General features: G+C 38.3%; 5 protein-coding genes, 1 long non-coding RNA gene and 1 pseudogene across 12 annotated transcripts in view; 3 read left to right on the top strand and 4 right to left on the bottom strand.

The window, feature by feature from the left end:
- Positions 1 to 19299: 19299 nt before the first annotated feature.
- On the bottom strand, positions 19300 to 24745 carry LOC120491805 (ETS homologous factor). Its single transcript, XM_039689780.2, has 6 exons — positions 24228 to 24745; positions 23215 to 23232; positions 21888 to 22038; positions 20847 to 20974; positions 20611 to 20755; positions 19300 to 19993 (listed from the first exon to the last, which is right to left on the bottom strand). Exons 2-6 carry the CDS (start codon positions 23230 to 23232, stop codon positions 19677 to 19679), a joined length of 759 nt encoding a protein of 252 aa, XP_039545714.2. The 5' UTR covers positions 24228 to 24745; the 3' UTR covers positions 19300 to 19676.
- A 15097-nt stretch (positions 24746 to 39842) lies between these two features.
- LOC148970542 (uncharacterized) lies at positions 39843 to 52970 on the top strand (annotated as a pseudogene).
- On the top strand, positions 52263 to 182084 carry lgr6 (leucine-rich repeat containing G protein-coupled receptor 6). The gene is made up of 18 exons (XM_039689880.2): positions 52263 to 53408; positions 107438 to 107509; positions 142118 to 142189; positions 146978 to 147049; positions 151151 to 151366; positions 153119 to 153190; positions 159367 to 159435; positions 160169 to 160240; positions 162493 to 162564; positions 163130 to 163198; positions 164073 to 164144; positions 166886 to 166951; positions 167185 to 167256; positions 169754 to 169825; positions 172836 to 172961; positions 174662 to 174816; positions 175991 to 176071; positions 179181 to 182084. Exons 1-18 carry the CDS (start codon positions 53215 to 53217, stop codon positions 180428 to 180430), a joined length of 2874 nt encoding a protein of 957 aa, XP_039545814.2. The 5' UTR covers positions 52263 to 53214; the 3' UTR covers positions 180431 to 182084.
- LOC120491879 (uncharacterized) lies at positions 63091 to 182627 on the bottom strand. Its single transcript, XR_005625348.2, has 3 exons — positions 182387 to 182627; positions 159459 to 159569; positions 63091 to 63362 (listed from the first exon to the last, which is right to left on the bottom strand). It is a non-coding gene; the product is annotated as an uncharacterized LOC120491879 (long non-coding RNA).
- A 4289-nt stretch (positions 182628 to 186916) lies between these two features.
- LOC120491812 (uncharacterized) lies at positions 186917 to 207506 on the bottom strand. Of its 2 annotated transcripts, none has more exons than XM_089124531.1 (3): positions 207167 to 207506; positions 188823 to 189260; positions 186917 to 187418 (listed from the first exon to the last, which is right to left on the bottom strand). In XM_089124531.1, exons 2-3 carry the CDS (start codon positions 189256 to 189258, stop codon positions 187222 to 187224), a joined length of 633 nt encoding a protein of 210 aa, XP_088980657.1. In that variant the 5' UTR covers positions 189259 to 189260; positions 207167 to 207506; the 3' UTR covers positions 186917 to 187221. The 2 variants fall into 2 exon arrangements, with proteins under 2 accessions (XP_088980657.1, XP_039545721.2); XM_039689787.2 differs by lacking the exon at positions 207167 to 207506 and adding an exon at positions 193347 to 193482.
- A 1888-nt stretch (positions 207507 to 209394) lies between these two features.
- Positions 209395 to 214614, bottom strand: ube2t (ubiquitin-conjugating enzyme E2T (putative)). Of its 2 annotated transcripts, none has more exons than XM_039681321.2 (7): positions 214474 to 214614; positions 214156 to 214269; positions 213989 to 214058; positions 210341 to 210446; positions 210070 to 210168; positions 209798 to 209881; positions 209395 to 209663 (listed from the first exon to the last, which is right to left on the bottom strand). In XM_039681321.2, exons 2-7 carry the CDS (start codon positions 214262 to 214264, stop codon positions 209541 to 209543), a joined length of 591 nt encoding a protein of 196 aa, XP_039537255.2. In that variant the 5' UTR covers positions 214265 to 214269; positions 214474 to 214614; the 3' UTR covers positions 209395 to 209540. The 2 variants fall into 2 exon arrangements, with proteins under 2 accessions (XP_039537255.2, XP_039537257.2); XM_039681323.2 differs by having other exon boundaries at positions 214492 to 214614.
- A 2979-nt stretch (positions 214615 to 217593) lies between these two features.
- Positions 217594 to 218238, top strand: part of etv7 (ETS variant transcription factor 7) — a 13119-nt gene continuing 12474 nt past the window's right edge. For 2 of the 5 annotated variants that reach the window (XM_039681332.2, XM_039681328.2), the window contains exon 1: positions 217598 to 217859. In XM_039681332.2, the coding sequence (XP_039537266.2) occupies positions 217824 to 217859 (36 nt within the window). In that variant the 5' untranslated portion in view covers positions 217598 to 217823. Of the gene's footprint in view, positions 217860 to 218238 lie in introns of all 5 variants that reach the window. The other 3 variants (XM_039681330.2, XM_039681327.2, XM_039681329.2) reach the window with 3 other exon arrangements.

Raw genomic sequence — 218238 nt, 5'->3', positions numbered from 1 at the left:
GTTACTTACAGGTTGTGTCCCAATAACTGCTGCCTGTTGTTTTAAAGTTGGAACTGCTTCATGTTTTAGTAACAGTTTCTTGTTGAATCCGGTGTTGAATTCGTGGAGATTCTGGAAGCTGTCTTCCGTTAATGCGCAGCACAGAGAGCTAGATTACGATCGTCATTTTCAGGAACATAATCCAACATAAATTGTATCCATTGTCGAACTGCAACGTCCATGTGAAGCCTGAACATAGAAGACCTCTCAGCTGATGAACATTACACTTTCAACAAGCCGCAGAAATATGGCCATGCCCTTTTTTGTATATTTCGGAGGGAGGGTTGATGCAAATGTGTAGGTTAGTGACGTACCATAACCCAGCTGTAGTCCCAATCGAGTTGTTTTTGTAGGCATTAAACTTCCTGATTTTTAAAAGACGATATCTTTGCTTACATTGAACTTTCAGCGCTGCAACTTTGCAGATACTGTTCATGCACCAACAGCAACATTACACACTATTTAAAATGAAAAAAGTGAAATTTCAATCAAAAAGAAAAGGACTACAACGGTGTGGACTCCTCCCAGGTTAGGGACATCAGCAACTCCAAAATGTACATAAACCCCGCCCCTGGGAACACGTAGTCCATGATGAGAAGAGGAACAGTTGTTGTATACGATTACATTTGTGAGTCATCTCAAACTTTAGCATCCATCTTTTCACATGCAATAGAAAGTCACTCTTTGTGCATCTCTCAGCTGTTCTTATACGAGCGATCATGACAGAATATCCTAATAATTGGAGATAGTTAAAAGGTTAGATCACCCAAAAATGAAAATTATGTCATTTAATGACTCACCCTCATGTCGTCCCAGCCTGTAAGACCTCCATTCATCTTCAGAACACAGTTTAAGATATTTTAGATTTAGTCGGAGAGTTTTCTGTCCCTCCATTGAAAATGTGTACGATATTCTGTCCTTGTCCAGACAGGAAATAAAGACATCATCAAAGTAGTCCATTTGACATCAGTGGGTTAGTTAGAATGTTTTGAAGCATCGAAAATACATTTTGGTCCAAAAATAACAAAAACTATGACTTTATTCAGCATTGTATTGTCTTCCGGTTGTGTTGTGGAGCCGGGTTCAGTGCTGCTGACGTGTATCTGGTGCACTCAAGCTTAATTTAGAGTCTAAGGGGAGATGCATGCTGTAAACAAAACAATCTTCGCAAACATGTCTAAGGATTTCGACACAGAGGAAGACTTGTTTTTTTTTTTTTTTTTTTTTTTTTTTTGTTGCCCAGCCATATTTATTTGAACCCGAATCCACGGACGCACCAGATACACGTCAGCAGCGTCTTACGTCATCAGCGTCACTGCAGACTCGTGAACACGGCTCGACAAAAAAAAAAAAAAAAAAAAAAAAACACGGCTCGACAACAGAACCGGAAAACAATACAATGCTGAATAAAGTCGAAGTTTTTGTTATTTTTGAACCAAAATGTATTTTCGATGCTTCATACCATTCTAACTAACTCACTGATGTCATATGGACTTCTTTCATGATGTTTTTCTATCCTTTCTGGACAAGGACAGTATATCGTACATTTTCAATATGGGACAGAAAACTCTTGGACTAAATCTAAAATATCTTAAACTGTGTTCCGAAGATGAAAGGAGGCCTTACAGGCTTGGCACGACATGAGGGTCAGTTAGCCTATTAAATGACATAATTTTTGGGTGAACTAACCCTTTAACTTCACATCAGCAACATAATGCATCGACTAACCATTCAGAGACGTCCTGTATTCTATGTTGTCACTTCTTCTTGAGTCTCTCCATTTTTGACTGACTCTGTTTTAACATTAAAGGTAGAGCAATTTCTGTCATTTTAGTGTGTCTGCATGAGGTAATCGCAGCTGCTAACACAGACGAGATCTTGAAACCCCGCCCTCGGCAGCAGCTCATGTGTATTTAAAGAGCCAGTGCGTTTTTGCAAACCCTCAAAAAGTGGCAACTTTAACAATCTGTATAAAAATATCTGAGGGGTATTTTGTGCTAAAACATCACACACACACACTCTGGGGACATCAGAGATTTATTTTAGATCTTGTGAAAATGGCATTTTATCACCCCTTTAATGTTGAGCAGTATTGTGTAAAGGCAATCTTGTTTAGCAGAAGTTAGAACTTAACCGATACTGTATCTTTGTTGTGCGAACCTTATAAAAAGGTATCAAATAAACACAATGTATAACCAGTATTTTATAGGCATGTACTGTAGTTTAAGGAGCCTTTATTTGCATAAAGGATCAGAGCTTTAGTGAATGTGAATGCAAATGATTCTTGAACTATTGAACTACTGGCTGAAAATTATATTTAAAGGTACATGGTAACTTTTGGCCTTTTTTGTCATTAAAAAACAAAACTCCATGAGTTTTACATAATGACATTGTTTTGGTTGTGCTTCGGCGCGGCGTTACTGTGTGGATCTTGCTCATAAAACATTCACTACTCAGCTTAAGAGATAAAACCAGTTTAGATGGAAAGGATCTCAAGCTGACTGTCTGATGACGTTACTGTAGCTTTACCCATTAATAGACACGATAATTCCTTGAAAACAAATCCACGCTAAAAAGCCATGGCAATGTTGATTCTTGTTTTATTACGATCTCTGTCGCATTCTCTTTTTGCTAGCAGACTCTCCTCTGTTCGGTATTTGTTTGAAACGGGTGATTCCACGGGGGTTAAGATTTAGCTGATCCATGTCAGGCTTTCTCGCTCGCTCGCTTGACAACTAACCTGGGGCGCGTTTCCTGTACAGCGGCGTAAATCGCTGCTTCACTACCATAGTACGATGCGTTGTTGAAGAAATCAACTAGCTAGTCAAGACCGTTTCCCGACAACCATATTGTCGCAAAGTAGTAGTTCAACCACGTTGGTTTATGACGTCATGCACGTGGAGTAATAACTTTTAATTAATTTTTAAGTTTAATTAAACTGTTTGAGAATGAATTAATGCTAGATGTTTTGATGTAAATTACAGACATGGCATGGCATCTGATTTTTCTCATTGGCTCGTTCTTACGTACTAGAGCACGTTCGTACATGCGCAGTCTTCAAAAAACAGTGCATTAAATCTCTTGACAAACTCAAAGACGTAAATGACATTTGTATGTATTCTAAATATAAGACACGGGTTGTACTGCATGTCAGCTTTCTTATTTTGCTCAAGATAAGGATTTATTACGTCCAAATGTGTTGCAATATAGAAACTATGGCTCTAACCACAGGTCGAGAGCTGTCGTTCCAAACACACAACTTTGCGATGCTGTTTGCGAATTTTCGTTGTTTCAGGAAACACCGACTCGTTGAACTATGCTGAAAACGACTGAACTTGCGACCAAAGTTGGCTAACAATGCTTTTGGGAAACACACCCCTGTGCCACTCACACACAAGACACATCAAAGTAGCCGGGGCAACTTTTCGAGACACGACGAGACATGCACAGGCGAGTGAGGCATGTATGAGGCAATTTCCCACTAGGTCGAAATTATAAACACTAAATACTAGTGAATCTGGGTGAGACAAAAATACGTTTTGGAGGAAGGATTGATGTATTGACTAGCTATTTAAATTTTGTTCATTTTTAACAAAAAAAGTTAGCTAAGTTACATACCTTAACTTCTGAAACGATACATAGATGGAAACAAACTAAGTGACATCCCACTGATTATATAACTATTTAAAGCTGCAGTCCGTAGCTTTTTTGGGTTCAAAATTATCCAAAATACACATTTGAGAAAATACAGTAGGCCTACATAACCAGCCCGTGTTCAAAACTCTATGCATGCCTTGCCCGATTCAAAGCGGTAAGCTTGTAATAATGTTTTTAATTCCAGTGCTACTGGTGGATTTCCGCACGAGATTCGAGCATGATCTTTGCGTCATTACGTCACATCTGCACACACACATCTACACACAAATCTGTACACATAAAGAAGGCTAGTTGGCTATATTGCGTGTGAGGATGCTGGAGGTGGAGATTTATAGCCTTTTCTCACAGCACTTGATATAATTAAACTTATTAATTTGATGCCAGATCCAGAAAGGTTCAAATGACAATCACCAGTGACAACAGATTCAGCCGCTGTAAAATGCAAAAGACTTCTTTCGGACTCCTGAGCGGCTACATAAAAAAAAGAGACTGCAACCGGCCCATGCGAAAACAAGTACACATATCGGAAGGACATTAAATTTAGTCACGCAATGCTGACGTTAACATGAACAATTTGAGAACAGTATAATTTTAATGGTTTTGCGTGATATGATAACTTATTAGCGATTGTTACATTTAATCAGCGCGTTTTACTGCAAAGTCAGAACCAGAACAAAAGTGGATGTTTCTTACTAGGTCAGACATTTTCCAGTGAAAATTCTTATGTTGGTCATACTTCCAAAAAGAATAATCTGTGATTCTGAATGCCAATATCTACACCGGTGGTGACACCAGTGTGTTCATCCGCGCTGTGCCGTGTCGAGGGTGTTCAAGTACAACTCGTGTAAAGTTGTTAATTCTCATCCCAAGGCGTCATATACTGACACTTTTGAAATTTCGTCTAAAAGCAAAGCACATGGCACCCTTTGGGCCGGTTCACATATCGCGTCTTTTGCGCGCTCAGGTTCGTTATTTCAAATGTAGGCACGCGGTATGCGCGCTCATAATAGAAGCGGTGCGGTCGCGGTGCGACGCGCTCGTTTTTTCCATGCGCGTCCGCGCCGAGATAAAAACATCTCAACTTTTCAGAATACCGCAAGCGCACCATACGCACACAATAGGTCATGTGACAAGAACCAACTGAAGCGCAACCGCCTTGGTGCTTTCCAAAATAGAGAATGCGGCGCGCCCAGCGTTTTCTACGCGTTTTTAGGCGCTATATGTGAATCCGGCCTTAAGCGTCAATATGAGACGCAGATATATATGGTCCAGAAGGCGCCTCCAAGTGGCCTAACCCTAACACTACCCCAGACCTAAACCTACCCATAACTGAAGCATGTTATATTGACGCTAAAGGGTGCCATGTGCGTTGCATTGAGACGAAATTTCAAAAGTGTCACTATTTGACGTCCTAGGATGAGAAAGGAGAAATGAGAAAAGCCCTTAGTTTCGATTCAACAGGCGCCAAAGTCTCGTCTTCCCTCCGGAGGCGTTTACAGAGACTGTAGAAGACCAGAGAGTAAAGAAGAGTCATGGCTGCCAAGGGGAGTAGGATGCAGCCCAGTTAGTTGAAGTAGACCATATAGGGCAGAGAGATGCCAGCTAAGAAGGTGAAGTTGATGTGAGAAGGGTTAAGGAGAGGCAAGGACATGGATTGGCTGTTGTGCCAACCAAAGAGAGGGGTGAAACCCAGCAGAAAGGGATATCACCCAACACAGAACTACTGTGGCCCATGAACGCTGCTCAGTAGCCATCTCATTGTAGCTGCAATCACAGAGCAATTGATCATAAATGCAAAATAAATGTGCAGCGGGACACATACTTAAAGGAGAACTCCGGCGAACAATGAACCTTTGGTCTAATAAAACATCGGTACATAGTCGACCGTTCTCTGAGATTTGTTTTCATGATAATCGAATGTAAAGAGTTTTATCTCTAAAAACTGTTTAGCGTATAATGCTAGTAATGGGGGCATTGACTAAGTAAAAAGAAATCGCTAGTTTATACCACTAACAAGGCTCAAAATAGCCCCAGACTAACACAGTAATATAATGAGGCTCCATACATGCAAAACGAAGCATTGAGAACTTTGTAAGTGTACAGACCGTTTAATAAGAAGATACTTTATGAAGACAGTCCACTTCGCGTATACAGACAGGAGCCATCTTAGAAAATAGTCTCGATAAGTCGATCCCCGAACGCCGTTCATACAGTTCAGATCACTCAGCACGACGTTCAGGGATCGACTTATCGAGACTATTTTTTAAGATGGCTAGTCTGTATACGCGTCTTCATAATGTATCTTCTTATTAAACGGTCTGTACACTTACAAAGTTCTCAATGCTTCGTTTTGCATGTATGGAGCCTCATTATGTTACTGTGTTAGTGTGGGGCTATTTTGAGCCTTGTTAGTGGTATAAACTAGCGATTTCTTTTTACTTAGTCAATGCCCCCATTACTAGCATTATACGCTAAACAGTTTTTAGTGATAAACTCTTTACATTCGATTATCATGAAAACAAATCTCAGAGAACGATTGACTAGGTACCGATGTTTTATTAGACCAAAGGTTCATTGTTCGCCGGAGTTCTCCTTTAACCTAAATCTACCACCCTTGTGGAAAAGAAGTTCACTTTGTTATAGTTGCGTTTTTGTATTTGTTATATAACTGTTTTCGGACCATTAAATGCATGTTATTTACAATTACATGACAGTTACATTTACCCGACACTTTTATCCAAAGCGACTTACAATTGCTATATACGCCAGAGGTCACACGCCTCTGGAGCAACTAGGGGTTAAGTGTCTTGCTCAGGGACAAAATGGTGTCTCACAGTGGATTCGAACCCGGGTCTCTCACACCTAAGGCATGTGTCTTATCCACTGCACCATCACCACCATGTTACATGAACATCTATTATAGCTTAAAATTATATTAAATGCAATTAGTTGAACTTAGAAGTGCTTTTTTGACCCACTTAAGCTGGATTTAAATGCATCTTTATAGGTAATTTCATAATCACTTCTATTGTTTTTGATGGTTAACGTTACTGCTGAATGTAGGCTACTGACAAGCATTCATGGTAAGCAAACATATACGTTATGTCATTTCTACTGAAACTTGTATGTCATGCAGGCAATTTAAATTTGTTACTACACATTTATAATGATGGAGTTTTTTGATGAATTTAGTACATTTAAAATATATTACTTTAAATATAATATCAAATTACACACTACAGTTTAAATTAAGAGTATACTTTACATGTGCTTTATGATAGTCAACAAAGTATGACAAAATTATTAACACAATAACAAAATGACTTAAAACTTTAATTTGACATTAGTGCACTTTTTAAAACTGTACTTATATACACACGCACACTTTTATGATTTTTAAGTATACAATATGTGATTTTATGTTTTGGTTGATTGTGTGTTTCTTATTGAGCTCTGGATGTGGGAAAAGCTGTTATTGGCATTATTATTTAGATAAATGCAGTAGGCTACAATAAGTGTGGGAACACTGTTTATTGAGCCTCAAAGACAAATCGAAAAAGGACAAGAGACGTCTTGTGAGTATTAAATGACAGTTTTCATTTTATGCTGAATAATTTACAGTTAAATGACTCGCAGGCATTGTGTTAAAATGCGGTTTTAAATCAAAACAGATGTATAAAAATGAGTAACTCTGCATGACACGTGTTGGTACAAACTTATGACACATGATTAAGGCTTTGAAATAAACACAAGCCAATCCGCCAAACGCTGATGAAAATCAGCCGTGACGGTTATGAACACACTAGCCAATTTGGCGGGTTGTGATTATGTTCTGTCACTTTCCATCGCCATCAGAGTTTCATTTCATAGGCGACCCCCGTCCCATGGACTCGGAAATATCGCACATCCAACACTTGTGCGCCCTCTAGCGTCTATATTGCGACGCTGCGCAGCGTGGAGATAATGGACTGCTTTATGAAAAAATGGCAATTTTTATCACCATGAAATGATATTGCTGAGGCATAATTTTATCATCATGATGATATTTTGGAACTTGGTTTTCATTATCATTTTCGGACACCTTGGGATAATAGCAATCAATGGAGGAGAGGCTTCATACACTAAATATATTTCAATAGGATAATAAATATGTTTGAATCAAATAGTTGTGATTTTGTTAATCTTCAGGCATATTTTTGATATTTTTTTGGCTAGTAAAATGCTTAAAACTTAAAGTCACCATGAAATCAAAATTGACCCCCTTTTTAATATAGATAAATACAGGTATTTGTTATACTGTAAATTATTTATCTGTGCACATCATTATTTTTTTTTTAAAATCCAGCTGCCCACATAATTTTTAATCAAAATAAACCAGTTCTATGCAGTTCTATCTCTTTGGCATGTTAACTGTCATGAGGGTGGGACAACCTGTCACTCACATGACATCACAGAAAAAGCATACCACACCCATCCAATCAATCATGGACAGAATCAGGTCCCACCCTACATTTTTACTTATTTGAAAAACTATTTTCTTCAGATGCGTCACAATAGGGAAAATTAGACTATTGCATCTGTTTTATGTCGACTTTAAAATTTAAGCAGCCAAATTTTAGGGTGAGTGAAAAAGTACATTTCAAATCCTGGAACCAGTATATGATACAATATAAACATAGTGTAAGATCATCTCAAATTGAACTGTACGTGCATTCACGCCATGTTGTAATTACGATGTTTCAACTTGTAAAAAGCAAAAAAGTCCTCGTAGAGATAGTCATAACAACAGACTGATCTCACGAAATGGCGTATGTTTGACATGTCAATTCCTATTTCCATTTTTGGCATGCTATCAACACGCATAATTGCTTTTCAGGGTGTTTATCAATGCCGTTGACTTACGTTACATTACTGTATATATAAATATATGAACTACCCCAACCTAAACCTAAACCTAAACCCTAAACCTAAACCTACCCGTCAATGGGGTAATAACATTTATGAGTCTTCCCCTACCATCCTAGGGAAAAAAAAATATCGCTCCGTATGTAGATCTACATTTTGCTTCGTTTTGCTCGGACATTTAACGGCGTGTAAATACACGCTAAAGATGACAGTTTGTTACACGCGGATAGCTCAAAATGCGTATAGATAACACGCCAATTGACTTGAAAGTGGCGTGTATGTTTACGCAAAGAACATGAACAAAACATGGAGTAGATTCAAGGAGAATAAATAACAGGAATTTAGGAGATCTCATTTCACACATGAACAAACGAAAACGGACAAGGGGTAACTGAAAACACAGTTTTAAATACACAGAGCAAACAAAGGAAACTAGTTGAGGTAGACTAAAAAGTAACTAGAACTAAAGTCAGTTAACTAGGGAGTAATCAGGGGCTACACTGAAAAGGAATACAAAAAAAATAAGCACAAGTACAAAATGACTAATTTTTGAACACTTACATAACTCTCGGAAGGCGTGTCCTCAGGGTGTCATAAAGCCGGTAGAGGGAGACACCAAGGTGGAGCCAACAGAGGGACGAACTAGTGTGCATGGGTCCAGGCATCACTAGGGGACTGACTGGCGGATAAGAGATGGAGACCCACAAGGAGCCGAGAGAAAGATGATCTAGGGTGACGCAGTGAGTCTGTAGGTTTGGGAGGCTAAGGCTATGTCTCTCACCTGTGGGACCAAGGTGTAGATAGGGGACCCGGAAGTCTACGGCAGAACCAGGACAGCGATGGACCGAGGCAGAGCCAGAGGATTGAGGACGGAGCCAAGGCGAAGCAGAGGGAAGGTGAAGTCATGGGCCCAGAGGTCTAAGGTGCAGCTAGGGAATCCACCTCACAAGGGCAAGATGGTGTCAGAGAGGCCCATGGCAGAGCCAAATTGCTGGAGAGGTGGATTGGGGGAGCTGAAGAGTTGAACGACACCAGCAGACAAGGGGGATCCCGGGGAGTGGATGGGGGGAAGGATTCCAGATGGGACCAGTTCATCCAAGAAGTCAAATGGGACTGGCTGAGGAGGAATGAGATCGGGGGTGGGGACTCTGGTAAGGAACTGGATCTGTGATCCACAAAATTCATGAGCCATAGCTCCTATTTTGGCTCTGAACATTGATCAGCCTCAGCGAGAAGCTCCGGACTCTGATGATGAATCTGGCTTCTGGTCTGGAGCGGGCAGGAAGATGGCTGCTGGAGATAGTACTGCATCACGGAAGTTGGAGTTGATGTTGTCCACCTCGACAACTCCCATGGTGAAGGAGGATCCGCACACAAGATGTAATCACAGAAGTCAATTAGGGGACATGGCCCTCCTTTAATAGCAGTATCTGCCCCAAGATGCCATCCAACCTGCGCCAGAAGAGGTACTTGAGTACATTATCGTCCCACCGTGCCTCATGGTACAGGTCCAAGAACTGTGAGCATCCTCTTTGGAGCACAGTCCATTTTTTTTTCTTTTCTCTTATCACTTTTAGTAAAATTTTTAGACAGTCACACACACATACAGTTGATGCAACTGGTGTCTGGTTGTGATCACTGTTAAGATGATACATTTCTCATATCAAGAGTAAGGCCAGAGACTATTTATATAGAGACATGCCACTTCCTCAATCCTTAATACAACTATATAGGGAAAACCCGTAACACCAAAGATGGCGGTTGTATGCACATGCCCCGCCCCTCCCGCTGGAAAGCCAATCGTCTGCTTGTAACAGTCAAGCCGGGAAACATTTAAGCCTATCGTCTGGTTCCACCGACGCATGCGCACAGGTTTGCGACAGGTTTTGAGGTTTGCAACAGTGGAAAATATGTTACTGTTTGAACAGGCGGCAGATTTGATATGTGTTATTTGTGTAAATATCAGACATTCCAAGTCTCCCGGAAGTTCCGGAGTCTTCCGTAGATTGATAGCGGCACCCTGATAACCGCAATTTAGTTAAAATCTCCCGGAATCTAGAGCGAGTGAGCAGTAGCGCGCACACGACAGAGAGCGAGGAACCATTGCGCATGCGCAGTAAAAGTATAACCTGTGGGGAAAAATGCATTTTAAACCTTATTTTGAGGCAAAGGCATCAACATTTTTCAGCGATTTTTATAATATTTTATTACTGTTTGTATACAAGCAGTTTTTATGTCCCAGTGACCAGTGAAAGTGCAGGTCTGACTCTCTGCCCATTCATTTAGATAGGACCCTGGTCTTGTTAGTTTGAAATAGCTGCCCAGAGGCGTTGCCAAGATGGCGGCCGAGTGGCATGACTTGCCTAAAAGGACTTTGGTAAGGCTCAATCCCAATTCACCCCTTGCCCCTAACCCTTGGCCCTACCCCTCCGTTTTGCATGTTCACGTCTAGGGGTAGGGTGTCCCGATTCTTGTTGAGATCGAGGGGTAGGGCGAAGGGGTAGGGCTACATAGCCCTCAAACCGTAGATTTTTCAGAGGCACACTCCAAATGGAGGGCTTCGAGAAAGTTCACAGAATGCATCGCAAATTTACCGGCGAGATGGCTTCGCAAATGGTTAAACATTTAAATTTAGCGCCAGATGATACCACCGTACACTTTATTTACTCTTATAATAATACTATAGTCATTTCAATTAAGAAAGGGTATAATAAGGGCCAATCCCAATTCTACCCCTTTCACTTTCCCCTAGCCCTACCCCTTCGCCTTCCCCAATGACCCTTGAAACAGAGTGGCAATGCGTAGGGGTGAAAATATTCCCCTAAGAAATGGGACACCACTACGCCTCCGTTAAACGTCATTATAAGTCGTCGCTAGCGCCTACGTCACAGGAGATGTGCAGATGTTTATCACAACTTCCAAGATGCCGTCGACAGCTGCAGTTATCTCAGTCGCGTGGGTTACAGCTATTTTCTTGCATCTTGTGAAGTTAGCAGGAAACAACGGAGACGACGAAAATATGTTGCGGGACTATCGTTAGCGAACTACAGTAATTTTAGCGTTTTTTTTTACAAACGTTTCTGTGAAGAAACTGACCGTAAATATGAACACAATATTGAATGTAACATAAAGCAAATCATTATTTGTCGTTACAATACTTATTAAAGCCACAAATACTTACATTTATGGGTCTCCTTTTTCTTTTCGCTTGGGCAGCCATTTTGCGTCTGTAGCCTGGGTTAGCAGAGCCACTTCTCATACCCCTTCGTTTGAAGTGTGCACCCGAAAAATCTTCGTTTGAAGGGCTATCTGGCCCTTTCCCCTAGCCCTCCCCCTCCAACCAAAAGAGAATTGGGACAGCCCTACCCCTTCACGTGGATGTGCAAAACGAAGGGGAAGGGGAAAGTGAAGGGGTAAGGGGTAGAATTGGGATTGGCCCTAAATTACCTTTCCAAATCAGAAAAGACATACATTTCAAGGAAGGAATGTTATAATCATCATCTTTCCTTAAAGTTAAGAGCAGCTGCGCTGATTGTCAGTTGTTGTCATGGAGAAATCCTGTAAAAACTCCATAACGGCAGAGCCATCTCTGACAACTGATGACATATCGGGTTCATGAAGGGTTGTTCCATTTCGTAGGGGAATATTTCAACCCTTGGCCCTTGTAACTCTGTTTTAAGGGTCAAGGGAGAAAACAAGGGGTAGGGCCAAGGGGTGAATTGGGATTGAGCCTTAAGGGCCAATCCCAATTCTACCCCTTACCCCTTCACTTTCCCCTTCCCCTCCGTTTTGCGCGTCCACGTGAAGGGGTAGGGCTGTCCCAATTCTCTTTTGGTTGGAGGGGGAGGGCTAGGGAGAAGGGCCAGATAGCCCTTCAAACGAAGATTTTTCGGGAGCACACTTCAAACGAAAGGGGTATGAGAAGTGTCACTGCTAACCCAGGCTGGCTGCCCAAGCGACAAAGGAGACCCATAAATTTAAGTATTTGTGGCTTTAATAAGTATTATAACGACAAATAATGATTTGCTTTATGTTACATTCAATATTGTGTTCATATTTACGGTCAGTTTCTTCACAGAAACGTTTGTAAAAAAAAAAAAAAAATCGCTAAAATTACTGTAGTTTGCTAACGATAGTCCCGCAACATATTTTCGTCGTCTCCGTTTTTTCCTGCGAACTTCACAAGATGCAAGAAAATAGCTGTAACCCACGCGACTGAGATAACTGCAGCTGTCGACGGGATCTTGGAAGTTGTGATAAACATCTCCTGTGACGTAGGCGCTAGCGACGACTTATAATGACGTTTAACGGAGGCGTAGTGGTGTCCCATTTCTTAGGGGAATATTTTCACCCCTACACATTGCCACTCTGTTTCAAGGGTCAAGGGGAAGGCGAAGGGGTAGGGCTAGGGGAAAGGGAAGGGGTAAGGGGTAGAATTGGGATTGGCCCTAAGTCTCACTGCAAGGTCTTCCTGGGTTTAGAAGAAATTTGGGATAAGACATCAAAAGGACATGTTTGTCAGTGTTGTTGTTCTGATTACACAATCTTCTGTTATTCTCTATTATCAGGAGGACCTTGCTGACAGTTCACTCCCTCCATCTGCTGGTTAGTGTTCATTATGCATCTTGTTCCTTTAAAAGAAGTGACTGTTTTGTATGCTACGGACAACAGGGGGCAGTGCTGCGTTTGAGTCTTCATCAGCTAAAGCCTCTGATGGACAGACAGTTATGGCCTGAGAATGAAGCAGTGAAATCTATTTTAAGGAGATGAATGACTAGGAGAGCTGTAAAGACTTAAAGATCAGGTTTGAGAAATGCCAAAATGACCAGACAATAGATTCAGTTCTCCTCAAAAAAATGGCTAAAACAACTGACGTGACAGAAAGTGTTATTTTTTACACAAAAAAAAAATAAAAAAAAATTTGTTATTTTTTTGTGTTTAAGATTTTATCTTTGATATAAATCAAAAAAAAAGTTTGAAAATCTAAATATTTAACATCTAATTTAGTCAATGTTTAAATATTTCATATTCATATTCATGATGAATTTTAGAGTTAAAAAATACATAAAAATGAGTCGACATTGCTCAAAATGTTCATTTTAGATCCTAAATGAGCGTCATAATTAGTACTACTTCAACATGATTGCAAAACTAACATTGATTTTACACAACAGTTCTGTAAATAGTAATTTGGCAACTTAGGTTTCATTCAAAATTGTATACATAATTTTATATTTTAATTGTTTGTGTGGTTTTAACAGAAAGCCACTGGCATGAGACAAACAACATCTTTCTCTGCTCGACAATCATTAACAGTTCTGTTGTAGCGGCGGTTTCTAGAGTACACATGCTTTGCATATGTGGCCATATGTGCGTGAATAACATGGTGGGCATGTGGTAAACTGCCATCAGACGGAGCACAGGGCTTTGTCAGAGAGATTGTCATTTGTCTGAGCTCCTCGTATTTCGGCTTATCAGTGTGAGATTTTAACAGGTTGTCAAAACAAAAATATATACATTCAGATGCTAAACAGGGCTCATGTTAATGTAGATGCATGTGACTGCGTTTCAGAATTCAATTTCCATGGAATATTGATGCCAGTGAGATGTTTACCATACAGCATATTGTTTCTTCCACTAACAAAAAAAAAAAAACATATTTCATTGTTAATACATACTATGGTAATACCAAGTCGTTTGAGCATAAATCACTGTTATACAAACTTATTCTTTAAAATATTTTTTTAAATACTTTGTAGCGCCATATTATCATGGTAAATGTGCATGTAATTTACCTCAACATTTAAACAGATAGTTGGAAACTTATACCTGATCAAACTAATAGTGGTTGACTATAATAGTACACTCTAAAAAATGCTGGGTTGTTTTAACCCAACTTTGGGTCAAATATGGACTAACCCAGCCGTTGGGTTAAATTTTTACATTACATTTTTAACCCAACATTTCGGGTTTGTCCATATTTGACCCAAAATTGGGTTAAAACAACCCAGCATTTTTTAGAGTGTATAATAGTATAATAGTTAAGATTGTTTTTTAGTCAAATGCTCCTGTCACGAGAATTTTTGGATTCTGTGTTAGCACCCCCCAACCTTTACAATGAAAGCATAGGTGCACTGGAACAATCATTCATTAAAACGCATAAAACTTTAGTTTACAAAGACGTGAAACTCACCGAGTGGTCTGGGGGGGTTCACTGATATGCTCACACAAAAATCGCTGCAAAAGATGCTTTCCAACAGGTTTTATCGTAGTTTTTGTCCAAGTCCCTTTTCTTCCTGTTTTTGGTCGAAGTCCACGGTAGTCGATTGTCGAGTTCACATGCGCGATCCTTAGCTATCTAGTTACCAATGATCGGGCACGTGAACTCGACAATTTACTACTGTGGACTTCGACCGAAAACAGGAAGAAAATGAAGTCGGACAAAAACTAGGATAAAACCTGTTGGAAAGCATCTTTTGCAGCGATTTTTGTGTGAGCAAATCAGTGAACACCCCAGACCACTCGGTGAGTTTCACGTCTTTGTAAACTAAAGTTTTATGCGTTTTAATGAATGATTGACATTATAAAGGTGGGGGGGTGCTAACACAGAATCCAAAAATTCTTGTGACAGGAGCATTTGACTAAAAAACAATCTTAACTATTCTATTTCATCAGGGACGATCTTAAAACAGGACTTTATTTGTAAAATACCGAACTTGTCCTTTAAGCTTCTTTCAACTTTCGGATTGACGCTCAAAACGGCCAAAACGTGACGCCGATGGATTTGACGCTCCTTGTAGCTGAGAAAAGCCAGCTTCCATTGACAATGAATGACTTCCGGCCACTTTGGAAGCTCAAGTCGGCGGCGGTGTGAACGTACAGTTACCCGTAAGAGTTGTTGGTGTAACCTAGCCTGGCAAGCCAGACCTACATCAAGATGTTAGGTCTGGGAACTCGCAATTCAGGATAAATGGTTGTCTTTCAATATCCCTCTGCATACAATAGGTTAGCGCTACAACCAACCAGGGGTGCATTTCCCGCACAACGACGTAGCTCACTGCTTCACTACCATAGTACGATGCATCGTTGGAGAAATCAACTAGCTCGTCACGACTGTTTCCAGAAACCCATTGTCGCAAAGTATCGTTCAACCACGTTGGTTTCACACGTGAAGTAATAACTGCTTTTAATGAAACTGTTTGAGATACAATTAACGCTAGATTTGTTTATATAAATTACAGACATGTCATCTGAGGACTATTTCCAATTGCTCACAGTTGTTTTGCTGTATTACCAGACTCAATATTTGGCTTGTTCTTACAGAGTAGAGCACGTTCGCACATGCGCACTCTTCAAACACGTTACTTTAAATCTTTTGTCAAACTAAAATACGTAAATTCCATTTGTATGTGTTCTAAATAAAAGGCACCGGTTGTACTGAATGCCAGCTTGATTATTTTGCTCAAGATAAGGATTTCTTACCTCCAAATGTCATGCAATATAGAAACGATGCCTCTAACTACAGGTCGAGAGCTTTGCGATGCTGTTTGCGAATGTTCGTTGGAACGATGGTTTCGGGAAACACCGACTCGTTGAACTATGCTGATAACGACGGAACTTGCGACCATAGTTGGCTAACAATGCTTTCGGGAAACGCACCCCAGTGCAACGAACGTCTGTGGCTGAGTGAGTCCCATGCGTTTCCCACCAGCGGAGCTAGTTGATATATTAAACTTTTTCCGTACCCGGTCATCAAAACTTCGAACATACTGTATCTTCCTTTTTTAAGAAGTGACGTTCTTTTAACTCTAAGTCGTCCAGAGTCGCGGCCAAAGCCGATTCGAAAAACCGCTGTTCGCCAGCAGCATCTTCTTTTCAAGTAGCAGGGAAATCACCTATGGAAATCACGGCGCAGAACCGTCACAACTCTGCCATCATTGTGTTAAGCCCGCCCACTAACTCTGTACACAATGTGATTGGCCTGAACAGAGTTTGTTTTTTCTACTTCAAAAGCCAATGGAGAGTTGCTAGACCACACTGGCTGCAAAATACTTTTTGCTGCCGCTAGGGTGCGTCTAGATTTCTAGGCTTGGTGTAACCCAATTTTAATCATTAATAAACAAGTCTCTAAATAGTTTAAGCTTTTAAATGTATTTGGTCTTGGTGAACTAGATCTTCTACACTGCTGCTGCTGCAGAGTGCCGCTATTGCCATTAGATACACAGGGATGCTGTTGCTGCATAAATAGACATTCATAAATCCCGAGCCCGTTCTCATCCCAAAGCGCCATATAGGACGCTTTTGCAAAAGCGTAAAACATCCAACGCACATGGCACCCTTTAACGTCAAATGAGACGCAGATATATTTGGGCAGAAGGCGCCCCCTAGTGGTCTAACCCTTACCCTACACCATACCTAAACTTAACCATAACCGAAGCGTCTCATTAGACGTTAAAGGGTGCCATGTGCGTTGGATATTTACGCTTTTGCAAAAGTGTTGTATATGGCGCTTTGGGATGAGAATGCGTTGAAATCCCATAGCAGATCTAGGCAGGTGAAGCTGGGGGAGGTGGAGGGTTTCAGAGGAACTCTAATAGTAAACTACAGGACCAGTTTACAGGAAACACTTAACCAGATTTACATAATCTCATTGGCTGCAGAATCAGCAGAGGCCAATCAGCTTAATGCCATTTAGTAAATGTTGTAATTGCTAGCATATTGCATGTAAGGGATTTGCTTGCACCATCTAGAGTTTCATGACTAAGCTGCATATGCTGTCTGGTCGGTTCAGTCACATTAAAAAAGTAGTTCACTTTAAAAAAAAAAAAAAAAACTTTTGCCGATAATTTGCTCACCCCCATGTCATCCAAGATGTCCATGTCATTCTTTCTTCAGTGGAAAAGAAATTAAAGGAGCATTTCACCCATTGCAACATTAATCTTTATTGAAAGTGGATCATATATGTAGTCGAAATGTAAAATCATTTTTTAATTTGGTGCCCTCTTGACTGAGAAAAGACAGAAAATAACCAAGGGGCGCCTTTGTGTTAAAAAACTACAGTTCCCAGAATTCCCCAACATTGCACAGCTCCGCAAGACACACCCACTAACCCACCCACCGGAACAGCGCAAACAGAGACGCAAACATTAGCTGTTGCCAGAGTAAGAGTTTGAAATTCATTTCAAACAAAATGTCTAGTTAGTTGGCTGTGGCGAGCAGGACGATCGAGGGCGAGGGATGTAAGAGGACGGCGCGCTGCGCGAGGCCGGTGGCGTGAGTGATAATGAAAGACACCTGTAACGGCGCGCGCCGGTGCGTCTCTCACGAATAGAAGGAGCGAATGCATAAAATGGGGAGCGACGACGGCAGATCGAGAGAGAAACAGGCCTGATTTTATGTTTTGTTTCTGTTGTGTGTAACGCTGGCTTACTTTCGTTTTGTATTTGTTCATTTTACTATTAAAATGTTTAAATGTTCGCCGGTTCATGCCTCTTTTTTCCCCACAACATTAAACCCCGTTCACGTTACATTTGTAAACACATTAACGTTAGTGAATTACTCCGCGTTTGTATTTATTTCTGTATGGTGAATTACTGCATGATACCTGGATGTTCTGAAGGCGAAACTATCACAACACAAACGCCCGTGTGCTCGTCTGATTCAGAGATTTCCTCCAGGAGAAATTGCCATCGTTGAAATTCTCTGCAGCAGACGGACTCTGTGTCCGTAGGCCGTGACACGCAGCGAGAGTACAAGCAACAGCAGGCCGCCGAGCTCGACCCAGTCCGGGCGTCTCGACCGACAGCCAGGCGTCTCCTGCTCCTTCATCAGCCTCAGCTGCTCTAAACTATACTGCAGCTCGTAAAGAGAGCCACGAACATCGGATTTGAGCAGCAGACTTTCAAAACCCTCTTCTGCCATATCATGTTTAGTTTCTTCCATTATCATAACTTCATATCTCCACAGGGCTTGTTAGCTTAGCTTCCAAACAAGATGGCGGATATTGATTTCAGTTTCTGCAAGTGAAGTCCCACCCACTGATCTGTAATAGGCCTGTGGGTGAGTGGGTGCCACACCCTTGAATAATAATGAGCTAATCATTGTAGTCTGTTGACATTTCAATGAAATGTGACTTCCTGCTTATCGTGACGCAAAATGACGATTTTTACGTCACGATAAGCAGGAAATAAAACACTTAAATCCTTATTTCTCCCATCTCAGGGGAAAATAAGGGAATAAACCATGACCATTCAAAAATATGACTGGGTTTCTAAAGATACAAAGCTTAATGCAAATGGGTGAAGTGACCCTTTAAGGTTTTCATCAAAATGAACCGATCGTTTCGCTAGATAAGACACTTATTCATCGTCTGGAATCGTTTAAAGCCCTTTAATGCTGCACTGAAACTCTCATTTGAACCTTGAACCGTTTGGTTCCCAATAAAGTCCATTATATGGAGAAAATCCTGGAATGTTTTCATCAAAAACCTTAATTTCTTTTCGACTGAAGAAAGAAAGACATGGACATCTTGGATGACATGGGGGTGAGTAAATTATCAGCAAAAGTGTTTTTTTTTTAAAGTGAACTACTCCTTTAATACTCGGGGGGGAAAACTGATCATGAACAAAATATTTTCACAATGTAATTTAAAACGATTAACATGACTGCATTGTCAAAAATACAACTTTGCATGTACATATTAATTTATTCAGGCACATCAGGTGTCAACATTTATTGGCATTAAAAATTAATTGAAATTAGCACAAAAACTGGCAAATATTTTTTACATAAAAAACGGATTCATAACTACATAAAACGCAGTTCAATGGTTAACAATCCTCAGATTTACATATTTCAAAGATCAACTTCATAGAATTCCATGTTATTCAATGTTAGTGTACATAAAAATTCCCAAGTTCAATTGAGCCTCAATTAAGCCAAATAATATTAGAAAATCAGTGTTTTAAGTCCACATTACATTATGAACATTAAAAAGGCAAAACCATCCTGTGTAAAATACTCAGTATTTATTTACTCTTTCCCAGCTACGAGAAAGTCTTGGTGGATGGAGCACATTAACTACCCATGAATCTCTGCGAGTTGTTCTGAAGGCCTCTCAGTGTTCGCTCAGTGAACTGGTAGGTAAGTTTACGCTTCACTTTGCAGATCTCTCCTGTTCGCGAATAGTTTCGCAGGGCACGGGCCATTTTCTGGTACGTCATGGTTTTCCGGTTACCCTTGCGTCTGCCCCACATCTCTGCCAGCTTTTCCTTGTTCTGGGAGGAAAACTGGAACGTTCCGCTGTTCGACTGAACCCACCAAATGCAGCTCCGCATGTCTGGTGTCTGTAGCATCTCATATAAGAACTGGAACAGGCGCTCTTTCCTTTTACCTGAGAAATGTCAATGGTTTAGTGACTGTTAAATGTGTCTACGTAATTTACCAACGCACGGTCTATTATTAAGGCCTATTATTATTATTGAAATGTCCAACTCGATCCAACCAAAGCCTATGTAAATCACTTGATTTATTTGGAAGAACAAATACAAAGTAGGTAACATGTTGGAAACATAAACACAACATTTGACACTGAATAAAGTCAAAAGAGCCCAGCCAAGTCTGTCTCAATGGCCAAAGCGGCCAAAACGCACATGGCACCCTTTAACGTCAATCAGAGACGCAGATATATATGGGGCAGAGGGCGCCTCCAAGTGGTCTAACCCTAACCCTACCCCAGACCTAAACCTACCCATAACCGTTATATTGACGCTAAAGGGTGCCATGTGTATTGGATGTCTACGCTTTGGCAAAAGCGTCGTATATGACGCCTTGGGATGAGAAAGCGTTGGTTCCACAGAACTTGAGGGTGAATAAATGATTAGAATATATCATTTATTTGTGAAACATTCCCTTTTAACTCTTTTTAACCAGTCCATTTTAAAGTGACTCACTAAAACGAATCGACTGTCCCAAAACCAAAATGAAAATAGCATACTAATGCTGTTTTACCTGAGAGCGGCGCTAGTGCCATAGAGTCATACACAATCTGTCCCTTCCTGTCTGAGGTCGGAGATGGGGGAAATTCAAGGCATCCAGAACTGGTGGACAGCGAATCTGAATCACTGCAGTGGTTTCTGTCATACTGGAAGTGTCCCTAAAACGTAGACTGCTATTAACATCCACGCATAGGTCAAACTACATCCAGGACTGTAATATTATTAGTGTTTATGTCTGGTGAGACCTACCCACTCGTTGTGACTTGACTGAGAGAGCCAGGTCTGCTGCTGCTGAGGCTGTTGTTCATGAGTCTCATCTGTTCCTGGTACTGAACTATAATGCCATTCATATGCATAACGACCAGACCAGCTGTTCTCTATGGAAACACATCAATCATTATTATCACATAATGCTGCTCGCTACAATCAACAATACATACAAGCTGTAAGAAGTTGTGGTTATTTTGGATGACTTTATCCTATCCAACTTAACTGACAGCAACAAGTGTAATACTTTTAATCTGTAGCATTTTTATAACATTGCTGTTTACTTGAGCATCTGAGCAGCCTGACACAGCAACAGCTCGACCAATCGTGTGAGTTTGGGGGCAGGGTTAACTTTCTGACTGGCCAATGGAGGATGTGGAGAAGATAGACCTGTTTAAATGACCGCAGCCTTTTGTTGTTGTTGTTGTTGTGGCAAAAAGATCACACAATTTTTACTTTTTATTACTAAGTGTCCACTGTTTTTACAGTTACTCCTCACTAAACTGAACGGGAATCTACGTCTTGAGACAAATAACAAAGCTTTGTCAAATATATAAAACAAAAATATACCGTTTATAGGTTGATTCCCCCGAAAAGTGTAAATATTTTTTAAACTGTAACACTTTCAAAAGACACGGCAACAGCTCGACCAATGGTGTGAGTTTGGGGGCTGGGCTTACTGTCTGACTGACCAATGGAGGATGTGGAGAAGGTGGACCTGTTTAAAAACTGTGTGACTGTGTTTATATATATATATATATTTTTTTTTTTTTTTGTGGAATCACACAATTCACAAGTACTTTTTATTGCAAAATTTCCACTGTTTTTACAGTTTCTCCTCTCTAAACTAAACTGTTATAACCTGAGGTATGGAATCCACGTCTTGATACAAATAACAAAGCTTTGTCAAAGAGGAAATTACTAACCTTACAAAACTGAAAGTGAACTTCCATTCAATTCAAAAAGGAGAAGTGACCCTTTCCTCAGTGTATGGTGTTTTAGTTTGGATTGTAAAACACTCACCTGCCATACTGTGCTCCTCTTGGTTTCTCCTCTGGACACAAGGCGCTGACATCACCTCTACAGAGTGCTCCTGCAGGTATTCCTCAATCATGTCCAGGTCCAGGTTCCCTGACAACGGCTCTCGAGAGCCCAGATCTGGGAAGTATTGAACCTGGAGGTAATTCAATGCATGTCAGCAAGCATTAAATCAGATGCAGTACAGACATTACACAATGAGCATCAGTGGAATAATGGGTAAAATAAAGTTAAATAATTCAGTTTCAATCTTTCGAGCTGCTTTCATGTTTAGGCGAGACAACTTTATTTCCTTTTTGTAGATACAAAGAACAACACATTTAAAAAAACTATATTTTAAACTGTATACAGTCTTGCTCAAATGTTTACAGGCCCTTGCAGAAAATTTAAAAAATATTAATAATTTTAACAAATTGAGGGTTCATAAAATTGCATTTTATTTAGTACTGATAGATATTAGTAAAAGATACTAATATGCTTCCCAAAAGACAGACAAAAAAATTCTCCATCAATATCAGAAAGTTTAAAAAGACTCCACTTTAGTTTTGCCTTTAGATTCCACTTTAATTATGTTTTTCTTGTGGACTCTGTGTAAACATTGGTTATGTTGAATATCTTATTCAGGTATTAAATATAAAAAAAATATCATGCAGTTTTTATAATCCTATCTTATTTTGTTAAAATTATAATAAACAAATGCAAATTCTTCAAGGGTATGTAAACTTTTGAGCACAAATATATTAATTCAGTTACAACAATTTGCATGACTAGACAGTGAATCTCCCTCTTCTCAGTAAAAATGAGAATAATTTGCATTGTGAGAGTGAGTAAACATTTTAGTGGTAATAATATGCATATATTTTGCCTATAGCTTTGAATGTCATTGCATAAAGCAACAAGATATACAGTAAAACTAAGTGCCATTTTACTTTGACTTTTACACCAGCATACTGTATTTACATTCAACATATGCAACACTTTAAATGTACATCAAAACTTTCTGCATTCATATGTGTAGACTAGATATAATATTATACAGAAATAATGATGGTTTTCCAAATCAATAGTACAACAGTGGCATTCAAAAGCCATTTAAGAGAGCTGATATATTCACACTTGTGTATATATATATATATATATATATATATATATATATACACACACACAAGTGTGAATATATCAGAATGAATATATATATATATATATGATCATAAGATATATATCTTTTTTATGAGATCCTGCAGAGCTGGAAAATAATTTGTCATGCACCCCCACCCCAGAAAAATAAATAAATAAATAAATAAATACTCACGGTTTCAAGGGCCAACATCTGAAAGAAAAGAAAAAAAGTCAGATAAGTATACAAATCTCGAACAGCACATGAGCACAAACTCCATATTGTGAATTTGAAAAAAATCACTTTATTAAAAATACTTTATTACATTTTTTTCACATGAACATTTTTTTCAACAAATCAACATTTACCATTTACCTTTTATACCACAAATAACTAACAAAAAAAGCTTTTCCTACATTAGAAGAGAAAATTCTTCATTCTTAAACCATTTAATTTCAAATGTAATAACATCATCCATGGACTAACTATAAAAACAAAAATCAATTAGTATTCAGGATTCAACTGTGTCTATATAGACCGTATACACCTTAAAATTGAATATGCTTTATCCAATCAAAAAAATTGTGGCAACAGATTACAAGCAATAGTATTAATTACATTTAACAAATTAGAATTGAGTAAGAATTAATCAAATTAATTCCTTAAAAGTTAACAATTTAAAATGAGTAAAACTTACAACAACAACCAAAAAAACATAGGCTAAATTGATGTCACCATTATGGTGATCAGTGTTTGTTTTAAAATGACGGTTTTCCCCTTCCGTGATTCTGCTTGTTAACATCAGGTATCTTCAATGTTGCCAATATAAATTAAAGAGTTCTTAATTAATCTTTGACGTCTGTCTGTTAGTGAGATATCTTTGTTAATTTTTTGTTGTAAACTTTACTCAGTTTAAATGGTTAACTTTTAAGGAATAATTTGATTACTCAATTCTAATTTGTTAAATTTAATTAATAATATTGCTTGTATTCTGTTGCCACAATTCTATTGATAAAGCATATTAATGTTTACAGTAACGCCGTGTTGTGACACTGCACAGAATGAACTGAATGCTGTTAGAATGCAGTTTGACCACTTTCTGAAACATATCTCAGAGTGAGCAAAGAAACTGAAACTAACAAACAAAACACCAACTGTAAAATAAATACGCTCAAATAACTACAGAAGCATCATGAATATCCAGTTACCTCAACGTAGTTCCAGTGGCTGAGTCGACTAATGTGTCGCAATAGAAACGTGGGCAAGCCTATGACTGCTGAACACGAGCTTGATAGTGAGGTTTGAGCTGTGCATCACCTGTAATACACACCTGTCGCCTGATCTGATCCTTTATATACTCCTCTCTCTCTCTCTCTCTCTCTCTCTGCTTTCCCCTCCTCCTACTGTAATACTAACATTGAGCCAACCTTCCATAATCAAAATGCAAATCTCTATTAATCAAACATTCATCTGTGTTTAACGGTATGACCGCGTCTTGCAACCACTCCCCATTGCTCTGTCTCTGTTAAAGCCTTCTGGGCATTTGGTGGGTATTGTTTTACTTTGTGTCCTAAAAATGGGATTTTACTTATAACCGCCACAGGGATTATTGGGGTAATTAGTGCATTACACGCATCCAGATAAAATCTCTTATCACTGTCTGAAATCATGCAGTTGAAACGATTATGGAGTTGATATGTTAGGATAACCCATTTATTTAACGTGACATGATCCAAAATGGATGAACTACTTGAGAACTACTGAAGCAGATGTTCATTAAATGTTTATTTGTATTGAAATCAACTAACACAACTAAATCATCATCATTTCTGTGGTCAGTAATAGTTTAGTAAGGGAACTCGCATTTAAAGTAAAAGATTGAGACGGCGGCTTCTAATCCTTTAAAGTGTAAAAACGTTTACATTTTATTTCAAAAGATTTTTATTTCAAACTTTCTATTCATCAAAGAATCCTGAAAAAAAAAAAAACATTGATAACAATATGAAGCAGCACAACTGTTTTTAACATTAATACATATTAATAATAAATGTTTCTTGGGCATCAAACTCATCATATCAGAGTGATTTCTGAAGGGTCATGTGACACTGAAGACTGAAGTAATGATGTTATTTTACAGTTATTTTAAATTGTAATAATATTTCACATATTTCATCGCTGCTGATTTTTCTGTATTTTTGATACAGAAGCAGATGAGGTTCTTACAAAACACATTAGAAAATCTAAACAACCCAAACGTTTGAACAGTACTCTCAATTAACTTATTTTCCATTGTTTAAACTATCATAATTTCTTATTTCTGTTAAAGGAATAGTAACTTTTGCTGATAATTTACTCACCCCCATCATGTCATCCAAGATGTCCATGTCTTTCTTTCTTCAGTCGAAAAGAAATTAAGGTTTTTGACGAAAACATTCCAGGATTTTCTCCATATAATGGACTTCAATGGGAACCAAACGCTTCAAGGTCCAAATGAGAGTTTCAGTGCAGCTTCAAAGGGCTTTAAACAGCACCAGACAATGAATAAGGGTTGAATGTAATGTCCTCATGGAGCACAAAACTAACAATTTTGTGACAGAACAGAGTTTAAATTGAAGTAATTTCAACTGAATTGAATGCTAGATTTCTGCTAGTACATATCAGATTGACAGTAATGAGTCCACTATCAGATCCCTAAAAAGCCCTGTCTTTCTGCTTTCCTGTTCAATAAAACCACTGGTCACACTTTATATAAGGGGTATTTAACTACTATGTCCTTACATAAATAATAATCATCATAATTGTTGTGTACTGTTGTGTATTGTAAAACACTTTTGCTGCTATTGGGATACGAGTAAGGGTAACACTTTTTTACATGTTACATGACAGTAAATTATGCATGATTACAAGAAACTAACCATAAACCAAAGCCTAATACTAACCCTAACTCTTTAGTAAGTACAGCATAGTTAGTTGATATTACGTAGTACTTAATTGTATAATAACAGTGTTATTGGCACCTTAAAATAAAGGGTCACAGTTTGGGGAACATATATTCACTTTTAACTATGATGTTTCCCTCTATAAACTCCTATCCTGCTTACTAATAGTTAGTAAGGTGGTGGTTAAGTTTATACCCTAAAAAATTCTGGGTTGTTTCAAATGCTGAGTAAAATATGGACAAACCCAAATTTGGGGTTAAAAATGTACCGTGAAGTTTGGTTAACATTTTAAATGACATTTTTAACCCAACATTTGGGTTTGTCCATATTTGACCCAAATTTGGGTTGAAACAACCCAGCATTTTTTAGTTGTTAATGAATTTAGATTTGATAGATCACTTCTTGTAAAAAAAAAAAAAAAATACATTTGCATGGATATTTGGACACTAGCATGAAAATGTTTTGGTAATATCACAGTATTTATTTTACTTTTAAATACCATGGTATATCAATCTGTGATCAGTACTATTTGGGTGATTAAAGGATGTAGAATATGATCAATATGGCATTAATATGTGCTTTAAAGTCCTAATAAACAGCCAGTATCCTAGTAATTTGCATGTAAATAAGCAACTCAACTAGAATTGGACCCTAAATAGTGTTTCTGAATAAAGTGTAACCCAACCAAATAAGGTTAGGGACAGGTCTGATGGTATAGGTTAAGGGGTGTATAGTTATAGTATTTACAGAAATTAATTAAAAAAAATGTAATTACGTGCAGGTTCTTTAAATAAGTACAATGTAATAACATGTACTTAATAAGTACATTGTAAATGATTAATTAAGATGTTAGTATACTTCTTAAAGTGTAGCCAAGAATTGTGACCCAAAAAAAGCAAAACTTAAACTAAAGATTTGAGACCACTTTTATGTCAACAATATATATGTATACAATTTATTTTATTTATTTACAAATTATTCGACGTTATTATTATAAAACCAATCCTTTAATAAAAAATGGCTTTGAGTCTGTTTTCTTATACGACGATGAGTCAATGATGCTTGTGTATCATCCTTTCGACTGTATTTTGTTTTACATATTTTATTAGGATTTTTTGTCACCATGATAGAACACGAAAAACTGCACACTGCACACGTGAGGCATGTCAGACACACGGCCTGTGTGGTAATGGCTGTGTCGTGACATAAAGTTTGTTACTGCACTGGTTTAGAGATGGGGAAGTACCTCTCCGGGACAACAGTGTAGTAGGAATGCACTCCTCAGAGGAACAGAGAAAGGGGTTGGAAAGTGAAATGAGGAACAGCTTTACTGCAAGTTCATGTTCACAAATCTTTTTCTGGTAAATCCAGTTTTATTCACATTGTGAACCGTGAATCATTTTTCATTCAGACACGCTGTCTTTGAAGGATAATTTAGCGTGTCTGTTATTTTATGCCGTTCGGTCCATCTCCAAGTCTATACGATGTTCTGATCCCTGGATTTGGCTCCTTACTGTTTCCAAAAGTGATTTTGTTAGCAATACAATTATACTTAGGCACTAAACCCTTTGTAAACAGGACTGTCAAGCTGTGTGATTTAAAAGCGTGTCTTAGTGTAGAAAATAAATTAAGAGAGCCTGTAAAACTTGACAGCCAATTGTTGGTTCATCCTGTACTTTAGCAACGAGGTAATAAATGTCAAAAAGAAAAGGATTATCAAGGCCAAAACTATTTTAAATTCCAAGTACAACCAAAGGTCTACATATATATATATATATATATATATATATATATATATATATATATATATATATATATATATTATCAAATTGTATTATCAATAAGTTAGGTAAGGCAAGGTAGGTAAATAAGTTAGGTAATTATAAGTTCTCATTTGTTTCTCATTTTTAACTCATTAAACTAATTTTTGAAGACAATTTAATGTAATTTAAGTTGAAATGACTTAAACATCCAAGTTGACATAGAGTATATATATATATATATATATATATATATATATATATATATATGAAGACTTCAGATGCAAAAGCCTCTAAGTGCCATCTAAAATTTTCTTCTAGGATGATGATTTTTATCAAGCTTGTATGTTTATGTTATTTCATTTTAATGGCAATGGAAATTACCTAATAATTGTCAATAAAGTGAAATTAATGAACCTAAATATACAAGCTTGATTTCTTTTGATGACATGTCTGAAATCTTCATATATATATATAGTCATACAGGTTTGGGTAAATCATGATGACATCATTTTCATTTTTAGGTGTACTGTCCCTTTAAGTGTCAAAGTTTATCTGTGGAATTATATATGCGTAATTTATCATTGGTCTAAATAAAAGATTAGGTATAGAGAAATATCCACATATGATCGTCTCTATACACTTCACTTTAAAATCATCACTGATTTTCTTTCAAAAAAGAAAGAAAAAGAAATAATATCAATCTAACATTTTAATTTCTGTTCAAATAAAACAATAGATCATCAATAGGGTGTACAGTATGGTCAGATCTCCTGTTCATAGACTGTTACCTTTCATGAGGTGAAAGGTCAACGCTTAAACCTCATTCTAACTGGCATCTGCTAGTATCAACGGAGGGGGGAATTTCCGTGTTGTTGGGTTTTATAAAATCACAGACAAAACAATGACAAGGCCTTGAACTGTTAGTCGTGAGAAGTGATTAGTGATGAAATCGCTGGCTCCTGTGACAGCTGGGAAAATACATCTGGCTCATTGGCCCTGTCAATAAAGTCCACCATCTGGAATATGGAAATTTTTATGAACTAACTCACCGCATCCTAACCTCCATTGAGTTATCAAACTGTCCCGAGCAAGTTTACTCAGTAAACAGTCGAAATCCCTTTGCAACATTCATCCGGTGAGAATCCCACAATTGAATCTGTTTGTGGACATTTTATTCGAATCACACTTTGTGAAGCTTCGAAACCTTAACGAATCCAAACTGGGTCATGTGATTTGAGTAAATGAGGCTGTGTTTCGTCATATCTCTCCACAAAACAAGCCCTACAATTCAATAAAGTAACTATCATACAGACACATCCAATGTAATGGTATTAGATGATTTGTTAATTCTGTTTAATTGATGCACTTTCAAGAAAACATTGCAATTGGTATGTAATGGTGTTTTTATGCATGTTTTGGCTGAGTATTTGTTATATCCACACTGTTTCAAACAGCTGACGACACCAGCGTGTTTTTATTTGTATACTGCTAAATGTATAAATACATCTTTTGAATCAGTGGATCAGAATAAAATCTGACTGAATGTGAACCCTAAACAAAAATTCACTGTGTGAATTTCCAGATTTTCCCAGCCGGAAAGTTGTGATTCAAAGAAATGTTCACTATGCAGCGAATACTTGAAGACTCTGATACAGTAGCTGTCCAAATGAAGCATGGCCTCCGGTTACTAGCAACGTTTGGATTGCATAATTTACACGTAATTTTTTTTTACGTGTTTGCCAAGGATTTGTTTTGTTTTGACTCTATTGCAACCATGGAGGCGTGAAACTGGATTTTTGGAATGTTGATGTGTTTAAATGGACTTTAAAACCAAGGCGCCTCTTTAACGCATGATGCAATGCACTTCATCTTAGAGACGAGCCAAGAAAAAAACATAAACAAGACATAAACAATAATACCAACAATGACACAACTAGTTCTACAAGGGAGAGCTGTAAACCAGGCGAACTCGTTTGGAAAACCCCTGGCTCAAGAAATGTCTGGCCGTTGTTTTACTTGCACCTGTTGCGATTATTAGTGATGGTAAAAGACAAAAAAGAGAGATAACTGCAGGTGTAGTTTCAGAAAGATGAGACAGCAGATTCTTATCATATTAATATTTCAGTATTTTACTCATTTTACATGCACAATTACGGGAAAATGTGACAGGCTTGATATTGAGAATAGTCAACAACAGGGTGGCATATGGAGTTTTATTTTTGGACAATTTATGTTTTAATTATGATTTTTTTTTTTTTGGGGGGGGGGGGTAAGATCATAAAATCTGTTCATGAATAGTTCATAAATATTAGTTGGTTTGTTGTGTGTTTACACATTATTTTATATTGACATTACAATAATGAGGATACTTTGACTGTAAATGTTTTATTATAATTATTTACTTGTAATATTAGCTACTTGATTTATTGTCTTAAATTCTCGATTCTAACATATTTCAAGTAAATATTTAGGTCAAAGAAGTTGAGCTGGCAAAAAAAGTTTGCATTGCATGTAAATATGACATGACGTAAGTATGTCTGAAAGACAAATGCCTTCCAAAGACAGAAATACATGTTTAAATGATTCACTGGTGATAATTCCAATAATCATGAATGTGTTTATCAGGAGGTGTTGAGTGTCAGGAATAAATCAAGCTCATTCACATCCTAAACATGCACCCAAATACCACTCACCTGCACCTCTCATCAATCCCAAAAATCACTGAGAACTACAAAGGAACACACCTCACCTCCAGTCCCTGTCGAACCTTGAACTAGGAAAGACCCACTAACCTGCGTTCCTTCGTCCTGATATCCCGCACTTTCCTTGGTGCCAAATGCCCTGCATTCATTGAATGGTGTTTCATAACATACTCAGGCCTGCCGTTATCTGAAACAGTCATTCATCGGTATTATTCTCACATGCGCATGTTTGTCCTTCTGAACTTACCTGCTGTCCTATAAAAAGCTTCATTAAAAGTTATTCTGAATCCTAACCTTGTTGTCTGAGTGTATATCCTAAACGAAGGTTCGACCACAACCGTTATGGATTCAGGACAATCTGATCCAGGAACCAATCTTGCAGAAATTCCTCCGCTCAAGTTTGCTGAGCGCAGAGCTACATCGATAGCCACTTCCGCATCTGTCGCTTCTCCCCCGTTGTATATTTCCAGTCCTATTGTGAAACTAGCACCCTTCTCTGGCCGGGAAGAAGATTGCAACAGATTTCTCCTTCAACGCTCTCTCGCTTTAGAGGTACAACCTTACCATTTCCCTACTGAACATTCAAAAATGTCCTTCATTTCACTCCTATCTGGCCGAGCATTTGGGCAGAAACCATCAGACAGGACAGTCCTGTATCATCCAAAGGCGTCATATACTGACACTTTTGACAATGTGTATCCATCCAACGCACATGGCACCCTTTAGCGTCAATATGAGACGCAGATATATATGGGCCAGAAGGCGCCTCCTACTGGTCTAATCCTAATCCTAAACCTACCCATAACCGAAGTGTGTTAAATTGACGCAAAAGGGTGCCATGTGCGTTGGATGTATATGCATTGTCAAAAGCGTCACTATATCGATTCTCTTCAACGCACTACAAAGAAGTTTTTGGTTGTCCCATAAGTGACTCATCATTTTGTGAACAGTTATATCACCTCAAATAAGGCCAAATGTCTATCACAGAAGTCTATCACAGCCCTCAGATTTCAACTCACAATATATGATGACGTCATTGGCCTTTTTATTCAACAACCTTTCCCGTCGAGTTCAAAAGTATTATTCTGATCACCACCAATCATCACATGCTTTATCTTCCAGAGAAAGGCCTGCTGAGAACCTGGGACTGAGCCTATATGCAAGCTGACCATACCCGTCTTTCTCTATCAGAAAGAACCAGACCAATAATCTCTGTCTGTATTGTGGAGACAACACCCATTACATCGGTGTCTGCCTTGTTTGTCCATCTTGTCTCTTGGTGAGTTTGATGGTAATCGGTCCCCTCAATGTGGCCTAACTATCCACCATCGTATCATTGATTTCTGCTGATGTTATCATTTCTGTTACAGCCCTCATTGATTCAGGATCAGCGGTTAATTTCATCTCGGACAACCTTTGCCGGCAACTTCAACTCTCTCTCCAACCCTGTTCACAGCCAAATCAGTGACCAGATAAAGCCTTGAATCCTGGGTATTTAAAGCAGAATAAAAGCAATCATGTTAAGAGTAGGCTGTTTGCACGAAGAACCATTCACTCCTTTGGTATTAAAAAATCTCATTTCCGCAATAAATTCTTGGTAGACCCTGGCTCATCCAGCATAATCAAGGTTTCATGGAAGAACGGAGATATTCTGAGCTGGGGTTCTACCTGTTTTTCCACTTGCTTCCCAAAACTTAGAAAACCTGTCCCTTCTTTGCCAAAGACTATCCCCATGGCAGTGACATCCATTGAGAGCCCTTGAGAAAAACAGTCCACAGCAATTCCCCCTGATTATGCCTCCCTTGCTGACATGTTTAGTCCTGAGAAAGCCTCTCATCTTTCCCGGTGCCCAGCAGTAACATTTATTCGCTCTCCATCACAGAACAATGAGCCAAGAAGCGTTAAATCATGGGTACATTCATCCATCAACTTCTACAGCAGCATCTCTTCATGGCCAAGAAAGATGGGGGCCTAGACCTTTGCATTGATTACAGAGCTCTTAACAAGATCAGCATAAAATTCTGTACCTACTTCCTCTCAAATCACTCGAACAACTACAAAGTGCTAGTATCTTCACCAAACTAGACCTCGGGAGTGCGTATAATCTTATTTGGATCCGAGAGGGGAATGAGTGGAAGATTACATTCATCACCCCCTCAGGCCCTACTGTATATTTCAAGATCTCATTTAATTTACTTAACCAATTTTTGATTGTTTATATGGATTGTATTATAATCTTCTCACAAAACAAACCTGCACATCGACAACATGTCTCCAACGATTACTCTCACAAAACAAACCTGCACATCGACGACATGTCTCCAACGATTACAAAATCACTCCCTCTTCCTAAAAGCCGAGAAATGCATCATCCATCAAGAATCAGTTACCTTCCTTGGGTATATCGTGAGTGAGCAGGGGGTACAGATGAACAAAGGAAAGGTCGCAGCAGTCACATCATGGCCTACGCCGCAAACAGTAAAGTAACTCCTTGACTTCGCAACGATTCCTTGACTTCGCAAATTTTTATCGCAGATTTATTAACAACTATAGCACCATAGTTTCTTCACTTACCTCTCTTTTGAAAGGGAAGCTGAAGTCCCTGTCCCAGGACCTTGAAGTAGACCGCGCTTTCCAAACTTTGAAAAACAAATTAATCTCTACTCCACTTACGTCATCCAAACCCAGATCTCACCTTCATCGTTGAAGTCGATGCCTCCATGACTGGAGTAGGTGCCATACTATCTCAACACAAGGATAATGTCCATAAACCTTACAAACTTACAGGGTGTACAACAACGATATTGGTCGCCAGGCATGAAGTACAATGTTTTGTCTGGGGGTGTCAAGTTTGCGCCGTATCGAAGATTCCTCGTCACTTGCCTTCTGGTAAACTTTTACCTCTACCCATTCCTCAACGGCCATGGTCACATATTGGCATTGATATTCCTACAGGAGGCAACACCTGCATTCTCATTATAGTCAACAGATTCTCCAAAGCCTGTAAACTGATCCCCTTGCTAGGTCTTCCTACAGCTCTTGAGACAGCTGAGAACCTCTTCAACCAGTTTTTCCATCATTTTGGCATCCCTGTGGACGTTGGGTCACTTTCTTTTCTTTTCTCGGAGTAACGATACATTTAACATTGGGGTACCATCCTCAGGCTAATTGGCAGACTGAGAGAAAGGTTCAAGAGATAAATCGTTTCCTCTGCACGTTCTATCAAAATCATCAAGACACTGGAATCAATTCCTCGCCTATGCAGAATACGCCCAAAACTCCTTGCATCAGACCACCAAAGGACTAACTCTCTTCCAATGCTTCCTTGGTTTCCAGTCGCTACCTATTCCGTGGTCTGGTGAGCCTTCCGAGGTCCCTTCTGTTAATAACTGGTTTCAAAAAGAATGGAAATATTGTGGAATGATGCCCACCTACATCTCCAACACGCAGACATAAAAGATTTGGGGATACATGACAAAATGACATACCCACCTTTGAACCTGGTCAACTTGTCTGGCTCTCGACACCCGTCTATGCCAGCCCTGCCGTAAATTAAGCCCACAATATATCGGACCATTCAAAATTCTCCATCAAGTCAATCCAGTCCCATATAAGCTCCAACTCCCTCCTCAATTCAAGATTCACCCAGTTTTTCATGCGTCACTCCTGAAACCTCACTATTCTTCTGTTCTTCCTCTCACCACAGAGCCTGACCACACACCTCCCATACCTACCATCAAAGAAGACCCCATCTATTCCATCCATGAAATCCTGGACTCCCAACGACAGGGTGGTCGGATACCTTGTTGATTGCGAAGGTTTTGGGCCAGAAGAAAGATCTTGAGTTCCCTGAGGCTATATCCTAGATTCGGCTCTTCTCACTGAATTCCACTAACAACATCCACATCGACCAGCTCCACGACCTCGAGGCACACCACCATGACGTCGGGGTCCTCAGTCTGCTGACGCGATTGATGAGAAATAAATAATGGGTAATGTCAGAAGTCAATCAGGCTCATTCACATCCACAACACAAAGATCACACTCACCCGAATACTAATCACCTGCACCTCTCATGAATCCCAGCGATCACTGAGCACTACAAAGGAACACACCTCACCTCCAGTCCCAGTCGAACCTTGAACTAGGAAAGACCCACTAACCTGCTCTCTGTGCATTTCAGACTATTGTTTCCCTCATCCTGAGATCCCGCACTCTCCTTGGTGTCCTTGCCCTGTGTTCCTTGGATGGTGTTTCACATTCAAGCCTGCCGTTATCTGCAAGAGAAAAGACGGTCATTCATCAGTATTATTCTCACAGCGCCTGTTTGTGCATCTGAACTTTCCTGCTGTCCTACGAAAGCTTCATTTAAAGTCATTCTGAATCCTTCAAACCTTTTTTTCAAAAGTGTTATCCTGACAATTAGATTGTTGCAATGCTTAAAAATGATTTCTGTAATGCAATTTTAAGTTCAGTCCACTCAAATATCCCAGTTGTCACTAAGTACAATGTCACATTTCAAGTTGACTAGACTTAAAATTTTAAGTCAGCACAAATCTTACTTTTCAAAGTTCAAACAACTACTATTTTACAGCACTGGTCTGTCTGTGAAATTTTTCTACCAACTTGGAAGACCTTCTGAATGGATATAAGCTAAAAATATGCTTTTTTAGTAAGGACATTTTAAAAGATTTTTTGAATCAGTGGATTAGAATAAAAGTGGACTGAATGTGAACCCTAAACATGAATTCAATTTGTGAATTTCCAGATTTTGCCAGCCAGAAAGTTGTTTCATTTTTGTAATTCAAAGAATAGCTTATGCAGCAAATACTTGAAGACTCTGATTCAATAGCTGTCAAATGAAGCATGACCTCAGGTTACTAGCAACGTTTGGATTGCATAATTTACACATGATTGTTTTTTACGTGTTTGCCAAGGTGTTGCTTTGTTTTGACTCTATAGCAACCATGGAGGCGGGAAACTGGATTTAGTAGAATCTGGCATGTGGAAGCTCTGACATCCCAAAACAAACCGTGGCAAACAATCAGATTCAGCCATACTGTATACTTTTGATCACGAATCAGATCCCGAGGCTGAAACTGAAGACGAGCAGCAGCAGCAACAATACAGCAGGATGTCTCTATGTGGTGTGTATTGGAACTGTATAACTTACATTTGCTAATCGTGGACGATTAAAATGTCTCCACGATCTGCTTTTGAAGAAATATCGTAGTATCGTGTTACAGTGCATTCTATCAGTTCAGATCCGGCGCCTCCGTCTCTCAACTGTACAACGCGACGTAGCCTACACATGATCACACGTTAAGGAATAGGTACGGGACACTGCAATTCACAAAAGTTCATTATTTGCATAAGCCTTGCCGGTTAAACATTTAATTCACGCGCTGATGCGCTGTTCTAACGTGCGCTTTCCTGACCGCATAATCCCCGATGCTCACATGCACTAGAAGTCTGTCAAACAGCGCCTGAATACTGGACTAAGTTATCTCTCGAGTCTTATTAAGCTAATACTGTTAAATACACACAATGTTTACATAAACAGGCTATGTCTAAAGTGAAAGCAAACATTTGAGAGAATATCTGATGTAATATGCGTCTATATTAAACGCGTTGCGTGCTGGTCTAAAAGCAATAAATAGTACTGCCGCTTGTCCTTAAAGGGATAGTTCACAAAAAAAAAAAAAAAAAAAAAATCCGTCATTATTTACTCACTCTAATGTTGTTCCAAACCTGTATTAATTTCTTTCTTGTGCTGAACACAAAAGACAATTTTTTTTTTTTTGATGTGGGTAACCAAACAGTTGCTGGTCCCCATTAACTTCCAGGAGAGAACATATAAAAAAAACTATAAGGAGACCAGCAACTGTTCGGTTACCCACATTATTCAAAATAACTTTTATTTTCAACAGAAGAAAGAAACTTATTCGGGTTTAAAACATCTTGAGAGAGTAAATTAAGACAATTTTCATTTTTGATGGAACTATCCCTTTAGTGTTAATAAAAAAAAAAAAAAACAAAAAAAAAAAAACGTTCTCAGTCACTCTCTGACTGAGAACTTTAATATATCTTTAATAAGAATCAATTTATTCAGTGAATCTATGTAGTGTTTTAATTTCATATTTGTTCATTTAATTACTTCAATGCTACTGCTAAATACACCTATACTGCATCTGAAAAAATAAAGCACTATTTATTTAATATGAATATTAATTTGTGTAATGTTTATCTTGTCTTATTTTTTTAATAACAAAGAAAATAATGACAAAGATTTTTATCTTCGCCACTGGCCTAAATGTGTGGCTTTCTTTTTTCTTTTGTTACCTAAGGCTTTGTTTTTAACATAGCGACATTAATTTGGCTGTAATGAACAGCCACTTGCAAAATATTAAAACCAACTTGAAAAAGAATCGTGATAAAAAATCGTGATCGTGATTTTCCTAAAAAAATCGTGATATGATATTTTTTCCATATCGCCCAGACTAATTTTCACTTTATGTCATAGTATTTTTTTTTTTTCCTTTTTTAAAGTACGTATATGTGGGAAGTGTAGTTTGATGCCGACTGAGGCGGAAAACGTTTGCTGCCAAGAAATAGAACCGGTTACTTCTGTCTTGAAATGTATTATAATGTGTAAAGTTGGAGTTTGTAAGACTTAATATGCTAGCATACAATTAGCTTACTAAATATACTTTAACACCGTCTACATAAGAGATTTTACTCGTTATTCCTTCACCTTCATTTATAAACTTTGGGGATCATTACATAACATTTTAGGCATTATATTTCTGTAATAGGATGTAATTACATGCATGCATAGTAACTCCCAAAGCCGAGCACAACGCTTTGATGGGCATGTTTTCACTCTGTCGCTCTAGCTTACAGGTGCGTGTGCCCTTCCAGGAGAAGTGCCCTTAGGACCTGTATAAGAAAATTCCGGTGCATCTGACGTCACACACGCCCATACTCAAAAAAAAAAAAAAAAAAAAAACTGTACGAAGTTTGTGACAAACAGGAAGGTGTATTTTTGGCACAGAAATACTCAATCAGACGTACAACTTAAATTTTGTCCATTTTGGTTTAGCATGGAAATCCAACTCTTTAACAGTGTAAAAAACTCATTATGCATAAAATAGCATTTCAACTTGAATGTTGAGGTCATTTCAACTTAAATTACATTAAACTGACTTAAAAATAGTTGAATCTTATTTTGATGAGTTAAAGCATGTATGTTGTCATAACTTATTGATCATATTATTTTTCACAGTGTGTTGTCTGACTGTAAATATTTAAAAAATTTAATATCAATAACTTAATTTAATTACGTAATACAGATTCCATGTAATCAGTTACTACCCATCACTGGTTGGAGGAGCATCAAAATAAAGTGTTTGCAGATATTAAGCAGATAGTCTACTTATACAATGAGAGTTAGTTGACATGTAAAGTTACATTTACTTAGAAGAATGTCTAAAGTGGACCATCGAAATAAAGTGTTACCTAAATAACTACTAAATAAATAATTAATGAATAGACAATCAATAAAACCAATAAATCAATCAAATCAAGTTGTTTATTTTGTTAATTCTTCTGAGGTGTGTTGTTGTTGGACTGAAAGCTACATAGAGTTCAACTAACCTTGACAGGAATGAGGAAAGTGTTTTCTAAAAATAACTGCAGGCTTCTATTAATAGTTAGTCATACAAGGCAAAGAAACACGGCATACTGTAGGAATGAACTAATGATGTAATGTGTCTTAAGGCAATGATTTTCAGTATAAAAGCAGATGTTAGTATATTTGATATGTTTTTTTTTTTTCCATTTGGTGTAGACTTTTAGTCTTACACAATTGTTATTGTTAAATAATTAATTATATTACTGTCAATTGCATTACAAATCTTCAATCATTTGTACCAAGTGCAGTTACGATATTGAATGGATTATTTACTTTATTTTATTATTATCATTACAGTATATTCTTTTTTTTCTTGCATAATGCTTTTAATGTTCATGCTTATTGTTCGTAATGAATCCCAAAGTAATGGATTAAACTAAAATGTAATACATTATTGTTATCGTAAAAATAAGTTATTCAAATGATATTTTTTTCTGAGCAAGATAAACATCTCTTCTTGTTTTTCAGAAGTGGTGTCTGTTTGACTGTACTTGTGTACTCAAGTATGCAAATATATCTTTATCTCTCTGATATACAAACAAGGCTTTATCAAGCTGTACTGTACTTTGTGTATTTTGAAGAGGCATTTGGTGGGGGTTCGGGTGCTTTCGTGTCCCAGTTCTTAGCTGGTTGGAAAAACGTATGGGTAATTGAGTCATAGTGCAGGTGTACTTTACGGTTTAGAAAGAATCCCCAACCGAATTCACACATAGCAAACTATAAGCAAATCAGCTACAGGTAGATAGAGGTTTGCCGGGAAATTCCCCCAAAGGCCCACAGGCATGGTGGTATGGACAGTTTCAATCACTGAACAAATATTGCTGAGCATAAACAAACCCTAATGCATGCTTCAGTCAGGGGTGATTTTTAAATTACCATACAGTATAGGGGTGTAACAATGTATCGTGTCACAATTATATCGCAGAACAAAAATGCAACAGTAGCATGGATAGTGACTTTATGTATTGTGTATGGTTCACCCAAAATAAGAAAAAATGAGGTTTAGTTTTAGCACATTAGACTACTATATATAATGTTGGATATAATGCAGCTATAATAATGCAATGGGGGGATATTTGTGGGTCCTTATAATGCCAAATTTCTGATGTTACAGTTAAAAGTTAAATTTTTTTAAATATATCTAGTCAGTGAAAGAGTGCAATATTCTTCTGCAATAGTTCTAATTCTCCAATAAGTCAGCTTAAGATTCATGAATATTTTTATTCTGGTGTCTCTATTGTCCTATACATTTGGGGTTTCAGCCCCAAGTACAAGCCTATTCATTTACACATACAATGTAATATCACATTTAGCATTTTAATCAACTGTACATTTTATCATATGTCTTGGAGTATCACAATAATATTGTGAGTTCAGTATTGTGATATTTATCGAATTGTGACATGAGGGCATTGTTACACCCCTAGTATATACAATTGTAAAGATTAACCTTTGCATTTACACTGGATTTAACAGCATAGACTTGGCATACCTGCAGACTAGTCAATATGTATATAAAAAGCAATATGTAATAACAGATATCAGTTTGGCACTTCTTGGTTTAGATTATGTTGGCCACAATAAAGAAAGAGCTTACAGAAGTTATCAATCAATCAATCAATCAATCAATCAATCAATCAATCAATCAATCAATCAATCAATCAATCAATCAATCAATCAATCCACATCCATCCATCCATCCATTCATACACCCATCCATCCATCCATCCATCCACCCATCCACCCATCCATACACCCCTCCACTTATCCATCCATTATCCATCCATCCACCCACCCATCCATCCACCCACCCATCCACCCTTCCATCCACCCACCCATACACCCATCCACCCACCCAGCCATCCATCCATCCATCCATCCATCCACCCATCCATCCATCCATCCATACACCCACCCACCCATCCACCCATCCATCCATCCATCCACCCACCCATACACCCATCCACCCACCCACCCATCCATCCATCCATCCATCCATCTATCCATACACCCACCCATCCATCCACCCACCCATCAATCTATCCATACACCCACCCATACACCCATCCACCCACCCATCCATCCATCCACCCACCCATCAATCTATCCATACACCCACCCATACACCCACCCATACACCCACCCATCCATCCATCCATCCATCCATCCATCCATCCATCCATCCATCCACCCACCCATCAATCTATCCATACACCCATCCATCCATCCATCCATCCATCCATCCATCTATCCATACACCCACCCATCCATCCATCCATCCATCAATCTATCCATACACCCACCCATACACCCATCCACCCACCCATCCATCCATCCACCCACCCATCAATCTATCCATACACCCACCCACCCTTCCATCCATTTACCCACCCATCCATACACCCATCCATCCACCCACCCATACACCCATTCCATCCATCCATCCATCCACCCACCCATCAATCTATCCATACACCCACCCACCCTTCCATCCATTCACCCACCCATCCATACACCCATCCATCCACCCACCCATACACCCATCCACCCACCCAGCCATCCATCCATCCATCCACCCATCCATCTATCCATACACCCACCCATCCATCCACCCACCCATCCATCTATCCATACACCCACCCACCCTTCCATCCATTCACCCACCCATCCATCCATCCATCCATCCATCAACACAACATATATCTAGCAATACCTATACACCCATCCACCCACCCATCCATCCATTCACCCATCCACCTACCCACCCATCCATCCATCATCAAAACATATATCTAGCAATATGTACCCATTCACTCACCCATCCATCCATTCACCCACCCATCCATCCATCCATCCATCAACAAAACATACAAATCAGACATTCTCTCTTGCAAAAATTAAAGGTTATTTTTTAATGAAACATTTTCTTCTCTGTAAACATCCAGCTCTATATTTTAATGTGAGTTTAATGTGTTTTTTTTAAGTTGAAATGACTTGTACAACCAAGCTGATTTTACAAAACATTTGAGGCAGCAAAAATGTACCATTTTTAAAAAGGTGAAAGAACATATTTGAAACAGAAATAGTTTGAAACATTAAAAATGTGTTAAATCTAATTTGATCAATTTAATGCATCCTTAATGAATAAAAGTATTAAGAAAAACAATAGCCTCTAAACCAATGAAGGCTCAGAGGTTTGCAGTAACTGTCTATTTCATTATAAAGCAGCTCTATAGTAAAATATAGAATTTGATACTACTCATCTGCTCTCAGTCTGCTACTCAACCATAACGGCAGATTAATCATAATCTGCACATGCAGCAAAACAGTTTCACAAATGTCCACAATAAAGCTGGGAAAACACTTCCCTTCAAACGCCAAGTTCATCTGACTACTGATTATTGCAGCGTTATAATACTGATCTATGACACATGCAAGACTATAACTCTAGTGTACTGACAACCCACACCTGTCATAAAAGTTAACGATCCCAGACAAATTAAGGCAAACTGAATTTAATTTGAAACACAAAGCTTTCCTAATGTTTGTCCCCTGCGATCTATGATCTTATACAGTATAGTATCCCTTATCCCAAAAATGATTTAGGACTAAGAATGTTGGTGATCAAACATCAAGCCCTACGGATCCAGTACTGTTATCCCACGGGACACAACTTTCCCAGCGAGTATCCAAAGGCAATAAACCTCTCAAGACAAACAAAGCCCGTTTTATCTGTAGCTCAGTAGAACATACATGAATGTAAATCATGTTTTCTCAAATGGGAAAGATAAGATACAGGAGAAAGCCTTCAAGTGTATAATGCAGGGCTAGCTTAAAACCACAGATATCAGAACAGACCCACGGTACGAGGTGTGAAGTATAACACACACACACACACACACACACACACACACACACACACACTAACTGCTTTGTTATGACACTGTACTGTAGTCCCTCTGGTTATAATCTCATTCTCCATCTGGTGTTAGCAATCATTTGTTCATTATTTGCCGTCAACCTTGTGATCAACAGCAAACCCTAATTCTGGAGAGTAAAGGCATATGGGCAATGATACGTTTCCAGTGAACGTTCATATATATTTATGCAGTTTCCTTCAAAATATTCCACAAATTTCATGGATTTTCTAAATTGAAATGGTCTTTTTAAAAATCAAAAATCAACTGTATTTATTAAGTTGTTTCTGTTCCATTAGCAAAATAATGACTGCATCCAAACAGGTTTTAAAAACACTTTCCAGCCCTTAAACAGATCATGCCACTGGTAGACAGCACTACAATCATTTGCCTGAACAATGGTGTAGTTAGGCCATCTACCAGCAGGACAATGCTAACTGGACAATGCTAACCAAAACAATCCATAAACCTTGTTAAATACAAAGCCCAATGGGTCAAGATCTGTCAGATTTGCATGGTCAAGTTATCCCATGCTGTGGATCTCCACTGACAGCCATTACAAGTAGTGACGTATTCTTTTAACTAAATCTCAATTGTGATATTTTATGTTACCAAAATGCAGTCATCTACCACAAGAGGGAGCTATTGATTACAAACACTGGATCCACCTGCTCCTGCATATATACACTCTAAAAAATATGGACACACCCAGCCATTGGGTTACATTTTTAAATTGCATTTTTAATCCAGTGTTTGGGTTTGTCCATATTTGACCCAAAGAGTTAAAACAACCCAGCATTTTTTAGAGTGTATACATAGCTATACTAACCTGAAGATGACCATGGCTGAAAAAAAAGACATAACATCTATAACAATAATCTCCAATGTGTAGAAAGCTCAAGTGTGAACACATTATGGTGAACAGAGATCTGATGTTTTTAAAGGTGTAATTGAAATTGACCTAAAAATGAAAAATTTAGGCATCATTTACTTATCCTCATGTCACCCCATGCCTGACTTTCATTCTTCAGTGGAAAACAAAATGAGATTTAAAATTGTAAAATTTTTTCATGAAAAATGGAAAATGGAAACACTTTACTTGAAGGGGTGTGCATAAGAGTGACATGACACCTTCATTACCATGACATGACATTATATCTTAAATATGAAGTAGGGTTTATGCCTGTTTATCACAACTGTCATTAAGTGTCTTTCGCTCAATAATGACATTTTGAATGCAAATATGACATTGTTTAAGATGTCTTTGTTATGACATCTTGACATAAACTATAACATCATAACCTGTCGGTGTCTTTGTCATGACAACTTGACATTAAATGAAGTTAAACTGTCATGTGGTTGGCTTTGACTGGCTGTCATATGGCATTATAACTGTGACATGAATATTTTTCGTGACCTCAACTACAGTGGTACTAATTGAATTTGTCATTAAAAAGTTATAATGGCTTCATGACAGCCAATGTCAAAACCAACCACCTGACAGTTTAATGTAATGTTAACCCATAAATCTAAGTGGTTTATTAAGTTTGGTAATTAATCTGCTATGTCATGTTTATGACTGGTTGTGTTGTCTTAGTAATGTCAAGTTGTCATGACAAAGACACAGGCAGGTTACGTATGATGTATTGGTTTATGTCAAGATGTTATAACAAAGACATCTCAAACAGTGTCATATTTGCATTAAAAATGTCATAAATGAGCGAATGACACTTAATGACATGTGTCACAAACATACAAAACATACAGAAACAACACGGAGTGTTGTTTTCATTTTTGGGTGGACTATCCCTTTGAGGACTTCAAGGTGCTTAATAGAAAAACGTATTTAATGCTGATAACTATAGAAATAGTCATGGAGGTGTTAAGACATTATATATTTTTTAGTTTTAAGGAAAAGATTTAATAATGAATAGTTGTAAATGTTTCAATGTATTTGCTATCAATTGTATTTCAGTGTCATGCTTTACCTTTTTCTCTAGGAGGCGCTCTAGGATATTATTTTAAATAAAAACTGTGAAGTTGTACAAGCAAGCACACAAGAAAGCAGTCATATTACAGAACCGCTACCAGAACATCCACACATATTTTACCGTCTTTTAATATATGCAACATTGATGTTATTTATTACACATTATTCTTGAATTACACAAACACTCAGGGAAGGAATGCCTTTAAATGAACACATTTTTGATTTGTCATCATTGAAATGACAAAGCATCTCATCTGCTTGTCTTATTGTTGAAAGAGATAAAGAAGTCCCTCTTTCTCGCACACACCTTTATGGACACAAACACCTTCTCCTTTTCAGGTCAATCATTTTTCTCTGTTTCTGGTTGGCTGAACTCAAATGGAGACAGTAAAATATTATCGGGCAATGATAACATTCCACCTGAGCTGTAATCACTCGCATGCCAGATACAATCATCACTTACTGAAAAGTAATGTGTCTCTCTCTCTCTCCCCCTCTGTTGGTGTACATATCTGTTGCATGAATCCAAACAAAGCTCAAGTGCTGTCTCATCTCAGTCCTCTCGTTTCACTGTGCGGTCGTGAAAAGATAACTATTGTAGGCTAAATTTCCATCACAGAAACACCTATATGTACATATACTGTTCAGAATGGAGAACTAGAGTACTCCTGACTATTTTTTAAGTAGTGCATGGAATATACCACGCAACAAATACCATTGCACACATTTTTTTGTTGTTGTTGTTATTTTCTAATAAAGATACAATGTTAGCCACCATTGAATAATATTTGTCGGGAAACTATGGTAATACAAACACTAATCGGTCACAAAATCGTGGATAATTTCCCTAAGGGGCGGTGAACGATCATACAACAGCAAGAGCTTACAAAAACTAAAGTAAAAACTACATCAATGCTGTAATGTTAGTTATAGCAGGCTAGTGGAGGAAAAGCCTCGTTCACATCATGGCAACTACATAAAGCTTATAATTGGCAGTGATGGGGATGAGACCGCCTATGCCGAGTCCGAGTCAAGACGAGTCCGTTGGTTTTTCAACACCGAGTCTTTGAAGGGTGAGTCCGAGTCGAGACAGAGTCTTTGAAGGTTCAAGTCCGAGTCGAGACCAAGTCTTTGAAGGGTGAGTCTGAGTCGAGACCGAGTCTTTGAAGGGTCGAGTCCGAGTCGAGACCGAGTCTTTGAAGGGTCAAGTCCGAGTCGAGACCGAGTCTTTGAAGGTTCGAGTCAAAGTCGAGACCGAGTCCGTTGATTTTCAAATACTGTCGAGTCCGAGACAAGACCGAGTCTTTGAAGGGTCGAGTCCGAGTCGAGGCCGAGTCTTTGAAGGGTGAGTCTGAGTCGAGGCCGAGTCTTTGAAGGGTCGAGTCCGAGCCGAGACAGAGTCCATTGGTTTTCAAATACAGTCGAGTCCGAGTCAAGACTGAGTCTTTGAAGGGTCAAGTCTGAGTCAAGACCGAGTCTTTGAAGGATGATCCCGAGTTGAGACCGAGTCTTTGAAGGGTCGAATCTGAGTCGAGACCAAGCCTTTGAAGGGTCAAGTCCGAGTCGAGACTGAGTCTTTGAAGGGTCGAGTCCGAGTCGAGACTGAGTCTTTGAAGGGTCGAGTCCGAGTCGAGACCGAGTCCGTTGGTTTTAAAATACAGTCGAGTCCGAGTCAAGACTGAGTCTTTGAAGGGTCAAGTCCGAGTCGAGACTGAGTCTTTGAAGGGTCGAGTCCGAGTCGAGACCGAGTCCGTTGGTTTTAAAATACAGTCGAGTCCGAGTCAAGACTGAGTCTTTGAAGGGTCAAGTCCGAGTCAAGGCAGAGTCTTTGAAGGGTGATCCCGAGTCCAGACCGAGTCTTTGAAGGGTGAATCCGAGTCAAGACAGAGTCTTTGAAGGGTGAGTCTGAGTCAAGACCGAGTCTTTGAAGGGTCGAGCCTGAGTCAAGACCGAGTCTTTGAAGGGTGAGTCCGAGTTGAGACCGAGTCTTTGAAGGGTCGAGTCCAAGTCGAGACCGAGTCCGTTGATTTTCAAATACTGTCGAGTCCGAGTCAAGACCGAGTGTTTGAAGGGTTGAGTCTGAGTCAAGGCCGAGTCTTTGAAGGGTGAGTCCGAGTCAAGACCGAGTCTTTGAAGGGTCGAGTCCGAGTCGAGACCGAGTCTTTGAAGGGTGAATCCGAGTCGAGACCGAGTCTTTGAAGGGTGAGTCTGAGTCAAGTCCGAGTCTTTGAAGGGTGAGTCCGAGTTGAGACCGAGTCTTCGAAGGGTCGAGTCCAAGTCGAGACCGAGTCCGTTGATTTTCAAATACTGTCGAGTCCAAGTCAAGACCGAGTCTTTGAAGGGTCGAGTCCGAGTCAAGGCCGAGTCTTTGAAGGGTGAGTCCGAGTCAAGACTGAGTCTTTGAAGGGTCGAGTCCGAGTCAAGGCCGAGTCTTTGAAGGGTGAGTCCAAGTCAAGACCGAGTCTTTGAAGAGTCGAGTCTGAGTCAAGACCAAGTCTTTGAAGGGTCGAGTCCGAGTCGAGACCGAGTCTGAAGGGTGAGTCCGAGTCGAGGCCGAGTCTTTTAAGGGTGAGTCTGAGTCAAGTCCGAGTCTTTGAAGGGTGAATCAGAGTCGAGACCGAGTCTTTTAAGGGTGAGTCTGAGTCAAGTCCGAGTCTTTGAAGGGTCGAGTCCGAGTCGACACCAAGTCTTTGAAGGGTCGAGTCCAAGTCAAGACTGAGTCTTTGAACGGTGAGTTCGAGTCGAGACCAAGTCTTTGAAGGGTCGGGTCCAAGTCGAGACAGAGTCTTTGAAGGAACAAGTCCGAGACGAGTCCGAGAAAGCAGAAATCGAGTCCGAGACCAGATTCGAGTACTACATCACTAATTATTGGAACTGTTAATAGAAAACAGAACTACAAAAATAATAAGACATAGATACAAGTTGTGATCCAAAAAACAACAGATTGTGTCTCGACAAAATGAGAATGGCTCCATCTTTCAGGAGAAGTTTGTGCGTACAAAGTCCTTCAGTCTTAGGACAAACTTTTTACCGGGTGTAAAAAACAGCAACAACGACTCTTCCTCTTCTCTAAAGCAGCCCAACATGGCCTCACCCCCTTTCGTTGTGGGTTTATGTAAATGTTAGGGTTTGTGATGTCACCAAAGAATCTCGTTGTAGTCCCTACCAGCCGTTTGTTGTAGTCCTCAAATAGGAACATAACACACTAACGAAAGTTAAAAAAGTGAAATCATAATCAAGGAACCCTTTAAAATATGCCAAACGATGGCAGCCGTGAATTTGAACTGTTCATTCGTAACATTGGAAATGGTCAAGTTGAGTCCTTGCAGCAGAAATAGCATAGAGTACTACAGGAACTATTTTTAATATTTACTTCCACATTTTGAAAGTGATGCAGAGACGTTGGAAGAGTTTAGCCTGGCTTGTCCCAAAGTAACACATGCAACAAGTCTTTGCCTGGAAATAATTGAAGCAATCAAATTTGAGACGATCGATAATTTATCCTTATTTATTGCCATTTAAATTGCCCCCCATACCTTTGCTTCTTTAATTGGAGTGCCAATGGCAAGACTTAAAATAGAATCAAAATAAGATCATTTTCTTTCCTCTGTTCACCCTGGCAGGCTCTGACTTGTGTGTGTGTGTTATCATGTATACTAGCTGACTGTATTTTATATTGTCAAATGTGATTCTCACAAGTGAGCCAACATGAATTCAGCTCGCTGTCTTTGGGGTAAAAATTCTGGGACATGAACCCATGTGCAGGGTCAAAGATTAATGTCTTCACCAGCATTCCAAGTCTAATGGAGATGTCTAATAAAAGTGCGTCTAGAATAAAAACTAAACTAAAACTCAAAGACGTAGCCAGAAGTACAGAATCAAAATCGTCCGACATCGTTGTTTTACCTTTTAATAAATTTTTTTGTAAACGGCGTTTGAGTTAGTTTGCACGTTCAACCTATGCGTTCAACTTGTAAACACTGACTCTGTACTTACGGCGCCCGTGACCTTTTGAACGTAATTACGTATTATGTGACGTTACAAACGCGCCTCACAGAATAGAGCAAGGCTAGCATCTGTCCTTAGAAAAGTTACATTTTTGGAATAAGTTTTGAAATAACCGATCGTTTCGCATGATAAGACCCTTATTCATCGTCTGGTGTCGTTTAAAGACATTTGAAGCTGCATCTGAAACTGTTATTAACTGTCTTTTCGACCTTGGACCGTCTGGTTCCCATTGAAGTGCATTATATGGAGAAAAATCCTGGAATGTTTTCATCAAAAAACCTTAATTTCTTTTCGACTGAGGAAAGAAAGACATGGATATCTTGGATGACATGGGGGTGAGTAAATTATCAGCAAAAGTTTTTTCAAAAGTGAACTAATCCTTTAATATACACAAGTTGTCAGGCTGGTAGGACATTCAGACTGAATGCAGTGATTAGATGAGCATTTTATGGTCCTTACCCTTCCACAGATGAGATATATATATATATATAAATTTAGACTACTTTGCAAAGTGATTGCTATCATTATCTGAAGAGACTTTGAACCAAAAAAAGTTTCTGGAAAAAAATCGCCTACCCTGCCTTTACTGTAACTATTAAAACGGTTGTACATATTCATCAAACTCACAGTTGTGCTGCTATTCGCAACAACGTACAGCACTCTACTCATGTGATTTTGCTTAAATATAACAAAAACATTTTGTATAAGTAAAAAAAAAGTCTTTTGACATAGGCTTTATCCAGTTTCTGGTTATTATCCAGCTCATCGGAAAGGCCAGGCAACTACCCAGAACTCCTTAGCAACACCCTAGCAACCACCCAGAACACCTTTATAATGGAATGGATAGTGAGAAAGGCCATTCAACTACCCAGAACTCCTTAGCAACACCCTAGCAACCACCCAGAACACCTTTGCAATGGAATGGCTGATACTAAGAAAGGCCAGGCAACTACCCAGAACTCCTTAGCAACACCCTAGCAACCACCCAGAACACCTTTGCAATGGAATGGATACTGAGAAAGGCCATTCAATTACCCAGAACTCCTTAGCAACACCCTAGCAACCACCCAGAACACCTTTGCAATGGAATGGCTCATACTAAGAAAGGCCAGGCAACTACACAGAACTCCTTAGCAACACCCTAGCAACCATCCAGAACACCTTTGCAATGGAATGGCTCATATTAAGAAAGGCCAGGCAACTACCCAGAACTCCTTAGCAACACCACCCAGAACACCTTTGCAATGGAATGGCTGATACTACTGGGAAGTGTTGTTCAGGAACATGGAGATTTTTTATTTTTTTTCCAATCTGGGAAGGAAGCCCACTAAAAACCCTTTTATAGTTTAAAATCATACATTGTAGCATTTTGATCACCATTGCCACATTTTAACCAGAATGTTGCACAGCAAGGTCAAGGCTTAGAAGTATTGAGAGTTTTTTTTTTTTTTTTCTGAGACGTTTGCTTTTATTCTGAGACGTTTCCTCAAGTGAACCGAGCAGGTGGTCATAGCAGCCAGATATGACTGCGTTCACCCGTAATTGTCTGTTCCCAGCCTCGGTAAGTGGGTAGAACCAGGTCTCCAGTTTCTCCCTCTCATCAGGCAGCCGCTGAATGGACTTCCGTGCTTGACGGAGCTCGAATAACCTGTGGCAGATTCAGACAGGTGAGAGCCAGGTAACTGCTTCCCTTTTGTGCCTTAAAAGATTGCCGATGCTTGGATAGAGTGTGTGTGGGTGGATATGGGATTGAGAGGGGAGTGTAGGCCTTTGATCTTCAGGGGCAGGGAATGGGGCAAATCTTCCAGCGGTCCCTGTATCTCCAGCCATATAGGTAACCCAACCCTGTTTTGGCCTCCGACTCAGCGAGCAGGTGCCCAGAGGTGGGAACTGTTTGCAGAGCTGTGTTTGGTGACAGCACGTCTAACTTTCAACTTCTCCTTTACTGCCGCCACATTGTTCACAAATCCCTGCTTTTCAGCGTCTGAGCTTTTCAGGATCGCTTGTTCTTTCTGTTTTGCTCTTCAGGAGAAATAGTGAGAGCAGATTTCATTCATGGTGTACGGGAAAAACACAAACCTTTCAACACAGCAAAACAATATTTTCCTAGTATGATTTTTTTTTAGATAGTTTTCCAGTAAAAATATCCAGTTTTCCAAGATTTACTTGACAAGTACAATACATAGGTCTAAATAAAAACTTGTTTTTAGAGAACATTCATATATATATATATATATATATTATTAAGCATAAATGAGACAAAATTTTGCAGGATTTCTATCGTTAAGAAAACATAAACACATAGCCTAAATAATAATTTTTATATAATTTTAAAACACAATTACATAAGCAAGATATGTATGCAAGTTTAAATATATTGTGCCATTTTATGCATAAAATGTCTAAAGGATGTTTAGATAATTTTAGTAAAAAAAAAAAAACAAGAAAGTTTAATAAAATTATTTTTTGCAGTGAAAAGTTAAACTTTTAATTTTTACAGATTTTGCTCAAATAAAAATAGATATCTTTAATATTTCAATTGTTTCTTCTAGACAGCAATGAGATTAAATAAATAAAGACGTATACTTAAAGTCATCCACTTGAAAATCAAGCTTTTAATGTTGTTTTTATGTATTTGTGGTGCTTTTAATACGCTTTAAGACAAACCACGTACAAATGCATTAGTCGACACCATTGCTGAGTATTTTCTCTCTAAAACTGCAGTGAATTAAACACGGTTTGAAATCACTGTTTCTGACGTCAACGAGTGGATCTCTGTGTGGAGGCGGGGCAATATTGCATAATCATTGAACCACATATACTAAATGAGGAAAGGGTAGATTTACATTCAAGCTATTTTAAGGCATGAAGAAATTTGTAAAAACTTCTAAATATGTAATTTTGGTGAGGGATTCAATTATTGAAAACTGGCAGACTTTAAAACTTGTGAAAAACCCTTATAATCATCTAAAGTTTCCAAAGTTTCCACTGTGCCCAAAGTAAAGTTTGTTCATAAAAACTCTTTATCTTTCAATATCAAAACTTGCACATTTCTCATTTTCCTCCATGGCAAATGATCTTACATTCATTTTATAGCTCATTCATTACTGTTTGTATTGCTCCTAAGAAATGTTTTTCCGGTTCAAGTTTTCTGAGCAAACTTTCCTTAGGGTACAGGCAATCATCATGTTGTATTTATTTAATATTTCGATTGCACTTCATTTTACTGTAGAGTACCTAAGAAAGCACTGGATAATAAAAGGTTAGATAGGTTAAGGTTAGGTTTAGGGGTAGATTTAGAGTTATTATCTAGTTATTAACCAGTAATTGTAATTGCATAACAGAACTATAACAAAGTGCAAGCAGTATTTTTTTTTTTTATTCAGCATCTCTAACATTTCATCACTTTGTGCATGACAAGACTGGCAACTTAACTGACATAAATTAAACCGTGAGAGAGGGGAGTATTGCATGTTTGTGGATCTATATTGAGGCTGTCCTCAGGCAAAGCAATTTGAACTGCAATGAACGTTTGCATGAGAATTGGGCTCTTGATGGTGAGTGTGTGTGTGTGTGTGTGTGGATAATACAGACATAATGTGCATCAATGACTACAGTTCTTTCTTTTTTTTGAGGGAATGTAACAAAGGCTCCACAGAAAATAGGCTCAGCTGAGGAATTTTAATGAATTAGTGGAATTCATTTGAGCCCATTGTGAATGACTCTAAAACAGATGAATGAGCAGCGCTGGAGATCCTCATGCTGGACTGTAACGCTGAAAGCATAAAAGCATCGACTCCAAGAAAGGAAGATTTTGAAACAGATGTGATGACTAAGATTAATGCAAAACAACTGACACACTCAAAGTAATGTTATTCGATTCTCTGAAACTGGCCACAGTTTCACAAAAAGGGAAATGTGTCACGCTAACAATCGAGACCCCCCATGAACATAACAAAAACAAGCTAAAAAAATATATAATAGAGTGAAGCAGAACAAGAGAGGATAGTGCTTTGGGCACTACTACGCAAGAACCTTTCCAGAAACCCATGCCAACTTAGCGTTGTAGAAGATGATCCAAATGACATAAATATTACTAACAATTCACAAATTAAAACATAAATACGGCCACAGTGACAGTACTTAAGGAGTTCTGCAGATGTTTGGAGTCACATCTTGAAGGAAGCCTTACACAGCTTCTGGAAATATCCCGGACATTTCCTGGAAACGTGGATGTTGTGGTACATCTTCAGAGATGTTTAGGTCAAATTGAGCTGTTGCCACTTGACGGCAATCGATCAGGAGTTCCCATGAACCTTCGAGACGTAAACAGATAGTATTTATCACCTAGCGATCTGGCAAATTCCATTGTCCACTTTTCCAAATGAATAAACGGCACTATTTATCGCCGTTGCTCCCACTAGTTAAAGTGAGACCCACCGAGCAAGCAATGTATAGGACATTCATGCCTCTTGCGGTGAAAAGACACCCCGCTGTACAAGCTGGGACAGCGAAGTAGTAAATCTGTAGTTCGTTTGGCTGAGGGGAGCCCGCAGCTTAACTCAATTATTGTTGTTCGGGTTATAAAACACCATGTAAGCGTTGCTCCAAGAGAAATGGAGCGAAACAATATTTGCATGTGATTTATACAAGGAGCAACAGCAGGAGAAGTGGTCAGCGTTTGACGGACGGCTAAATTTACCCTGCAGGGTTTCAGCAGCCGCAGAAAAGCGATCACGAGGGAAGGGTTGTGCGATGGTGTGATGAGAAGGCACAGTGAAATTCTGTCCCTCTCAGAATTTTCTTCCAACCATCCACTCCAGCTGCCCGAGGCAGAAAGAGCGCGCGAGAGAAAGGAGGAGGAGTGCTGTGCCGGGCGGCTCCGCCCTCCAAAAGCTCCGGCCAATCAGAGGAGCGCTGCAAGCTTCCACTACAATAGGTGAATGTCTCCTAAGTGAGATGAGACGAGAGAGAGAGAGAGAGAAGACCTGCGTAAGCCCCTGACTGACTCATTCACCCATGGGAGTTTGAAGTGACAGAATAAATCTACAGAGACGAGGCTTAGGATAACATTTCAGAGAGCTGAGAGAGGACAGACACATACCCACAGACAAACAGAGCTACAGCTGAGAGAGAGAGACACACAGCCCATCCACAGAAAGACAAGAGTTGGAGTCATTGTCATGTTGGGGGTGTTACTGATCCTGCATGCCGTCTCATGTGCCCATTCTCACGGGCCGCCGGGTGCCACGGTGCCTGTTAAGCAGTGCCCGTCTGCGTGCCAGTGTGAGGAGGATGGCATCCTACTGATCGTGGACTGCTCCGAACAGGGACTATCCAGCGTGCCACCTGACCTGAGCCCTTTGACGTCTTACCTGTGAGTACGCCCTACCTCTTCCATCACCTGATTTCGCTGAGACAGCGAGGTGTTGCGAATAGATCTTTAGAAAGGACGCTGTGAAATTATTGTTTAGGAGATATGAAAGGCTTAAGGTTAATAACAGACTCTGACAACTGGTTTTGCGTCAACACAGTGCCAATCTTATTGATCATTCAGAAGTCACATTTTGGTTTTCCATTTACGCTTATCCTAAGTGCACCTGACATGTTTGCTTTTTATCTTGTTCATGGTTTATGAGGAAAAGCGCCCGCCTGACATCTGAAGTGACCGATGAAATACCATGCTTAAAGACCTAAACAACATGACTTATATTTGAAATAATGGTTGCACTTGACATGTGTCAAGTACTGGGTAATATACATGGGTTAAGGTATAGCTTTAGGTTATTACCCAGTTATAATAAGTACCTAGTATGTACATGGGGGACTGTAAAATAAAGCGCTTCCTATATAATCATTATAATTTTATGTATTTATGCCATCCTAACTATTATATGGGATTAGATGTTGTTCTGTTTTTGTGCTTTCCCTGTGACCTGCAACCCATTTCTGGATCGCGACCCTCCAGTTAAGGATGTATGACATACATGTGATCCGTCTTGAGCGATTGGTGTTGACGCACACCTTCAATCAGAGCCGTAACGCAAACTCGGCTCACGTTAGCAAACCGAACGGGACACTTTCTGCACGAAGAGCGTGCAGTTGGTTACCAAACGGGAAAAGCAATGCTCGTTTCCCATGTGTCCTGTGACAGTTCTCAGTGCAGCGGTATCTGATGGGAACGTGTGTGGAGAGTGATGCAGTGGGGCGCTCCGTACAGTATTGGGTTTCTCCATGTCAGCTGGAAGCCTGTTGGGTTTAAGTCCATGCTAATCGCTAAGGCATGCCATATGTCCCCTGATTGTGAATGATGACGCAAAGGAGGACTCAAATGTTCGCTCATAAAACGTTGTGCAGCTCACGTGAATCAATAACTGGAGAGAGTTGTGTTTCAGGCTTTGGAGGAAGCATAGCTCATGGTTGGGAATTGGATTGCAAACACATGTACCGCAACCTTTCAAACATATTGAAAAGTCTTGAGCCCTGTCTCTAGACATTTGCAAGTGCATGGGATTGGATCTCTTTTAATCCTGCCAATGTTGCAGAGAATTTTATTGCGTTGTGCAATACATCACATGACTTCGGTTTCATATTTGAAGTACATTTCCTACTTTTATTAAACACTGCAGATCATTTTGTGCTAAACTTATTAATATAACGAGGACTGATCACGTCCTAACAACAATCTCACTAGCGCATCTTCTATTGGTCAGATTTCACACATATTTTCATAAGGACTTCATGAAAAGTCTTTTTTCCCTTCAAAGTTTCATTATGAGCCTGTGTAGATCAGACCAGCAGAAGTCTTTCAAATGCAATTCTTTCTTTCTTTCTTCACCGGAGGAGAGGAGATTGATGTAAATATTGACTGAGCTTTGATGTGCGTGTCATTGTTGAGATGTCAAAGTGTGTGTTTAAGTACGTCGGGGACCGCTCTGCAAGAAGGCTCTGTTCTTCTGACGCCGTTTACTGAAAGTGCTCATTCATCGGTCGTCTTTTTTCATGTCAAACTTTTAGACAAACCAAGAAAAAAGTGTTTGCATTAGAACATGCAACTGCTTTCTGGCCTGATATCTTTTGCTTTTGCACTCATTATGATTTCACTTTGAACAGCTATAACTTTTAATCCCTTTACTGAAAACTCGGCAAAATTTAAATGCATGAAGGCCGATCGTTGCATTATTTCTTGTTTTTTTTTAATTATGGGATGTAAAGTTGCCTAGCAACCAGTACTTAAATCTCCAATATGTCATCTCAGCTGCCCCATTTGAGCTTTGGACTTCAGATTGCACATCTAATTCCCTCTTTTAATTCAGAATACACTTCCCTCAAAGTTCTGATTCTATTGGCATTTGATTTTTTTGATTTTTATTTAAACTGCTCATCCAGTGGATCTGAAATATTTTACATTAGCCATCTTGTTAAGAAAACGACATTCAATGAGCAATGTGATCAGTTCATTGCTTCTAATACTCACTAGATGTTTTAATGTTGTGCTTTTATTGCTTATTTTTCTTTGCACATGACAATCAGATACTCCCCACCATCATTTTATACATCGCAGGTCTTGTTTAACATTCAATTGAGATAAAACAGTTCATAGAGCGAAAAGCAAAGCAGTGTGAAAGCAGGGAGCAGCGCTGGACGTTTTGCAAGTATTAAATGCCTGTCCTGTCTCGCTCTGCAGCGATCGCCCATATGGGACAACAGGTGCCCTGGGGCGCGGAAAAAGTCTGTCACAGAGACAGTCTGTTTTTGCACTGGTTTTTGTTTGGTTCTGTTGGTTTCAACAGGAGTGGACATTGAGGCACTTCAGACAGGGACAAGTTAGAGACTGCTGTTATGTATATTGACATGGATAACACTCCTTTGAACATTCCTAAACACTAACTGGTGATTGGTTCATATTTTTTTGATGTACAATGTCTAAAAAGCCTACTGTGTTGACGCATTAAGATGCAGGACATCAGATATATTTCGAGTGCATATTATCACAATACATCAATGCACTGAGATATATACAATAATGGCAGAGAGTTTGTGAATATCATCAATTTTGACCCAGCTGAGGCTGTATTGAACCTGTTGTGTATTGCTCAGCCTGGTCTCATTGTTAATACGTAGGTATTTTACGTTTTTGCAAAGATAGAAAACGTACATTTTAGTACGTTTGGATAGATGCTGAAACGTATAATATAGACGTATCTGCAACATTTAAACGTAATTACGTTTTTACAGCTACAAAACGTAAATTATTTACGTATATTCTATATCATAAAGATATCTGTATAATTTCCCTTTTTACCATTTTATAGATAAATGTAAGACCCCGTAACCCTAATCCCAAACCTAAACGTACCCATTTTATACATAATATAAAAAAAGGATAAAACGTAATGGACAAATGGCAGTTTTATTAACAATATAGCATTAAAATATATTTTGAGCCACCAATCCTACTCCTACCCCTAAACCTACCCATAACAATTCCTTAAAACTACGTAACAAACTACAATTATGAAGAAAAACGTAACTAACAGACAAGTATAATCACAATAATTTATTCATTGCGAAAATGTCAAAACCGATACGAAAAGCCGTTCACATGATGAAGCGTTGTAGTCTTCTCTGGCAGTATTGTAATAGTTTTGTATGAAGTACAGAGCAGAAATTAAATTACTAATCAATGAAAATGTTAATCCGGCTTCGGTTCGCGCTTCTCCATTTCAAATGAACTAAACTAACCAACCGTCACAGTCCTTCATGTCGCAATCTGTGACGAAGCAGGGAAAGCCAATGAACGTTTGATATCACTGCCGTAAAACATGACGTAACGCTTCTCAAGGGCGCATTTTTTGAATTTGAATTCATCACCAGCGCGAGGTTTGACATGTACGGTCGCTGCTGAGAATGGAGACGATCACGACTGGATAAAAGGCTGAATTAGGAGTTTCTTGCAAACAACTATGGATTCTAAAGATTTGGATTACATCAAACTAATAAAATTGATGTCTTTTGTGAATTTTTGTTGTGTTTTAATGGAAGGAAAAGCTTTATGTGTCTCAAGGTAAATAAACGATTACAAAATGGTTGAACGAGTAACGTTAAAGAATGTATTTTTAAGGTTTTATAGTGTATTGTTTAACACCATGCAGGCAAAACTAGTATTATATCAATAAATGCGACTGAAAACTTCATTAATAAGACAGTGGAATGCAATAGAGTGAAAACATAATGCTACGATATTAATATGCATAAATTGTGATACGTACAAATGTGTACGTCCGTGGATTTGTTCATATGTAAATAAATTACGTTTTTGTGCTGTCAATACGTAAATATTTTACGTTTTAGTACTGTAAATACGTCAGTATTATACGTTTCTGTGCACACAAAACGTAATTATATATATACGTATGATAGAACGGCACTTTACGTACAAATACATACGTATTCTCATGAGATCACGTTGCATTGTTTGATTTTTTTACTTGCATGTCTTTTTCAAATCGAAACAACATTGGGCCCCATTGACATTCATTGAATAAACAAAAACGGTTGAAACATTTTTCAAAATATCTTCTTTTGTGTTTGTCAGTTACGATTCAGTTACGACGGGCTGTCGAATTATTTCTAATTCTCTAATAATTTGATGTCAGTATCATCCCAAGCCTCCGTTGCCAATTCCAAAACGTCATTTTAGAGCTTGTAACAGAGGCTTGAGCCTTGAAAACCTTGAAACCTTTTAGTCAGAAACAAGAACAGAGTGAGTGTGTGTGAACTAATGCAGTTATTAATGCAGTTATTAGGGAGAGAGAGACAGAGAGAAAGAGAGTTATCAAAAGTGTGTGTGAATTACCCGAGTCTGTACGTCTCTCAACTGTGTTCGGCAGTAGCGTCTCCACTAACAATGTCGTCATTGCTCACCTCGCTAGTGAGAAATGTCATGTAGCTTTTAAGTTGCTAAAATCTTCAGATCAGCGCTGACGACACGTTTCGGTGCGAGTGTGTGTCGGTACCGTATGTGTGTGCGTTTGAGTGGGAGAGAGAGAGAGTATGCTTTCCTTAAACAATAAATCGTGATTTTGATATGTTTTTTATCCCATTGTATACTATATTTATTTACTTGGTCAGTGTCATTGTGGGTTTTGGTTCTTTTGCTGTTGTCAGCTATAAGGACCTGTGAAATAACTGAAATCATTTGGCGAAGCTGAACTGTTACGCGGCCAAGACCTGCCTGGAACTACTTTAGACATGCGTTTCCCTGAAAAAAAAATAGCAGAACTTAATGTTTGTCAACGGATCAGATTCAATCATTCAACAGCCCTGTAGAATAATAATAATTCATATATTTTGTTTGACAGATTTAGTTTATAATATTTAAAAGTAATATTGCATATTTTTAGGCAGAATGTTTGAGCTAATAACAGTACTGTAAATCACATTATTTATGACAGTTGGTTCGTGTATCTTTGAAAAGCAGTGGCACTGAACTGTACTTCAAGGCATTATTTGGCAAATCCAACTACACTAAAGATCCAACCATTTCCATTCAGAGAAAAACTGAAAATGTCAACTCTACTAAAACCAGGTTAGCTCAACTGAAGATGTGTACAAGCACCAACCAGCTAAAACATCATCATACAACCAGCTCAAACCTCAAAGCTGTCAACCCATTCCCAGAAGCCAAGGGCCATATATTTTCATCTCTCTCAGGGCAATTTTCTACACAAACACAAATTAATGTTGAGCTCGGGCTGAGGGCTACAGACACATGTTTTCGCTTACTGGCCCGCCTCAACTTCCAGTGCTTTGGCCTTGAAACCTTTTAGTCAGAAACAAGAACAGTGAGTGTGTGAAAGATGCCTTCAAGCTCTGAAGTGTGTTGTGTTATCTGATTTTAGGGCCATAAATCTATTTGCAGCCCTTTTGACCAGTGATTTATATTTCAAGGGTCAAACAGGAAGAGTTAACACCTAAATCATGATGTCAAATATTACATACAGCTGGAACAAATTGTATATACATTTATCAATCATGTGACATAACCATGAAACACATTTGAGTTTAGTTCATTCGACATGCAATGCTGTTGGGAACCCATTTTATAAATAAATGTTGAAATTCAATTAGTGTAAAATTTGTCTTTTATCCATAAGTAAATAAGGAAGGAGGAGAAAACTATTTATTAATTAATTCATTCATTATTTGTCCATTTATTTATTTAGTTGGTTGGTTGGTTGGAACAGGGCAGTAGATAATTTACAGGAAGCAAAGTGGGAGACTTTTGGAGCCATGACCGAGTATTTGCTACATGGTGATCATATTGAGAAGAGAAGTTAGGATAGGGCTCACATTGCCTATACTGTTATATTCCGATCTTTTTCCCGCCACTTTGTTGCATCATTTCCTGTGCCCCTTCTCTGCTGTCAATAAAAATGGTGAAACACATCAGTGAAAAGTGAGCAGAGAGTTTAGAAGAAGGCCTTTTCAAGATCGGGCCTCAGACCTTGAGGGTTGTTTACGCACTTTTTGAATCCTAGCGAATTCAACTCTGGCAGCTTGCATCATTAAACGGCTCCAAGGGCTCTAATGTTCTCTCAGTTTAACCACCTAAGCTCTTCAATGAAACAGGGCGATAATGGTCTTTTCATCCTGGCAGTGGCGAACACTTTGAGCTTTATAATGTGGTAAGTTTGCAGGCTGATCCCTCAGGGGGTGCTAGCAGACAAACTGCATGGACAATCACTCACAGCTTTGATGCTTACGGTCCCGCTGCAAAGCAACACAGCAGGACACGAGTGGAGCAAAGTGCTGAGGAATAACAACACAGCTGAGGTGCTCCTTTGGATTTATAACGCTGGATGTGTACCCCCATCAACAGTCCATTACCAAAACCCAGAGTCTCCAATACTCGAAAGTTAACAAAGATATGAAACACATGGACAAATTTGGCGTACTCGCAGACTGTTCCTCAGAGAAAGTGAATAAAAAACTTTCTTCAAGTGAGGCTCCAAATGTCAACGGGGAATCTGGAATGGTGAGTTTTAATAAAAAAATAAAAAAAACTCCAGCTGACGAAGTCCAGTTTACAGAGACGTACGTGAGATTTCGGCATGGGTTCATGACCGAAGCAAGACACAGGTGAAAGTTATGTATTATGTCTGGTAGAAGCAGGAAGAAGGCTTAGAGCCTGACCGTAGATCTCAACTCATGGTACCCCAGTGGCCTGTTTACCTGCTTTGTGTGTCAGGACAGGTCATGGACAAGGCAATGGGGAGGGAGTCTGATCTTTTCAGAGCATTGGACAATTCAAACAGACTTAGGAATCTGCCACACTGATGTGCAATGTAGTGAGTGAGTGAGAGGGGTCAGGGTGTACAACATACCCTCCAGGCTGTAAGACAGACAGAGGTATGTTTACACCTGAGAGTGTTATGACCTTACTTGCCAAACCGAATCACATTCATTACACACGACAACAAACTGTTTCTCAATGTCTTTACTTTTTAAACTTCTCATAATGCTTATTTAAAGTGTGTTTACGCAATTAATGGAGGACACAACAACAACACATTCTTTCATACATTCCTAAGTTCCTCAATTCAAGTTCCGGATCGAAAGGCTGAATGGAAAGAAAAACAAATAAACAAAAAACAGGCCGTGGAGAATGTCTTGTCATTAACGCACGACTCCATTTGTGTACAAGCTAGTACACATGCGGAGTCGCAGACTCAACCTCACCCTCAAACAAACATGGGAGTGATTGTTCATTTCCTTCTCTTCCCATTACCTAACAGTGAAACGAGAGCAATTAGTGCCCTGTGAAGTCAGCCCGAAAATAGTCAGAGCCCATGCAGGATAAATAAACCCAGTGGACCTACCGCAGACTGCCTCATCTCCAGAACATCTTTAAATAGATCCAGAGCTGGAGGAGAAGACCCGAATGCTTCTACTCAGCGCACCATGAAGAACAAACTCCTTGTGGGACCCCCACAAATATTGTGTAGGATTGCAGAGATGTAGACCTTGGTCACATCATCAACTACTGATTGTACTATCAACAATGTAGGAGACTGCCTTCCCTTCTGGCTCATTAAATAATCCATCTTTAAAATTAAGACGTGGCATTTCTCCTTCTCTTTTTTTCTGTAGAAAAGAAGGAATGAAATAAAGTGGTTCACCTAAACTCCTAGTATTTTTGCAATGTATGCATCCACATACTGTACAATTTCAGAAGATTCTCAAACTATGCACAGATAATTTTGCCATAAGTACGCCATTTCAATATACTCAAACATTCTGATGGTAATGTTTCAGGTGACTTTAAAAAATGGCCTCATTGTCTCTTAGGAAGAATATCTGTGACAAAGTTTATCCTAAAGTGAGAATTCTCCTGAACAATGGAAGAGAAACCTCTGAGAAATAGATTTATTGTGTGGGTTCTGTTGAGGGAATATCTATCGAATGAGTGGTTAATTGTGGGTTCTGTCCTTTTCAGTGGCAGAGGTTCATAAATCAGCCCCTGGGCAAACTTGACAATCCATCGTAGACCTCTGTAGGGGTCCGTGTGGGGGTCTCTTAACCTGTGGTTAAGTCCTTCGCCACATTTCACCATCGGCTCTTTGGATCTGACAGAAGCTATAAACTTTGCTTTTGAGGTGACAAGTTCTCACCCCCTCAACACCACTGGAAACCTTAAGGGAGGACAAAGGCTGGGAAAGAAGAGACCCAGAATACTGATCGTTAAGTGGAAGTGGTTGATACAGGAGCTCAGATTTCAGATTCATGATCTTAACCATAGAGGAGAAACTTCCCATCTAGAGATGCTTGGGATCCACACATGGGAGAAGCCGTCCACTCAAAAAAGGGGCAAATTAAACCTTCTGAGTTTCCAAATAGATTACTTTACATGCATACAGCTTACAGCTTACACAGTCCCCCCCTAATGCTTTTTTAATGAGTTTGCTTACATTTGCTGCATTGAGAATATACAACTCATCCCAGATTGCAATATGTGGACCAGGAAGGATCTCTATAGCCAGACTCAAATCAGGAATTTTAAACTGAGATGTTTCCTTATCTGAGCTATTTAGGGCCGTGCCTTGCATCAGGAAAGATTACCGGCTGAATCCTGGTTACTATCTATGTATCAGGCTTATATGAGAAGGTTTCCTCGCTAAATTAGGAAAGGGGAATCAATTGACCTGCTCCCCCCTTCCCACACAGTGTCTGGAAACATTTTGTAATGAGACAACAATGCAAGTTGGAATTAGACTTTTTATGCTTTTTGGAGCGACCCAAGTTAGGACATTTCTAAAGGACGAGTAGTAAAATATGATCAAACGCTTGCTCAAAAGGGAGCCATGAGGTGTGGATGACGTGCCAGAGTAGCATCACTTCTATTATCTATTAGTTCCCCAAGCAGCCAAGTACACTCATACCTCACAGGCACGTGTTGAAATGCAGGTGACGTCCTTAAACTACGAGAAATCTACACTTCAGCAACCTCGTAAATAAGACCTTTGAACATCACAACTTTGTTTGATGCTATGTTGGGTTGTGCCCAAGAAAACCAAGCTTGCATTTTAAGAGTAACTGGGGAAAAAAATGACTGAAATCAAAGTTATTTTTTGTAATAAAGTAAACTTAAAATTACAGCTCAGAATTCTTACCCAAATCGATGGAAGAGGTCTGCTTGGATGTGTGCCAAAAAGTTCTAGTTGAAGGTCGTGTCTCCAAACTGACCAACCAGTAAAGCTGATAAATGAATGTGATCAGTTTTCCAATAATGCCATTGAGAAACTCTATTCCAGCCAAGAACCCTGCGGTCTATGCAGGTACAATCCTTTATAACTAAAACCACTGCATGTTCTCACTTGCCAAACTGCTGGCGAACATCAAAGGTATAGGCGAAAAGGCATTACAGATGATTTGCCACTTTGAATGTGGACAGTTGTTCTGCTTTGAGACTTAAGAAAAGCAAAAGCATTCCCAGCATATCTGATAAAAAAATAAATGAAAAGAATACGAGCTGATGTAGAGGTCACCATCTGAAATTTATGTTTCAATGTCTTCCACTGGCTTTGACATGCAGATTAGGTTTCCCAACTCATGCACAGCAGGGAAACAAAAGCAAATGTCAATGAAAAAAAAAAGCTTTGAACAATCTTTATCTGTTATGTCTCGCAAAGTCCAGCTTGTGCATCTTTTTTGGAGGTTGCGGTCAGGGCCGGGAGCTCCAGGGGCAGGGTGAACTCCAGCCAGTGAAGAGGATAGACAGAGAGGGCGTTTCCTCCGCCCGACCTGCAGCTGCCTCAGCTGCTCGCCACTGGGGACAACAGGAAATTTATTGCAATAATCATCTCTCTAGGCAACACATTAAATTGCGCACTTCTGCTTTGAAAAGGTTCTCTTTGATACTTGATTAGAGAGTGAAGTTTTCAGGAGGTGGCAAATAGTCTTAACATGTAGAGAGATGTTGGATGTTTTGCCTCTTTTGGTGTTAATGTGGTTGATTGATTATTTTACTATATATGAAGGTAGTAATTGTTTAGTTTGCATATTTGAGAGGCAGTGTTGTAGTACTCGAGACTCGGACTCGTCTCGGACTCGGTCTCGAGACCATATTTTAATGGTCTTGGTCTTGTCATGGACTCGTGTCCATTTGGACTCGGAATTGACTCGTACTCGAACATTTTTTTTTTTAAGGACTCGGAATTATTCCCGAGTCCATTCGAGTTCAATTCAAAATATTTTTCATGATTATTAATGTATGTTAATAAAATATTTCTTTAAATTGATTGACACGCCCAGTGATTGGTGATTTTCTAGTGCGCAACTGCGCATGACAAATTGTAATAAAATTACTTTTAACACCACCTACTATGTGGCCTTTTTACCCAAAACTGATCATATTTTTTAAACTCTAAGTAAATTCAGTAAAAAAAAAAAAGGATTTCTCTAAGTAAATAAAAGTAAATTCGGTAATCAACCCTCACTGGTCTCGGTCTCGACTCGGACTCGACCGTCTCTGGTCTCGGACTCGACTCGGACTCGACTCTCTATGGACTCGGTCTTGACTCGGACTCGACTCTGTCTCTCAACACTGTTGAGAGGCGATCACTTTTTTAAGAAACCATTTTACGAGTAAGTACCCATAGATTGGCTCTTACGTGTATGTCAGCATCATGATTCCTTTAGATTCGACCTCCATCTCTCTGTATCTCTCCCAGAAGCTGGTCGGAGTGGTTTAGTGTAAACTTGTATGTCAAAATAAAGAATTCTTGTTTGTAAAAGACTACAGATTCGGCCTTGTAATGATTTATCGGGCGTTCCAGATGAATGGCGAGTGGAACATGTTGAATGCATCATAAAAATGAAAACATGTGTGATTTACTAAACTCTCTTCGCAGCACAAATGTCATATGTAGACTGAAATGAGTTCTGGACTATATCTGAAACGTGACTTTATGAACATATATTTGGAACACCAGGCTTGAGATATTCTGAAGTCCAGGATAGAATTGCACGCAAATTTTGATATTATGATTAAATAGAATGTCCATTACCGGCACTACACACAAAAATGATGCAAAGATGCTGCATGTGTCCTAGTGATGTATGTCTCGAGACCGGTCTTGGTCTTTTACGTGGTCTCGGTCTTGTCACGGCCTTGACGGTCTTTGGTCTTGGTCTCGGACCTCTCGGTCTCGTCTATGTCTCGCTGTCTCAGACCGACATAGTGGTCGGGGGATTTAGCAAGACAATGCTACAATATTCACGCCGATATCCGCAACGGATTGAAGCGCGTATCCGAGTGAAGGCAGTGCGGTGTGCGCGAGCCACACGAGAAAACACTGATCGCAGCGGCAACAAGCACTTTAATCACTTGATTTAAAAAACACATATCATGTACAGTTTTTGATGTATTAATATTTATTAAAACACATATCGGTGACATGATGGGTTTTAACTTCGTTCAGGAGATTTTGGGTAACTGCATAACAGATGACCATAGCGACTAACTAACTAACCATAGCGACAAACCAACTGACTTTCAGATCCTGCGCTTAAGCTTATATTTTCGTTTTTAAAAATATTTATGTATTTAAAAGTTGCAAAACAAAATCTTACAAGTTATTGCTTAGCTTCAACAACACTAGTCTGTTTTTTGGTCTCGACTTGTTCTGGCTTGGTCTTGGTCTTGATTTAGGCAGTCTTGACTACAAGTCTAATGTGTTCCCATAGCGCACCTATCCAGTCATGGCATTAATGTGGGTTGAATTGACCCTTCGCTAAGCCCCGCCCTCCCTAGTTACTGTTGCTACGCATGTCAAGCTTTCATGCCTGGCACGTCTATTTCAGCATGTATGCACCGGTGTCACACATTCCCAAGGAGATATTACTCATTTTTGGTGAACATGTGAAATATCTGAGAGAGCCAGACTAAAGGGACTAGAATAATTTATAGAATAACTTCATAAAAATTGAAGCTAAAGCCTATCATCCCAGCGCAAGCAGCCGCCGCCTCAACTGGGAAACACAAATTGAGGAACAGCTGTGTTCGTGCACAGTAGGGTAAGTGATTGTGAAAATAATCTAATATTTATAAATCAAACTGCTTCTCCATAAATCTTGTGGAATAACACTAACACCTGGAGAGCCGCGATGGGATTAAATTAAAGTTACTCAGTCAGAAGTTGGCCGCGACGAAAAAATGTGTCAGTGAGCCTCCATCTTCTTTAATCGTTTTATTCTACGTTAAAATATATGCATTTTGAACAAAGAACCGTCATTATTTCCAAGCAAGGTGTTTTTGTTGCGAATGGGGTCTCCCACTGCTTGATCCATGCCCATCATTTCTCCCCTTGCCTTTAAGATTTTCGGGAAGGAAAAAAAATCCACTCCCCCATCCAAACTTTGAGGATACCGGGTGTCATTTTTTGCACAATTCATACAAACAACGCTTTGCCATTTTTCCCTCATTCGAAAGAACCAGACTTCCCGTGCCTAGTTATGGTTGCTAAACCATGATTTGCCAGTGGCGGTTTTCGGGCGTGGTTTAGTGAAGGGTCAATTCGGCTTATAGTTCCACCCTCCATGTGTAAAAGATCATACGCATTTACAAACATATCTCAATCAGTGACATTGACATTCCCAGTGAGATTCTAGAGCAGGGGTGGGCAACTCTGAACTCTGAGGTCCACCGTCCAATTCAATTCAATTCAATTCCAAAAACTGTATTTATCCCCATAGGGCAATTCAGTTTTAGGCTACCAGTCGTTTTAAACAAGGCAAGAAAACAACTGTCAATCAAGCATCCAGAAACACTGTCAATGACATCCTATTGCATTTGGGCACCATAGTGAATACACCGATCTTAATACGTGAACTAAGCAGGGACCCAAGTTCAAGAAGATAAATACAGAAATATATAATAATAAGTTAATAAATACGTACAAGGTTTATGATTCCTGGCACATGATTAGTTGCCAGTGTTAGCAGTATTTAAAAGCCCGATGACAGAAGGAATAAAATAATTAGCATATCTGTTAGTCCTGCAGAATTTAGCTTCAACCCAACCCAAACACACCAGATCAAACTAATCAAGGTCTTTAGGACTACCAGACAGTAACAGGTAGGTGAGTTTGATCTGGGTTGGACCTAAACCCTACAGGACAGTGGACTCAAGGGCCCTATTCTGGAGACTAAGGCCCCGTGCACACTACTGAGCTTTCGCTTAAAAACGGGGACCTTTTGCCATGTTTGCGCCTCCCGTCCAGACTAAAATGGGAAAAATGAAGACCCGGAGAAGTTTAGAAACGCTGCAGCTCAGTTTTGCGTTTTGAATCTCCAAAAGGCTTTTTAGTGAAGACGGGACAAAACGGAGGAGTTTAGAAACGATGACGCAGAGGCTGACGCTCGGCTCTATGATTGGGTGTCATCAGTTATGACGTGTCCTTCCCTAATTCGTCAGCCACCGTTTACATCGGCACGCACATGCCCAGTGTTGGTGAATGGTCACGTGATCCGTGTTTTCAGTCGTTTTAATGTAGACAGAGATAAATTCTAATACGCAGATAAAACGCCGGTGTAGACGGAGATCGTATTCGTTTTAATTCTCCGTTTTTAAACGAAAACACAGTAGTGTGGACGGGGCCTAAATGGACTACAGTGAATTTTGCTGTGCGAAAAGACCTGCAGGATATCAGTTTCAAGACTTCTCAGAAAGTTATGACATGGACCTGCATGTTCTGAGACATTTGAGGCCTAATTGAGCTGAACGAAATAGAGAATGATGCTAAGTTATGTAAAACTATACATTTTGTGGCTAGAAGCTTCATCTCAGTTAACTGTCACTTGCCATATACGGGCAATCTAAATTTACTTCACTATATACTATTAAGTCCAAATCTAGTCATGACAAACTTTATATCGTTGGAAAGGTCTAAGACTCCTAAAAAGATATTTTAAGCGCTGTTTATTTCTTACAAATTATGAATGAACAACAGTAATATATGAATTTATGACAAGAGCGCGCCTCAAAAAAATCAACGTCATTACAGTCACAAAAAGTCGACGCACACACTTTTATTAATTGAAACTTTGGTTTTTAGTGCTAAAAGTTCATAATAAAACATAATTAGTATTTTTCAATGAAAAAAAAAATAAACTTGTATTTTAAAAAGTAAGGTAAGAAGTCCTCTAAAAAGTTCAATATATTATATATATAAATATAATTTTTTTTATTATTATTATATCACATATTTTAGTAGTTATCATAAATTAGGTATCATTTGAAAGCTTACAAACTCCGAATTCATCCTGTGAAACCCGTTTTGAAATTGGACGTTGCATTACCATAGAAACCATTTTTATTAGGCCCCTCCCCTTTTGGGCATTATCTTTCATAATTTATTATCAAAACCTTTTCTAATCTTGACAAAACACATATTGTCAGAAAGGTCTGAGTCTCAAGGTTCCATGTTTAGTGAAATAAGTGATATTTGTATAGAAAACTATTAATTTGTTATGGCAAAATGCATACAATTAAATTCAATGGAATTCAATGGCACCCGGTTGCTATTTTTGGTATAACGCCTAAACAAAATCTCATAGGAACTTCAAAATTTGTGATATCAACTTTAAATTTGGAACACAACTTGGTTAGATATATAGCTTTCATTTTATAGTAATTTTATAGTAAAAAATATTTTGTAATAAATTATATTTGATTTACTGTAAATTATAACTTTTTCATACTTTAATTTTTTTGAAGTGCTTTCACTTCAGTAATAATCTTCTGATTGTTTTCTTTGAAACAAGACCAAACTTGGGTATATTTTCCAAAGCATTCTTGAATTACAACCATTTAAGTTTGGATAGTGCATTTTAATGTCAATGATCAAAAAGGGGGGTGACAGGTAAAGGGTAATCAAACTGTTCTCTGTGACAGTCTCGACAGAAGGTAAATCCTCACATCAGTCCTGAAATGCAATCTCATGGATACCTTTTAATTCCACGTGCAAAAGGTGAAACTCTCAGATATTTGTGGCTCTACCACAAAGGGAGTAAGACGCTCATGTCTTTCTGTCTTCATCTCTCGTTTTCTCCCTTCACGACCGCAAATTGCTGTCATTATGTGACGCATTGCAGTGGTGATGGCTAACCAGAGTCTGGCCTGTGGAGAAAACCACGACAAGCGAATTAAGAGCTGAGGGAAATTGAGGGCCTATGTGTGTGTGTGTGTGTGTGTGGACCACCCAGACTCTCGTAACCAGAGGGTGAGACCACATGCAGCAGCGACTCTGTTCTGCCGCCCGCATCTTGGTTCCTCACTTTCAGTCTATATATAGATCTATTTGTTTCTCCTTTGTCTCCTTCTCAATCACTCTTTCTGCTTCATTCTCTCGGTCTCACTCTCTTATTATGGCTGTATAAATTGAAGCCAAACCCTGGAATCTGAAATCAACATATTGACTGAAATCAACATATGTTGAATTCAGTGGGCACTTCACAGCATACACTGCCGTTTTCCCCGGGTATCTCCCGTTTTTTTAGCCCTATCTCCCGGACCTATGCCGGTTTGTTATTTCTCTCTCGTAAACAATCCCGTAATTTGCATGGCCCAAACTCCCTTATGAATAATCGGACCAATATGTTTGTCTAATGCTGACCAGTTGCCAGATCTTGTATTAAAGGGATGCTCCACTTTTTTTAGAAATAGGCTTATTTTACCACTCCCCCAGAGTTAAAAATGTGGCTTTTACCGTTTTCGAATCCATTCAGACGATTTTCTGATATTTAGAAGAATATCAGTAACCAGAGAGTTTCTGGTCTCATTGACTTCCATATATATTTTTTTTTTCCTACTATGGAAGTCAATGAGACCAGAAACTGTCTGGCAACTGGGGTATAGGTTTTGGAAATAGGCTCATTTTACAACTCCCACAAAGTTAAACAGTTGAGTTGTACCGTTTTCGAATCCATTCAGCTATTTAGAAGTATATCACTTACCAGACAGTTTCTGGTCTCATTGACTTCCATAGTAGGAAAAAAATATACTATGGAAGTCAATGAGACCAGAAACTCTCTGGTTACTGATATACTTCTAAATATCAGAAAATCGACTGAATGGATTCGAAAACGGTAAAACTCAACTGTTTAACTCTGTGGGAGTTGTAAAATGAGCCTATTTCCAAAAAAAAGTGGAATATCCCTTTAAATGCATTATTCACAAACACCATATACAATTTCAACCCGTTTGTCATCTCAACATGGCACCCCAGTTGCGCAGTCGCGGAAAGCTCAACCCGAAAGCGAGCGAGCAAATACCATCAACCACACTATAATGTCCAATAATGTCCATAACTTTCCTGTGCTTATTTCTCACTGCGTGTCTGATGTAAATCCTGACAGTAGTTTTCTTAATGCCAAAAGTGCTGGTGCAAACTGTTCTGGCCCATGGTAGGGCTCTCAGTTGCGTTTCTTCTTCATCTCAGATGTTTCTTCTAAAAGAAATAAAAACAGACATAAAAAATTGACTCAAATGAGACTGACATAAAGTAAGTGTATAGTCCCTGAGAGTGCTATATCAAGTGGCAAAGTCGGAAATGTTCGCGTGTCTTGGCCCAACACAGTCTCCCTTCTCTCAAAGACTTCCTCGAAACACTAATCTCTTCCTCTTAGCTTCCCCCTTAGCCGTATTGCATTCCTCTCCATAAGACAAAAATGGTTTCCATGCGGATTGCCCATTATGTCAGTGGAGCGATGGTTATCGGTCCTGACCCAGGTCAAGCCACACTGTAAACAGAAGTGTGTTCAGAGGCGGGCAGCAGAAGAGAGAGGAGCCACGCTGAAGCCAGACGACGGGACATGCCCACTATCAGCCCCAGCATCAGGCTGCTGGCTCCAGACTGCTCCCTCTCAAACTCCTGGCAGACCTGGAGCCCCCCATCTTACCAGGGAGGGGTGGGTGTTGGCTTGAGGCTATAGAATCCACGATGCGTGATGGATAAAAACGACACGCGTAGACGCAAAGAACCTGTTAATTAGCCCTTTGAAGATAACACTCACCAATGAAAAGCAATGCTAATGCTAATGCTAATTGTTTTGCATGTTACGTCCGGATTCTCTACAAGCTCTAACACAAGCTCAAGACAAATTCACATTTTATTCTGCGGCATAAAATAATTTAGTAATACCCCCTTGTGTTTTTTATACGTTTAAAAAGGCGCTTGATCACAAGTGTCTAAATGGAACTACAGAGATTGTGTGTGACATTAAATGTCATCATGCTGAACAGGTTAGCTCATCTCAGTAGTCCACGTTTACAGTCTTTATAATCGAACTTAAAACTTCAAACTTGTAGATTTGAAGTAAACACTGAAAGAGCTGCTAGAAGCTTGACGGAAATTTACGGCTTTCCGTGTTTTTACTGTTAGACGGTAGGGGGCGCTTTTATACATCTTCTGGAAGAGTTCAGAATCTCCTGATCAAAACACGTGAGAAGAAGATGCAGAAACAAACGATAGCATATCAGAGCAGATGTTTGACATAAACACAATTTTCTCAGCTTTTTTCTCAACATTTTTTTTTTTAATGAAATTTACCTACATTCAAGTGTTGAAAAGAATGCATTAAGCTAGAATAAAACTTTTGTTTGTTTGTTAAATCAGAAGCTCTGTTCTTTGATCAAGTGATCAAAAATGCAGGTGGTGGCTGGCAACTTTTTTCAAAAACGCTGCTGGGGATTTGAAAGGGATAGTTCACTTTGAAATTGATTTTTTTATATATGTTTTAGCTTACCTCAAGGGCATCCAAGATGTACTGTAGGTGTCTTTCTTGTTGTGTCGTTCTTGTCTGTCCGTCATATAACGGAGGTCTATGGCCACCACCTCAAAGAGCATGCACAGAGAAGTCCAGATTAACCCTCTGGGCTTCTTCGGTCAAAAATGACCTAAAACTGTTACGTTTTGAAATGTTTAATTTTTTTGCTTGATCGGATCGGGCTGAAACTTGGTGACTTTTGTTGTATTACCTATATGAACACACAAAAAAATCAAGGAGATGATTCTGATTTGTTAAAGGGTCGTAAAAAAAAAAGTCACACTTAGCTTCCTCCCGGTCAAAAATGACCGACATAGGAAATGAATGGGAAATACGAAAAAATAGGAAAACTCAGAGAAACTTTTGGTGGTACAAGCTACAGATCAGCAACTGTGCAGAAAAAAAGTGTACAGCAATGAAGGGGTGACACTCTAGAACATCAAGAGTGCAAATAAGACCACCCCCCCACACACACACACGCACACACAAACACACACACATACACAGATAAACTGGCAAGACTGCACCAGCAAATTTGTAGAATATGAAAAATAAAATCAATAAATGAGAAAAAAATCTTGCTCAAATGCGCACTCACACACACACGCACACAGACATGAGAAATCATGTCTAAACCAACAAAAAGAATCAAAAAAATTCCTTTCTATGTATTTGAATAGGAAGCTATAGGCAGCCTACAGGCTGTACAGGACATTGCACACATGTAACTATTTTTTAAAGCCACTAGGTGGCGCTCTTCTACTTGAATTATTATTATTTTTATTAGCTGACACTCTATTTTGATGTGAAATGTTGTATTTATTGAAAAAAAAAATATATATAAAATAAAAATATGTATATTAATTCTAATGGAAAAAATAGCTCATAAAAATTATATAATTAATGCAAAGTACCATAAAAAATTCTAAAAATTCTAAATAATAATCATAAAATATTATAGAACAAAAATATATTTTAATGGTTATCCTGGGAAGAAGGAAAGTAAAATTTTAAGGCTTCGTCCGTTTTTGACCGGGAGGAAGCTAAGTGTAACCCATTTACGAAGAAGCCCAGAGGGTTAAACATGATTTAACGTGTAAATGTGTAATGTACACATTGATGGCCTAAGACACGAAACAAGTAGTTTGTGTGAGAAAATGAACAGTATTTATTTCGTTTTTACCTCTTGTAACCACGTCCAAGTGATCTGAGTGCGTGGACGCTTTTGTCTGCGCAAGCGCCGGAAAGCCCCGGAAGTGATCTCTCGCACGTGTACGTCACTCATTGTTTACACAGAGATTTTGGAAGCGTTACCTTTCACTATGATGATCTAAACATATTTAGATATACAGGAAATCAAGACAATTTCGATGTATCAACAGACGACGTTGAATTTTTTTTCGCAACCTCGCGAGAGATCACTTCCGGCGCTTTCCAGGGCTTGCGCAGACCCCGACCTCAGATCAGTTGGACGTGGCTGTGGTTACAAGAAGTAAAAACAATATAAATTCTGTTCGTTTTCTCACACAAACCGCTCGTTTCATGTCTTAGGCCATCAATTTGTACTTACATTTATGAGTCATTAAATCATGTTTAATTTGGACTTCTCTGTGCATGCTCTTTGAGGTGGACCCAGGATAGACCCCATAAACTTCCATTATATGACTGAACAACAAGAACGGTTTGATCTAAAAATATCAAAATTGAAACTAATGCGGAAACAAAGACACCTACATCTTGGATGTCCTTGAGGTGAGCTAAAACATATCAAAAATTAATTTCAACGTGAACTATCCCTTTAATGACGGTGAAGCTCAAGTCATGGGACCATGGTGTTGTTTGTTTGTGTTTAGTTTTTTACTTCTAGCAATTTAATTAAGGCTTCAAAAGTTCTATTCATTTCTAAAGATTCTCTCAATGAGCAAAACTTTTGTTGTGTATAGTGTATAGTGTATATACACAGTGTATAGTTTCTGCAATAATCTTAAAGCCAATGGAAAAATCCTATTGTTTTTTTTTTGTTTTTGTTTTTCTGTTGAATGAACCAGATGATGCTAGCTTCCAAGTTGGCATCTGAGGCTTTTTCTTCATCGGGATATCAGGACAGTTTTATCTTATTTTAATTTGTTTGTTTGTTTGTTTGTTTGTTTTTTACTTTATGCCCCTCAAAAAAAAAATATCTACCCTAAATGAATTTTAATTCAGAGTTTAATTCAGAGATTAAAACTTTAAAGTATTTAAGTCCTTGTGTGTTTGAATTGCATTTTTTTTTAAATATCGTCATTTCATTGGTCAATCAAATATATTGTTTTTGTTTGCTTTATATTGTAATGACATTTGAAAGATTGGTTGTTACTTTGGTTAGAGGAAAACTGATCTCATTTGAGTGTATATTTTAGCATTTATCCCAGTGTTGTCCCATATCCATTTTAAAGGGTTAGTTCACCCAAAAATGAAAATTAAGTCATTAATTACTCACCCCCATGCTGTACCAACCCCGTAAGACCTTCGTTCGTCTTCGGAACACAAATGAAGATATTTTTGATTAAATTTGAGAGCTGTATAACTACCACATTGGCTCCTAAAGGACTGCCTCTTGACGGCCCAGAAAGTCAATGAAGAAAATGTTTAAATATCCCAAGTGACTACCGTGGCTCAACTATATGTTTATCAAGCGACGCGAATACTTTTTGTGCGAAAAAACAAACAAAAATAACGAGTTTATTCGACTATTTCTTTTCTTCCTTGTAGGCCAGAACGAGACTTCCTTAGATTTCCACGACGCATGCGCGAGAATTGCGATCTGAAGTAGTGTAAGCTGGTGTGAGCAGATCGCAAATCTTGCGCATGCGTCGTGGAAATCTAAGGAAGTCTCGTTCTGGCCTAAGGTCTTACGGGGTTGGTACAGCATGGGGGTGAGTAATTAATGACTTAATTTTCATTTTTGGGTGAACTAACCGTTTAAGTGCATCCCTCTAAATGTAATTTTTCATTTGACAAGTTATAATGATTTTATGTGGACTCTTCATTTTTATTCCACTATTTTTGTTTTTGAATATCTGTGCGTGAGTAAAGTCTTTAGTTTCGAAACAATGAATGGGCATAGTGCACTACTGTGCGGTGAGAAGCAGGTACATTCAGAGAGTCACCGATTCTCTCTTTGAAGACTCAAAGGAAATGTGTTGACAGGGAGTCTGTTGAGGAGGACAGGGCGCGGTTTGATGTTGCTCACATTGCTGCCGGCTCAGTGTGTGTTTGGCTGCAGGCCAGGACAAAGTTGTTAGAGAACAGCACTGGGTGAAAGATAGATGTCTCTAATTACTCAAGGGCCAGTACATTGAGGAGCCCGCAGAGTTCAGATGACCAGAAAGTCTCGATAAGAACTTATTTTGGTGGCACTAGATGCTACAGTATCCACTGAGCACATGGGGGTTTGGAATAACTTTGAGATTTTATTATTTCATTTTTTTTTTCCAGCAAGGATGCATTAAATTGATTAAAGGAAGTAAAGACTTTCAATGCTATATTTTAAATTAATGCTGTTCTTTCTACATTTCTGTTTCTTAAAGAGTCCTGAAAAACAATCACTATTACATTTAAGCTGCAAGCAGCCATTTTCAACAACGATAATAATAGGAAACATTTTATAACAAATCAGCATATTAAAATGATTTCTAAGGGATCATGTGTCATTGAAGACTGGAGTAATGATGCTGAAAATTCACAGACATAAATTACATTTAAAAACATATTAAAATCTTACCCAAATCCCAAACTTTTGAACAGTATCTAAATCCAAAACATCCCAGCAACACTATTAAAAGAATCCTCTGGAAAACTGTCTTTGATCACAGCTCTCTTTTCAAGCCTTCTCAATACAACACGTTTCTCGTTACGCATGATTTATCTCAGCACAACTTTCGCCAAACGGCACCAAAATCACAAGAGGATCCGCCTCTGTCTGTGTGCTGCCTATGAATTTCATTACTCAATTAGGAATGACAACATTAGTGTTGGTTCATAACCTCTGGATTAGTAGATGGCCCTCATCCCAGGACGTTATGGTTACTACACAGTTCATCAGTGGCTTCTTCCACGTTTCATAGGCGGATAGGAAAACATGGTTTTGACAGCAACAATGGAGTAGAGAATTTAATAACTTCCTTCTGCATTCTTATTGAGTTCAGCAATTCACATTCTTTTCTGACAAATTAAATATCCAAATATCTGTGGAGGGTTGTACAGATGGCCAAAAACAATCATTTAATAGGACAGAATAATAACCATGTGCCAATACTTACAATAAAACAGACGGTTTCGTGGTAATTGCCTATTTTTTAGACATGCTTCTAGGACAAAATACCTGTATTAACCTGTTATAACCTGGGGCCAGTTACATAAAATTAGCCACTATGTAAATATCGTTTTAAGATCTAATTTGACCAATTAGTAGGTAACCAAAATGTAATCAGTCTTTATCATTTTATGCATCTGACTCATTTTATGTAAAAGTTAGGAGTATTCTTGATGAAAAGATTGAGATGAGTAACATTTAAGACTAGCCTAAGCTGTATTCTGATGAAAACTTAATGTGATACACTTACTGCCTCTGATGCGTTTGAAGCTTGATTTTGGTAATGTGTTAATAACATAAAGACATACAAGTTTTTGACAATATATAAATCCACAATATCAACTTTGACAACACAGTGTTTAATTCCCTTAAAAAATTGGGGTTTTGTAGATACAAGGCTTCCACCCGACAGCGATGATAAGTTGGTTGATTTCACCAAAAAAGCATAAAGCTAGCTTTGTGGCATTATCAGAGCATTGCTGTTTGTTTGAGCATCCCAACCAGGGCTGTGTTCCCTAGTTATGGGGACGAGACGCCTATGCGGAGTCCGAGTCAAGACCGAGTCCGTTGGTTTTCAAATACAGTTGAGTCCGAGTCAAGACCGAGTCTTTGAAGGGTCGAGTCCAAGTCAAGTCCGAGTCTTTGAAGAGTCAAGTCTGAGTCAAGACCAAGTCCGTTGGTTTTCAAATACAGTCGAGTCCGAGTCAAGACCGAGTCTTTGAAGAGTTGAGTCTGAGTCAAGTCCGAGTCTGTTGGTTTTCAAATACAGTCGAGTCTGAGTCAAGGCCGAGTCTATGAAGGGTCGAGTCCGAGTTAAGTCCAAGTCTGTTGGTTTTCAAATACAGTCGAGTCCAAGTCAAGACCGAGTCTTTGAAGAGTCAAGTCTGAGTCAAGACCAAGTCCGTTGGTTTTCAAATACAGTCGAGTCCGAGTCAAGACCGAGTCTTTGAAGAGTCAAGTCTGAGTCAAGACCAAGTCCGTTGGTTTTCAAATACAGTCGAGTCCGAGTCAAGACCGAGTCTTTGAAGAGTTGAGTCTGAGTCAAGTCCGAGTCCGTTGGTTTTCAAATACAGTCGAGTCCAAGTCAAGACCGAGTCTTTGAAGAGTCAAGTCTGAGTCAAGACCAAGTCCGTTGGTTTTCAAATACAGTCGAGTCCGAGTCAAGACCGAGTCTTTGAAGAGTTGAGTCTGAGTTAAGTCCGAGTCTGTTGGTTTTCAAATACAGTCGAGTCCGAGACAAGACCGAGTCTTTGAAGAGTCGAAGTCGAGACCGAGTCCGTTGGTTTTCAAATACAGTCGAGTCCAAGTCAAGACCGAGTCTTTGAAGGGTCGAGTCTGAGTCAAGTCCGAGTCCGTTGGTTTTCAAAATACAGTTGAGTCCGAGTCTAGGCCGAGTCTTTGAAGGGTCAAGTCCGAGTCAAGGCCGAGTCCGTTGATTTTCAAATACAGTCGAGTCCGAATCAAGACTGAGTCTTTGAAGAGTCAAGTCTGAGTCGAGACCGAGTCCATTGATTTTCAAATACAGCCGAGTTCGAGTCAAGGCCGAGTCTTTGAAGGGTCAAGTCCGAGTCAAGGCCGAGTCCATTTATCTTCAAATACAGTCGAGTCCGAGTCAAGACCGAGTCTTTGAAGGGTCAAGTCCGAGTCAAGGCCGAGTCCATTGATTTTCAAATACAGTCGCGTCCGAGTCAAGACCGAGTCTTTGAAGGGTCAAGGCCGAGTCCATTGATTTTCAAATACAGTCGAGTCCGAGTCAAGACCGAGTCTTTGAGGAAGCAAGTCCAAATCGAGACCGAGTCTTTGAGGAAGCAAGTCCAAATCGAGACCGAGTCTTTGAGGAAGCAAGTCCGATTTTGTCCCGACATATCAGTTTTGGTTTTCAAGATTTAATATGACCCCAGTTAATAATCAACAGTTAGGCCTAGAGACTAAGCTAGATTGGGAATTGTTTAGAGCAGTTGTCTTAACATCTTAAAGGGATAGTTCACTTTCAAATCAATTTTTGGTATGTTTTAGCTTACCTCAAGGGCATCCGAGATGTAGGTGTCTTTGTTTCCACAGTATTTTCAATTTTGATATTTTTTGGTCAAACCGTTCTTGTCTGTCAGTCATATAATGCAGGTGTATGGTCACTAACGGTTTGTGGTTCTGAAAGGCGAATTTGATGATGGCAGACTCGTTGCTCATCTTGCCGTCGGCAGCATTTTGCATTGCATCATGGGATGTCATTTTCAAATATTGCCCGTCAACATTGCATTTTATTATTATTGTTGTTATGTGTTGTGTGTTTTTTTTTATATGAACATAAAAAAAATGTGCTGTTCTGAAAATTACGAGTCCTTCTCCTCCCACTGTGGTCAGAAGTCTTTGAAGGATCGAGTCCGAGTCAAGACCGAGTCTTTGAAGGAACAAGTCCGAGACGAGTCCGAGAAAGCAGAAATCGATCTCGAGACCGGTCTCGAGTCCGAGACCAGACTCGAGAACTACATCACTAGTGTACCTATATGCCTACGTAACTCATTGCTTAACTACCATAGAATGATACATCGTTGAAGAACTCAACTAGCTAGTCACGACTGTTTCCTGTAACCATATTGCTGCAAATTGGTCATTCAACCATGTTGGTTAATTATGCCATGCATGGAATAACTTCTGTAAGTGAATGTTTGAGATTGAATTAATACTAGAAGTTTTGCTATAAATAACGGACATGGCATCTGAGGATTATTTAAAATTTTTGAAAAACCTTTTTGAAAACAGCCATTTTTTTAAAAAAAAACGTGGTGCTGCTAGTGGCGAAGATATTATAGTATTTTTCCCAGAACATTAAAATGACTTTTGTTTCTAGTGTAATCATGTGTTGCCGTGTTGATTGACTTATTGACTTTAAAACAGTATTCAATGAAACACATTTGAACATTACCCAATGCATTATTTACAAGCAGTTTGTAGAGTGACCCGAGGTACAGTCACTCAATGAAAGTCCCTCAGGAGCTAAAGATGCAGTGGCGTTGTGAACAAACAATGTAGCTTCCGCTGAAGACAAAGGCACAGTTATATTCCTGAGGAAGGAGGTGGCAGGCATGAGGTTTCATTCGCCCCACCTTTAAGATGTACATTGCCCTGGGACAGATGCTAGATGTCAGGGTTATTACACCAACAATAGCTGTAGCAAGGGCGGGGGGGGGGGGAGACAAAGAAGAGAATAAGCTGCTAAGTCACAGCGATATTTCCTGTTCCTGTCAAAGGAATAAAGAGAGCTAAGGTGTCAGTGTCAATGTTTGCACTCACGGTTTGAGATTGTGGAGTTGATACAAAGTGATGATGGGAAGGAAGGAAGTCATCCGGTCTGTATTTGTAGGGGTCACTTTAGAAAAGGCCTATTTAACAAAGTAACATCCAGTTTTCTCATGTGATTTGCAGACTACTTTATATGGATTTCAAGTTCATCCAAGTAGCACCGCGCAATTGCGTGCATGTTTTGCGATCACTCCCACAGGGTAGGATGTGCACGCTCACATTGCAGAGATTCCTCCTGCGCCATGGAAATCTGCCGGACCCCTGTCCTGTCATCAACCCCCATTCTCTCCTGCCACAAAGGGTGCATTGTGTTCAGTCCCAGACCCGGGCAGACTGTCCTCAAACCAATCATGTTTGGCAAAGTGAGACTCGTTAGAACTGAAGGATTAACAGGAAGATGAGAGCTGGAGTTGCTGACAAGATGATGTGTACAGGAACTCCTTTAAAACCTTCAATGAGAAGCGGCCTGATATGTATGTAATATGGACATTATACTTTAAAGCGTCTCAAAACATTTTCTCTTTAAATTGGCTTTCAGAAATGAACATTTTATCATAATCTACTTGATTACGCTTCAAGCATAACCTTCAAGCATAACCTTTTACAAAGGAGACTTTAAAAAAATTCAAAGTCTGTTTGTGTTTCATTAAAGGGACACACTGGAGTTATTTTAGCTTAATTTAACAGCTTCAGAGTTATTGAAATGGTTATATGACTTCTTTCGGGTTGAATGGGGGGCGTCTCGACCCCCCCGGTGCCTGTGAGCGGAAAAATCTCACTTGCAGTTTCGGTGCGGCGAGCATCTTCCTCTGGACCATTAAAGTTCAAGGGGATATGTATTTAATCACGTGAAAATTCTCACCACTAACAACATACATTAGATCTCATTAAACGACAAATTAAACACAATGACCTATTGTATACAATTGTAACACGTCACGCCCTCCGTGAGTGGTATTTACGACAGTAACGTTAAAAACAAGTACTCCACAGTTACTCTAGGTCTACTCTACTTCTTCAAAATTTCACAAGACTTGATATTGTACAACTTCCACCAACAATTCGGCCGCACACATTTTCGTTAGTGGTTTAATTATAATAATCCAGCCTAGTTTTAACAGCTACACCACCAGTTAGATAGGTACGAATTTTAAAGGGATACTTCACCTCTGGAAAGATGTCTTAAATGGGTCATTTAAATAGAATAAATGTGAAATTATTTTTGAATTTGGAGCTTTCTAGACTGAGAAAAGACAGAAAATTGATTTTTGGCTTATGTGGATGAAAGACAACAACTCCCAGAATGCACTTGCTTCGCTGCTTTAGGAGGCCACGTCTACCGGTAACAGAGCGCCAGTAGTTAAACTACAAGTCTAGGCTACTAGGGAGTCTCTGTGGTGAGTCTGCCCGAAAATGTATTTTGAGATTGCCCAAAATGTCCGAGCAGGACGAGTGAGGGCCGCAGGAGAACGGCGCGAGGCCGGTGGCGTGATTACCGATGAGCGATACCTGTGAGACGCACAGAGGAGCGGGAATTTTCTTAGCAATGTTAAAATGCATCAAACGATCACTTGTTTAGCGTTTATGTAAACACTACATTCAGATTCACCAATCGCAATGAATTCAGTTAGATTGAACTACCCTATCTCACGACCAATTCGTACGAATTCGTACGAGTGATTCAAAAGTGGCTAATTCGTACTAATTCATACGACCTCACTCGTACGAATTTGTACGATTTGTCTAAACCCACGTGACGGTTATGTTTAGGGGTGGGGTAAGGGGTAGGTCATTCGTACGAATTCATACGAATTGGCTAATTCGTAAAATATGTACGATTTAGCAAAATCGTACTAATTCGTACAAGTGAGGTCGTACGAATTGTTACGAATTAGCCACCTCGTAAAATTCGTACGAATTCCAGTGAGATCGGGTTGGATTGAAACAAAAGCTGTACATGCAAACAATGAATGGCGACTGCAGAAAGCAAAAGCTGAATCCCGGACATCGACGGCCTGACATGTCCAGGAAAAAAAGGATGGTATTCTCGCTTTCTATATAGCTTTCTTCACAGAACAAGAGCCTGCTAGCTTAGCTTCCAAAAAAAGATGGCTGACACTATGTGTTCATTCTGTGAGTGAGATCCTCCCTCTATGGGCGGGTTGAGAACATGCGGGACAGACCCTACTACTGACTGTAGTCTTTAGCCTCTGCCCAAAAAATCCTCCGATGACGATTTTTGCATCATCGGAGGATTTTTGTCCAGACATGGTAATTCGAAAACACTACAGGTTTCCTACTAATACAAAGCTTTATGCTAAATCCTGAAGTATCCCTTTAATGTTTTGAAAATAAGTCTCTTCTGTGCACCGAGACTGCATTTATTTGATTAAAATACAAAAAAACCCCAGTTAATTTAGTCTAATATTTTTACAGATGTTTTCTATGTCAATATATAGTAAAGTATAATGTATTCCTGTGATCAAAGCTGAATTTTCAGCATCAGTACTCCAGTCTTCAGCTTTGATTACAAGAATAAATTACATTTGAAAATATATTAAAATAGAAAACAGTCATTGTAAATTTTCTTAATATTTAACTGTTTTTTGGGGGGTATTTTAAATCAAATAAATGCAGCCTTGCTGAGCAGAAGAGACTTCTTTTGAAAACATCTTACCAATCCTAAAGTTTTGACTGGTATGTTAACTGCCATCACCCCATTCCCTAGCTCTCAATGTAGTTCCTCAACTCTCTAAGACCAATTGCCTGAATACAGTACAATCTTGAACCCAAGAAGACTTCGTCAGCGTGCTTTAGCATGACGTGGCAAGCCACAGTCAGCTGTACCGCGGGCCCAGCTCTCCATAAACTCCCCTCCCACCCATCCAGGGCTCAGATCTTTGGCCAAGTGTGGTGAGTAAAGCCTGCTCAAAGCTCTCATCCAGCAGCAGCCAGATCCGCTGGCAGGCAGGTGATAAATAGTCCCGGCGTTAATGACACTTAATGCTTGCCCAAATCCCTGCAGCATCAAAGACGATAAGAGTCCCTGTGCTAATGCCACTCTATGGAAGGAAGGATTACAAGGCAGAGAAAGGGAGAGCGCTGTGACGAGACAACCGAGAGCGGGAAGAAAAGCGGGAGATCACAGCGACACTTAGAGCCAACAAAGCCGTTGGGAGACGTGGAGGAATGCGTTTTTTGGTGGAGGACGGGGAGGGGCTGGGTCCAGGGGTCCTGGGATGGAGCACATTGATGGGAATAAGACACTCGAAATGTCTTTATTAAAGGGTTTGTCCACCCAAAAATACTCACTCATTCAGAGTGTCGTTCTAAATATGTATGACTGTCTTTCATCTTTCATGGAAGCATGAAGCTTTTCTATGCAATCCTTAAGGGCGTCACAATATCCTGATATTGATGATAAATATCAGTTCTGTGAATAAATACAGTTCTGTGATTTATAAAAAAAAAAAGTACACAAAATTTAGAAATGACAGGTTAAAGCAAGACACTCTATACCCACGCTTGAAAAAAGTGCTCATCAGTGTGGGAGTTTGTTGGATTGGGAAAAAAGATAAAAAAAAAAATATGGACGACGCCCCTTCGCTCTTTTCCATCAGAGAGAACTGAAGCCACCAGTGTCTCGATATGACGCTGACATCTTGGAACTTGAGTCTGCGAACTTGCATGTTTCGGGACCAGTCATGCGCAGTCGTGAGCAGGAAGTAAAGCCGCGCCCTTATTCTCGCTGAATCAAACGCAAGCACACGCCCAGGGGCGAAAATTTCATCAAAATGTTGGGGGGGACAATAAACATAACAATTCTCAAGAGCAAATTTTGAAGGGGGACACCAATAATACAGGCAAAAAAATACAGAGGAAAGCCTTACTACTATTATTAGTGTAGCATGGAGATCATTTCATTATACTTCTTAAAATTTCTTTCTGGTTTAAGCCAGCGGCGAATCTGTTTACATACTCTCCTCACGCAGCGCAGCGATTTCATTTCATTCATTGACTCATTATTTAACTATATTAAATGATATAAACCAACTAAATCACAGTGAAAGCGTTAGAATCTAAATGCACAGCGCACCCGGACTTTCTCATCAGTGTATGGCCAGCAATATTGTAATGTTTAATGACATGAAGATAGTGTCTGTTATTATTGTACTGTACACTTAAATACAATCGTAGCTGAGTCTGCGGTCTGAAAACTTTACCTCAGAGCATCCGTTAACTGAATGAATTGAGAATCTCACCTGAAAAATCCAATAACATCAGCAATTGTCATTCAAGCAGCTGATTTCTGTAAATAAATGCAAAACTAAATGTATATTGCAGCATAGGGCGAAGTCAGGATCCGTCAGCACCGATTTGAGACAAAAATAATTTAAATTGTATATAAAAATGGCGCTCTGTGGCGCAGCAGGGTTTTGAACACGGTCCTGAGCCGTTGCTGGGCGCCGCGGACAGACGCCGAACGGCGCCGCCGGTGTGTGTACACTCATAGAGAATATTGTGTTCGAATTTTAAAGACGTGGCGCTGCGCGACGCGCCGCTACGCTTCTCGTTCGGTGTGCGACCTACTTTACTGGAGTTCCACAACTATTCAAACACTATGTTTTTCTCTCCCGCCACCGGAATGTGTGTGTCTGAGGTAAAAGGGACGGAGGCGGTGGACCAACGCACTGTGAGGCAAGGGAGGGGGGTCTCAAAATGTTTAGTACGCTTTTTTTCGTAATTGCCCCGTTTGCGTTTGTGTTATTTTATTTCTTAATTATTTTAAGAATATATCATTACATTATTTACAATACACATATTTTAATGGTTTTTTTTGGGGGGACAACCCTCAGATAGGGGGGGTCCTGACCCCCCCAACCCCCCCGCGATTTCCGCCTATGCACACGCCCCACACTTTCATTAAGTGTCCTCAGGCTCTGTCTGCTTCGTTCTTCTCCAATGATGTCTGCTGATTGCAGAGCCTTATTAAAATAAGGTAAATACAACTACTAACCACATAATCAAAATTATTAAAAAAAAGTCAGCTGGTGCTTCAGTGACTACCTCGCACAGAGAACCTGTCAATCACAGCTGTCAATCATGATGTCAGAGCACCATTTTTATCATCACATAACTAACTAAAAACAAATTTATTTTAAAAACGAACACTTGAAATTACATCAACGTGATACAAACTACAGTAAATGACAGAAACTATCTTCGGAAAAAGGATATGTGAAGTGTAATTTAATTGTTTAGTTGGTCTCGCGTCCCATTGAATAACATGGGGAGGCGGGGGTTATGAGTTATACTAGGTCCGGTCACAGGGGGGGCGATCGAGACGTTTTGGCTTCACTTTTGAGGGCTTGTGCGGCACGCTTGGTTAAAAGTATAATGATTCATAAAAGTATCATTGAAGTTGGTCAAACAGCATATACATTTATTTCAAGACTTCTGGATTTCATAGAAAAACTCAGTATTTACTGAAAATCCCCTTTCCCTCCTGTGGCTCGAGAATCTCATCAGTTTGATTTATGAATGAATCATTACAACCAGTTTTGTGAATCAGATCAACTAATGTATTGAGAAGCTCAAAGAAGGATTCATTCATAAATCTGACATTGCTACTTCTCTCGTATACATAATGTGTGAGTGTGAATAACAACTCAAATGCATTGTCTGTTCTCATACAATTACAACAGATATGAGTTCAGAAGACTTGTAATACAACAACGCATTCTCCCCCCAAGGCGTCACCTTTTGACCATGCTTCAATATTTGACGCTTTAGGCGCCCTTTAGCGTCAGTTACGTGATGCGATCCTACGGCGTCATCTAACTGACGCTTTAGGTCTGGGGTAGGGGTAGGGTTTCACGCGATCCTAGGGCGTCATCTAACTGACGCTAAAGGGCGCCTAAAGCGTCAGATATTGAAGCATGGTCAAAATGCTTCCCAAGGTGTCAGTTAGGTCAGCGATTCCCAAAATGTGGTCCGCGGACCACTAGTGGTCTGTGAGGGTACTGCAGGTGGTCCGTGAAAAGGCAAAATAAAATGTAAAATATTTTACCAAGAAATTCCTATTAAAAAAAAAAAAAGTAAAAAGAATATACCCTATATTTATATAAATTGTCAAGCTATTGTGTGATTACTAAAATAGGCTAGTGGCGGTCGGCCATGACGTTCAAGCTCCATTTTGTCAGAACCACAACACTGGATCGGTGGATAGCAACAGGTTAGGTGAGCATTTATTTAGTTGTTTGTTTTTAATATAGGTCTATATTAGACAGATGAGACAAACAGGAAGGGAAGGATGTGGAGGGTGACAAAGGAGGATACTACGTTCTATTACGATATTACGAAGCCTGTTGTTCAAATGAACCTGATTATAATATGTAAAATATAATATAATTTTTAATATCATAATATGTGTATTATGAGGTGGTCCGTGAAAATTCTTGATTACAAATAGTGGTCCACGCACACAAAAAGTTTGAAAACCCCTGAGTTAGGTGACGCCTTGGGGGTGAAAATGGGCTGAATATAATGCACAATAGTTTTTCTTTTTGTTTAAAACTTTTGCATGTCCAATTTTTATTTTGTTTTATTCAGTTATACTTTAATGGAAAAAAAAAAATCTGTATTGTGTTCTGCAGACAAAAATAAGTTACATAAGAGTGAGTAATGGACAATTTTGTAAATTTTCGGTGAACTATTCCTTTAAATGAGGCAGTGTCATCTCCATGCCCTTGTACACAGAAGAAAAATGAGGGAGAGAAACCGATATCGAGATTGTTTGAAGGACACGGGCACTTTAAATAGAGTCCTCATGGAGAACACTGGCGGAGGCTTAGGTGTCACACACATTGTCTCCTTTCAGGGAGCCGCAATAAGGCAACAGTGCAATTGGCAAGCGGATCAGACAGAGTCCAGAAGTTCTTTCTTACCAAATTACAAATCAGTAAGAATCGCACATTAAATAGCAGATGAGATGCTTAAACTGTCATCTTAGATTCCAAAGACTTTGTTTTGTGGGTAAGATGATCTTTAAGAGTTCTTGAAGTAATTAGTGATGGAATTCTGCTAGTAATCCAGGTATTTTCATTAGTTCCTGAGAACAATTGCAAACCTTCCCTCCAACTATATGATTCCAATGACTTTGCATTCACCAGCGGTGGACACAAAGTATGTGAATACAAGTACAGATACCCTAATAAATAAGATTTTCAATTTTACTTAAGTAAAAGTACAGAAGAACTTGATTTTTAAATGTACTTAAAAAGAGACCCGGGTTCGAATCCACTGTGAGACACCAATGTGTCCCTGAGCAAGACACTTAACCTCTAGTTGCTCCAGAGGCGTGCGACCTCTGCCATATATAGCAATTGTAAGTCGCTTTGGATAAAAGCGTCAGATAAATGTAAATATAAATGTATGTCCTTAGTTATATTTCAGACCAAAAAAAGGATATTTTTTTTAATGGACTGTAAAAATTAATATGCTTTATCTAATCAAAAAAAAAATGTGGCAACAGATTACAAGCAATATTATTAATTCAATTTAACAAATTAGAATTGAATAATAATTAATCAAATTAATTCCTTAAAAGTTAACCATTTAAAATGAGTAAAACTAACATAAATCGAAGTCGTCATTATGGTTTTCTCCTTCAGTCATTCTGCTTGTTAACATGGCAATATAAAATAAAGAGTTCTTAAATAATATTTGACGTCTGTCTGTTAGTCTGAGATATTTTTGTTAATTTTTTTTCGTGTAAAATTTACATAAGTTAAACTTTACTTAAATTTAATTAATAATATTAGTTGCCACAATTCCATTGATTTGATAAAGCATATTCATTTTTACAGAGTCTCACTAAAAAAGACGCAAACATATCACAGAATGATTCCATGAAGAGGCAAAAACGTTAAATTGGATTATATTAAAATCTTCGGTTATAACAATAGAAAGCCTAAACCAGGCTCTCAACTGATAGGTTATAAGACAATAAATGGTAATACCGAAATGCAGTTAGACACAATATCGACATGATACTGCGGTACACTTGTGGCTGGACACTTCAAACAAAAGCTACAAAGCCCCTGCCATGTATGTGGGCCAAAGGCTGCCACATATTGTATAGCGTGAACAGGCTTTTTTGTGACTCTTTCTGTGGCTGTATAGAGTTAGTAGGTCTATCGGTCCACTTCCTATGAGTATTATCCAGAGGTGTGACCTTTGACTCATGCCTCTAGTCCAAACCACGTCATCTTTTGTCTATATGCAAAAAGAGGCAGACGGAACAGAACAATGTCTGTTCTGCCTGTGTCCGTGTGGGAGGTGGAGGGAATTCTGGGATATAGAGAACCTTCTGTGCAAAAAAAAAAAAAAAACGCATGTTGTGTAGGCTCACCCTCTGATGCTGGTGTTTGTATCACATTTGAATTTCTCTGAATTCAATTTTCTGTTAGAAGTGCACAAAAACGTTCTATAGGAGCCCAAGGCAGATTTTCGCAAACGTATTCATAAGTACGTTAGTGGAAGTTCGACAAAGTGATGCAGATGATACGGACAGTTCTTGATCTTAGATGGACTTAAAAAAAGGACGTTGCAATAAAACAAAAAGAAGAATCAAACATCAAACTAGGCATCAATGAAGATTATGAATCCAAACAGGAATTCTGAGCCCTATCAGTGTGTGTGTGTGTGTGTGTGTGTTAAATCAAATGACATCCTAGTAATGCCCTGAGGGAAAGAGAAGTATAAAGCGCAGCTCCCATGACACATCTACAGACTAAACATCCAATTTAGCCACCCAGACATCTGACTCTCTCTCTCTCTCTCTCTCTGCTTCTTTTTAAACCATTAAGCATTTGTAGTATCCAGAAAATAAAGGACGTCCAATGAGAACGCGTCTTTCCCTCCCTCATTCTTTCTGTCCTCATTTTCTTCCTCCCTTCCTTTAGCGCTCGTCTTCTGTTTTTCGCTCAGGTAAAAGAGTGTCCTCTTGTTCATTGTGCATGAGTGAAAGGGAGGCCACTCAGAGCAACAAAAGACAGAATATGGAGCTCAGGAAGCTTGACAGTATGTAAAAGAATAACATGTCTCTAAGAAAACAGAAGGAGGGGAAGTGGGTATTGTTTCCTCCTTCCTGTGTCATTGTGAATCTGTGTGAGGAGAATGCTAAGCCAGACTGCCTTTTCATGGATTGAGGAAGGGCAAATATTGTTGTCCTTTCCTTTTCACCAAATTTCTCTCGCAGTTTTCCAAAGTTTTTCGTCCATTCAAGTTGGGGTATCATATCCCCTTTCATTGTTGATTTTGCTTCAGTCGATTGATTGCATAATTGACATTTCAAGAGTGTTTCTTTTTGGAAATCCATCTTGGCCCCTATTTCAAAATACACCTTTAAATGTGCAAAACAATTTAAGCAAGCAGTCGAAATCATTCCTGTTCACATTAATATTTTCTTTTACAGTATACATTACCTGTTATCGAAATGTCAAGGCTTGTGTGAGTTTTAAACAGGAGGCACGTTTAAATATTTAAAGGAATAGTTCAGACAAAACTGAAAATTTTGTCATTTTTCTCAAGCTCATGTCATTCCCAACCCATATGCTGTTATTTGTTGAAGAAAACTGAGAATGTCTTTTGAAGGAACTTCATGCAACTCTTTTTAATCATTCATAGTTGCCACACCGGTTAAAGGGTCACTAAACCCCTGGTCAGAGCCTGACTCCACCCACTGGCAATATTTGAAAAATGCTAAAAAAGTGGGCTGACCCCAGCGGAGATAGAGGGGACGAAATAGATGCTAAAACACTCTGTCCTGATCGTTTTCAATACTCGCAATTCCAACTCCTGACTCGCTTCAGTGGTTTTGACGACACAAGCTGGTTTTTATACTGCCAAGGGCGTAGCTCGCGTGGTGAGCTGAAACCTGCGTACGTCACGAAGTGCGGAACATCCAATAGGAGAATTCAACTGCAGTAGCCACCGTTCAACCTGAAGAGGGCAGCACTAAGACGTTTTTACACCATATCTTGTAGAAATAGAACACTTTATAAACAAATGTCAAAAAAAGTTACTCGAATCAATGACTGGTATTAATAAAAATCCATTCTTACAGATCATTAACTAAAAAAAAGTTGGTTTAGTGTTTAGTTACTCTTTAAGCTCCAAAATTAAAAAAAAAGAAAAGAAAAAAAAAGCACCATAAAGGTAGTTCACACAACTTGAGCTAAATTCAAATCTTAACTAGAAGAACACATCCCGCTTCATTGGTCAGCCATCAACCAATGAAACAATTTAATTTCCACCACTGGTTCTACATGCTCGCATCTAAATATATACAAGTACACAAGTGAATTTTGCAACAGGGGAATCACGCTAAGTGCAAAACGCGAACGCGAAACTGAAGTGCAAAAGTAAATATGTAAATATGTAATAAATATCAAATTTGGGTCTGTCTTTTTGTTTATTTTAATGTAATTCTGCATCTTCAATTAATTTTCTGATTATTGTCTGTGTATATACAAATCTAAATATTAAGCTATTCACATTAGAGCTATGAGTGTAATTTTCAACTTACAAATACTAATATTGATGGTACAAGTTGTCAAATTCAAATCTATAAGCTCTCGAGTTTTGATAGACTTTTACCCTGATACTGAATCCACAAAAATATTTTTTTCTAAACAACAAACTGAAATTTAAGAGTTGCCGATTGAATCATTGAGTCAGTGAGTTGAGTTGAGTCATTGAGTCACTGAGTTGAGTCACTGAGTTGAGTTGAGCCACTGAGTTGAGTTAAGCCACTGAGTTGAGTTGAGCGACTGAGTTGAGTTGAGCCAATGAGTTGAGCTAGTGAGTTGAGTCACTGAGTTGAGTTGAGCCACTGAGTTGAGTTGAGCCACTGAGTTGAGCCAATGAGTTGAGCCAGTGAGTTGAGTTGAGTCACTGAGTTGAGTTGAGCCACTGAGTTGAGTCACCAAGTTGAGTTGAGTCACTGAGTTGAGTTGAGCCATTAAGTTGAGCCACTGAGTTGAGTCACTGAGTTGAGTCACTGAGTTGAGCCACTGAGTTGAGTTGAGCCACTGAGTTGAGTTGAGCCACTGAGTTGAGCCACTGGGTTGAGTTGAGCCACTGAGTTGAGCCACTGGGTTGAGTTGAGCCACTGAGTTGAGCCACTGAGTTGAGTTGAGCCACTGGGTTGAGTTGAACCACTGAGTTGAGTCAATGATTTGAGTTGAGTCACTGAGTTGAGTTGAGCCAATGAGTTCAGTTGAGTCTGTGAGTTGAGTTGAGCCACTGAGTTGAGTTGAGTCACTGAGTTGAGTTGAGCCACTGAGTTGAGCCAATGAGTTGAGTTGAGCCACTGAGTTGAGCCAATGAGTTGAGTTGAGCCACTGAGTTGAGCCAATGAGTTGAGTTGAGTCACTGAGTTGAGTTGAGTCACTGAGTTGAGCCAATGAGTTGAGTTGAGTCACTGAGTTGAGTTGAGCCAATGAGTTGAGCCAATGAGTTGAGTTGAGTCACTGAGTTGAGCCAATGAGTTGAGTTGAGTCACTGAGTTGAGTTGAGTCACTGAGTTGAGCCAATGAGTTGAGTTGAGTCACTGAGTTGAGTTGAGCCAATGAGTTCAGTTGAGTCTGTGAGTTGAGTTGAGCCACTGATTTGAGTTGAGTCAATGAGTTGAGTCATTAAGTAACTCGTGACACTAATTATTTTCTATGAACCATATATTAGATCAAATAGTTCATAATTGGATTACTTTTATGGTGCTTTGGTGTTTTTTTGGAGGGGTTGGGGGGGGGGGGGGGGGGTTCATTCTCGGAGCTTAATAGTATACAGAGCCCTGCACATGAAGAAAGAAAGAATCGAAATTGAGAATTTGATTTATAAAATCATGGATAGGTTGTACTGATTTGTTAACTCATTTTAGTTAAATTGTGACCATGTTTTATTCATTTGTTCCCCTTTTTTAGTTAAACCGTGGACACATTGTACATAAATAATTCCCTCGTTTCAATTTATATTATAAATAACAGCCAGCTCTGTACAATAGCCACTAAGATCTGTTGCTTTTTGGAAAATACCTTTTTTCCACATAAGAAATTAAGCCATACAAGTTTAGCTTGACCTGGAGGTGAGTAAATGATTTTTGTTTTAGATTAGTTTAGGAAGAAGAAGAATAAAGTACATGATAAGATAAAGCCACAACCTGCATATAAGGAGAAAAAGCGAGAGAGCGTGCATGAGAGAGAGAGAGAGACGGATATGTCTGGAGGGCCTACTTTTCTCTTTTGGGTGCATGTGTGGGTTTAACCGAAGAACAGCAGGACTAGAGCAGCAGTGTTAACGACAGAGAGCTGTTGAATGAGATCCAGAGCTTTGAAGAGGACAGCAGCACCTGAGGACGGCCTGTTTGCCTTGTGGCTTTCCACCAGTGGCTCAGGATTCACAAGACTATGTAATGTTTACCCAAACATGTCAGCATTTAAGGTTGGAGGGTGATGAAGGGGAGGATTAGGTCTGCCAGGCTAGAGGAGGACGAGAGTATGAATGGAGCAGAAAATGCTGAAAGACAGATATTGAGGAGTTGTAGTAGCTTAATGGGTGGGACTGGACGGAAGTAGTTAGTAGAGAAAGAGGTCAAACAGTCTGGAGATGAGAGGGACCACCAGACAAAGATCATTTATATCCTCTGAAGAGAGTGCATGTCACAGATAGTGGTGAATGTAACGTCTCTCACCACCAAATGCCTACTTTCATAAAGCTTTGCGAATGAATCTCAGATTTGAAGTTGCGCACCATTTCACGTGCTTCTGCTCTATTCTACGGCATTTTGTAGTATAAATAGTGCCTTCTAAAAATTCACTGTTGAATTCTTATTGAATGGTACACTCAAATAAGTTATCAAATAGTGCTGCAGTGCTTTTTGCGGGAACACAAGCGTGTACGTTTGCACGACAACAATGTACTAAAAAAGGGTAAAAAAAAATAAAAAATTTTCCTTCGCGTTTTTCACGTGCAGACGACAACGTTCTACAGGCGACTACATGTACAAAACGATACCCATTCACACAGATCAGCGAAAATAACTAAAAACGCTGTATTATTCATGCCAGGCCAATAGTTGGCGATGTCACTTCGTAATTACACAACTATATACTTAACTAACACAGTCTCATCCCAAGACGTCATATAACTGACGTCTTGGGGCGTATTTTGACCATACGTCAATATCCGCCTTTTTAGGGCCCCCTTAAACGTCGGTAGATGGCGATCCCGGGCCGTCATACAACTGACGCTTTACCTTTAACGTCAGTTAGGTGACGGGTTAGGTTTAGGGTTAGGTTTAGGTATGGGGTAGAGTTAGGATCCCATAACCTCATCTACCGACGTTTAAGGGGGCCCTAAAAAGGCGAATATTGACGTATGGTCAAAAGACGTCCCAAAACGTCAGTTATATGACGTCTTGGGATGAGACCGGGTTGACTTAACACGTAATACATTACATCACCATTTTCACAAATTTTCAGGCCACCAAAACGCATATAAAGCATCAAAAGTTTTCCATATTTAGTTGAAAATGCTGTCGTGTAGAGTAGACGACACCTGAGTCTAGCTTATATCATGATCCCTTTCAAATACAAATAAATAAATCAATAAAATAACATTAAAAGGCATCTCAGGTTACAACTAGGGACTCGGGAACGGGACTCGAAATCTAAAAAATCGAATCTAAAGCGTCATTGACGCAGAGTGAATTCACTCAAAAGGGAACCATGGTCATTCGTTGAGAAAAGTTAAAAAACTTAAATTTAAATATGTATATATATATATAAAATAACCATTGGTTGTGATGTGAAGTTTTTTTTAAAAATAAAATAAAAAATAAAATGCAATTAAAATAAAATACACTGTAAAAATGAATATGCTTTATCTAATCAATAAAATTGTGAAAACCGATTACAAGCAATATTATTTATTAAATTGAACAAATTACAATTGAGTAATAGTTAATCAAATTAACATTCTAATTTAATTTTAATTTGTACAATTTAATTAATAATATTGCTTGTAATATGTTGCCACAATTGTATTGATTAGATAAAGCATATTATTTTTTTCAGTGTAGTAGACCTTGGTTGAGAAAGTGAGAAAAGTTTTTTTAAAAGCTAATAAAAATAACATAAAAAATAAATTTTAAAGTACACCTTGGTCATGAAATATTAGAAGTTAAAAAAGCAAATAAAATGAATGTGATGGAAATTTGATAAAATAAAAAGTCATAAATATATAGAGTGAGAGAAGAAAAAAATGAAAAAGTGATAAAAAATAAAAAATTCTATTATAATTAGACATTTTTCATGTGTAAAAGGAGTTCAAAAATAAAATAAATGTAATAAAAATGTAATAATATAATAAAACTGACAAGAAGATTATAAAAAGAAAAAAAAATAAGTAATTAAAATAACCATAGGTCATGAGGTTTAACTTTAACCTTGTTCATGATGTGATTTGCATTTGCTAAAATAAAGAGTAATGTAAAGCAATCGAATCAAAGCCCTCACAATGCAGCGAGAGCGATGTGCCGCACTGAAAGCTGTGCACTTGGCCTGGTGTTCCACTGAACAAAGATGAACCCCCATCCTCATTCTGTCGTTTAAAGGGCAACTATGATTTTTTTCCTTATCGCATGTTATTTTGTGAAGCTTTGACTTCAATCCCTCCTTCCTCTCCAGGGTGGTCTCCTCTGAAGCTAGTGTAAAGACACTTTGAGAAGCTTTGGCCCCTGACCTACAGAAAAGAGTTTGTGAGTAAGTGAGCGTCCATGCAAGGGAGACAAAAAACAGGAAACGTGCCAAACAATGCTCAGATTGTTCCAGTAGTGCTGATAAATGGGTCGCTGTCATCGAGGGGGTGAGAAAGACATAGAATATCTCTAATGAACACTCGAATAACACTCGCACCGGCCTTATCAACAAACAAAGCGGCACGAACTGAAGCGGTAGCTTATCACTTTACTGTCCTTTGTGTGTGAGGTGGGAACTGTTCGCAGGAAACGATTTCTGAGGCGAGTTTAAGACTGTTGTTTTGGGTCCCCGGGTCTCTCCGATATGCCATTACGTCAACTTGGAGTGAATGATGAATTGAAGCATGGCTCCGACCTCCACACTTTGTTTCACCCGAAAAGGGCTTGAGGTTTCTCACCATGGAGACTGTATCAACTTCTCCCAAACAGCCTCTTAATCTATGCTGCTCTAGTCTCACCCACTTGTTCCCCCTTTTCCTTTCGGCTTTAAAAATATTCTTATGCTCCTCGGCAGGAATTTTTGCATTTGTCAAGTAAAATTCCCAGAAGTTTCCTTGCTGTTCATCGTGAAGTCGTCCCAAAGGTTTCTTACTAATGTGGTAGGTCTGACTCAGAGATTGAAGTCATCATCATCATCCAATTCATCATCATCATCGTCAACTTCTGACACACCTTAATGTTTTTTTTTTGTTTTTTTTTTGAAAATGGAAAGTGCTGAGCGCACTTGTGACTTAGGTTTCCATCTCGCTTTTAGCTTCTGCAGTGGAGTTGGTGTTTTTTCACATTAGTTCTAGGCAGACGGTATACAGTAATGGAGTTATTGTAACAGGAATAGCTCGTCATGCTTTTGATGATGAGCTGGCGTGAGGCTGTAGAGATTAAAGCATACCTGTGCCAGGGTTTGGCGGAAGGAGCGAGCCCTCGAGAGCCACTTCAAAGATGGCTATTACATCTCCTCTCTGTAGCTGTGCCTCGACACGACCGGCAGAGCAGTCCAGTCATGTCTCCAGCGCTGGATTCCTGCAGCTCCTGCTTTGGTCTTTGTCCACCTCCACCTTTGTCCAACTATTTGTGTAGGCCTAGATTAAATAAGGTCACCGTGATTTTGCCTGATTTAGACATGTTCCTGGATCAGCTTATTTTGTCTATCCTGGAATAATATTCTTGTCTGACAATTTTGTCCTAACCCTATCCCTCCCTCTAAACCTAAACCTGTTCCTTACCCATAAAATCAGAGGGAAATGATAGATGATGTAGAAGCACTGGACACTGTGTGTAAGCTTTAACTTGACATAAACAGTAAACAGTTTACGACCATAGTGCGATGCATCGTTGGAGAAATCAACTAGCTAGTCACGACTGTTTCCCGAAAACCCATTGTCGCAAAGTTTCGTTCAACCACATTGGTTTCGCTCGTGGTGGAGTAATAACTACTTTTAATGAAACTGTTTGAGATCCAATTAACGTTAGATTTGTTATATATAATCTGAGGACTATTTATAATTGTTCTCAGTTGTTTTGCTTTATTACCAGACTCAATATTTGGCTCGTTCTTACATAGTAGAGCACATTCGCACATGCGCACTCTTCAAACACGGTACTTTAAATCTTTTGACAAACTAAAAGACGTAAATTACATTTGTATGTATTTTAAATAAAAGGCACCGGTTGTACTGAATGTCAGCTTGCTTATTTTGCTCAAGATAAGGATTTATTACCTCCAAATGTTGCAATATAGAAACTATGCCTCTAACCACAGGTCGAGAGCTATAGGTCAAACCACACAACTTTGCGGTGCTGTTTGCAAATGTTCGTTAGAACGATGGTTTCGGGAAACACCGACTCGTTGAACTATGCTGATAAAGACGGAACTCGTGACCATAGATGGCTAACGATGCTTTCCTGTACAACGACGTAGTTCACTGTTTCACTACTATAGTACGATGCATTGTTGGAAAAATCAACTAGCTAGTCATGACTGTTTCGCAAAACCCATTGTCACAAAGCATCATTCAACCACGTTGGTTTCACACGTGGTGGAGTAATAACTACTTTTAATGAAACTGTTTGAGATCCAATTAACGCTAGATTTGTTTTATATAAATTACAGACATGTCGTCTGAGGACTATTTCTAATTGTTCTCAGTTGTTCTGCTTTATTACCAGACTCAATATTTGGTTCATTCTTACATAGTAGAGCACGTTCGCACATGCGCACTCTTCAAACACGTTACTTCAAATCTTTTGAAAAACTAAAAGATGTAAATTACATTTGTATGTATTCTAAATAAAAGGCACCGGTTGTACTGAATGTCAGCTTGCTTATTTTGCTCAAGATAAGGATTTATTACCTCCAAATGTTATGCAATATAGAAACGATGCCTCTAACCACAGGTCGAGAGCCGTCGTTTAAACCACACAACTTTGCGATGCTGTTTGCGAATGTCCATTGGAACGATGGTTTAACGACTCGTTAAACTATGCAGATAACGACAGAACTTGCGACCATAGTTGGCTAACAATGCTTTCGGAAAACGCACCCCAGATTGGTTGATTGGAATGTTCTTCCAGAATCAACAAAGATGAAGATCCAGGATTATGTACTTTATTTTAAAAAATAAAAAATAAATAAATAAATAAATAAACAGAAAGTAAAATATAATTTGATTATGAAGTGGGATAAATAACAAATAAAATATTTTATTAATAATTTTGTGGGAATTTTTTTAGGGAAAAAAAAAACCTAAAGTCTATATATGAGATTTTTTCCATGGAAAGGTTTGTTCAGATTGTCAAATAATTGTCAAAAATGTTCTTCAGTGGCATTGATGGTTCCAAGAAGAACCTTTGAAACCCATGGGACAAAAGGTTCTTCATAGTGAAAAGTGGTAATAATAAAAATGGTATTAACACTAAGATTTTTTTTTTAAGAACTATTCACTGAACGGTTCTCTGGGAAACCCAGAATGGTTCTTCTATGGCATCGCTGTGAAAAAAAAATCCCTTTTGGAGTTGTTATTTTAACTTGTCTTCTAGTATAGCCGAGAAATTCCTGACTACAATTTCTCAGTCAGTGAGAAACATCTTAATTTTGTTGAGGGGTAAAAGGGTAGACAGATGTTTCTTCTTTTTGGACATCAACCCAATGGCATTGGGTGTGTGTCATTGACCCAATATGAAATGGTAAAAGCAATTGTTATCACTGCATATTCTATTAAATGTAACTGTGATATGTCTGCTAGAACAGTAAATATCACTATCACTACTTGACTATCATTTCTCTGTAAATGATAAACATCTTAAAGCTTTACGGGATAGTTGCGACACTGTGCTGGTAGAGTCAACACATGCCGTCTTTCTCTCTCTCTCTAGCCAGGCTTATGTCATCATGTGTCCTGAGAGGGCTAAAAATGCTTTTGTAACCTACACTTCACCTCTATCCAGAGCTTTAAAGTCATGAAAACATGGCCCGTTGGTCCTATTTCACTTAATCATCCACTGTATATAAAGGAGTCGTTCTACAGTTGCAGTGGCAGATGCTGTCACTCACTTTAAGATCTACTGTAAAACATTAAATGATTAACAAGTTATGACAACATATGTTTTTGCATTGCGTTAACTCATCAAAAATAAGTTAAGCAATTGTCAACGTTTTTACAAGTTATAGAAGATTCAACTCATTTTCGGTTTGTCTCCTGCCCGTATACGGGCAACCTAAATTTACTATTAAATCCTAATCTAGTCATGACAAATATATCTTTGGTAAGGTCTAAGACTGCTAAATAGATATTTGACTGCTGTTTTTTGCTATGTAAGAAAAGTAACTGATGATTTTTTGACAAGAGTGCGGCTCAAAAAAATCTGCACCATAACGGGAGTTCTGACCTTTATCACAAAAAGTTGACGCACACACCTTTAATAATTGAAACTTTGAGTTTTCATGCTAAAAGTTCATAATTAAACATATAATCTAGTATTTTTCAATAAAAATTATAATATAATATTATCTTCTAAAAATTATATATATATATATATATATATATATATATATATATATATATATATTATCCTCTAAAATATAATATTATATTTTTAATCGCCTTTTTATTGTATCACAATTTTATATAAATTAAAATAAATTAGGTATCATTTGAAAGCTTACAACCTCAGAATTCATCCTGTGAAAACCGTTTTATGATTGAACGTTGCGTTACCATAGAAACGGTATTCTAAATGATTTTATTAGGCTCCTCCCCTTTTGGGCATCATTGTATTTCATAATTTATGATCAAAACCTTTTCTAATCTCGACAAAACACATATTGTCAGAAAGGTCTATGTCTCAAGGTTTCAAATTTTGTGACAGAATTGATATTTGGACAGAAATGTATTAATTTGTTAAGGCAGAATGTATACAACTAAATTTAATGAAATTCAATGGCACCCGGTGGCTATTTTTGGTCCTACGCCTAAACAAAATCTCATGGGAACTTAATTTTTTGTGTTGTCAACTTCAAATCTAGAACATAACTTGGTTGGATTTATGGCTTTGATTTTATAGTAATTTTAGTTTTACAAAATATTTTGTAAAATATATATTTTATATAAAATAATAAATATATATTTTGATTTACTGTAAATTCAAACTTCCATAAGTTTTTCATACTTTCATTTTTGAAGTGTTTTCTGAACTGTCAAAAAAAAAAAAATCTGTTCCTATAAATGGAAAACCTATAATAACAATAATATTGTTATTTGAAATTATTGTTTATTATGCGGTAACCATTTAAATAAAAGCTATAAGACACTAAGGCCATGTTGTAGTCATATATCAAGGCATCTCCTCGCCGTGAAAAAATAATTTTACTAATTTTTCCCAATGAAAATGCCGAGGCAGCTGTAGAATGAAGTTGAAGACAAAGGCCAGAATAACATGTAAATGTATGATGAAGGGGGGAAAGGGCAGCAGAGTGAGACGCAGCAGCTGTTCAAAACTAGTAAAGTCTTCATTGCATGTGTTGACGTTTACGAGTATCATCTTTCCGATGGCCGTGCATCAAAACCCCTACATGTGCAAACGTTGGGGGAAGAGATTGCGACACAGCCTCGATATATACAGTCTCCCGCAAGGCATACTTGCCGCCTTGCCTGAACACACTTAGTAATAACTGAAATAATCATCAGGAACCATGTGTTCAGTGCCTAAACATGGCTGCCAGATATTTCCTTTAGTCTCAAAACACTGTGCTTATGACCTCTTGTGAACCGGGACTGCGCCTATCACATCTGCCTTTCTTTAATTAAAATAGAAAAAAAAAATGAATAAAATAAAGAAAAGCAATATCTTCTTGATTGCAGTGGTTGCAATAAGAATCTGCGTGTGCAGTGTGAAGAACACACATTTCAACACAAAGGCAACAGGAGATCGGTTACACGTCTTAATGTCTTAAATCAACATTGCCCTTTTGGCTGAAAAACAAAAGTCGTTTTCATTAATTGTAATTATTGCAGTAAAAAGCAGCATGTGTTTGTTGAGTGTAGAAAAACAAAGGATTACCACATGAGGGAGCGGTTTATATTGAAAACGAACCGTCAACAGCAGAGTTATTATTATCATTCACCAAAACTGATACATAAGCTATTGACTTTTTTCGTAAAAAAAAAAAAATGAAATTAACTACAGATAAGATGAAAGAGAGAGAGAAAAAAGTGACCCTTATCCGATATCTGCGTTTACACTATACTTGGCAAAACAACCAAAGGTAGATGTACTCGTAGATATCAAAGGCTGGATATCTTATCCACGCTGCTGGCCAATGGAGGTCGACGTCAGCACCTGGCGGCCATCTTGTCACAGGCAGCTCTCTCACTCGTAACATTGTTTTAATGGTGCAAGTTCTTTTTAAATAACCGTAACTTGCTCAATTTTCTACCGATTTTCGGACTGGTTTCGATTGATTTTCGGACAGACGGAACGGTCTGGTTTGTTATAAGCGTCAGAGATGTAGTTATGACACTGCATACTTATGAATAATAAGTGTATAAATAAATAATCATCCACAATTATAGCCACGTTGATAACGTATGTAAGAAACCAAACCGTTTGAAAATCCGTCAAGATTTCAACGAGATAAGACTACTTGTTTTTCGTGCTGATCACTCACCTACACTGAGCCCGTCAGAAAGTACGGACCTGTGACAAGATGGCCACTGGTGATAATGATAAAGACTCCGCCGTGAGACATCTAGCCTTTATATGGATTACTATGGATTTATTGACTAGGAAAAGCTCAGGCTACAACAGGGCTTGGGCATGCGTTGCATTCTGGGACGTGGCAGCCATGTTGACAGCTTCGTGAATGTAAACATACAGTAAGTCGTACAAGGAGAAGCAGCAGAGTTGGGAGAAAGAAAAGAAAAAAGATGTTAAAATCCATAAATTATGTGTAATTTACCGTGATATGTTAAATAGGGAAGTCGGGGACCGGTATGTGGACAAAATCGGCACTTTTAATGGTTTGGATCCATATAAAATTTTCAACTAACAGTGGGAGCACAGTAACTTAATCCGGACAAAGGTAAACTGCGCTCCACTGCTAGTTTAGTAACAGTTAGTGCTAACAACCATTCACACATGTAACATACTTTTAACTATGTGTTTTAAAAGTGTACCTTAGTTAGTAGCTGTTTTAAGCAAAACTTAAGTTAGAAAGCAAAACGACGCTTAGGGCAGGGGGGAAGCAACAGGGTCAGTAGAGACTGACAGGTCTGATGGAAGGGCTAACGGTAATGTAATGAGAGTATTAAAAAATGGGATTTTTACATGAAAATACTAAAACGGGAAAACTCAAAGAGCTTAAATACGTGAGAAACCTGGAAAAAACGGGAGGGATGACAACTAACGTTACAGTTTTGAAAGACATAGCTAAAAGAACATGTGTGAATGGTTGTTAGCACTAACGGTTACTAAACTAGCAGCTATTTAGAGCACACCTTTGTCCAGATGACTGTGTTCCCACTGTTTGGCAACACTTTGTTGGACATTTCATATGGATCCAAACCGTTAAAAGTGCCGATTTTGTCCACATACCGGTCCCTGGCTTCCCTATTAACGTATCCTGGTAAATTCCACATCCTTTTAGGGATTTTAACATCTTTTTTTCTTTTCTTTCTCCCAACTCTGCTGCTTCTCCTCGTTCGACTTGCTGCACGTTTACATTCGTGAAGCTGTCAACATGGCCGCCACGCCAAGTAATGACGTCCAAGTAATAACACCCAAGCCCTATTGTGCCTTTGAAAAGAGTCATGTGATCGCGGTTGGTGTCCTCCTGAGATGACATCACTTGTCAGCGTCGCTTCTTCAGTGATGTAAGACTCGCATTGACAGGCGAAAATCCGATCTGTCCGCTTACATGGCAGACACAAATACATGTAACCGATTCATATCAGTCCAGAGTCCTGAAACCGATCTGAGAATATCTGAATCCATGTGCCGTTTTACTGCATACAAGATCGTGTCAAATCTGATCTCTTCCACATGGAAGGAAATTTTTTAAATGATTCACTCCAGTCAAATCTGTTTAGAAGACAGTCCACCTGCAGATGGCGATATAGTCTGTGATGCAAGTATGGTTGCTAATTAGCTAATACATTATTGCTAGAAACCCTGGACCAAACTACTAAAATGAAGGAACAGTTGATAAATCGTTTTGGAAGCTTGTTTCCGCCACAGAATAAAACATTTTAAAAGATAATTGCGACTTTTAATCTCATCATTTTTTTTTTACGTACAATTGTGACTTTATAACACGCAATTGCGAGTTTATATCTCGCGATTCTAAAAAAAATTTCTTACATCTCATAATTCTGACTTTATAACATGCAATTGCGACTTTATATCATGGTGTGTTATAAAGTCAGAATTGTGAGATATAAACAAGCAATTCTGAAATTTGAGTTTATGTCTCGACTTTATATAACGCAATTCTGACTTATAACTCTTAATTGCGACTTTATATCAGATGTAATGTACATATGAGATGCAAACTCGCAATCGTGAGAAAAAAAGTCTCAATTCCCATTTTATTTTTTATTCTGTGGTGGAAACAAGCTTCCATAAATCCTTGATCAACTTGTCTTACAAAAAGTTGTTGTATCCCATTCTCCTCAGACTTACTGATATTGATTTCAGCACAAAGGTTATGCTGTGGTTTGCGGCCTGTTTTACACAGCTATAAATGCATTTTCTTTTCTGATATGGATTTAATATTCTGGTTAGTTCTCTGTAGCTGCTGTAGGCTAGCCGTCAACACCTTGATGGCAAACGCTCATTAAGTTATAAATACCAGATCATGTGTGCGATATTGGGAGCAGTTCAAAACCCAAATATTCCCTCCAGTTTAACAGGTTTGTGTTGACTGCATTCCATGCCACCATGTCAGTGGAAAACAGTGGTGGTCAGGTCAACTCATTTCTGTGAGTGAAGTTTTCCAGGCCCCATCTACAGCAAATTAGCTTTTCACCTTGTCATGGTTGACACACTGACAAAACAAATAAACAGCAAAGTATCAAAGTCTCTGTGATGAATATTTTCAGACTTTTTCAGTTTATCTTCTCAAGCCTGGTGGTCTACGGTTATGAGAAGCTGCCCTTTTTGGCTGTTCCAGACCTCCAGGGACAACAAATGAAGTAATGTTGCAGTTTGGTTGCATCAATGTCGACTCGACATTGCCTAAATGAAAACCTCGCTTCAGGCTCAGATGTTCAAGGTCTTCGCAGGAAAACCACTCCAGACGATTCCTGATTCTTCTTAGCGCTAGCACTTCTGGAGTGGCTCAACCCTCGGCTTGAATAATTTATTGCACCCGTAGGTTGAGTAACACCATTAAGATCCACCAGACTGTGTCTAAAAAACTGCTGCCTGACTATGGTGTCGCTCAATCTTGTGTGCGGTTGTTTGAAAGAATAGCATCTGATTAATTTCAACTCTTTCATTTTCTTCCACTGAGAAATCGGCTTCGTGGTTACTAAATATGACTTCAGTTATGTCTAAAGCTCAGGAGAATGTTCTAGATCATCAGATATGGAATTGGGTATTAATGTGCACCCTTTAGGGGTAGAAAAGGTGCAATGGGTACAGTCCCAGTGACAAGCCAAACTAGGATGTTGAAGGCAGCAGTAATAGTCCGGCTATAAGGCCATTTCACTTGTTTGACTCTTTCCCCACTTGAATGTGGGTAAGTTTGATTTAAAAAAAAAAAGAAGAAAAAAGAAGCAACATTTTGAACAACAAGCTGAGGAATTCATGTTTTGTCACAGGGTGCGTTTCCCGAAAGCATCGTTAGCCAACTATGGTCGCAAGTTCCGTCATCAGCATAGTTCAACGAGTCGGTGTTTCCTGAAACAATCGTTCCAACGAACATTCACAAACAGCATCGCAAAGTTGTGTGGTTTGAACGACGGCTCTCAACCTGTGGTTAGAGGCATAGTTTCTATATTGCAACATTTGGAGGTAATAAATATCTTGAGCAAAATAAGCAAGCTGACATTCAGTACAACCGGTGCCTTTTATTTAGAATACATACAAATGTAATTTACGTCTTTTAGTTTGTCAAAAGATTTAAAGTACCGTGTTTGAAGAGTGCGCATGTGCGAACATGCTCTACTATGTAAGAACGAGCCAAATATCAGTCCCTCCAGAAAAACGCGATTACGCGATCGCTGAATTCAATGCAAAATCAGCCAAAGTCCGCATATTTATGCGGGGGCCGCATTTTTTAAAATACGCCGCACTTTCGCCGCATAAATTGCCGATTTCCGTGCAAAATATGTGGGGTTTGCATAATTTCATAATCCTCGCATTTTCGTTGCAAAAAAGTCACATGTATCTTAGCAGAAAGTTGAATAATGTTGCGTTTGCTTCACACAAGAGCAGCCATTTCCCCCTGTTTCCATGGGAACGTTATGAAGTGACGCAATTACGCGACGCCAGACAGACTCACGGAGGCGATTGACATCTCACAAATCGAACTCGTATAACTGTCCGTCACACGTTCTACCGTCACATCGTTACTTAATAAACAACATAAGATAAAAGAAGTAGCATCAAACAGACATGGGGTGTTTGAGGCGCACATATAACACTGCAGAGAGTTCAACAAGGAGCGCGCAGCTCTTAAAGGGGCCACGCCTTATTTACACTCGTTACAGTCTGAAATAAAACAAGATGAGAAATTAAATATTCCCAGCACTTTCTATCATGTAGTATGCTTGCTTATCAAAGGAAGTAATAAGAAATGACTCTTACATTAGCCTAGTGAGAACAGGGTGTTGGGGGAATCACTTTTTTTTCTCTTTTTCATCAAACTGCAATTTTTGCAAGTTCCCTCAATTTTTGCAAATTCCTGCAATTTCATCGCATAAAATTGCATACATATCCTGCATATTCCATATCATTTTTAAAGAAAACGGGCCGCATAATCGATCAATTTTTGCCCGCAACAATCACAAAAAAACTCAGAGTTTTTCTGGAAGGACTGAATACTATTATGGTAAATGTTATATATAAATCGCAAATTTTTTCACAAATTTTTGAAAATCACCACCACATTTTGATCGCAAAAATCACAAAAAAAAATCGTGAAATCCTGGAGGGACTGAAATATTGAGTCTGGTAATAAAGCAAAATAACTGCATGAGAACAATTAGACATAGTCCTCAGATGACATGTCTGTTATTTATATATAAAAAATCTAGCGTTAATTGGACCTCAATTGGAACAGTTTCTTTAAAAGTAGTTATTACTCCACCACGTGCGAAACCAACATGGTTGAACAATACTTTGCGACAATGGGTTTCGGGAAACAGTCGTGACGAGCTAGTTGATTTCTCCAACGATGCATCGTACTATGGTAGTGAAGCAGCGAACTACATCGTTGTTACGGGAAACGCACCCCTGGATGGGATTCAGAACAATGTTCAAAACACAGATGGAGGAGATTGAGTCCATCAACACCCCCAAAGCTTCACAGTCCTAGAGCTCGTCCTGGCTCGACATTTCATTCATTACACAGTTTTGATTTATATGCTGTTAAATGTTGACGATAATGTTATTTTACATGCTTCTATTGCTAGTTTCTGTTTCTTCGCATGTGTTTTAATCAGCGCAGTCTCATCCTACTGACGCTTTTGACCATACGTCAACGTCCGCCGTTTTAGGGTACCCTTAAAATTTGGTTAGATGACGTTATCTAATCCTAACCCTACCCCAGACCTAAACCTAACCCGTCACCTAACTGACGTTAAAGGTAAAGCGTCAGTTGGATGACGCCCCAGGATCGTCATCTAACCGACGTTTAAGGGTACCCTAAAACGGCGGATGTTGACGTATGGTCAAAAGCGTCAGTTGTATGACGTCTTGGGATGAGACTGTGTTATTTTAATCAGGAGATTCAGTACTCTTTCAGAGGATGCATAATAGCGCCCCCTACCGTATAACAGTGAAATCGTGGATTGGTGGGATATCCTGGCTCTTCCCAATTTTGTTTTTGAAGTTTTTGAAGCTCCAAAAACGCATCCAGTGGGGTTAATAAAGGCCTTCTGAAGCGAAGCCATGGGTTTTTGTAAGAAAAATATCCATATTTAAAAGTTTATAAACTGTAATCACTGGCTTCCGGCAATGACTGTACGTGCGTGCAGGAAAAAGTCCAGTTCAGGCGGAAGGGTGACATCTGACTCGACATTTGACGCAGCCATTCTTCTCTTTTATCGAAATCCTCTAACATTTTTCTTTAAAACTTCTCGTTTTAGACTTCTAACTCATGACTGGTGTTTTGTTTTGTCCTCGGCACTTCCGCGTTCATCAATACGTCATGTGTCGAGTCAGAGGACACTCTTCTGTCTGAACTAGACTCGCGTACGGCCGTTAGCGGAAACCAGTGATTATGGTTTATAAAGTTATAAATATGGATATTTTCTTACAAAGACGCATGGCTTCGTTCCAGAAGGCCATTATTAACCCACAGGAGTGTTTGGCTGGAAGAATAGAGTAGTATACACCTACTGTATGATGGCTTGAGGGTGAGTAAATTATGGGATCATTTAAGTTTTTGGGTGGACTAACCCTTTATGATTTCAGAAAACACTGTGACGGGTAAAGTATGAGGGTAAACATATATACCTGACTCCAAAATACCTTTTGATGGAGTGGGTCAAATTTAAAAGAGAAAAAATACAAGATGATCAGGATTGTCTGAATAGGTTGAAAGCAGAAAACATCTGGAGCACAACTACTCGCACAGACTACTCAAACCAGAGAGGAAATTACATCCGTTGAACAATAATTCAGAGCGGAACGTTTTTCTTTTCCCCCTCTCTCCACTCTTCCTCTCTGATGGACGGTAAAACGTGCAGGTGTGGGTTTTCTTTGATACGAGAGTCCACATGTTTCATTCGGAAGGGTCTTGGCTGCCTTTGGAAGAAACCGTCAAAGCCAGAGCCTCTCCTCAGCTGACCCAGAGATTGTCTAGACCAGGCAAGGTCCACAACCAACTCTATAGATGGCAGACGTCAGATCAGTCTGCTCTCATTGGGTTCCGGCAGTGCACAAAACCACCACACTAACTCTGGCTCTGGACTCCGTTAATTAATTGAAAGGGAAATTGAGAGAGGCATCCGTAATGAAAAAATAATAGACCGAAAAAATAACACAAAGCCAGATTTCGCGTGTTGTAATCAAGGGTTGCATTGTGACTCTGTTTTTGAAGCCGGCCAACTGATGTAGGCGGTATTTTGAAATGTGAGATCTACTGTGTTGGATTACTCATAATTACGCTAGGAGCACAATCAATATTGGTGCCGTTTTTCATCTTGATTGCGCTTTAATATCGCAAGAACGGAAATCAATGATCCCGGTTATGGCCAAAAAGTTAAATATGCGGCCATGTTGTTACATTAATGAACTCATAAACTAATCAAGCATAAACTCATAAACTAAATGTCAGTATTTCTTTGACACGCATAGACCTAGATTAAACAAATGAGCAGTTCATGACTGGTGGGATCATTATCCAAAATGAGTCACAGGAAAAAACATTGAATAAGTTAAATAATACTATAAAGCTAACTACATAATCATGCATAGTTTAATACACTTCTAAAAGGGAGAAGAAAACAAATTCACAAAATTCATGTATGTGTCTTGGGCTAGTATTAATTGGTGGTTTTTCGGATTTTGTTACATATTGCTAGATCTATCAGTTCATGGTTTGAGAAATTGTTATACAGTGTTTATATAAATAAAAACATTATGATGCACACTACCATTTCAAAATTTGGGGTCAGTAAGATTTAAAAAAAAAAAATACTTTTATTATAACTAAAATAGTACTAAGACTCCAGTATGCAATCAATTGATCAAAAGTGACATTTCTGAAAAAAAAAATGTATCACGGTTTCAACAAAACAGTTTTCAACATTGATAATGATAAGAAGAAACGTTTTTTCATCATCAAATCATCATGTGACTGAAGAGATGATGCTGAAAACTGCATAACTGATATCAGTGCTATTGACCATTCGTTTCTCCCTCTTTTGTATTTTAGGGATCTCAGTATGAACAACATCAGTGAGATTCAGCCCAACGCTTTCCACAACCTGCACTTCCTCAGTGAACTGTAAGTACTGTAGCTTATTTCAGTTGCGTTCACGCTACACAAAAAAATCCCGCTGATGAGTGGTTATTTATGTGCAGTGCTTCAGTGAAGGTTAAGTTGGAGAATGAAGCAATTCCAGATGTGTTATACAAGACCTAGATACAATAAAACCCACGAATAAATAAATAAATGAAATCATCAGCTTGGGTGATAATGACCTTATGCATGCATTGTGTGTTTGGGTAGTTGACCAATAACATGTTGATTAACTTTATTTCTATTAGAAGTTTATTCATATTAATTGATTACCCTATATGTTTTACCAACAAAAAAAAATAATAAAGGGATGGACTATTTCAATTCACTAGTATTTTATACTTGGAAAATCTCTTAATCTATAAACAGATACTATGTGTGTGCGTGTGTGTGTGTGTGTGTATATATATATATATATATATATATATATATATATATATATATATATATATATACAGTGTTGGGTACAGCTGTAATTTAATTACTTTTCCCTTGAAAATGTAAAGTAAGGGATTACTCTTCATATCTGTAATTTAATTACAGTTACTTCTGATGTAATTGAGGTAAATACTGTGTAGATCAATCCGATCTAACAGCAAATCGTATGATTTGAGGAATCTAAATATTACGACCGCACTCGTACAAATTCGTATGAATTATTGTTAAAATATGTATGAAAAAAGTGTGAAATGTCATGAGATCAGACATAAAACAATAGTGGGTTTAACATCAAAATGTATTGTCTGATGCTAAAAAGTTTGTTTTTATAATGTGACCTTCTCCACCTTGGTCAAATTAGGATCATTCATGTATTTTTATAGTATTTATTTGAAAGAAGTAAAACAGATTCATGTCTATCCTTGTATTATCCAGCTGGTTGAGATTGATAAGGGATTTTGAAAGTAATTAGTAATTAAATACTTTTTAAAGAGAGTAATTAGTACAGTAATCTAATTACACTGTTGAAGAGGTAATTAGTAACTAGTAATTGATTACTTTTTTAGAGTAACTTACACTGTATATATATATATATATATATATAACACATATACATCACCGCGATTTTTACTTACAAAATCCATCACATTATATATATATATATATATATATATTTAGTAAAATAGCTAACAGCTTAAAATATATACTTTTATTATTATTTCTTGATGTCTTGAAGCATAAACCTCATTACATTATGTTAAATTAATATTTAACATATTTTTGCAGTTTTTCTTATTTTGTTTTGAAAATTAAAAAAGCAATAAAACCATTTTTTTAGCAGTTTAAATTAATGTTTTATGTTTTTAAAGTACAAATATTTTAATGCAGTATCTATCTCAATTAATATGATCTACTAAATACGAATGCTTAAAATGAAAATGAATATAAATAGTAAAAGTTACCTTAAAAAAATGAAAAAAGTTATCACTTTTCATCATTATCATTTTATTTTGGGCAAAAATGTCAAGGCATTTTTCATAATTTCATAATTTAACATTGCATGTGTCAGAAAGAAATGCTCTCTTCAAAGCTCAAAGATGCTACAGTCCTTCATCCGAGCCCAATAAAAGATCAACCATATTTTATAGGAACATCTATAGCATGAACAACATGCTCTGTCTAGACCTTTACATGTCAGGCATCAATCAAAAAAAGTTGAAGGCTAAAGCCAATATAGCATGTCTGCTCACACTTTCCCCCTGAAGGACCAATTAGCTCAGGTGAGCCCTCGCGTAACCCCTGTGAGAGTCTCTGGAGAGCTTTAACACTGAAATGAAAAGCACCTGGCCGCCGCGGCGGCTCGCACATGTTAGCGTCAGCGGGAGCAGGTCTGCGGAGCAGCTGGGAGTCGGGACACCTGACTGACACTAACAGGATGGACTGGGAATGCCCAGAGCTGTCAGAAAGTGTTGGGGAACATGCAAGACGGCAGGAGGCCTGCAGGAAATGTAACATTTTACTAGGACTCAATATTTATGGCGTGGCTGTCAAAGCAAACGGGCAACTCCTCATTCCACTTCACTAAATTAGTCCTCACTTCCCTGGGAATAGCGTGCTGTTGATACATTTCACACAAACAGGTTGATGCAGAGGAAGATGTCGAAGCTTCAACACAATAGCAAACCTGAAACCATTCTGTCTAAAAAAAAACCTTGAGTTCTAACCCCTCTGTTCAACTAACTAGCTAACTAGCTAAGGCTAGGTGCTGTCAATTACCTCCCGTAATATGTCATCATGAGCCAATGCGTCAAGATCCATCACCATTATGAAACTGCACTTCACTTTTTTTCCCAGTGTCTCACAGAAGAGGTATATTCAATCTTACTGATTCTGTGTTAAAGGGATAGTTCACTTTGAAATTGCTTACCTCAAGGGCAAGTTTTACCTTTCACTGTGAAGATCTAAACATATTATTTAGATATACAGGAAATCGCAATGGAAGACGATTTCGATATATCTAAATATGTTTCAATCTCCACAGAAAAAGGTAAAACTTCCGAAATCCCTCCGTAAACAATGAGTGACGTATATGCGCGACAGATCACTTGGACACGGCTGTGGTTACAAGAGGTAAAAACCATATAAATACTGTTCGTTTTCTTACACAAACCGCTCGTTTCGTGTCTTAGGTCATCAATGTGTACTTACATTCACAAGTCATTAAATCATGTTTAATTTGGACTTCTCTGTGCATGCTCTTTGAGGTGGACCCCATAGACCTCCATTATATGACTAATAGTCGACAACGGTTTGACCTAAAAATATCAAAATTGAAAATACTTTGAAAACAGAGACACCTATATATTGGATGGCCTTGAGGTAAGCTAAAACATTAATCAAAAATTAATTTCAAAGTGAACTCTCGCTTTAAATGAACTTCAGGAAATACCTATGAAATCACGGATAGATGTAATTCATCAATAATAATAATAATATAAATAAATAAAAACATAAAAAATAAAGCATTTATAATATCAATACAAGGATATTATTATATAACATATATTATGATATAAGGATTTTATAATAATAATAATAATAAATAAACAAATAATGCATTTAGAATATCAATACAAGCATTATATAACAATATGTTTGAATACAAGGATTTTATTTGTGCATTCAAATAATAATAATAACTATAATAATATAATTCAGTAATAAATCAATAAATCTAGTAATGCATTTAAATATCAATAAAATTATCTTACTATATAACAATATATTATATAAGGATTTTATTAATAAATAGAAAATAATAACAATAATATAATAATTCAGTAAATAAAGAAATGCAATAATACATTTAAAATATCAATACAATGATCTTATTGTATGATACTATATTTGTATGTAAGGACTGTATTAATACATAGAAAATAGTAATAATTCTTTTGGTAACAAACAAACAAATGAATGAAACGAACGATTGATTGATTGTAATATTGTATCACAATATATTGATGTAAGATTGTTTTATAGAGATACAATCTCTCTTTTACCTCTTCACTAAAAATAGATCAAAGTCTTCATTTGTGCCTCAAGCAATTAAGCTTTTAAATAGCTAAGTTACATAGGTATAGGATACTCAGCTGGTCTGGTATTGCTTAGGTAGTTAATAAGTGTAGGGTATGTGGAATTATGGGCTAAGTGTAGTAGTATGTGTCTTTGTATTTTTTCTTTTATTTATTTATTTTTGTGTGTGTGTATGATGTATGTCGTATGTATGTTGAAATGCCTACTTGATTGCTATGCAAACAAATTTCCTCACGAGGACAAATAAATGTACTTACTTACTTTAAAACAAACAAAATGAAATGAACATACAAACACAAATGAAAACCAAAAAGCCACACGATAAACAAACTAGTATCAAGAAATAAAAAACAAATGCAGACACACCTGCACATAATACATCATTAAAAAAAAACATATCAATATCTAAACTGTTGATGCAATATTGCGAGAAAAAGAATTGGGATTTAATGATATAAAACTGTGACGCCTCAAGCGCCGCTCGGCTGATGTGAACCATATTAGCATTGGAAACCACATTAAAATCATATTATTTTTATTTTGACTGTATTTATTGTTAATGAATATAATAGACTCCTTTGTTTCTATTCAACAACTGCTTTATGAGCACTAAGAAACTCCCAGAGACAGTTTGACTGAAAACACATTACAGTGGTATTAGTGTGAGATAAATTTCAAGCTTAGCTCTCTTTGATGTGCTGCTGGGAATGATGAATTTGTGTGTTTTTACCCTTTCTGGTACTCATTTACACCCCTAGGCACCGCACTTCGCAGAGTAATTTCACGAGTCTAAATTACAATTCTGAGGATCATCTGTATGCCCCGGGGACAACGGCGGGCTCTTTGGGAGTTCTTGCTTTTTCTTTAGTCTATGTTACACCTTAAGCTGCCCACAAAGAATCGAATGATTAATTGGAACAATCATATGTGACAAAATGCATATGATGAGAGAATACAGACAAGTCTTTATGTTTATGGTCCAGAGAGGCGGATCTGACCCGACCCAAACGCTATCCCTCCACATCCTGTGTTTGAGTTATGCGGTGCGTGTCTACTTCAATCAGAGTTCAGACTGAGCCATCAATATCTACTTGTTCACTTTTGTAACACTATAACCCACCAAAGTCCCTCAGCATTACATAAACTTCTCCCATGACCTGGGGCTGTCAGATTCTGGCGGCTGTCCTATCAACTGCAAGGTCATCTGCGAGCGTGGAAGGGGGAAGAGGAAGTCTAGTTGTGCGCCTTTGGGACAGATGAAATGCGATCTGAGCCGAGCATGTCCTTTTTACTTCCTAAACCCCACCTTGTGACTTCTGCTGTACCTCACCTTCTTTAGAGTTGATGGTTTTCTGAGTTGCGATCCAAAAGATAGTGAGCTTTGTGTACTGTAGCAAATATTAGGCCAGATTTACTATCATCTTGCACCACCAGAGAATACACAACACTATCTCACGACCGATTCGTACGAATTCGACGCATGATTAAAAAGTGGCTAATTCGTACTAATTCGTACGACCTCACTCGTACTAATTCGTACGATTTGTCTAAACCCACGTGATGGTTAGGTTTAGGGGCGGGGTAAGGGGTAGGTCATTTGTACGAAGTCATACGAATTGGCCAATTCCTAAAATATGTACGATTTAGCAAAATCGTATCAATTCGTACGAGTGAGGTCGTATGAATTGTTACGAATTAGCCACTTTTTAATCATTCGTCGAATTCGTACGACTTGGTCGTGAGATCGGGTTGGAATACCCTCTTTTGGCGTTAAAGAACTAACGTCAGGAATTGCTAAACACACGTAGTGAAAAATTAGCACTGAAAAAGTGTTATTTTTTTCTCTCAACGTCTTGCGGAATAGATCTGCTTGTGCAGGTGTATTTTTTTTTTCTGCACGAGAATAATTGAATCTTTGATGACTGATTCAGTGCAATTTACCTTTATTCCGTAAGGTGTCAATGTCTGATACACAATGATAAAGTGACGTTCCCCTCATAGTTGCCGCAGGCAGTAAACAAAAGAATAGGAGGAATCATCAGCAAAGCTTGAAATGGCTCAGGGATTTAGGTACTGAATGCAGTCAATATATGTCACTGTCACTTGATGATGGATCTGGTAAAGAAGCTGTCAGCGATCAAAGCGTTGATGATGTTGGAAAGTATCTGTTTGAGATTGCGAATATGAGCCAGATGTTGAATGGAATTTGAAATGAGCTCTGACAAAGACAGTGATGATGGTATCATCTGCTCAAACTGAACCCTTCCAAGCGCCGAAAGGTAACAAAATGTGCTTTATTTTATTCTTCTGTAATTGATACTCTAATATCAGGAGAGTTTTATATTATCACAGTCAGGTAGAGATCCATCCGTGTTATGCTGCGTTCACACCAGACGCGAATAGCGCGTCAGGCGCAAATGATTTTAATATTAAATGAATACAAATGCGTTAAGTGCGTAAAAAATTCCTGTGGCGCGAATGAGGCGTAGAGCGAGGTGCGGTAGACGTGAATACGCCTCGTTCGCGCGAATTGAACGTCTGGAGCGTTCAGCGCGAATGGTTTAGTTAGTGCTATTTGTGCATTCACGCGTTTGACACGAATTCGTGTCTACCACCCGACTTTGGTGTCAATTTGCGCCGCGTTAACCAATCAGGAGCTTGCTGCTTGCTTACGTGGTTAAGGATCTGGATTAGGGTTGGGCGATGTCTACCAATTTGGCATCAGAAGATGTCTATAGTGAAACATCGCGATGGACGATGATATCGTAAATCGTGAATTTTCGTAATATTCTCATTTTCCACTACATATTTTCCTCTATATCTTATCAGCAATTTTTTATTCATATCAGAGAGACAATGTGCAAATAATTATAAAGTCAACTCTATTTTTCTCGGCCTCTTACTTTCATGTATTTCGGGAGAAACTGATGAATTCCCGCACTGTAATAAATCCAACAGACAGAAATATCTGAACTACGGCCCAAACACGGCGTCCATCTCACGTTACAGATAGCGTTAAAGATCTTTTTCTTTCTTTTTTTTTAAACGACAAAACAAACTCACACATTTGAGAATCGGAATATGAGAATGGTAAGCATCATGAAATGGTAAGCAAGTTAATATTTTGAAATAAAAGCGCTAAATCAGCAATGGAGCGCTATTTTGGCTGTGGTAAATCACGTGCCAACCAAGCATAACGCGTCACCATGGAAACGGGGGTGGGGTGGGGGGAGGGGTGGGGGTGTTTAGCCGATGCCATCTAAACATCTTGATGTCTGTCAGCCATCACGATGAACGATGATATCGTCCATCGGCCCAACCCTAATCTGGATTCTAAATTATTTTGTAGTATGACTAAATGCTTGGTGTGGTTCTAATGCACAAGAAAAGCAAATATTTTATCACTTAAAACTTTATTTCAATATACGAGACATGTTCATTTTGGATTGAATGTTATTTATTCCATCTGGATTATATGGAATAGTATTATGATGTAAAGACAACCAACATACATGTGCATAAGATCGTGTCTGGACGTGAGAGTGAAAAAAAAAAATCACAGGACAGGTTAATAACTTTTGGAGGATGGCTCTATTTATCATCAAAATAAATGACAGATTAGATGGATGAGGGCGAGGGTGATCCTCGCTCCAATGCTGGACAACAGGTCATCAAACTGGGCAAGGGACAGGCGGAAGTAACGCGGACAGCGGCCATCATCCAGGCGCAGCTCCTGGAGCGATCAAATTGTGAAACTCGCCAAACGGTTCGCCTCTGAGGGGTCCGGTGGACAAAAATACCGCGACGATGATCCCCACGCCGCTGTTCTGCTCTCCAGAGTAAATACAGAGCGGTGACTTTCTCAAATGACTTTCTATGAATGCTCAGTCGACATAAAAAAATGGCTGCCAACGGATTTCGATTCTGACCCGCGTAAATTTCTCTTCAAACTTTTGTTTTTACAAAAGAAATTAAAATAATTAACACAAAGTGGTCAAGCGCCAAACTAGACACGGTAGACGCGAATTTGACGCGCTATTCGCGTCTGGTGTCAACGCAGCATTACAGATATAGATCTGGGTCGCTAAAGACCCGAACACGTAATATTGATCGTCGAAACATTCTTGCATGCATTTAAAGGTTAAATATATTTTTAAGATTTGAAGTACATTATATGTTTGTATATAATAGCACAAAGATTATAAGGCTTAAGAAAAGGAGGATGTGTGTGATTCCAGTCCTTTAGTATTTCATAAAAAGTAGAAAAAAGTAGACAGAAATACCTCATACTGTACCTATTTCATAAACTTAACCATGATTTGCCCAGCTGACAAAACTACAATTTAAACCAGCCTAAAGTGGTTTATCAGGCCTTAGTCGTTAAGCTGGTTTCCCAACCTGACAAGTGTCCAAAACCCATCTAAAACAATCAAAAGCATAACCAGCTGGAAGACCAGCTATGCTGTTAGCACTGAAGTACAAGCTTCTTTCTCAGGCTTCAGCCGTGACTGACATACCAGCAATGTTAAGAAGAGAGCACTCCGATGCTAAAGACCTGGAATTCCTGTCTCACACCCGTCCCCCTGTTTTCTTAAGTCTTCTAATCTTCCTCATCCTGTGTGAGACTCAAGGCCACGGCCAGTTCCCCTCTCCCACCTTTCGTTCTGTCTCTGTAATGGCTCTCAGCTGAAATCACAGTTCATGGCTCCTTCGTCATCAACCAAACAAACCCCGGTCAGATTGCTCTGTTGCTTTATTATTGCAAGCTGATGCTGAGCCATTAGAGGGCTAAAGGTATCTCCATCTCACTGCAGTCCACAGGACACTGCTGATGGGGTTTAATGGGTGCATTGTTGCCCCATTTGAGAATGTTTAATCCCTCATGCGAAGGCCATTAATCAGCATCTCTGACGGCATTACGGCTGGCTGGAAATTCTGCTGGTGTTTGCTTTACTAATTGCGATGTGTAGAGAGCGGGAAGCTCTCACGTTCTCTCGAGTGAAGGTTAACTGGACACACTGTCAGAAAATGCATGAGAACTGTTTCCTGGTAGGGTCAAGAGGAGGAACGGGAAGGCAAATGGAAATATTTGAGCGTGCACAGAAATTCTTATGACTATTAGACCACCAAAGCGTTTTTCACGTGGATGGCGTATTTTTCCAATTATTTTCAATGGGAGCGCCGCATCTTTAAAACGACACATTGCGCTGAGCGTCTTTTTACCGGTCATCGAGGGTTGAAGATTGTTCAACTTTGGGTAAAACTCAGCACTCATCACTGTCATTTTTTACCCAGCCATCCAATCACAGTGCAGGAGGGGCGGGACAATTACCACACTGACCAAGTTCCGTTACATTCTGCATGTTCAACGGCAACAGATGACAACAAGAAGCATAATAACGGTACAAAATAATGAGAAAACAGCAGTTAAGAAAGCATCAGATCATAGAGATGTGGATGTTTGCAATGGACCAGCTCTGCAATTCGGGATTCAAGTCACGTTACTTTTATTGTAAAATATTTAGCTTTAAAGCAAGCATTATCAGTGTCAGTGTTGCTTCCACTTACAATTACAAGTTAATTTTCTACTTTAAAGCAGTTTTCCAGTGTGTTCCAAGGCATTCTCATCCTAGGGCGTCATATAGTGACGGTTTTGACAATGCGTATTCATCCAACGCACATGGCTTAGGTCTGGGGCAGGGTTAGGGTTAGACCACTAGGAGGCACCTTTTGGCCCATATATATCTGCGTCTCATATTGACGTTAAAGGCTTCCATGTGGGTTGGATGTATACGCATTCAAAAGTATATGACGTCTTGGGATGCAACATGACATCATGACTTTTGCGTAAACATACACGCCACTTTCGAGTCAAGTGGCGTGTTATCTCTACGCATTTTGAGCAATCCGCGTGTATCCACGAGTATGCGTGTATGTCTACACCATTAACGTCCGAGTGATTCCGCGTGTCTGTACACGCCGTCAAATGTCTGAAACGAAGCAAAATGTAGATCTACATCTGGGGAATGATCTTTTTCTTTCCTAGGATTGTAAGGGAACAGTCATAAATGCCATTAACCCCAGTGACGGTTAGGTTTAGGGACGGGGTTGAGGTAAGTCATATTTATATATAAAGTAATAACGTTAAGTCAACGGCGTTCATAAACACGCTGAAAAGCGATTATGCGTGTTGATAGCACGCCAAAAATGGAAATACGAATTGGCGTGTCATACACACGCTACTTCATGAGATCAGTCTGTGGGATGAGAACGGGCTGTGTGTTCAAGAAGGCGGAGCCTCAGTGCACACCTACCTATTACACAATCACCATGGACCAATGGTAGTTTGAAGGTGTTTAACAGCCGGTCAACTTTTCCAAAGAGTTCGCTAAAACAAACTCCTAAAACTAACTTTGTTTTGACCAGATTTTGTTCGAAAAGACGTCATACCACTTTGTTCTTTGCTTGAGGTATGTCAGGGCCTTAAAAGTGGATACCTGACCCTTAGTGGCACCCTGATGAGGCGAGACCCTTAGAGCCTAATCCAGCATAGGACGTCCATGACGAAATGATGCTGGAGCGCCTCTCTCGCAGGCCCTCTCTGACATGTACCCAACTAAGCCTCAGCATCTGATGTTTTCTTTACAAAGTCTTGTGCAAATCAATGAAAATGTGATGAATACTGCTCTTTCTCTCTACCTCTCCTCTGTTCTCTGGGGCCAAATTTCGAGATGAAAGCTTTGAAAGGTATCATATGAGGAAAAAGACCAGCTGCGATTTTAATGTAACCCCCTCAATAGACGTAACCCTGCTTTGGTCTCCATCTCCGATTTTATGACAAGAAGCCAAAAAAACAAAATATAGAGCTCAGGTCTCTGGCAGACTTCAGCCTTGGACTGGCGCAAAAGGTTTTGTTGGTCCCCACTGTCCACTTTCATGTCGTAACATTTTATGAGACATACTTGTTGCTTTGTGTTGCTTCCAGTGAGGATGTGACTGCCATGGAGAGGAGTTTAATGGTGTTTTGACCCTTTTGAGGACAGAATAACAATGAAGCATGAATGAAAACACTAACACATGGACACAGACAGACAGAGATAAAAACAATCAGACTGACAAACAGACGATGGATAGATAGAAAGATAGATCGATCGATCGATCGATCGATAGATAGATAGATAGATAGATAGATAGATAGATAGATAGATTGAATAGATAGATTGAATTTTGATGATTTTCATGTGGAACAGCAATAAACACAAAGGCCTAAACTTGGCTCCATGAATGAGTGAACAACCTTCGTGAGGACACAAACAGTAGTGCAACTGTGATCCAAGTGCAGAAATCATTGGTACATCATAGTTTACAATACAAGGGGAGGTAAATGACAGTGTAGCGTAATTGTCCAAGAAATACAGAGGGGTCCTCAGCAAATTTACTAAACACAAACCACAGCAAAAACACACAAATCACGTCTTGACAATGTTTGGAATTCACATCTGTTTGGTGTATGTTTATACATGTAATTTGTGTATTTTCACACAAAAAATTGTGTTTACATTTGAGCTGCAGCAAAAATCTAGGTAACGAGAAACAGTTTGAGACGGATAAATCTTTTTCAGAACTGTGGTATGTGTGGAGAGGACGGTAAATTTGATGTTAAAGGGATAGTTAATAATAAAAAAAATACAATTCTGTCATTATTCGCTCACCATCATGTCACTTAAACCTGTATGATTTTCTTCCTTCTGTGGAAGTCAATGGTCACCAAAAACCAACATTCAACTATCTTCTTTTGGGTTCCACACAAGAAATAAGGTCAATCAGGTTTGAAACAAAGAGAAAAGGACAAAGTTAATTTTTTTAACATTATTTTTAAGCTCTAAATATATTTTCATGCTACGCTTTACTAGCCTAGGTTTCCCATGCTGCCTTTTCACCGCGTTCTTATTCTCTGGATACCATGGACCAGATTTTCGCCTCAGCGAGGGGACCAATCACAGAACGGGGAGGGAGCAGCAAGACGATGACGATGTCTATGCGACACACTAAAGTAGTTTGTTTATACCTATGGATCAAACATGGCAGAAGTTACCAGTCAATGCAGCCTTAGATACATACGCCTTCCTGTACAAATAAATCTCCGACCCATCTTCTTCCACGTCTAATTTCTGTTGCTCTACATACGTCATCTGGTATAATTGAAACGATTGACTATGGGCTACGTACAGGCGCATTTGATAGACGTTCATAGCACGCAATAAACGGCTCTGAGCATTCGAAATCACGCCTTAAAATACCAGAAAATGAACATTTGGTTCCCAGACTACGTCTCAATGTCAATGAGACGTGCTTTACTCTACATTTACGAAAAATAACATATTTCCAAATTCAGAAAACTTGCTGCCTTTCCAATTTTTGAGTTCAATCAACTTGGGTGTTTAAGTGATTTCAACTTAAATTACATTAAACTGACTTTAAAAAGTTGAAAATTGCAGTTGAATAATTTATCATAACTTATTGATCATATCATTTTTACAGACAGGTACATTGTAAAAAAAAATATTTTCAAGATTTCTTATCACAACATATTTTCTTTTGTCAAATCAACTTTATAATAATTTATTTAGTTGAGATAACTTATTATTTTGAGTTTCTGATGATTAAATTAATCTCATTCGTTGCATTAACTCACTTTTTCCAGTTCAATCAACATAAAATTTTAAGGCAACCCAGGTTACTTACTTTTTTTTAAGTTAAACCAACAATATTTTTTTACAGTGTAGTAATCACAACATTTTTCTTTTGTCAAATCAACTTAAATAATTTATTTAGTTCAGATAACATCATTTTGAGTTTCTGATGATTAAATCATTCTACTTCATTGTATTAACTAACTTTTTCCAGTTCAATGAACTTAAAATTTTAAGGCAACCAGGTTACTTACTTTTTTAAGTTAAACCAACAATATTTTTTTACAGTGTATATAGAGAGACGGAGAGACTCTAAATTCAATATTCCCATGCCACACATTAAACGTGTGGTATAATGCTCTTTTCACAAGTCTCTGATATCCCCAGTGTGTGTGTGTGTGTGTGTTTTAGTTTTAGCTCAAAACACCCCACAGATTTTGCTATTTTTTATAGCATGTTAAAATTGTCACATTTTGTCACATGTTTGTGTGTGTGTCCCTTTAAATGCAAATGAGCTGCTGCTCACAGCACGGAGGGCGGAGCCTCGAGAGCTTGTGCATCTTTCAAAAACTGTTTAGTATTTTATGTTCAAAACGGAGTCGGACAAAGATGGAGAGACTACAGGACATTTCTGAATGGTTAGTTGATGAATCGATGTAGCTGATGTGGAGATAACTATCTTCTAGTCATTGATTAGCATATTCTCCCACGATAATCTATAACGCATTCCCGGGGGCGGGGGTTTATGTAAATTTTAGGGTTAGTGTTGTCACTATTCCGGAAGGAAGCTTGTGTAGTCCCATAGACATATACACTAGACCTCACCTTGGGGTTCTAAGCATGCGTCAAAACCGCCACCATCTTGGAACAGGGGTCTTGTCATGGTAACGCTGCTATCTCTGCCTTTACTTCGAATTCATTGATAGTGGCGGACTTTTGTGCAGCGTATGATGTTCACGGATGAAATCTGAACTAGGAAGAATGTTTAAAAAAAAAAAAAAAAAATTTTCTTTCTGGAATCAATGATAAATACATGTCTGACCGTTGGAACAAACCAAAAAAACAAGAAAAATCGCATTCATGATGATTTATGGTGATTTTATTTCCGTGAGACCTGTGTCTACTACATTGACACTGATGCATTAAAGTGGAGGGGATCCCCTGTTTCAAGATGGCGGCTCTATTGACGCATTCGTTCCAATGAACTGCCGTAGCCAAGGTGAGGTCTAGTGTATATGTCTATGGTGTAGTCCCTGCCAGTCGTTTGTTGTAGTGATTTCTGTAAAAGAAAGTATCTCCATTTGCTTTGAACTTCGAGCGTTGTAACTTTGCAGATGTTGTTTATGCTCAAACAGCAACATTACACACTAACTAAAGTTAAAAAAGTGAAATCATAATCAACTACCCCTGTTAATCTACATGTACAAAATAACATAATTCCAAATACAGCTTAGTTTAAAAAAGTCACAAAGCTATAAAACTGACAAAATCTACAAACCGAAATTGTAATCTTCATTAAAACTATTTAAGTTACACATTTTTACAAATCGGCTACGTGGGAGAACAAAACCACCCCTGTCGGATGCAGTCACGTGACCTGAAGGAGGCGGTACTGGATCATTTTGATTGACAGCTGTCAGAGCAGGTGACAGCACTGGAGTCACCTACCGCAGAGTTCTGGACGCTTTTCCCACTCTGTCCTGCCATAATAAACCGGCAGCCCAACTCATATGGAGCAAATTACACAGCCCGTGTTGCTATATCCATCAAACACACACACACACACACACACACACGCACGCACATGAACACATGCATGGACTCAGTGTAGTAATTTGTAACATGTCTTGTTCAATGTGATGGTCGTCAGATCAATCTGAAGATGAGCTGTACACTCCACACAGACACGCACTCATGAAAAGAGAGAACCACACACAGAGAAATGAGCTGCTGTCTTCAGATCAGAGGAAGCTTCTGCCGAGCAGATGAGCAAACACAGACGCTCGATCATATATATCCAGCGTGAGGGCCGATGACATGCATTTAAAATAACACCTTGCGCAAAACGTGAAAAATGTCACTGTCTGCTTTACACCAGTAAGATAAACAGCAAGCTGCCACAAAATAAATCAGTCCTGCTATTAGCTAGAAAGTATAACTTCAGGAATCTTTTTAAAGCGTACGGTATGATCTCCTTACACACATCAAAGGAAAACTTCTTGTGAATATAAATAGGTCCTTTAAAACACACCTAGCAGACACGCAGAACGAAACATGTTGTGGCAGAGCTCGGCGCACAGCCAAAACTGCCACTACTGTATTTAGAGATCTTTCAACTTAGATTTCACTTGTTTCCCTTAAACGTTTAATTCCTTTTTTTTTTTTTTTAATGAAGAATCATTATTAATGGCCACATAACTACAGAAGGTGGAACTTGTTTCCTCAACTTTCATATGTTATATAATTTTTTACTGGAGCCAAACTACTACATTACAAATTTGGAAAATGCTTAAGAAACTTGCATTTGTATATATTTTGCAGCTCAGGATCAAATGTAAAAAACAAAGGACATTTATGTAAAATGTTGCACATTTCACAACTCTATCCAAGTGAAATAATAGTGGAGTAAAGTTTTTGGGCCCTATCATACGCCCGGCGCGAGGCAAGTGTTTTTAGTTTCAGCCTGACACAGTGGTTTAAATAGAAAAGTGAATCTGGCCATGATTTACATTGATCCTAATTGAAAAGATGAAGAGGTGCTCTTTTGAAAATAATAAATCATGTTTGAAAATATCTAAACCCTATGATATTGTTAAAGGGATACTCCACTTTTTTTTGGAAATAGGTTCATTTTTCCACTCCCCCAAAGTTAAACAGTTGGGTTTTACCATTTTCGAATGTATTCAGACAATTTTTTGATATTTAGAAGAATATCAATAACCAGACAGTTTCTGGTCTCATTGACTTCCATAGTATATTTGTTTCCTACTATGGAAGTCAATGAGACCAGAAAATGTCTGGTTACTGATATTCTTCTAAATATCAGAAAATTGACTGAATGGATTAGAAAACGGTAAAACTCAACTGTTTAACTCTGGGGGAGTGGTAAAATGAGCCTATTTACAAAAAAAAAGTGGCGTATCCCTTTAACAAAAGCAAACATGAGATATGCCACTTTAGCTATCTTAGAGCTCTTTAAGGGGTCATGAACTGGCTTTTTGAATTTTATTATATTGTTGTCTGAGGTCAACTTATGACGTTCGCTTGGTTTTTGTAATAACCATGTAATAAGCACTTTAGTAATAGGCTATTTTGTACCCTAGTTTTGAGCCTAGCTGAAAAAAGCTCAGGTTTTATGGGCGTCTCACATTGAAGACTTGCAAGTAAACGCCCACTGCTGTGAGTGGATAACAGTTTTGCATATTATAATGAGTTTCGACTCACCCGTCAACCCGGTCTCATCCCAAGACATCATACAACTGACGTTTTGGGACGTCTTTTGACCATACGTCAATATTCGCCTTTTTAGGGCCCCCTTAAACGTCGGTAGATGAGGTTATGGGATCTTAACTCTACCCCATACCTAAACCTAACCCTAAACCTAACCCGTCACCTAACTGACGTTAAAGGTAAAGCGTCAGTTGTATGACGGCCCGGGATCGCCATCTACCGACGTTTAAGGGGGCCCTAAAAGGCGGATATTGACGTATGGTCAAAAGACGTCCCAAAACGTCAGTTATATGACTTTTTGGGATGAGACTGTGTTACACCCGTCGATGCACTTGTGGGAAATTGTTTTGAAAACGTCCAATGTTGTAAAATGGCAACCGGAATGATTCGCCCATACATGTTCGACCCAGAGTCCGTGTGTTGCACAATTCCTGTCGGATCCAATATAGACGGCACAGTACCGTTCTTTACTCTTAATCGGTCTGCAAATCCAGTCTTGTTTACAAAACAATCCTCAGTGAAATGAAGCAAACAGACGGACAATGTTTTACCTCATTAAAAATAAAGTTTATCCATGCAGTCCTATTGGAATCCATAGGAAGCATATTTTGTACTGCACAATATTTTGTATTGCTCGGTAGCTGGATCCGGTTTGTCGTCACGAGGTAGGAATCTATGTTATTTAGCTATGCGTGTAATGGCGAATCGGTGGGTGGGGCTAAACCGGCCGTGTTGAAATAGGCGTTGATCTTTTTCTGCGGGGGTGGTGTTTTATCCTCTTTGACGTCATAGTTCCCCACTTTAAAAAACGAGTCGTTTGCTGAGCCTGTTGTCAATAAACAGCCCATTCTCACCCCCAAGGCGTCACTTAACTGACGCCTTGGGAAGCATTTGGACATGCTTCAATATCTGACGCTTTAGGCGCCCTTTAACGTCAGTAAGATGACGCCCTAGGATCCCGTGTACCCTACCCCCACCCCACACCTAAACCTAACCACGTCCTCTAACAGACGCTTTCCTTTAGCGTCAGTTAGATGACGCCGTAGGATCGCGCCATGTAAGTGACGCTAAAGGGCGCCTAAAACGTCAAATATTGAAGCATGGTCAAAGGTGACGCCTTGGGGTGAGAATGCGTTGCAATAAAAGCTTTTATTGAACTAACAAGGACGTTTTCAGTTCTGAGACTTACAGGATATTCTCATAATATGATGACCTCTTAGATGTCAAAAGCTCAAGGAAAATTTGATTTCTCAGTTCATCACCCCTTTAATCATGACTTATGTTTCACGGGACTCGATACAGGTGAGCTACTGAGCAAGTTTATCACATCAGAAAAGCCACACATATGGAGCTGATGGAGTGGTGCAAATGTCAAAATGTATTAGTTTATCAATTATGCACTGGGTAATAGTGTTTTGTAGTTATATCATAGCATTGTGCAAGGAACTGCTTAAAAATGTCTTTATTAATCGATAATCTTCCCCTGTAAAGTTTGTGTTGGTGTTTTGCTGTCTCTAGTATCTTCAGTTATCTGGACAGTGAATTGTATGTATAGGTATAGGTACATGTTTGGCGATATGGGTAGAGGCACGTTTTCCCATTGAGCCTAGATTGATATTTTATCAATTTGTGCATTCCTGGTGATTTAAAACCACAAAATTGGTATCTGCTAGCATCTTGCGCTAATTGTGAAATATAAAGAATCAGACGTTTGGACACACCTTTAGTACTACTGTTAGGTCTCTGACACAGTAATGGCAAGAAACGCATTATCTTTAATAAGATATATACCCGGAGGATTGTTACTAACCATATTGAGGTGTGTTTAAATGCATCTCTATGGTCACTGTGCAGATCAAGCTAAATAAATAACTAGACTGAAGGTTTCCACCCACCTGTTTTTTATAGATGATCTCCTGAGGCGCACCACTCCCCTCTCTCTTTTAATGCCCTTCTTTTCAATCTCTCATTGATCTTTAATCCCTGTCATTAAGCATTCATTTAACACTTGTGAGAGAAGCGCGATTAAACCATCTTTGGAGTTCTGGGTTAGTCTTATATCCTGTAATTAATGAAGGATAATTGGAGTGAGTGTAGACCGGAGGACAGAGACGCTTACAGTCATCAAAACAAATAAAGCTTCCACATGAGCATTATAGCACATCTGCTTTAATAACTGAGCTTAATATCAGACTGTACAGTCTCCTATCCTTTATTTGGAGCCTTTCCACAATACGGTGATGACATGACCTCATTTTCATTACACATTTTATAATGAGTTTAAAGGAGTAGTTCACTTTAAAAAAAATAAAAAAAAATAATAAAACAACTTTTGCTGATAATTTACTCACCCCCATGTCATCCAAGATGTCCATGTCTTTCTTTCTTCAGTCGAAAAGAAATTAAGGTTTTTGATGAAAACATTCCAGGATTTTTCTCCATATAATGGACTTCAATGGGAATCAAAAGGTTCAAGGTCCAAAAGACAGTGACTCTCCTGTTCGAACTCGTTCATCAAAATGACAGCAAACTGACATTGAATCAACGACCCCAACCGTTTCAAGGTCCAAATGAGAGTTGCAGCTTTAAAAGGCTTTAAACGACACCAGACGATGAATAAGGGTCGTATCTAGCAAAACGATCGCTCATTTAATAAATAAACAAAAAAAAGTTTCAGTTTTATAAGCACAAATGCTCACCTTGCTCTGTTCTGTGATGCGCGTTCGTGACTCTCCTGTTCGAACTAGTTCATCAAAATGAACAAATCTTTTCGAGTCATTTCGTTCGTTGAATGAACCAAATGACACGAAAAAAGATTTGTTCATTTTGTAAACGAATGAGTAAATGATCAGCAAAAGTTTTTCTTAAAAAGTGAACTTATCCTTTAAGGCCAGATTTGCAAAAAAAAAAAAAGTTAGCGTGAGATTAGAAAAAAAGCGCAGATGGGTGTGGAAAGTTCTGTGCTGACAACACGAAAATTAAAGAACAGCCGGAGCATTTCCATAATGACCAATGCAATCTAACAAGAAGCGCAGTTTTTTCCACATACAGACAACACTGTGTCAAAACGATCCCCATTCCGATCCGCGGAAACAAATAAAAACCCCTGTATTATGTTGCCAGGCCATTAGATGGCGATGAAACACAATAGACTAAACATGTAATATTGTTGTTCACACGGAGACAGAAACTTGCAATATGAAACCAGTTTTCGAGTTTTCAGGCACCCAAACGCCATTGTCGTGTAAACCAACGGCCAAAACATTTAAAAAGTTGAAAATGGTGTGAAAATGGTAAATAATGGTGCAAATACCTGTAAATAGACTAGCGCGCACCTTAGTAAATCACAGTGATTCATTTAAATACTCTGGAAATTTTGAAAGGGAAACTCTTACAAATGCATATGCAATAAGGTCAGATGCAAAAATAATCCTGTCCACGCCTTTCAGCACTAATATTTCACTGTGCGTCTTTAATAAATCCTGACAGTAGGTTTGCGCTGTTAGTAAATCTGAAAAATATGGCTGTGCAAAAACATTTTCAAGAGTTTTACTTGAGCAGGCAGATCAAAAGGGCACATGTTTGAGTTTATAATGCTTTAATTTGTGATGAGAAATAGTTTGGGAAAGAGTGTGGAAATCTGGCGTATTGCAAGATAAAAATCGTACTTATATTTCCACGGTCTAGCTGTAAGCCAATGGTAGCTTTTAAGTCAAGCACTGTTTGCAACGCATGCCTCTGAAGTAACACGCCGTCAACCTTAAAGGGGTCGTGTCGTATCATGAGTAATCACATTTTCCTTGATCCTTTGATAAAAGGGCTTGTACTACGAAAACACACTGATGTCAGATGCTCCACGTTTGCGCATCAGTGAAGCCTATTGGATGATCAGAAACTTAAGCCATTGGGTCATGGTGAGGGAAAAGTAGGGAGAACGTTTCTCAACGACAGAAGGTCTATCTGCCTGAAAACAAATACCTCATTCAAATAAGCATGGATAAGAACCTAACCTTTTTTTTTTTTTTTTTAATAGGAAAGATACTAGTTAGACCCATCCATTAGACACACACAAAGTTAAAGTGATATTTTAATCAACATATTTAATATTTTCTATCCTAATTCAGATACAGAAACCTAAGAGATAAAGATACATAAAATACTACTAATATATGACTAAAATAAACTTTTTTTTACCAAAAAAAAAAACAACCAACGTACTAATAATACAACTAATATATGACTAAAATAAACTTTTTTTTACCAAAAAAAAAAAAACAACCAACGAACTAATAATACAACTAATATATGACTAAAATAAACTTTTTTTTACAAAAAAATAAAACAACCAACGTACTAATAATTCAAGCTTAAATTATTAAAACAAAATAATGATAATAAAAGAAAAATGATGGCCTCTTGAAATCTGTTTTTTATTTTAGATATAATCTTCTTTCTTTCGTAGATATTCACCAAACAAAATATCGTCGAATCGAGAGCTCAGTGCAGATGTCTTTCATCAGACAGTGATTTGATATTACAGACACAGATAAACACACTTAGATTAGCACCTACGTAGAGAACCCACACCCTGCCCGTGCGTTTGCAGATAACCTCTCCTCCTTTCTCTTCTCTCCTCTCATCTTTTCTACATCAGAGATAATGCCACCTGGAAAGATTAGCTATCGAAATGCCTTTCACATGCGGCCACTACATTTTCACCTCACCCTAGCTACCCTCATTTTGATTCTCTTTAGTAACCAAAACATGCTATCGCACTGCATTTACCCCAGCTGATTTTCATTGAACTATGACTCAAACTGTCTGGATATCGTTGACACTTTATATTTTTTGATTAGTTTGATTGCAATTCAACTACTTTCAATAATGAGTTGTTTTGATGCAGTTTGGCATCTACAATTTCAAAAAAGCTTCCACTGGCTTGTGAAATCAAAGTTAGGAAAAAAGTCTGTCTTTAAGTCTTATCTGTTCTTTTGTAATGTTGAATTTTTGGTGCTATGATAGAATAGGCATATTACAGGATTTTTGTGTTATCTTCCTTCCCACATGAGACAGAGCACGAGTCCTGTGATAAAGATCTGTGTAAATGCCAATCCGATTTTTTACGAGACAATCAAAAGTGGCCGTGCGCAGACTATTTCTGCACAGGTCAGAGTTTATAGTGATGATGAATACATATTTGAGGAGAACCTAAGGTCACTTTCAGGGAGCTGGCGAGTTTGAATTTCAAAGCCAGAGGAAGTACAGTCACAACGTGTACATTTTTTCCATTTGCAGATCCTCGTCAGGCCAGGATCCAATCAAAAATGATTTAGCTATAGAAACGTTTTCCATCGTGCTATGAAACTGATATCATAGGAAACTGCGTTGCAATTGCAAATAATATGACCCGCTTCTTAGGGTTTTAAAACCAGTGATATTTTCACCAGTCGGAGAATTCTTCCGATGCAGTTGTTCAATAATGCAATACATATGTGGTTTAAGCAATTAAAGTAAACACTATTTGTGCAGGTTTATTTTTGCCATTGTCTTGCAGCATGCTTGAGGTAATTGCAAAAATAAATAATGTAATAGGTAGACAATGAAACTGAGATCTTTTAAAACTGCCTCAAGGGCATAGCATGCATTTATCTTTATGAAAGTAATCATTCATGTGGCCTTATTCCAGAAAAGGACTAAAAAAAAGATGCTTTTATTGTTTGGAGGGTGCAATGCAAAGTGCCAATAAATTATGTTGTGTTTGATTATGGATGAACAGGGCGAGAAGGAATGGATGTTTTTATGCACTGAATGAGGGGCGAAATGGATTTCATCATCGTAGAATATGTTAAACCGACTTCATAGCATGACACTTTTATTGTTAGCTGCAACATTAGCTAAAATGTTTACAGCTAAAGTGTAATTTTTGTGTGTTCAAATTAGGGCTGTCAGTTAAACGCGTTATTAACGGTGTTAACGCAAACCCATTTTAACGGCGTCAATTTTTTTAATCGCGTGATTAACAGTCTTTTGGTCCTAGCAAACTTTGTAGTTTTTTTTTTGTTTTTTTTTTCACATACTTTTGCAACAGGACACGGTTTGCGCGGCGTTGTGCTCTGAAACCCATTCATTTCAATGGCTTGCGCCGCTTGAGGACGTTTTTTTTTTTTTTTTTGCTTTGTCAACCAAAGCGCAGGCGGATATAGCTAGACCGGAAATAAATAATAACTCGTTTGGGCTTGTGAGCCACCAAATACTTGTTAAAACATTACGTTTTGAGTGGATGGCGAGCGCGAGATGGCGAAATGGATACCAATAAGATTCTGAATGGAAAGTTTACTTTTAAAAAGCCAAATTAATCAATTGACAAGACCAAAGTGATCTGTGTGTTTTGTTGTTGTAAACTGAGCTATCATCATCGCAGCACATCCAGTCTGAAACACCACTTGATGATGGCCAAGCACACACACACACAGCTGATGCGAATTCTTCGCCGACTCATTAATATCAGGACCGAGTCAGTATTTCTTTCAACCTTTTATTGATGGAAAGTGTTACATTGTGTGAGAGATTATTTGCTCCAAATGAGAACGTTAGTGTGAAATTGAACACTGTATATGCTAATGTTGTTTTCAATATAAAACCATTTGCACAAAGCAAGCTGATCCACTTTTCCATGTAGATAAGAGCATTAAAATGAGAAAAAAAAAATGATGGGACTAAAAGAAATCAAGTGACATTTAGAATAGGTAAAAATGTGTGATTAATCGCGAGTTAACTATGACATTAATGCGAATAATCGTAATTAAATATTTGAATCGTTTGACAGCACTAGTTAAAATACTATAAGCAAGTCATTCATAAGATAAGCATCCTGACCAGCCCAACATAGCACTATTGTTTCAACCAGTGGAATGTGTTTTGGGGCAGGGGTATTAGTTTTTAAGACCAATGGCAGGTAGGGGGAGTGCTCTGGAAAACTGTTTGGAAACAATCATTAATTCTGATTTGTGTCGCTAGCATTGCAGAAATGAATCAGTTCATCAAAAAATGGTTATGCATGGGATTTATATTTTTGTGAATGAGAGTAAAATTAAAATTTAAAATTTTTTCAAAATTGAGTAAAATTTTGCGGATTTTACTCAAATCCGAAAAGCTTTTTACTAGGGCTGTCAAACGATTAATCGCGATTAATCGCATCCGAAATAAAAGTTTGTGTTTACATAATATATGGGTGTACTGTGTATAATTATATATATATATATATATATATATATATATATATATATATATTAGGGCTGTGCAAAAATTAATTGCGATTAATCGCATCCAAAATAAAAGTCTGTGTTTACATAAGATATTTGTGTGTGCTGTATATAATTATTTTGTATATATAAATACCTATGCATGCATGTATATTTTAAGAATTAGTTGCGCTTAAATTCTGTATATATATAAATACATAATCTATACTATATAAATATTTTATATATGAATAACACATTTTCTTAAATATATACATGCATGTGTGTGTATTTATATATACAAAATAATTATATACAGCACACACAAATATATTATTTAAACACAGACTTTTATTTTGGATGCGATTAATCGCAATTAATTTTTGCACAGCCCTAATATATATATATATATATATACACACACATGCTTGTATATATTTAAGAAATACTTTCATATATATACTGTATATAGATTTATATATAATTTATATTATTTATAAATATTTTATATATAAATAATATTTTTTTTCTTAAATATACATGCATGTGTTTGTATTTATATACATACAAAATAATTATACACAGTGCACCCACATATATTATTTAAACACAAACTTTTATTTTGGATGCGATTAATCGCGATTAATCGTTTAACAGCCCTACTTTTTACCTAGTTCTGCCGGTGTAGATTTCACGTGGATGAGGAAAACATTTCTCAATTCAATTTACTCACTTATGCATCCAAGGGATAAGAACAATGAGAGTATATCAATAGTTTCACCAGTGTGAGTCCCATCAAGGCCTTATTTGCCTTATTTCCTTACATCCCTGCTTAAAAATTCGTCCCATAAAACTCAACTGAAATTAACTCCCCATGAACAAAGCAAAATGAAAATAAAAGAGAAATATGATTAAAGTTTTGTGGTATTTTGGCCCCCAATGGGGCATCTAACAGAAGACACATGTGCTGCAGGGGTCCTAACACTAACCAGCCATCCCAAAGTGCTTTGCCTCTGACTTGTTGTCAACTGCTTGTTGTCAACACAGCTTTCAGTGGTCTCATGACAACGACCAGCCTCCACCTTTTTACACACACTATCTGCGACGCAGCCGATTCTCATAAACTACTCCCAATAAACATGCGGTTGCCACTTTATGAGGTCTCAACTGATGCTAAAAACAGACTGGAACTGCAACAATGGAGCTGTTAGTAGGTTGTGATTATGCATTTTGACAACCAAATGTGCCCTAGCACTTAATTTCAACAAACATCTGTGGTAAAAGTTGCAGTATGAAAAGGCTCAGCTCACACTTCATCTGATGGAGGCTTTTATTGTTTGGTCTGACTTGGACAGATGCTGGAGATATCACACTACATATGCTTTGAGTAACTTGCATCCAACAAAAATGCATTTATTCTGTTTTGAAAAACTGTTTTTGAGTTTTACACCATTTGGTCTTAGGATCAGAAACCCAAATGTATCGAAGCTTTTGAAATGGTTGCCACCAATAGCATATTTTTCTCATTCATACCTTCTTTAATCTCACCATTCAATGATTATTTGTAGGGAGTGGAGTGTTAAGGGCATTTTGGACAATTTTGGACTGAGAACAAAGACTAGTAGGCTGGCATGGGTTATTAGGGAAAGGTTCAAAGAGGTTCTGTTTAACACGTTGTCTCTTAGGCTGTTTTCACACTTGGTTTGATTGGTCTGAACCTGAGTTTGATTCCATTCCCCTCCTTCTGCTTCCTCTAGTTTCTTTTCAAACTGTACTTTTTGGTTGGAATTGTTGTAGTATGTGTAGTAATAGATCTTCGGGATCTTTCCAAATCATCAATGTGAGTACCTGAGCACTATTGGCTGACGACTCAGTCCAAGAAGTGAATTATGTCGATTTTATCGTGATTTGTTTGTGCGCATAATGATAAGAATACCACTTTCGCTCCAACCAAATGAGGGTCCAAACTTATGCTTCAGTTTTTTGTGTCTAGTGGAGTACAATATAGTATCTCTGCACAAGTAGTGTGGTGTTAAACTAAGTCGAGAGGCTTCTCGGCCTAGTAGGCCTCAGTTGGAAGAGGGCCTGGACATCAGCATTTGTCATAACATCTAACTACAACTATCAGCTTTTGTACATCAGCATTTGGGATAACATCTAACTACAACTATCAGCTTTCGTACATCTTGGTAAGATCATGCCTCCAAAGCAAACTAAAGCTGCAGCATGTGAGGATGAGTCTGTCGTCACCATGAGTGTCCTCTCTCAATTGCTGGAGCAGCAGAGAGAGTTTTATAAAGACATGCTAACTCAGCAACAAGATAACTTTAAATGTTTCATACAAGTGATTATGGATGGAACAAATAAGAGACTGGATGGTGTTTTACGTGATGTACAGGAGTTGAAGACAAGTCTGGAATTCACACAACTAACGATGGAGGAGATGAAATCAGGATACAAAGAAACTGAAGCCAAAATAAAATCTTTTGAAAACGACATAATGAAATTAAAATGTGGCATTGATGAAATGTTCACTAAATTTGACTACATGGAAAATCAACATAAAAGGAAAATGGTATAATGGATGATAAGGAAGAGAGTTGGAGTGGTTTGGAGCAGAAGGTACAGCACATGTTCTCGAACAAGCTTGGACTGGATGGGAAGATTGAAATTGAGCGTGTCCAGAGGATGGGTCAGTACCAGGAGGGTGGAAGGCCCCGGAGAATTATGGTGAATCTGCTGCGGCTCAAAGATAAACAATGCATTCTTTCCTCTACTAAAAAGCTCAAGGGGACTAACATCTACTGTATATAAATGAAGATTTCTCTGGGGCTGTGCTTCAAAGAAGAAAGGAACTGTGGCCTAAGCCTAAAGCTGCGAGAGCCCAAGGTGAAAAGGCAATACTAAGGTATGATAAATTGGTAATTTTGCCTAGAGAGGTAAAGATTCGGGACTAAGATATGTTTGAAGGTAAAGAATTATGTGTTGATGTGTTTGTAACTGTGATCATTATATTACACAAATGTGTACAACCAAAACTGGTAAAGGTTTAGTTTTGGCACATTTAAACATTTGTGGTATAAGGAACAAAATACATGACATTTTTAATTTAGTGCATAAGTATTCAATCAATATATTAGCCGTATCTGAGACACATCTCGACAGTTCTATTCAAATCTCTGAATTAACAGTTAAAGGTTTTAATGTTTTCAGAAAGGATAGAAATCAATTTGGTGGTGGTGTGGCCATTTTTGTACAAAGCAACATTCCTTGTAGGTTAAAACAAAATGTATTATGTCATGACATTGAAGCCATATGGGTAGAAGTCCATGTACCTTATATGAAACCTGTGCTTGTGGGATGCTGTTACAGACCTCCTGGTGCACATGTGGACTATCTAACATGTTTAGGCGAAATGCTTGATAATGTCTCTGATGTCAATTGTGAACTATACTTATTGGGAGATATGAACATTGATTGGAATGATGACAGATGCTCAAAGAAAAAGAAACTACTTCCTATATATGTGTCTGTAATTGACATCAAATTGTTAACGTGCCAACAAGAATTTTTAGCAATAGGGTGGGCATTACTACAGCGACATGTATTGACCACATTTACACTAATGTACCAGAGATGTGTTCTGATGTTGTGTCAACACCAGTAGGGTTTAGTGACCATAATCTCATTGCTGTCACTAGGAAAGCTAAAGTCCCTAAAGTTAAAGCTATCTGTGGTACTTATAAAAGGTTTTATAAAGTATTAGCTATTGAAAAGATTGTGGGAAAAGTAAAAAATGTTGATTGGAAAGATGTGTACAGTGGCCACAACCCTGAAGATTCTTTGGATGCTTTTATGAGTATGCTTTTGAGCATTGTTGATACATATGCACCTTTGAAAAATATGATAACAAAATCTCATGCTGCAAGGTGGACTGATTCAGCATTAAAAAATATGATGAAGCAAAGAGATGAAGCTAAAAAAGTGGCTGTGAAAACGAGATCATTGGAGGACAGATTAATATATTGTAAATTAAGGAACCAAGTTACAAAAATAAATAAAAGGAAAAAGAAAGAGTACTACAAAAATAGAATTGATAGTGTTAAGCATGATGGCAAAAAGCTTTGGCATATCCTAAATTAAATTATGGGTAGAAATAGAAATGCACCACCTTCTTTTGTAGAGTGCGACGGAGGTTTCATAACAGAATCTAAAGTAATTTCTGATTATTTTAATAATTATTTTATAAATAAAGTTAGTAATTTAAGGAAAGGTTTTAGAACACAAGATTTTAATTACTGTGATCTTATCAAAAATGAAATCATGGCTGATAAAATGTGTAATTTTAACTTTAATTGTGTGCAAACTGCAGAAGTGATGGCCCTGTTAAAGTCTCTTCCAACACATGGTAGTCCAGGCACAGACAATTTGGACAGTCTAGTATTGAATAAAACAGCTGAATATATCGCTGCTCCTTTGTGTCATATATTTAATCAGTGTATGGCGAGTGGGATTTATCCATCTCTGTGGAAGGAATCGAAAATTATTCCATTGATAAAAGACAATCGATTATCTTATAATGGACATAACTGTAGGCCTATAAGTATTCTGCCTGCAATCAGTAAAGTTATGGAAAGAATTATTCATACACAAATTTGTAATTATTTTCAGAATAATAATTTGATGACTATGTTTCAGCATGCATATAGAAAGGCACATTCCACCTGTACAGCGCTTACACAAATGACTGATGGATGGCTTAGAAGTATGGATAATTCTGAATTAGTTGGTGTGGTTATGTTGGATTTCAGCGCTGCTTTTGATGTAATAAACCATCATATTTTAATTGAGAAATTGAAGAGCTACGGCTTCTCTCCTTCTGCGGTTGCACTAATTAAAAGTTATCTTTCACATAGAACTCAGCGGGTTTTTTATAATGGTTCTTTATCTAATTACAAAGGTTTAGTCTGTGGTTTACCACAAGGAAGTTGTTTGGGTCCTCTTTTGTTTTCAGTCTTTATTAATGATTTGCCCTTAACTGTCAAAAAAGCATCAATGACAATGTTTGCAGATGACTCAACTGTTTACTATGCTTCAGACTCATGTGACAAACTTAATCATGTTCTGTCTATAGAATTGGATGCAGTGTATACCCTGCTGAAAAATCCAGCTAAAACCAGCCTAGGCTGGTTGGCTGGTCTTAGCTGGTTTAAGCTGGAAGTAGCTGGTTTTAGTTGGTCACCCAGCCTGGCTTAGCTGGTCAAGCTGGTCTCCCAGCCTGGCTACCAACTTGACCAGCTAAGACCAGCCTGACCAGCTGAAAAAGTGTTCAAAACCCCTCTAAAACCAGCCTGATAAACCAACTAACCAGGCTGGGAGACCAGCCAAAACCAGCCAACCAGCCTTGGCTGGTTTTAGCTGGATTTTTCAGCAGGGTAAGTGGGTTAGTAGAAACAAATTAGCCTTAAATTTATCCAAAACTAAAAGTATGATCATTGGATCAAAACAAAAATTGAGGCTTGGATCGGAATTAAAGTTACAGATAGCCGGGCAAAGAATAGAACAGGTAGAAAAAGCTAAACTGTTGGGTGTGGTGATTGATAGTAGTCTTTCTTGGACGGAACACATAAATACTATTGTTAACCGAATGGGATGTGGCATTGCAGTAACAAAAAAATGTTGTAATTATGTGAATCAGAAAACTCTAAAAACAGTAACAGAGTCACTAATATTATGTCACTTGTCTTACTGCATTGAGGTGTGGTCCTCTGCATCTAAAAAGGATTTGACAAAAAATTCAGGTTGTGCAAAATAAAGCGGCAAGACTTGTTCTGGGCTGCTCAATTAAAACAAGTAGAGACCAGATGTATTCTACTCTTTCATGGCTCACTTTAGACCAAAGAATAACAGTTACTTTAAGCACTATGATATATAAAACAACAACAATAAAAATGCCTATTTATCTATTTAATCAATTAGTGTATTGTAACTGTATTGTGCACAATCATAACACCAGAATGGCAAATAACGGTCACATAATGATCCCCTATCCAAAAACGATTTTTATGAAGAAAACCGTCCTGTATAGAGCTTGTGTCATCTGGAACAACATTCCCATTGAGGTTCGTCAGATTTGTAATAAGCTGTCATTTAAAAGAAGTCTAAGGTGCTATGTGTTGATGTAGGTTTTTATATTTTCTTTTTTCTTGAGTATGATAATTGTAAATGTATTTTTCGCCTTGTCATGAATTGAAATTAGAAGATTGTATGTATGTACATGTGTATGTTTTTATGTATGTATGTATATATATGAAATGTGTATATGATAACTGTGATGATTGAAATGTTGTTGTTGTAATGTAAATTTTTAGAATGGACCCCAGGAAGACTAGCTGACTGTACAGACTTTCAGCTAATGGGATCCTTAAAAATAAACAAATAAAAAAAAAAATGAGGGGACTTATTTTGAATAAGCAATTCCTTCACAACTGCTAAAATGTATGTTCTATATAGTATGAATGTGTGTTGTGTGAATGTAATCTGGACGTACTACATCCACCATGTTGTCATTATCATGTGACCTAAACGTCAGTTGCGTCGCTTCACCGCATCTGACACTTCAGAATCTTCAGAAAGAAGTATCTGGTTACTCTTTTTGGAGTACTGTGATTTTGAACATACTTCTTTTGTCACATACTGTTTTTCGCCCACTATATAGTAGGGATAAATGCGATTTCAGATGCAGCCAAAAATCTCTAGTGCAGGTGTGTTCAATCCTACTCCTAGTGGACCACTGTTTGGCAGACTAAGTTTAGTGAAACACACCTCATCCAGTTAATCACAATGTTTAGTGTTACTAGAAACTTCTAACTTCCAGATATCTGTGTTGGGCCAGTTGAAATTAAAATCTCCAGGACATTGGCCCTCCGTGAGCTGCTCTAGTGAGAAAGTGTGGGGCGCAAAGTGAAGACTAACTCAGTGGTCCTTGGAGTATCCCCAACAGTACACATTTTGTATGTCTTTATAATCTGACACAACGCTTTCAGGTCTTGGAGTCTCTACCAATGAGATGGCGAGTTGAATCAGGTGTGTTTGATTAGGGAGACAAAATATGTCAACACATTCTCATCCCAAAAAGTCATATAACTGACGTTTTGGGACGTCTTTTGACCATACGTCAATATTCGCCTTTTTAGGGCCCCCTTAAACGTCGGTAGATGGCGATCATACAACTGACGCTTTACCTTTAACGTCAGTTAGGTGACGGGTTAGGTTTAGGGTTAGGTTTAGGTCTGGGGTAGAGTTAGGATCCCATAACCTCATCTACCGACGTTTAAGGGGGCCCTAAAAAGGCGAATATTGACGTATGGTCAAAAGACGTCCCAAAACGTCAGTTATATGACTTTTTGGGGTGAGACTGCGCTGAATGTGTAGGGATGGACCGGCGACCTAACTAATGATGTGGACTGAACGAATTGCATCACACGAAATACAGTATTTCATGACAAAATACAGTTACACTTTAATGCATTTCATAGACAAAAAAACAAAAGCAAGTTGCATTGTGTCAACTGATATGTAAAGTCAGCACGTCCACAGAGGAATGAAATGCTTCTGGCTTTTTTCTTTTTGTGTATGCAATGCATCAAAGTTTATATGAGTTTAGATATTAAAGAAATCTGATTTGTAATTTCCGTTTATATGGCCAGAATCAATTTTGAACTTTTTTTTTTTTTTTCCGGTTTATGATTCATTATTTAATACTTTAGTGTAGGGTCCTATTCTAGAGATAACTAGTTGCTTATTAGCATACTAGGCCATTATTTGTTTATTAGCTACTTATAAAGCACATATTCAGCATGACCATATTCTACTTCCTTTAATCCACCCAATACCTGAACTTAACAACTACCTACTAACTATGAATAAGCAGTAATTAGGACTTTATTGAGGCAAAAGTCCTAGTTAAAGGGATACTTCACCTCTGGAAAGATGAATGTGTATTTAAAATGGGTCATTTATGTAGAAGAAATGTGAAATTATTTTTGAATTTGGAGCTTTCTAGACTGAGGCCCCGTCCACACTACTGCGTTTTCGTTTAAAAACGGAGAATTAAAACGAATACGATCTCCGTCCACACCAGCGTTTTGTCTGCGTGTTAGAATTGATCTCCGTCCACATTAAAACGACTGAAAACGCAGATCACGTGACCATTCACCAACACTGGGCATGCGCGCGCCGGTGTAAACAGTGGTTGGTGAATCAGGGAAGGACACGTCATGACTGATGACACCCAATCATAGAGCCGAGCGTGAGCCTCTGCGTCAGCGTTTGTAAACTCCTCCGTTTTGTCTCGTCCACACTAAAACGCCCTCCGGAGTTGCAAAACGCAAAACGCAGCTGCAGCGTTTCTAAACTTCTCCGTTTTAGGTCTTCGTTTTTCCCGTTTTAGTGTGGACGGGAGGTGCAAACGTAGCAAAAGGTCTCCGTTTTTAAACGAAAACGCAGTAGTGTGGACGGGGCCTGAGAAAAGCCAGAAAATGTATTTTCTTATGTGGATGAAAGACAACAACTCCCAGAATGCACTTGCCTTCACTGCCTTAGGAGGCCACGCCTACCGGAATCAGAGCACAGTAGATAAACAACAAGTCTAGGCTACTAGTGAGTCTCTGTGATGAGTCTGCCCGAAAAAGTGTTTCGAGATCCCCCAAAATGTCCGGGATTCGGCTTTTGCGTTCTACAGTCGCGATTCATAATGTTTACTGTGGCGAGCAGGACGAGTGAGGGCCGCGGGTGAACGGCGCGAGGCTGGTCGAGTGATTACCGATGAGCGACACCTGTGAGACGTACCGGTCTCTTATCTCTCACGGAGGAGCGTGAATTTTCCTTAGCTATGCCAAAACGCACATCAACCGATCACTTGTTTAGCGTTCATGTAAACACTACATTCAGATTCACCAATCGCAATGAATTCAGTTAGATTGAAACAAAAGGTGCACATGTAAACAATGAATGGGGACTCTGGAAAGCAAAAGCTGAATCCCGGACATCGACGGCCGGACATGTCCGGGAAAAAGAGGATTGTAACCCCGAAAGTTAATACTACGCTTTCTCCAGCCTGCTAGCTTAGCTTCTTAAAAAAGATGGCTGACACTATGTGTACATTCTGTGAGTGAGATACCACCCTCTATGGGCGGGTTGAGAACCATACTACTGACTGTAGTCTTTAGCCTCTGCCCAAAAAATCCTCCGATGATGCAAAATTACGATTTATCTCTCGTCTCAGGGGGATATGAGGGTGGAAAGCATGGTAATTCGAAAATACTACAGGTTTTCTTGCAGTACAAAGCTAAATGCTAAATCCTGAATTATCCCTTTAGCTAATGATGCAAAAAATTGTGACTGATTTTACAAACCTCTTGATATTCATAATGATACACTCATCATTTCAGATATTTCTCAGAAGAATATACAACATGTTGACACAAGTGACTTAGGAAAATTAGCATTAGAGCCATGTTTGTCTGTAATGCGAGGGAATACATAAAGCCCAGAGCTCCAGTGTTTAGATCCATGAATTATAACGAGGGATAAAAGTTGACCGCAGAGCTGGCACAAGCTTTCAGCAGAACAGCTTGCTGTGGTACGTGGCTGAAACCTCATCCGACACGCATGTGAAACCATCACTGGCCTGTTTGCATGGGGTGAACCGCTAAGCTTCGCAGCCTCCAAATCTGACACTTTTATTTTTGCCTTCCCCAGCCCCTCCATCTCCTTCATTTCCCTCCATCTTTCGCCCTACGCAAAACAAATGTTTGTTAAGGAGTGGCGGCACACGGTCTTACCAGAAATGGAGTCTACGGATGGGAGCGTGGTCTGGCACAACATGAAGTGATAGCCATTAAAAACCTCAGAGACTGCATGGCTCAATGGTGGAAGACGGTAGTGTGTGTGTGTGTGAGCACATAAGGGAGTGTGTGAAGATCTGTCAGACCTTGTCATGGACCCAGTTTTGGGGTTTGCTGTTCTGTTTTCTGGGCTCGTGTCGCTCTTGATGTGCCTGTATACAACGCGGTTGTTGCTTTGCCAGAGCTGTCGCACCCATCACATTAGCTAAGCTGACATGCTAAACATTGGCTGCAATTTTCAAAAATTGCATCTTGTCATACAAAAAGATCCATTTGGCGAACAAGAGGACACTGAGGCTACTCCGGCAGGATGGAGCGATTTTGAGGCAAAGCTGTTTGGAGGTATGGGTGGTCCTGTTTAGGCTGTCATTACTCCTTGTGAGGCTTCGACAGACTTTCCTCAAACTCTGCCACCCAGGAAAAAAACAGGCACGGACGCTTATTAAGTGATTTGTTTGATAAACAAATTGATTAATCCGAATGGGTGAGCCTACAGCTGGTTGATATTTGCTCTGACTGTCTCTGGGAATGTCTATAGTAATTTCAGAGGCATCAGCCATGATGTTCTACTTGGCTGTGGCTGCATGTGATTTATGTGCTGATTTGGGTCATCTTTTGTAATTTTGATTTAAAGGGTTACTCCACTTTTTTTCTTTTGAAATAGGCTCATTTTACCACTCCCCCAGAGTGAAACAGTTGAGTTTTACCGTTTTCGAATGCATTCAGCCGATTTTCTGATATTTAGAAGAATGTCAGTAACCAGGCAGTATCTGGTCTCATTGACTTCCATAGTAGGATATACTGTACTATGGAAGTCAATGAGACCAGAAACTGTCTGGTTACTGATATTCTTCGTACCTTCACCAGATATTTTATGGAACCACGTCCTTTTCTGTTCGTTATGTCCTGATCTCAAAGACAAGTGACATCCAACTTGTATGAAGTTATGACCGGGATAAAACTCAATACCGTTTGCAATAATTGAAGCAGTAATGTTCTTTTGTATATATTTGATAGTTTTCACATGATTTTAAATCATTTTATTCATTGGTTTGTTAAATGCACACACATTATTACTGTATTATGTTTAATACTGTATCTCTTCAGTTAAAAACAAAAACTCAAATGGCCATCTGAAAATCTCTTTGAAAAATATGTGTAAAAAATAATAGTTCAAATCTTGTTTTCATGCCCTAAGAGCATTAAATACAAATCCTGACTAAGATTGTCTGTTTGGCATCATGTGACCTTATGAGCTCTCTCTACATTATATTCTTGTTTGAAACACTGTTTTGTGAGTTTTGATTTACACCAAACTTCCATAATCTGCACCCTGGCTCTAGTATAAGGCCCTCAAACAACAACAAGGTCTAACAAAGTACCGTAGAGTGGATTTTCCACCTCAATAGCAACTCTATCCATTTTATCTTTAGCCATTGTATATAAATTCAGCCGTACTATGACGCGTTTGTTGCCACAAGAGGCAATAGGAGCTTAGAGCGCATTCCTATCTTGGCTCCTTTCCTTGACCATACAAAAGATTTCTGTACGTGAGCGGTAAAGACCAGCGGCCAGAGAGATCTGAACCACAGCTGCCGTGGTTCGTGTGTCCAAGGAGATCTCTCACTTTTGTTTTCACCGTGTGCTCCTGAACGCACACACATGCACCCTCGCCTTTATGAATTCACCAGATTCTCATCTATCTGTTAAAGTCATCAATGTGTTGGACTGCAAATGAACCAAAGCACTTCTTTTGTCCTTCCACAGGAGACTCTCGGGCAACCACCTGAGACACATCCCTGGCCCCGTGCTCCAAGGACTCTACAACCTCAAAGTCCTGTGAGTAACGAAAGACAGAAAGAGTGAGAGCGTTTTTGTTTCAGTTAATGCTTCTATGGAAAATAACATTCAGGGTGATTCATTCTGAAAAGGACATGTAGCAGTGTCATTCACTGCAAAATTAGAAACAGAACCGCTGACAGGTGATGATTCAGGTTTTGCTCAGTGGTGGATGGTCAATTAGCTGTTCCTTATGCCTGGGTGTTTGTTGATGTTCTATTGACAGATTGTAATTTTATTGACTGAATTAAAACCAGTTGATGGAGTAAAAAAGGACAGACAAAGGCCAGGCATGAAACACATTCACGCCACCATACATCTCAGAATTTCCACACAGGATTCCATGTACATTTCCGTGCTGTCCTTAAAGGGTTAGTTTACCAAAAAATTTAAATTAAGTCATTAATTACTCACCATTCTGTACCAACCACGTAAGACCTTCGTTCATCTTCGGAACACAAATGACGATATTTTTCATTAAATTTGAGAGGTGGATCACTGCTACATAGGCTGCCTAAGGGATCGAAACTTGACGGCCCAGAAAGTCAATGAAGAAAATGTTTAAATACTCCATGTGACTACAGTGGCTCAACTATAAGATTATCAAGTGACGAGAATACTTTTTGTGCGAAAAAACAAACGAAAATAATGACTTTGTTCGACTATTCCTTTTCTTCCTTGTAGGCCTGAGACGAGAGTTCAAGAGATTTCCACAACGCATGCGCGAGAACTGAAGTGAAATAGTTGAAGGAGATCGCAATTCTCGCGCATGCGTTGTGGAAATCTCTTGAACTCTCGTGGAATACAAAAAGTATTCTCGTCGCTTGATAAACTTATAGTTGAGCCACTGTAGTCACATGGAATATTTAAACATTTTCTTCATTGACTTTCTGGGCCATCAAGTTTCGATCCCTTATGCTGCGTTAACACCGAACGCGAATAGCGCGTCAAATTCGCGTCTGACGCGTCTAGTTTGACGCTTGACCACTTTGTGTTAATTCGCGTGTCAAGAGTGAAACTGGCGTGCGTAAAAACAAAAGTTAGAAGCGAAATTTACGTGCGTGACGCGCATCAGAATCGAAATCCGTTGGCGGCCATTGTTTTTATGCCGACCGAGCATTCATCAAGAGAGTTACTGCTCTGTATTTACTCTAGAGAGCAGAACATCGGCGTGGGGATCACCGTCGTCGTATATTTGTGTCCACCGGACCATTCGGAGGTGAACCGTTTGGCGAGTTTCACTATTTGCTCGTTCCAGGAGCTGGTCTGGATGACGACCGCTGTCAGCGGTACTTCCGCCTGTCACACGCCCAGTTTGATGACCTGTTGTCCCACATCGGAGCGAGGATCACCCTCGCCCTCATCCATCTAATCTAGCTGTCATTTATTTTTGTTTTGATGGTAAATAGAGCCACCCTTCAAAAGTTATTAACCTGTCCTGTGATTATTTTCTCTCTCAAGTCCAGACACAAACTTATGCACATGTATGTTGGTTGTCTTTACATCATAATGATATTTCATATAATCTTGATATGGAATGAATAAGATTCAATACAAAATGAACATGTCTCGTATATAGAAATAAAGTTTTAAGTGATAAAATATTTGCTTTGTTGTGCATAATCCCACCATGCATTTAGTCATATTACAAAATAATTTATTGAAGCATCCAGATACTTCACCACGTGAGCAAGCAGCAGGTTCCTGATTGGTTAACGCGGTGCGAATTGACGCCAAAGTTCAGATTTTTCAACTCGGGCGGCAGACGCAAATACGCGTCAAACGCGTGAATGCTCAAATAGCACTAACTAAATCATTCGCGCTTAACACGCCAGACGCTCAATTCGCGCCATTCGCACAAACTTGACGCGCCGCAGGAATTTTTTACGCACGTAACACGTCTTTGCATTGACTTAACATTGAAATCATTCGCGCCTGACTCGCTATTCGCATCCGGTGTGAACGCATCATTAGGCAGCCTATGTAGCAGTGATCTACCTCTCAAATTTAATCAAAAATATCTTCATTTGTGTTCCGAAGATTAACGAAGGTCTTACGGGGTTGATACAGCATGGGGGTGAGTAATTAATGACTTAATTTTCATTTTAGGGTGAACTAACCCTTTAACCCAGGTGTGCCCAACCCTGCTCCTGCCGATCGACTGTCCTGCACAGTTTATCTCCAACCTTAATCAAACACACCTGAAGCAACCAATTAAGGTCTTCAGGGTCACTTGGAAATTAAAGGCAGGTGTGTTTAATTAGGGTTGCTGATGAACTGTGCAGGACAGTCGATCGGCAGGAGCAGAGTTGGGCACCCATGCTTTAAAGCTTCAGTAAATTTGCCCTATATTGTCATTCAGCAATTCAACACATTTATCTACTTTTTAGATTGCATATCTCAAGAAAATTGCCCTGCCACTTCAAATCCTTTCATTACCCCATAAAGTGGAATACAAACTTTGTGTGCCAATAACTCAGTAATTGTCTATATTAGTCCATTTATTAGCATATAACATTAGCTCAGTTTAATATTTTGGTTTCACTTCATTTGGATGGTCCCTTTAACACATTCTGTTGACTATAAGACCCCATTTACACCTGCTATTAAAATGCGATCTGTATCCAGATAAGTTATCCGGATAATAAAAAACGCATGTTAATGCAAGGTGTAAATGCGTTGTGATCGGATCGCGATCGGATCTGCCTGACCACATCTGGAGGTAGTCTGGCTCGCATTGTGTCCGGATCTTTACTAGGTGTAAACGCAATCTGGTTGTTGAAACCACATATGTATATTTTACTCCTCCCAAAAAGGGAAAAAATAAACGAGTGAGCTTGTTATATAGGCTATATGTCATGTTATAGTCAGATATGACGGCGCTACTGCGACACGCATCACCGCAGATGATCAGCTGAGCGTCTATTCATCGAGCCAACGTGCAAACATCGCAAATAAAAGTGAAAGTAAGTCACAGACGCTTAACACACAATCATCTTCAAGTAAATAAACGAAATTATCTTAACAGCGCTGTTGCCACTCTTTTATTGATGTCTCTGATTTGGAAATTAGCTGATGATCAACGAAATGCAGCTCAAATCTGTTGCTTTTGGTGGCGTGCAATCCATTAAATCTGCATACGCGGGAGTTTAAGATCGGATTCATATCCTTTTTGCAAAAACACATTTATGTGGCCAGGTGTAAATGGAATCAGTACTTATTATCCGGATAACTTATCTGGATACAGATCGCATTTTAATACCAGGTGTAAATGGGGTCTAAGTAACATTGCACCTACATGTCTACACTCTCATTAGAGTGTTAGTAGAGTATTAGTAGACGTTAGAGTTAGAATAAGTTGACATGTAGTTGCATAGCTACTTAGAGTCAGTATAATGTCTGTTGGAGGACCATCACAATAAAGAGATAGCAGATATTAAGCAGACAGTCTACTAATACTCTAATGAGAGTTAGTTGACATGTAGTTGCAAAGTTCAGGAATTGTCCATTATTAAAAAAAAAATGTTTTCTTTAACCATTACTAGAGTTCCATTTAGTATGAGAACATTAGTATTTGAATGCCCTTTCCACCATTTTCGAAGAAAACAACAAGATAATGTCTGTCATTGTCGGGTATCTTATTTCTGTGGTCAGTGTAGACAAAAACGGATTGGGTTGGGTATAACAATACTTACAAATTTTTTCTCTGTTTGCTTTCTGTGCTCCATTGTGCTTCATACTATCCTATTCAACAACCAAACTTGTCTTAGGCACGAGTACCTGTACCTGACCTTTTTGAACTAATGTTCTGCTTTCAATGAGCTAGTCAGAATCACATGTACATTTGAAGACATATTAACTAAAACTTCAAGATAAACATGGCCAGAATGTCACATCAAGAACAATTGGTGAAAATATGACATAGCCACACAAAACCGAAAGTGCAGGGGGGGGGGGGGGGGGGGGATGAATACACACTTTGTGGCATTTGAATGACTAAATAATAGAGGCTTGTTCACAATGTCATATCAAGACTGCTGGACATTTTAAGTCTAGATTCACAATGGCTATGGTGGCACCATGATTTCCTTGATAAGGACATCCTGCCCACAAAGGACTATTTATTCCTCCAAACACTGGCTGTGTGGTCAAATGTCAGGAGTTTCATTTGATTGGACATGATAAAGCTGTCTGCCTTGTAATTAAAGCTCAGCGTCTGTGGCCTCATGCTCTCACTTTGGAATAATTTCCTTTGTTCAAAGAGCTTGGTGTCATTGTTCAACCACTTCCTGTTTCTTTCCTTCTTTTATTCGACGAGTCCTGCGAGCATGACCTCAGTGGCCCACCCAAGCAGTTTCTCCCCCTCGTACTGGTTCGCCTTGTTCAGTCTCTCTGCCCCCCCCCATGTTCTGGTTTTGTCCACTGAAAAGTGCACCACTCAGTACCTGAAATCATATCTCTTGACTGATTGATGTGAGTGACAGGTAACCTCATCAGCAGTAAGCTGGAAAACTCTTGTGACCAGAAGCCACACTCTCATTCTCAATTCGAAATTGTCTCTAGAGTCTGTTTTTTTTGACAAGCGTTACCATTTAAATATATACGTCACGCAGCAAATTTCATATGTAACTACTGTAGTGGTGATTTCCTTAATACAAATAGAAGGCAACCGAATGCCACTTAGATAACACTAGATTTCATTCTTGAATGTATTAATGTCACATTTAGTGTTTTAAAAAAGAGCAGATGGAATTACCTGTCTAATTTTCTTTTATGGTATCTTTGCAGGATGTTGCAGAATAACCAGTTAGAGAGATTGCCCAGTGAAGACCCATGGGAATTACCCAATTTGCTGTCTCTGTAAGTACCACATAGTTCAAGTGATCAAAAGCAAACTTGGGCTGTAAGAGATTTACATGGAACAATGGTGTATATTAAAGCAACATTGGATAGGTCCACATGCCAAGTGTAGACCTCCTGGTTGTGACCACAGCTTCACACTTAACAGCTGGAATAAAACAGATTCAATTGATTCAAAGATTGGTCTCATGTGGAATGTTATTCTGCTTAGAAGATGCTAAGTGGAAGTGGAGTTGTTCGTCCAGAAAACATGATGAATAACTATGCATCAAATATTACATCATAAGCACAGCACGGGTAACGAAATGAATGATTTAGCACCCCTCTATCAGATAAAGTCTCTAGCAGTAAGATTATTTGGTCTACACTGCAATCTAGTCATGAGGTAACTCTTGGCATTTCTCTCTAATAGAGTTGATGCAGGAAAGCCCAGTTATTTATATGCCTATTAGGACCATTAGGCCCTTCATTAAAGAACTCCCCACCAGGGAGGATCAAGTTTGCAATTTAGGACACACATGGAAGTGGTAAAACAGGTGTTCTTCGGCTGTGCACTAGTGAGACGCATAGATTTTTGGTACTGTAATAGATTTCCTTCTATTTTGGATTTTCATTTGCAAACAATGCTATGCAGTTGTTCACAAGGTTCAACCTATTTCTTGACTTTAAATTAATACAATTTAAAAATGAATTTAGTGCGTCTGCTTTATACTTTCTCTATAAGAGCTATTACCTTAATGCAAATTCGCAACGGAGACAAATATGATATTCCAGAGTTCAGTGTTTTTGAGGAAGACAAAACGTGACTATGTCACATTTAATATCAGAACGGTGAAAAGGAGGGACCTTTACAGGGCCTGTTGGCGCATCTGGAACCCATGAGGAAACCGCTAGACACTGCACACTGGCTCCTGAGCGAGCGCTGGGAGATTCAATGAGCTGTGAAGAGCCCAATTTTCCATCAGTTACTCTTCCCTTAGGTCCAAAGTTTTCCTCCTAATCGGAATCACGCCCCCTATTCCTAACTGGTTCCCCATGAAAAGGTCAGAATCTAAATATTGTCTGGGATTTTGTCTGGCCTCGTCCATCTGCTCGACTCACATCCACTTCACGACCCCTTTCAATTATTCCAGTTTCCCAATGCCAGTCAGCATCCCGGTGCGGAGCCGCACACCCACTTTTTCCAAATGAATAATTCCATGTAAATATCCATGCGCTCATTTCCTTCTACCTTTGCAAGGATGTTTTCATTAGAGTCATGGCGTACAAATTTAATTCCTTTGCCACCAACAGAGTTTTTTTTTTTTTCCGCATGGAAGACGTGCCTGGTTCCAGAAGAGGCTCCAGACGTGCATAGACTGTGTCCAGGCCCTCCCTGTAGTGAGACAGAGCTCTGGCATTCGTCCAGCCAACTTACGCTCACTTTCAATCCCCCATAACAAAGAATATGCAGTGATTCAGCTAGGTGCTCTATCCTGGGTTCCCACAAGAGTAGAAAGGCATTTAGTTCTCAACAAACATGTAATTTAGGGTAATGATAAGATGGGGATCGGTTAACCACTGGGGGGGCTATAAGGTTTGAAGTCCACTGGCGCCCGATGTAGACAGAGGGAAGATGAGTTGGGGCAGGAGAGAGGATTGGTGATGAAACTCATCTTTGTTTCTTTACTAGAGTCTATGCTTGCTACACTCAGCACAGAGCATCCTTTGATGCTCTGTCAAGACCATCCTTCCAGGGTTTAGTCTTTGAAAGAAAGATCTGATAAAGATGCAGTCAAAGCTGAGCAACAATAAAACTTACCTTCCTTAAATCAGACCCAATGCAACACCTCTTGATCCCATGTTGGTTACCAATGAGATTCCACACAAAAAGAGATGACTAAAGCAATGTTTACATATATAATTTCTTTATCATAAAGAAGAATTATCTTTACCTATAAAGAAGGTAAGAATTATCTTCATTCTTCTTTATAATATAAAGTCTTAAACCTATCAAGCCAGATGATTGAGATGCCATCAGCAAGATATTGGTGTTTAATTCGAATCACTGCTACCAAGTCTGAGAACATTGGGGGTGTTCTTCAAGCCAAATAGCATTGCACTTTGAGATCAAGTTCCTCTACTATTGATGCTCATCGTGCATTACCTTGAGGTGAACGACTCGAGGGTTGAAGAGGCCAGAGGGGAGGTGAGGAGAGGCCAGCGCAAATTAATGTGTGTGAAAGGTCATGGGGAAAAAATGCAGAGGAAGTGCTTGCGGCTAACTCCACGTGCTCTGCTGCTATCATACATCACGATTCGCTGATCGCTGAGGTTCAACACCCCCCACCAATCCACGGGGCAACATTTATTAGATCAAAGACTTAACTTGTTGACACAGGGAGGACATTCATCTTGGTTGTGAAGATGTCAAGGTTTGTGAACAACAGCCTTGCAAAGAAACTGGGGGAGTTTCACTCAGTTCTTCGATTTGTGAAAGAATCCAAATGTCTGAACTTTCAATTATCTCCAGCAACCTCTTGATTTTTTTGGTTTTTCGCAGCTTTTGTCTTTAGCTTAGTTTCTTTGTTTTATTTCCAAAAACCAGGGAGAAAAACTGTTAATTCAATACTGACTTAAAGCCTTCCAGTCAGCATGGAGGAACAATTGCTTGGTGGCTTTAACCAAATCAGCTCACCATGCCATGCACAAAGCCATCAAATTATCAATCGGTGCTTTGTTACACCATATGAGCGCAAGCGAAATGAAAGAGGAATGGCCAATTTACAAAATGCCTTCATGTGGTTGGATCGAGAGTGGAATCTTGTACGCCTGGTTTGTGATTGCACAACTTTTCTTTGTATCCTCTGAAACACACTTGCTGTGATTTAGCACCCTTTCTTCAAAAGCTTTAAATAAATAAAAAAATGTGACAATCCACAAAGAAAAGCACTCCACCTGCTCCCTTTTAAACGTTTAGAGCAGCAATCGTGTCAAAACTCTCATTAAACAAGTCCATGCTTGAGTTACTAAAGGGGCGATGGGGTGCTAAAGTGCTTAGATATTGGTACCAATGCTTACACCAGAACAAAAAAAGATTGAAACAAAGAGGCAACAAAATTATCCTTTAATTATGATATTGTCAAAGCAGAAATGTTGTGACCGCAGATCTTTCTATTTAGCCACAATTTATGTCCTTTGTTCATCTGTTTTGATATACCTCTGGCAGTTTAATGAATTAAATGAAAGAGGTAGATTCCATGACGGGACTCTGCACGGACAAGGAGTGTTACCACTGACTGGGTCACAAATACTGGGCTGGAGTCGTGCCAGGTCAGGCCTCATTATCAAAAAGTCTACAGTTAGTGAAAGACCTTATTATGGACAAGATTTACTAGCAACTTGCACCAGCGCAAACCCTCTTTTGGCGTTAAAAATTTACTAAAGACATGCAGTGAACATTTAGGTGTGGACAGTGTTACATTGCATATGATTTTGTAGGAGTTTCCCTTTGGGACACAGAATTTATGGGAGGAGAGTATTTAGAAGAATCACAGTGATTTACTAAGGTTCGCACATGTCAATTTACTGGCATTTGCTCCATTATTTACCGCCAAAAAAGGAGCATGTCTTAAACCAGGTGCTAATTTACGCTGCTCTTGGTAGATGGCGTTGGTCATTATGGAAATGATCTGACTGCGTCTGTGTTCTTTCATTTGTGTTTCGTCAGTAGATCACGTGCAGAACATTCCACTCCCATCGCGCTTTTTTGAAATTGCGCTCTAGTGCTAAATTGCCCTTTTAAGTATATCTGGCCCTAAGTATATTTTTATGGAAGGTGGGTCTTGCTTACACAGGTTCAGAAACGTCCTTCAATGATTCATCTTTAGGGAAAGGTATATAACACCAGTCCCGTAAAGCCTAATGGCTTTCATCTCTTAATTCTTGCCAACAGTAATTGCTCATATTAACTAATGTCTGCTGTTGATTTGAAATGAAATAAATGCCTATTTTTTAGGTGAAAGGTTAAGACTGTTAAACATGACTGCATTGCAATTTCTGCACCCTCATAACCTTTGTACAGGAATAAACATCTGCTTGTGTTCATTCAAATAAAAACAGGCGTCTGGATGCCAACCTGATTATGGAGGTGCCAGCAAGGACCCTCTTGGGTATGCGGTCACTGAGGCACTTGTGGCTTGATGACAATGCCCTGACAGAGATCCCAATAAGCGCCCTCAATGACCTCTCTTCACTCCAGGCTATGACCCTTGCCCTAAACCGCATCACCCACATCCCTGACTATGCCTTCAGGAACCTCTCCAACCTAGTTGTCCTGTACGTATCTACTTCCACACAAAATATAGTATAAACAATGTTGATGTATTCCTGGATCAGCATGCTTAGCATCTTACCCCAACATATCCAATCTCTACAATCAGAGAAAATTGTTAAATGTTAAAGGGTTAGTTCAGTGTCAGTATTTACTCACCCTCATATTGTTCCAACCCCGTAAGACCTTCGTTCATCTTCGGAACACAAATTAAGATATTTTTGATGAAATCTGAGAGCTGGATCACTCCTCTATTCTAGTCCATAGGCTTCTTGAGGGATTGAAACTTGCCGGCCTCGAAAAGTTATTAAAGACATCGTTAAAATACTCCAAGTGACTTCAGTGGCTCAATCTTAACTTTATCAAGTGACGAGAACACTTCTTGTGCGCAAAAACAAACAAAAATAACGACTTTAGTCAGTTAACGTAGTGTGATAGCGTAGAGCTATGTCACACGTAGGCTCACTATTGGCCGACGCTGGTCATGTGTGTGTTGCATGTGACGTACAACAACAGATCATACGCTGTTAGACTAGTAACCTGACTCGAGGCAGAGAGAAGTAAATGAATAGTTGAAATAAAGTCATTATTTTTGTTGTTTTTTGCGCACAAAAAGTATTCTCGTCGCTTGATAAAGTTAAGATTGAGCCACTGAAGTCACTTGGACTATTTTAACGATGTCTTTAATAACTTTTCGAGGCCGGCAAGTTTCAATTCCTCAAGAAGCCTACGGACTAGTATGCAGGAGTGAAATAAAACAGACCGTTCTCATCCTTTAACGTCATATAGAACGCTATATGCAAAAACGGCGCTGTACTACGCACATGGCACCCTTTATCGTTAATATAACACGCAAACCCAAGACGTCATAAATCCTTTAGCGTGAATATGACACGCACACCCTACCCCACACCTAAACTTAGCCCTCACAGCGCGTGTTATATTAACGATAAAGGGTGCCATGTGCGTAGTATAGCGCCGTTTTTTCATATAGCGTTTTATGACGTTAAAGGATGAGAATGCGTTGAATAAAATACAAAAAATATCTTAATTTGTGTTCCGAAGATGAACGAAATTCTTACGGGGTTGGAACAACATGAGGGAGAGTAAATACTGACAGAATTTTCATTTTTGGGTTTGATTTGATTTGATTTATTGGTTTATTTAAAAGGGGACAGTGCAATTTCACAAAACGCATGAACAAACATGGTTACAAAAGCCAGAATTAGCCAAAAGGCTATTTTTCATCTGTAGTCCCCTGGCCAAGATGTAAAAAAGCATTACAATAAAAACAAGAAAATACATTTATAGGTCTATAGCAAATTGACTAAAAAATATCTAAATAACACTATAAGATAACATAGGGTACACTATGCCTATTACAATAATAAAATACACAAAAACACATTTACAAAAAGACTATATATTAAATATATAATACAGCTCTTGGGTGAACTATCCCTTTAACATGGATTAGAAATGCCCTTGATTCTGAGTACATCACACTAACCATTGTGCATGTATCGGTGTGACTGATGGAAACCAGGAAATCAGAGAAAGTTTGAACACATGCCTTGGTTTGATAGGACACCACAATAATCTTAAACTCTTTCATTTGCAAAGCAGTGAAAGGATAGTGTGGTTTAAGTTTATATATCATCCACCACATTCACATTTATTTGAAGCAATGTGCACACAGCCTAACAGGTGTCATTCCTGAGGTTTGCCATAACGCTAATTAATGATTTCATGTTTAGGCATCTTCATAACAACATGATCCGGACCCTCGGACAGAACTGCTTTGAGGGACTGCACAGCCTCGAGACTCTGTGAGTAAGATCTTCCTTCAGGAAAGATTAAAAACATGAAAGCATTTCCTGTTTTTAATGCAAACAGACCCTGATCTGTTATTTGATTTTGGCATCCTCGTGTTATCATTATGTGGCTGTAAATATGAATCAAAATGACTAGCATACTAGCCTGACTCTACTTACTGAATGTTCAGTGGTTCAGCTTTGTATGAACTATAAACATACCATTCTTTACACAATACTTGTGCTGTTGAGATATGAACATGTTAATTGCAGTACCTTGTTTTTAAGAAACACTCGTACCTCTTATTAAAATCGAAGAATTTATGGCAGACTTTCAAATTCTGCAATAGAAGCAGCAATGATTCCCTGACAATGACTTCAGTGTTGGATGATGTCTTTACTGCTTGATACGAAAGTACTCAAACGTCTAAGAAGTGTGCAAACCCTTTGTGGTTATAAAGCTGACGTCCTAGTGGCCTATGCTGGTATTACAGGTGACAAATTTGCTTTATTGTGTGCCTCCCTTTCCCTTTTAGCTTCATATATTCAGAAATACAGTAAATAAGGTAATTGAATCGAGTGGGAAATGTCATGGGAAATAATTTCTTTCATAATGTGGATTTTTATGCGTTCTATCACTACACCCATGCAGTTATATCGGACTATTCAGGCAATGTCAATAGCATGACCCATGTTTGAGGTGGTTGAAATGATGTTACACTGGATTAAGTTTTAATTGACAGTCATAACACAATTCATACAAATATATAAGAATGAATAAATTAATAAACAATCATTTTATGGCTACTGGCTACAATTTTCATAAATCCCACCTGGATATAGCACACATTCTCTAACAGATTCAAGCTATATAACTTTTTTATACATTACCAAATATGGTAGATTGAAATCAAATGTTAAATAGGCCCAATAAATACATGAGAAATGCTTTTAAAATTCATGAGAAATGTTGAAAGGGGCCTATGAACCAAAGCCAACACATATTTGTAATGTAATGTATGAAAGACATTACATAGACCATGCTATGAAAGTTTGGCTTTAAAGGATTACACATATGCTAAAGTCATGGTGGTCTCCAGGATACCGAGAGGTTCACACCTGCTTTTTAACAGCCTGCTGAAGTGCTAAAGATGACGTTTTCCTCTTTACAAGAAGATTTCAGCCTTGAGAATTGCACACACTGAACTGAACACTTCATTTGAGAGCAATCACAGAGGAACCGTGCGTTGAAACTCTCCCGTGAAAATTCTGCGGCTTGATAAATTTGCCGTTTGGAAGGAGATTTGATTTTAGGGAGAAAATATTTATTGCACTAGACTTAAGCACTTGGAAATGACAAAAATGATAATAATGTTGTTATTATTATTAAAGGCCAGGGTGATACGAGAATCCGTTATGATATTTAAAGGGCAGTGTTTCTCAATTAGGATAGCCACAGTGTGGATATCCATCTAATATCCATCCATATATATATAGATAGATATATATAGTTCAGATGCAAAAGCCTCTAAATGCCATTTGAAATTTTCTTCTAAAATGACCATTTTTATCAAGCTTGTATATTTAAGTTCAGTAATTTCACTTAAATGACAATTAATAGGTAATCTTCATTGCCATTTAAGTGAAATTACTGAACTTAAATATACAGTACAAGCTTGATAAAAATGATCATTTTAGAAGAACATTTCAAATGGCACTTAGAGCGTTTGCATCTGAACTCTTCATATATATATATATATATATATATATATATAAACACTTTGGAATGTGTCTGTAGTGGATAAAGTTACAAGTTTTAAAACTTGTATACACTACAATTAAAATGGCATAGTAGTAAACAAATAAAAAGTCCCAGAAACCGTAATATGTAGTCATGTTGCATACTGAATTACATTGTAATCATCACTACAAGGATGGCTAAGCAAGAAACTAATCTTCCCGAGGCAAATATTCTTATATGTAACATGACACACTGTAAGAAATCACGCCAGCTGCCTCCGTTCAGTTGCACATGTGTGTTTGGAAAGTGCTGAGCTTCCTGAAACAACGGAGGGAAACATATTAGCCTTCTTTAAAGGGTCTGGGATATCTTTTTGGGGGATGATGTGCATCTTTTTATTGATGCTGCTGTAATCCCCATCACTATAATTATCTCTGAAAATGCATTCATAATCATCAGACTTAGTGGCCACTGCCCCGTTGTTTTGTTATGATGCCTGATGATTTAGCTTTCAAACAGACTTCTGCGTGGTTTGACGAATTGTAAATCAAGGTAACTGACAGCTCCCGTTCTAAACAATGAGGTCTTCCCAGGAAATGAAAGGCATTCCTCTTCTCTGCCATATCAAAGTAATGTCTCCAAACAAGACTGACGGATGTTCTAAACAAAACCAGGATGTAGACATGGCAGAGCCACGCGGCACGGCTCGCCCACAGCAGTGTTCCCAGTCTCCCCATATGCAGCCCATTTTATAGGCCGAAAACCAAGTGAATTTTCATGCAATGACTTAAACCCTTCATGACTCACTAGAAGTGAGAGAACTAATGAATTAAAAAAAAGATTCACATTCATAAAAATCTAATTTGCTCATGCACTGGTTATGCAGTCCTTTTGATTCTCTTGTTTAGTATATTTGTTATACAAGGTTCATTTTGGGTTCCACTTTATATTAAGTGGCTTTAAAGGTCCTATATGTAATGTTATGTTTATATAAAATTAATCTTTTTTTATTGCCTGTGTTTGATGGGGTTGTAATCACACATTGCAATGATCCACTTTTCGGGTTTTGTTATTACCTCTGAAGGCCAATATTCATATTTATATATGCAAGGTCTCCGGGTCAGATTTATTGCGCCTCTCTATCCAGTCTATGGGACCAACGGTACTTCAGCTGATGACATGGAGTCTGATAACCCCCCAAAACGTCCTGCCTCCAGCACAACACAGACTCCAACACAAACTCCAAAAAAAAAAAAAAAAAAACTGAAGCTCGTCAGGCAAACCGTGAATCTGGTCGACTCCGGACGATAACACGGATCAACATCGGCAACATATTAGTAAAACATAGTAAACTCTAATGAAATAGCAATGTAAACTACATGAAACATTAAATGATTACAAAAGAATGTTCCAGGATACCAAAAAGTAGCTGCTTTAGGATGTAACTTTTATTTGCTAGATCTGTACTGACTAACGTGACTCATCCCACTACTATCATATTGTTTATACACATTTCCAGACACGTTCAGTACTTCCTACGATCTTACTGTTACACTGAAATTTTTCAGTTTAGTTCACTAACCGTTTTCGTTATCATATATTATACATTCACCTATGTTGACATTGCTGATTGTGAAAGATTTACGAATAGTTAGTGAAATGGCTTATCACGTCGGCTAAATGCAGTTTATTGTAACATTATCATGGTGCGAACACAGAGCATTAGTTCAACGTCAAGCTGATAAAAGTAGGCAATTATTGTAACTCTAGTGGAGTTTACATTAGTTTCCAGCATGTTGTGTGGTGCTTTCGCCGTTGCGTTGAAAGTCTCCGTGTGGCCGGTAGTGATTGCTCTCTCTTGAGATCGAGCACGCACACAAGCACGAGCGCTCTTGATGCATTCTGAAACATCACCACTAGAGGCCGCTAAAAAACGCATACAGCACCTTTAAGTATTATGTACCTACATTGAAATTAATAATTTGATACAATGGGACTTACAAACAGTACATACATATTTTTACATTGTACAAAAACTGTAAATTTGTACATTTGTAATTACACAGTTGACCCTTCCCTTAAGGTCCGTACACACCGGGACGAATATCAGTGCGCGTTATTCGTCAGCGTTTTTCAACGCTTTTTTTTGTGTTCACACTCAAGCGATTTTCGCTGACGATGAGGCGAGTGAACATGCAAATTCATTCCCTGACATTAGAGGGCGCCAATTTGCTCTGCAATACCACTCCATATCAGTTTTCTTTTATTAAATGTATCATGTTTGCAGTCGCTGTCACGTTTATCATATAGTTCTTTACGTTCTAGCACCAACGAGACCAGCAGCTTCCTCGTCTTACTTCCTCCTGGCTGTGTAGACGGCGACACTACTTGGCGTAGATCTTCTTCGCTGTTGCATATGTGTGCTCGGCAAGACAGTTTTGTGTTTGAGTGCCCCCAAGTTGTGTTTTACAGTAACTTCAGAAGCTCCAAAACACGTGAGCAAAAGCGCCAATCTCATTGGTCGTATGGTTTTTGACACGGCGCGCCAAACTAAAAAAACAAACCCGAGGCGTTTTGTTTTTTTTTAAATCCCGCTTTTACGCGTGGTGTTTTACGCGTCAGTGTGCACACTCACATTGGCGCCCTTTGTTTAGTCATGAGGCGTTAAACGTTGGCGAATATCACGCGGGTAATTCGTCCCGGTGCGAACAGGCCTTTACGCCTTAACCCACCCTTAAACCCTTAAACCAACCGAACCTTTCCCGTATCACACCTCAATAGCAGCGAAAGTGTTTTACAATACAACATGAACACAAGTACATTGTACTTATTTTTCAATGTAAGTACATAGTACTTAAAGCCACTTAATATAAAGTGGGACCTATTTTTGTAATCTACAAGTAAGCCATTCGTAGATCGATGCCCCTGAATGGCAGTGTTACTACTAAGACGTTGCTGTTTGTTTTTAGTCAGGTTTTACCGAGTTAGATGTGTTCCTGGGTCAATTTGTTCAATTTAGTTGATTCTGGAACAACATTCTGTACATAAATTTAGTCCTAACCATATTCCTACCCCTAAACCTAACCTAACCCAAAAGAGATTTAGAGGGAAATTATGGTGAATAACATTGATGTAGAAGCACATAACCCTGTCCCTCGAATCTGATTGCTTGATTGGAATGTTGTCCTGGGATCAAAAGATGTTGATCCAGGAACATGTTGCACTTGGTGAAATCGGGTTATGCAGCATCCTGACCAGCCAACATTGCTTCAACCAATGGCATGAGTTTGGGGCGGGACTAACTGTGGGTCAGACCGTATTTGAAAATGGATTATTTTTGCAATTTCATCGGTGACGCTAACGGCTAATGATAATTTGACGAGTATCAATAATTTCTTTATATATATTGACCTCAAATAGATCGGTTTGCTTTTAAGAGTGTTTTGCAACACAGACACACTCACGCACATATAGACAAACACATGTACACCCACGCACACTGGAATTAAGCAAGTGTTTCGCCCTTTCTGGATGGCGTCCAACGCGGGTCCACCCCTATTCACCAAGCTCACTTCAAACGCACTGGCCACCTGCCAAAAATGTTTTTCCCCTTAAAGAAAGAAAAAAAAAATACTAAAATATATAAACATTTGGACTGTTTTGAAAGCGTACACTTAACACTAAGGGATAAGACATGTAATTATGGGTATGAAGAGACACATTCAGCATTGGGTATTGTAACTGCGGGGAGCGGACGATATGACTAAGACCTGGACCTTGACGAAGGGATACAGGGCCAAAAGGCACCTATTAATGCCGCCCAGTCGCCTTTACAGGGCAAAAGGTTTGTGGAGGGAAAAAAAGCTCCTGTTCAATTATAGGATTTTCCCAATAATTATTCTCTGAAAAACTGAAAGAATCAGAGATGAAAAGGAGCGCTGAGATCCAAGGAAAACAACATGCAAACTGCGGCCATAAACACATTGTTCTTGCACCTGCGTGTAAGGCCGCTCGCCCTTAGCAACCGCCCGTGTTTTGGTTCAAGCCCGCTTTTTGACGCAGGTTTCCTAGAAGGCTAATGAAACGCTTACAACAAAAATAATGTATGCAGAGGAGAGGTCACGTCATGTCAGATTAGCTTAGAACAGCTGTCTAAGTCTCCAAGGACGAGCAACACGGAAAACCCGCAAGGTCACAGGGAAAGATTTTGACTGATTGGAACCACAGCGCTTAAGTGTTTGCTTATGCTACAGACACGTAGGATGAAAGATCAAATGAAAACGTCAAAACAGTTGGGCTAATATGTGACGAGCTAGCTAATTGTTGTTCCAAAGGTGGTCTTATGCAAGACAGAACTTTTTTTTTTAAAAGGACGTAGCGTTGCATATTAAATCAGAAATCCTTTTTCTCTTAGCTTGTGTTCCTCTTATGATTGGTCTCCTTTCTCTAGGGAATTGAACTTCAATGAACTTCAAGAGTTCCCCGTGGCCATTCGCACACTGGCCAAGCTTCAGGAACTGTAAGTAACCGAGACTAACTTACCCAGCATACATGTGTCAGCGTGCTTCCTTTAAAGTGGACCGCTTGGCCTGGCCTCGTGCTCCTTGTAAATCCCGCTTAGTCCCTAGAATGTGGTTCTCAAGCACAAGTTTCCTGCAAAAAAAGCAGATGCTTAGAGATGAGCGCTTAAGTCCTTCCTTCTCAAGTATCCTAAAGTGTTTTTTGCCTGCGGGACTGCCTCCCGACAGGTGTTTCTGTAAGATACAGAGGATGTTTACATGGGCAGATTTGAATTGACGCAACCAAATGCTTTTCACGTGTGCTTATGGGAGAGTTCTGCACTTTATAAAAAGATAAAATGCAATTGGACTCGATTGTGCAAGGTGATGAATTCAATTTCGGCACCCAAAAAAAGACCTTTTAACCTTGTTTATTTAACACGTGTAATTATTTTAGACTGTTTAGAATTTTCGGATTACAATTTGCTGGCAACATGTGTGCCATAAATTAACTTTAGCATGTTATATTCCCAGTGACGGCAGATGATGATGAATTATAAGCTGTTGCAGTGGTTGAATGTGTGGCCACTCCGAATAGCACGTCAGCGCTAAAATTTATAGCCTATACGGAACAGATGCAGTTAGCAAAAGCACTCCTAAAGCGGGTCTTGATCACTGGATTTCCTCATCCTATAGTAGACTGTGTTTAAGTGTGCAGATGGTCATATTCTCACTCTCCAATGCATCCTGCAGGGGATTCCACAACAACAACATTAAGGCCATTCCCGAGAGAGCGTTTGTGGGGAACCCACTTCTGCAGACCATGTGAGTATCTCGTCTCAGAAACGACAGTAAAGCCTTTTTCTGTTGACTAAACGTGTAACAGACAGAGCATGTTATAGAAGTCTGTTTATCTTAGCCAACGGAGCAGGAAATATATGACAAATATAATATAACGAGTGCCTTTTGCTTTCTCCTACCCGTATTAGCAAATGTATCGATTTTTATTGCAAGAAATAAGGCTTCACCAGTTAACATTAGTTAATGTATTAGTTATTAGTTAATGTACAAGTTACATTAGTTAAGAATTCTTCTGCAGCATTTAATAAGATTAGTGTATGTTAATTTCAACAATTACTAATACATTATTAAAATGTTGTATTTGTTAACATTTGTTAATGCACTGAACTTACATGAACAATCAATGTACAGCAGGATTTTTATTTACTAACATTAACAAAGATTAATAAATACTCATGTATTGTTGAAACATGCAACATGTATTGTTCATTGTTAGTTCATATTAGTTAATACATTAATGCTAACAAATGAAACCTCATTGTCAAAAATGTCATTTTATCTGTTGAATAGTAGTCTATTTTGTAATAAACAATAGTTATGATGTTAACAGGGTTGGCATAAAAAGATAAAAATCTTTATTTTTTCTATATGTAAAGGAGGCCAGCTAGTAAGAGTTATGCTAGTTAAACCCTCACTCTCCTTATCTCAAGAGGCGCTCTAGCGACTAACGCCAGAGACTGCGGTCTTTAGCCTCCATGTTAGAGCGCCCCCATCCAATCCCAGTCAGTTACCTGGGTTTGAGGCCCGCACACAACAGCCCTGTTAGCATTTTTTTACATATCAACCCTGTTACTACTTCTTTTTACATCTTAACCTGGTTACCACTTTTTTTTACATATCAACCCTGTTACCAATTACTTTTACATCTCAACACGGTTACCACTTTTTTACATCTTAACCCTGTTACCAATTACTTTTACATCTCAACTCTGTTCCTACTTTTTAACATCTCAATTCTGTTACCACTTTTTTACATCTCAACTCTGTTACTACTTTTTAACATCTCAATCCTGTTACCACTTTTTTACATCTCAACTCTGTTACTACTTTTTAACATCTCAATCCTGTTACCACTTTTTAACATCTCAATCCTGTTACCACTTTTTTACATCTCAACTCTGTTACTACTTTTTAACATCTCAATCCTGTTACCACTTTTTAACATCTCAATTCTGTTACCACTTTTTTACATCTCAACTCTGTTCCTACTTTTTAACATCTCAATTCTGTTACCACTTTTTTCCATCTCAACTCTGTTACTACTTTTTAACATCTCAATCCTGTTAGCACTTTTTTACATCTCAACTCTGTTACTACTTTTTAACATCTCAATCCTGTTACCACTTTTTAACATCTCAATCCTGTTACCACTTTTTTACATCTCAACCCTCTTACCAATTAATTTTACATCTCAACTCTTTTACTACTTTTCTAACATCGCAATCCTGTTACCAATTAATTTTACATATCAACTCTGTTACTACTTTTTTGACATCTCAATCCTGTTACCACTTTTTTTACATTTCAACTCTGTTACTACTCTTTAACATCTCAACCCTGTTACCAATTAATTTTACATCTCAACTCTGTTACTACTTTTCTAACATCTCAATCCTGTTCCCAATTAATTTTACATCTCAACTCTGTTTCTACTGTTCTAACATCTCAATCCTGTTACCACTTTTTTACATCTTAACCCTGTTACCAATTAATTTGACATCTCAACTCTGTTCCTACTTTTAAACATCTCAATCCTGTTACCACTTGTTTTACATATCAAACCTATTACGAATTACTTTTACATCAACTCTGTTGCTACTTTTTTAACATCTCAATCCTGTTACCACTTTTTTAACATCTCAATCCTGTTACCACGTTTTTACATCTCAACCCTGTTACCAAGAACAACACATTTTTGTTAAAGTTGATAAAAAAGACAACATTAAAAAATGTTATAATCCTTAAAAACAATTGTGTTAAATGCTAAATTTGTTAACTCTGTTACAATATAGTAAAAGAAATAGTTCTGTTATGTCTCAGCATATGTAAAGTTTTATTAATTTAGCTGGATATGGCACTTCGTACTTATTAATGCTTAAAGAGATTATTTTGCTGAAAGGATTTAAATATGTCCTTGTCAAAATGGAAAAGGCAACCGTTTAGAATGATCCATTCAATTTTTAACAAAAACGAATGTATTTTTCTTCTCTGTTCAGTCATTTCTACGAGAATCCCATTCAGTTTGTTGGAAGATCAGCATTTCAGTTCTTGCCAAAGCTACACACACTGTAAGTACACGTCTATGTGTGAAATGATCACATACACATGATTAAACAGAACCGTTTGGCTTCCGATAATGCACCTCTAAAGTACCAGTTGGCAGATGTGTATAATTTCCATTTCATAATCGCTTTCCTTTTGATGAATACTGTAATCTTGCTCACCTCTTGCCATCACCTCTCTCATAAGTAAACATTAAACTAGTAATTTGTCTCCAAAAAACAGCACGTTTTAATTATAACCTCATAAATGCCAGAATATGAGATTTAGCTTTTCATAAAACCAGTAAAAAAGTAATTTACTTCTCTCCAATTACACAGATAATGCATAAGAATGCTGCGAGTGTCTATTCAGCATTCATTATTTTGATACAAAGTCTACCGTCTTCCATTGTTGATTTTGGGAAACTTTGCAAGTGTAATCAAAATGATGGAATCAAGTGGAATAATATATCCCTCTAGATGATGGAGAGCTAAGCGTGTACGGTAACAGTAGACATCCCTGTGGTTTTGCTGGATGACATCTTCATTAGCAGAACGATCCTCACTAATGAGTTATCTAATCTCGTTTTAGCTCTTTGAACGGGGCCACTGAGATCCGAGAGTTTCCAGATTTGAAAGGAACCACCAGCCTGCAAGTTCTGTGAGTCTGAGATCAAATGTCCCCATTTCACGCAGGATCGGTTTCACTTAAGAGACTTCCAGAAGTTCTTCCCACCGTCGAGGACAATGGAATAACCGTTGACAAAATAGAGATGCTTTTACTGATCTCTCAGCAGGTTTCGCACAAGGGTAAAAACAATGCTTAGGCAAGGGCCTGCTGAACCGAGCCCTTCGATGTTTACTGGTGAAGCATCTGTTAATATGAAGTATATAGTTACTGATCCTAAAAGCCACGGATCATTAAACCACTCATTAGAGTTAAGGGGGAAGGGTTTTCAAACAGCTTTTTGGGCGCACCCCAATATTACGCCATTGTTTGAGTCAAAGTTGCTGTGTTGGGCTGGTCGGGTTCCTCAAACTAAGCAACATTTTGATAGCGCCACAGAGTGTTTACAATTTTTGCACAAAGCTTAGTTTGAGGAACCCGACCAGCCCAACACAGAAACAGTGTTGTTAACAATATTTACACTGTAAAAAAAAAAAAAAAAAAGACGCCTTAAATTTTTAAGCACAGTCAACTTAAAATTACATTAATCTGACTTATTAATATTTAATTTATTATAATTAATCAATCCATTTGAATGATCTTTGTCTTGGTTCCAGGAAAAGAATAAATAATAATCTAGACACCCTCAAAACAAGACTTGTTTTAGAAATATACTATACTATACTATATATTTTTTCATTTTTAATTTTTAACTTGCCCTAGAGATAAATCTCAGTTTCTTCATTTTTAAGTCATCTTTTTCAGTGCATTCACATTCATTTATTAATGTGTTTTTTTCACTAACTGTTTCTCTCTCCTGGTTCTCGCACACACGCAGTGTAAACTTTCCTCTTTGATTTTCTTTCAGTACGTTGACCCGAGCTGGACTGACCGGCCTGCCATACGATCTCTGCCACCTGCTGCCTAAATTAAGAGTGCTGTGAGTTTCCAAACACAAATACGCACCTGCAACACACAAACACACTCAAAAGCTCAGCTCTAAAAGATTCTTAAAGATCCGAACTGGCAAAGGGAGTTGAAATTCCCCCAGAGGAATTTGATGTAACTAAACTTTCAAGGTGTTCCTAAAAGCCTCCTTTAACATGACTTCAAAACATCGGCAGGTGGATATTTTTAGCCAACTTTACTTTTTATTTTTGTATCATTTGCGCAAGCTTGTGCAAATAATTTGAAAGTAAAAAATAAATTCATTTTAATGAATTTTTTCATGTAATCTCTCTTTTTAACATGTTTAGGAGCAACCACTTTGAGTTAGAGAAAGCCCTGCAGGAAAAGCGAGACTGTATGAAACTGTTCAAATGATGAATTAGACCTCTGGGGAGAGTAGCGGCTTAACATGCCATTCTCTCTCGATATTCGCTTATTCTCTCTCCAAGGTTTCTTCTTGCATAAACACTATATTGGGTAAAAAGAAAGAACACTACAAGATGGTCTTAAAAGAGTTCACTTTTCAAAAAACTTATGCTGATAATTTACTCACCCCCATGTCATCCAAGATGTCCATGTCTTTCTTTCTTCAATCGAAAAGAAATTAAAGTTTTGGATGAAAACATTCCAGGATCTCAATATAATGGACTTTACTGGACACCAAACGGTTCAAGGTCCAAAAGACAGTTTCAGTGCAAACTGCAAACCGTTCAAAGGGCTTTAAACGATTCCAAATGAAGAATAAGGGTCTTATCAAGCCAAACGATCGCTCATAGCTGGGTTTCAGTCACGGTTTTCAGAATTCAGATGGAGGGCAGGGAGTGAAGAGCGCAATGGACGAGATGGAGGAAAGTCCGTACTGTACTACTTTACACGCTATTACAAGAGAAAGAAATAAACAGAAAACCAAGCATATGTTGGACGTGATCTGTACGTTATGAAGAAATATTGAAATATTTTCCTGCCATAGAGGCAGCAGATATCAGCAAATACCTCGTCTTACAGACATACTTTGACTTTACAAAGTTCGGAAACGTTACACGTTACACAAATAGTCACTTGAGTTGTATTAACTAACCTTTGACGAAGTGATCACTAACATTACACACACATGCGCATTTTACCCTTCGGCTCCTCCCGACCGCAGACGTAGGTCTGCAAGCCATTTTTCCAAAGTTTTTCTATCAATTTCTTGCATTTCCCCCCCTTAGGAACAACTTTTGGTACACAAATAAAACTCCTTGTGGTAACCATAAATGACTCAAAACACAGGCGTTTTGAGTTTGTTATAGTGCTAAATACAGCAAATCACTCCCTGCCCTCCATTTGTATTTCGCGCCATGGCAACGCAGTGGCGTGATGTCATATGAAAACAAGCTATTTAAAAAAAATAAAAAAGTTTAAGTTTTATAAACTCAAATGCTCGCCTTGCTTTGTACTGCAATGCATGTTCGTGACTCTCCTGTTCAATTCGTTCATTTCGTTCGTTGAATGACTCGGAAAAAGATTTGAAGAGTTCAGATGCAAAAGCCTCTAAGTGCCATTTGAAATTTTCTTCTAGAATGGTCATTTTTATCAAGCTTGTATATTTAAGTTCAGTGATTTCACTTAAATGGCAATGATAATTACCTATTAATTGTTATTTAAGTGAAATTACTGAACTTAAATATACAAGTTTGATAAAAATCATCATTAAAGAAGAACATTTCAAATGGCATTTAGAGGCTTTTGCATCTGAACTCTTCATTTGTTCATTTTGATTGTCACAAACGCGCATCAGAACAGAGCAAGGCGAGCATTTGAGCTTATAAAACTTAAAGTTTGTTATTATTTTTTTTTTACTTTTCGCTTGATAAGACCCTTATTCATCGACTGGAATCATTTAAAGCCCTTTGAACAGTTTGCAGTTTGCACTGAAACTGTCTTTTGAACCTTGAACCGTTTGATTCCCATTGAAGTCCATTATATGGAGAAAAATGCTGGAATGTTTTCATCAAAAACCTTAATTTCTTTTCGACTGAAGAAAGAAAGACATGGATATCTTGGATGACATGGGGGTGAGTAAATTATCAGCAAAAGTTTTTTTTTTTTTTTTAAGTGAACTACTCCTTTAAAATTAAACTCATAGTAACATGCAACTTGGAGCACTTACTGTATTAGAATGTTATCTACATTGCGAAACATGTACAGTACATGTACATTTCATAATGACAGAAACAGTATAAGGGAGAGATGTAGGAAAAAATGAGAAATGTAATGATCATTTCAGATCATGTTAATTGAAACTAAATAAGCTAAATCATATTATAAATCACATATTGTGTTTTCCTTTTCAGTTTAAAAATATTATTGGTCTTTTCACATTCAAATAGAAACATTTGAACCGACTTGCATTAATGGGTCATTGATAATAATTGGCCATTGAGGCTCAAGTGTATTTCTGTGCCACAAATGATAAATGAATAATGGTTACGTGATGAATGTTTTATAGATTCACGGACCCACCAGTGTTTAAACTGGGATAGAAGTGGAAAATACATCACAATAATTATAACTTGAATATTTCTATATTTTTGTATTCATTTGATATTAAAGTACTGATATGTACTATTATGAAATTATTGTGAAGTGTTACCAGTCAACCTCCGTAACCTCATTATTCGTGAGCTCTGGTAAGAAATGCTTTTTGAGATAAAGAAGTCTCATTTCTGATGTATATTTGTTTGATTTCAGGGAGCTGTCTCACAATGTCATAGTAGAGCTGCCGAGTTTCTACCACTGTGCCTCGCTTCAAGAGATGTGAGTTCTCTAGTTTAATAGAATAATATTGCCAATATATCTAAGATAACTCTAAGAGCCCTAAATAACCCATATATATTTGACACATGACAAATGAACGTCATTACAGTAGCAATCCATCATTGTCCATATTTTGGAGGCTTTCAAGTGTGTCCTTGGTCGCTGTGTATGATGTCTGGCGTAGTGTGTGTGTGATGCAATAATACCAGATTTTTTTTGTTTTGACTCGGCAGAGGCCTGCAGCACAATCTGATCAAACAGATTGAGATGAACACATTCCAACAACTCAACTCTCTGCGCTCACTGTGAGTACTGTACACACACACACACATCTTATGATGGCCTTAAGAGTTACAGTACAATATAAAAGCACCAGTGAAAATGCTCCCGATTTGCATTTTCTAATTTAAAGGTACACTATGTACATTTTTTGTACGTAGTGTAAAATTTACATATTGAGTTGATGCATCATCACCATGATTCACTGGTTAGCTTGTTATAAATGTGTTTATATTTTAGACCTGATGGGATGGATTTAATGGGAAATTGCGTACATTCGTAACTCATAAAGTTTCTGGTGTGTGAGTGGCAGTTAAAGGATTAGTTCACTTTTGAAAAAACTTTTGCTGATAATTTACTCACCCCCATGTCATCCAAGATGTCCATGTCTTTCTTTCCTCAGTCGAAAAGAAATTAAGGCTTTTGATGAAAACATTCCAGGATTTTTCTCCATATAATGGACTTACATGGGAACCAGACGGTCCAAGGTCCAAAAGACAGTTAATAACAGTTTCAGATGCAGCTTCAAAGGTCTTTAAACGACACCAGACGATGAATAAGGGTCTTATAATGCGAAACGATCGGTTATTTCAAAACTTATTCCAAAAATGTAACCTTTCTAAGGACAAATGCTAGCCTTGCTCTATTCTGTGAGGCGCGTTTGCAACGTCACGTAATACGTAATTACGTTCAAAAGGTCACGGGCGACGTAGCCGGAAGTACAGAATCAAAATCGTCCGACATCGTTGTTTTACCTTTTAATTCCTTTTTTGTAAACGGCGTTTGAGTTAGTTTTCACGTTCAACCTATGCCTTCAACTTGTAAACACTGACTCTGTACTTCTGGCTACGTCGCCCGTGACCTTTTGAACGTAATTACGTATTACGTGACGTTGCAAACGCGCCTCACAGAATAGAGCAAGGCTAGCATTTGTCCTTGGAAAAGTTACATTTTTGGAATAAGTTTTGAAATAACCGATCGTTTCGCATGATAAGACCCTTATTCATCGTCTGGTGTCGTTTAAAGACCTTTGAAGCTGCATCTGAAACTGTTATTAACTGTCGTTTGGACCTCGGACCGTCTGGTTCCCATGTAAATCCATTATATGGAGAAAAATCCTGGAATGTTTTCATCAAAAACCTTAATTTCTTTTCGACTGAGGAAAGAAAGACATGGACATCTTGGATGACATGGGGGTGATTAAATTATCAGCAAAAGTTTTTTCAAAAGTGAACTAATCCTTTAATTTGTCACAGCGAGCGAGAAAGCCTGACATAGATCAGCTAAATCTCGATCCTCCGGGCAATCACCGAATAGAGGAGAGTCTGCTAGCACAAAGAGAATGCGACAGAGATCGTAATAAAACAAGAATCAACATTGCCGTGGCTTTTTAGAGATGGCGAGAACTGAGGGATTTGAACTCTAAAAGCAATACAGAGATGGTGTTTTTATTACTCAACAGGCGAGTAAGCTATTTTATGGAACGGCTAGATTGCTTAGATTTGTAGCTCTCTAACAGAGATCACTGTAAAGCATTATCTATTGTGAAGGCTCATTTCATTATGGTTTTTGTAGCGCTGTGCTGGAATTTATTTTCATGGAAGTATCGTGTATATTAAAGGAGAACTTCGGTCAATTTTGACATTGAGCTCTTTTTTTGTACATTTGGAGTGCTGCCAGTACAGACAAAAACGACAAAAATTGGTGTTGCCGACACCGTGTTATCTTCTTTTTAAAATTTGCATCTTGTTGACTTCAATGAGGCAAGTTCTAAACCTGCTTTTAGGCTCTTAACATCCTTGATTTGTCATTACGAGTGCACAGCCATGTGAGTGGTGTTATTAAGAGTGACCACGGTCAATCTGGCTCAAAATGTGCTAAAAAAAAATTAGATCAATGTTAAAATTGACCGGAGTTCTCCTTTAATGGGTAAAGCTACAGTAACGTCATCAGATAGTCAGGTTTTATCTCGTAAGCCGAGTAGTGAAGCACAACCAAAACAATGTTCTTCCACAAAATACATGCAGTTTTGTTTTTTGTTTTTTACCACTACTGCTCCAAAATTTGCAGTGTACCTTTAATAAACATTTTACATTACAAATATAACAAATTGATGAATAAAAATGCCTTTGCTTAGAGCCTCTCAGACTGCATGATTGATTTGATTTGAGAGAGAAAAAAATCAAGTTCATGTGTCTTAAACATTCCTTATATGTATATATATATATATTTTTTTGAGAACTTTAATATGAAATAATTCATAGAAAGAATTCATAGAAATAATTGGTAAAGCTCACCAACATTTCCACCAAGAGGCCAAGACAAGTTAACCAATTAACAACTGCCAACTCAAAGCCAGAAAATTATATACAAAACAAGGATTATTGTTAAAATAATATGAGAGCAAGACAGATATCTGAAACTTTCATGTTGGCTGTCAAGTTCTGAGCAAAAGCATTTCTATTTTTACGAGAAAAGGAGAAATGGCAGGTGTATGGATGAGTAAATAACATTTCATTACAGGGATCTTAGCTGGAACCGGATCAACACCATCCACCCTGACGCCTTTTCATCCCTTCAGTCTCTCATTAAACTGTAAGTATACTATATTCAAAACACTGCCAGTGTAAATCATTGTATTTTCCACTGAAGATAAATCTCACACAGCCAAGATGTCTATATAGATATACAAAACTGTTATTAAACTGTGACTTTTCACAAACAGAGATTCCATGATGCACACTTTTGAGTTTCTGTCATTCGTGCAATGCTTTCTTTGGCTCAAAGTGAAAAGACTGTGCTTGTAATCATGGTTAAAAGCTCTGTGCAGTGTTGAAGACATGCATCGTCAGTCACAGGCGATTAAATGCAAGCAGCATTAGGTGAAGAATGTGATGAATGAATCAATGTGTGAGGCTGATAATTGTGTGCAGGAGTGAATGACAGTGTCATACCCGAGTAGATATCGCAATAGTTATAGACCTTGTATAAACTTATAAGCAATTACTCTGGAGCAAATTCACTACCAAATAAAGTGCATGGAAAAGGCAAATCTCAATACGAGTACAACTCCTTCGACAGTATGTGTGGCATGCTGTTGATTACCACAAAAAAATTAAAATAATTTTGACTCACGCTTCACTTTGTGAAAAACAAGCAAACATATTTTTCTGTGGTTATTAACAGCATTCACTTGTGTTGAACCTGGAACATGCACAGTTTTATTTAAACCGATGCATTTCAGCTTTTATCACAATTAATACTTCAAGGCCAGTGTGCCGAAACATGTCGGCTTAAATAAAACTTTCTCCTATCTCCTACAAGTGTTGTTGGATTTAGAAAACGTCAAAGCCGTCAACGCCTTTTCACTGCAGAATACTTTGCAGAATATAAATTCCCCCCCTTTGGACTTTGGGGTGGGTGCTGAACATGCTGATTGGTTGAGCTTCTTGGTTCTTACCAATCTTTCTGCCCGATGGCGCCCATTCGTCCCATCCATCTCACGGTAAATGTCCGCTATAGATGATAACAAACGTTGTCTACTTTTATATTTACCACTACGAGCTTTCTGAATACGCTTTAGTATTAGAGCTCGTCTCTTTTCTGCCGTTTTGTTAATTACCTCATTAGTAAACCAATAGATCGCTCACAAAAGCAGCACAGCTTGAATCTCCTCCATTCTTACACACTCAAAACTCAAAACAAACAGACTGCGAGGAGCAGTCAACATCACCAGACTAATTTACATAATATTCCCAGTACTGCGGTGTAAACGCAGTAAGCAACCGGTCTGGGGCAATAAAAAGTTCCTATGAAAAAAGTTCCTGGGACAAATAGAGAGCCTAAGTCCCTCCCCTTCCGGTCGACCACCATGGGACCTTATTTTGGAAAAATATTGAATGGTAGTCAATGGCGAGAGACAACAAATATTTTGATCTCGTTTGAATTGTGCCCTGAATTACACATATGATGTTTGTCAATATAAAAGATACATTTTAAAGTAAAGAAAGTCGCAGTTTGATGTAAAACCGTTGAGGTATAAGACTGTGAAAATACGGAATTACAAAGACTACAATCCCCAAAGGCGCACATTTTCTCTCAATGAATGAAGCTAACTTTACTGAGGCTGTCTGTCATTGTTTCTACAGTCTTACGTTATAATCGTAACGTTACGCCGTCCTACCTGAGTGTTTTGTACCAGACTGCACACACACACGAGCAGCGGATCTCGTTTCGCTTCCCGGGAGATGTAGTTCACAGAGCGATTTTCACATAAAACTAAATGTTACTCTTCTGTTGTATGACAAACTGCGACGTTTTTGACTTTCAGAATTATCTTTTAAATTGACAAACATCACATGTGTAATTGAGGGCACAGTTTAGACGGAATAAAAAGATAAGTCGTCTCTCGCCATTGACTACCATTCATATTTTTTCCGAAATAAGGTCCCATGAGCCGGATTTCCAATAATGGCAGACAGGAAACAAGGAGCTGGCTGAAGTTCAGGAAGTAGTGCAGCTGGGCATAAAGCCAATTGCGGTGGAAACGCGGCTACTCACAAATAGCTATTACACTACAAGAAATGTCAAATTAGAAAAAGCATCAGGGCATTTTTTTGGTTGCAAGATATTATTGGATCATATCCATAGAGTTAATGTGATGAATGTAGTTTACTCTGCAAGGATACCTATGTGAACTTGGAAAACTGACTTCACACATCCACTAAAACCACTAACACACCAGCTAACTGCATAACTGCAAAATGGCTAAAACTTCAATGTGATGGATGGTTGCCTTTTTAACAGCATCACGCATCACTGAAGGTAACACATTTCACTCCAATAGCCGCTAAAAGGACTCGCCGCCATTGTAGCAGAACTTCACTTGCTGTTAGCATCCCATTGACTCCCATTCATTTTGGCATCACTTTGACAGCGAATAACTTTACATCTGAGGTGTCCAAAGACTTAATTTGTCCATTATTTATTTCTAAAGAAACACAACAATGTATAAAAGGCTCCATTACCTTGTAGCTTACGTCACGGCCCCGCAGAAAGAGTTTTTGAAAAAATAGGCTAACGATTGCATCATAACTAATCGACTCTCCGTTGCACAGTAGAGACTAACCGTATAGACAGGAGTCATAAAGTCCGATAAAATCAAGGGAGAAGCCCATAGAGAGTCATAAAGTTGATCCAGCTGCTAGCTCAAGGACTGCTAATACTCACTCTCTCCGTGTCTATGAGATTCGGAAGAGGATTATTCCGATTTAACTCGGCACAGCCACTAAAAGAGCCTGTGCAGAACGCCTGGTGATCAGGCTTTTAACAGGCTTCAATTTTCTCCGTTGAAATCAATGGGGCCGCTGTGTCCATTTATTTTACTGTCTAAAACCTCATGACTCTAATTTCAAGATTTCCAACAGAAGATCTCAAAGGCACAATGTTGACAAACCTTCACACAAAATTATCTTATAGTATAATATGGGACATTTTAAGTAGGTACTTCATGTGTAGCACCACTTTTGCTCCATCTGTAACTTTTGCTCCATCTGTATGTTTTTTACACAATGATGATCCATCTATATCTCCTCTCTCCATCCAGAGATCTCACTGGGAACCGATTGAGCAGTCTCCCGCTAGTTGGGCTAACGAGTCTAACTCATCTTAAACTGAAAGGCAACATGGCACTTTCACGTTCTTTCAGAGAGGAGGACTTCCCCAACATAAGGTACATTTTTGATAACCAACAACCCCAAATAAACTCCACTATCAGAATTGCTTGACTTAAAACACTTTCATGTTAAACCATCAAAGAAAATTCACAAGTGTATGTGGTCATTAAGTCCCACAACACAAATGCCTCGAATAGCTCAAAAACACATGAAGGTTGTACTCTGTTTTGTGAGAAACATTCAACCGTTTGTAGATTTGACAGTTTCAAGATACTAACAATCTGGAACAGGCTGTGCGTGCCCCAAGGAACATTCTGTTCATTTGTACGAGTAAACGATTTCTCTTGACTATCTGGCTTGATGCAAAGTCATCTGACAGGCGGAAAGATTTTTTCAAGATACCTTATTCTCAATACAAGAGAGGCTGTTATAAATATCCTGTCCCGATTCATCAACAGCACAGGGCTTTGGAAGCGCTCCAAGACTTCAGCCTTAAGTGCTGCCGTGATTTGATTAGCACCTCAAGAAATCAGAGATTTCAAGTATTACCATTTCCAAAAAGCAACTGATTACAATTAAAGAGAAGTCACGGTTTAAGTCGTGACCCAAATGCATTTAAAATAGCCCTTGCAGTTAGATGAATTGCTAAATTACTTCATGCATTATTTGCAGATTGATGAATCATTTTTTCCTCTGAAATGGGATTTTTTTTTATAGTTTTCATATATACTTAAACTGATGCAATATGTCCTTATTTTAATGTTAAAGGAGTTGTCCACTTTAAAAAAAAAAATCATCCAAGAAATCCATGTCATTCTTACTTCAGTCGAAAAGAAATTAATTTTTTTGATGAAAACATTCCAGGATTTTTCTCCATATAATGGACTTCATTGGGAACCAAACGGTTCAAGGTCCAAAAGACAGTTTCAGTGCAAACTGTTGAAAGGGCTTTCAGATGATGAATAAGGTTCTTATCTAGCGAAACGATCGCTCATTTAAAAAAAAAATAACAAAGTTTTAAAGTCGTTCATCATTTTGATGAACGAGTTCAAATAGGAGAGTCATGAACGTGTATCACTAAACAGAGCAAGACGAGCATTTGAGCTTATAAAACTTAAACTTATTATTATTATTTTTTTTTTTAAAGAGCGATTGTTTCGCTTGATAGAACCCTTATTCATCATCTGGAATCGCTTAAAGCCCTTTGAACAGTTTGTAGTTTGCACTAATACTGTCTTTTGGACTTTGAACCATTTGGTTCCCACTGAAGTGCTTTATATAGAGAAAAATGCTGGAATGTTTTCATCAAAAAACTTAATTTCTTTTCGACTGAAGAAAGAATGACATGGACATCTTGGATGACATGGGGGTGAGTAAATTAGCAGCAAAAGTTTTTTTTTTAAAGTGAAAGGCAAACAAATTTAGGTTCTGGGAACGTTAGTTTTTGGTTCCCAGGACATTCCTAGAACTTTCCCTTAAGGTTAAGGGAACATTCCCAGAACATTCTCCTTACGTTATAAAAATGGAACCTAAAAATAACCTACATGGAACGTTCCTATAAGGTTCTTGTTTGGTTCCCAAAAAAATAACCTCACGGGACTATTTTCGGGAACGTTAGGGAAACATTCTGTGTTTGCTGGGCTACTCCTTTAAAACTCAATTTGGCACATAATAATAAAACTATTTGTGGTATACAAATATTTGATGGAACATATACAATTATTTTGAATTGTAAACATCGCTTTTGTTGAAACAGGGTAATCGAGATGCCATATGCCTACCAGTGCTGTGTATTTGGAGCATGTAACAGCTACAAAGCAGCCAGCCAGTGGGAAGAACAGATGGGCAGTGAAGAGGAAGATCTCCAGAAGAAAGCACTGTCCCTGTTCCCCATTCACACCGACAACAACTGTAAGTCCTACAACTTCTCACAAATCTGTCAAACATTATGACTAGGAAGAAAGTGGCAGTGGTAGCAAGCACCATTTGCAAAACAGTACCTTTTTTAACTTAGCGCAATAACTACAATGTGGAAAATAGTAATAAATAACGAGGAGGAGGTGTCTACATTTTGACAGGTAGTGGTGGTACTTCAAAGAATATTCTTTGAAGTACCACCACTACCTGTCAAAATGTAGACACCTCCTCATTATTTATTACTAATTTCCACATTGTAGTCACTGAAACTATGATATAACACAAACAGAAGTGTGAGAATTGCATAGTGACCATCCACACGTGAAGATGATTTCAAGCATTTAAGCTTTAGATCAAAATGGTTTTAGACTTCTTGAGATGGTCTCTTCAACGTCTTAATCGACATGCAAATGGCTAGAAAAAACCAGTTAGTTAAGTTTAAATGATCTGAACTTATTGTTGCAAGTTTCCCAACTCCAATACTGTATTGTCAAGTCACTCAAGTTTGTACAGTAAACCTTTTATCAAAGTCCCTGCAGCCAAAAATGAAAACATTGACGTTACACAAACACGGTTCTCATATGAAAGGAACATAAAAGCACCACTTGTAGCGGTTTTCCTAAGTGTGTGTGTGTGTGCGAATCTATTTTTATTTGCTCTCTTCTATCTGCCAGTCTCTTCATCTTTAATTAGCACAGTAGAAACATGTCAGGGCCTTACAGTAACCGCAGGTATTTGACAGATGAAATAAAATGTGTCTTTTCTCCATGCATTCCTCGATGGGATCTGATCAGGTTTCAGACTTGAAAGCAGCCTTCCGTAATTACACTCCAAGGGAAATAAGATAAACATTAACAATTCAAGGTCCAAAACATACCATTTGGCTTATCGGAAAATAACAAAACCAGAGCGTGAACAAAGCCTGATGATTGATTGCACACTGAAGGAGAAATGGAAAGTTGCAACTGAGATGTGTTCGGTGTTGAGTGCTGCTAAAGCCCTTAGATAAATTAATCCGTTCCAGCAGACTTGATGTCCATACCGTGGTGATTAATCTTCTGCCAGACTGAGTGCATCATGGCATCTTGAACACCGAAGACTATTTCATCATCCTGCCGTAAATGCGCAAACCAAAGGTGCCTCATGCTTTTCATGTGTTCACTTGCAGATGACCTTGACTTAGAGGAATTCCAGTTAGCTATTGAAGAGTCCAAACTACAAACCAGCATACAGTGTACCCCCATCCCAGGTAAATCCCATCAGCAACACATCTCTACTCTAGGCCACATGTATGCCACCAAGACGAGCACATATCGAGCACAAACAAGCTAAACAACACGCACGTTGAAGAAAAAAAAATGTTTTACACCAAATGTACAGACTGATCTCATGAAGTAGCGTGTGTATGACACGCCAATTCGTATTTCCATTTTTGGCGTGCTATCAACACGCATAATCGCTTTTCAGCGGGTTTATGAACGCCGTTGACTTAACGTTATTACTTTATATATAAATATATGACTTACCTCAACCCCGTCCCTAAACCTAACCGTCACTGGGGTTAATGGCATTTATGACTGTTCCCTTACAATCCTAGGAAAGAAAAACATAGCTCCCCAGATGTAGATCTACATTTTGCTTCGTTTCACTCGGACATTTGACGGCGTGTACAGACACGCGGAATGACGCGGACGTTGGCGTAGACATACACGCGGATAGCTCAAAATGCGTAGAGATAACACGCCACTTGACTCGAAATTGGCGTGTATGTTTACGCAAAATGTTATGATGTCATGTTGCAATGTATGCACACTTCACCGAATCTCCACCAATACTCAGCTTAGCATGATTTGATAACCATGTGGGTAAATCTCACTTCCAGAAATGGTGCTGATATAAAAAAAGAAAGAAAGATGGTTTCAGCTGTGAGACATTTAGCTAGAAAACAGCTACTGTTGTTATATTTGATTTTGCATTTTAATAAATTTGACAAATATTAATAAATGTTCTTCAGTATATTCGTAATTAACATTTATATACTGGGCCTAAAACTAACATTTTGCCACATCTGGCAAATGGACGGTGACTTAAACTGCCATTGAACTGTTTTTGCAAAAACAGCCAGTTATGACACCAACATATTAAATACCACGGGAAATTGACAGTTATCTATTCCAATTTCAATACCACAGCACTACGTGCCTAACTCATTTACATTCAAAACATAAATAAAGACAAGTAACAGTGGTAGGTAGAGACATTATATAAAGTAATCAAATCTAAAAATCTTCACTGTAAAAATTAAATCAAGAGAAGAGAGTCATTTTTTCTTTGTACTTTTGTTGTTTGATTAATATTGAAAACACCGAGAGCAACAAAAATATTAGGCTGCTGTCACAAGACCTAATGCACGGACCCACTATACTGATACTTTTACACATGTGTTGTCTTACTGGACTGTTTATGTTCACTCAAGCCATAACCGACGTCATAACAGATGGTAGGATATTTGTCGAAATGGACATTTTTTTTTAATACATATGTCCGTTCAAAAGCAAGAAGATGTGAAATAGAGCTCATTTCAGTATTCGTGTGCTGTTTGAGACTCTTTTTTCTGGGTGCGCGCTTCAGATCTTTGCGCACTCTAATCTTTTCACACAGCACATGAGTAACGAATTGAGTTCCCTTTTGTGTCGTCTTGCATTTGAATATTTAAATTTGGCAAGGCTTAAACTTTCGTGACAATGCAGCACTGGCCCATCAACTGTCCCGAGTTCACATTTGTTCACGTTTTTGTTCTCACAATGCAATTCGAATTCGATTTACACCGATTCATATTCTCGCCAACGCCGATTTCTACTAGCATTTGGTGCTCTGTGAGTGTTTTAGGCCCTGTTTACGTAAATGACCATAGAGTGTAATACTGAAGAAGGTCAAATGTGGCCTACTATTAGGGCTGTCGCGGTAACCGCAATATTGTAGTGCCGCGCTTCTGACAAGTCAACCGCAGAGGATAGCACGTAACCGCAGCAACCGCGATAATCACGTTTTTTTATATAAGACTATACCCTTCTTGTTTTAAACTTAATGCATGTATTGAATGTTAAACAAGTTCATAATGATAACAAGACTGTTTATCATGGTGATGTGTAGCCTGGCTTCACACAGACAGTGAATGAGAGAGATCGGCAGAGCGCGTGCAATTACCTGCGTCTGTCTTTGAAGTCGTGAAAAGCTTGTCGTGTCAAAGGGAAGCGAAATATTTGTCGCATCATCATTAACGTTCTCTTCACGGGTATTTTCCCATAAATGCGCGTCAGCACAGCACAGCACAAAGCTTGTTTCTTTACATCTCTTTTAATGAATCAGCTTTTTTAAACGTGTTCGTTGAATGAACGGTTCAATGACTCGCTCAAAGTCCGTTGTCATAACAATATGCGCGCTGAGTGAAAGTCTTTCAATGCGCATATACTGTAGACGCTGTTTAGTTTCGATTACATTGGTTACCGAAAATGTCCTCGTTTTTGTCCACATCATAAACTTTTTTTATATAGCAACAAATACATATAAATGAAATAAATAAATAAATAAATGGCGGTAATACCGCATATCGCGCTATTGAGCCACTCAACAATACCGCAAGGGAAATTCCATAACCGCGACAGCCCTACCTACTATTATTCTCTTTTATCAGCACAGTCTCATCCCAAGACGTCATATAACTGATGTCTTGTGACCATACGTCAACATCCGCCTTTTTAGGGTACCCTTAAACGTCGGTTATGACGTTATCGGATCCTAACCCTACCCCAGACCTAAACCTACCCCGTCACCTAACCGACGTTAAAGGTAAAGCGTCAGTTGTATGACGGCCCGGGATCGTCATGTAACCGACGTTTAAGTGTACCCTAAAAAGGCGGATGTTGACGTATGGTCAAAAGACGTCCCAAGACGTTAGTTATATGATTTCTTGGGATGAGACTGTGTTACTTTTATAATCTATACGTACAAGCAATTGCATTAAAACCATTTATAAATGTCTGCCATATTCTCAGAACAACTTCACAAACTCTTTTGAATTATGGGGGAATGAATCTAGTTAGATTCTTGCTGTACTATTCTATCTTTGTGTGAAGATGATAATAAAGATGCATTGGGTCTCATAAAACAAGCACACAAACTTGTGTACTTTTGAGAAAAAAACTTCTCACATTAAAAGTTGCACTTCTTTCAAAGCAACAATTGGTGCAAGAACTATTTTAAGAAAGATTTACAAAATACTGTGCGTTTTATTTTGTTGTGTTTTTGAATAAGCCTCAAATTAATGTGTTCTTTATCTGACCATTTCACCCCTTCAGGTCCATTCAAACCATGTGATAACCTGTTTGACAGTTGGGTGGTACGGCTTGGCATGTGGCTCATCTCTTTGGTCTCGCTGACGGGAAACAGCCTTCTCCTCTTGACTGTCTTTGCATCCCCCAGCTATCTCTCCCCTGTTAAGTTCATCATCGGCACCATCAGCGGCGCCAACCTGCTTACGGGCCTCTGTACCGGCACCTTGGCATTGGTCGATGCCCGGACATTTGGAGAGTTCGCCTTGCACGGAGCTCAATGGGAAATGGGTGCTGGTTGCCAAACTACAGGCTTTCTTTCAGTACTAGCCTCGGAGGGGTCCATACTCTTCCTGACTTTGGCTGCAGTGCAGTGCAGCGTGTCCGTGTCTTGTGCCCGTGCCTACGGAAAGTCGCCGTCCCTGGGAAGCGTGCGAGCCGCCTCTGTGGCGTGCCTGGCACTTTCGTTGGCAGTTGCCGCTTTGCCTCTAATTGGGGTCGGGGAGTACGGTGCAACTCCGCTCTGCACGCCGTCACCACTGCCGGATGGCGAACCCTCCACCTTGGGTTTTATGGTCGCTCTGATAATGATGAACTCCCTGTGTTTCCTGGTGATCACCGGAACTTACATCAAACTGTACTGGGACCTGATGAAGGGTGACTTCGACAGCATTTGGGATTGTGCCATGATCAAGCATGTGGCCTGGCTCATCTTCACCAACTGCCTGCTCTACTGCCCCGTAGCCTTCCTCACCTTCTCTTCCCTTCTGGGACTCTTTCCTGTGAGCGAGGAGGTCGTCAAATCAGTCGTCCTGGTACTTCTGCCTCTTCCTGCAAGCATCAACCCCTTGCTCTACCTCCTCTTCAATCCACACTTCCGTGAAGACGCACGTCTCCTTTTTAGAAGAGCTCACCACCATCATGACCACAACCTGGATTCCTTCGTCTCGGTTGACACGGAGAAAAGCTCATATGACTCCACCCAAGCCCTGGTGTCCTTTGCCGCTGAGGCGGATGCAGTGTTCGAGAGTTCATCACCACCAAACCAAGACACAGTTGCACGGTTTTCTTGCCCACCCTCAGTGCCTCTCATTCCATGCCAGATGCAGATGAAACCCTCAACCGAGAGGGAGAGCATTGGAGAGAACCTGGTCAGGTCAACACCAGAACTCATTGACAAAGAGCAGGAGTATTTCAGGAGCAGTGGACTGGAAACTCATAATGGCAACTGCTTTTCTGGAGTCTACCACTCCCCAAATCTCTCAGCTAGTTCTTAAGTCTTCTCCTAAACTCTAAAGCTTTCAAGGACCCAGTGAGTTTGAGAAGTTGTGAGCCTACATATGAACTGACCCCTAAAACCTTAAGAGCTAATGAACAATGAACTGTTTTAAAGTGGGACTATATACAAATATACTGTCCCAACTGCTACATGGCCTAAAAAAGCCTAATACAACATTTCGTGACACAATTTTGTGGGCCATTCAGTAATTTAAGCAATGTTCAAAAACAAATCTGCATTTATTTTTTTGTAACTTTGTAACTTGTTTGTGAAATTAGGTTTAAAGGAATGTTCTGGGTTCAGTGTCATCATCATCCAGAGAATACTGAGGATTTTCAAATAAAATAATTTCCCGTTCAACTCCTTCCATGAAAACAAACGAAACAATACAAGCACGAACAATGGAAGTCTATGTGGCAAAGTACTGCACGGGTATTATAAGTATAAAAATTCATAACAAATTCACCATGTATTTGGTAATGCATAACCATACGATTTACAGCTTTACAGCTCAAACGTCTTTTTTTTTTTTTTTTGGATGATGAACCTGGAACATTCTTTTAATTAGAAAAAAATATCACAGGGATGTTTGCTGATGTAAAAGGAGTGATGTATCTAAATATGTCAATGTGAAAAAGGTCTCTGCATAAAGCTCAATTCTTATGTCATGTATCTCAAAGCATTATGCATTTATTTCCAAGTGTGTATATATCCTTGTTAATTATTTGCAAGTCGTAACTTGCTAAAGTCCACCTAGTGAATTAAAAAAATAATTGTATGGGAAGGTAAATACCTATGTATATTGTCAAATAACATTTAGTGAAAATACATTATGCCAAGAGATGAGGCCAGAAACATACTCTCTGCAAATACACAAAAGGCTTGGCCATGAACTGCTAGCTCCCAGTCCCACTCGACATAGTGGTGGCAAGAAACCTTGAGAGAACAGTCACATACAAATGTCTGTGCCATACATTCAGGTATCTAGGAATAAACATGTTGCCAGCTTATTTTAACTGATTGACTGACTCTTCAAACCAATGCTCCAACACAACATAAGCTGAATGCAATATGCATTAAAATGAGTTTAAACATTTCAGAAGCATTCGAAATTTGAAGCATTGTGTTCATGTACTTGCATAGACTATGTCTGAGCCTCACAGGATCTATTTTCAGAGTTGCATTTCATTTTTTTATGTCAAGACCACGTGATTAAGGAAGAGAAAAAAAGTGAAATGAACATGTCAGTGCTATAAACTGAACATATATAAAAAAAGAACTATGTGTGATTTGATTGGGTCGTAATAAAGCTTGGTCGGGATCTGTTACAGATTGTAAAGTAGGCTAGCTATTGTATTGTAAAATATAACTACCTCTGATCTAGCATGCTATACCTTTTTTATCCTTATTGATTTATATTCTTTTTATATTAAATGTATATTAAAATGTAATTTTTTTTATATTGAAATTTTAAGATCTTTGTACAACAGACACTATTCTGGATGTAAATATTTTCGTATTTCTGTACACATGTGATAAAGAATGATTTAATAAAGTTACTAGTTTCATAAATGTAGCCTATGTCTTGAGGACTACTGAACAATTCAGAGAGATGTGAATGTAGTGCACCTTTGAACATTTAACAACAATAAACCCAGATATAAGAAACTGTATAGAAATGAGATTCAATTCATATCATTCACATGTTCGTCAAATATACACTACCTGCACATTTTCTTGGGTTGCTCTGACTAAAGTGCTTCTCTCTTGTGTACAGTTTTCTCGGTAAAAAGAGGAACAGTGCGATCAGACTGAAGAATAAAATAACAATGGCTCCCACCAGTGGCTCATGTTTGTAATGACAGTGTATGCTGAGCTCAGACTTTGCAAGAAAACAGTTAACAATAACATATAACAAGTTTAACAACAGCCATATAAAATACACAAATCGTACCTTGTTCTTCTGGATTGCATGTTCAGACGATCTTTTTTTTCTTCTTTGCCTTCTCTAGATTGCGTGGTTTTTGTATTCTGAGTAGCCCACTGGACCAACTAGACACTTCATTATTTCCACGAAGAACGTTCAGACAAGCAGTAACAGTCAGAACACTTGCTGCATCCGAAAACAGTATGACTAAAGTACGTCCGAATTCACAGTAGGCCAACTCATAAACAAGTAGACAAAAAGTACCTGAGACGACCTACTACTTCCGGCGGCGATTTTTTTAAGCCATAAATAAGGCAATACAAACCCAATGTCCTAACACACAACTCTATAAAATCAAAAATTTCAGAGAGAAAAATAATTATGTAAGAGGAAAAAAAAAATAGCAAAGCCAAAATGGTCTCATAGAAAAAAAACATACCTCCACACTTTATTGCCACAAATATGTACCAGCAGGTACGTATTGCTACAGTTTTGAAACACAAACGTCCACTGGGGGTCACTAAAGCGAAGGACTGTATGAGACGTTGTGATCGAATGTCAGGGGAATTTAGTATTTCCCCATTATACTCAAACTTTTATTCAAGTGATAAATGTTAAGTGATGTATTGTTTTACTGAATCATGTTTGCTCTAATGGTAATGTAACGTTCGAGTCATGTGAGCACTCATGACGCCAGGACAGAGAAGCTAATGCCAGGGTGATTTATCTGAAGTTCATTCCCATGAAATTGTCAAAAGTGTGTTGCCATAATATGGTGTAGCCTACAAACCATAGACTGTAAAAAGGTACAAACGTGTAGTTTTGATGCACAACATGGTGGTAATTTTATGAGTTTGTGTACAGTAAGAAACTATATTTCCATGTAGCCAAAAGGAAAAGCCTCCTAAGGTGTGTTCCATTCCCTACGCAGTGTTCACTGCTCCCTACTCTGAACACGGTAGGCTACATCAGTTGAAGTGAACTTCGCTGATAATAATCACTCATCTGGAATGCCCTGCAACGTCATCAAAGAAAGGCAACAACAGGGTCACACAGATTGTGATAACTTTTTTTTTTTACTTTTCTTTCTAATTTAAAATCATATAATAGGCCTAAAGATACATTCATCACCCCAACCATTCATAAATACTCTAGTTTGTATAATAATACCAATATTTATGAATACTCAATGCATAAACTCAGAGCCATTAGAATTTTAAATTTAAAATCTCTTCCAACGGCTCTCCTCTATGGTTAGTACCAACCCGGTCTCATCCCAAGAAGTCATATAACTGACGTTTTGGGACGTCTTTTGACCATACGTCAATATTCGCCTTTTTACGGCCCCCTTAAACGTCGGTAGATGAGGTTATGGGATCCTAACTCTACCCCATACCTAAACCTAAACCTAAACCTACCCCGTCACCTAACTGACGTTAAAGGTAAAGCGTCAGTTGTATGACGGCCCAGGATCGCCATCTACCGACGTTTAAGGGGGCCCTAAAAAGGCGGATATTGGCGTATGGTCAAAATATGTCCCAAAACGTCAGTTATATAACTTTTTGGGATGAGACTGTGTTATTAGTACTGATGTGGTGCACAATAACAGTTGGTTCTTGGTTGATTTTCCCTCTCTACTTCCTGTGAAGTGATGTATCGATGTTCCCTTATTCCCTACGCCGTTTGCAGTGCCCTTCGAACTGAACATGTTCATTCCCTTCGGATTGGAATCTCACTTAAGGTGGCGAAACACCTTGTGAAGTCCACTTCGCAGTCCACTCACCGTCGAATGGAACGCACCTCTAGTTGCAAGTTCCCGCCACATAGCAAGAAGAGTGACTTTAAATTTGTTATTGCCTATCAAGGAATAGCAGGTTGGTCTTTACAAGTAGCACCAACTTGTACCATAACCATGATTTCGAATTACTGCATTTATTTATGCACTTTAATGTAACAGCTGTATCTGCCACAGAAACAGCGGAGCTTGAGCCGATGAAACCTCTCCATGTGCCTTGGCTTGCCAGTAGTATCCGCCTTTTAGTAACAACCTAGTTTCAAACATTTTTGTAACATTTTAATTGTGCCTTTTTGTGGCGATTGTTGGTTGAGCCTATCTTTTTTTATAAAATTTTTGTTCACAGTAAAGGATTCACAACACATTATTTTGGTTTAATAAACTTTATTTAAACTTTCGTTTGGACTTAAGTGCGCTCAATCTTTAATGTTTAGTTTGCGGATTTTATCCTTACCGTTCTTTTTTGTGTTCTTGTTTGTTGCGGCTCAGTCACGTGAGCTGGTGTACCATCAAAAGGAGTTCAGCGGAAACTTTGGATGCAATGATCAGGCTGCAACCATTACGGTTTCTATTCAGGGGACTCCAAGGACTATTTTGTTAGAGTAAGTAGACAAAGATGAGATGGTGGTGTTGGCTACAGGGGGAGCTGATGCTGAACAACCGCCAGTTTCAGGTGACTCAAAGAATGTTACAGTAGAACAGTTACAGGACATATTTGGTGCACAGCAAGAGAGATAAATGACTCGACCAGGAGACAGCGTGGGAGTAAATAGATGGAAGGCTGTTCAACATCAGTTCACGCTTCTTCAGGAAGAGATACAAACCCACGTGACGGTCATGTTTAGGGGCGGGATCAGGGGAAGGTCATTCGTACGAATTAATCCGAATTGGCTAATTCGTAAAATATGTACAATTTAGCAAAATCGTACTAATTCGCACGAGTGAGGTCGTACGAATTGTTACGAATTAGCCACCTCGTAAAATTCGTACGAATTCCCATGAGATCGGGTTTGACTGTCCTTCCCTGTTAGTTAGTTTGGCTAAATTGTTTTACATTTTGTAATTTCCAGTTGAATTACAGACTATTTTACTTTCTTATATTTTATCATTGATGACTACTTAAAAATATCTAAAAAATCTTGTCTCAATGTCCCAATCTCCCAATCTCGTGTCTCGTCTCACCCCAGCAACTAATGTTAACCGTTTCAGACCAATTGTAAATAGTTTGTTCTTCAATGGACAAGAGTGTTTAGAATTTCCTTGGACAAGCAGATTTCCCAGGACTGGAAAATAGGTCATTCATTTTCTAAGTTTTACAAGGAACATTGGAACCCTGCTAGTGTGATGTGCAAGAATTTCGGAAAAATATTCGACCAAAACGGTTTAGGGCCACATCACTGACTGAAACAGTGATGCTTCATTAGCCCTTCTCAGATCAAACAATGAATGAAGTTAGCTCTAGCCATTGTAGCCATTGAAGGGGCAGCATGGCACCCGACCGCTCGTGAACATATTGTTAAATATTTAATGTAATACGTATTTTCAACATTAAATGCACAGAGAAATGCAGACTAAGGATGCTCAGGTCAAAGACCACATACTTACCCAAAAAGTGCTTAACACAGTAGAACTAACAGTCATTTGATTAGCTTAGATCATTACAAACTAATCACCAGAACAAATCACTGTGAAGAAGACTTGTGACATTGATTTTTACTCACCTATGATTTAAATGTACATGTATCAATCTATCTATTTGCAGACTCACTTGGTTGTTGTGACCAGTGATCTCACGGCCGTGAATAAAATGTCAACAAAGAGCAACTTGGAAGACGTGTCAGGTACGCACCTGAGAAATAGTCTCAACGCTCAAAAGACAACAACAGAACATCTATGTGTGACTGAGGAAGTAATTGGCATATGTCAGGAAAAAATTGAAGACCGGAAGTAGTAGGGATAAGGCTCTTCCGGATAGCTTTTTACAATGGTCCGATAGATACCGCTGGACCAAATCTCTCCGCAACCTGCCTGAAGTCACATATGACGATGTGGTTCAGATGGTAAATGAAAACTCTCAAGTGGGAAAGAGTGAAAGCTGAGGTATGGCTGTCTATGTCCTAATGCAGAGCAACCCGGTACATTACAACAACAGCCCCGGTTAGCTCTAGCTGTTCGCCAGTAAGGTAAACGTTTTCTATGGTAACAGTGAGTTGGACCAATCAGCAGACGTTGCTACTACGCTTAGGATTGTGGGTAGTGTAGTTTTTTTTTTCATAAGATCAGGGCTTCTACAGGTGCAAAAACCTTCGTTTCACAACCTCATAGCTCGTGGTCAGTCTACCTCAGATGGTTTAGACATTAAGGCTGATAATCAAAATCCTTATTGAGAAATACTGTTGACCGGAAGTTCTGTATCCCTACTCCACGTTCTGGAAGCAAGAAGTGTGACATACTGTAGGCCTATAGAAGTACTAAAGATTCTACATTCAAAAGACAACAATTGAACATCTATGTGTGATTGAAGTAGTGATAGTAGCTTCTTGACACCATCACCTTACTTTATGGAAGTATTGTATTGTATTGTATACCATAGTTATTACTTTTAACAACCGGAAGTTGTTTAAATTGTCCATGGTGAAGAAGTCAGATTAAGGTGTATTCGTATGAAGAATTTCCACGACAATATCATCTTTAGGCCTACTATATCACAAATCATCCTGAATGAACATAAGAAGGACTGTTGAAAGAAACAGCAACAGAAGTGAATCGTATCATGTCTCATTTAATCGCTAAATCAGTGTTTCAACCGTGGAAACACGTCATTACCCCAGAAAGCCATTTAATGTCCATAGGTTAATCTTCTAGAAAATCATTTTGCTAAATCTATGAATTCCATTTCATATTCAATATATTTTAATTGACCAGTTGTCTTCATTATTTATTATTTACTGAATGATCGAATAAATCTGTCAGATTACAGCCACCGTTTAATTTCAACAATGAATTGGAGTATATTTGATCCTGAGAAAGTTTGACAAGGCAGAATCTAATTTGAACATTTGTGATTTTACTTCACAGCAGTGGCAAAAATAGCTTGAAATGTGACGAGTTTCTCCCTTTTGGTCTCCATTCGCACATCTGTGAAACCAGAGGACTCCAGCGCTTCCATGTAGACCTCAGGGCGCCAGCTCTCCCCACTTAACATGTTCTTTGAGGCAACTTTTTCAACACTCTTTGGTCTGAGAGTTGTGACCATAGTTCCACCTGAGGAACAGAAAATATTTTTTTCTGAATGTTAAACATTTTATGTTACATATATAAAAAATGTAAAAAAAAAAACAAACAAATTTTATTGGCACTGATGGTTCAATGAAGAACCATTAGCATACTTGGAGCCACAAAAGGTTCCTTATAGCAGAAAAAGGGTTTTGGATGATTAAAATGGCCTTTACTTCTTATAAGAAATGTTCCCTGAAAGGTTCTTTGGGGAACCGAAAATGGTTCTTCTATGGCATGTGTCAAACGCCGCTCCTGTAGCCCCACTGACATGCAGAGAACCAGATGTCACAACAATTCGTACACATTTTACGAGGTGGCTAATTCATTCGAATTCATACGACCTCACTCGTACGATTTTTGCTCAATCGTACATATTTTACGAGTTGCCCAATTCGTATGAATTCGTACGAATGACCTAACACAGTTAGGTCATACAACTGACGCTTTTGACCATACGTCAACATCCGCCATTTTAGGTTACCCTTAAACGTCGGTTAGATGACGATTCTGGGGCGTCATCCAACTGACTCTTTAACTTTAACGTCAGTTAGGTGACGGGGTAGGTTTAGGTCTGGGGTAGGGTTAGGATTAGATAACGTCATCTAACCAACGTTTAAGGGTACCCTAAAATGGCGGATGTTGACATATGTGTAACCCCTCCACCCGGGTCCTACTCGAACCACTTCGAGCGGGCCTCGAACCTGGGTCTCCGGCATGAGAGTCAGGAGGCTAAAGACTGCAGCCTCTCTAGCATCTGTCGCTAGAGTGCCTATTGTGATCAGAGGAGTGAGGTTTATTTGCACAGCAACTACTAGCTGGCCTCCGTTACACTCACCCCCTAAACCTCACTCTCATCCGGGTCACGGCACCAATGTAACCCCTCCACCCGGGTCCTACTCGACCCGAATCGGGCCTCGAATCCGGGTCTCCGGCATGAGAGTCAGACGCTCTAACAAGGAGGCTAAAGAGATTGAGATCAGAGGAGTGAGGTTTACTTGCACTTCAAGTTTCTTTAAGTTACTTTACGTTTCTAATCCTGACATTGAAGTACCACGAGCGATTAGTGAAGATGGCTCCATGCTTTCGAATCAACGATCCGCTTGCGGATCAAAGCGAACTCAGCTCTTGATTAGCTGGTGCAGGTGTATTTATTTTGGAGCTAAACTCTGCAGGGCAGTGGCCAAAGAACGGAGTTTTACACTCCTGGCATTACAGAAAATAACCCTTTTTAGCCTTTATTTTGAAGATGGCCAAATAAGCCATTTTAAATGTCCATTAAGATTAATGAGAGCATTCTATTCTTAAATCATCTATATACGCCTACTTAAAGTTTGCCTATAATGAACACATAACGCTTTTGGTTCAGTTTGGTTAAATCACTCATCTCACCTGGTTTCATCACTCTGTGGATCACTTTCGCTCCCGCTTTCAGATCCGGCCAGAAGTAATAACAGTTGCAGTGAAACACCTTGTCAACAGTGTTTTCCTCAATGGGCATGGCCACCAAATCACAGTGATACAACACAGCCTTTCCTCTGGAGATCTGCTCCTCCATGCGCTTGCTGGCCATCTGATGCATGTATTGTGAGTAGTCCACACCCAGAAGTTTCCCTCTTGGGCCAATGAGGAGCTGCGAGGCCTCCTGAAGGCCGAGGCCCGGCCCGTGACCCAGCTCCAGCACTGTGTCGTTGGGTTGTATGTTGCATAATTTCACTGCATTTTCCTCCAAAATCTGATTGTGCCATTTAAAGAACTTGCTCACCAACCATCCAGATAAAGAATATGTGGGGTGGCCCAGCTGTTTGCCCAATTTGCTAGACAGCATTTCTAGACACACAATAAAACAAAACAATTATTTTACACACAAACATTTATGACCAAGACATTGAACACAATTAAAATAATTGAATGAAAACAGCAACAAAAAAAAAAAAACTACAAACAGAAATAAACAAAACAACAAAAATATTAATAATTCGCTGATAATGAAAATGTACTGTTTTAAAGGGATAGTTCACTTTGAAATTAATTTTTGATATGTTTTAGCTTACCCCAAGATGTAGGTGTCTTTGTTTCCACAGTATTTTCAATTTTGATATTTTTATTATATTTATTTATATATATTATAGATATTTCGGCCACCCTCGGTTCACCTCAAAGAGCATGCACAGAGAAGTCAAAATTAAACATGATTTAATGACTCGTAAATGTAATTACACGTTGATGGCCTAAAGCCTGTTTTATGCTTCTGCGTCGAATCGACGGCGTACCCCCGCAGATCCCCATCCGTCGACGCGAACCCCTCTCCGACCCCTCCGCCGTAGCTCGACGTGCACCTCCAAAAATTTGTAACTACGCGTCGAGGCGACGCAGACAGCAAGGGCTTTGATTGGTCAGATTATACATCATTTCAGGAGTGTAGTTTTTCCCAATTTCCCCCTCCCGCTATAGTGGTATTTTTAACATTTGCACCCTCGTTCTGATAATTATTATACTCTTATAAAGAAAGTAAATAAAGAATTAAACTAAAAATAAACCGTTTTTTTATTTCATATATATATGTCTATATTCTTTTCTTTCTTTTTTGCTCGCAATAAACTTCAATCAATCAATAAATCAACGTTTGTTTTGAAACACAGTTTGTTGTTTATTTTCAATACAATGTTCACGGTTACATTGATAATACAGTACTAACCAAGTCTGCCACGGGACACATTATCCTGCATAGCACAGTTCCATGTGGAGACTGAAAAAAATCCTTCAAGTCATTCCGAACAGGTATCGTTATGGCAGCTCGGTTGGAACTTTCTTTTACTGTCTATGGGTGGAACGGGCCCTGGACATCCGTGTTGTTTCTTTTTTTATTATTATTATCCGTGTTGTTTCTGTGGGGATAAAGTTTGTGTCGTCTTGTTATTCAACGTCAGCTGGCAGCTGCAACAACATTATCTCTCTTTCGCTCGCGGTGCACGGAACCAAAGAGATTCGCGAACCCCCCTAGCGTTCTGGCGGCGAAATGCACAGCGAAGCACCACAACCTCACGCAGAAGCATAAAACGGCCACGACGCCGTAGCAGTGACGACGTAGCTACGCCGTGGAGTTGACGCAGAAGCATAATGAGGCCTTAAGACACGAAACGAGCGGTTTGTGTGAGAAAACGAACAGTTTCTCTTTCACTGTGAAGATCTAAACCTATTTAGATATACTGGAAATCGCAAAGGAAGACAATTTCGATATATCTAAATATGTTTAGTGAAAGGTAAAACTTCCGAAATCTCTGTGTAAACAATGAGTGACGTACACACACAAGCAATCACTTCCGGTGATTGCGCAGATTGAAGCGCCCGTGCCTTCAGATCAGTTGGACGTGGCTGTGGTTACAAGAGGTGAAACGCTAGTTCGTTTTCTCACACAAACCGCTCGTTTCGTGTCTTAGGCCATCAACGCGTACTTACATTTACGAGTCATTAAATCATGTTTAATTTGGACTTCTCTGTGCATGCTCTTTGAGGTGAACCCAGGGTGGACCCCCTAAACCTGCATTATATGACTGATAGACAACAACGGTAGAGCTGGGTTTCAATTAAAATTTCAAGAATCGATTTGATTCCGATTCTCAAGATCTTGAATCGATTATCATTATTCGATTTGATCCGATCTTCAAGATTTAGATAATTATTTTTGAAAAAAGCATTTTTTTCCAGCTGTTACCTGAATTACAGGACTGTAGTTATGCAACATATTGATACTATTATTATACACATTCAACTGCAAATTAATGTAGTATTGATTGTTGTAAAGAACAATCCCCCTTCCGTGTTGATACAACTGCTTTCACAAACATGCACTGGTGTAGACAACAGAGGACGCAGAGGTATATCAGCAGGAGGATTGCAAGTAACCGCAGGAACGGTGATATTCACGTTCTTTATGAGGCTATACCCTTCTTGTTTTGAACTTCATGCATATTGAATGTTAGACAAGTTCATAATGATAACGAGACTGTTTATCGTGGTGGTGATGTGTGGCCTACAGAGGCTTCGCACAGACAGTGAATGAAAGAGATCGGCAGAGCGCGTGCGATTACCTGCGTCTGTCGTGGAAAGGTTGCCGTGTCAAAGGAACGCGAAATTACGGAGCCCCTCTAGTCCCACTTTGGTAAAAAAAATTAATTATAACTATCTTGTGGCCTCAAGATAGTAACTCGTGGCCTCAAGATACTAACTCGTGGCCTCAAGATACTAACTCGTGGCCTCAAGATACTAACTCGTGGCCTCAAGATAGTAACTCGTGGCCACAAGATAGTAACTCGTGGCCTCAAGATTGTAACTCGTGGCCTCAAGATAGTAACTCGTGGCCACAAGATAGTAACTCGTGGCCACAAGATAGTAACTCGTGGCCTCAAGATTGTAACTCGTGGCCTCAAGATAGTAACTCGTGGCCTCAAGATACTAACTCGTGGCCTCAAGATACTAACTCGTGGCCTCAAGATACTAACTCGTGGCCTCAAGATACTAACTCGTGGCCTCAAGATAGTAACTCGTGGCCACAAGATAGTAACTCGTGGCCTCAAGATTGTAACTCGTGGCCTCAAGATAGTAACTCGTGGCCACAAGATAGTAACTCGTGGCCTCAAGATACTAACTCGTGGCCACAAGATAGTAACTCGTGGCCACAAGATAGTAACTCGTGGCCTCAAGATTGTAACTCGTGGCCTCAAGATAGTAACTCGTGGCCACAAGATAGTAACTCGTGGCCACAAGATAGTAACTCGTGGCCTCAAGATTGTAACTCGTGGCCACAAGATAGTAACTCGTGGCCACAAGATACTAACTCGTGGCCACAAGATAGTTATAATTAATTTTTTTTACCAAAGTGGGACTAGAGGGGCTCCGTACGAAATAGTTGTCGAATCATCCTTTTAACATTCACGTTATGGGTATTTACCATAAATGCACATAAGCAGCAGCGCTGGTCAGCATTCCACAGCGCGAGGAAGCCGCGGGGAAAAATCAGTGAGTCACGCATTGAATCAATGCCATATAATAATGAAGCATCAGCTTCAGCGTTGCCCATGCGACGCATTGCTGCTCAGCTGAGCCTTGACAAGTGGAACTCAAAGTTAAAAATAATTAACACCTTGAAGTTGTTTTATTACATCAATTTTAATGAATCTGCTTATTTGAACGTGTTCGTTGAATGAACGGTTTAATCAATCAAATTCGATTGTTGTAACAATGTGCGGGCTGAGTGAAAGCTTTCAATGCGTCATAGGGATCAGTCGCGGCATGTTAAAGTTCACAGGGAAAATGTAGGCCTATTAATAAATCGATTCTCTGAGTTACAGATCTTTAGAAATTAATATGAAGATTGATTCTGAATTGGTGAATCGATTTTTTCAACACATCCCTAAACAACGCTTTGACCGAAAGACACCAAAATTGAAAATAATGTGGAAACAGACACCTACATTTTGGATGCCCTTGAGGTAAACTAAAACGTATTAAAAATTAATTTCAAAGTGAACTATCCCTTTAAGAGTAGCCAATAATCTAAGCTCTATAAGTGAATGAAACGCCTAGGCATTAGTATTTGAAACCATAAGATCTATTACGTTACATCTATGTCGTTAAATTAAACTCAAATTGGTTTCTGGACACTAATGTCAATGTTTGTGCGCGTGCAAGAAAACACACACACACACACACACACACACACACACACACACACACACACACACACACACACACACACACACACACACACACACACACACAGACAGTTGCCACTGCACTATGAAATGAAAAGGCATTAAGGCATCTCTGCGGTCTAGTCTAATGTAAACTCATACAGGCACACATTTATGTTTAAATATGGTTAAGGCCTTAAGAAATATTTAGTTCGATATTCACTTTCTCCTGGACGTGCTGAGGGCGACAGTCTTACGTTGACGGTTCTAAACTACAAATATAGTTTACACAGTCTACGCGAGTTGATAAAACAGTTATGTGCGCTGCTCCGAGTCCGACGCGTTTTCACTTTCCTGCAGTAAATAAGGGACCGTGTGAAAACTCCACCGACTCCACGCGAACAACGCGGCGTCCATGGCATGTGCATTGATTCAGTTACGACAAAACATCGATAAGACATATTCTAAAGGTTATTTAGTTACCTTAAATACCTTGAACAGTACTTAATTATTTCTAACATTTATCAAAATTACATTTTACGTTCTGACTGTTGTAATAGGTTTGTAAGGAGTCCCTAAGATAAGTAGCCATTTAAAGTCACAGTGAAATCAATATTGACAAGTCAATTATTTTATATTGAATGTTGTAGTTTATTAACAATTATGCATCCTCAATTCATCTTTAATCAAAACAACTTAACCATCTAGGGATGCTCCAATCCGATAGTATCGGCAGTTGTTATAGGCTCCAGTAGCCTAGTAGCATTTTTGCTATTGAGAATGACCAGAGACATGTATTGAGATATATTTTGAATGTACTTTATTTTGTATAGTGCTGTAGACAATTTTATATGTATGTCCTGAATAAAGATGATGATGATGAGTTAATGAGTGAATTATTTGTTCCTAAATACGATCCATAACATCCATCAGAAAACACACACACTCATCCATCAGAAAACACACACAAATACATTTATACGATGTACTTGGCCTACACGTTTCAATCACACATAATAACTAACCCTAACCCCCCATATATATATATATATATATATATATATATATATATATAGTTGACAAATGGGCAAGAAAAAGTACTTTTTTAGGAAAACATAACTTTTTAAGAAAAAATACATATTATGGAGTATGAAAACTGCAGTTTCAGAAAATAGTAGTGGTAACTCATTTTGTCAATGACTTCACATATTATTTTCACGTTTTCATTCAACGCTACTGTAAATATGTCCTATGGTGTGACATTTAAAAAGTACTGAAAAATTATATTAAATAACATTAAAAAATAATTGAAAGAATTGTTCACATTATTAAAACATTTTTTTTTATGAAAGTGATATTTATATTATCTGAAAGTAAAAATTTGAATAATTTTTACCATGAATAGATTAACTTCATAAACTTTTCCCTACGAATGTCAATAAAACTTTTTCGCCAACCTTACTAAACTTATTGAAATTGTACCCATCTAGGAGGAGATATTATTGAAACTCCCCTAATGCCAAACTTGACTCTTTTTAAAAAAACATATTTTGAAATAAGTATATTTTTCTGTTGTTTTATGTTTGTCACACCATAGGACAAAACGTCACACCAAAGGACAAAGATAGTCATTGCATAAAAAGAGTCAGACTATATAGTGTTTACAGTAACAATTATAAAGGAGGACATTTGTTTTTAATTTTCTGCAATATAAACTGTGCAAAACATATCACACCTAAAGTAACTTTGATAATTATAGATCCATCAAAACATAATATCTTTGAGAAATAGGCTACAGTAAAATGACATCGTCATTGTTCATCAGTTAAACAGTAACAATATGTCACAGTTCTGTCACCCTGGTCTGGGTTTCTCTTGATTTAGTGACAGAGCTCTGCCACTCCTTCTTAAGGAGGTCTTGTCCTATTGTGTGACATCTGTGTCCTATGGTGTGACAGGCCAAAGTGTCACACCGAAGGACATTTCCTGTCACACCAAAGGACATTTGAGCTTTTTGTGGCATGTTAATAACTATGGTAATGCTAGCTGAACTGTCAATAGCAATCGGCATGATACATTTGCATAATATTACATAGTCCTGCTGTTAAAAATACAAATTTAAATTAAAAAAATATATTTAGGGGCGTCACACCAAAGGACAAAAAAAACTTAACAACTTCAGTGGTCTGAAATCATAGTTAAATATTTGACCAATTCTGAGAGAAATAATAACTATGTGCACTGCTCATGGGCTTCATAGGGGTCTTCAGTCACATGACCTTGAATGGGGTCTTTCTACTAAATGTAGTTGTCCATGACATTGCCCAACATAATATCAGGTTATTGCGTAACACCAAAGGACATTTTTTTCTGTGACAAACTTTATGAAATTCCCATACATTTAGAAATGTATGTATAAGAAAGTGATTGGCCACTTAGTGAAATAGACACTTGCACAATTATGCCAGGAGTGCCCATTAAGATTTTTAAACATTATTTTTTTATTTATTAAAGGTAATGTTTATGAAAAAATGTTGTCTCCCGTCACACCAATTTTGAGATTTGGCTCAAAGTTGTAAAAAAAATAAAAAGTAACTCTGGTATTAAAACAATAAATTCATGTAAAACAAGAAAATGCTTTTTACAGTATTCTAAATGATGAAAATGTGAAATAAATTATTTTTTATCTTCTGTGACGGTGAAAAAGCCACGTCACGTCAACTACCCATATATATATATATATATATATATATATATATATATATATATATATATATATATATATAATATTTTAGATATTTTTTAAATAATATAATAATATGTTATATATTTATATGATGTTATAAAAATATTATTTACATCAGGTTACCATAAGTTAGCTAACAACGTTAGTGAAGTGTTGGTCACGTATAAGCTATCACTGCAATTAACCTATTATTTTCCAATAAACATTTACTAGACCTGGCTACATAACATATAACTACAGAACTAGATTCACGAGAGGTCGGCTAATGTGTGTAAAAGTAAAAAATACAGTAATTTCATTAATTTACCAGCGAGAGGACATCGGAAGCACCGAAAATGCATGGGGTTCAATGCTGGAACTATCAGTGGTTGGAACTAATGGGCGGGTCCATGACACGCATTACTTCCGCATTCCTGAGTTACAATGGCGGTCTATGGGAGTGTCAGAACTCTCTCAATACATGGCTCTGGGCTGCATGAGCTCTGATGATGTCACAGCTGTTCCACGATTGTAAAAAATTTACTGTAAAATTTACAGTAACTTACTGGCAACATATTACAACTGAGGCAATATAATTGGTTCATATAAAGTATTAAAAGTAATTAATTATATATTTTTTTATTTAACAACACTATACATGAATAAATATATAAACAAATAACTTAAGTTTATTATACATAACAAATGTCAAAAGAGGGCGCAAGAGGCCTGACGATAATTGTTGCACTTTACATCAAGAGCAAACCATTGTTTAGTGTTTGATTGTAATGTTTTAGCCAACAGTTTCATTTTGAAACATCAAACATTTATTTGCATTCTTAGAAATATATAGTTTTTTTTTTGTGTGTGTGTGTTGTTAACATGTCTGATGGTCTTCGGGGTCTGCTGGACCCCAAATGACTTTTGCTTGAATTAAAAAAAAAAGGTTCTCTTTTTCCAAATGGTATGAAACTTCCTACGGCTCTCAACACTGTCTAGATCTACAAAAAAAAAAAAAAAAAAAATGGAATTCTATCTGTTTTTATGTAGGCGTGACAAAAATAGTCACACTTGTGGTCATTGGACCCCAAAAAAATAGCATTTAATTTTGTAACAGAACAATAATTGTTTATTTTTATACAAATATTATTTTACTGTTTATTAATGTTTTTTTACTCGACATTTGTGCAGTTTTTGGAGGATTTATGATATCTTTTAAATATCTATAAATTAATAAATAAATATTTATTTATCATTGGACTCAAAATAGACAAAATTCATCATCAAAATCAGAAATAACGCAGAACACAGACAGAAATGGCAGAAATTAAGTGGCACACTTCCAACAATGCAAAAAACATCCACAATCCAAATTATCATGCTCACACACATGCACACACACACAAACACACACATACAGTATAGAGGAATACAATATACAGGAATACATACAGACTATAAAAACTGTTCGCTTATCATTTGTAAAGTAAAATACTCTAAAACGCAGAACCACCGCAAAAATAAATTAGTAACAGTAAGACACATTGAAAATGTGCTCACACACACACATACACACACACACAGGAATACATTTGTAAGGCTATAAAAAAAAATAAAAGAGATGAGACCAACTATTCTATTGTTCCAAACTATTGTTCCTAGTTGTTCGATTTTCTAGTTGTTTTCGATGTTTTTTTCAGTACAAAAACAAATGCTAAACTTTGACAAAGTATTGTATTTTTGTTATAATTGTGATTTTATAATATTTAGATATGAATCCAACTTTAGAAACTACATCTTTCAGTAATTCAAATGGTTTATATGCCTAGTGGAGCTCTATAGCCATCTAGTGGTTAAAAAGACTTATTACAAATTTTAACCTGTTTTTTTCCAAAAATTAGGCAAAAAATCTTACATTCAACCTTGTAAAATTATCCATGGTATCCCCAGGAATGAAAATTAGAAATCTGGGTCTTTTATAAAGTTTATTTAACATAAAATGCTGTTTTTTTTTTTTTTTGTAAAAATCCTATTTAAATAAATATTTATTTATTTATAGAAATAAATAAAAAAATCATAAATTCTCCAAAAACTACACAAATGTTGAGTAAAAACATTAATAAACGGAGTAAAATTATATTTGTTAAAAAATATATATATGTATAGTATTCTGTTACAAAATTAAATAATATTGTCTGGGGTCCAGTAGACCCCGAAGACAAGAATTGTTACTTTTTTTGAAGACCATCAGAGGGTTAAGTTGCTAAATAAGTTCAACAGCACAAGTTTCATCCATATTCCCAAATACACGTTATTGTGATAAAAGTACCGAAGCATAGAATACAATAATACAAGGAATGTCCATTTTTTGCCACAAACTCAACTCTGTTGAACAGAATAGTGCCAATGGGTTAATTGTATAAGGATCTATGTTGTCCCACAACCGTATTTATTTTTCGTTCTTCTTTGGAAAATGAAAAAATACAAGACTTAAGGACTTTTACACGTCACTCAAAAATATGATTTTAGGGATTTCCTCAGATAAATATTGCTCATTTCAGAGAAATGTTATAAACAGTCTGGTTTTACCTGCGTGATTCCTTACAGACATTTTTATTCACATTGGCATCTAATGAATTGTATATTTGATCTATTAATTTATATACTGTAAAAATGTCATATTTATTATCATGTTTAATTTTAAAGCAAGTTATGTATTTCTTTATACTCATTTAAACAATTTTATTTTGGGGCAGCTCAAAAGTTTACTGAAGACATGAAAAAAAAAAACTCAAAATAGACAATGTCATCAAATATAATTTATTATTTCAACATGAACATATATATATATATATATATATATATATATATATATAAAATCAACATAAAGGGCCATAATAATAATAATAATATTGTGAAGCTCTTCTACATGATCCTTCCATTCCTGGCTTAGCCTGGGTTTATATAATGGCCAACGCGAGATACCAAGGGACTTTCTTTTTTACCATCTTTTGGGACCTTAACGTTACCCAGCAAAGCATCGGACTGATATACATTAACCACGATGAAGTTGAACAATTCATCCTCCACTATCACCTTCCCATTATCTGTTTTTATAGATTGCAGGTTTTGTACGGGGACAAGCCGAGCCCCCATCAGCTGCACACGCCGCTGCCGCGGTGACTAATCTCTGTTTATTAATTATTGTCATTAATGATTTATCAATAAATTATAACCGGAGGAAGAAGTGAAACAAGGTTTTAGATGTACGGCAGAAGAAGAACTGTGCAGACTTTTGGTCGATCCACACAGGTCAACTGCTCCGCAGCACCTTTCCACTCTTGTTACAGTACCTACAGGACCACAATGCATGGAGCTCCCACTCTCTGAACGTTTTGGGTGGATCTTCAATATCCAGCCACACTAAAACCGTAAACCTAACTAATTTCAGCTCCAGCCATTAGGTCCCCTGAGATCTCTGTCCCACTCCAACTCACCCCAGCCAGGGAAGGGCTTGTCCTGCCTCCCTCCCGGACTCGCGTCGGGCAACCACGAGAAGCTGAAGTGGACCCCATCCGACACCCACCTAGCGAAGCCTTCACTATTGATCTTCACCATGAGAGATATAAAGCAGCGTCTCGCTGTAGTAAGAGTGCTTCACCTGGTCGAAGGCACTGAGGGAGTGAGGGCGCCACACCACCTGACGCCGTGGGTCATTCCCATAGATATGGTGTGGAGTGACGACACCCACCACCACCCAGCACCGTCCAAAACAGCTATCCCGCGAGAAAGCACAACACAGAGACCCTCTATCACCCTCTGAGCAAAACTCTTCCCGGTTATCTGGTGATCTCCTATTGGTCTTCACTGCAGATATGAAGCAGTTTCTCAAGATGGGTGCTTCATTAGGCACTGTGGAGAGTGGTTGTGTTCATAGTGCGGCAATCTGACACATTACAAGACACTGTGTGGGTTTTCTTCCTTTAAATCTTCAAAATCTTTCTTCAATCTTCCCTAGGCCTGCTATATAGTATGCAAAAAACCAGTACACCAACAGAGTAGTCTGTTACAAACATCGAAAAACAGTCCCCGGATGACCTACTTCTTCCAGCTTCACGCACATTCCATGGACACTTTACATCCATGAGGCCACAGGAGAGGATTAACGGATGGCAGTGAAGCGACGCAACTGAACTAAAGCTGGTAGATCACATGACGTATAAAACATGATGGATGTAGTAGAACGTCCGAATTACATTTATACTATACATATTCATAGCCTACTATATTGTGAGTGACATTCACGGCTGTTACTCTATGTTAGACAACAAATAGCTACGATTTCTTGCCACAACAACAAACATTTTGGAAGGAAAAGTCTAAATATAAATGGAATCAGTGCTACATAAAAGCATAATATTAAAGCCGAACGAGAAACAGTGAGCGCCCCGCTATTTAACTACAGCAAACGGGCAAATACGGTTGAAAGCGAGTATGTAACTTACACAGAGATATATCATAAATTATAGAACAGTTTCTGACTGCTAAAATGAGCTTCTCGTTTAAATTGCCTCGGTCAAACTCAGCACTGCACTCTACTGACTTCAATCCTGATTGCCGCTCCCGAAAGTCCCTCTTCACTTGCAGAAAGTTAAACAGATCTCAACTTTGTCGCATCACCAGACGCGCCTCACCGGTCGCCATCGGTCCCTGCCTCGCGTGTCGTCCGAAATCGCGCGCTCCACATTGAAGTGAATGGTAGACTTTCAACAGCTGCTTTTATAGAAGTTCTGCTTGTGACGTCATAACGAGGAATTTAGTGACGAAAAGACGATTACCTTGGCTGCATACTTGCTGCACGTGACGTCAATCGCATTCTCCGCTGCCATAGAGACAGAGCAACAGACGCCACAATTTTGCGCGTCATCATAATCAGATGACTTTTTTTTTTCATAATCACATGACTGAAACTGGCGCTGGGTGCGCGCTGACGTCACGCACCGTGTCACGCACCCATCCGGGGATATATATATATATATATATATATATAATTATAAAAACAAGAAATACACAATAAAAACAAGAAAAAGCACACACACAAAAAAAAAAACAGTATACTCAAAGACAAAGTAAGCAAGGCAGTAAATAAGGGACAGTCCAATAAACAATAACAAATCACAAAACATGCACATAAATACAGGAGGTGATATTTACAATGAAATCATAAACAAAGAGAGTCATAAAACACATTTTAAATCAACACAAAAAAGTTTAAAGTTGGGCTTATAGATTCAGTTACTTTACATTTATGAAGATGAAATTCACCGCATAAAGTAAGCAGTTTTAAACTGTCATCCATCTCCTTTGACCCCGAGTCCCAAATCAAAAACAACACATTAACAACCTCAAAAGTAAAGAGTTTGTAATAAGCCAGGCTCAAAACTCTTTTACATAATCCCATTCAAAAAACAAATGTGGTATTGTTTCAAGGTTACAGAATGTGCAGTGTGAAGAGACGTCCAACTTAAATTTAGAAAGAAGAGAGTTACGGGGATTTTTGTAGAATTTTAAAGTGAAGCTCTTTCCACTTTGTTAGGTAACAGAAACCTATTAATGCCAGTCCATGTTTTAATGGTAGAAAGAGAAGGATAATTTAATTTCCATTTGAAAAAGGCTTTGGGATGACAGCTGATCTTCCTAATAAGAAATCTTCTAATCCAAAAATTGTTACATTTGCCATTGGAAATCTCCAAACCCCCAATAGATAACTGGGGCATTTCACAAATGGATGCTCTGATAGCTACAGTATGACCTAAGTTTAAGAGAAATAGAATTAATAACCCCGTTATAAACTGCAGGTGAGGAATTCGCTCCCAAAAGATTGATAAATTCATTGTAGGAATAAAAGCTGCTATCCTTCTTAAACAAATCCAACACAAAAATGACACCTTTGTCAACCCAATCCTTAATAAAGATAGATTTTTTTCCCCACGCAGCACATACTGATTATTCCATAGAATACTCCATATGAGGGGAAAAATTGTGGCAAAAGGAAAGCTTACAGGCCTACCATCCGGGGATATGACACACACTCCTTCTCCAGCATGGCGGCTGCAGGTGAGGATTTTTTAGATTTGTGCCTGATGGGCCGGTTGGAAATTTTTGGGTGCGACGACGTGTCATTTGTGTCGGGGAGATTTCCTTGAGTGTCAGATAAAGTGTGTCCGAGATGGTCTGATTGCAAAAGCTTGCTCTTGAGTTATGAAGGGACGCTGCGTCGAAACTGCACCAACAGCTGTACGTGCAAATGCGAAAACATATTGATCAGCTTTCTGTTCAGACAACACGCGAGCGCTGTTTCAACGCACACATGAACTCAGAAAACAGAAAATGAAGGACATGCAGCCAAGCCCGTGTCTGCTTTGTGTTGTTTTTGTTGCATTGCAACTATTTTGTTTTTCCTTGTGTGAATGCAATATATATTTGGTTTGTTGACAAGAATTGAATTAAACCGTTGGCTCAAGCGCAGGCGCAGATTTGAGGGAGGGGTTGCTGTAACTTCATACATTCACTGAGTTTCTTCACGCGTTTACCTGCAGGTCGCCTTGCATGAGCAAAAAGATCTCATATATGTGGAGCAAAAACATGTTCCTCGTTGAATCGCAAGATTAACTTGTTAGTGAAGCTCTCATTGGTCGTCTGCACTGTCCCGGGACAAACGCTCAGGACTGACATCTTCTGCTGTCCCTGGAACAAGCAGTTGTCACTGTTTTGAACCCTCTGTTGATTTATTACAATGTCCATTTTACAAATAACTGTCGTTTCCCTCCCTAATGCCTACTTTAACTGTTATATTAACATTAATACATTAACTTAATTTGATTTAATTTTCATTCTTTGACTTTTTAGTACTTTTTTATCATTATTGTTTTGCTTATTTAATTACCGTACTTTATTTTTGCTACTTTTTGATTTTTCTTATTGTTTTTACTTACGTTTATAGTTTTTTCCCCACTTTTATTTTATTTTTTGTTTTTACTTATTTGTATATTTCTGTTATTTGTATTGTTGTTGTTGTTTTTTTCTTATGGAGTTGTAAAATCGTCGTAAAATTCGTTGATTTTAAAGTATTACTACTGGTATATAAATTATTTAATGGGTTAGGACCTCAATATATTGCAGATATGCTCAATGAATATAAACCCAACAGATCACTCAGATCATTAGGATCACATCAGCTAGAAATACCAAGGGTTCGCTCAAAGCATGGAGAGTCTGCTTTTAGCTATTATTATATTATTATATTATTAGCTTCCAGAAGAGATCAGGTGTGCACCTGCAGTAGTCACATTCAAATCCAGACTCAAAACACATCTGTTTAGCTGTGCATTTACTGAATGAGCACTGTGCCACTGTTCGTCCGACTGTTACTGTACTTCATTTTATTCGAAATTGTTTTAATTTACTGTATTTTATTTTTATCATTATTTTTCATTATTTCATATTTTCTATTCTAAACTGTTTTAATTATTCTGATTTCTTTTGATTATTTTAATTTCTTCTATGTAAAGCACTTTGAATTGCCATTGTGTATAAAATGTAAATAAACTTGCCTTGCCTGGTCTATTTTCGTACAACTGATACTTATTTATTTTAAAGAGGAATATCTGAAAATGCTCAATCAACTCAATGGCAGAGAACATTCCTGTCTGAGTGCCATAAATACGTTTTTCCCAAAGTTTGCATCCCTGCAACTAAAGAAGTATTAAAGATAATATCTCATGATTCTCATTCATAATAAACGTTTCTTATGGAATCTTCATTTTAAGGCCCTATATGCCACAAATCCATAGTTATGGGGATCTCAGTGCGACCCCATGCCCAAATTCTCGAATTTAACCATTTTCAATGGTTGGAAACCATGCAAATGGTTGGCTTTTATACATATGCGATTGAATACAAAAGTATTATGGAAACTTTGATGACGGCCTCTTTTCATTTTCCTTCCACATTCGGCATCAGCATGTCATGCTCACAATCTGGTGATCTATCACAATTTTTAAAGGGTAGTTGGGATGACAAGCAGTGCAGATTTCATGACCTTGTATTAAGTCTTCATGGAATATTTGTTCTTAGAAAAAATCATTTGGAATAAGTGAAGTGCATAAAGTCAAAACCTGGTTAAAATGGTGTAAAACACTGATCGATTACTGTACGGAAAACATTTTATTTTACACATTCATTAAAATTTTACCAAATAAAACATTTTATTTGTTATCCTAAAGGAAATATATAATAAAGGAATATCTAGAATCATTTGAAAACAATCCTAAAGGATATTAGTAGGAATTTTGTTCAGGATTAAAGCATGGAACAAAAAGACTAATGTACGGTCAGACAATCTTACTGATTCCAAGAGACTAATAATAATATCTATTTGTGTGTATAGATAGATAGATATGAAACGTCATGCTCACTGATCTCCACAAGATGACAGCACTATCATCAGTTCAGTTTCAAGTCTGAATAAATTTAAATTAGTTCAAACTTTCATTAGTAGAAAGAGCAGATTATTTAGACTAAATTCATTCATTTTTGACTTTCAATATTGTCTCTTTTTTTAAAAAAAAAATTTAACCAATTTACCAGTAGCCAGAAAACAACAAAGCAGTCAAATGAAAAGTTACTTTAATAAGTTAATGTGTGCATAAAAAACAAGCAATGGATTTCCTTTATAAGTTTTAAATATAATTTTTTATTAAATTCAGCTTCTTTTTTAACCCATCATTAGTTTATTTGCCTATATAAGATATTGTTTACATAGAATCTTTAGTTATAAACAGTCAATATTATATAAAAAAATCTTAATTTGTCACATAAATGTTCAACTGGTACAGCGGTTTCACTTACAGTATTAAAGTCATCAGCTACTGATGTTACCAATTCTTGTTACCAGATTACTTAGTTTAGCAGTTCACAATAATGTCTATATTAGATGGAAGAGATGTTTTGCAATTATTAATAGTATTTCTGTCTTTCTTTCATTAACATAATTTTTTTGCAGCTTCCGTGCCAGTGAATCTGACCTCATTTGGTTTTCATTTCTTTTAATATAGCGGAGTGCACTTTTAAATCTAGCATTAGAGAGCATTTCTTATTTTCAAACAAGGGGCCCTGCCTGCTTTTACCTGCCCCAGCCCATCTTTAAAAGCATTACGGGCCTCTTCATGAAGCTCTTCTACATGATCCTTCCATCCTGGCTTAGCGTTGCACACTTTTGACCTGGGTTTATATAATGGCCAACGCGAGATACCAAGGGACTCCACAATAGCTTCATACAGGGAACATAAATCTTACAATGTTGTACATTCTTTACACACATTAACGGATGGCAGTGAAGCGACGCAACTGAACTAAAGCTGGTAGATCACATGACGTAAACATGATGGATGTAGAACGTCCGAATTACATTTATACTATACATATTCATAGCCTACTATATTGTGAGTGACATTCACGGCTGTTACTCTATGTTAGACAACAAATAGCTACGATTTCTTGCCACAACAACAAACATTTTGGAAGGAAAAGTCTAAATATAAATGGAATCAGTACATAAAAGCATAATATTAAAGCCGAACGAGAAACAGTGAGCGCCCCGCTATTTAACTACAGCAAACGGGCAAATACGGTTGAAAGCGAGTGTATGTAACTTACACAGAGATATATCATAAATCAATCATTTGTACAGACAATACCATACCAAAATAAAGAACAAAGATAAGAAAAGAAGAAAAAACAAAAAACATACAAACATAGTAAATGAAGAGGAAAAAAAAATAAGGATATTAAGAGGAATTAGGGAATAGGTCATAATATTGAGATAAAAGCGTTCTATTCATCTTGTTCTTTACAAGTTTGTGTGATTTAAGAAACATATTCAGTTCCAAAATAAAATGCTTAAAACATAAGGAAGACTTATTAAATTTCTGCTTGTGTATAAAGAACTTAGCATATAAGATTATAAAATTTAAGACAAACTCCAGGGTGCCATCTTGTGGGAAACAATAGTAACAGATAATATCTTTCAGGGTGAAAGAGCGAGTTATATTATGAGATTGGAGGAAATGAGTACCTAAATCATCCCAAAATCTTTTGGTAACTGGACAATTAAAAAATAAATGAGTAATGGTGTCAGTGTCCTGTTTACAAAAGGTTCAACATGTGTCAATATCTAGAAACTTGGAAACAAAATAATTTGTAAATGTGTAAAAGTTTAAAGTGGACCTCTTTAGCCTTATTAGAGATACAGTATTTATGCGTTATCAACCATGTTTTTTTTCCAATTAACATCACTTATTAAGGAATTCCAATAAAACATCCCCCTTGGAAAAATGGAGTTACTTTTTTGCAAGTGTCTGCGAATGTGATTCCGCTAGGGATGGCATCAGTGATAGATTTAAACTCTTTAAAATGTACTGGGAAATCGTGAGCTACCATAAACTGTTCATAAGAGAGCATGGAGCCAAAATCATCAAATAAGCACAGTATATGGTTAATCGAACCACTTAGGGAAGAATACGGATTTATTCCTAATAATGTCGCTGTTGCTCCAAAGGAGAGATTTGTGTGGTGAGAAGTTGTGACTGAAAGATAATTTCCAGGCCAAGAGGGACTGTTGGTGGAAGTTGGACAATTTAATTGGGAATTTATTTGGCGTATATATGTGACGGGTCACTCCATTCTACTGTTGCTGCTACACATCACCTCGGACAATCTCTTGGATCAGGTTTCTTTATTGCTGAAACACAGTATGACAGTGTTGAATCTTGGTTCAGCAATTAGATCTCGGGACAACAATCCATTATCTCTTCATATCACAGTGTGTGTTAAATGCCATCCAGATACAGGAATGTATTTGTGCTAGTTACAAATGTAGGCCCTATATGATACTTCTAATGGGGAATAAACCAAATTAGATATCAAACATATTCACAACAAAAATGCATAGACTTGCATGTCTATGAAATAAAATAAAACTGTGTGATCGTATAGTGGTTTTAGAATATTTAGGCTGAATTATAATCCCAACATACAACATACAGTACATTTCAGCATTGCAATCATGAAACTGCTTGATCCATTTTATATTATATTGAAATAACAAAATAAGGAACATTATCATTGCAAACGCAGCAGTCGAGCACATGTTCGACTAATCTCAAGACTACAACACTGGTCTGCAAGATAACTAAACTCGATTTGCGTACAACAAATAACATGACAATAAAATCATTTACACAACATAAGATTCTTACCTGAAACACAGTATGACAGTGTTGAATCTTGGTTCAGCAATTAGATCTCGGGACAACAATCTAAATAGCATGTAAAGCAAGTGACAATTAGCACGCTAGTTCACATGTAAATTTGCTTGGTCGCAAATCTCTAAAACATGGCTTTACCCGACACATACATCATCAAATAAACTCAAAATAGTTAACTGAAATCATTATAAGTACATTGTGTGACAAAATACGAGACATATGTACTTAGAATTATAAGAAAACACTGATTGTCCCAGACCTCCCAAATTGCGTGACTTACCCATTATCTCTTCATATCACAGTGTGGGTAAGTACAGCGCGATTCCCACAGTCATACTGAATCAAACTGCCCCCAGATGGCGTAGTTGCATCACTTTTAACATAATTTAAAGGTATAGCGGAGGATCTTTCCGAATTTTACAGAAGACCCGCCCTCAATTTTTTTTAAAAAAATGCACACGCACAAACGCAACACTCTTGCTCCCGAGAGGGAACGTCTATTACGCCTTGCACAATTATGTTGCAAATTCTAAACTAACTCAAAAATATTCATATAAAAGACAACATGTCAAATGGCCTTCCGTGTTTTATTTACTTATCGATTGGACTCAAGACATGATATGTGCAACCCTGTATCACACGAAATACGTTCTGAGGAAACTATTTTGCAAATCGCAATTACGTTACATATAGCAACCTAATATCTCTCATTGTTAATACGTTATTTTTATACATAGTTGCATATGGAGAAGTAGCTTGTTGCATTTGTGTAATAATAAACACAAAAGGTTTTAGAATATAACACACAAGATTTTAGAATATTTCAGCGTGATACCATTTACCAAATCAAGACTCAAAACACATCTGTTTAGCTGTGCATTTACTGAATGAGCACTGTGCCACTGTTCGTCCGACTTTTACTGCACTTCATTTTATTCTAAATAGTTTTAATTTACTGTATTTTATTTTTATCATAATTTTTATTTTTCATTTTCTTATTTTTTATTCTAAACTGTTTTAATTATTCGGATTTATTTTGATTATTTTATTTCTTCTATGTAAAGCACTTTGAATTGCCATTGTGTATGAAATGTGCTATATAAATAAACTTGCCTTGCCTTGCCTTTTGGTCAAAAGGCTACTTTAGACAAATTGAGATGTTTACCGTGTCTATGCGGTGCATGACTCGTGCCAGGACTCGTGACTCTAGCAACTCTTATTACGCCGTTACCCAAAATGTATACATGCACGTGCGAGCATTTTTATATACAAAATAATTATACACAGTACACAGAGATATTATGCAAACCCAAACTTTTACTTTGGATGTGATTAATTGCGATTAATCGTTGCTCAGCGCTAATATATATATGTATATGTATATATTATATATATTATAATCGTTGCTCAGCCCTAAAATATATGTATATATATTAGGGCTGAGCAACGATTAATCGCAATTAATCACATCCAAAGTAAAAGTTTGGATTTGCATAATATCTCTGTGTACTGTGTATAATTATTTTGTATATAAAAATGCTCGCACGTGCATGTATATATTTAAGAAAAATGTGTAATTAATACATAAAATATTTATATTTCATATAAATTATGTATAAATATATAGTATATTCATGCAAATATGCAGTTAATCGTTGCCTAGCCCTTATATATAAATATATATAATATATGTAAATTGTGTTTAACACATAAAAGTGGACAATTCCACAATCAAGTCCAGCCATATATTTTTCTTGTTTTAAAAGCCATTTCAACTATTTTTCATGTCGACATAAAAATCCTGTCATGCATTTTCAGACATAATCATGCAACAGCGCTGAAAGGTTTTGCCAACCAACATTGTTTCTATTGACAACTTAAGACATGGTCACATTTTTAAATATGTTTATATTGTTAAAAATTAAAAACACATTTCTTATTGTTCAGCTATAATTATTGCAATAGTCACCTTGTTTTCAGATCACAAGTGAATAAATCCTGAGCAGAAGTGCATACGTTTAAGTCTGTACCATAAACTGAAGATATAAACAGATCCATGCATGATTTAAATGGGTTCCAATGTAGTTTTGTTGGGATCTTTTTGTAAAGTATAATAAATGTGTACAAAGATATTTTATATTTTATATTGACATAGGCTCTTTAGACAACCGATGCTATAAATGTATTGACGACCAATGAACAATTTGAGAAGATGCACATTTTGTGTAACTTTAAATATATTTATTACATCCATATAATCAACAAGAAAAGTAAACAAGAAAAAATAACCATACTAAAATTAAACAATTTGTATAATAAACAACAACTTAATCATTGTGTATCACTCATTTGTAAAATGATAAACCTACTGCATGCACACTTTCTTGGCATGCTCTAAATTCTCCTGTGCAGTAAGTGCTTCTCTCTTCTGTGCAGTTTTCTTGTTTTTATTCTCAGTTGAAGTCTTTTCTTTCGTCTCCACACACCCCTTCAAACACAAGAGGGAAGAATGAAATAACGATGGCTCCCCCCAGTGACTCATGTGTGTAACGACAGTATGTTGAGCTCAGGCTTTGCCAGACAGTTGAACAACACAACAGACCTAAAAATCACAAATCGTACCTTGTTCTTCTGGATTGCATGCTCAGACGTCCAGTTCTTTGCCTTCTCTAGATAAAGTGGTTTGTTGTATTTGAATTCTGAGGACTGGAAAGTATGTAAGACACTCAGAGTCAGAACACCTCATGAAGTAAAAGCAAAATCATTGTTTGAACTAACAGCTAATCCCCGACTTCATTCCCTGGTTCGGTCAATTATGTCTCAACAAACAGATTTCAATTCCATAAGTTGCATATTTGATCTTTAAACTGAGGAAACACAGCAGCAGAACTCACTATATCAGCCATGAGGGGGTCGTCGGGATTCGGTTCGGCCATCAGTAACTGTATGGAAGTGAGCAATGTTGAAATGTTGAGCGAGGGCCTCCACGCTCCCTTTGAAAGAAAACACATGAATACCAGGTTGACTAGTTTACAATAGCAACAAATATGCATAAAAAGATCTACTGTCAGTGTTAATATCACTACATGATGTTTTGTAAAACATATACAATTCACACTAGAATTATATTAAAGGTTTGGGTGAAATTATATTTTCAGTCTTTACCTTTGGTGGCAATTTCAGAGCATCAAGACAAATGCGTCCTGCGTTATCAATGTTGGGGTGATAGATGGGTGTCAGGAAACGCATCTTCGGCGGCTCAAACGGATACCTTCAAACATGAGGAAAGTGTTAAATGAGTCTAAAATCTATTTAATAAAATTGCACATTGATGCTAAGATCATTTAACCCTAATTTTGTTTTTAAAGGGCACCTATTATGCCACTTTTTTCAAGATGTGAAATAAGTCTCTGATGTCCCCATACTGTGTGTGTAAGTTTTAGATCAAAATATCTCACAGATTATTTTACAGCATGTTAAAGGTGCAATGTGTAAAAAAGTTGAGTATCTATTAACAGAAATGCAATATGACATCCATAACTATGTTTTCAGTGGTGTATAAAGAACTTACTTAATTAACCGTAATGTTTTTATTACCTTAGAATGAGACATTTATTGCTCCATAACCACGGGAATCCCCTTCTATGAAGGTCGCCATGTTGTGACGTCATATTCTTACCGTAGCCGAACGCGAACAAACAGCGCTACAGAACGCGTTTCATCACTACCTTGAAAGAGAAGTAGCGGAAAGCTGGAAGCTAGCCTTACACTCCGTGAGTAGTGACTTTTCCCTGGTGAGTGGTGTAAAATATGTAGTTGGGATTGTTTTATGTAACTTAGCTCTCCCTCGCTGTGTTATGGGTTTGTTATGTGGGGATAGATGTGCTGTTACGTTCGTGAGACAGCTTATGATTAGTACTCATGTCATTGACTGTAGCCATGTTTCCATCGACACTTTTTTATCCGAATTAAGTGTTATCGAATGAAAAATGCCTTATGGAAACAGTAAAATTCGATGAAATTTCATGAAAATCGACTAAAATGAAATACCTTCGGTCTCATCGGATTTTCTCTTGATCGATATACGGCTAATGCGATAAAAGCTGATGGAAACGTTATTTGCCGAATAAATAATGAATTGCGATTAGGTTTTATGCCCTTTTATGGTTGCAACACGCCAGACGAGTTCATTTCCGGCCAGTGTGTTTGCGCACACATGGCGGATGTCAACAAAGACAGATGTAAGTGGACAAAGCAAAAAAAAAATGCTTCAACCAAAGGGTTTCCGTAAACCACGATCTCCCAGAACTGATGGAGCGCTCGTTCCCACAGCATAGTCACCTCCGCTGTCGTCGGGCATTTACGTGCATCGGCATCATCATAGCAATGTTTATAGCGTCGTTGTTTTCTTAGGTTAGTTTTGCTTGTTTTTACGTGGCTTGGTTGAATTCTAATGTAGAATGTGGTCTGTTATTTCTTGTTAACAGACTGCGGCGCTGCTAGTAATAACACACCGTTGCCATGGATGCAGTTCAGAGACGGAACAGACTATTTTCTTTAGCAGAAGCAATACTCGTTTTTAAATCAATAAACTCGTTTTTAAGTCAATATTTTGTGTCAAATAATTTATTTATTTGGTTGATGAGCAGGATAATATATAGCGAGGCCGGCGGTTGTTATAGCGAATACAACCCCTTCAACAACCGCCTCGCATACATTATCCCATACATACTGTATGTCGCTATCAACTGGCACATAATAAGCATTATTAGGCTTCAACTTGTGAATTTGTTTGTTGGTTGTCTAACAAAACTTTGTTCGCAAAAGTTTGCTAGAATGTTGTTCGATTCAGTGCGAAAATGAATGGAAACATCTTAAAATGTCTCAAATCAATTCGATATACCAATTTGATCGCAAAACAGCATGTGACGTCATTACGTACAGGTTTTTGTTCGCTTTAAAGCCGTTTGATGGAAACACACTTTCACCAGCTTTATTCGCATGTGTTTTTTTTACCGAACTTCAGATAATTCGATTGACAAGTGGATGGAAACATGGCTTGTAAAACAGTATGTTACAGGAATCACTAACCCATCGATAGAGACTTTTTTAGATCACTAAAGTCGATCGCGAAGAGTTTTCAAAATCAGAGAAAAAAGCCTAGTAGTAAATAGTATCTATGGGATGCGGACGTGTGCGCGTCAAAAATGACATGATTGTAACAGCTCAGCTCAACACCTCCGACCTTTGGACTCATGCGTACGCGTCCCAGCTCAGCCACAGTAACAGCTCATATTAGCCAGCTAAACTATATATAAAAAATATATAGCTGCTCCCTCGCTGTATTATGGGTTTCCTATGTGGGGAGAAATGTGCTGCTGGTTACGTTTGTGAGACAATCAGCTGATTACTATTATTATATTAAATTATATATTAAAACCCTTGATCCTCACCTGACTATGGCTTTGTAAACTTTATCCATGATGTGGTTTATAATGGACTGTGGTACAGAAACAGTGACAATGTTACACACTTTTGGGCTGGCTTACTCTGGCTATTCTCTGCTGTCTCAGCCGACGAGATGTTTGTCCCGTTTTAGCAACCGTAGCTTCTTCGAAAAGGAGGGGTGAGCAGTGGGCTGAGCTGAACCTGGTGCAAACTCGCAACCAAACCGCTAGATGTCGCTAAAAATCCCACATTGCACCTTTAAAATTGCCACTTTTTGAGAAAATTGAGAAAAAAACACACATTTTTGTGTGTATCCCTTTACATGCAAATGAGCTGTGTCAGGACAATCTCATTTCACAAACGGATATGTTAGAACAGAAACTGTCAGTAACTCTAGTTTTGTTCAGTTCGAGCTGGAGTCGGATAATAATGTCTATTGTCTACAGCCAGAGAATATAATATATGTAGTTAAACCATGGTATTACATTTGATTTTCATATGGCATTTACACCAGATGTTACTAGTCTCCTTGAACTCCATTTTAAACTTTTTATAATATCTGTATTTAATGTAGAAATAAATTGTGCATTTTTTTAGAGGTGAATACTATGGAAGCTTGTTTCCGCCACGGAATAAAAATAAATAAATAAATAAATAATTGTTAATTTTTCTCTCACAATTACAAGATATGAAGTCAGAATTGTGAGAAATAAAGTCGCAATTGCGAGATATAAAGACAGAATTGCGACTTTTTATCTTACAATTCTGACATTTTACTCACAACTGCGACTTTACATCTCGCAATTCTGACTTTATAACACATAATTGCGAGTTTATATCTCAAAATTCTGACATCTTTTCTCAGAATTGTGAGATATAAACGAGTTATTAAACCAATTCTAAGGGAAAAATTGGCTTGACTTTTACAATTTTTCCCCCCTCAGAATAGTTTATATCTCAAAATTATATAATATCTCGCAATAATAAATAAGAATTATATATAAATATGACTAATAATAATATATAAATAATAATATCTCTCAGTTTTGACTTTATAACACGCAATTGTGACTTTATATCACGAAATTCTGACTTTATAACTTGCAATTCTTAGAAATAAAGTCAGAATTGCGAGATGTAAACTCGCAATTGTGAGAAAAAAAGTCAGTATTATGAGATAAAAAACGCAATTACCTTTTCAATTTTCATTCTATGGCGGAAACAAGCTTCCATAGAATATCATACATGAAATCCATTCAAAATATGAAACAATACAGAACAAATTAGTATTGAATCACTAAAAAAAAAACATATTGCCTTCAATCAGTGTTGTTGACCATCAGGATGTGTACTGTACAGGCTCACCTCTCAGGTATGTTGATTTCCAGTGTGAACAGCCCTCCTTCGTAGGGAGTGTTTGCGCCTCCAACAATCTCTATATCAAACACAGGAGTAAGACAGGAATGAGGATGCTGTCAGTATTGAAGTTTTGCTTAGATATGGCCTGTAATGTGAAGTGAAGGGAGACTGACGGGCTTGAAGTTGATCCAGCCGTTCCTCGACCTGCCAGCACGAGACTCCCGGAGGAGGTTCAGCACTGAGAAGCTGCATCTCCCGCTTCAGGCGGCTGGTTCTCTGCATAACGCCTGTCGGAATCAACACGACACGGTTAACGTTATTAGCGGACACTGGTACTTTATACACATTAAAATCAATGACACACACATTCCCCCAAATCATCCCTTAATCTATGAAGACTGCGTAAGCCCAGTTTAACCAAGATGTGTAACGTCTATTTAACGTTATAGCTAAAGCAAATTATTTTATTGACCATCATATGAGATATTTACCTTGATATCTTGACTTACTAGTGTTGTTACTGCCGCGTTTTGCTTAAAGACTAACTTAATCAGTGAACGCTGAACACTAAAACAACAAACAGCCCCTGTTTTTGATTCTGCCCGCTAAATGTTAATACGTCATTGTGCGACAGACGCGGGGTTTTACTTCAAGGTGCATTGTGGGTATTGTAGTTTCCTTCGTGTTCACTCTTCGCAGTTTGATGGTTTAATGACTTTTTTTTTCGTCTTTTTTGCTCCTGCTGAAGCAATCCTCACTAAAAATGTACAGTCACGCAGTCTTAAAATGCCTGTATGGATGTGAGAGGTGAAATGTTTTGTGCCTTTTATTGAAATGTTTTGAAGGCTATAATGAGCTCACCTAGGCTAATTTATAGCTACACTAGCCATGGTCAAACATGGGAAATATTTACTCCTTTTGGATTTATTTTATATAAAACACAGTCACTGGAAAGTGTGGAAGAGCAGCATTTCTGAGAACTTTGCTTGAAATGCAATGCTAATAAAAGTTTATCTATTCCGGATAGCCTATCCGCTTCCATATTGACTTCAGGATGACATTTGTCTCCAGTGAGAACTTTCAACCCGCTTATGACACTGTCTAGTCTGAAAGTTGTTTAACTGTAATTCACAGTTTCAGGTTTAGGCTATATCTGACAATGATCTCACAGTTTGCTTCTCATATTGGTGCAGCAGGTGCTGCTTTGTTCAGTCCTTCGGGTGATTGTAGGCTCGACATGGACATGGACATGGTCAACGTGAATGGCTACGACACATGTTTCCCCATGCACAGTCACAGCATGGAAATATTAAAACTTACATGTGGATACATACTTTTTTATTTAAAAAATTGTATATTAACTGCATGCCTTTGTGAATGCCAACCGTCTGTCATCTCCCAGAGGGAAGTAATTTTTCATTGTTTGAGTAGTTTTTGAGTTACCCAGCTCCTGGGTTAGACGTAACAACCCAGCATTTAAGTTACTTATTGCTTATTGTGGGCTTTTTTTTTTTTGCATCCTCTTACATATTAAAAAATAAATAAATAAATTGTTAAGTCATGTTAATGTAATTTAAGTTGAAATGACTTAACATACAAATTGATTACTTACAAATTTGAGGCAGCAACTTTTTTTTAGTGTTCAGAAGAGAGCAGTTCAACTTCTCAGGGCCATCAAATTAGCTAGTGTATTTATTCTGTAAAATTTGTGCATTTTATTTTATCTTTTTTTTTTATCTATAAAATGATGTGCTGTAAACCATTTAATTTTATGCAAAGCAAATGCCTATGCATTGTCAGTCACCAATCTATAGCTGACTTAATTTTTATGTATTTTTTATAGTAATTAAGTACGTAACACGTGTGTGTATATATATATATATAACACATGTATATAGTGTACATATAATTATATAACGTGTCTGAGCAATGTCTGGCCCATTTCACATCACCTGACTGTGCAGTGCATGCAGAATGCACATTGATTTTCTGATCATTTTTTTTTCCAGGCACATTTGACTAACCACATTAATCTCAATAAATACTATTAAGTTTTGTATTTAATCATTTATGAGTGATATATAACTGTTCATGGAGGCTGGAAACGAAAAACACCTTATATTCAGGTGTGCTTAAATGCGCACGTTTGCTTTTACAGATCAAATAAGCCAAAGAAGAGATTTAACTTAGAAATTATTGGTAACGCTTCCTTTTACAGTACAGTACTTACAGTGTACTTAAAGTGTACTTACTGGCTAATAACAGGGGTAGGTTTAGGGGAAGGTTCAGGGTTAGTACTAGTTATTACCCAGTAATTGTAGTTACTAAAATAAGTACATAGTATTTACATGGGTAACTGAATGCCTATAAGGATGCAATACTGCAGCACTAGAAATTGCAGTTAAGGCATGACCATTGCAAAGTGAAATGCTCATTGAGACATGTTAACCCGCAAAATAGTTAAAAATGAAGGTGTAGAATTAAGTATGAAACCATCAGGAACCCTTAAGTCTCCATCGCCACCCTTTTCCAGAACTGACCTGCAGTCTCCAGAAGTGCAAGGTGTCTGGATCTCAAAGACTTAGGTTAGGTTAAAAAATCCTAAAAAATGATACCCATACCCAAAATAGCCTACATGAAGACTGTTTTTTTTCTTCTTTTTTCCTTCTTTTTCCTTTATAGACAGACAAATTCGGAGTGACTCTTGAAAGACCAGCACCACATCCTGTGGTATTGAAGAATTCACGTTCCAGAATCTGTCACTAAGCTTTGGACTTCTCAGACTTAAAATGATCTTCAAAAACTTACTGCCAGATTCTGGAAGATATTCTTCAAAGGTTCCACAGGATGTGGTGCTGGTCCTTCAAGAGTCAATCCCAATTTCTAGCATTGCGTCCTTTTCATGGGAATTTAATCATTTTTGACTTTTCAGTATGAGTTCAATCTTTTTTTTTTTTTTTTTGCCTATTTTATTTGTAAAAGAAACGTGCCTGATTAGGCTAAACCTGAATATATGGCGATTTTCAGCCTGCAACTTGAAATCACTTATATAAATGATTAAATACGAAGTTAACTAAGATGTGATTTGGAATTGGTAAAATGTGCATGAAAAAAAAAATTGATAACAAAATATGATCAGAAAATCAGCGTGCGTAATTCTGCACCCACTGTAGTGATACATTATTTTCACCATTAGACTATTTAAATTACTGAAACCTTCGTAACCCATAACCTTATTCAAATCTGAAGGAATGTTTCGTTCCTAGTGGCGCTAAATGATGCTAGGCTAGACGCACGTCAACCGAAAATTGCTGACAGAAAAATGATAAAACATAAAGCAGACGACTTGTTTTGGTTCTCAGAGCATCTAAATTGTGTTTGCAATGTTTATTTAAAATTTCGCTCTTTTAAAGTGTGGACCATGTGGATATTTCCCACACATTTCAGCTTAATAATCGTTCTGGACTTTCAGGAAACACCAGATGTGTTATGGAGAGTCATACACAAACACAGGGCCGATCTTTTCCCTACAGTGTTTGTGAGATTTAAGAGCACACACACACACACACACACACACACACACACACACATAGTACACAGCCCCTGGCAGATCCGCTCTCGTTCGTCTCTTTCGTTTTCATTTCCCGGAAGGATTCCACTTAATATTGCAGGCGATCCGCATAAGAAAAAGACAAACTCTGCTGTGCGACTATACGACGTCACGCGACTCTATAAACGCCTTATTTTGTGTATATTTTGAACAGTTGTTGATCTTTTAATCAGTTATTGATATTGTCGCGAAAAATTGGAAGAGTGTGTCAAGTCTTGAAGGTTAAAGAACATGAGTGACGCCTCCTCTCCGCCACCTTTAATAAAGGTAAGACACGTTCACTCACTCACCAAATAAGTGCATTGTGGATACTGTTAAAAATCATGAATAGGCTAATCAATGTTTTTATCATTGCCTAGAACTAAAGTAATTCAATCACATTACACCACTTTTGTCCTCACTTTATGCAAATGTTAAATTCAACTAGCTGTTTTGTTATTTTGCAAACCCTCTCAAAATGCCATGAAAGTAAAATATTAGTGTCGATTTTTTTTAATGCAAAAATACTTTATTAACAAGGCGACGGTGTAAAACTGAAAATAAAAACTGTGCCTCAAATTTACTTTCACTTTTGCTGTGTGAATTGAGATCTCAGTTTGTTTTCATTCAGCAAAATATGAGACACTATATCTAGTTTCTGTCCTTT

The sequence above is a fragment of the Pimephales promelas genome, chromosome 20 (genome assembly GCF_988280905.1).
Source record: "Pimephales promelas chromosome 20, fPimPro1.hap1.1, whole genome shotgun sequence".
Classification (NCBI taxonomy): domain Eukaryota; kingdom Metazoa; phylum Chordata; class Actinopteri; order Cypriniformes; family Leuciscidae; genus Pimephales; species Pimephales promelas.
This window is presented reverse-complemented; position numbering and strand designations above follow the sequence as displayed.

Coding starts and splice junctions, on each gene's coding strand:
- LOC120491805 (XM_039689780.2), bottom strand. Junction 20,975..21,887: donor AGAGGAGCACAGTATGGCAG/GTGAGTGTTTTA, acceptor GTGTTTCCATAG/AGAACAGCTGGTCTGGTCGT. Junction 20,756..20,846: donor AGTCAAGTCACAACGAGTGG/GTAGGTCTCACC, acceptor TCTACGTTTTAG/GGACACTTCCAGTATGACAG.
- lgr6 (XM_039689880.2), top strand. CDS start 53,215: ATGTTGGGGGTGTTACTGATCCTGCATGCCGTCTCATGTGCCCATTCT. Junction 172,962..174,661: donor GAGGACTTCCCCAACATAAG/GTACATTTTTGA, acceptor TTGTTGAAACAG/GGTAATCGAGATGCCATATG. Junction 174,817..175,990: donor CATTCACACCGACAACAACT/GTAAGTCCTACA, acceptor GTTCACTTGCAG/ATGACCTTGACTTAGAGGAA.
- LOC120491812 (XM_089124531.1), bottom strand. CDS start 189,258: ATGCTGTCTAGCAAATTGGGCAAACAGCTGGGCCACCCCACATATTCT. Junction 187,419..188,822: donor CCACAGAGTGATGAAACCAG/GTGAGATGAGTG, acceptor TCTGTTCCTCAG/GTGGAACTATGGTCACAACT.
- ube2t (XM_039681321.2), bottom strand. CDS start 214,264: ATGCAGAGAACCAGCCGCCTGAAGCGGGAGATGCAGCTTCTCAGTGCT. Junction 210,169..210,340: donor CTCTGAAATTGCCACCAAAG/GTAAAGACTGAA, acceptor TTTCTTTCAAAG/GGAGCGTGGAGGCCCTCGCT. Junction 209,664..209,797: donor ATGCAATCCAGAAGAACAAG/GTACGATTTGTG, acceptor TTGTGTTTGAAG/GGGTGTGTGGAGACGAAAGA.